Consider the following 288,358-nt stretch of genomic DNA (forward strand, 5'->3'; position numbering starts at 1 on the left):
CATACAATCACCTCAAAGCCTATCAACAACGCATGAGAAGAAGCTATAATCATCGAGTTAGACCTCACACATTTGAGGTAGGTGATCTTGTTCTTCGAGAGAATCCTCGTAACCAACCAAACAAAGAACATCAGGGAAAGTTTGAATCAAACTGGCTGGGTCCATATGTTATCACTGTTGTATTTGGGTCTGGGGCATACCAGTTGGCTACTTTTGAAGGAGAACCACTAGCGGATCCGATCAACAACATGCACCTCAAAAGGTTTTATACATAAGTTTCCCAAAGCATCAGGATCCCCTACATACCAGAAAAATATCAAAAACATTGAAAATTGTCTCACAAAATCCAAAAACATTCAAAACAATCATCAAAAATCCAAAAACATTGAAAAACAATCATCAAAATACCAAAAACATTGGAAAACTATCTCACAAAATCCAAAAACATTTTGAAAACATAAAAAATCAATCAAAAACATGGCAACGCTTTTGTACATACGCATCCAAGCAGATACCAAACAAACATTGTGAAATACTCAAACGATGATCACTTCTCACATCGGCCAAACAATCAACATGCAAACTGTCTTCACAAGGATGCATCCTTCCTTACCAAAACAAAGACAAGATGACATTTTCTTTGACAAGAAAATTTTGTTTAAGCTATCAAATACTTGGTTGAATTGTTGGTTATTTATTCATTTATATCAGGTTCCTATGCTACTCCGGGATATCCACAAGTGATTAGAGTGGCCAGGATGGTTCCTAAGCATTGTTTGTATGTCTTCTGCGAATTATTTCGATGAAGTACTGGGGCATGTCCTAATGGCATCTACATGGCAAGTTCACTAAGCTACATGATCATATGCAAAATACTATGGCTTGCTGACTACAGCATATACCTCGACCATATGAGCATGGACCATTATCGAGGGTCCATATTCTTTATTCTTTATTTATGTTGTTTGTTTGCAGGTACAATGCTCCAACCTTGGTTCCTACTGCCTCATCCAAGTTTGATATTATCATGCTCAATGATGAAAATAAAGCACTATGGATTGTCATTCCATCTCATCTATTTATATTGCATTTCGTTGCATATCACCCATCCATTTACTCATTCATTATTCATATGCATGGTTTTGTATGCAAATGTGAACAAATTTAATATGAGCAGTTATGTAAAATTGAGTTGGTCTTGGATACAATCACGATGGAGTTCTTTGATACATCATCAGTGCATCATGCAAAAGTTTCAACAACCTTGCATTCATTATCATAAATCACATCATCATTCCATTTAGTTGCATTTGCATAAACCCAGTTCATTTGCTTGCATATAGGTTTATTAAAAGCTTAAAATCTTCATTAGCATGCATTTCAAATCATTTAGTTGCATTTTTTTACATATAGTTCATTATCATTCATCATTATATCATTTCATTATTGCACAAATCATGACATTTCGATCCATTTATAACATTGCATTTACTATCATTATTAGCCTGCTATGCATTCATTTAGCGTCATTTACCGATCATCATTTACCATCACTTAAAAGCTTGTTTACCATACATTTGTTTAGATTCCCATAGTTACATGCATCTATATAATCTATCCATTAGTTAAGTGCATTCATCTATACATCTAGTATATTCTTATACTCATTCATTTCATTTTATTTAGGATTCATTATAAATGCATTCATTCTCCTTTTAAATTGCATTAAGGTGCAGTTATTCATTACTCAGAAGTTGCATTTATATCACATGATTATTTTGCTTAGCTATATTTCATCAACATTTAGAATCATAACAAAACCTGGTGTTTTAAACATTGGTTTATACATTAATACATTCATTTAAGATACCATCATATAAACATTTATACTTTACATTTGTTTATCCATATTGCATTCATTTTTAACCATCTAGATGCATTTTACATAAATCATACATGGCATCAACATCATTGCATATCATTATCTCATCATCGCATCACCATAAAATACAAGTACTATCTATATCATCATTTAGCATCATTTCATTATGCATACATAATCATCATGAACCATGCATATAAGAATCATCTCATCAACACATTCATATAGTAAGTACAAGAATCAGTCTAAGCATAAATCATAAGATCATCATCCTGCATAAGCATCCATACATATCATCAAATTTCATATCAACAAAAAATAAATATGGGATCTGCTCATATATCATATCATATCACCAAAAACATACATGTATCAAAGTACAATGAAGTCCAAAATGACAATGTAAAAGCATACAAGAATGTCCTCTCAGATACCACTCTGACCAAATGTTGTACCACCATCACCACCTGCTCCCCCACTAGCCCCCGCACCACCTAACCTATCTCTCCATGGAGGACCCATCACACCCCCACTGCTCTGCATCCTCTGAGACCGTTGTGATCTCTCCCGATGCATTTGTGAATAACTCAGTGCCCGTCGACTGCTCATACAAGCCCCGCCATTAATCAACCTCTGCACCTGCTCTTCGTACCTCCCTCACCAATGCATCCATAGAAGGCCCCTGTCCCTGTACTCCCTCCAAGGCCTTCACTCTCTCATGTAACTAGATCACCCTGTCCACGACTTGATCTCTCTCCCGCAACACTATAGTTAGCTATGATTCTTGTGCAAACAACTGCACATCTCTAGCGGCCACCTCTGCCTCCATATCCTCTAGTCGAGTCTGCAAAAATAATATCATATGGTCCCGTAGATCCCCACCTATATCTCCCTCCCCCATATCCATAGGTGCGTCTCTAGTGGCTCCCTCCCTAGTGGCTCCCTCCCCTGTATCCATAGGTTCCTGTCCCTCACCTACATCCCTGCCATCTACTCTCATGCCTCCCTGCATCAAAGGTCCCTGAGATGGCCGCAATGGCTACCCACCTCTCCCTCTGCATTGTAATCGTCCACCACCCCCCCTCCACCTCTGAATCCACCACCTCCTCCAAAACCCCCACCCCCTCCTCCTCCTCCTCCATCACCACCTCCTCCATCCCCTCTCTCTCATCCACCTACCACTCTGTGACCTCCTCTCCTCCTCCGTCTCTATCCCCTATCCTCCTCAAAATATGGAATTGACTCTGCTGGATCTGATATCCAAGGAATCAGATGTGCCGCAATATACTGAGTGTACTCATCTGACACCCCTGCATCTACTACCCCTGACCTCATATGCCATGGTCTCGCCTGTAATGTGCGAAACTCTACCAATGCTTGATCATAAGGTAACACTGGTCCCCATAAGTACCTCTCTTATACCACCCGTACATACTCTCCTGATCCACTAGGCAATCCCTGTCGCCGCCCAAACTGTCTCAAAACTCTGCTAGGAATTTTTCTCTTCACATTGTAGGTTGTCCTACCAATGAGGTATCATGTCATGAACACATACAACAATGCCTCTGCATCATCCTCCTAGGGATCACACTCAATATATGACCTCCAAATCACTGTATCCAAATCGTCCAGTGCCCGCCGCTACCACTCGAACTTCCCCAGGTGGGGCTGACTCATCATACCTCCATACATGTATACATATGGCTGGTCCACTACTCGGAATCTCAGACTAACAATTCGGGTAACCGATAAGTTCTCCCACACCCAAATATGCAGCAACGTGATCTCCACTCCCAATGGGCCCACCCCTCGGTATGCTACCTCATGAAGATCTTGATATAAGTGCGGTAGCACGCACGGTCCCCATGCAAACTGGGTCCCCTCTGTCATCATCTGCTCAATCACCTGACCCCAACCAATGACAAGTCCATGCGATTGTCGATCTGGACATAGCAATCTCCCAACAATCCCTGATAGCACTACTGGTAATGGCTCATACAAGGCTGCTCTATCCTCCCAGGCTATCGATCTGTCATCAATGAAGACATCCTCATCAAAAAATCTATACACTGTTGTTGTCCCCCATGCTCGGTCATATGTCACCAACTCTCCTTGAATGGGAATGTGCAGGATGCGCCATACATCCTCCAGTGTCATTGTCATCTCCCCCTGCCCTAAGTGAAACGTGCATGTCTCACTATGCCATTGCTCTGCCAATGCTGTGATCAACCCGCGATTCGTCTAAATCAGGGGCATATACATAACATCATAAAGATCTGTTGTTGCAATGCAATCCACCTCGGCCTCTATCAATCAATCACGCAACACCTGTGTGGCGGGAAGCCTCTTGCGCATCTATAAGACACGAAGATCCTCCTACACAGGCGCATCGACCATCATCATCATCAGTTATTTTGTTTCAAACTTTCTTAAGTTTAAACCTAGACTATCAACAGATACTTTGATCAAGTATCTTTGGGTCTCAACAGGTAAGCAATCATGGCACACCTAGACTACAACAAGCATTTATCCTAAATGATCTAAGTCTCGTTAGGGCTGCTATGGTTCAAAACAACCCTCACCTCACATCTCCATCCATCCATCATTGGCATCAGGAGATTCTTTTTCAAACACACTGGGGCATTTATTTTCCTACACAAAAGCGCTATTTTGAACACAAAGACGCTAATATGATTGCAAAAGCGCTAAATCAACTATTGCATAGCGCTAAACCAAGAATAGCGCTACATTGACTATATAATAGGGCCACCTCACAACAACAATGCTCAATCAACTACTCAATAGCGCTAAACAAACAAAAGCGCTAAACTAGCTATACAATAGCTCTAGACTTGACACAAGTGCTAAAACCACTATGCAATAGCGCTAATTTAGTTGACAATAGTGCCAAAACATAGTTTTAGCGCTATTGTGTTGACTCAACTTGGACTAAGCAAAAAACATACCAAAAATGCATGAAATTCAAAAAATTAAATTCACATACTAGTGGTCTGTAGTTGTCTGGCCGTTGGAATCGTCAGACTCGCTGTAAACGGTGCTCTGCTATGGGAACCGACATCCTGACTACTCCTTGCTCTTCTAAAAGGTCACTCTTAGAGCTCAAATTTCACTATGGACGCGAATGCAAATGAGCCTGTTTTCACCCCTTCCTCCCCATATATACTCTTCGTCGTAACCCTAATTTTCCCCCGCGAACTTCCTGAGCCTCCCATTTCTTTATTTTATCTCCGATTTCTTCTATTTTTCACCAGGTGTTGCTAAATTTTTCTCTTCTACCACCCCGCCAATTTTCATTCTTTTTCGAGAGATCGCTCGATTTTTCAAAAAAGATTTGGCCCATCTCTTGAGGGGGCATACCACCCATTAACTTAACATTTTATCGGGCATATTTCTTCACACCTATTTTTCTTTCTTTGAAACAACGCGATAAACTGCACCGTCTCAAAGAGAGGCAAATGTAGTCACATAAATCTGTCCATTTTAATTAAATGAATATTTGTTATTTATTTGATTAAAAACCACTAGCCATCCTTTAATTAAATTAACATTTAATTTATTAATCTTCAATACATTCTCCCATTAATTAAATAAATTATTCAATTTATTTTAATTAATTCATTAAACCAAATTCACAATCAATTAAATGAATAAATCCTATTTATTCAATTTAACCCCCTTTCCTCTTTTAAATAAATTAAATAAAAGCATTTATTTAAATCATTAAAAATCCCCCCACTTGCATTTTCCTACAAATGCAAGCTACAACCACAAGTTGAAATAAATTAATTTTATTTTAATTTAAATCCTATTTTCCCTCACCCACCAAACCCACTTGCAATCCTAACCCCCTTCTAGATTCTTCTAACCCCTTCCTAATTAGCCTAATCCATCCCCTAATTATTGTCACGTTCCTAAGCAACTTGGAGTCACTTCTCAAAGACTTCAAAGTCTTTGAAAAACATTAAATGCTTTGTGTGTTCAACAATTTAACCTCTAAAGTCTTCCAAACCACTTATGGCTCTTACATGACCATTAATGGTTAAATCCACTTGCACCCATGGTTAGGGACTTTGACCCCTAACTCAACCCTCATGTAACCCATGTGTCTCCTCAAACATTTATTGCTTTGACCATGGTTATCCCTTTAACCTTTGCACAAGAGTTTATCCATTGGATAAAAGCATTATTCTTTAGATAATGAATTTATTCACTCAACCCAACCTTGACCTTAACTCCCAAGTTAACTCTCAGGTCATGTCAAGCATTTAATGTTTCTTCCCTCTCCTCTCAACCCCTCTCATGTTGACACTTGTCATCCTAGGATTGGGTTGAAAGCCCTCACATGGATTGAATATCATTCAATCCTGACCCTTGTTGAGATTACTCAATCTCAACCATCCATTGCTCCATTTTTCCTATAAATAAAGCCTATTTCTTCATAATCCAGATCCTAAAAACTTGTATGCATTTACATTATAGTCATTTTTAGAGAGCTTTTAGCATAAATCAATCATATTCACTCTTTTGGTTTAAAATCAACACTAGCTAATTAGATAAATCTCTCATTTTAGCCCTTGTTCACATTTGCATAACATTTTAGATTAATCATCATTTCAATCTTGAATCTTCATAAGGCATCCATAGTGCAAAAAGCTACTGAGAGCTACACTAATTTGGAACTTGGAGAGGAGAGGAACAAGGGAGAAGGAGCTAAGAGCATGGTAGAAGGCATTTGGAGATGCCTTGTTGTATTTGCTTCCATAGTTGAATATTTCATCATGTTTTTAGTGTCTCTTTTGGTATGTCTGCTTAGACTTGTTTTTGGTTGATTAACACTAACATTTGCCTTTGTTTCTTGTGTTTTTGTGTGTTATACGACCACGGGCTTTTATCTAACATTGTTCATTTTGCAGAGCATCAGTATCTAATGTAGATGGCTAGATAGCATGAAAACTGCATATAAGTCAAATGGCATATTGATTTATTTATATTTTGATGTTCCATTAGAAGCTATACTGTTGGGATGCTACCTACTTGCCCAAGTTAATGGCATGATAGAGCAACATACCAACAACATAACTTCTTGATGTTATGCTTGCAGATCATGAAAGCGATAAATGGCATGACAGAGCAACATACCAACAACCTGAATTCTTAATGTTATGCTTGCAAATCATGAAAGTGATCAGATCATATCTGATTGTAATATAGAGTTCAAACATGCATTGTTTGGAGTGAAAATATTTTTTTTAAAGTAAAAGAAAAAATCAAAACTTTGACTCTATAGCTAATGCAAACTTGATGCTTATTTATGTTTACTCTATCTTGTATGGCTATATAATTTTGATATGTACATTGATGCTTAATTGATGCAAAGAGATCAAAAAGTAAGACTGTTTGCACACCTGTACCATGGGATGATGAGCAACATTTGGTAATCTCATTAGCAATATTATGTAAGCCATGTGAACACATAAATTCAAACATAATTGCTCTTAATACAATTCTCAATTCTATAGAAAACAGTCTGAATAATAATGCGATTGAGTAAATTAAATCTAGTATGAATATTTTAATCTTTATGGCTGTTATCATGTCTAGTATCATGTTCAAATAGTTTGAAGTCCTATATCAGAATACTAGGATCCTTCTTTTGTCAGTTACATGTTTGTAGTTCAGGATTGGGTCGTTAATGTCATGTTTACCTATGATACATTAGATCATCAATGTCAGTAGACATAAGACTTTGATTGAGGATCTAGTGGGATAGGTGACCCTTTATGTTATGTGAGTCAATTGTACTCTGGTATGGACAAGTCGAGTAAGGGTGGTGAAGTCTGACAACACATGTGTGCATCTTTAATGAAACCTTGGCCAAGGTGGCGCTACAGTTAGCATGTGACTGATAGTTCACATGAACTGATTACACCTTTATTCAAATGGTCATACTAGTTAGGAGGTACCTATAGTGTATGACCGACTAGTACATGTAGGTTCTAAACACCACGCTGAGATGGATAAATGGCATTTTGGTCTTATCCTTAGTTTTCTACCCTTGTGAAGGGTCGGGCCCTTCCAGATGGAAGATGCACGAGAGACTGGCAAGCCTATGATTAGGCGAAAAAGCCCTTAGTGATGTTGTCCCTCTCCTAGACAATGTTGAGGCTTGTACTGGTTATTCAACAAGAAGCTTATTGAGTTGTATTCTCTAAAATCTTACCTATTTCAGTTAATTTAGCTCAACTAATTTTCAGTTGATTAGTTGGTTTCATTTTTTGATGAAAGTTAGTTAATTGTTTCTTTTTTAGTTGAAGTTGAAGTTAGTGGTAAATCCTTTCTTTAAATGTTGTGGTAGTTACTGTTTTCCCTATTTAAGAACAATGGTTGTTACACTTTACAATGCTAAATTATATATAAAATGTGGCTTTGGGGGCATTTCCCTCAAACACCCATTGAGGCACATGGCCCTAGCCTCCCTCTGAGGGGGCCATCCCCCTGTACCCTGCAATGGGGGTACCCCACTTGCAACCCCATAAGTGCATAATTTATCAACAATAACCTTTTATTATTGAAAGGTTGAGACACCATTTTCCTACAAATATATCAATTTTGTATCCAAATGTAGACCTTTAGAAGGTTGAGACACCATTTTCCTACAAATATATCAATTTTGTATCCAAATGTAGACCTTTAGAATCTTGAATCTATATCCATGTGGAACCTTTTTTATATTTCTACATATTTGAAGCTTTACTATCACTTTCTATAGTAGGGAAAATCTCTTAGTTGACTCATTTTTACATTATTAAAGCTAGTTTAACAAGTTGCAACATTTTTTATGCTTGATAGGAACTACTTATTATGAAATTTTATTTTATTCGTGTAAGTATTGAAGATAAAACAATGATGGAAACAAGAGTATATGAAATTTGGATATCCATGGTCTATTACATTGCGTAGAACCAATGTCCTTTAAATGTTTGCTTTAAAAAAAGTTTCCCTGTGTCTACTTGGTTTACTTTGACTTGAATTTTCATGTTCGCTCACATGAAAGTTGAAGTGGGGACAAAAGATAATACTAAAAATTACATATCCATGCTCTTTTCTCTTATGTTTTGGTTCCATTGCAACTAGGTTGTCTTTATTGCACCAAATAGCTCATGTAAGACGACCTTATATTTGTATGCAAGTTGACAAACAATCTCATTTGTTGCGAGTGTGGACTTGATCTAGATAAGGTTCACAACTACATATTTGAATCCTAAAATATTAAGTTGACATTCCAAATTCAAATTTTTATGCATTTCATTAGTTGACTAAAGTACAAATTGAGTCTTGAATTACTCATTACCGTGGTATATTTAAACACCAAAGGTGTCTATAAATACCACAATCCTTAGGTGCACTCAAATATCGTGGAAGGGAAGTTCAACAATTTGTAAATTACCAGATCATTCCTACAAGTTACAAGGTCACTAATGTATAATTATCACTTTTGTAGTTGTGAATTTAATTTTTGATAATACATAACTAAATTTTCAAGTCATGACATATTATAAAAACTCATTAAATTGACCAATAAAATCTTCACAATTAAACAAATGTTTTTGCCTAAAAAATTAAATATGTACATACATTTCATTTAAATATATTTTTAATAATCAATCTCAAATCTTTCATTTAAACTTTATAATGTCATGTATTTAACTAATACAAATAAAATTGCTTTCCATGCAATGCCTATGTGACTCTAGCAGTGACCTTGTGTCCTATACTTATTTTGTGGATACGTGTATATTTTTATTAATTTGATGGAAACTAATGCATGTATTCAGCAAAAAAATAAAAGCGAGTTGAACACAACTGCAAACTTCACTCAAAAAAAAAAAATCTGATCTCGAAAAAAGTTTACAAACTTTCTAAAACTTGGGTTGTGAGCTAGTCCTCAATCCCATAGACCACTTTGACCTCATGAACGTTATTACAATTTTCCATTTTCATTCATCCATTCATTGTTGAAGTCTTAATTGTTTTAGCTGAATAAAAAAATGGTTTACATGGTTAGCCTCATGGTTAGCACAACAAAATTTTAAAGTCTAAGGGGGGGTCTACTTTGCACCCCAATCTGACAAAACAACGACCAAGAATGGCAGTTAAGCTACGAACAAAAAAAGAATGTTAGATGAGAAACTTATACACGAAGAATACTACCTACGATCTTTCTCTACAAAACCTTCAAACAAATGTCACTGCATTTCAAAACTTCAGTGAGAAAAGATCGGCCTTTGCGAGAATCGAACCCGCGTCGACTGAAACAAACAAAGAAAGGCAAATAATGGGGCCTGGAGGTCCGGGAGGAGGAGGAGGAGGAGGAGGAGGAGGACCTGGAGGCGGTTTTGGACCAGGTGGATTTGGCCCCGGACCAGGTGGATTCGGCTCTGGACCAGGCGGTTTTGGCCCCGGACCAGGTGGTTTTGGACCAGGCCCTGGTTTTGGACCCGGTCCATGGGGAATGGGACCTCCTCCTATGCTTGGAAATTACTGGGGAGGTGGTTTTGGGGGCTGGGGTGGTGGATTCGGCGGTTGTATATGTGATATGTAAGCGATTTCTGTTATTTGACGTTTACTTTTTCTGTTTTCATAAAACTTGGTGGTAAAGTGATTTTTTATACTTTTTAATATGGGAAATTTATCTTTGTTTTTTTTCACAATTGTAGGATTCCGCTTTTTTTTTAATGGACTTTTCAATTTTAGAAAACTTTGTATTTCATAAAAACACTAGGCATTTTTTTGGTCTTAGGGCAGGTCCCCATGCAGCTGCTTAAGCTCTATCTTTCTGTTTTTTGAAAGTGAGTAGTTAGATGGGTGAAAGGATCAGCTCTTAGACTTAAATTTGAGCAATTGCATTAGATGGCATTTTTTTAAATTTCTTTGAGCTTTTTATTTATTATCATTTTGATTAGGAGTGTGATCCGAAACATTTGCAATATTCACTATGGATTGTGGAAAGCTCATATCATTAATAGATGACATTGCTCTCTTTTTTGGAGATTATTTTTTCAATTAGTGATTAACAAAATAAAATGTATAGTTTTGTGATTACTTGTAATTAAGTTGTAAAATAAAAGAAGTTTGAGATTTAATTGCATAGTTTTTAGGTCAAATTTATTGATCCTTATTTTATGAATAGTGATTCAAAAGAATTGTTCATATAACACTCATTGCATATAGGCAAACCTTAGCATTTTCTTGAAGATGGTCATCCCAATATTACTTTGACTCAACTGTGCTTAACCATGAAATTTTCTCTAAGATAACAAGTTAAGTGGGCTTGATCTTGGAAGAAACTTCATAGAAAATTAAGCGGGCTTGATCTTGGGGAAACTTCATAGAAAATTAAGTGGGCTTGATCTTGGGGAAAACTTCATGATTAAGCACATTTGAGACATAGTAATACTTGGATGGATGACCTCTCAAGAAGTCACACCACTTAAATGCAGTAAGTACCAAGTGGATTAATAAAACATAGTTTCATATAAATCAAATCAATAAGTTTCTAAAATTGAATTCTAGTAAAAACATCATTATCACGACAAACATCATAATCTACACTGTGTGAAAAATACCTTATACTTGTCAATCAATATCAATTATTTTGTAACCTAAACGTGAAAGTTATCTTCCTCAATTAGAAATTGAAATTTTGTGATAAAACAATGTATTTATGAAACTATTGTTTTTACATTTATTTTCGTTATACTTATTTTTAAAAATGTATTTATTAATTAATTAAACTTTATTAGAATATTGAAATTTACATATTTTTCTCCTAATATAGTTCTTTAAAGAATTATTATTGAATTTAGGAACTTCTGAAGTTTTAATAGTTTATTTGTATCACGATTATGCAGCTTGCAGTGCTTGTGTTGTTGCTGGCTATTAGAGATGTGTTGTGGAGGATGCTGCCCACCATTTAGAGGAGGTCCACCACCTCCTTATTACTGATTTTCTCTTTCTACTAAATTTAGAGCGTCGCTAAAATAAGATATCTATTTTCTTTTGTGGGTTGTGCATCTCTTCAGAGGAACGTGTTGTTTTGAAACTGTTATACTTATTTATTCGTCAACTTTTGATGTTTAAAATTTTCAAAGACTTTAATATGTGAGACAATGTGAAACGATTTTCGTGGAATTTTTATTGCTTCATGCATTTACAATGCCAAAGTTTTTTGTTCATCCTTATATGACTAACATTTTGAATTAATCTAATAAAAATAGTAATTTTTTTGGTATTGAATAAAGTTCAAGATTTATAGTCTACTTAGAGCAATATTAGCATTAATAATTTCACTCTATATAATAGAGTGCAACAACAAACCTGAGAAATATTTTAATTGTGGGTTTAACTACCATAAATGTAGTAGTTATTGTTGTAATGAATGTTCACAAAAATCTCTGAAAAACTTATTTGAACCACAAAAAACATATTGTATCAACAGATCGTACACAAACCAACAACTTTTCACTGCACTCTCTGCTATCTAAAGGTAGCATTAATGAATATATCTATAAAGGGAAAATAATTAAAAATTAATGAACAAAAATAAGTATAAATAAATCTATATTGATTATTATCGACACAGAATTGACAATTATAAAATATAAATATATGAAATAAAATAAAAATGATAGTGCCTTTAGTTTTAGGAATTATGATGAAGATTTGGATGTTTATGTTGAATAAATTTTATTTGTCAATGGTGAAAGAATGTTGTTTTTAGTCTAAACATTTATGTCTTTGTACAAAATACATGTGAATTTTTGTGGTTGTATGGGATTGGTTCTATCTCTACAATATCAACTTGATGTGTGGAAGTGAGCCAGAGCCCATGGGATTGATTAATTTACTATAGATTGTTAAATTTGATGTCGCACTATCTCTAATATTTGCTAATATGTAAGGAACAACAGTATTATCAAATACTTTGGGGAGATTGTGGGATCACATGGGTCATGTTTGTCTAGGTCAACCCCACTTGACTACGAAAGGAAACTATTGTGAAAGAATATTGGAGACAATAATCAAACATGCATGTGTCCTAGATGAATTCGATGTAGATAGATTCCTTTTAGTGCTCCAAAGAAAAGTATTCCTATAATAGTTTTCCTATAATAGTTTTCCTTTTCAATGGATAGGTCTTTTTGGATGTGAACTTTAGATATCAATTAATGTACATTGAATGCCTTTAAATACAAAAATATAGCAACTAATGGTGCAAACATGTGCCAAGTTGGCCAACAACTAGTGAAATAGGTAGGAGTTGACAATTTTTATTTTTTATTTTTATTTTTAAAATTTGAAGTGTCAGTTTTATGAGGTTGGGGACTAAACTTGCACATCATGGGACTGGCCATTGGTTATGGAGGCAACAATATGTGTACTAAATAGTTCGTAAAATTGAGTATATAGGAGTATATGCAAATAGGGATAGAAGAGTGTGATGTGTGAAAGTATGTGTAAATGGAAACATGTAAAGTAGAGGGGAATGAGCCCAACTTTCCACAAGAGAGTGCATTTTGTCGATATGTAATTGTATTAAAACATTCCATCATAATGGGCCCAAAATTAAATGGGAATCAACATGGGTATAAAAATTTCACCATTAATTTTGTTCCCACTTTGAGGTGTACATGAATCATAGATGAGCATGCATTTCAAAGAATATGCAAATTCTGACCAATATTCGTGTTAAATAAATATTTAGACATGCAAAGGATAGTAGGGTCCATGTAAATTAATGGACTTAACTAGACATATTTGTGTGCCCCTCATCCTTGGCATGCAAACTCCATGCAAAACTATAAAATAAAGAAGATATGTGCAATGAACAAGTTCTTTTATGCAATAAAATTAAGTACAAACAAAAATGTGTGTGGGAAAGCATGAGAAGGAGGGGGCAGAGAGAGAAGTTAGAAAATATCAACCCATACAAAAAGTGGCATGACATATTAGACATGACCATCTTATGTGATCAAAACACATTTATAAATGGTGACGAATCTAGATGTGTAGGTACTTGTAACTATTTTCAACCTCAACATAAGAGAGTTAGAGATAGGATATGCCCCCTCTTCAATTGTGTGTATCCATCAACAACGAATTGTAGGAGAGGAAAAATAATACATAAAACGTCAATGCAATCTAAGCATGTAATTTAGGCATGGTCATGTAAAGTAATAAGTGCCATATACACATTATGAAAAACAAAGAAGAAACCTTGAATGATAAGTATTTAAGCTTGTGGGTTAGAGGTAATTAATAAAATTATATTTTTTCCCTTGTATTAAAAAATGAAAAACGTAAGGTGACCCAAATGGCTAGATAAAAGCTATGTAAGTATATATCACATGAAAGGCGTGCCTTAAATATAGCTCCAAGGAAGAAAAAAACATAATGGAATATGTAAGCTATCAAATCCCCAACAATAAATAGCTCTTAGTACATGATAAAGCATGTAAGCACATAATAAGATATGAAGGTTGAATGCCCCTAATGCAAACATATAACAACTATTAGTACATATTAAGGCATGTGTAAGTGCAACTATGAAAGATATGTCTGTGTGAGAAGATAAAAAAATAAATGCTCCCATTTGGGAAAGAAAGTGGGATGAGGTTGAAATAATGCTACAAGAATAAGCAAGATCATAAGCAATGTATAGCTATCCAGATGATAAGGTAAAGGTGGACCCCAAAGACCAAATAACTGTCAATATGGAATCAAGTTGATAGATAAGTTCATGAAAGTGATAATAAATAATGTGTGGTCATGAAAATGAAATATGACAATATGAGATATATACAACGTGCATAGGAGCATAAGATAAACATAAGATGATGGCATGATGGGATCATAAGTAATTATATGAAAATTATCATCAACGTGGACATATAATAATGGTCATAAGCATATGAGATAAATATGAGTAAGAGACCATACAATAACATGATAAGATTTAGGTGTAATAATAAACACGATATGTGAATATAAAAAGCATAATAAACTTGGAATAACTGGATGTAGATATTAGAAGCATTAGGATCAAGATAAGGTTAGCCATAACATGGAAACATCATCATAATCATGGAGGATAAGAATCATAAGGAAATCATAAACCATGTGCCATCGTAAAATTGTGTAGAATGGGCACACAACAAGGATCAATGAAAATCCAAGGTGATTAACATAGAACAATCAATAACATGTGCAAGCAATCATAACAAGATAATAGAAGAGTATTCTAAGAAATATTCCCCCAAATAGGAAAATAAAGCATAAACATGTTCAATTTGGTGTTTGATCATATAGGATTTAAATAACACGTGCAAACAATCATAACAAGATAATAGAAGAGTATTCTAAGAAAGATTCCCCCAAATAGGAAAATAAAGCATAAACATGTTCAATTTGGTGTTTGATCATATCATTAGACTTAATTTTTGGCGACTATGTCAACCATGGTTTCCCCCCAAATCAATTAATGGGGGAGTGTAGGGGGCTAGAGCCTCTCTTGTGAGACCTGAGGGTGAATTCCATGATAGGGGTCTAGGAGCAATGAACCCAACAGGGGTTGTAGGGAGTAAGGGTAGTGCCTCCAAAGCAAAAATTGCCCATTATTTAATAAAGGAGTTAGCTATTATTTTGGTATGTAAACCAACCTTTGTAAACTGCCTAAACCCTAACAACTAGTATCAAATCTATGTATGTTAATTATTATTAGTAGGGAATTGAAAATTATTAAATATGAATATTTGAAATTTCATAAAAAAAGGATAATGATTTTAGTTTTAGGAATTATAATGAAGAAGTGGATGTTGATGTTGGATAGATTTTATTTGTCAATTGTAAAAATATGTTCTTAGTCTAAAAAATGCCTATGTAGAAAATGCATCTGATAATTTGTAGTTGTATGGGATTGATTCTACTTCTAATATCAACTTGACATGTGGAATGAGCTAGAGCCCATTAGATTGAATTATTTCACTATAGATTATTGAAAATGATGTCACCTTATCTCTAATATTTGATAATATGTAAGGAATAACAATATTATGAAATGCCCTAGGGAAATTGTGGGATCACAAGGGTCATGTTTGTGTAGGTCAACCCCTCTTGATTAAAAAAAAAGAACATTGTGAAAGAATATTGGAAACAATAATAGACATGCATGTGTCCTAGATGAATTTGATGTGGATAGATTCCTTTTAGTGCTCCAAAGAAAAGTTCCCTTAGAGTAGGTCTTTTTTTCAATGGATAGGTTTTTTGGGATGTGAATTCTAGATATCAATTAATGCATATTGAATGTATTTAAATACAAGATTATAGAAATTAATGGTGCAAACATGTGCCAAGTTGGCTAACAACTAGTAAAATAGGTACAAGTTGACATTTTTATTTTTTAAATTTTAAGGGCCAATTTTGTGTGGTTGGGGATTGTTTTTGCACATTATGGGATTGGCCATTGGTTATGGAGGCAATAATAGGTTTACTAAATAGTTAGTATAGTTGAGTGTATAGGAGTACATGCAAATAGGGATATAAGAGTGGAATGTGTGAAAGTAAGTGTAATTAAAAACATATAAAGGAGAGGGGAATGAGCCCAATTTTACACAAGAGTGTGTATTTTGTTGATATGCAATTGTATTAAAATATTCCATCAAAATGGGCCCAAAATTAAATGGGAATCAACATGGGTATACAAATTTTACCATTACCTTTTGTCCCCACTTTGAGGTGTATGCGAATCCTATATGAGCATGGATTTCAAAGTATATGAAAACTCACCAATATTCATTTAAAATAAATATTTAGACATACAAAGGATATTGGGGACCATGTAAAGTAATGGACTCAACTAGAAATATTTGTGTGTTCCTCATTATTGGCATACAAACTCCATGGAAAACTATAAAATAGAGAAAAGGTGCAATGAACAAGTTCTATCATGCAATTAAAATAATCACAACTACAAAGTAATTTCCTATTAAAAAATGTGTGTGTGTGAAAGGGAGAGAGACGTTAGGAAAACTCAACCTCTACAAAAGTGGCATGGCATATTAGACATGACCATCTCATGTGATCAAAAACCATCTAGAGATGGCGACAAATATAGATATGTAGGTACCTATAACTATTTGCAAAATCAACATAAGGGAGTCAGAGATACAATATGCCCTATCTTCAATTGGTTGTATCCATCAAATGCATAGAGTTGTAGGAGAGGGAAAATAATACATAAAAAGTAAATGCAATCTAAGATGTAAAGGCATGGGTCATGTAAAGTAATGTGTCCTAAACACATTAGAAGTTCCTTGAATGATAAATGATAAATCTTATGGGCTATAGGTAGTTAGTAAAGTTTATAAATTTGTCCCAGGTGATCCTAATGAATAGGTAAAAATTATGTAATTACATGTCACAAGGAAGACATATTCCTTAAATATAGCTCCAAGAAAAAAAAAACACAATGGAATATGTAAGATATCAAATTTCCAAAAATAAGATAGCTCTTAGTACATGATAAGGCATGCATGAAATCAATAGGTTTGGAAGACATGATTTCCCTAAGGTGACTTATTACATGATAAGGCATGTAAACACATAATCAGATAGGAAAGTCTTAATTCCCTAATGCAAACATATAGCTCTTAGTAAATATTAAGGCACACATATATGTTTGTGCCAAAAGACAAAAGAATAAATGCACCCATATGTGAAAGATAATAGGATGAGGTTGGAATAATGCTATGAGAATAAGCAAGATCATAAGTAATATATAGCTATCTAGATGACAAGGTAAAGGTGTCCCCCAAAGGCCAAATAAATTTTATTTGATAGTTGTGAATATGGAATCAAGTTGACAGATAAACACGAAAGTACTAATAAATTACAATAGATGCTATGAAACTAAAAAATTAAAATAAATATAATTAATTATTAATATAAAATGTAAAATAAAAAGTGCACAAGATAGATATAAAAGTTGAGCATATTCAAAAAGACCTATTAGATAATTTAATATTGGTGACCAACTATTTCTTAGAGTAAAACCTAAAAGAAACTTTCTTTAAAATTTGGTAAATATGCTAAAATGATGTTTTTCTTTTATTTCTTTTTTCGTACCTTTTAAAATAATGGATAAAATATGGGATGCAACCTATAAAGTTGCACGACAACCACAATTACAAATCCATATTGTACATAGGTTTTCTTAATAAATATGTAATTGTATTTCACATATGTTTACTTAATAAATATGTTCATAATTTTGATCATGTCAATGATTGGCAAAGTATTTCTATTGAACCTAAAAATATTATTGAAAGATTAATTAATTTAAGAAATAGAATAATAAATGAAATGTAATTAACATGGATTCCTTGTAATATTGATAGTGTGACTTTGAAAAAGATTGATTACAGTAAAAATTAATATTCACATTTATTTGACTAATCATTTTGTGAATTATATTATAGATACACCTCATGTTATCAAGGGTGGCAAATCACAAGGATATAAATCTTATGAGACTATTTTATCATGTAAAAGTTAAAATTAATTTTTTTCAAGTATTCTAAAGACCCTTTTAGTTTAAGAAGAGAAAAACTATAAAATTAATTATTGGGGTGAAATATTATCGTGAAAAAACCTTTCCAATGGAATTGAATGTGAAAAAATAAACCTTGGAATGTTAACAAAGTGGTTTTGCAGAAGAATGTTTTGAAAATCTGTTTTGCAGGATAAGCAGAAGATGGCAAATATGGCAATAGTGAACTTGGAAAGCTTGGCAGAAATACACTATCCCATGTAAATCAAAGATGATACCAATGAAGGGCTTTTTGATAAGCCAGAATGCAGAACCTGTAAAAGTTTATATGTAAATTAAATGTTATTAGTCTGAATGGACCTATGGTTCTAGGCAAGCCCGAAGGTTTTTTCTCCTCTTTGCTCTTTCCTACCAGCGCCCACACTGAGCAGAGATTGTAACACTTTTTATTAATAAAATACGGTTTAGGCCTTTTTATTGAGCAAAAAAAAAAGTGAACTCCACACATTTAGAATGAATATGCAATTAAAAAAGTACACGAATATTTTTGTCTTATACAAATAATTCAAAATGTGTGCATTGGAAGATTGTTTGGCTATGAAAAATGAAGGATTTCTAACTTAAGGGATTTGAGCAAAGAGGGGGCCCCAAAAAGAGGCAAAACTATTTTAGAGGAAAAAAAAAGATAATGTGCTTGCGTTACAAAAATATAATGTGGTTGTATAGTAGTGTGAGCATGTTAAGGCCCAACCACATTATAAATATAAGTATGTTATAACTACTATAAAATAAAATTTAAAATAGTAGTTGAAAGCTACCTTTTCTCATTTAATCTTTTTCATGGTTTTCAAATGTGAACAATGAAAAGTGTGACTACATTTCTAAGTCAAATGTAAGCTATCTCCACCTCGTCCACAATACCCTAACATGCAAGAGATAATTTATATCAAATTTTGATAATTTTAGTTAAGATTAAATTATTTTTTCTTGCATTAGTTTTGATTTGTTAAATTTTATTGTAGTCGATTCAAACCCTCATCCACCTCAAAATCATCTACTTGATCAAATGTACGAAGAAAAATATTTAGAAGAACATGACCTACAAAGCATCCTTGAGCTCCTCTTGTAATTTTCATACATCCTCACAAAACGACAAATATTTTAAAGAAAATAAAAAATAGTAAAATAGAGCTTAAAATGTTGAAAAGTATAATTCCACAAGCACACACCACCAAGCTCTTGCAATATCATTATAATCTTTGATATCTCATGTTGATTTTGACATTGGACAAATAAACACACGGGGATTTTAACATTGGACAAATAAACACATGGGTAACTCATAGAGAAAATTATTGTCACTTTTATGCCATAAAATTGTTCTATTGTATGATATGCACATTATTCACCAATCCAAAAACTGATAGATTGTTAGAAATAAGTTACAAAAATTATCAATCCATTGGTGCAACCACAAGTAGATAAAGAGCACCATTTATGGATAGGGAGTGGATGGTTTTTTACTAGCCCCATGTAATAACTAGAAATTGCCTTAGTATTTATTGAGGAAATTCTATTGAGAGCTTGTCCTTAACTAGCCCTTGAACTATTTTGATATTCAAAATTTTCAAGATAGATGGAAAGGTTATGCAAATGGTAGAGGGAGCACACCATGCATATGATCAACTATGGAATAACTAGAAAGTGCCTTAGTATTTATTGAGGAAATTCTATTGAGAGCTTGTCCTTAACTAGCTCTTGAACTATTTTGATATTCAAATTTTTCAAGATAGATGGAAAGGTTATGCAAATGGTAGAGGGAGCACACCATGCATATGATCATCTGGCAACCATCCATTCATCATAAATATTATAGTCCCTTTACTTCTGAAGGAGATTGTAGAGGTTCATATTCTCCAATCTATTAGTTCATTAACATGGTTCTTGGTTAACACAATGTGCATCTATTAAAGGACGACAATGTGCATCTATTATAGGGTGATGTGCACAAGTCCTCAAGGTGTGAGTATCACCACACATTTGTCATGCTTGTGGAGTTCTATGTCGTCACAAGTTAGATGACTTTGTGATGAGACATAGAGCATAGAGTGTATATGCTAATGAGGTTGTTCCACAGAGTAGATGCTCTACAAATGGAGGAGTATGCCACATAATGCGAGTCACATTAGCATTTCATGTTAGAGAATATAGCCATGATGGATCCCTGAAGGTGACCTTTGATATTGATCAACAATTAATTTTAAATAAATTTACTCAATTTAGTATATTTATTATTGAATTTCAAAATTAACTATATTGTCCATTATGAATGAAAATTAATTAAAAAATATTTGTTTGTATGAAATTTTAGGGTCAAAAAATTCCTCTATCTTTTATCATTTGATGGATGTCCAAGCCCTGTTCCAAAGCTCCCATTTTAGCACAGGAAGGGAGGATGCTGACAAAGCTTGCGGAGTCTGGTTTTACACTTACCAGTTGCATTTGCTTGAAAGTTTCTAAAGCCTTTTCAGCAAATCTATTTTGTAAATTATTCTGCAATCAGGACATTCCATTAGAACACAATTCTTTCAGGCATTATGTTAAACAGTTCACGTGCCTTGTGTATGCTTCCACATTTTGCATATCCTGAAATCATGGCATTCCATAAGATGACATCCCTTTGAGGCATTATGTCAAACAGTTTGCTTGCCTTATCTACGCTTGCACATTTTTCGTACACGTCTAGCAGAGAAATTGCAACTGTAACATTTGACGAAATTCCTTTAACCTTTAATCATTTGACGAATGACTATACCCTATTCCAAGCTTCCATTTTCGCACAGGGAGGGAGGATGCTGGCAAAGTTTGCGGAGTCTGGTTTTACACCTGCCAATTGCATTTGCTTGAAAGTTTCTAAAGCCTTTTCAACAAATCCATTTTGTGTATATCCTTCAATCATGACATCCCATGAGATAGAATTACTTTGAGGTAATTCAGTCAAACAGTTCATGAGCAAACACTTTACAGGCATCTGCCAAACTTCCGTAGCAGGGGAACACTGAGTTTTTGAGTTTTGAGTTTAGTTTGATTTGGGTTTTTGTAGGGATATTGGGCTGCTGCTGACTGTAATAGTTAACGGGACTATATAGAGGAATGGAAACCGTGTAGCAAAAGGAAACGAATAAACGGAACCCACATGTACCACCTAAGCAATGAAAGCTTAGAGTATATTATTTAAGCTCGACTCCATTGCAAAAATTAAACTGGGCTAATGGAAATGGCTGAGCTCTCCTTTAATTTGCTCCTTCCCTGTGTTAGCCTAGTTGTCAGCGTCTTTTTCTTACTGCAGCTTTTCTTTCGTGTTCGACAGAAGGGTAAATCTGAGAACCCCACTCTCCTTCCTGTCTTGGGCATACTTTTTCCATTGATAAAAAACCGTTACAGGTTGCATGATTGGATTACAGATTTACTCTCAGCTTCTCCTTCTAATACATTCAAATACCAGAGGCCAGGAGGAATTAGATCGTATATCACAGCCAATCCTGCAAATGTGGAGTATGTGCTCAAAACCCATTTCGAAAATTACAGGAAAGGGGAACGCCTCAACATTATTCTACACGACTTTTTGGGCAGAGGAATTTTCAATTCCAACGGTGAGCTGTGGAAGATGCAGAGGAAGGTTGCAAGCTACGAATTCAACACTAAATCGTTCAGAAATTTCGTAGTGGAGACGGTGCAATCAGAAATTTTGGAGCGTCTCATACCTGTCCTCTCCAAGGCCTGCAATGAGGGATTCTCCATTGACTTGCAAGATGTTTTGCAGAGATTCACCTTCGATAATATTTGCAAAGTTGCCTTCGGAGTGGATCCTGCTTGTCTGGAGCCTTCTCTCCCCCAATTACCCTTTGCCAGGGTTTTTGGGGATGCAACAGAATTAAGCTTCGGGAGATTTCTGTACGGCGTGCCCTTTCTCTGGAGAATCAAGCGTGCCCTTAACCTAGGTTCAGAAAGGCGGCTGCGCAGGGCGATTCGTGCGGTGGATGATTTTGCTATGAATTTAATTCGCTCTAGGAGTAAAGAAATCGCCGAGATTCAATTAAAGGGAAGCGATTCCCCGAGAAATGATCTCCTTTCCAGATTAATGGCAGCAACTAACGAATTTGAAACAGAGACTGTTGAAGATGAGGATAAATACAAATCTGATGCTTTTCTCAGAGACATGATTGTGAATTTTATGCTGGCCGGAAGAGATTCGCCTTCGACTTCACTGACCTGGTTCTTCTGGGTGCTTTCATCACATCCGCAAGTGGAGTCAGCCATCCGCCATGAAATTCTGCAGATTTTATCAAAAAGAAAAGGGGAAATGGAAGCAGAACCAAAAGGGGGATTCAACATCTCGTTTACATACGAGGAATTCAGGGAAATGAAATATCTTCATGCTGCCGTGTGCGAATCTCTCCGCCTGTACCCTCCTGTGCCTCTTGATTCCAGATCAGCAATTCAAGATGACATTTTGCCTGACGGTAGTTTTGTGGGCAAAGGGTGGGGTGTTGACTACAGCATTTACGCCATGGGCAGAATGGAAAGCATCTGGGGAGCGGATTGCCTGGAATTTAAGCCAGAGAGATGGTTTGTGGGTGGAGAATTTGTAAGAGAAAATCCTTACAAGTTCACTGTTTTCAATGGCGGACCTCGCATATGTCTGGGAAAGGAGATGGCCTTCATTCAAATGAAGTCGATCGTGGCTTCCATAATTCATAAATTTAGCTTGGAGGTCGATAAGAGCTTTGTTCCCACATATACACTTGACTTCAATATGCATATGAAGGGAGAAATGCTGGTTACTGTGAGGACAAGGTAATTTCCAGAATGCACAGAGATCTGAAACTAGTTTATGTTTCATTAATCTTCACTCTTTGTTTGATCATGTTAGTTACGTGATTATTCATGACTTATCATCTTTCACTACCATCAAAGAACATTTTTGAAAAAAAGTTTGGAGTGATTCAAAATATTCTACACAGTTGAAACCAGTTCAGACGTAAATGATATGAATTACAATGGACTCTGGAAATCTAATTTCTCTAAAATGAAATAAAATAACTGTGTACAATAATGATATAAATAAAATTAATTCAATTTTTATCTTTAAATTTTTTGGGTTATATGAATTGTGCCTTTACATGTTGTGAAACAATAATATGAAATAGATGAGTAAAGTACAAGGTGGAGATTTTGTGCGATTAAAAGTTAGTACTTTATATGCTGATGTTGGATTGAATTTTTATAATGAAAGTAATGATGTTGAATATGTTGATATTTCTCATAACTCAATTTAATGAATTTGATTATAAGTAATGTTCACAAAGATATATGTATATGCAAAACATTTTTTTTTTAAAGAAACACTACCAGATTATTATAAAGAATCCTCAATCTTATGTTTTTATCTTTTCCACGTGAATCCAAAAAAAGGAGAGTAGTTAGCCCTTGTTAAAAAAGAACAACACATCTTCAAAGTATTAAAACCTTTTTTCTAAACTTTCAACACTATTTCCCTTTTTATTTTAGTAGTTGGTTCACATGGTTTTTCTTGGTGGTGCTTATACAAATCCATAGAGAGAAAGGTGAATAATTTGTACTTTTATTTTATGTGTTAATATATGGTTTTGTATTATTGAAGCTTGCAAATTTGAAATAGTTTTACTTGTCATTAGATTGATGTCATTTTTTAATTTTTATTTTAAATTAAGATTTTGAAAACTCTTTGTCTGTTTGGTTCATGAGATGGCCAATATGATAATAAAATAATATAAAAATCTTATTGTGTGTTGGTATGGATTTCAATTTTAATCTTCTATGTTTGTGTGATTGGGGAGTTTGTTTATTTCTAGTCATTGCTTCATTTGAAATCTCCAACATCGTGGTTACGCAAAATAAGATGGTTAGAATTATGTAAATTGGAAATATGAGATATAGTTAATTTTGTAAATGAAAGATAGTTAGGAATTAGCAACAAAAGATAAATTTGTAGATGCAAGTAACAAAAAAATGAGATAAAAAAGATATAAATATATGAACAACTATTTTGTAGCAAATTAGTTCAAGAATTAGGTCACATCTTTAAGATCTTCAAAATAAATAAAATATGAAAAAATGACACATGATGTATGAAACAATTGGTAAATAAAAATCATGGCTATAAAATGTCCACGAGTCATTTAAAAATGAATGAGAATGAGAGGAAAAGAGGGAGAGAGAATTATGAAGAGTGGGAGAGTGTGAGAGATAGAAAGATAAGAAGAAAGGGAGGGAAACATAAAGAAATGGGGAGAGAGATAAAAAGAGATATAAGAAAGCAGAGAGAGGGGGGAGGGAGAGACACAAATAGATATATAATGAGAGATATAAGATAGAGGGAGAGGGAGAGACATATAGATAGATGAGCAATATAAATATAGAGGGGAGAGAGATAGAGAGGGGGGGAGAGATGGAGATAGGAAGAGGGAGAGACAAAGATACTGAATTGAATTATAATTTTAACTTTCATAAAATATGCTCATATTGCATAATGTGAATGTGTTATGTAAAATGCTCATGTTTTATTACAAGAGCACTTTTTATAATGCATGCATATTATATAACATGCAAATTTTATGAACATTTTTTTCCCACCAATTTTGGCTTAAGGTTTGGGCAACAAGCCTAAAGGCTTGGATTGTTAACTTTCCTCCATTTCACATGTTTTTGACTTTCAATGGAGTTTTCCAACTTGCACACAATCAAGTTTACACATTGTATAGTGATATTTATTTAAATTGCCAACAAAATGTTGCACATCTTAGCTTTTCAACCATTTTTTTTAATTTGAAATAGATTAACTTATTTATTTTTTATTTTTTTACTAATGTTTCTGTTTTTTTAGATACATATGTATTGATTTTTTATAGCTTTTGGTCTATTTATCAAAATTTGAAAAAAAATTATAGGAGTGTTCTACTTTTCATTCTTTAGAAGTTAAAAAAGAAAAATTATTATACAAGTTATGTGATGTGCACACTCATTGAAACATTCTTCAAGATGCATCAACTTTGAAAACTACCAAAAGAGCCATTCAACTTCACCAGTAGACCAAGTGCCCATTGACATTAACCAATTTTTAAAAATACTAAACCCAACCAAAAAAAAAGGGAACACACACTAAACATTATGTTATGTTTTATTGAGAAATAGGAGTAATTCTATGTCCACACATTTCACCCTCTTAACATTAATTATTTTTTAAAACTTATAGTAGTTTAGAAACTAAATTTGAAGTATGTAGGTCTTATTTATTTTGGATCTTCAAATTTTTAGTGCATACATCTCAAATTACTTATCTAATTCATGTATAGTTGATTTTAGGAAAAAAGTGACCACTTTTGACTTCCTTTTTAATACTATTTACATACACTTACCCTCGAGTAATCTTCAAAATTCTATATTATATCTAATATTTCATCCTTATTTTATATTTGACATCAAATCTAATATTTATTTTTATTAAATAAAAAATAAAATAAAATGCAATATATATTCCTTAAACAAAAAGAATAAATATGGCTAAAATAAATTTTATTTATAGCAAGTAAACATAAACAAAAGAGTATAGTAGAGAATGTGAATGAACAAATAATAATAGTTTTCATTTTAATTATCTATTTTTGTATTTTATTAACTAATTATTTCATACATACCAAAATTCATTTTCTTAAAATCTATTCTTTTAGATGGAATATTCATTCATTTTCAAACGAGTTATAGACTTCTATATATATATTTTTTTTAAATCATATTTTTTTCTTGGTTAAGATTGTGAAAATATGGTCTAATTTTTGGACTAATTTGTCATGAAGTAGTTGCTCACATATTCATATCCATTTTATCCTCTCTTTTTTTCTTACTTGCATCTACAAATTTATTTTTTGTTGCTAATTCCTATCATCTTTCAGCTCTAGAATTAATTATATCTCACATTTTCAATTTGCATAATTAGAACCATCTTGTTTTGCATAGAGATTTCAAATGAGGCCATAGCTAGAATAAATATAATCCCCAAGCACGCAAATATGGAGGCTTCAAAATTAAGAGTATACCAACACACACAATGAGATCTTTGTATTATTTTGTCTTTATGTTGGTCTTCTCATGAACCAAGCAAACAAATAGTTTGTGAAATTTGTGACTCACAATTATGAAAAGTGTCACATCAAACTTTTAATTACATCAAAAAATGTCACATCAATTTAATGAAAATAAAAAACTGCTTCAAACTTGTAAACTTTGATAATATGAAGGTATATATTGGCATCTAGCACAAAAACACAAATTAGCAACCCTTCTCTGTGTAAACTTATATGAGTAGTTTAACACTAATAAAAAAACACCATACGATCTTTGGCAAAAAGAATACAAGAGAAACAAGTATTGAAAGCTTGGAATATAGTTTTAATACCACAACATCATCTTTTTAATGTACTTAAAAAAATATTTAAGACAACAACTTTGATGAAAATGCAACAAAATATAACAAGGCCCCAAATTTTGATCGCACAAAATCTCCACTTTGTTCCAACACAATCCAAAAATTAAAAAAAAAAACATAACCTTAATTAATTTTGTTTCTATTAATAATCTATATAATTACTTTCATTCATTCTGCTAACTATTTAATCCAATTTCACAGCCTCTAACATTAAGTATCCTTTATAACCTGCATATTCATTATATCTGCAATTGTGATGAATTAAAAACTATATTATATTTATATCCATCAAAACATCCTATAGTATAAAAAAAACCAGAGAGAAACATAAAACTACTTTCAGATCTGTGTTTGTTGTGGAAATCACCTTTTCCTCACAGTCACCCGCATTCCTCCTTTCATACGCATAGTAAAGTCAATTGCATAAGTGGGAACAAAGCTCTGATCGACCCCCAAGCTAAAACTATGAAGTATGGAAGCCACAGTCGACTTCATTTGAATGAAGGCCATCTCCTTTCCCAGACATATGCGAGGTCCGGCATGAAAAGCAGAGAACTTGTAAGGATTTTCTGCTACAAATTCTCCATTGACGAACCATCTCTCAGGCTTAAATTCCAGGCAATCCGCTCCCCAGATGCTCTCCATCCTCCCCATGGCGTAAATGCTGTAGTCAATAGACCACCCTTTGCCCACAAAACTACCGTCGGGCAAAATGTCATCTTGAACTGCAGATTTGGAACCAAGAGGCACAGGAGGGTACAAACGCAGAGATTCACACACAGCAGCATGGAGGTATTGCATTTCCCTCAATTCCTCGTATGTAAACGAGATATTCAATCCTCCTTTTGGTTCAGCTTCCATTTCCACTTTTCTTTTTGATAAAATTTGCAGAATTTCATGGCGGATGGCCGATTCCACTCGCGGATGTGATGAAAGCACCCAGAAGAACCAGGTCAGTGAAGTCGAAGACGTATCTCTTCCAGCCAGCACAAAATTCACAATCATGTCTCTGAGAAAAACATCAGATTTGTGTTTCTCCTCATCTTCAACAGTCTCTGTTTCAAATTCATTAGCTGCTGCCATAAATCTGGAAAGGAGATCATTTCTTGGGGAATCGCTTCCCTTTAATTGACTCTCGGCGATCTCTTTCCTCCTAGCGCGAATTAAATTCATAGCAAAATCATCCACCTCACGGATCGCCCTGCGCAGCCGCCTTTCTGAACCTAGGTTAAGGGCACGCTTGATTCTCCAGAGAAAGGGCATGCCGTAAAGAAATCTCGCAAAGCTTAATTCTGTTGCATCCCCAAAAATCCTAGCAAGGGGTAATTGGGGGAGAGAAGGATCCAGATAAGCAGGATCTGCTCCGAAGGCTACTCTGCAAATATTATCGAAGGTGAATCTCTGCAAAACATCTTGCAAATCTATGGAGATTCCTTCATTACAGGCCTTGGAAAGGACAGGTATGAGGCGCTCCTGAATTTCTGATTGCACCGTCTCAACGACGAAATTTCTGAGCGATTTCGTGTTGAATTCGTAGCTTGCAACCTTCCTCTGCATTTTCCACAGGTCCCCATTGGCATTGAAGATTCCTCTGCCCAAAAAGTCGTGAAGAATAAAGTTGAGGCGTTCCCCTTTCCTGTAATTTTCGAAATTTGTTTTGAGCACATGCTCCAGATTTGCAGGATTGGCTGTGAAATACCCTTTCGTTCCTCCCAGCCGATGGTTTTTGAATGTATTGGAAGGAGAAGCTGAGAGTAACTCTGTAATCCAATCGTGAAACCTGTGACGGTTTTTTATCAGTGGAAAAAGTATGCCAAAGAAAGGAAGGAGAGTGGGGTTCTCAGATTTACTCTTCTTTCGACCATGAAATAGAAGCTGCAGTAAGAAAAAGATGCCGATAAGAAGGCTAACACAGGGAAGGAGCAAATCAAGGAAGAACTCCGCCATTTACACTGGTACAGGTCCAATTTTTGCAATGGCGATTAGAATCTGATATTTTTTATATAGGAATAATGGATTTTTATCAATATTTTATAGATAAACAGTGAAATCGCGTGGTGTTGACTGGCGACGGCTGGAGGAGACTTTTTGGGTGGAAAACCAAGATTTTTTTTTTGTTTTTCATAAATTTTCTGCATCGTAACGTGAGGGACATCACAGGACAGCTGTAAGCTGTTTTCATTCTTGTCGAGCTCTAATAAAATAATAATGAAAGAAAGCAATGGGTCAATAATCGCTGCTCAGCAATTTGCCTGGTCAACATATTGAGAGCAGACCAGCCGCCTATATTGTCTCTCCATCGTCCCCAGGAGCGCTTATGTTAGACTACCACTTCTAGTACCTGGATCTGTTGTTGACGAACTGGATGTTAATGGTTACCAAACCCTAAAATGACATGCATATTTTATTCAAATAATAAAACTATAACATAGGGAAAGTAATTACGTTCTTTTCTGGCTTAGATTGTGTGTTTGTTTGCATAAAAGTTTTGGAGTTTCAAATCACACTCTGATTTATCATTAGAAAGCTCAAAGAGAAAACGTTGATGCAAACAAAAACACAATCTAAACCAGAAACGAGCATAATTACTAATATGGATCGTGGAAAACTTATATCTTTAATACGAAAGTAATTTTTAATGGAGCTAATCTTGTAATAAAAAAAAATAATAAACTACTCTTTTTGTTTTTCATGTATTTAAAGTGTCATAAATGTTAATTCTTGTGACGCCAGTCGTACTATTTCATAGTTCCGATGCATGAACTGATTACATGTTAACATATATAATAATATATAAACTATTAGTATATACGTTAACAATAAATAATAAATAAAATCAAAATCGAATTATGGTGTTTGCCACCGGTCACATCCTTTCATGTTAACGGACTGTGATTAAGCGATTCATAATAAATCTCGTGCGATTCATAATAAATCACGTTCCTCACGATAAGTCAAGCAAGCGATGATCTTAATGCTTGTTAACGTGTTGCGTTATCATGAGTGGTACGTATGGAAGAGATGTGTCTTCCCACGTGGGAAGACATATCTCTTCACTACGTACCCTCTCATTCACATATATATAATATGCATACAATGAGGAGGAGGACAATACCACAATCGATAAGTGTTGTGCATCCTTCCATTCACACTACAACAGTTCAAATTTAATTTCAGATTATATCTTCATCTCTTCTATCCTCTTGATCGCAGAATTTGAATAAACTTAACATGGTATCGGAGCGAAGTTAAGGAAGATCAAATTAAATTATGTAACGATCATATAGACTTTCAATATTTTTCATTTTATTAAGTTTTGAAGTCCGACTAGTCATAATTCAGACATAGGTTTACGTTTGAACACATAACTTATTCTATATATATCGAAATTCAATTTTATTTTTTTTGTTAGAAAAAAGACATCAATACCCCGGGCTTAGATATTTTTCAGAATTTTTTTGAATTAGTTTCCTATTTTTCCCAATGCGTTGAACAGAGAAGTTCATGTTCGGTGAAAAACCTATATTTGGTAAAATTAAAAAAACAAGTTCATAATAAACTCAATATGTAATAAAATTATATTCATTGGAAAGCTTGCTTCAAGGACTATAATACTACATTTTGGGTTGTCAAGATCATTCCATTTGAGCCTTCAACCAGAGGTTTCAAGGCCAAAAATCTGCAAAAAAATGTAGAAATCTTCAGAGAAGTGTTAAAAAAGGGGTTCGAACGAAGGGGGGTTCGAGCGAACCCCCCATTTTTAGGGGGTTCGAATGAAGGGAGGTTCGATCGAACCCTCGCGCTATAATTAAAAAATGAAATAAACGGGCATTAAAGGTGCTTCGCTCGAAAGATGGGGTTCGAGCGAAGTGGGGTCTTTGCTCGAACCCCAAAGGGTATTCCGTTCAAACACCCCCACTTCACTCAAACCCCCCGTAAACAAAATTTTCCACTTTCGCCAATTTCCTTCATTGGCAAAAGTGGGAACCAGCTTTGTGAGTTCACCCTTAGCCATCATGTTATTAGTAGCCAAAGGGTAATTAGCATGTGCTTGAGTATTTTCATGCATCTCCTGTACTTCCAGCATGCCCACAACACCATCGTTGACCTCCTCTTAGTCCTCCTGAACAATAATGGTTTCTTTGATTTCCTCTCAATCCATTTCCTCGTCGTTTTAGCTCAACTCTTCACTATCATCATCAAACTCTGGGAGGAATTCTTCTTTAGAAGGTGTCTCAATATCATCATCTTCTTTAGTTTTTTCTTTAATTTTTGTATCTTTTTTTTAATTCTTGTAGATCTTCTACCCCCTACATAACGTCTTGTTTAGCAATGTCTTCTTAGAGAGTCTCCTCAGCATTTGTCTCTTTCTCAATAGTATCCAAGTCAATAATAACACTTTTAGCTTTATAATGCTCATCTGTCTTTCTAGATTTAGACCCCCCAGGTTTAGGGCCTACAATTTTTTTTATTTTTTATTTTTCGGGTGGGGGGGGTTGGCTTGAGGAGTTCATCTTCCTTTGTTTCTATGCAAGGATTATCAACTTTCTTTCCTTTTTTCTTACCAAAGGAGCTAGGTTTTTCAGGGGCATGCATATTACTTTCAATCAACTCAATGTTTATAGAGCTACGGGTCACCATAGGGTTATCAATTTGAGTAAGGAGTATACTGCTCTTGGGGGTGAGGCTAGAAATATAACTATATAGTGCAAAGATTAGGCCCTAGTGTAATGGGAGATTGGCTCCCTTGACTTCAATATCAACACAAAAAGAGGTGAACAAAAAGAATGAAATGTTGATAAATTCCTTATGTCTAATGTAGTTAAGGACGAGGAAGTGATAACCATGAATAGTGTAGTAACAACCCTCCAAAGTTAAATAGTCCATAATAGGATAATTGACCAAGACATAAAGAGAGGGGAGAATAGACCTATCAAATCCATTTTGAAGAACAATTACGCTCTCACCTTCTCCAAAAAAAATAAAATTCATGAACATCTTATAATCCTTGCTGATTTTTCTGATCACTTTCATACCTTCGCATTTGAGGCCAGTTGCCTTGGCAATTAACTCAAGAGTGACATGGAATTTAATATTGTTAATTGTCACTTTGCCTTTTTTATAGGAATTGCAAAAGCTAGTTGTGAGACTAAGATTGTATCGCCTCATAGCTTCAAAGAATAGAGTTAAGCCAACTTCAAAGAACAACTCCCACAACTTCTCATTTTACTTCAGATCATCACACTTCCCAGGCTCCAAATTTCAAAGGACCTCTCATCTTTCCTTTTCTATCTCAAATAGATAAAATCCCTAAAACCCAACAGAAAATGTGCAAAGAAAGTTTTTGATTGAAAACACAACTCAAAATATAGCTTATAGAAAACATTTGAAAGGATATGAAATCATTATAAGTTAAAGATGGCACACAAGAAAACAAACCATCAATTAATTTATCATGATACTTGACCCTATCCTCATGGTGTTGGCTCAATTCATATTAGTGTGTTTTGTTGAAGAAACATGATGTGAGAAGTTTGATGTGTTTTTGTTAATATTTTAAAGCATGTAGTCAGTGGTGACCAAGTGGAGCATGATCTGGGTACACAACATCAGGAACGTGATGTTCCCCACTCAGGTAAAGAGGACCACTCTTATTCCTTTAAACAAATATAATTGTAATTGGTGTTTAGCATTAATGTAACCTTTATTATTCCAACTCCAGATGATCTAGAGGGTATTCAACATGTTGAGGTTGAGGCTAGAGAAAATGATGTGGCCCCATCAGATAAAGAGCGCAACAGTTATGTTCTCTAAATTAATGGAATACTTGTGACAATAATAAAAAAAAGTTTTGAATTTAAACCATTTCTTTGATATTGCATAGGACCCCCCTTCGCTTCAGTGTCCTCGTCCTCAGTATAGGACTAGGCATACATCAAGATCACGAGCAGAGGGCAGAACAACTACAAAGGGGGGAAATGATGAAGAAACTGATGTTCCACTTAGTCTTCATAGCTTCAAAGAAAAAAGGAAAAAAGAAATGATTGTAATCTACCTTATTTGATAATGACTGATTTTTATGTGTTAGTGAATGTAATTATGTGCTAATTAATGGTTACGGATGATATGTATTAATTAATATTGATGAATGTTGCATGTTAATTAATGTTAATCAATGTTATGTGTTAATGAACGTTATGTGATATTAATTAATGAATGTTATATGTTATTAATGGTAGAAAGAATGAATGAATGAATGCTATAAGATGTTAATGGGGAATTTAGAGTGATGTTGGGGGTGGGGGGTGGGCGCAAATGAGCTTCCACCTTCATGTGGTTGGCCTTGTTAAGTAGAGAATATTAAACTATTCTCAAAACCAAGCGAAGCTCAACAAGATAACACACTTTCAATATTTCATTATGTTGCATAGTTAATCTTATTGAATAATGTATATTGAATCTTAATTGCAGGGTCCAACAGAGCCAACACGGACAACAACGCCACAAGTTGTTGGGTATAATGAGCTCCCATATTGTCTTGTATGTACACAAACAATATGAGTTTCTTCTAGTGTTGATATCCAAGGCGGGACAACAAAATTTATGAATATGCCTCATCCTTGTAAGCTTTTTTATTACTTGAAATTTTCTTTAGCATTTTGTTACTTCATGAATGAGATATTTTCAGATGTCTATTCCACGAATACCTCTCTATTGTATGCTTCATGATCTCTCTTCTGATTCAACTCTTTATATGTCCTAAAATTGTATGAGCCTAATAGCTTCTACTCTTGTTGATAGTTTGGTGGCTCTAAACAATGGCTCCTTCGAAGAAGCGTGATCCTTGTAATTTTGGCCTTCCATGATGTGAAAAAGAGGTTATGTTATGAATAATGGTCCAGATGATTTAGTTATTTCTTATTATGTTGAGTATGAGTAAATTTGGGCTTCCTTGGCTATGGTCACTATTTTGTACTAACTATTGTCATTTAGTGTGATTTGAGCATGGACTTCAAGTAATCATGAGGGTGAAAACAATATTCAAGTGTAAGGGGGTACGCGGCCTTGACCAAGGGATGAAATTATCGGGAAAGTACAAGTGATTCATGTGTAGATCAATGTATCATTCACCTATTAATTCCTAGCAACACTCTCAAATAAACAAGCAAAGAGGTATGTTGAGTGCATATATACATTTTATGTTGCCATGATATAAGTAAGATATCAAACATGTAACTTAGATTGATTTGCAATTTCATTCATAAATATTAGATCTTCCTTGTGGATTTTTGAATGCATAATGTCTCGTTGATTTCAATATCTTTATTGCAAGTACTCTTTCAGCATGAAACTCCACTCATTGAGGTCTCTTACTAAATGCAAGTCAGTTATCCTATCAATGATGATACGTTTTGTATGCATTTTATGGGGAAATATTATTAATAGCTATGGTTGGGTTGTTAATTGTTTTGTGAAAATATATACAAGTAGATTGGGACATTAGAGTTATAAACACCGTAAATTGTGTTTGAGATCATTGTCCTAATTGTAACAATCAACCACCATTGGCCCAAGGCCACACCAACATCGTTGTGACACCAAGGTTTGTGCATACTGGTGTAAGGGCTACTCTTAGGACATTTTATTACCATTATATATACACACCTAGTGAGGTTTCCAAACACAACTTGTTTGAGTAGGCAGTATCACTGGTAAACTTGTGATTGTCACAATTGGTACCCTTAGGACAGTCTTCAACCTATAGCCCACACTTCACCACTAATCCTTCATCAATAACATTATGCATGGCTCCACTATCCACTAGACAAACCATCTGTTGCCCCTTAAGAACACCTCTCAATCAAAATGGGCAACTTCTGGGAACTCTAGATAATGTGGCTATGGTGCTGAGTGGAATTTATTTGGTTGTAGTATCCTTCAATTCTACCTACGGTTGTTGATCCTCATGATCTCTATCACCTCCAACACAAGCCTCTTGTTCTTCTTGTTCTCCATTATTAGACATAACCTCAATCAAATGAACTTTGCCATTCCAAGGCAATGGTGTCCAGGCTTCCAAGGTTCCTTACAATTGAAGCATAACTTCTTCCTTCTTAGTTCATTCCTGGACTCTTGATCAATTTTTGGTGGTGTTCTCTTCTGCTGATTAAAGCCCTTTTTATTCGATTTCCAAGGGTTGAAACCTTTCTTCTGTGGCTGAAAAGAAGGTGTGGTCTCAAGGTCAATTGCTAACTCAATGGCATCATGCAAGGTGTTAGGATTATGTGCCTTAACCAAACCCCTTAATTTATCACTCAAACCTTCCAAAAACAACATAGTGACTCTCTTTTTTGATATATCTAGAACCACGACAAAAAATATTTTGGAACTCATTAATATGTGATTCCACATGTCCAACTTGTTTAAGCTGAGCCAAATCCCTGTAATAGACTTCTACATCTTTCTGGTCAAAGCGAGCAATTAGATTATTAACAAATTCTTCATAAGAGTGTATAATGGCATGATCTTTTGACACTAATCCATGGCGCCACCAGTCATATGTTACTACCGCCAAATGCATAGTAGCAGACTGTATAGCCTTATCCTCCTCCATGGGCTTAAGTGGTAAGAAGGATAAAGCTATACAATTTCATAAGGTTTCTTACATAATTAAATGGAATTGAATTCCACTTTAGCTTTTTGCTCCTCATATTAATTTTATCATCTTATTCCCTTAATTATTCCTTTCTTTAGCCTATGGGAACAAAATAGGCTGGCAAAATATTCATTATTTAAGTTAGGCGAGAAGGGACATTGTAGTATGCTTCATATCTTATGTGTATTTGCTTCATGTTTGATGTGCTTTCAGCGTGTTTATTCCATGTGTGTTTTACATGTATGCCTCTCTCATGTATGCTTTTGTCCTATGTATGCTTCATATCTTATGTATATTTTCTTCATGTCTGATGTGTTTTCAGTGTGTTTACTCCATGCATGTTTCATGATTACTTTATGCTTAACAATTATGAAAATGCCACTTCTTGGTCGTTTTTCCCACTTCTTCAAGAAGCCATAATCTTGCATCCAAATTAAAATAAGGTACATGTTTTAGACCATGAAGGCCCTTCTTAAATTTGCAAACATGAGTCTCATGCTCAGGCACTTCAAAGTCCCCTGACATTTCTTAATGGGTTGATTGGGGAGGAAAATAAATGTCTCAAACACCTCTAAAAGTCAGTCTCATTAACAAACATTCACTTCCACATCTTAATAATGGCAATATGAATGAATTAACCACAATTTGTTCCTCGTGTGCCAATCTCTAGGTGAAACAACAAATCTATTTGTCTCATTTGCAATAAATAGATGAGGCACATCTTGTAAATTGTCACAAAAACACCTCACAAGCAACAGTTCACCTAATTCTGCTTGATCCTAAACATGCATTACCTTACATACATATGAATTGCAGTGCTAATACACAAAAATCCTCCTTATTGAATTCTTACTGCCCAAAGTTCAAATACATAGCTTTGCAAGCTTATGCTAGAGAGAATTTGATGTCTCATATGTACCTAGTAAAGTCTTGCACCTAGCTAGTTCCTAGTAGAGAACTTATTCACTTCTTAAGTTTACTTAGGTTTACGATGTTATTTTTAAAAGTTTGTCTTCCCTAAATAAGATCTTATATCTTCTCTTTATGACTTTTACTTAATTCTAGTTACCTAAGTCATTTAATATTTGACACTTTAGTTGTCTCATAACATAAGATTAAGACACATTATAATTTTGCTTAATCATATCCCCCAACCTTGTCTTTATAAGCAAGGTCATCCCATTGTATATTTCAAATTAATTCAGTCAATCTTGCATTGTTGAAGCACACCATTTTTGTCATTTTTTCTCTTGTAGAAGATATTCTGGTCTAGCAATTGATCCTAAAGGTGTTGAGTCGTCATTAACTCCTACATTAAGTACAAAAGAAGAAGAAGAGTTATTGTCCAACTAGAACAATCTAACTTGCATACTTTTTCCTAGCCTTAGATCATAAGAATCTCATTCTTAAAACTTTTGATCTTGGTTATAATGGTGTCCTCCATATGACCATCCTAAGCCATGAAATGTACATTAGTGTACACAACTCTTTAGGCCAAGGTGTGTATCCTTATTTTAAGTACTTCACCCATATTATTCCCTTCAGAATATTTTTGTATCATTCTCTAAGGCATTATCCCTTCACTTTGTGGACAATAGATGAAACCCACAATTTTGTTATGGGACTTGTTACATACTACAAATCCCATCACATGTACATGATTGTCCTATCTAAGAGCCTATTATTTGCCACCTAAACACAACACTTCATGTTTACCCTTTAGAGATCCTTCTTTTATTATGTATTGAGCTGCATCATGCATTGAATACAAGCATCTATTATAGGGAAGATGTTGGGCATTACTAACTATTGTAGCACGAGGTTCTTGATGCAATCTGGACCTCTTCTTCCCAGCAAGAAAATCTCTCATTAATCTTATTACTACAAACGTTGTTACTCACATAATAAGTTTTAAAGGACAGTCATAAGGATGTACTAAATAGTCATGAGAGTGTTTCAATTGCCCTACAAACCTAAGTTAACAATGGATGAGTGAAACAAATTAGGAACTTGCAAAGACTTTCGAGAGCATATGGAGAAAGGTTTATATAAGTGTCATGAAGACAAAAGACTGTGATAGGTATAGGAAAACATTGCAAAGTGAAGTGTGCAGTGAATAGAGTTTAAGTGAACAAGAGAATAGTTGGATAGAGGTCCTTGCCCTACTCATTTTGAAGGTCAAGTTCATCATTGTGTACAACAACGAAGATAGGGAAAGATAACAAACAACCTATATGAGTATGAAGACAATAATCATGTCCAAAATCATGAAAAGTAGGGCCATATAATGTATGGGAGAAAGTGTTGTGGAGTCAAAGTATGAAAAATTGTTGTTGCATTTTTGTTTTCAATGTATCAAGAAGCTCTTCAAGGCAGAAATCTAAAATAATTGCCCTCATTGTGTCCATGGTGGGCCTTTGTTGCTGTTGTTGTAATATTAAAGTTGTTGCAAGCTATCAACATTGTTTGAAGTATATGGATCGTATTGTGCATGTTGAAGTTACAACTATAAGAAAAGCATACAAATATAAGGTAATCAAATTTAAGTTTCATATAATTGAGTTTCAGACAACTTGCATCAAGTAGAGAGCAAGGAAATGCTAGGCACTTCTCAACTTATGTCTAGAGTGAAAAGTCATGCATATAGGAAGTGTTGAATTAGTAGCTAGCTCAGATACCTGTCTATTGTATTTTAATGTTGTCAATGACAATTAAAATACACATGTATTATCTCTCATACGATTCGAACTATTTTGGGCTGGACCCAAACACATGTAACGTGAAGGAAAATGATGTAACTTAGGGTTGGGATCAAATACATGTAACTTGCAATTATATCTTGCTATGGATATGACAAGACCTATGTATAATGTAACTTGTAGATAGGGTAGGCCCAATTTGGGTAGTAAAATCAAATATGTATTTTGAGCAATTATGTAATTGGGTTGGGCCCAAACTCATGTAGCGTGTGGTAAAAGGAAAACAAGCAATAATGTGTTAATAGGTCAAGACCTATTTGGACGATATACATAATAATATTATTAAATTAATAAGCAAGCCGACTTAGGGTATTGGCACCAAAGGTTGGATATAAAACCAACAGCAAATGAAGTCATCTTCATTATCACATGCAATCTGCTCTCCAATATTGGTGATCTCTCTCTCTCTCTCTCTCTCTCTTAGATAAGGTAGATAAAGTCATTTCATCTCCCTGCTTGGCTTTAAAGGCTCTTATATTTGGGTTAGCTAATTCCCTATCAACACCATTTTTAATAGGTTTACCAGTACTCAGTGGTTCATATAGTCCTCTTAGGAGTTGGACCATCTCAACCATGGTGCGCCTGATCATATTAGCTTGAAACCAGTGCGCCTCATATTAGCTTCAAACCTATGCCCCCTGTTGGTAGCTGATGGGGATAGAATATATTTCGCTGTACATATCAATGAGGTTTGCTTTACGTCTAGATAATAATATTTTATTTTATTTTAAATAAATGTTCGTCGGAATTACGACAGAGACTAAGCTTTCCATCAACGATGGAATTGTCAGACCAACAACATTCTCGTCGGTGCAAAGTTTCTGGAGTCGTCGAAATTCCAACTCAAACTACACAAACATCCAACGAGGATGTTGTATGTCTGACGATACTTCCTTGTCAGACGGTCGTCGATGCATATTAATGGACCGACAACACAACCGTCGGACAAACAACATCCCCATTGGTGCAAAGTTTCAGACTTCCGTCGAGTTTCCGATGCCGTCTAAACAAACATCCGATAGGGATGTTGTATGTCCGACGATTTTTTTGATTGGAAGAGCGATCATGCCCACCATCAGTAGAGTCCATGGGATTGTCATATTTTCGACGATCAGAGGCATCGTCGACAAGTCCAACAACGAGTTTTTGACGACACTCAGACAAAAAGTAGTCGCAATTCCGACAATCGACCGTCGGAAATTGCCACCAAATGTACTAATGTGGTCAGCCCTTAAATCCTACTATCGTCTATTGTGACAATCAGAGTTGCATCAAGCTTTCAATGAATCCAGTATTTCATGACAGGTCTAAACATATTGAGATTCATTATTGTTTATGGTAAAAATGGAAACAACAATATTGAAAGACTAAATAGATTCAACCACAAAACCCTAGCCTAACAACAACAAAGATCCACCATAACATATGAAGATTACCTAAGACAATGTAAATCAACAAATCATAAAGATTATACCATCACATGTCCAATAGGGTTTGGGTCTCCATTCTTCCTATCTCCATTGATCTTGCTTGATATATTTGCTCTCTGATTTTATGTGTGCACAAGAGCTCAACAAAGAATGAAAATGTGGTCAATAGCTAGATTGCATATGAAAATTCGAATGCTAGAATGCTTAAGAGTGCTAGTAGTTGAATAGGGTTGCTAATGAATGAAGCATCTCCTTATATAGAAGACACTATAAGAAAATGGAGAGATAAGATTGAGAGCTGTAAAAGATAAATGGTCAGCTAGGATTAGAGGGTAGGTAGAAGAAATAATAAAATAATAAGAGGGTAGGTAGTGTAGGAATTAAGAGATGAATGACATGTGTCATAGGTAGAAAAGACGAATGAATTAATTAAATAAATAAAGATTTATTTAATTAATAGAGGAAGTGGGATCAATTAAATAAATAAAAGTATTTATTTAATTGAGGAAAAGGGACTATTTTAAATAAATAAATGTATTTATTTAAATGAGAAATAAGGCTACAAGAGGATAAATGAATTAATTAAATAAATAAAGATTTATTTAATTAGACAGGGCAATTTTAGGTGTCTACACTTATCACTATGTTCGAGATATGGTGGGAAGGAATGTGATCCGACTGAATTATATTAGTATAGGTGATCAAATTGCAGACATTCTTACCAAGCCTCTCTCGAGGATCAAGATTGAACACTTTAGAGATAAACTTGGTATGGTTGAAAATGTTATTTAATTTTGAGATAGAGTCTCATTTATTCTGATATACTAATATATTTAAGATGTTTAATGTGTAAACTCTTTTATTTGTCATGTGTGTGACTCCATGACTTCATGGGCCCCCTGTGAACTTTATTGAAAGGTGACGACTTTTCAATAATGATCACTTGTTTCAAATTGATATTGTAAGGTGACGATTTTACAATTATCAATTTATCTATCTTGATGGATATCATGTGACTTGATATCTGTGGACATGTCATGATAACTTATATATCTCTGAGACATTATGGTAGATATCAGTTGGTTGATATCATTAAATAAACCATAATTATGATAGATATCTTCATGGTGAATATTATGGACATAATATTCGTGGACATGCCATGAATCATTATCAGTATGGTAGGCATCATGTGACTTGATGCTAGTGCACATACCTTACTTGATAACTATGAGTTATGGTGAGTATCATGAGACTTGATATTCATTGTTGAACCATATCTCTAAATATCACTATGGTGTGATATCTCTTCTCTTCACAATCAATGGATGAATTGTGATGTTTTCTCTAACATGAAATGTGTCCTCCCTAGCTAAGAGGGAGTGTTAATTCTTGTAATGTTGGTCGTACAATTTCATAATTCCGATGCATGAATTGATTACATGTTAACATATATAATAATAGATAAAGTATTAGTATATACGTTAAAAATAAATAATAAATAAAATCAAAATCAAATTATGATGTTTGCCACTAGTCACACCCTTTCATGTTAACGGACTGTGATTAAGTGATTCATAATAAATCATGTTCCTCATGATAAGTCAAGCAAGCAATGATCTTAATGCTTGTTAACATGTTGTGTTATCATGAGTGGTACATAGGGAAGAGATGTGTCTTCCCACATGGGAAGACATCTCTCTTCACTACATACCCTCTCACTCACTCACACACACACACACACACACACACACACACACACACACACACACACACACACACACACACACATATATAACATGCATACAATGAGGAGGACAATACCGCAATCGATAAGTGTTGTGCATCCTTCCATTCACACTACAACAGTTCAAATTTAATTTCAGATTATATCTTCATCTCTTCTATCCTCTTGATCACAGAATTTGAATAAACTTAACAATAAACACGTGGGATTAAATGTTTATATTTTCTATTGATCAAGATTTTTCCACGAGTATAATATATTTTTGACGTAATTAAATATTTTTAATTATTATCAATCATATTTTTATTTTTTTATCGATCATGTTTTTGCAATCATATGTAAGTATAATGTGTTGTGGACACAATTAAATGTATAAATTTCTTCTTATTTTACTATAATAAAATTGTTGTCACTTTATTATTAGAACAAAATATATTAGGAGTCGTATTAGAAACTCTAATGACATGTGGATAGAGATTTATAAACTAGTTTTATGTTAATCTTTTTGTACATATTTATTTATATTAATTTCATAAAATATTTAAGAATATGATGTTGATTTAGTTTATGAGTTGATAATAAGGAATGATTACTTTTCTAAGTCTTCACTTTCTGATGGGTTTTTTAAAATTTTAATTGATATATATATATGTAATGTTCTTTTAAATCTAAATGAGTGTTCACGTTATGTATTCTATGTTCCTTGAGTCCTAGAAGTTCAATGTAGATGAGTATTGACTAAGTATTTTCAGTTGAAACAACTTGCATGACAGAATATATTACTACAAAATAAATGGTTTAGATAATGTGTAATCTCAAATCAAATATATTAGCACTCTAATAATCAATTCTCTAAAACCAATAAATGGGTGATGGTACATACATTAATTTAATGTACCAACAGGTGAATTTTAAATGCTAGTCATGTATTAGCTAAAATATAAATAATAAATAATTATAGGCACTTCACCAAGTAGGAGTTTGTCTTTAGTGAGGTACTTTAGAAATGTCATAGTTTATTGCTACTATATATGGCAATGCCACTTTTAAGATGAGAGGGGATAAGATCTATCCAATTTCCCCCCCTTGATGTTACCTCCTATGGCAAGTGTGGTCATGTGGAGGCAAAAAGAGAACTGTCAAGAAAAGATACTTAGCAATACAAATATTTCCACATAATTCTATGAGAGGAAAATATGTAAACAAGTGTTTCAAAATCCACCACGCAAAAGAATAGGTAAACATAACATCAAGATAACAAAAGATATAGCCTTGAAAAAATCTTTATGAAAGGAAAAAAATAGTCCCTGAAAGCATCCACACTTGATGTATTATTCAAAAATGATACATTACAATACTTACAAAGTCTCTGAGATGACCCCACAACGCAATGGTTAGTTGCAAGCCTCTACATGGGAGGTCTTGGGTTCGAGTCTACTCGAGGCCCATGTGTCCCACACACAGGGAATGGAGAGATAAGGTGATTCCTGGGTGTGGAAGACATGACGACACAAGGAGATATAAGGGTGTTATTGCCGAACAAACATGAGGATGAGGCCCGTCAAAAATGTGGTCGCACTAGTTCATAGCTCCAATCAAAAGCTAATATAGCTTCGGCTTTGATTGATAAAAAAAAAGTACTTGCACAAAGTCTCCATAAATACTTCAAAAACATTAACTAATTAATATACTTGTTGCTCATCAATTAATATTTTAATTAATATGCTTGTTGCTCACCAATTACCTAGTCAAGATATATTCAAAGTAGCTCGGTTCCTTTCATTGTCTGACTTGATGTTAATGGTTACCAAACCCTAAAATCACAAGTTATATTTTATTTAAATAATAAAATTAAACGTATAAAATTCTTCTTATTTTAGTAAAGAGAAATGTTCGTGCCACTTTATTATTAGGAGTCATATTAAAAACTTAGATGACATGTTCATAGAGATTTATAAATAGTTTTATGAATATTTTATTAATTTTATAAAGCATATTTTATATTTATGTAGATCTTTTGTACATATTTATTTGTATCAATATAATAAAATATTTAAAAATATGATCTTGATTTAGTTAGAATCTAATGATAAGAAGGAATGATTTCTTTTTTGAGTCTCATTTAGTGATGCGTTTTTTATTTTCATATGACAATAATTAACATATATGTGTAATGTTCTTTTAAATCTAAATGAGCATTTACATTATGTACTCTATTATTTGATGTGCAATAGATGTTCACTTAAGATGAGTATTGACTAAGCATTTTAACTTGAAATGATTTGCATGACATAACATATTATTACAAAATAAATGGTTTAGGTAATGTGTAATCTTAAATCTAATATATTATCTCTCCAATAATCAATTCTCTAAGGACAATAAATGAGTGATGGTACATACATGTAAACATAGGTAAAATTTAAATGCTAGACATGTATAACTAACATAAAAATAAAAAAATAATTATGTTACTTATAGTTCATTCCACTTAGTAGCAAGTACATGCTTCTATTGACTTTCTTATCGTCCCACTAAGTAATGATGGTGAATAACACTTAAAGCTTGGACATATCTCCAATTGTTCATAATCAATACTACAAATTCACATTTTCATCGTCTCATGTTTACTTGAAAATATGAGAGGCATATCGAAATGTAGTATAAGATAGCTTGTTAGTCTATCACTTAATATTTTAGTTCCTTGAAATAAGTACATCACAATATCTAGGGAAACATGTTATAGGGATTAGGGCCTTCACCAAGCAGAGAGTTTGTATTTAGCTTTGTACTTAAAAAATGGCATAGGTTATTGCTACTATGTATGGCCTTGTCACCTTTAAGATGAGAAGGTATAAGGATCTATCCAACTTCCCCCTTGATGTTACCTCATATGGAAAGTGTGGTCATGTGGAGGTAAAAAAGGGAAATGACAGGAAAAGATATGTAGCAATTTTTTTTTTCTACATTATCCCATGAGAGAAAAATATGCAAACAATTATTCTAAATCCACCATGCAAAAAAAATAGACAAACATAGCATCAAGATGACACAAGATACACCCTACAAAAATGTTATATGAAAGAAAAAACTAGCCTCCAAAAGCATCCACACTTTAATGTATCATTCATACATTACAATAATCTTATAAAGTCTTTAGGAATACTTCTAAAACATCAAGCTCCTCCAATGTATCCTCCATGTGTCCAAGCATGATACTAATTGCACAACCATGCTTCCCATGCTTGTTGCTCACAAATTACCTAGTCAAGATATATTCAGAGTAGCTTGGTTCCTTTCATTGACTGACTTGATGTTAATGGTTACCAAACCCTAAAATCACAAGCGATAATTTTTTCAAATAATAAATTTAAATGTATAAAATTCTTCTCATTTTAGTAAAGAGAAATGTTTGTGCCACTTTATTATTAGGAGTTGTATTCAAAACTTAGATGACATGTTCATAGAGATTAATAAATCAGTTTTATTAAATTTTTATTAATTTTATAAAAATCATGGATATTAAAAGCTCATGAGTCATTTGAAAATGAATGTGAGAGAGAGAGAGAGAGAGAGAGAGAGAGAGAGAGAGAGAGAGAGAGAGAGAGAGAGAGAGAGAGAGAGAGAGAGAGAGAGAGAGAGAGAGAGAGAGAGAGAGAGAGAGAGAGAGAGAGAGAGAGAGAGAGAGAGAGAGAGAGAGAGAGAGAGAGAGAGATTGTGTGAGAGAGGGAGAGGACATAAACATAAAGAAATGGTGTGAGATCAAAAGAATTGAGGGAGATAAAGAGAGAGGGAACATAGAGAATTATAAAGAGAGGGAGAGTAAGAGAGATATAGAGATAAAGAGAAAGTGAGAGAAACATACAGAAATGGAGAAGAGAAAGTGAGAGAAACATACAGAAATGGAGAGAGAGAGAGAGAGAGAGAGAGAGAGAGAGAGAGAGAGAGAGAGAGAGAGAGAGAGAGAGAGAGAGAGAGAGAGAGAGAGAGAGAGCAATATAAATATAGAAGGGGAGAGAGATGGAGAGGGAGAGAGAGGGGGGGGAGAGATAGAGAGATATAGGAAGAGGGAGAGATGGAGATACTTAATTGAATTATATTTTTAACTTTAATAAAATATGCTCATATTGCATAATGTGAATGTGTTATGTAAAATGCTCATGTTTTATTACAAGAGCACATTTTATTATGCATGCACATTATATAACACATGGGTTCAATGAATAATTTTTTTCCTAACAATTTTGTCTTGGAATAAGTTTGGGCAATGAGCCTAAAGGCTTGGATTGTTAACTTGCCTCTATTTCACATGTTTTTGACCTTAATGGAGTTTTTCAACTTGCACACAATCAAGTTTACAAGTTGTATAATGATATTTAGTAAAATTGCCAACAAAATGTTGCACAACTTAGCTTTTCAACCATTTTTAAAAAAATTTGAAATAGATTAACATATTTATTTTTAATTTTTTATGAATATTTCTATTTTCCTTAGATACATATGTATTGATTTTTTATTCATCTTGTTCTATTTATCAAAATTTGAAAAAAAAATTATAGGAGTGTTTTACTTTTCATTCTTTAGAAATAAAAATAAATTTGTACTATACAAGTTATGTGATGTGCAATAACACATTCTTCAAGATGCATCCACTTTCAAAAATTACAAAAAAAAATTATAAATTATAAACAACTTTTCATACACACTCTTAATTGTGTTTTGCCAACCAATTTTAAAAAATACTAAATGCAACAACAAAAATAGAGGGACACACACTTAACACTATGTTATGTTTTATTGAGAAAATAAGAGCACTTCTATGTGCACACATTTCACCCTCTTAATATTAACTTTTTTTTAAAACTAATAGTAGTTTAGAAACTAAATTTGAAGTATTATACATCATATTCTTTTTGTATCTTCAAATTTTTAGTACATACACCTCAAGTTACTTATCTAACTTATTTCTTCTTATTTTATATTTGACATTAAATCTAATATTTATTTTTATTAAATTACAAATATAAAAAATGCAATATATATTCCTTAAACAAAAAGAATAACAACTAGTACTAAAATAAATTTTATTTATAGTAAATAAACATAAACAAAAAAGTAGAGTAGATAACGTGAATGAACACGTAATAATAGTTTTCCTTTTAATAAATCTATTCTCATATTTTATTAACTAATTATTTCATACATATCAAAATTCATTTTCTTAAAATCTATTCTTTTTAGATGGAGTATTCATTCATTTTCAAATGAGTTACAAACTTTTAATATTCACGAATATTTTTTATATGTTTTTACAAAAAAACAATCATATTTTCTTTAATGTTTTAGGATTGTGAAAATTATGGTCTCATTTTTTGACTAATTTGTCATGAAGTACTTGCTCACATATTCATATCCATTTTATTCTCTCTCTCTTTTTTGGAATACTTGCATTTACAAATTTATCTTTCATTGCTAATTTCTATTAATCTTTAATTTGTAGAATTAAGTATATCACACATTTTCAATTTGCATAATTAGAACCATCTTGTTCAGCATTAGCCACGATGCTAGAGATTTCAAATGAGGCTATAGCTAGAATAAAATAAAATCCCCAAGCATGCAAAAATTAAGACTACACTAACACACACAATGAGATCTTTGCATTATCTTGTCTTTATGTTGACCTTCTCATGAACCAAGAAAACAAGGAGTTTGTAAAATTTGTGATTTACAATTACGAAAAATGCCACATCAAACTCTTAATATCAACATAAAAAAGTCACATAAATTTAGTGACAAGAAAAACTACTTCAAACTTGTAAACTTCAATAATATGAAGGTATATATTAGCGTATGTTAAAAGCCCTAATAAAAAAACACCATGCGACCCTCAAAAAAAAAAAAAAAGTTTTAATACAACAACACCATCTTTTTGTTATATATATTATATATAATAAAAAATGTTTAAGACAACAACATTAATGAAATTTTTTAAAAATGTAACAAAAACTTCACCAAATTATAAAGGCCCCAAATTTTGATAACACAAAATCTCCACTTTATACTTTTCTTATACACCTCAAATTTCAAAGAACATAAACTGAATTAATTTTATTTATATTAATAATCTACATAACTACTTTCATTCATTTTGCTAACTATTTAACCCAATTTCACAATATCATATTTTTATCCATCAAAACATCCTACATTTGAAAAAAATAGAGAAAAGATCAAAGAAACATAAAACATTCATTACAAGTACCCATGGGTGAATTTTAAATGCTAGACATTTATTAGCTAACATAAAAATCATAAATAATTATAGGGACTTCACCAAGTAGGTGTTTGTATTTAGCAAGGTACTTTAGAAGTGTCATAGGTTATCACTACTATGTATGGCAATGTCACTTCTAAGATGAGAGGGGATAAGATCTATCCAATTTCCCGCTCGATGTTACTTGCTATGGCAAGTGTGGTCATGTGGAGGCAAAAACATTAGTGTCAAGAAAAGATATGTAGAAAATATGAAGCAGTCATGGCATGAGAGTCCTCAAAGAGAACAATCCAGACCGTGCAACAAGAGTAAACACAATAGAAGCAACACAATGTGATGGAGACAATGTAGGGTCACTTATATTATATCAGAGAATTTAAATACTATTGATGCATGATAGCCTCCGTAAGATAAATGAAGTCTCTCATTCAATCATCTCTCTTATCGATAGACTATGATAAAAACTTCAGTTGTCATTCCTTCATTTGATGATTATTCTTCGACTTATATATATACAACCTTACTTGCAAATTTCGATCAACATCGGATTCTTAACCAATGCTTAACTACCGATAATTATCGGTTGTAAATCGTAAAGCATAGAATAGCGATTGGTGTCGGTTTACATTGTTAATCGTATGCACTCCAATTGGTATCGGTCAAACATGTTACCTATATAAACACCGATTGTTATCGGGTTTAGTTTATGACAACATACATACCGATTAATATTGATTGACTTGTTTATGATATACATGTCGATTAGTATCGGGTAACTTGTTATGTTTTATATATATACACCGATTGGTAAATGCGATTATAATTGAAAAGGTGCGATCAAGTAATATCAAGAAATAACACATACTTGAAAGGAAAGATAACCTTGAATATAACTTGCATCTTGAATTGAATATTGAATAACATTTACAAATACAAATTGGTCGGCAACATGCGAGCTTTCAAATTCGACACATAGGCTTGATTACAAACATGCTAGAATACAATATCCGGGCTCAAGCAAGAATGTGAATCAATTATGGATCTCTTAATCTTCTAATTAATATTTTATATCTAGAGATATGTCTTCCATATGCTTAATTGCATTGATTTATATGATATTCATAGCTCTAGAATGATCCGCGTCGGCCCAAGATGGAACAATGGTCGATGAATAAAAATGTAACGTGTAGAACAACTAAGTCGGCCTCTGCCAAAAGAATTCCTTTGGAAACAACATAGAATGATGTGCGGACCCAAGGGAAGGTCGGTCACCAACCAAGGAACATTGGAGGATTCGAAATTAGGCTCCGCAAGCTACGTAAATGATCCACAAGATTCTCCATTAGCAGATAGGTCCAAGCAGTTTCGATGTTCTGTGTTAGAAAATTGTCTCACATTTCGAAAGCGATAACTTGCCGAAAAAAGATCCAAATGTCTCGCGAACATAGGATAAGGTAGATGAACATGTCCATGAACAAAATCCAGCTCCGCAAGATTCGGTTGACAAATGCAGCAAAACACAGGACGAAATGTTGAAACTGCAAAGCCTGACTGAATAGAAAATAAACTGGAAAGTAAATGTTTTTTTGGTTGACGCAAGATTGCCAAGAACCAACGATGCTCCTACATCAGACATCCGGGGCTAATGAAAAGTGAGCCCCACACTTTGTGGGGGCTAAAGGAAAACCAAGACAGTCTACCTCAGCCAGAGAAATTCATGATGAGTCTTCAACTGATGTGTCCTTCCACTTCACAAGATACTCTCTGTATTGTTTTCCTCGGGTGCTACACCCAATTCTATTATCCAAAATGTCCTCAAACTGGTCTGGTACCCTCTAGGGCATCTGCTTTTCCAAGTCTGTTGTGTTGTCTTCACCGAATTCTACCTCATGATACTGATGTAGGTTTGCAATGTTGAAAATAGGTGAAATACCCAAGGTATCAAGTAACTCCACTTCATATGCATTTCCAGAACTAAATTTCCTCAAGATCTTACAAGGTTTGAACTTCCTCATTTTCAACTTATTATAGGTACCAACTGGAAATCTTTCTTTTCTCAGATACACCATTACTTCATCTCCAACTTTGAATTCTTTGTGTTGCCTCTTTTCAATTGCCTTCTCCTTATACCTATTGTTCATGTTCTCCAAATGTTGTTTGACCTGACTATGTATTGTTTTCATATGTTCTGCAAATAATTTCGCTTCCAATATCCCTTAATTTTGATATGCCTCTAGGGTGTACTCTGGTAACAATCTCAAAGGGTGTTCTTCTAGTACTCCTATTCACTGAATTATTGTAGGCAAACTCTACTTGTGCCAAAACCAAGTCCCAACTTCTGGTTTTCTCTCCAACTAAGCATCTCAACAAATATTCCAAACTCCTATTCACTACTTTTGTTTGTTCATCAATTTGTGGGTGAAAAGTAGAACTGAAATTCAAATCTATCTTCATCTTCTTCCAAAGTGTTCTAAAAAAAATCCAACAAATTTAGTGTCTCTGTCTAAAACTATACTCTTAGGTAATCCATGTAGTCTCACCACCTCCTTGAAAAATAGGTCAGCTATATGCACAACATCTGTTGTCTTCTTATAGTTTATGAAATGTGTCATCTTTGAGAATCTATCCACCACCACAAATATATAATCATTTCCCCTCTATGTCTTAGGCAATCCTAGAATAAATTCCATGCTTATGTCCTTCCAAGGTCTCTCTGGAACTGTCAGAGGCTTATGCAATCCAAAATTCTGACTGCTACCTTTTGCAAGTTGACATGTTCTACAACTCTAAACAAACTTCCTAACATCCTTATGAATCTGAGGTCAAAAGTAGTTCTCACTAACCAAGGTTATTGTCTTATCAACACCAAAGTGTCCTGCTAGTCCTCGTCTATGCTTCTCTTTTATCAGATTTTCCTTTATAGAGCTCCTAGGTATACACAATTGGATTCCTCTGAACAACATCTCATCTTGAATGAAATAATCTAGCCACCTACTCCTATCCACCACAACAAGTTCCTTACAAGCGTTCAAATGTTCTGCAAAATCAGGGTCATTCTCATACAAGTTCTTCAACTCCTCAAAACCCAATACCTCCACTCTCATCTTTGTCAACAAGTTCCTCCTTCTACTCAAGGCATCGGCAACTTTACTTGACTTCCCACTTCTATGCTTTAAAACAAAGGTATAACTCTACAAGAACTCCACCCATCTCATGTGTCTTTGATTTAGCTTACCTTGATTGTTCAAATATTGCAAATCTTGATGTTCGGTATACAACACAAATTATTTAGGTAGTAAATAATGTCTCCACTTCTTCAATGCTTGAATTATTTCATAAACTCTTCATCATACACAGAATATATCCTTCTAACGTCATTCAATTTTTCACTGAAATAAGCTACTAGTCTTCCCTCTTGACTTAATATTACTCCAATTGCATTCCCACTTGCATCACAATCCACTTGAAATACTTTTCTAAAATACGGTAAACCCAACACAGGTTGCTTTGTTACCTTCTACTTCAACAACTCAAAACTCTTATTTTCTCTAGATGTCCACTTGAAATCCTTTCTATCTCCTCTCATTGTTTATGTCATAGGGCTACAAATTAAGCTGAAAATGCTGATGAATTTCTGGTAGAAACTAGCCAATCCATGAAATGATCTTACCTCCCCAATGCTTTCAGGTGTAGGTCATTCAACAATTGCTCTTACCTTTTCAAGATCCATCTTCAATCCATCCACAGATATCACAAATCCCAAATAGACTAGCTCTTCCTTCATGAAACTGCACTTTTTAATGTTTATCAACAACTTCTCTTCTCTCAACCTCTGCAAAACTTGTCTGAAATGCAACATATGTTCTTCCTTTGTCTTATTTAAAATCAAGATGTGATCTAAGTACATAATAACAAACTTAACCAAGAATTTATTCAATACCCCATTCATTAACCTCATGAAAGTACTCGATGCATTAGTCAATCCAAAAGGCATCACCAACCATTCATACAGTCCTTCATTTGTCTTGAATGTTGTCTTTCACGCATCCCCTTCTATGATTCTAAGCTAATGGTATCCAGTTTTCAAGACTATCTTTGTGTAATATTTGGCTCCACTTAAACAATCCATTATGTCATCCATCCTAGGCAAAGGAAACTTGTACTTTATTGTGATCTTATTTATTGCTCGATTCAGTACACATACTCCATTCTCCATCCTTCTTTGGTGTTAATATTGTTGGAATTGCACAAGGGCTCAAACTTTCTATGATCAAACCTTTCCTTAATAACTCACGCACTTGTCTATTCAATTCCTCATTTTCTGCTGGTGTCATTCGGTCTACTGCTTTATTAGGCAAACTAGCTCTGAGAATCAAGTCCCCATGCAATGACTGATACTTCTCACAAGAGGCAATCCATCAAGTACATTGTCTGAAATGATGTCTTCATATTCTATCAGCAACTCTTTTATCTCCTCCAATTGTTCTTCTTCATGCTCTAGATTTTCAGTCTTCTTAGGAACTAAAGCAAAACACATATTCTCATGTTTTATCCCATCAAAGAATTTCCTTCCATCCACCAAACAAATTCTAGCATTAGTACAAACTTCACTCTTAAGATGCTCTTCCAAAGGTAACAAGGTATGTTTCATCCCATTTGCAACAATAGTGTATACGTTCCTTTTTCCATCATGTATTGCTTGTCAATCATACTGCCAAGCTCTACCCAACAAGATATGACATACATCCATAGGCATAATATCACACATAACTTCATCATGATAAGATCCAATTCTCAATTTTACCAAACATTGTTCACTTACAAGTACCTTATGATCATCCTGAATCCATGCTATCTGATAAGGCTTAGGGTGCTTCAATCTCTCCAAATTCAGCTTACTCATCATCTCCTCTGAAACAAGGTTATCTAAACTACCACTATCAATTATAACTTTACAACACTTATCGACTAATTTACATCTTGTCTTGAATAAATTCTTCCTCTGTAAAGGGTCATGATTATCTCCAATGTGGCATAATGCTTTCCTCATTATCAATAGTTCTCCATCTTCAGGTCTATTAGATGATCTGATAGCTTTCTCTTCCACCAATGTTGTTCTTCCATGGTTTTTTGTGTTCTTACATTCAAAAGAAAGATGTCCTTCTCCTCCGCACTTAAAGCAAGTTCCTCTAAACATCTTCTTATCCTGTCTTTTGTCTTCGTTTCCATAACCTTCATACTAGTAACCATTAGGTTCTCTTCTATGGTAAAAATTTATGTCATCCCTCCGATATGAACTACCATATCTGCTAGCTTCCTTCTCTTAATTTTGATCTGCACAGGGTCATCTTCCTTTGATATACGTTCTTCCTCCCTAAAATATTCCTCCTCTACCTCATTGCTTCTGGTCTTGTCTTTTATTCAACTTCTCCTCCACCTTCAAGACATATTGGTAAACTTCCTCAACACTTTGCAACTTGATTAGACCGAGTTCATCTTGTATAGATATCTGCAACCCATTCAAGTATCTAGCTACTTGTTCAATCTCATCATCGGTGTGTCTAGATCTGATATTCAACTTGTAGAATGCTTCAATATATTCCTTCGCACTAGATTCCTTCTACTTAACGTTTTGCAACTTCCAAAACAGATTCACTTGGTAATCAACGGGCATGAACTTTGATTTCAGCTTGCCAACTATCCGCTCCCAGGACTTAATCTTCTCTTTACCTCTTCTTTGTCTATCTACTTGCAAATGTTCCCACCAAAGAGACGCATGTCCTTTCAACTTAGTACAAGAATATTTCACCTTCTTGTCTTCGACAATGCTCTCAAAGTCAAAATACTTTTCCACCTCTGTAATCCAATCAAGCAATTCATCTGAATCTAACTTGCCATCATAATCCGGTGGATTAAAATGTGGTCTAGTATTCACTTTGGTCAAGACTTTCAGAAATCTCTCTTCTTCTGAAATGATCTCTGGTTGATTTTCTCTTCTTCTCCCACCTCTACTTCCTCTTCATCATCGCTCACATCTTCCACATGTTGACCTCTTCTCTAGGTCGTTTCAACTTCATCCAATTGATTTGCACTTCCTCTCAACATTTCCATCACAGCAAGGTCTACATTTCCACGCGCTCCACCCCTCTAGCATTTCTCTAGGCCATCTTTACACAAGTCCTCTGCAACTGTAGGTCGGATCCTCAATCCACCACCCCACAACAAATTCTTGCAAGACTCACAACAGGAGAGTCCTCAAAGAAAACGGTCTAGAACGTGTAAGAAAAGTAAACACAACAGAAGCAACACAATGTGATGGAGGCAATGCAAGGTTAGGCTTATATTAGATTAGGGAATTCAAATACAAATTGGTTGGCAACATGCGGGCTTTCAGATTTGGCACACAATCCTAATTATAAATATGCCCAAAATACAATATTCAGGCTCAAGCAAGAATGCGAGCCAATTCCAGATCTCTTTATCTTCTAATTAATCTTCTATATTTAGAGATCTATCTTCCATATGCTTAATTACATTGATTTATATGATATTCATATCTCTAGAATGATCCACGTCAGCCCAAGATGGAACAATGGTCGATGAATAAAAATGTAACGAGTAGAATAACTAAGTCGGCCTCCACCAAAAGAATTCCTCCGCAAACAACATAGAATGATGTGCAGACCCAAGGGAAGGTCAACCACAAACCAAGGAACATTGGAGGATACGAAATTAGGCACCACAAGCTATGGAAATGATCTACAAGATTCTCCATTAGCAAATAGGTCCAAGCAGTTCCGATGTTTTGTGTTAGAAAACTATCTCACATTCTGGAAGTGATAACTTGTTGGAAAAAGATTCAAACGTCCCACGAACATAGGATAAGGTAGATGAACATGCCCATGAACACAAGATCCGGTGGACAAATGTGGCAAAATGTAGGATGAAATGCTTAAACTGGAAAGCCTCACTGAACAAAAAACAAAATGGAAAGTAAATGTTTTTTTGGTTGATGCAAGATTGCCAAGAACAAGGGATGCTCCTGTTGCATCAAAATATTTCTACGTAATTCTATGATAGGAAAATATGCAAACAAGTGTTTCAAAATCCACCACACAAAAGAATAGGTAAATATAGCATCAAGATATGTCTTTGAAAAATGGCTCTCCCGCTCCTCTCCAATGGCTCTCCCGCCTCTCTCCATTTGAATGTTATTGTCGGTGTTTCTGGTTCAACGGAGGTTTCTGCTTCTACTGTATTATCTATTGTGGATGTCTGCGGTGTTCCCTCATCCTCTGAATTCCCCTCCCCCTCCATCCTCGGGGGGGGGGGGGGGGCGCTTCTACTCCTATGACCCACGGTATGTTTGAAGTCATTGTTGTTGTTTGGTCGAATGCTCCTCGGGTGGTGGTTGTTGAGGCTCCCCATGTTCCCCATGAGGATTTGTCCGATGCAACACTTGCGCCCCCTGGTTCTTTGGTTGAGGGTCTTGCTGCTGTGATCTCTCTGGCTTTTGGTGATGCTTCTTAGTCGACTGCTGGTGATGTTGTTGGTTCTTTGCCCAAACCTGTTGCCAAGCATAGATTTTCTTGTGTGGCCAGATCTTTAGCCCAACCTTCGAAGGGGGTTCGTCCTCTTCCTTGTGCCAAATCCTCCCCTATGGTGGTTTGTGGACAAGATGTTGTGGACAATATTGGGTTCTACCAACGTTGTGCTCTTGTGCGCAGATTCTCTGGGCTCTGGCCTTCTTTACAGGACCTTCATCGCTGGGTTAGTGACTCTTAGCGACCTTTCCTAGCTCACAATATTGATTTTTTCCCCTATGCTAAAGGATTTTTTGTTGCTTCCTTTACTTCTTCCATTAATCGAGATTTGGTTTTGGGCATGTTGTGGGCTTGGGGAGTGCACTCCCTCTTTGTTAAGACTTGGACAACTTCTTTTAACCCTCTCAGTGAACCACTTAATGTGTGTCAGCTTTGGGTCCACCTCATCAATCTCCCTCTTCATTTTTGGGACCATTCTTGTTATCAGGCTATCGGTAACTCTATTGGTTATTTCTTGAAGGTTGATGAAGCTACGTCCTCAATGGACCACACTACCTTTGCCTGCATTCTTGTTGACATTGACATCTCCTCTCCTCTCTCGGGAGATGTCGCTCTTATGGTGGGGGATAGGCCTTGGTCACAACTGTTGGATTTTGAAGGTCTGCTCTTCCGCTGCAAGAGATGCTTCTCTATGGGTCATCCTGCTTTAGACTGCTCTATTTCACGCCATAAAAGTGTCTCTACCTGGTGGAAGAATGCTATTGTTGATCACCTAACAATCAATGCTCTTGACTTTGCATCTACTAGATCCTCTCATGAGGATGATGTCGATGTTGTGCCCCTCGCAACTATTGATGCTCTTGTTGCTCCTTTTATGGCCTCATTTCTTGAGGTCCCCACTCCTACTTCTCATGTTCTTCAACCACACTCTTTTGCTCCTATTTCATCACAACCTGTAGTTCCTCTTCAGTAGCCCCATGTTGTTTTGTTGCAACAGTCTCTTGACACCACTGATTGTAACCTTGCAGGGTCCCTTCCAATTGATCTCTCTTTTGATGGACCTAATGACAACATCACCTAGACTATGGTTGCTCACAGGCGGAAGTGGAAGTCTTCTCCCCCGCCCCAAACCCCACGTCGTTGGGGTCTTCTTTGTTCTCAGGTTGGATAGGATTCTTTGCCTGTCTGACTATTTTGTTTCTAACTGTCTTTGGGTTGTTGTTCTTGTTGCCAACATCATCTCTCTTGATGTTGCTTGTTTTATGTTGATAGTTTTTTACTATGTTAAGGGTCAACGCCCTAGTTAAAACTTCTTTACTAATTAAAAAAATAGCATCAATTTGACACAAGGTATACCCCTGAAAAATCTTTATCAAAGGGGAAAATAGTCACCAAAAGCATCCAAACTTGTCGTATTATTAAAAAAATGATACATTATAATACTTAAAAAGTACCCATAAATACTTATAAAACATTAATTAATTAATATACTTTCTTTTTAATAAAAAAGCACCGTTAACTAGGGCATTGACCCTTAACAAAAAGCAACATCAAGAGAGATGATGTTGGAAGAGAACCATAACCCAAAGGTGGAAAGGAACAAACACAGGAACCTAACCAACTAGGGAACAAACCCCACTCAAGGAGGGGAGGAGTCACCCAAACACCCATGAAGGGGGGGGGGGGTGTGTATGGGGCAGAGGAGAACATTTCCCCTTACGCCTACAAGCAACCACAGACCAGGTAATGCTAAGACCGGTTAACTACTTATGTCGGAATACACTCTCTAGCATGCATTGTTTTTTAAACTCCTTGAAGTAACCCCAAGAAATATTATCAAACTTATCCTTCAGCATCCTAATGTTGTTCTTCATCTGTAGTAGTGCAAGGGTACCTTCAATCCATTGAACATCTCCAATATCGGGGAAATAGTTTTGAAAATAGAAAAACAATCCCAAAATCAATTGTCCAAATTTGAATCTCAACTTCTTATCTGTCTTCATAGCTTCCAGATTCACCATCAATTGGCTTCTTAGTGCCTCGGCCAAATCATAATCAACGTTCTCTTTTACCATCTAGTAGGGAGTATGAATAGTTGTTGCCAGTATATTGTTCATTCTGCTTGAATAGTAAATCCTATACCCAATCACCATAGAAGCACATTTCACAACTGGATCATTGATGTTGTTTAGTGTCATGGCTCTATCATCCCATTTTGATTTTGTCAACTTCTCCACATCATTCTTAGGTACTGATCTTAGTAGGGGTACTTCACTGGTTGAGCAAAATCCAGTTATTGCATGGATGACTTCCTTCGTTATTTTATGCGGTCGATCCAACAACATAAATTGATCATGAATGCGACTCAAAATAAATCTGACTAACTCATTATCAAAATCATTAATGAAGTTGATTGCATGATGGAGCCCTTTCTCAGTGATATTCTTAAATTGTTCTTTCAGTATGCCCTTGTTATTACCCAATGATTTATACCAGTCATGAATAACTGATATACCCATGTCCTCCAGTTTGCAGTCATAAAATGATTTGACATCCTCAACGTGCAAAACTTCATACGATACACTAGATAGGGCACCGATAGGGTCTGTTTCTTCTTATTTGAAAGGACGACGTTTGAACTCCGATCATGGCCTCTCGGTCACATCAACAAGATGCGGAGTATCCATACTAAAATATGCAAAATCTTAAAGCAAAGAGTAAGATTTACCGATAAATGCCTATCTTGCTTCTGAACTAGTATTTCACACTGTCAAAACCTTCAATACTCGATCACCGATTCACAATGCACTTCCAATCAATTCAGATTTCTGCTAAACACGTTGAATGTTGCAATCACAAAATTCTCTCTGCTTTGCTTGCTCGCCAAATACTCTCAAGATCACAATGTGAGAAATGATCTGAGATTGGATCTGTTCATCCAGCATTGTATAACTCTTGTTCAATTTTGCAAGCTCTTTAGTAAGATCTTCATTTTGCTTCATAAGTCTCTCTCTAAGAGACATTGCCATATCAAGATCTTCTTTGATATCTTCTTTCTCTTATTTCTCCTCATGCCAGTGTGCATAAAGAGTGTCATTATCTCGATTTATCTTAAAGATCTCATGATCTTTCTCTTTGATTGTGTCTGCAGCTACCCTCCTAGCTTCAAGTTCTTGACTCGTTCGGATTGTAAGGGCTTCAAGCTCTCTCTCCGGGTTCATTTTCTCACCATTTAGTTTCTCCACTTCCCCAACCAAAGCATCTATGTTTTCTCCATCAGAAGAGCTGCTTTCATTGATCTTCAACAATTTTTTGGTCAATTCTTTCCTTTTAAATAGTGATGTCTTATACTTGCCTCTTAGGGTTTCTAGATCTTCCTTGGTTTCTGCAAGTTCCCTATCCATCTCTTGGTAACTCATTCCTTCCCTCATATTTTCCTTAGGATTAGAGGTTCCTAAGATGTTTGGCTCTGATACCAATTGATGAACTTATAAGGTACTGAGGGGGGGGGGGGGCGCGGAATCAGTGCAAGCAAAAACAATACGAATCTAATTATCAATTTCACCAAATTAAAACTCAATAGGCACATGAGAAATAACACCAAGTAAGAAATCACCACATAAAGCATAAACCACATGACAAAAGAGGTTATACGTGGGAAACACAAATGGGAAAACCCACAGTGGGAGTTAGTACCCACAAAGATCCAGTATCTGCAGTATAGAGATCTGACCGGTTAACATCTACAACACCCGGTTACCGACACACCCGGTTAGGGGTGTCTAAGCCTGATTAAGAGCTATACAATAAGCCCTATGAGGACCAGCCCTGTTAGGAGCTAGCCATGTTACTAGGACTTGCAAACACAAGTTAGTGTGTCACCTGGTTAGAGGATTTAATGATCAGACTGTTAGGAGTGACCTTGTGAGAGGATTTTCTTTCTGCAACTGTTAGGGAGACAACAAGTTCAAATGATCTCAGTATAACACCATCAGTGTCTGATAATATATGCTCGAAAACATTACAACATCACATATACTTCATCTCAGAACTCCTATGATCACCGCACTATCAAAAATATGAAATTTGCTAATGATTTCTTACACACTCAAGCTCATACTCATATATCCCTTCATACCTCATCACACATTTAAAAACATCAATAGGTCGGCTAGAACCTTGTAACAATTCCCTAGGTTCAATGAATCTAAACAATCTTGCATTGCACGCCTTACTTATGTCGGCCACCGGCATAACAAAACAAATTATGTGTCGTTTTACCGATCTGAGTGATTTTTATCACTACTGGTTGAATGTCCATCAAAATACCTGCTCTGTCAATCAAATCTTGTTCACCTGATCGAATCACCACATTCTATCACAAACATAACTTCATCTACCAGTCTTCTTTGCTGCTACAAACCACATCATCTCATTCTTCATAAATTTCCGGTATCGGTTGTCAGAATATTATTTTGTCTGTCTTTTGCCAATTAAAGTCCTAATTACCGGTTTTGATAAAACTGTCTCTACTTACCGGTTAAGCCTTGCCGATTGAACAATAGGACTTAGATGACTGTAGAATCATAGTTGCCATTAATGACAACATACAACATAGTCATCATACAACAATCTAATCAAACATGTATCGGTTGCATCAAGCAAACAAACAATTATCGATTTAGATCAAATGATCAAATCCCAATAATCTCCCCCTTTGGCATTGATGGCAACACTTAGGAAAAAAAATTGTAAACTAAGTGTGCAATACGAAAATTGACTATATAACATTTACTCCCCCTTAGCAATTACTCCTATTACTCCCCCTTTACATTGCATACAAAATTTTGACTGACTCTTAACTATTACTCCCCCTTTGACAACAATGTCAAATAAAGAAGTAAAATACATGAAAGATATATACATTGTACATCAAAATTTGCATCTAAGCATATATAGATATAAGAGTCATAAAGTTTTTTAAAAAGCAATTTTAGAAAAAGCATCACTGAAATGAACTTCAACTGTTTTAGATCATTATCCCATGTCTCCAACAGTGTGTCGGTAATCTCAACATGTGTCTTTATCTACCTTCCTAATTCCTCCATTGCATCAATTGTGCTCATTTCAGGTGTAGCCAAAATAGCCTTTGACTACCTGTATGCTTGTTGTAAAATTTCCACTTTACAAATCAATTGAGTCTAGAGCTCCTTCAATGATCTTACTAGTTTTACCTTCTCATGTTCATACACTTCAAGTTTGTGGTGTAAGTCTACAACTGATCTACCGAAATGAATAGCTAAGTCATTCAGTGGTCTAAATGTTTCACTCAAGATTTCAAGTTCTTTCTCAGCATCTTCAATTTTCTCCTTCAAGTCAGCACAAAATAGTGAGAATTTTGAAACAGTAGCCAAAATCTTTCCTCTAGTTTTCAGTCCATTCTTCAACAAGTCTTTATTAACCATGAATGCTACCTTACCTTTATCTATCTCAGACATCAATTGTTCTGTCCTTTTCTTCATGTAGTCCTTTTCAACTGATATATATGTTGCATCTTCAAAAGTCTTGAGTTGATCTTCGACATCAGTAACCAATTGTCCAAGTTTGTCAATGGGAGTAACAAAACTTTTAGTATTAGTCACCGGTAGGAGACTAGACAAAATATCAATGCTAACCTTATTGTTTATGCCTCTCTCTATTGTTCCTTAATTCTCTTCTTTTGAGCTCTGGATTGTATTGATGTGACAATCTCCATCAATTGAGAAGAACTCAGATTGTCCATATCAATAGGTCTTTTAATACTAATCGAGTCGTCGTCATCATCATCAATTATTTTATTCTCCTTTGTCTCATTTTTCTCTGCCTTTTCTTTCTTTGTTTTCTCCTTCTCGGTCTTATCTTCTATTGTCTTCTCTTCTTCAGTGGTGTCCTTGACTGGTGGTGGTTGAGTTTCCACATTTTGTTCATTTACAGGTGCTTCATCATCTTTCTTTTCATTTTTCTTTTCTTTTTGACTGTCACCAATATCTACATTTACACTTACCGATGGGGTTTGAGTATCATTAACTTGTGTGTTCATCGGTGGCTCATCAAATCTCTTTTCTTCAGATTTCTTCTCCACTTGTACCTCTTGTTTCCCATGAAGTTCAAACATTTGAACATCAACATCAAATACATCTATGTTATGAACAGTATTATGAACATTGTCTTTGGTGTTATCATCAGAAATGTTCGTCGGCTCAGTATCAATAGGATCATCTTGCATATACTTGTTATCTGGTTCAAAATCTATGATCTTAACACCTTTAGGAAGTTCTTCTGACTTGAACTTTTTAGAACTACCTTCCTCAACTTGCTCATCTTTTTCTTCATTCAGGATCAAACCAAAATCCTTCTTGATCAACATCTCAGTCTCCTTCTGGACTAATTCGGTCTCTCCTATTAACATTGTTGTTAATCTTTTTGTTGGATCTAAATGATGCTTTTGCATTAATCTTTATTGCTTCAATCTCCTCTTCACTTGCTTCCGGTTGCAGGTGCTTAAAGATATCATAAATGAATCTTCCCTTGTAGCTCAATGAGGGCTCGGCTAAATTTATTCATACTGAAGATGACTATATCTTCAATCTCCCTTTGTTGACTTTCAGATAAATGAATAAACAGTGTGTTCAAAACCTTTGTATATCCCATAATCCTTAATTATTTGGACCATCCTATTGAAAGAGACTTCTAATGTAAATCGTTTCTTAGGTGGTTTTCCCTTACCGGTTGTCTTAGGCTTCTTAACACTTTCTCTAAGTGCTCTTTTATCCTCATCTGATTTAGTAGCCTCTTCATCATTTGTCCGTTTGTGAGCTTGTTGCTTCTTCCTCTTTCTGGTTTGTATTGGTGCAACAGGTGGATCAACAGTTTTCTGGTTTCTCCATAACTGAATTTTAGATGGTTTACCTCTTTGTGATTCAGTCGGTTTGTCTTCTTCCATCTTCTTTTATGTTGATTTGGCTTTTGCAGCTCTAGTCTGACCGGTAGGTACACTAGATTCTTCACCTTGCTCTATTGTGTGCTTTGCCCTAGTTGTTTCTATATGTTCTTTTGTAAATCGTGCTTGCTCAGCGAATGCTTCTACCTCATTCCTTATCTTCTTTCCAATCACTGGCCTCTGCAGCTCAGAGTGGACTTGTAGTAATTTTTCTTTGTATGTCCAAAATCTCTCTGTAGTGGTATCCATCAATTGCTCTAATAAATGATCAGCATAAGCAATGTCTACCTCATATCCCATAGGTAATACCCATGTGGTTCTAGGGATAACTGCTTCCATCAAACAAGTATCTGTATCCACCATGAAACAAATTGTTTCCTCATACCCGTTAACTACTTCTGACAGTATACGCTCTCTAGCATGCATTTTCTTTTGAAACTCCTTGAAGTAACCCCAAGAAATATTATCAAACTTATCCTCCAACATCCTAATGTTGTTCTTCATCTGTAGTAGTGCAGGGGTACCTTAAATCCATTGAAAATCTCCAATACCGAGCAAATAGTTTTGAAAATAGAAAAACAATCCCAAAATCAATTGTCCAAATTGAATCTCAGCTTCTTGTCTTTCTTCACAGCTTCTAGATTCACCATCAATTGGCTTCTTAGTGCCTCAGCCAAATCATAATCAAAGTTCTCTTTTACCATTCGTTAGGCAGTATGAATAGTTGTTGTCGGTATATTGATCATGCTACTTGAATAGTAAATCCTATACCCGATCACCATAGAGGCATATTTCACAATTAGATAATTGATGTTGTTTCGTGGCATGGCTCTACCATCCCATTTTGATCCTGTCAACTTCTCCACATCATTCTTAAGTATTGATCTTAGTAAGGATACTTCACTGCTTGAGCAAAATCCGGTTACTGCATGGATGACTTCTTTGGTTATTTTATGTGGTCAATCCAACCACATAAATTGATCATGAATGCGACTCAAAACAAATCTGACTAACTCATTAACAAAATCATTAATGAAGTTAATTGCATGATGGAACCCTTTCTCGGCGATATTTTTAAATTGTTCTTTTAGTATGCCCTTGTTATTACACAATGATTTATATTGGTCATGAATAACTGATACACCCATGTCCTCCAGTTTGCATTGCTAAAATGATCTTACATCCTCAATGTGCAAAACTCCATACGGTACACTAGATTGGGCACCAACTGGGTTTGTTTCTTCTGATTTGAAAGGATGATGTTTGAACTTCGGTCGTGCCCTCTCGGTCACATCAACAAGATGTGGAGTATCCATACTAAAATATGCAAAAAATTGAAGCAAAGACTAAAATTTACTGATAAATACCTTTCCTGCTTCTGAACTATGGTTTCACACCGTCAAAACCTTGAATACTCAATCACCGATTCACAATGCACTTCCGATCACCTCTGATTTCTGCTAAATACGTTGAATGTTGCTGTCACAAACTTTTCTCTGCTCTGCTTGCTCGCCAAATGCTCTCAAGATCGCAATGTGAGAAATGAAATTCAAAATGTTCTTTTTATTTGCTTTCTACCTATTGCATTAAATGCTTTAACCAACAAAACCCTAAAATGCCTTAAAACACTCTTAAGCATATTACCGGTTGGTAAAGTTGTATGATATCTACTGGTTATGATTCAAAAAGACTTATAAACATAAAAATGCATCAGATTATGCAGATTTAACTTACAGTACTTCATCCAGGGATTCATCTCAAGATTTGAAAATATGCTCACCCCAAGTTGTAGAAACAACTTAGTTTGTCGATGATGGATTCTCCACACTAGGTGAAGAATTTGATTCCTCAAATGATTTGTCATCAGTCTTCTTCTTCCAGGTTCTATTCATCTCAACTCTGGTTTCTTCAATATCAACTTTCTACTTTCCTTTCCGATCTGTAAAATGATTCACTGGTTGGTTCTTCTATGTTCTGCAAAACTTAGCAATGTGTCCCAGTTTGTTACAATGATAACATGCCATTCCAGATGCTCTACACAGTCCTGCATTACCTCTACCTGTCCTTCTGCAGTTCATTGCCACATGTCCATAATTGCTGCAGATTGAACAAATCACATTGATTATTTTCCCTATCTCAGAAGGACTAGACCGGTTAACATAAGGTCTTTGCCAATTAGTGCTTCTCTGGTCATTGGAATTACATCTCCAATCACCAACTGGTCTTGGATTCATATAAGGTGTTGGATAATTAGCTCCATACTTGCATTTGATAGATCTATGCCCATACATTTTGCATGTATAATAGTAACCTTCAAATTTTATAGGCACATATCTAGTATTAGGTCTATAACCAGTATTAGCATTAGATCCACTTCTACAAACATTAGCAATATGTGCTAGTTTATGACAATTAAAAAAAAAAGGTTTGTAATCTTTGTTACCATTAGGTTTCTGAGCTTTAGGAGTTGTTTTAGCTTTATGCATGTTTCTCTTGGTACCAAAAGGTTCTCATTTCTCAAATCTATTGTATCCTAACCCATATGTATCACCATTCATACTTTGAGATTGGATATGTTCATCCAGCATGGTAGAACTCTTATTGAATTTTGCAAGCTTCTCAATTCTTTCCTTTTAAATAGTGATGTCTTATACTTGCCTCTTAGGGTTTCTAGATCTTCCTTGGTTTCTGCAAGTTCCCTAACCATCTCTCGGTAACTCATTCCTTCCCCCATATTTGCCTTAGGATTAGAGATCCCTTCCAAGCGGTTAAGCCTTAAAGAAGTTTGGCTCTGATACCAATTGATGAACTTATAAGGTACTGAGAGGAGGGGGTGAATCAGCGCAAGTAAAAACAATACGAATCTGATTATCAATTTCACCAACTTAAAACTCAATAGGCATATAAGAAATAACACCAAGTAAGCAATCACCACATAAAGCATAAACCACACGACAAAAGAAGTTATACGTGGAAAACCCAAATGGGAAAAACCACTGTGGGAGTTAGTACCCACAAAGATCTAGTATCTGGATTATAGAGAACTGATCGATTAAGGTCTACAACACCCGGTTAGGGGCACACCCTGTTAGGAGTGTCTAAGCTCGATTAAGAGCTATATAATAAGGCCTATGAGGACCAGCCATGTTAGGAGCTAGCCACGTAACTGGGATTTGCAAACACAAGTTAGTGTGTCACCTGGTTAGAGGATTTAATGATCAGACTTGTTAGGATACGACTACACCCTGTTAGGAGTGACCTTGTGACAGGATTTTCTTTCTGCAACTGTTAGGGAGACAACAAGTTGAAATGATCTCAGTATAACACCATTAGTGTTTGATAATATATGCTTGAAAACATTACAACATCACATATACTTCATCTCAGAACTCCTATGATCACCGCACTATCAAAAATACGAAATTCGCTAATGATTTCTTACACACTCAAGCTCATACTCATATATCCCTTCATACCTCATCACACATTTAAAAACATCATTAGGTCAGCTAGAACCTTGTAACAATTCCCTAGGTTCAATGAATCTAAACAATCTTGCATTGCATGCCTTACTTATGTCAGCCACCGACATAACAAAACAAAATTGTGTCGTTTTACCAATCTGAGTGATTTTTATCACTACTAGTTGAATGTCCATCAAAATACCTGCTATGTCAATGATATCTCGTTCACCTGATTGAATCACCACATTACGTCACAAACATAACTTCATCTACCAGTCTCCTTTGCTGCTACAAAACCACGTCATCTCATTCTTCATAAATTTCATGTACCGGTTGTTAGAATATTATTGTGTCTGTCTTTTATCGGTTAAAGTACTAATTACCGGTTCTGATAAAATTGTCTCTGCTTACCGGTTAAGCCTTGTCAATTGAATAGTAGGACTCAGATGACTCTAGAATCATAGTTGTCATTAATGACAACATACAACATAGTCATCATACAACAATCTAATCAAACATGTATCGGTTGCATCAAGCAAACAAACAATTACCGGTTTAGATCAAATGATCAAATGCCAACATACATGTCTATAAAGAATTATAAATTAGTTTTATGAATATTTTATTAATTTTATAAAAAATAATTTATATTTATGTAGCTCTTTTGTACATATTTATTTGTATCAATATAATAAAATATTTTAAAATGTGATCATGATTTAGTTAGAATCTAATGATAAGAAGGAATGATTTCTTTTTTGAGTCTCATTTGGTGATGAGTTTTTTAATTTTATAATTAAAATAATTAACATATATGTGTAATGTTCTTTTAAATCTAAATGAGCATTTACATTATGTACTCTATTATTTGATGTATAGTAGATGTTCACTTAAGATGAGTGTTGACTAAATATTTTAACTTGAAATGACTTGCTTGGCATAACATATTACTACAAAATAAATGGTTTAGGTAATGTATAATCTTAAATCTAATATATTAGCTCTCTAATAATCAATTCACTAAAACCAATAAATGAGCGATGGTACATACATTCACCACATGTAGAGATAGGTGAATTTTAAATGCTAGACATGTATAGCTAACATGATGTTCACTTAAGATATTTATTGACTAAGTATTTTAACTTGAAATGACTTGCATGATAGAACATATTACTACAAAATAAACGGTTTCGGTAATGTGTAATCCCAAATCTAATATATTAGCTCTCTATTAATCAATTCTCTTAAAACAATAAATGAGTGATGGTACATGCATTCACCACATGTACAAATAGGTGAATTTTAAATGCTAGACATGTATAGCTAACATAAAAAAATCACAAATAATTATGTTACTTATAGTTCATTCCAATTATTACCGAGCACATGCTTATGTTGAGTTTCTCATCATCTCATAATGTAACAAGAGTGAATAACCCTTAAAGCTTTCATATCTCCAATTGTTCATAATCAATACTACAAATTCACATTTTAATTGTCACGCATTTACTTGAAAATATGTGAGGTCGATTGAAATTTAATATTAGATAGCTTGTTAGTCTATCACCTAATATTTTGGTTCCTTGCAATAAGTACATCACAAGCTCTATGGAAACATATTATAGAGATCGGGGCCTTCACCAAGCACAAATTTTGTTTTTAGCTAGGTACTTCGAAATTGGCATAGGCTATTACTATTATGTATGACCATGTCACTTTTAAGATGAGAGAGTATAAGGATCTATCCAACTTCCCCCTCGATGTAACCTCATATGGAAAGTGTGGTCATGTGGAGGCGAAAAATATAAGTAACATGAAAAGATATGTGTAGCAAAACAAATATTTCTACATAGCCCCATGAGATAAAAATATGCAAAAAAGTTTCACAATTCGCCATGTTTAAAAATGGGCAAACATAGCATCAAGATGACATAAGATATACCTTAGAAAAACCTTCTATGGATGAAAAAAACTAATCTCCAAAAGCATCCACGTTCGATGTATTATTCAAAAATCATACATTACAATAAACTTACAAGGTCTCCATGAGTACTTCTAAAACATCAAGCTCCTCCATTGTATCCTCTGTGTATAGATTCCATCATTCTAGGCTATACACATTACAAGTTGCTTCAGATATTTTTCCCAAGCATTGCTTACAAATTTCAATATGATCAGAAAATTATGGCATGAATGTTTTGCCCATCCTAAATATTGTTATTTTGTACAGCTAAGGCAACAATACATGGCCATGGGCTTGCCTAGGGTCACCTTCTCTAAAGGTCTTTGCAAAGGTTGTGCTCTTAGTAAGCATCCTAAAGAAAATTTTGACATAGCCAAGTCATGGAGAGCTAAACAACATTCGGAGTTACTACATAGTGATATTGTTGGCCCATCTCCATATCCACCCTTTACTAGGCCAAGATATGTTATCAAATTTACACACATCACTTTTCCAAATTTCCATGTGTCTACATTCTTAGACAAAAATCTTAAGTCTTTGACAAGTTTCAAGATTTCAAAGCACTGACTAGAAAACAATCAAAGAATGTCATTAAGATTCTTCAAACTGATAATGGAAAGAATATGTCAAAATGGTGTTGCAAAACGCCAAAATCAATACTTCAAAGAGATGGCTAACTATATGGTTCACTCCAAGGGTCTCCAACCACAGTATTGGGCTAAAGTAATCAATTGTGCATGCTACATTCAGAATGGGATTCCTCGTAAATCCTTAAAGGGTATGGCTCCCTTTGAAGCTTGGACAAAGACACCTTCAATTTGACACCTCAAAGTATTCAGATCTTCTGTTATGGCATGTATTCCGCAGTACCATCGCAAGGCCATGGATCCTAATCTAAATCTTGTATATTTGTTAGAGATCCTGATAATGTCAAAGGCTGTTGACTTCATCCCACCACACATGAGTTGTTCGTTGAGCAAAGTGTTAAGTTCTTGGTGAGTTATTTTGACTTCCTCGTTAACGGTTCCTCCATTTTGAATGATTTTGATACTTCTTTTAATGCCTTTGGTCATCCACCACTAATCCCTCCAACTAAGACTTCTCCTTTCGATAGTGAGGACAGTGATGACAAACCTTCTTTCTCCTCTTCACCACATGCTTTGTAGAATGATACTTCAACATCTACCTCATTCTTTTCTCTACCTCTTTGGATTAGAAAGATACAAGACAGTGCAGGCCCTTTGGTGGGAGATCCAATAGATAGAAGGTGTACACGATCAAATTATCAAAATAAACCACAATTTTTCCTTGCCTTTGTTATAACCCACAAACCTTTCAAGGCATTCTTGAGTGGGATAAATCTAGCAAGATGAGTATAATTCCTTACTTCACAATCACACTTAGGATTTGACTCCAGTTCCTACAAGAAGGAAGATGGTTAGTTGTAAGTGGGTGTATTGCACCAAGCTGCTTGCAGCTAATAAAATGGTTAAGGCATAGTTAGTTGCTAAAGGTTTTTCTCGAGATACTAGCATTGACTACACCTAAACTCTTGCTCGTGTGCCTAAGATAACTTCTTTTCGACTCATACTTGCTCTTTCCACAACCCATGGTTGTGATGTTCATCAAATGGGTGTGATGAGTGACTTTCTTAACGAAAACCTCAAAGAGATTTGCATGGAACAACCAATAGGATTTGTTCAAGATTCATCCTTAGTATGTAGAGTCAAGAAATACCTTTATGGCCTAAAACAAGCTTCTAGGTCTTGGTTTGTCAAAATGGATTCCTTTATTATGTCTTCTAGTTTTATCATTGCCATCCATATCATAAGATCTAACAACTAGGAAGCACAAGCTTTACACAAAAATCCTTTTACAAGAAAACCACAAGCAAGGGGTGCTTGGATCTACAGTCCAAATCCAGCCACAAAAAACTTTCATACAAATATTTGAACGCACCAACTCACTCATGACACTAATCCCTACTACTAAGCACCAACTTAGCAAGAAACACCAATCTCTTTTATTGAGAGGCGCCAACCTCCTAATGAACAAAATTTCACATTTTTGGATATTGCTACTTCAGTGGATGATGATAATTTGAGTCTCCTTCATAAAATTTTGTTTTAACTTCTTCACATGTATTTTCCTCTTCAAACATATGCTTGAGTGGGAATGATATTGCATTAATTGCTTACTTTTATTTCCCCCCACTCAACTTCTTTCTATATCCCTCTTCACCCAAGAGAGGCGATCCTCCATAAGGGATTGACAATATTTGCAAATGCATAAATTTATTTTAATTCCCCAATAGGGGTGACTACACCAAGGGAGGTGATCTGTCAAGAGGTCATCACACGTGAAATATTAATAATTTTAAATTACTTTGCGTGATTAAGGATGTGGCGCCAAAATTAGGTAAATATACATAGGTTGTTCGGATCTTTAAATTCATTTATTTACCTTTGAGATTCAATAAATATTTTCTAGTTAAACGTCCTTATTATTTATTTTTTGTAGTGATCCTCCTTTAACATTAAAAATAAAGCATTTTGACATTAAACTTTTGTCGACATCATGGCCAATATACTACCAACAATCTCCCCATTTTTCATTGATGGCAACCTTGTAAACAAATAATCTATAATTGCAATAAAAATATAATTTGTTGGCCTTGGTATTTAGACTCACCTCATTGCTATTGCTCCCCACCCACCCTACATTATGGAATCTAGGTATAACAATTCTTTCTCTTTGGGAAAAATGATAGCCAATTTTTATCTCCCTCAACTCGCCCCTAGTCGGCATAAAACTATCCCTCGAGAGTCAACTATATAAAAAAAAGTGCTTTATGCGAATGGGATTCGCCCTTTTCTATATAGTTCAAGGTGTGCATGGGAACCCCTAAAATTCTATCGCACTTCATTGGGCAAGGATTCAATGATCCTTCACCCCATCCTCCCTTGATAGGAGTGGGTGGGAAGAAAGTACATAAGATTCAAGTTGATATTGGCTTTCTAATCAGTTGGTCTCTACTGCCCACCCACTTGTTGAATACACATTAGACACTAAGAGTGATCATCACATAAGGACACTATGATTTTTACATGGAAAACCCAATGAGGTAAAAACCATGGTGAGGATCAACTCACAATATCTAAGAAACGATTGTTACAATGTCAGTTTTAGGCACACTACCAAGGAAGCTCCCTACCACCTAGACTTGCAAGATAAGGTGCATTGCCCTAGGGCAACATACAATGACTTGCAAACTAAAGACCACTTCTTTAGGGCAAGTTACAATATCACAACATTACAATAAATTGCACAAGGTGAACTATTATAGAAGCATCTCAAATGTAGATAGTACAGTCCTCTTTGAAGCTCAAATATGAATATGTCACACTAAATTTACAACACTTCATAAACTTCATATCAACTCTCACATCTCCAAAGGCAAATATTCACACATTACATTTATCAACACCTATCACAACAACCACACAATTTGCAAATGGTTTGACCCTTACATATATTCGTCGCAACATCCAAGAAGCATCTATTAGGTTGGCCTAATAGAACCCAATAAGTAAAACGTGTGACAAGGCATAAGTCAACTCTATACACAATGCATCATTAAAACATAGCTTGTGGGTCAACCCAAATCATAGTCAGCCTCAACAAGTTGATAACACACTTCCAATACATTCTTCAACCCAAATAATATAGGTCACAATCAACCGCAATCAATGAAACATACTAGGTCAGCTTTAAACATTAAAACTGCATATAAAAAAACCAATACCAACAAACTAACATCCAAAACATAATGTGGATCGCCAAGCAAGACAAGTGACCCATAGACAATCATTCTCCATTCATCTCCTAAAGTAACAAATCAACAAAAGATAATGCTCAAGTGAATCATTGATTTGTCAAACACTGTGTAGACTTGAATAACAAAATGCAAGAAATCGTTCACCATTTCACCAACAAACCTGAAATGCTTATCATAGGTCCCATTCACTATCCATACCATCTCCCCAAATCCGCATGATCATATCTATCAATGTGAGAGAATGCATAGCATTCTTTCAATTGACTTGAAACCGCTCCTTTGTTAAATTACGACCAAAAGATCAAACACTTATAACTTATTTTGTACGCAATCAAATCAACTAAACACTTGACAATATACTCATAAGCCATCACCAAACCTAACTCCAAATCTGCACAACCAAATAATGCAATGTGGTAGACTATAGAGCGAAACATTGACCCATAGACATAAAAAGACTTACTATCTCAACACTGTCATTTTCTTCAAACTCTCAATCATGAAACTAGATCGTGACAATATCAGGACATCTCTGAGCATGCAACCTTCAACTCTCCATCATGAACATAAGTTATACCATGAGAATCCATACATAACATGGTCTTTGCATTGATATGTTGTCAACTGAACCATGAACTTCAAAGTAACTTCTACATCAATCACCAACTTGTCAATGCATCTACAATATCAAAACATCTCGAACATACTACCATCTAATATACTAGTATCCATAGCACATTGTCAAACATCAATAACAACATGCATTGCCAACATTCACTCAACAAGTCTCCAACACCAGCTACTTAATATCTCTCTCATGCCCACACTATATTGGACTTTACACATCCCCCACATTATTCCCGACTCAGATGGTTCATGATTACCCTATATAGAAACCTTACAAACAAATAATCTATAATTGCAATAAGAACATAATTCTTCCCCTTCTTGTAATACTCCGCATTTTTTGACATCAATGGCAAAGGCATGCTTATTACTCACACAAAGAATATTCATCAACTAGTCTATCTACGAGTTGTCTTTTGCATGGAGTTAAAATATATTGCAATGATTGGATCCCCTAGAATTTGTGATTCTCCTTAAGAATTTAGTGACTAGATGAGAGAGATATCACTCCCAATTTCCGCCTAAGATACTCAAAAGTCTCTTTAGGAGTGGGATTCATGAAAATATTGCAATCTTGATGCATGAGCATCCAGGGGTCTACGACAATCCTACAAGTCCCCAAAAATGTTATTTTTATTTTCTATTATGGTTAAGTGGTTAATATGAAATACAAGCATATATAGGTCTCCATGTACGTAGGAAGGTGCACATACGGACATAGGGGGTGAAAATTATTTGATATTTGTGGCTTATGTTCAATGGCAATAGTAACTTTCAAATAAAGACAACTTTTTCAATAATTTATAATGTTAAAATCATAAGGACATGGAAACAAGGAAGGGGGAGAGTCATGGACTCATACTTATCAAATGGTTACATAAAGATGGGAAGACACCTTTTCAGGCAACCACTTGGGAAAATCAAAGACACCTTTTAGGAGCCCTTTTAGGGAAGTTCAAAGGTATCTATTAGCTATTTGTTGATTTTATTTATAGCCATATGTTGTTCATCATGAGGTGAAGTGGAATTTCCAAGAGGCACAAGGATCTTATAAAAGGGATGTTAGGAATTGAATGCAAAAAATATCAATTATATGCAAATAAATATTAAACAAAGGAATGAAAAACACGGGAATAATAACAGAGAGGATACAATTTTAACGTGGTTCATGTTAGCAGCAACAAAGAGGAAAGACTGACGGGGTGGGGTGAATCAGTCTTCACCGGAATATCAAACTCAATCACAAAACATAGATTTGATTAACTGCAGTAATAAGACAGATAAGCAAATTGAAAGCACAACACACAACACCAAGATTTTGACATGGAAAACCCGGTTAAGGGAAAAACCATGGTGGGAACCTACCCACAATAAGATGATACTCTGCAATAGTATGTGAAAATATTACAATGGGGAATGCACATGCATTCAGGCACACTGTCTAGAGCTCAGTGCTCAAAAGATGATGGCTCAGAAGGCTACAACCCTTAGGGAAGTCTCAATGACTTATAACAAGATTTGGACTACAATTTGGAAGAAATGAACTGAAAAAATAGCATCTCCAAATGCTTGATTACACTTATGGTTACACACATATGTCTACTCTACAACACCAATCTCTCCTCAAACTCAACACCGAAGCATAAATCTCTTGTTTACACATAAACCTCTCTGGATAATGCAGACATAACATCGACACCTAAATTATATGACAATATCACCTATATATACATTCATCAACCTTGATAACAAGGTTGGCTAAACCCTCAACCCTCAATTACAAAATTACAACACAGGATACAAAGATCGACCATCGAAGCAATATAATAGTTTACATAGCATAGCATGGACCTAAAACAAATTCCCAAATGCTCAACTCCATCAGAAATCACGCCAAGATCAACCGTGACACGCTACACCGCCAGGAAAACCGCATAACACGAAAATTATCATCGATTGATAGAAACCATCAAAAACTCACACAACTATCAATGCGGATCACCAAAACAAATAGGACACAACTAGGAAACACTAGCAGGGTGCCTGGAAGAAGTTTGTGTCCACTTTTTGGCCAAAAAGTGGAAGTTTTTTACCCTTTATTTATTTATTTTTTCTTGTTTGACCTTGTTTTTTCTAGGAGGTTCCACAAAACCACTTCTACAAAAGCATGTTGTATGACTATAGTTATTTTACTTATAACACATTATCATAATCCATTAAAGGAGCAAACGAAATGGAGTTTCTTTTTAAGAACATAAATTTATTTCTAACACATGCCCTACAATCCATTGCTTTATGGCCAAAGTCATTACAAAAAAGTAATAACCACAAAAAGAATTTTGGTACTTGGTCAGGGAATGATCTTTTGAATTTTTCCTCGATGTCTTTGTGAGGAATGTTGGTTTTGGGCCGGACATCATTTTCTTTTCTCATGTTGCTTTGATTATTGATGGAGCTCTTGAGTGCATCTACATAGCCTTTATGCTTTTCTTCATTTATCTTCTTTGGTGATTGTGTAGCCTTTGGATTTTGATCTTCTTTACTATTCCCTTGATTTTCATCATAGTCAAGTCCAATTTTAATGAATGCTAACCTTTAAAATTGATGATATCATCTAAGATTTGAGTACTCTTCTAAAAAAAGTTAAAAGAAAAATCAACTAAGTTGTTGTTTTCTCCACTTACTTCCTTAAGGAGACAACTTTTGATTCTAGCTTCTCGCAATTTTCTTTCCTTGTGTTTAGTTGGATTCTCACCTCCTCTTCTATCCTTTTTGCCTATTCTAGTTGAATTTTTAGGTTCATGATAATCTTTTGCAATTCTTCAAGGCTTTGTGATACTTTTACTCTTGAATCACAATTTCTTCATATTTTTGTAGTAACTTTTGTTTCAAATTCCTTTTCTTTAGCTTCTTGATTTTCCTGAAGGCACAAATGAGTTCTTTAAGATTCAATTCCCCATCCATTTTGACATTTTCCTCATCTAAATTCATCTTTTCTTTTCCTTTATCCCCACTTACCAATACATCACTCTTTGTTTCTATTGCCATGAAACGAGCTTCTTTTGTATCATTATTAGAGATACTTTCATTGCTCTCCTCAAAAGAGCCACTCTCTTCTTTGGAATAAAGAATTTTCTTGTACTTATCGAAGTTAATTCCATGTTTGCCTTATTTGTAGCTCTTTTTGTACTAATGATGTTTGCTTCCTCACTTTATGTAATGGGAATGTTCATCATCACTATTATCATCCTACACATACGAACACTTAGCAACAAAATATCGTAGTTTTCCACAGTTAAAGAATTTTAAGGGTAAATTACCTTTGTATTAGCCAAAACCTTTCTTAATTTTTCTCATAAAATGGGCTTCCTTTACATGTGATTCATTATCAGAGCTAGTAGTTGATTAAGGCCTTGTATTCATCTTTTTTGAAGCTTTGAATGTTGCTTCTTGCTTTGGTGACTTCTCTTTTTCAAATCTCATTTTATAAGTTGTGAGGACCCCATCCAATTCATCCATTGTTACTATATCTAGATCCTTCAATTATTCAATGGTAGAAACTTTTGAATCAAATCCCAAGGGGAGAGATCTTAGCACCTTTTGCACAATAAATGAATCTTCAACCTTTTCAACAAGCCCTTAGATGGTGTTGATGATTTCATGCACGCGAAAGAGAGGCTACAATATGTTCTTCATCTTTCATATTTAAATTCTCGAGTTGTCTTCCATGGAATTAGAGCTTTTCCTTGTCAACTCTATCGTCACCTACATAGATGTTCTTAAGTTTGTCCTAGATTTATTTTGTCAAGTCGCACTACATCACCTTAAAAAACTTTGATTCTAAGTCGCTACACAAGAGAGCATTCATAGCTTCTATATTTTTTTCACTAGCATTCTTTCTAGTCAAATTCGTTGGCGGAGACAATGGCACTAAATAACTATTGACTATTGGTTATCAAATATCAATGCCAAGAGTCATTAGATATGTTCACATTCTTATGCTCCAGAATGCATAGTTTGTTTCGTCAAATAATGGATCTCTATTTGAGGAGAAACCTTCTTGACGAGCCATGTGTTCTCCTAAGATCTAACTTCTATTTAGATTATTTCTAAAGGAACCAACTCTAATACCAATTGATGAGCACACACTTATACTAAGAGAGGGGAGTGAATCAGTATAAAGCAATCTTTTACTAATTAAAATCCAATAACCACAATAGAACAATCACATTAGACCTAACAACTAGGAAACACCATATTTACGTGGAAACCCTTTCAAGAGAAAACCACAAGGAAGGATTGCTTGGATGCACTATCCAAATCTAGCTACAAAAATAAAACTCTGAAAAATATGTAGGCACCAACCCACTAGAGACACCAATCCCCATTACTAAGCGCCAACTTAGCAAAAGACACCAATCTCTTCTATTAAGAGGCACCAACCTCCAGATGATCATTTGAGTCTCCATAAAATGTACTTGCAACTTCTTCACATATATTTTCTTCTTCAAGAATCTACTTAATATGAATGATATCATATTAATTGCTTGCTTTTCTTGTTCCCCACTCAACTTATTTGTATATTGGTGAATTTATAATGCAGTTCTCTATATGTAGCCAAAGTAACTAATAAATCAAACTATTTTTCTAGAATTAATTAACTTGGTGCGAACACATAAACCTATATGTAGATACATACATATAGATAACTACAGGATGACAAACACACAATCTAAGCTCTCTTGATCTAATTTGACAAATGCAAATATCAAAACCATTTGATGAAATTTGAATACATGAAACTTAATTACTTGTACTCAAGTCATGCAATCATGCAAAAGTTAAATATTGTGTCTAAGAGTACACAATGTTTTGAAATTAAAATATGGAATGCTTCCTAATCATTTGAATCACATGACACATAGAGATGGATCACAAACACTCGAAAAAAGGCACACCTGTGCAACAAGCATCCAAGTTGGTTTGTAAGTTGTGTATGCCTTTGGCGCCTTTACCAATGAAAAAGAGTGAAAAACAAAGTTATAAAAGATATAAAAAATTGTTCATTCCTAGTTGCACCATTCACACAAGAGAAACACTTCTCCTGCAAAGTAATTGAATCATTTGCAGACATTACAAATTAGGATTATGTTTCCAAGACATTACCGTCATACATTGTAGATTTCAACTACCGGCAAAGGAATGGATGTCAATTTCAATCACGAGACATTTTATTGACACGGGTTCTTCACATCTATATGCAACTATAGAATGCCTCTTGATATAGATATAGAGCAAAAAAACCCAAATTTATGCAATAACTTTCCTACTCCTTATATTATTGCATTTAATTCCATCAACGGAACTAATGTACCCCACATGGTGCAACTATTAGCATAAAAACATTCGCTCTTATAATATTTTTACAAAGGAATTTGCACATATGTATAAGAAGATTTATTCTTAAAAAGGCATTTATTTAGTTTGGTTTGTCCAAATATAATGGTTCTTGGTATTCCCTTGCCCTGCCATTATTTTAGGAACTACATGTTTAGTTCAAGTACTATTGTACATTTGTGTCATTATAAACTTCATTTACAAGATAGATTACTAAGTGTGATCCAAACATCGAATGAGAAAAACACATAATTTAATCCAAAAGCTTGCATTCTAATTAACTTATGGACCGTGGAAAACTCGTACCAACTATGGATGCTTTGATTAGATTGGCAGGTAATAAGATGGCTTTGTTTATAATCATGTTAATATTGCTTCAGCTAATCACTTTGGATTATTACGATGTCAATGAAGTTTAAAAATATTGTATCGATGGATGCATTAACTACGAGTCAATTGTAAATCTTTAAGGCAAAAACCATGTGGATACTTTTAGATCCCTAAAATATTAGAAGTGTGTTATTGATCTTTTATATCCATTCCAAGACATCTATTTGAAAAGTGTCTTTCCTAGTGACATATTTCCAATACAAGATACTTAGAATGCTGAGAAACCAAAAATGATGATAATTTTTCTTATGTCTATCTTTTAAAAGTTTGATTAAGATCTTACTTTTGGTTATCATTTTTTAACAAAGGAATAGTCTTTGCATCAACATCTATATTTGAAAAAGAAATTACAGGGGATGATTCCACATTTTTTTAATGTTCTTACAAACTTCTAAGAATTTTTTTAAAACCAGAGATATAGATACATTATTAATAAATGAACATCCTTGTTCTTAAAAGTTTGGTAGACTACAAACTACCAAGTTAAAATAGGTATATTATAGTGAACAGAATATTATTCCTTGTCAACATTTACGTAGCGTCCTAAAATTGCGACACTTGCAATTTTGACTGCATTTTGGTCTTCACGATGGCGATGCAACACGGAACCTGAATGGAGACCCCGAAACTTGTTCATAACACCAAAAACTGCATTTTTCAGCACCCTGGCCTGATCCTCCTTGCACCCTGCTGTCCCGGGAGGTGGGACCATGGCGCCCAGCGCCCTAGTCCCTGGCCCTATTTTGGGCCCGGTCTCTTTTGGGGCTTCGGGTCTTTAAGTTTGCAAATTGGAAAATATTATTTCCTGGTCGGCCTAAGGTCAGGAAAATCAGTCTATCAGCCCTAATTGACAAGTATATAAACTACATTTCCTCTCCCATTTTAAGAGAAGGAAAAAAGGCGGAAACGATATTCAAACATTCAAGCATTCAAGCATTCAAGCATTTCTTCAAGCAATTGAGCATTCTAAATCTCCATTCAAGGCTAAGTGTTGCATTCAAGACAAGGATTCAACCATTGAAGAGGAGATCACATACAACATACAACATGCTACATACATTACACCTTCGCATGTAAGAATACAAACATTCTTACAACAAGGTATCAGTACTTGTTTACATTACAAACATTTACATTTACAACTGATGCCCTCCTAAATGACACAAGGTTAGTCTAAGATCAAACAACACAAAACACACAAGATGTTAGAGTTAATCAATCAAAAACCAAAACATACGAAGGCATTCCAAAGGAGACACTAAAAACATGCTAATGAATCTAACTAAAGAAGTAAGACAATGAGATATCTCCAACTATCTCTTAACATGACATTAGCTCTTTCTCCCTTGTTCCTCTCCTCTCCAAGTTCCAAAATAGTGTAGCTCTCAGCAGCTTTTTGCACTATGGATGCTTATGGAGGATTGAAATTGTAGAATAGCTCCAAACATGAAATGAAAAGCTATTTTAATGCTAAAATGATATATTTTAACCAAAAGACAAAAGATTAGATTGTTTATGCTAAAATGCTCTCTAAAATGGCTATAGTCTAAATGCATACAAGTTTTCAGGATCTGGATTATGAAGGAATGGGCTCTATTTATAGGAAAAATGGAGCAATGGATGGCCAGGATTGAAAGGTTTAATCAAGGGTCAAGCTTGAAAGTTGGGGATCCATGTGCACAATTGGCACCAATAAAATAGTGACAAGTGTCAACACGGGATTGGGTTGAGAAAAGAGGTTGGAGGCATTAAAGGCCTGAGAAGACCTCATGGTTATCTAAAGGCTAAGGGTCAAGTCTAAGTTAGGATTACCCACTGGATTAGGAGTTAATCCAAGGATAAACCTTTGTGCAAATGATTAAGAGATAATCATGGTCAAAGCATTAATGACCTGATGAGACCCTTGGGTTGGGTAGAGGTTGAGTCAAAACAAATGTTTTAACCATGTGGGAGGGTTGAATTAACCATTAATGGTTATTGAAGACTTTGGGGGTTAAGTGGTTGAAAGTTGGAAGGCTTTAATGGTTTTCAAAGACTTTGGGGTTTTTGGTGGTTGAAGGTTGAAAACCTTCAATGGTTATCCAAGACTTTGGGCCATTTGAGAAGTGACTCCATTTTGCTTAGGAATGTGACAATAATTAGGGGATGGATTAGGCTAATTAGGAAGGGGTTAGAAGAATCTAGAAGGGGATTAGATTTTGCAAGTGGATTTGGTGGGTGAGGGAAAATAGGATTTTATTAAAATAAAAATTCATTTATTTCAAAATGTGTGCAAGTTGCATTTGTAGGAAAATGCAAGTGGGGGGGAGGATAATGATTTAAATAAATGTTAATTTATTTAAAAGAGGAAAAAGGGATTTTAATTAAATAAATTGATTTATTTATTTAATTGATTGGAATTGGATTTTAATGAATTAATTAAAATAAATTGAGTAATTTATTTAATTAATAGAAGAATGTTTGGGGATGAATTAATTAAATATTAATTTAATTAATTGATGGCTAGTGGATTTTTAATCAAATAAATACGAAATATTCATTTAATTAAAATGGACAGATTTATGTGACTACATTTGTCCCTCTTTGAGACGGTGCGGTTTATCGCATTGTTTCAAAGAAAGAAAAATTGGTGTGAAGAAATTGGTGTAAATTTAATGGGTGGTATGCCCCCTCGAGAGATGGGCCGAAAAATTTTGAAAAATCGGGCGATCTCTCGAAAAAGAATGAAAATTGGCAGGGTGATAGAAGAGAAGAAGTTAGGTATACTGGTTAAAAATAGAAGAAATCGGGGGAAACATGGAGAAATGGGGGGCTCGGGAAGTTCACGGGGACCACGGCGATGAGCGGGGCGAAGTTACGGTGACGGCGGGGGGTATAAATGGGGTGAAAGGGGGTAAAATAGGATCATTTGTGACCGCGACCAGTTGAAAACTAGAGCTCTGACAGTGACATTTGGAGGAGCAACGAGGAGCTACGATGCCGTTTCCGATCACCGAGCACCGATTTGAGCGAGTCCGCCGGTACCAGCGCCCAGCCGACTATGGACCAGTGGTACGCAAATTCGAAAACTCACTTTTTATGCATTTTTGGTATGTTTTTAGCTAAGTCCAAGTCAAGTCGGAGCAAGAGCGCTGGAACTAGGTTTTTAGCGCTTTTGCTCCATGAATTAGCACTATTGTGCCGCAATGGCGCTTTTGTAGGCTAGTTTTAGCGCTTTTGAATGTATTTAGCGCTTTTGTAGGCAAGTTTGAGCGCTTTTGAGAAATTAGCGCTACGGTATAGTTAATTGAGCGCTATTGTCTTTTAATAGCGCTATTGTAGAGTGGTTTTAGCGCTTTTGTTTTTGTAGCGCTATTGTAGGGCTGTTTGAGCGCTATTGTTCAGAATGAGCGCTATTGTAGATTAAATAGCGCTTTTGCCTTAAGATAACAAGATGCCCCAGTTTCGGACAAAACAAATCTCCTGATGCCTAGCGATTGATGGATGACGAGGTGAAGTGGGAGTTGTTTTGAACCATAGCAGCCCGATGAGACTTAGGTCATTTGTGAGGATAAATGTCTGTTGAAGTCTAGGCGACCATGATTGCTTACCTGTTGAGACCCGAAGATACTTGATCAAAGTATCTGATGATAGTCTAGGTTTAAACTTAAGAAAGTTTGATAACAAAACAACTGATGGTGTTTGGATGAACGTCTATGTGCAGGAGGACCTACGCGTGTTGCAGTTACGCGAGCGCCACCCCGCGACACAGGGGTTGCGAGATCGTTTGACACAGCTAGAGATAGATTGTATTGCGGCGACTGGGCTCTATGAGGTGATGCATATGCCCGTGATTCGGATGAATCACGACCTGATTACAACATTAGCAGAGCGATGGCACAGTGAGACTTGCACGTTCCATCTGGCTCAGGGAGAGATGACGGTGACATTGGAGGACGTGTGGGGTATCCTCCGGATTCCGATTCGGGGAGAGCTGGTCACATATGATCGATCCTGGGGGATAGTGTCGTGCTAGAGGATTTTTGATGAGGACGTATTCATTGATGATGGGTCGATTGCTTGGGAGGATATAGCGGCACTATATGAGCCCCTTCCAGCAGTTTTGTCAGGGATCGTGGGAGGACTTCTGTGTCCAGACAGGCGGTCACATGGATTGGCGGTTGGATGGGGACAGGTGATAGAGATGATGGTGACAGAGGGGACCCGATATGCCTGGGGGCCGTGCGTGCTAGCGCACATGTATCAGGAGTTGCACGAGGTAGTGTACAGAGGGCGGGGGTCTCTAGCAGTGGGCATGACGTTGCTGCATGTGTGGGCATGGGAGCACTTACCAGTGACTCGACCAGTGAGTCTGAGATTCCGAGCCGTGGACCAGCCCTATATGTTTATGTATAGTGGTATGATGAGCCAGCCCCACTTGGGGAAGCTAGAGTGGTGGCGGCGGGCATTGGATGATTTGGATGCAGTGATCTGGCGGCCATACTTGGAGTGTGAGCCATGGGAGGATGATGCAGAGGCACTGCCGTATTGCTTTATGACCCGATTCCTCATTGGGAGGACCTCTTATCACGTAGAGAGACAGGTGCCAGGACGGGTGATGAGGCAGTTTGGACGGCAGCAGGGACTGCCGAGCGGATCGGGAGAGTATGCTCGAGTTATTCGAGAGCGGTATGCATGGGGTCCAGTGTTACCGTATGATCAGGCATTGGCAGAGTTCCGGACACTGCAGGCGAGGCCATGGGATCTACGACCGAGGGTCGTTGATACAGGGGTTACAGCAGAGTATACCCAGTATCGGGCGGCGCACCCGATCCGACGGATTTCAGACCCAGCTGAGCCGATCCCAGCATTTGAGGATGAGAGGGGACGGGGACGGAGAGGAGGAGGCCGAGGAGGAGGAGGAGGAGGAGGAGGAGGAGGAGGAGGAGGTGGTGGTGGTGGAGGAGGAGGTGGAGGAGGTGGAGGAGGGATGGGGATGCCGAGACAGCGGAGAGGGAGAGGGGGGTTACCACTGCAGATATCACAGGGTCCTTTGATGCAGGGAGGAGTGCAGCTGAGTGGGAGGGGGATGGAGAGAGAGATCCCTATGGATACAGGTGCAGGAGAGGGTGGTGCAGGGGAGGGACCTAGTGGAGGGGATGATACAGGTGCGGCAGCCATGGACATGGGGGAGGGAGCTACTGGGGATCTGCGGGAGCACATGATAGGTTATTTGCAGACCCGGGTAGAGAGATTAGAGGCAGAGGTAGCAGCTAGAGATGTGCAGCTATTTGCACGTGAGTCAGAGCTGACAGTGGTGCTGCGGGAGAGAGATACTGCGGTGGAGAGATTGGCGGAGCTACAGGAGAGAGTGCGGACTGGTGCACAGGGGCCTTCAGGGGAGGTTATGAGGGAGATGCGGCGAGCTCAGGCGGAGATAGAGTATTGGCAGGGGTTATATGAGCAGGTGGTACCGATCAGCCAGCGAGCGCTCAGTTACTCACAGATGCGGCAGGCCAGATCCGAGCGATCACAGAGGATGCAGAGCAGTGGGGGAGTGATGGGTCCTCTACGGCAGGAGAGATCAGGGGATGCAGGAGGGAGTGGGGGTTCGATGAGGCCTCCACGGAGAGATGGATCAGGTGGTGCCGGTACCAGCGGTGGAGTAGGTAGGGGTGGGGCAGGTACAACATCTGGCCAGAGCGGTATTTGAGAGAGCATCTTTGCATCTATGTATTGTATCTTTGTCTATTTTTTGGACTGTATCTTGGATGGCTCTCGGTAGCCGATTTTGTAGACTTCATTGTACTCTGATATATGAGATGATATATATGAGGAGATCCCATTTTGTGATGATATGCATGTGATGATGTATGGATGTTTATGCATGATTATGTTTGCATGCGTAGATGGATATGTGTATATGTATGCATTTGATAAGATGGTTCTTTATGCATGTTTTTATGATGATTTATGATGTTGTATACTGACATATGAATGCAGGTTTATATGTGTATGATTTGTTTGATTTGTGATGTAATGCTTTAGGTATGGAATGCTATGATGATATATGCTTATGCTGTGATGTATGAACAAGATTTTTGATGTTTCCTATTGCGATGCAATGATAAGATGATTTATGTGATGATGTCAATGCAATGGTTTTGAATGAATGATATATATGTATAAATATGCATCTAGATGTGTTTTTAGATAAATGTAATATGGATAAACAAAATGTTTAAGTGAATGCATATGGATAAACAAAATGTAAAGTACAAATGTTTATTTATGATAATGTGTTTTAAATGAATGCATATGTAAAAGGGATACATGAGATGGTATAAACCAATGTTTTGTAAACAAATGGTGTTTTATGAATCTAAAATGCGTTTAAAATATGTTTGTAAGTACAAATGATAATGGGCTGATACTATAACTAATGAGTATAATAACTGCACCTAAATGTAATGATAATGAATGCAATGTGAATGAATAAAAAGATACTTAGTAATGAATGAATGCATCTTTTTACTATAAAGAAATGTATGCAAATGATAAATGGTGAAAAGGTGAATAAAATGATAATGGATAATTGATATGAAATGAATGCTTATTAAATGATGCAATACAACCAAAGACAATTTGATCCCATGAATGAATCTAATTATTTATGATTGATGAAAATGATTTTTAAATGAAAAGTAATGTCAATAATGAACTATATGCAATGTTTTTTGAAAAATGACATGAATGGACGTAATGCAAGATGCACCTAAATGCAAGGATGATATGATCATGAGGAATGCAAGGTTTTTAAGACTTTGCATGATGCATTGATGATGTATTAGAGTACTCGGTCGTGATTGTATCCAAGACCAGTTTTTATTTAGTCATTTTTGCATGTAAAAGCCTACATATGAATGAATGAGTGGATGGGTAATATGCAATGGAATGCAAATGTATAAACAGATGAGGTGAAATGACGATCCATAGTGCTCTATTTTCATCATTGAGCTTTAAAATGTTGGAAGAGAATACAAGCATCTTGACACAATAATTCAAGATGACCTGAGTATTTCTTTCATGGATTTTAATATAGCAAGTTAATACAAACGACTTGATATAAGGGTCAAGTTGACCAGAGTATTGCTTGCGGAACAGACCAGGATTATCTCCTTTCATGCATGACTTGGATCGTCCTCCTTGATCTTAGGCTTGATCAGATCCTGAGACAAGTGCATACCGTACTAAGAAAATAAAACCTTTATCCAATTTGGAGGAAGAGGAACCAAAGAATGAGCATTGTACCTGCAACCAAACAGTATATATACATAAAGAATAAAGAATAAGGATCCTTGGTAATGGCTCATGCCCATATGGTCGAGGTATACGCTATAGTCAGCAAGCCGTAGTGATCTATGACTGCATTTTGCATAAGATCACGTAGCTTAGTGAACTTCCCACGTAGACACCATTAGTACATGCCCCAGAACTTCATCGGAAATAATGCGCAAACGATACAAAACAATGCTGAAAGATCCCAATACCGATAAATGAACGATTGTACTCACAAATCAACCAAGTATTTGATAGCTTAACATAATTTTCTTGTCAAAGAAAACGTCATCTTGTCTTTGTTTTGGTAAGGAAGGATACATCCTTGGTTAAAGACAGGTTTGGATTGTTGATGTCGATTGTTTTGGTTTGATTGGTAAATGGTCATTGTGTGAGTAGTTTGTCAATGTTTGTTTGGTATCTGCATAGGATGAATATGTACAAGGTGTTGCCATGTTTTTGTGTGATTTTTCCATGGTTTTTCAATGTTTTTTGGATTTTTGTGAGACATTTTTTTTTAATGTTTTTAGTATTTTGTGTTGAGACATTTTTGAATGTTTTTGGTATTTTGATGATTGCTTGAATGAAGAACTTAATGAATCATAAGACAATGTAGAATCCACTTCCATCACGAGGGTAAGGGTATTGCCCCCAGTTTGTAGACCGGACTACGAAAAGGTGGGATGCTAGACGCGTGGAGTACTTTCTTAATTGCAGATCAAATAACAAGCCATAGTTTGGATGGATGGATGTGTGTGTGCATGAATGTGATCGCAACGAGCCTGAAAGATGCTGGAGCCATTGTTTTTACGAGTGGCGCCTGTTTGCCAGGTTTTCACCACCGTACTTACCCAAGGTGCCACCGGAGTGTTTGTTCACCGTTTGGATGCATGATTTTTCTTTACTTTTTTGAATGTTTTTGTATTTTCTTCAGGACATTTTCTGAATGTTTTTGATATTTTCTTCAGGACATTTTCTGAATGTTTTTGATATTTTCTTGATATGTAGGGGAGCCTGATGCTCTGTATACCTTAGGTATAAAACCGTTTGAGGTGCATGCTATTGATTGGATCTGCGAGCGGTTCTCCTTCTGGTGTAGCCAACTGATATGCCCCGGACCCGAACACAGCAGTGACAACATATGGGCCCAGCCAGTTTGATTCAAACTTACCCTGATGTTCTCTGTTTGGTTGGTTGCGAGGATTCTCTCGTAGAACAAGATCACCTACCTCAAATGTACGAGGCCTAACTCGGTGATTGTAGCTTCTGCTCATGCGTTGCTGATAGGCTTTGAGGTGATTGTATGCAGCTTGTCGTTTCTCATTAAGTAACTCTAAGTCCTGAAGATGGGATACTCTGTATGCTTCATCATCGATGAGATTATGCAAGGAAACTCGTAATGATGGTATCTCGACCTCAATAGGCAAGATAGCTTCTGCACCATAGACCAATGAATAAGGAGTTGCACCTGTAGGGGTTCGAATGCTAGTTCGATATGCCCATAGCACTGGATTTAGTTGAACATGCCAATCACGGCCGGCATCATTGACCGTCTTCTTTAGGATCCTTAGTATGTTTTTATTGGATGCTTCAGCCTGACCATTGCCTTGTGGGTAATAGGGAGTGGAAAAGCGGTGTTGGATATGAAATTTCTCACAAAGCTCACGGACATCCTGATTTTTGAAAGGAAGACCGTTATCTGTGATGATGGACATGGGCACACCATACCGGCAGATGATGTAGTTGAGGATGAATGAGGCGATCTGCTTGCCGGTGACTTGGGTAAGTGGAACAACTTCGATCCACTTGGTGAAATATTCGGTGGCGGTAATAATGAATTTATGGCCATTGGATGAAGATGGATGAATCTTACCCACAAAGTCAAGGCCCCATTGACAAAAAGGCCATGGTGTTGTGATTGGTTGCAGTTCCTGTGCTGGTGCATGTATTAGGTCGCCATGAACTTGGCATTTCTTGCATTTCCTGACAAAGTAGTAGGAATCCTTTTCCATAGATGGCCAATAGTATCCAGCTCGCATGATCTTCTTGGCTAGTGATGGACCACTTGAGTGAGTCCCGCAAATTCCTTCATGTACTTCTTCCAAAGCCTTTGTTATCTCATCTTGTTCCAGACATCGAAGGAGAGTACCATCAAGACTACGTCGGTATAGGGTTTCGGCAATAATGGTATATCGAGCAGTTTGGCGAATGAAGGTTTTTCGTTGGTTATTTGATTGGTTGGGAGGAAGGGTGTGATCGCGGAGATAGGTGTAGAACTCACCGTACCATGGGGATTCGGAACCAACAAGGCGACATATCATTTCAGATTCGGGGATATCATAAGCGGGGATCCAAAGCTGTTCTACCAAGAACTCGTAGCGTGTTGAATGTTGTGGAAGATCTAGGAGAGATGCGATAGTAGCCATAGCGTCAGCAACTCGATTCTGATCTCTTGGTATCTGCTCAAAAGTGATAGTAGTAAATGATGTCTTTAGAGTGTCCACCATTTGCTTGTATGGCATGAGTTTATCATCTTTGGTTTGATATTCATCGGTTGCTTGTCGAATGACCAGTTGTGAGTCGCCATATACTTGTAGTTCTTGTAATTTCCATTGTATGGCTAATCTGAGTCCTGTGATCAAAGCCTCATACTCTGCTATGTTGTTTGTGCATGGAAATGTGAGCCTGTAAGACTTCGGGATGCTATCACCTTGAGGTGTGATAAATAGAATGTCTGCCCCTGAGCCGTGCCTAGTGTATGAACCATCAAAATATAGTTTCCATGGTTGTGCTTCTGTGATCATGAATATCTCTTCATCTGGAAAATTGGAAATGAGAGGATGATCGCCTATGAGTGGTGCATCGGCCAACTGATCTGCAATAACCTGACCTTTGATAGCCTTACGGTCCACATACTCGATGTCAAATTCACTTAGAATCATTACCCATTTGGCCAAGCGACCTGTCAATGTTGCTTTGCTGAGTAAGTACTTGAGTGGATCAATCTTTGCAATGAGTTGTACCTTGTGTGTTAACAGATAGTGCCGCAATTTAGTGGCTGCCAAGATTACTGCTAGGCAAGCTCGCTCAATAGGTGTGTAATTGAGTTCATAGCCAACCAGTGTGCGAGAGATGTAGTATACAACACACTCTTTTCCTTCTGCATTATGTTGTGCCAGTAGTACACCCAATGCTGTACTTGTTGCCGAGATATAGAGTAATAATGGTCTTCTTGGATCTGGTGGCATCAGCAATGGTGGATTCAAGAGATAGTCTTTAAGCGTCTGAAATGCTTGTTGGCATTTGTCATCCCACTGAAAGCGTATGTTCTTGTGTAGCAGATGTGTAAATGGGTGACACTTATCAGCCAATTGTGCAATGAATCTTCGGATGGATTGAAGCCGTCCTTGTAGTGTCCTTAGCTGACTGATATTCTTTGGAGGTGGCATGTCCATGATTGCTTTTACCTTTGCTGGATCGACCTCAATGCCTTTGCTTGAGACAATGTATCCTAGAAGCTTCCCGGAGGTCACTCCGAAGACACATTTCTTTGGGTTGAGTCGAACATGGTATTGTTCTAGTCTATCAAAGATTTTATCTAAGATGTGGAGATGCCCATCTCTAGTGAGTGATTTTGCTAGTAAGTCATCCACATAATCTTCCATCATAGTATGCATCATGTCATGGAAGATGGTGGTCATTTCTCTTTGATAGGTCGCTCCTGCATTCTTTAGACCGAAAGGCATTACATTCCAGCAATATGTGCCCCATGGACATGTGAAGGCTGTCTTATGTTGATCTTCTGGTGCGATCTTTATTTGATTGTATCTTGAAAAGCCATCCATGAGTGAAAGCATGGCATGTCCTGCTGTTAGATCTACTATGATGTCGATATTTGGTAGGGGAAAGTCATCCTTAGGACATGCCTTATTCAGATCTCTGAAGTCAGTACAAATGCGGATGCCCCCTTTTGGTTTGCCGACAGGCACAATATTGGAGATCCATTCTGCATAATCAATTGGTCTAATGAAACCAACATCCAGGAGTTTCTTGAGTTCTGTTTTGACTAGCACTGCAATCTGAGGATGCATCTTACGAAGCTTCTGCTTGATAGGTTTGGCTCCTTCTGCTACGGTGAGGTGATGCATGACTAAATCAGGATCAAGTCCAGGCATGTCTGCATATGACCATGCAAAGTTGATCTGACGCTGCTGGAAGAACTCGATAAACTTAGGCTGTTCCTCTGGAGTGAGAAGAGATGCCAGATGTATGATATGAGGATTTTCAGGAGTCCCCACATTGTATTCTTTGGTTTCCTCGATGAGAATCGTTGATCGTTCCTGTTGTGTACTAGCAGGGAGGATGTCAAACCCTTCATCCTCAGGCGCCTCAGAGAGGTTTTCACCGTTGGATACGCTCTTTCTTTTTACTTTTGTCGGATCAAACAGTGCCACAGTGTGGTTTTCACTGGAAGATCCATGTTTTAATGTTATATTTTTGCAGCTGAAGGGTTTGGCGTCCGCCCCGAAGTATGCTGCGCTATTAAGTTCAATGGCGAATCCAGCTTTGTGATCCCCGCTTGGTAGATTATCCCTTAATTCCAAAAAGTCAATGATAGCCTCATCGTTTTGGAAGAGGTCAAGACATGGGGGATTTGGTTGGTTCCATTCGATAAGTTCAGGGTGGATAATGGGCATTACTTCATCGATTAGGTTAAGTGCGGGAGATGTATCAGTGAGGGTTAAGACAGTGTGGTGAAGGTCGTTGATGGTACTCTCCCTATCAGAATCCGGCGTAGGATGAGACGTAGGGTCTGTGGAAGATGTTTCCAGCTCAGGTACCCAAGTGGTCTTTATCTGTGCTTCTCCGTAAACAGGAATGTCTTTGCGGGCTGGAGGTGGTGACATGTCTTCCTCATCTGAAGTATTAAGTTGCACTGAATCGAATTCCCACTCATGTGAGTCGGTCTCTGAATCACTCTCCAGCATCCGATTGCTATACCATACTGGGATGTCTTTAGAATTAAACACGGCAGGTGTGATTGGTTTATGTATCTTTGTAGTAATTGGTGCTGCAGGAACCGTGATGGGTTTTAAAGGATTTGTTACTGGAAGTATTGGTAATGGTGACTCAGTGGTTTCTGCTAGAACTACTGGCACCATAGATGTTGCTGCGGGTTCTGATACAGTTGCTGTTGCTATTGGTGTTATTGACGGGATTACTGATTCGTTTGGTGGGATGATTGGCATTGTAGATGGTTGTGGTGGGTTTGTGAGCCTCGATGGGGCAGTGGGGATAGTGTTTGATGGTGCTTTGATTATGAAAGGTGTCCTTTTTGCAGTAGGTGGGCAAAATGGTTTGCTAGGTTTTCCTTTGAATCTGAGTTTAGGAAGGATCTCTTTTTCAAAGCCTAGGCCTGTATTACCTTTGGGTTTGAACTCTGGCAGCAGTGGTTCTTTTCGTCCTTGTTTGCAGGATCCCAAAGCACTCTGACCATCATACCCCATTCTTTGCATAATGAGGAGGCCTTTGCCATACTGTTCTGTAGGAAGTGTAACTTGCGGTTTGTCAGTGGTGATGGGATCTTTATAGATCCATTCCGCCAGGTCCTCATCTTGTGTCTCTTCCTCTTGACTCTTTCCAAGAATGAAAGGTGTTAAGGCACATGCAGGCGTGATTAGTGGTTGCTGGAGTATCTGTTGTGGTTTACCATGTGTTCTAGGAGAAGTGGGCATTTGTCCCACACAAAAGAGCTGACTCAAGTTGTATTCTCCAGGACCTTCCTCTGCGACTTTCATCTTAAGCTTTTCTTGCTTAGGTATAGGAGTGTTTGAACTGGCGAGAGAGGCGGGATTTACATATGATGTGGAGGAAATGGCTTCCCTATTATTAGGAACAGTAATCTCTGCTGATGGCTGATATTATGGCAAAATGCAAAGGGATTTGCATCGCCCAGGATTGTGATCTCTACACCGTTATGTGGGAACTTGATACATTGATGGTAGGTAGATGGAACGGCTTGCATGGCATGTATCCAAGGTCTCCCTAATAATAGATTATATGGCAGAGGAAGGTCCAGAACCTGACAAATGATGTGCTTTACCACGGGGCCTACTCGGATTGGTAGTACCACAGCTCCTTTCGATGAACGCTCTGCATCATCATAGGCCTTGATGGTGATCTTCTTGCGAGGATCCACTGATTCTATTGCATATCCCAATGCTGTGACCAACTGTAGTGTACAAATGTTTAGGCCTGCTCCATTATCTATCAAGACTCGCTTGATCCTGTGTTGGTTGACAAAGCCTTCAATGTGGAGTGAGGCATTATGAGGTTGTTGGAAAGAAGAGTTGTCACTTTCGAAAAAAGTGAGACAAGGTGATGACTTTAGATTTCCAACCATGGCTTGAAATTGGTCCGTATTAAGGTTTGCAGGGACTGACGCTTCTTGGAGTGCTTGATCCAAGATTGTTTTATGAGAGGGTGACAGACGCAATAGCTCTAAAATGGATATAAGCGCAGGGGTTTTGTCTAATTGTTCCACAAGATTGTACTGCTTTGGGATGGAGGTGGCGCCTTGTGGAGCTGCCTTGATGGTAACTTTGCCGCGACGCGTAACAACATTGCAATTTGAGGTGGGATTTTTGAAGGTGATAGTTGCAATTTGTTCACTGGCATCATACAGGTGATTGACAGTGTAGTTATACGCAGCTTGCGTATAATCAGTGGTATCAGGACCTCGTCTGGACATGGAAGGACCCCTTTGATCTTCTGATGGAAGTGGATTCTTGAACATCTGATGATCATTATTGGTCGTTTTCGGATCATGTCCTTCAATCTCAATTTCTCCTCGATCAATAAGATCTTGAATGAGATCTTTCAATCGGTGACAATTACTTGTCTTGTGTCCTCTTCCTTGATGGAACTCACAGTGTTCAGTATCTCTCCACCATGCTGGTTTAACTTGAGGCTCATAATTTGATAATTTAGGTAGAGTGATCAAATTCTGAGAAATGAGTTGTCGCATCACTGTTTCAATGGGTTCCCCTAAGGGAGTGTATGTGCGTTTTTGTTTTTGTGGATGAGGTCTTGGTTCATCCTGAGATGTGATGCGACCTTGATTAGGAAGAACATTTGTGTTATTTTGAGGTGGAGGATTTTGTCCTGCAAATCGAACCACAGGTTGTGCATTTTGGACAGTTCGAGCATCCACAACTCCATCGTTGACGATATTCTTATTCTTATTCCAGAAGTTCGGTTTATCACTATTGAAGCGCGGGCGAGGACCATCTTTGGGTTCATTAAAGATTTTGATGAGTTCTTTTTTGATGAGTGCCCTTTCACATTTTATACCTTTGGTGATCATATCGTTAAAAGAGTCTGTGTCTTTGACATCCAGGTGAAATTCCATTTCTTCGTTTAAGTTGGAAATGAAAATTTCCACTAGTTCTCGTTCAGGTAACTGAAGAGAACGTCTGCTAGACATTTGGCGCCATCGTTGCAGGAATACTGAGAATAATTCACCTGGTTTTTGTTTGGTGTTGCATAGATCAGCCATGGTGATGTCGCGTTCAATATTATAAGAGTAATGAGATAGGAACTTCTGGATGAGTTCCTCAAATGTTCTTATGCCACCTGGTAGTCGGGAAAACCATGATGTGGTTGTTCCTCCCAAGCTTTGGGGAAAAAAGCGCATTAAGTATGTGTCTTCATATGCAACTTCGAGACAAGCGGAATGAAATTCTCGGACATGATCGCGGGGATCTCCCTTTCCTCTATATTTTTTGAATTTTGGTGTTTCGAACCCGCGTGGAAAGGGTGGCATATAAAGATTCCTATCAAACGGATAGGGACAGATGTCGTTAAGTGAGAATTGATTGGTTTTAACACCACTATGAAGTTATTGGGCGAGATTCTCAACTTGTTGCCGCAACATCTCCATTTCATTAGGAGGAGGAGGTGGTGGGTTACCTCGAGGGATGTTATATCTGATGGGATCTCTACGCCTTTCTTCCTCATGGTGACTTTGTCTTTCTGATGCTTGCCTTAATTGGGCGAGATCAAAGTCAGAGGGGAGTTTGGCTCCTTCTTGAGCAAGTCTTAAAAAGTGAGCATCTGCGTTGCTCCTTAATATTTCATCAAATAATCTGTTAAAATGAGGGTTATGCTGAACCCTTTCAATTGTTGAAGGAGTGGGTGTTCTTGGGTTTTCATCATTCCCATTTCCTCCAAGTGCTTCTTGAAATTCATTGAGGTTGTCCTCTTCTTCCTCAATTTCTATTTCTCGTTGCCTTGATCGTGATCGGGTTTGAGCCATTTTGTTTGCAAGTTTGTTTTCGAAGTTGATTGAAGATGATGATGAGTGGTGATGAAATGAAAGATTGATTGGTTGGTGATTTGTGTTGTATGGGGATCTCTAGCACTTTAAGGTAGATGTAACCGAAATTCCTTCTTTGAATTGCTTGTTTGTTTTGATAAGATTTGATGTGATAAGGTGTAGAGAAATCTGAGATGTGTTACAGATTTTGACTACCTAGCAATGAGAGGATTCACTCATGAACTAGTTTTAACCTGCGTAGATGTGTCTCTTAGGATGAGCTTATCCTAGATGTAGAAACAATCTAAAAAGTGATGTGATGTGTTTGATTTCAAGCAATATCTAAAAAGGAATCTTGGGACAAGAACCTCTTAATGTTTTGAGAGTTTTGGGATGGATTGATGATGAAGTGATGATGTATGAGTGAGATGATGGATGAAAAATGTTTTCAACTTTCAATAAAAACTTTGTGTTACAAATGGAACAAACTCTACCTCTTCCCTTTCAGGCGTTGGTGGCACTTCTCGAGCTGTGTTGTAGGTGATACAGATGTTTGGGAAGAAGTTGGGTTTAATCTTTCCTCCTTGATTTTTGTGATAACTCAAAGCTCTATATTGCATAAAAGCTCTGTTGTTCAATGATTCTGAATCAAACTCGTTTGTTTTACCTTGAAGGTATAGACGCATGCGATGTAGAAAGACTCTATGTGAGACAAAGATTTGTCTATTGAGATAGAAGAATTTCCTCCTTTTGATCAAAGCCTTTGAGCTTAATGGTCTTCTTTTCAAGGTGATATTCTGATGACACTTCTTCTTTCACAAGATGTGAAGAATGGTCATAAAATTTGACTCTTTGTTTGTTTGCACTTTGTTTTAGGTATTTTTGGTTGTGTTGACAGATGTTGGATGAATACTTTGTTTTTGGGATTGATTTTCTGATTTTTCTTTGACAAGAAAACAAAGCAAGCACACAAACACAAGATTGTAGCCTCAAAGGCACAAATGAGTATGGGTCTAGATTAACCCAATCCTTGGACTTGTTTCTGACCCTTCCTTTAGATGTATTTTAAGGTGTAATTCCAAAGCCTGAAGTCGGCTCAATTTGCTCTAGGTCTGTAAAACGAACACACTTCAAACACTCTTTATCCCTATGGTCAAATGGCCAGTTGTGATAAATTTAGCCCACATCTTGATATTTCTTCGACTTTGGTACTACATACTTTATGAATCCCGCCGTGGCAGGTAAGGATGTGATATACTAAGTCTTGCGCGAGCATAACAAATAGATGATCCCTATGATGGGGGAGTCACCACTTTTATCAAGCCACAAGTGACCTTTCAAAAAGCTATGTTTCTACTCAAGGAAATATGTATGGTGAGTATCTTGGGAGCAAAACCATCTATGCTCTTGCACTAAATTATACCTCAAATATCCTCAATCAATAGAACAGGTGGGCTACTACTTAAAGGTGTTTAGTCATGTTCGATGGCTTTGGACATAAGTTCATTCTGCAGTGACTCACTTAAGAGCCTTGTAACTGGTGGTGGGGCCCATTTGTCCTTTCGGCCAGTTACACTGTAGGAACAGCTATACCCAAGGCTACAGCTTTCGCTCTCACCTGATTTTTATAGCGGCTCGAAGGATTTACCGCTCGAGGCCGTTCCCAAGAGTATCGGTCCCTTGGCAGGCCTCTCTTAAAAAATAAAATTTTGAGTGTTACTAACACTTTTCTCTTGCACCTAGGACCACGAGAGCCAAGGGAGAGGATAGTGTGTGTTAGAAGTAGGTCCACTCGACTGACTTTTGTGCACAAGCGTGCCAAACACAAAATTCACTTGTTCTTTTTAATCCATCATGGCAATATGATCTAACTATTTGGAGATGTTGCTCCAACAGTCATGGTGTTCTTTTTAACTCCAAAGGCAATGTGTTTTGTAATCTAGAATTTGGAAATTCTGGTCAACTTAACGAAAAACACGTTTTTGCTTGAAGGAAAATTTGTTTTTGCCAAAAAATCAAGACAAGTGGATTGTTCTTTTTACTGCACCAAAAATTGAAGTGTGGCTTGTGATTTTTAGATTTGATGCAAGAAAATGGAATTGTTTGGTTTTAAGCACCAAATAAAGTGTGTTTCCTAACTTGCAAGAAAACAAATGTTTGAATTTTGTTGTTCTTTTTACCTTGCAATAAAGAAAGATGAATTTTGTTTTAAGCACCAAAAACAAATTTGAGGTTCATTTTATGCACTCCAAAATGAGATGTGAGGTTTATTTTAACTTGTGCAATAAGGGAAAAATGAATTCTTTTTAACCAACTTTTTAAAGAAAGTAAAAAGAAAGATTTTTTTTTTTTTAAAGCATCTACTAACTCCTTCCCCTGCACACAAAAAGATTAGAACCTGCACCTGGTCAATAGTCAAAACGTTAGTGTGGGCTTACACAAGCCTAAATGCTGATTTTGGGTTACAAAGCGAATTGGACAACACTCTGTCGCAATAGCGCTATTCTTCTTTTTTATACAAAAGCGCTAATTGATACAACAGCGCTAATCTGCGGTATCAGAAGCGCTATTATACACAGTAGCGCTGAAAGAAGAAATAAATCCGAGAAGACAAAAGCGCTGAATTGTGTCAATAGCGCTGAAACTGGGACAATAGCGCTGAAATGTTGTCAATAGCGCTGGAACATTTTCAATAGCGCTATCTTAGGGTCAATAGCGCTAAAATAAATTGTTGCAAAAGCGCTAAAACGCGTTCAATAGCGCCGAAGCGCGACCTGTGTGGCAATTTCAACAAGCAAAATGTTAATTTTAACAAAAAAATATCAGAAGGTTGCGTGTTCGATTCACGTCGGGTTCACCAAATGATGCCCTCCTAAATGACACAAGGTTAGTCTAAGATCAAACAACACAAAACACACAAGATGTTAGAGTTAATCAATCAAAAACCAAAACATACGAAGGCATTCCAAAGGAGACACTAAAAACATGCTAATGAATCTAACTAAAGAAGTAAGACAATGAGATATCTCCAACTATCTCTTAACATGACATTAGCTCTTTCTCCCTTGTTCCTCTCCTCTCCAAGTTCCAAAATAGTGTAGCTCTCAGCAGCTTTTTGCACTATGGATGCTTATGGAGGATTGAGATTGTAGAATAGCTCCAAACATGAAATGAAAAGCTATTTTAATGCTAAAATGATATATTTTAACCAAAAGACAAAAGATTAGATTGTTTATGCTAAAATGCTCTCTAAAATGGCTATAGTCTAAATGCATACAAGTTTTCAGGATCTGGATTATGAAGGAATGGGCTCTATTTATAGGAAAAATGGAGCAATGGATGGCCAGGATTGAAAGGTTTAATCAAGGGTCAAGCTTGAAAGTTGGGGATCCATGTGCACAATTGGCACCAATAAAATAGTGACAAGTGTCAACACGGGATTGGGTTGAGAAAAGAGGTTGGAGGCATTAAAGGCCTGAGAAGACCTCATGGTTATCTAAAGGCTAAGGGTCAAGTCTAAGTTAGGATTACCCACTGGATTAGGAGTTAATCCAAGGATAAACCTTTGTGCAAATGATTAAGAGATAATCATGGTCAAAGCATTAATGACCTGATGAGACCCTTGGGTTGGGTAGAGGTTGAGTCAAAACAAATGTTTTAACCATGTGGGAGGGTTGAATTAACCATTAATGGTTATTGAAGACTTTGGGGGTTAAGTGGTTGAAAGTTGGAAGGCTTTAATGGTTTTCAAAGACTTTGGGGTTTTTGGTGGTTGAAGGTTGAAAACCTTCAATGGTTATCCAAGACTTTGGGCCATTTGAGAAGTGACTCCATTTTGCTTAGGAATGTGACAATAATTAGGGGATGGATTAGGCTAATTAGGAAGGGGTTAGAAGAATCTAGAAGGGGATTAGATTTTGCAAGTGGATTTGGTGGGTGAGGGAAAATAGGATTTTATTAAAATAAAAATTCATTTATTTCAAAATGTGTGCAAGTTGCATTTGTAGGAAAATGCAAGTGGGGGGGAGGATAATGATTTAAATAAATGTTAATTTATTTAAAAGAGGAAAAAGGGATTTTAATTAAATAAATTGATTTATTTATTTAATTGATTGGAATTGGATTTTAATGAATTAATTAAAATAAATTGAGTAATTTATTTAATTAATAGAAGAATGTTTGGGGATGAATTAATTAAATATTAATTTAATTAATTGATGGCTAGTGGATTTTTAATCAAATAAATACGAAATATTCATTTAATTAAAATGGACAGATTTATGTGACTACAACTTGCAAATGCTTTCATTCAACAATTTCAAAACAATATAAGTCCTAAAGTTACTTTGATTGATTTAATGCATTGTAAACAAGGTGTTAAAGAAAAAGTGACTGATTTCATTGGTAGATATAAGCATTTGTATGCTCAAATTTCTTTTCCAGTGCCTAACAATGATATTCAAAGAATCTTTATTTCTAACTTACAAAAAGACATTAGAGAAAAACTCCTGTTTTCTGAGTTTACTTCTTTCCAACAATTGTGCGCAACTCTTCACAATTATCAACTGACTGTGAGTCAAATGGAACAAGCAAATCCTATGGCTCTGAGTGATAAGGGTGATAGTAGTCAACAACCATTTGGGAAGTTTAAACCGAACAGAGAGTCCATTAAATTCAATGAAAACATCACCAACAACAATGTGAATGCGGCATCAGGTGTGCCTCCTATTTCTAAGTTTTTCAAGAAAGAAAGAAAGTTTACTCCTTTGAATGAATCATTGCATAGTATTATGAATAAGTTATTGGAACAAAATGTGCTTACTCTTCCTCCTATAAGGCAAATAGATCCTGCAAAGATTGATTCACCCTATTTTGATAACAAATCTTTTTGTCAATTTCATCGTCATCCTGGGCATGATACTGAAAAATGTTTTGCTTTAAAAGGTAAAATTCAAGATTTGATTGATAATAATACTATCTCTGTTTCTGGAGTGAATGATAAAGGCAACACATCTGTAGCTCCTCCTAACCAAAATCTTCAGATTTTTACTGATCCATTGCCTTCTCATACCTCTAATGCGATTGATACTACTGATTCCTCTGTCTCACCTGATGATCTTGTGTCCATGACTCCGAATGTGATTAACTTTGTAGAGCAGCAGAAAATCCCTAAAGAACCTTCCATCACCTTTGATTCTAGCGAAACTATCAGGGCACCTGATGGTCCTTTATATATAGTTGCAAAAGTCAGGAATACACCTTGCCGTGGAGTGCTTATTGATCCTTCTTGTATGGTTAATATCATTACTGAAGAATTTCTTTTTACTTTGCAATTGAATCAAGTGATCTATGATGAAACAAATGTGGTTGTGAAATTATTTGATGCATTTTCTTCTCCTGCAATTGGTTCTATTACATTACCTATTGAGGTCCATAACAAATCCCTTGATGTGGACTTTGTTATTATTCCATCATCTGAACAATTTCGTGTGAAGCTAGGCTATCCTTGGCTATCTTCCATGAAAGCTATTGCTTCTCCTATTCACAAGTGTTTGAAATTTCCCCATAATGGTGAAGTTGTTACTGTCAATCATAGTCTCTTTAAACCAGCTGAAAGAACTTCTAGCATTCCTATTGATTACTTTTGGCCTAAACAATTCCAATCTCTTCCTCCGCGAAGTGATCATCTTTTCAAATCTTATCAAAAGTGGAAAAAAGATATGATCCTATCTCTAAGTGAACCTACAACACCCAAACTTGACATCCCTATCATTCTTGAGAAGGAAGTTCTTCCTTTGAAAGATAAAACTAATGTCTTTTCTCAAGAAGATTCCCAACCCATCCCTATGGATGTGACTATGCCTATGATTAATAAACTTCCTAAAAGTAGACCTATCCCTCCTCGTCATGATGGACTTGGTCTCCTTCCTAAACCGAATATTCCTCCTTTGTATGGAGCAGTTCCTCCTCCTTCCTCTTATGGAGAGAAGAGACCTTCCTCTTCTCCTATTGTTCAACCTAAGAGACCACAACCTAAACACCCAAGTGAAAAGGATGAGAACATTCTTCCTCAATATTCTCAACTTCCTACTAAGACTAGACGAAATCGTTCTGCACGTGAACGCCGACGAAAGCGTCGTCTTAGAGCTCAGGCAGCTGCTTCTCAAACTTTGCAATCCCCAAAAACACCTTCACCCAACATTATCCCATTTTCTCCTCAGCCGACGATTGAGCCGAAATCTGCTAAACATAAGATGCATGATGGTCTTGATCCTGTGCGAGTTAAAGATCCTATTTTTATAAATCTTGATGATGATATAGATGAAAATGCTATTCATGATGAAAATGTTACTCCTGTTCATTCTGATAGTGAATATGAATATGTTGATGTTGATAACCATCTATCTAACCAATTTTCTAAAGCACTTATCCTAGCCCATAGACAAGAACATCGTGGCTTGGGATATGAACATAGCCCTTGTTTGGATCTTGTGATAGCTCCATCTGCTGTGTTGAATGTTCCTCCTCTAGCGTGTTTCCTACCTTCCCGAAATATTGATCAGCAAGATCGGGGGGTAGATGACATGCTAGACTAGTTCATTAGCATAGCAGACTCTCTCCTCCTCTCTTGTGTTACTTCTTCTATGTGTTATTCTCATTCTTCTATTTGTTGTCCTTAGTGTTGTCTACTTGAGGACGATGCAAAACATTGAGATCTCTTTTGATCTCTCTCATGTTGACTCAAAAGACACATGTGTTCCCTTCTTCTAGGTGACCTTCCTTGATTGGGGAATGAAGAACAATTATGCATACATACATATGATATACATGAATTATCATACAGCATAGTGACCCCGAGGAAAGCGAAGTCACCTTGAGCTTTGTGTTTTGTGTCTATTATCCTTGGGCTTATCTCACACTTGGGGGCTAAATCCTTATGATAACGTGCTCCTTTCTCATTTCTTATATGTATCACTACCTTAAAGCAATCACCCCCGGTGAGGCGTGTGTGATCGCTTTAACGTAGGGGGGCATACATCCCGTTCATATCTTTTCAAGATACTTGAAAATTTCTTGACAAATTTAGCTTTGCCTTGAAAATTTTTGATATCTTTCTTGCATGACTCATAGTGAGGGAACCTTACTACTGACAGTCATGGTTCTCCCTCGTGATCTTCCCTTTTACTTTGTCAATCGAAGTCGTAAGATCCTTAGTCCACTGGGGGCTTGGTGTATCTTGCCTCCTTGACATGGTGAAAGTTTTTCAATGTTGTTTCCTTGTACTTTACCGGAAGTATGAGCATACGCTTATACTCCCGCTAAAGTGGGGGCTAAATGTAGCGTCCTAAAATTGAGACACTTGCAATTTTGATTGCATTTTGGTCTTCACGATGGCGATGCAACACGGAACCTGAATGGAGACCCCGAAACTTGTTCATAACACCAAAAACTGCATTTTTCAGCACCTTGGCCTGATCCTCCTTGCACCCTGCTGTCCCGGGAGGTGGGACCATGGCGCCCAACGCCCTAGTCCTTCAGGACTAGGGCACCCAGCGCCCTGGTCCCCCAGGACCATGGCGCCCAGCACCCTGGTCCCTGGCCCTATTTTGGGCCCGGTCTCTTTTGGGGCTTCGGGTCTTTAAGTTTGCAAATTGGAAAATATTATTTCCTGGTCGGCCTAAGGTCGGGAAAATCAGTCTATCAGCCCTAATTGACAAGTATATAAACTACATTTCCTCTCCCATTTTAAGAGATGGAAAAAAGGCGAAAACGATATTCAAACATTCAAGCATTCAAGCATTCAAGCATTTCTTCAAGCAATTGAGCATTCTAAATCTCCATTCAAGGCTAAGTGTTGCATTCAAGACAAGGATTCGACCATTGAAGAGGAGATCACATACAACATACAACATGCTACATACATTACACCTTCGCATGTAAGAATACAAACATTCTTACAACAAGGTATCAGTACTTGTTTACATTACAAACATTTACATTTACAACATTCTCATTTCTTGGTTAATTCCAAAACCGGGGTTTGACCTAAAGGCAAACCCCTCATCCCTAACCCCCCAATCGTCCTCTCTTTTCTGTGTGTAGGTTGCAGGTACGCGGCTGTAATTGAAGATCTGGAATCCTTGTGCAGAGACGAACATATCCACCTTCGTTTCGTGGATTTTTCGGAGGACCGTGTGCACGCCAGGCGCCATCGTCCCGTCAACTTTCGCTCAAATTTGCAGAACAGCACCGTCTCGACATTTTACTGCTAATTCCAAGTCCGCAGCTTCATCCCATATCCCTATCTCTGTTTATAAGCGGATCTTTCCTACTTTACATGCATTCCTAGTTCAATCATTCTATCTACATTCTTTACAAAAGAGGGTATCCTTGATGTCTTAACCCTTGAAACTCATATAGAATCCAATCTTGCATTGCGTGGGATTGGATCTTGTGGGTTTCAACCCCTCTTTTGAATGTAAAGTCTCCCCTAAGTGAAAACCATCAACCCTAGTGACTCTCCCTTCTCTCTCCTTGGAGTTGGGGAGGGGAGAACGACTAGGGTTCGATTTTTCCGCTTTACAATTTAATCATTAGAATACCAGTTTAATCACACAACCAAAATCATTTGTTGGCAACAATAGAGCAAAAATTGAGGATCTATGCCTAAGTTTTCTTAGAGTTGTATTTATGCCCTAGTATGAGTGATAAGAGCAAGTTCAAGACTTATACAATGGATTACAATAGGTTACATAAAAATACAAAATATTAAATTAAATATTTTCACATGTAGATTATATATAATAGCACCTTAGGCATCCATTATATCAACATGTGGTATATCATATATTAATATCTCATCATATGCGTGTGTGAGATACAACATTGACTTATACACCAATCCTTATATTATATCTCTTCCATTATATTATCTAATCTTACATTATCTTCTTATTAATCATGTCCTTATCTCCACTCACATATATTCCATATACCTCATATATATCTCACTCTCATATATGATTCATGCTTTTCACTCACTTTCCCTTCCCTATAGATCTTCTTAATTCCCTTTCATATTGTTTCATCAATATCCTTAATTACCCTTTACCCATTATTCACCTTTCCCCTTATCATATCAACTCTATATAGCATATTTAATAATATTTAAGTGTTCTTTTAGATATTCAAGGGCTCTATGACCCATATATGGGTCCAAATGATGTGTGGAGGTTGTGCAACCTCCTATAGTTTCTTGTGTTCCCTCTATTGAGTGTATAATGCTCATGCATTGTCCAAGGGCCTTAGTGTAATGTGGTATTGTACCATCTACTTTTCGTATTTGTACAGTGTGGAAACCTTCTTGTACAGTATTGCAAACCCTTTGTGATATAAGATGTTATCGTAGAAGGTTGTATAATGCTATTTGTAGTAACACCACTACCTACCAACATCCTCCCCAAGCCTAAACCATTGTCTAATCCTTGTGTCAACCTTGTCGAATTCCTTCACATTGCCTTTCTTTAATCTTTGTCAATCCCCCTTCCATGTTGTCATGCAAATCTCAATTTCTAGGACTGTTATTATCCTTCCTCACTTGAGAAAAAGTATTCTGTGATAGCCTAACTCCTTTCTCCATCCCTCTTCATCTTCCATATGCCTCCAACATTCTGCACTCAATGCTCTTTTCAACTTATATACCATTTTCAACCATATTTGTGTTAGAAACAATGCACCACTCAAAGGGGTGTGAATCAGTGGTTCTCAAACTTTTCCCTTTAACTATCTGTAGTCACATAAATCTGTCCATTTTAATTAAATGAATATTTCGTATTTATTTGATTAAAAATCCACTAGCCATCAATTAATTAAATTAATATTTAATTAATTTATCCCCAAACATTCTTCTATTAATTAAATAAATTATTCAATTTATTTTAATTCATTCATTAAACCAAATACAAATCAATTAAATAAATAAAATCAATTTATTTAATTAAATCCCCCTTTTCCTCTTTTAAATAAATTAAATAAAACATTTATTTAAATCATTATCCCCCACCCCACTTGCATTTTCCTACAAATGCAACTTGCACACATTTTGAAATAAATGAATTTTTATTTTATATAAAATCCTATTTTCCCTCACCCACCAAATCCACTTGCAAAATCTAATCCCCTTCTAGATTCTTCTAACCCCTTCCTAATTAGCCTAATCCATCCCCTAATTATTGGCACATTCCTAAGCAAAATGGAGTCACTTCTCAAAGCCTAAAAGTCTTTGATAACCATTAAAGGCTTTCAACCTTCAACCACTAAATGTCTCAAAGTCTTTGATAACCATTGAAGGCTTTCAACCTTCAACCACTTAATCCCCAAAGTCTCCAATAACCATTAATGGTTACCTCAAACCCTCCCACATGGTTAAAACATTTGTTTTGACTCAACCTCTACCCAACCCAAGGGTCTCATCAAGCCTTTAATGCTTTGACCATGATTATCTCTTAATCATTTGCACAAAGGTTTATCCTTCCATTAACTCCTAATCCAGTGGGTAATCCTAATTTAGGCTTGACCCTTACCTTCTAGATAACCATGAGGTCTCCTCAGGCATTTAATGCCTCCAACCTCTTCTCTCAACCCAATCTTATGTTGACACTTGCCACCATTTCATTGGTGCCAATTGTGCACATGGATCCCCAACTTTCAAGCTTGACCCTTGATTAAACCTTTCAATCCTGGCCATCCATTGCTCCATTTTTCCTATAAATAGAGCCCATTCCTTCATAATCCGGATCCTGAAAACTTGTATGCATTTAGGCTATAGACATTTTAGAGAGCATTTAGCATAGCATAACTAAATCTTGTCTTTTTGGTTAAAATATATCATTTTAGCATAAAAATAGCTTTTTATTTCATATTTGGAGCTATACTACAAATCTCAATCCTCCATAAGTATCCATAGTGCAAAAAGCTACTGAGAGCTACACTATTTTGGAACTTGGAGAGGAGAGGAACAAGGGAGAAGAAGCTAAGGCCATGCTAAGAGGCAGTTGGAGATGTCTCATGATCTTTGTTTTACTTATTAGATATATTAGCATGTCTCTTTGTGTCTCTTTTGGTATGCCTTCATATGTTTAGTTTTAGATTGACTGACACTAATGTTTTGTATGTTTTTGTGTTCTTTGATCTTAGACTAACCTTGTGCCATTTAGGAGGGCATCATTTGGTGAACCCGACGTGAATCGAACATGCAACCTTCTGATCTTTTTTTTTGAAAATTAACATTTTTACTTGTTGAAACTGCCACACAGGTCGCGCTTCGGCGCTACTAAACACGTTTTAGCGCTATTGAAACAATTTCTTTTAGCGCTATTGCCCCTAAAATAGCGCTATTGAAAACGTTTTAGCGCTACTGATTCTATTCTGGCGCTTTTGTCACAGTTCTGGCGCTATTGCAACTATTCTGGCGCTTTTGATCTCTCGATTTTCCTATTCTTTAAGCGCCACTGTGTAAAATAGCGCTTCTGCGTCCGCAGACTAGCGCTATTGTATTAATTAGCGCTTCTGTCTAAAAAGCAGAATAGCGCTATTGTGACAGAGTGTTGTCCAATTCGCTTTGTAACCAAAAATCAGAATTTAGGCTTGTGTAAGCCCACACTAACATTTGACCATTGACTGTGTGCAGGTTCTAATCTTTTTTGTGTGCAGGGGAAGGAGTTCGTTTAGATGCCTTAAAAAAAATTTTACTTTCTTTCAAAAGTTGGTTAAAGAGAATCCATTTTTCCTTCTTGCACAAGTTAAAATCAACCTCACATTTTATTTTGGAGTGCATAAAATGAACCTCAAACTTGTTTTTGGTGCTTAAAACAAAAATTCATCTTTCTTTATTGCAAGGTAAAAAGAACAACTTCAAACATTTGTTTTCTTGCAAGTTAGGAAACACACTTTATTTGGTGCTTAAAACCAAACAATTCCATTTTCTTGCATCAAATCTAAAAAACACAAGCCACACTTCAAATTTTGGTGCAGTTAAAAACTTACAAAACCACTTGTTTCGATTTTTGCAAACAAAATTTCCTTCAAGCAAAACGTGTTTTTCATTAAGTTGACCAGGATTTCCAAATTCTAGATTACAAAACTCATTGCCTTTGAAGTTAAAACGAACACCATGACTGTTGGAGCAACATCTCCAAATAGTTAAATCATCTTTGCAAATGCTGGATTAAAAAGAACAAGTGTTTTATGTATCTGGCACGCTTGTGCACAAAAGTCAGTCGAGTGGACCTACTTCTAACACACACTATCCTCTCCCTTGGCTCTCGTGGTCCTAGGTGCAAGAGAAAAGTGTTAGTAACACTCAAATTTTATCTTTTTAAGAGAGGCCTGCCAAGGGATCGATACTCTTAGGAACGACCTCGAGCGGTAAATCCTTCGAGCCGCTATAGAAATCAGGTGAGAGCGAAAGCTGTAGCCTTGGGTATAGCTATTCCTACAGTGTAACTGGCCGAAAGGACAAATGGGCCCCACCACCAGTTACAAGGCTCTTAAGTGAGTCACTGCAGAATGAACTTATGTCCAAAGCCATCGAACATGACTAAACACCTTTAAGTAGTAGCCCACCTGTTCTATTGATTGAGGATATTTGAGGTATAATTTAGTGCAAGAGCATAGAAGGTTTTGCTCCCAAGATACTCACCATACATATTTCCTTGAGTAGAAACATAGCTTTTTGAAAGGTCACTTGTGGCTTGATAAAAGTGGTGACTCCCCCATCATAGGGATCATCTATTTGTTATGCTCGTGCAAGACTTAGTATATCACATCCTTACCTGCCACGGCGGGATTCATAAGGTATGTAGTACCAAAGTCGAAGAAATATCAAGATGTGGGCTAAATTTATCACAACTGGCCATTTGACCATAGGGCTAAAAAGTGTTTGAAGTGTGTTCGTTTTACAGACCTAGTGCGAATTGAGCCGACTTCAGGCTTTGGAAATACACCTTAAAATACATCTAAAGGAAGGGTCAAAAACAAGTCCAAGAATTGGGTTGATCTAGACCCATACTCATTTGTGCCTTTGAGGCAACATTCTTGTGTTTGTGTGCTTGCTTTGTTTTCTTGTCAAAGAAAAATCAGAAAATCAATCCCAAACAAAAAACACAGTATTCATCCAACATTTCTCAAAAACAAACAAAAATACCAAAAACACAGTGCAAACAACAAAGAATCACATTTTATGACCATTCTTCACATCTTGCGAAAGAAGAAGCGTCATCAGAATATTACCTTGAAAAGAAGACCATTAAGCTCAAAGGCTTTGATCAAAAGGAGGAAATTCTTCTATCTCAATAGACAAATCTTTGTCTCACATAGAGTCTTTCTACATCGCATGCGTCTATACCTTCAAGATAAAAAAAACGAGTTTGATTTAGAATCATTGAATCATAGAGCTTTTATGCAATATAGAGCTCTGAGTTATCACAAAAATCAAGGAGGAAAGATTAATCCCAACTTCTTCCCAAACATCTGTATCACCTACAACACACCTCGAGAAGTGCCACCAACGCCTGAAAGGGAAGAGGTAGCGTTTGTTCCATTTGTAACACAGTTTTTATTTAAGTTGAAAACAAAACATCCATCATCTCATTCATACATCATCACTTCATCATCAATCCATCCCAAAACTCTCAAAACATTAAGAGGTTCTTGTCCCAAATTCTCTTTTAGATATTGCTTGAAATCAAACACATCGCATCACTTTTTAGATTGTTTCTACATCTAGGATAAGGTCATCCTAAGAGACACATCTACGCAGGGTAAAACTAGTTCATGAGTGAATCCTCTCATTACTAGGTAGTCAAAATCTGTAACACATCTCAGATTTCTCTACACCTTATCACATCCAAACTCCTCAAAACAAACAAGCAATTCAAAGAAAGAATTTCGGTTACATCTACCTTAGAGTGCTAGAGATCTACATACAACACAATCCACCAACCATCAATCTTTCATTTCATCGACAACTCATCATCATCTTCAATCAACTTCAACAAAAACTTGCAAGCAAAATGGCTCAAACCCGATCACGGTCAAGGCAACGAGAAATAGAAATTGAGGAAGAAGAAGACGAAAATCTCAATGAATTTCAAGAAGCACATGGAGGAAATATAAATGATGAAAACCCAAGTACTCCCACTCCTTCAACAATCGAAAGGGTTCAGCATAACCCTCACTTTAACAGATTGTTTGATGAAATACTTAGGAGCAATGCGGATGCTCACTACTTAAAACTCGCTCAAGAAGGAGTCAAACTCCCCTCTGACTTTGATCTTGCCCAATTAAGACAAGCATCAGAAAGACAAAGTCGCCATGAGGAGGAAAGAGGTAGAAATCACATCAGATATAACATTCCTCGAGGTAATCCACCACCTCCTCCTCCAAATGAAATGGAGATGTTGCGGCAACAAGTTGAGAATCTCGCCCAACAACTTCATAGTGGTGTTAAGACCAATCAATTCTCACTTAATGACATCTGTCCCTATCCTTTTGATAGGAATCTTTATATGCCACCCTTTCCACGCGGGTTCGAAACACCAAAATTCAAAAAATCTAGAGGAAAGGGAGATCCCTGTGATCATGTCAGAGAATTTCATTCCGCTTGTCTTGAAGTGGCATATGAAGACACATACCTAATGCGCCTCTTTCCCCAAAGCTTGGGAGAAACAACTACATCATGGTTTTCCCGACTACCAGGTGGCATTAGAACATTTGAGGAACTCATCCAGAAGTTCCTATCTCATTACTCTTATAATATTGAACGCGACATCACCATGGCTGATCTATGCAACACCAAACAAAAACCAAGTGAATTATTCTCAGTATTTCTGCAACGATGGCGCCAAATGTCTAGCAGACGTTCTCTTCAGTTACCTGAATGAGAACTAGTGGAAATTTTCATTTCCAACTTAAACGAAGAAATGGAATTTCACCTGGATGTCAAAGACACAGACTCTTTTAACGATATGATCACCAAGGGTATAAAATGTGAACGGGCACTCATCAAAAAAGGACTCATCAAAATCTTTAATGAACCCAAAAATGGTCCTCGCCCGCGCTTCAATAGTGATAAACCAAACTTCTGGAACAAGAATAAGAATATCATCAACGATGGGGTTGTGGATGCTCGAACTATCCAAAATGCACAACCTGTGGTTCGATTTGCAGGACAAAATCCTCCACCTCAAAATAACACAAATGTTCCTCCTAATCAAGGTCGCATCACATCTCATGATGAACCAAGACCTCGTCCACAAAAACAAAAACGCACATACACTCCCTTAGGGGAACCCATTGAAACAGTGATGTGACAACTCATTTCTCAGAATTTGATCACTCTACCTAAGTTATCGAATTATGAGCCTCAAGTCAAACCAGCATGGTGGAGAGATACTGAACACTGTGAGTTCCATCAAGGAAGAGGACACAAGACAAGTAATTCTCACCGATTGAAAGATCTCATTCAAGATCTTATTGATCGAGGAGAAATTGAGATTGAAGGACATGACCCAAAAACAACAAATAATGATCATCTGATGTTCAAGAATCCACTTCCATCACAAGATCAAAGGGGTCCTTCCACTTCCCGGCGAGGCACTGATACCACTGATTATACGCAGGCTGCGTATAACTACACTGTAAATCACCTATATGATGCCAGTGAACAAATTGCAACTATAACCTTCAAAAATCCCACCTCCAATTGCAATGTTGTTACGCGTCGCGGCAAAGTCACCATCAAGGCAGCTCCACAAGGCACCACCTCCGCCCCAAAGCAATATAATCTTGTGGAACAATTAGATAAAATGCCTGCGCTCATATCCATTTTAGAGCTATTACGCCTATCACCATCTCATAAAACAATCTTGGATCAAGCACTCCAAGAGGCGTCAGTCCCTGCAAACCTTAATACGGACCAGTTTCAAGCCATGGTTGGAAATCTAAAGTCATCACCTTGTCTCACTTTTTCCGAAAGTGACAACTCTTCTTTCCAACAACCTCATAATGCTTCGCTACACATTGAAGGCTTTATCAACCAACACAGGATCAAGCGAGTCTTGATAGATAATGGAGCAGGCCTAAAAATTTTGTACACTATAGTTGGTCACAGCATTGGGATATGCAATAGAATCAGTGGATCCTCGCAAGAAGATCACCATCAAGGCCTATGATGATGCAGAGCATTCATCCAAAGGAGCTGTGGTACTACCAATCCGAGTGGGCCCTGTGGTAAAGCACATCATTTGTCAGGTTCTGGACCTTCCGCTGCCATATAATCTATTATTAGGGAGACCTTGGATACATGCCATGCAAGCCGTTCCATCTACCTACCATCAATGTATCAAGTTCCCACATAATGGTGCAGAGATCACAATCCTGGGCGATGCAAATCCTTTTGCATTTTGCCAAAATATCAGCCATCAACCAGAGATTACTGTTCCTAATAATAGGGAAGCCATTTCCTCCACATCATATGTAAATCCCGCCTCTCTTGCCAGTTCAAACACTCCTATACCCAAGCAAGAAAAGCTTAAGATGAAAGTCGCAGAGGAAGGTCCTGGAGAATACAACTTGAGTCAGCTCTTTTGTGTGGGACAAATGCCCACTTCTCCTAGAACACATGGTAAACCACAGCAGTTACTCTAGCAACCACTAATCACGCCTGCATGTGCCTTAACGCCTTTCATCCTTGGAAAGAGTCAAGAGGAAGAGACACAAGATGAGGACCTAGCGGAATGGATCTATAAAGATCCCATCACCACCGACAAACCGCAAGTTACACTTCCTACGGAACAGTATGGTAAAGGCCTCCTCATTATGCAAAGAATGGGGTATGATGGTCAGAGTGCTTTGGGATCCTACAAACAAGGACGACATGAACTGCTGCTGCCAGAGTTCAAGCCCAAAGGTAATACTGGCCTAGGCTTTGAAAAAGAGATCCTTCCTAAACTCAGATTCAAAGGAAAACCTAGCAAACCATTTTGCCCACCTACTGCAAAGAGGACACCTTTCATAATCAAAGCACCATCAATCAATATTGCCACTGCCCCATCGAGGCTCACAACCCCACCGCAACCATCACCAGTGCCAAACATACCACCAATCGAACCAGTAATCCCATCCACAGCAGTCATCACATCAATAAAACCATTCATAGCAGCAACTATATTGGAACCCGCAGCAGCATCTATGGCACCAGCCGTTCCAACAGAAGCCACTAAATCAACACTGTCGATACTTCCAGTAACAAATCCTTTAATCCCCATCAAAATTCCTGTAGCATCGATCACTACAAAGGTACATAAACCAATCACGCCTGCAGTATTCAACTCCAGCGACATCCCAGTATGGTATAGCAATCGGATGTTGGAAAGTGATTCAGAGACCGACTCACATGAGTGGGAATTTGATTCTGTACAGCTTAATACTTCAGATGAGGAAGACACATCACCACCTCCACCACGCAAAGACATCCCTGTTTACGGAGAAGCACAGATAAAGACCACTTGGGTTCCTAAGCTGGAAACATCTTCCACAGACCCTACGTCTCATCCTACACCTGATTCTGACAGGGAAAGTACCATCAACGACCTTCACCACACTGTCTTGACCCTCACTGATACCTCTAACGAACTTAACCTAATCGATGAAGTAATGCCCATTATGTAAGGAAGTTAAGTAGCGGAAACAACTTCCTACACTAACCTTGAGAGGAGGGTAATGCAAAACTTTTTCAGATCATTACAACAGTTACAGAAAATAGAAATAGATATAATAGCATTCATACCACAACACAATGATTTACGTGGGGAAAACCCTTTCGGGAGAAAAACCCCACCCTCCAAAAGCAGCTCAATATTTTATTCAGCAATCAAAAACAGATTACAAAATACTTGCAGAGCAAGCTCTTCGCAGGAGTACCACTAATCAGAGATTCAGAGGCAACTCAATAGCCATAGGACTCTTACACACAACCTCTATCTCACACACCTCATAAATAGGAGATACAATACAAGAAACCATCAAACGGTATTACAAAACCATGGGCTAAAACCACCCAATAAGGTGTAGCCGACCTTATCTCCCTTCTAGATGCCCTATGACATGTTAAAGCACACATCAACACGTGTCGCTCCCTTTTACAGCTCATTTATGTATTCGATACAAATTATTTTTTCTTATTTCAGGAGTACAAACTTCTAGAGGCCATAACTTGAGAACCGGGTGTCCGATTGACAAACCGTTTGAAGCGCCGAAAAGCTCGCGAAGTGCTCTATCACCTTGTAACCCGCTTCGCCGGTTACGGCCACTTTTCAGGGCGTTTCAGAGCCTCTAAAGTCCCCAAAATTAAGTTTAAATATTTTATTGCACCCCTCCAAGACGAAAACTTTAATATCTTCAAAACTAGCTGTGACCTTGTGACGAAACTTTACCGGAATGCTTATCTAGCCAACCAGAAGCTTCAGGGAGAGTTTCGCACTATTTCGTGCTCAAATGAAAACTTACTATAAATAGTAACCTCACATAAATGCAAGGTTGAGACACCATTTTTCCCAACACATTATCCACCCTGAACTCATTGAATGGAACCAACCAAATCCCCCATGTCTTGACCTCTTCCAAAACGATGAGGCTATCATTGACTTTTTGGAATTACGGGATAATCTACCAAGCGGGGATCACAAAGCTGGATTCACCATTGAACTTAATAGCACAGCATACTTTGGGGCGGATGCCAAACCTTTCAGCTGCAAAAATATAACAATAAAACATAGATCTTCCAGTGAAAACCACACTGTGGTACTGTTTGGTCCGACAAAAGTAAAAAGAAAGAGCGTATCCAACAGTGAAAACCTCTCTGAGGCGCCTGAGGATGAAGGGTTTGACATTCTCTCTGATAGTACACAACAGGAACGATCAATGATTCTTATCGAGGAAACCAAAGAATACAATGTGGGGACTCCTAAAAACCCTCATATCATACATCTGGCATCTCTTCTCACTCCAGAGGAACAACCTCAATTCATAGAGTTCTTCCAGCAGCGTCAGATCAACTTTGCATGGTCATATGCAGACATGCCTGGGCTTGATCTGGATTTAGTTATGCATCATCTCACAGTAGCAAAAGGAGCCAAACCTGTCAAACAAAAGCTTCGTAAAATGCATCCTCAGATTGCCATGCTAGTCAAAACAGAACTCAAGAAACTCCTGGATGTTGGTTTCATTAGACCAATTGATTATGCAGAATGGATCTCCAACATTGTGTCAGTCGGCAAACCAAAAGGGGGCATCCGCATTTGTACAGACTTCAGAGATCTGAATAAAGCCTGTCCTAAGGATGACTTCCCCCTTCCAAATATCGACATCATAGTGGATCTAACAGCAGGACATGCCATGCTTTCACTCATGGATGGCTTCTCCGGCTACAATCAAATAAAGATCGCACCAGAGGACCAACATAAGACAGCCTTCACATGTCCATGGGGCACATACTGCTGGAATGTAATGCCTTTTGGTCTAAAGAATGCAGGAGCGACCTATCAAAGAGCAATGACCACCATCTTCCATGACATGATGCATACTATGATGGAAGATTATGTGGATGATTTACTAGCAAAATCACTTACTAGAGAAGGACATCTTCACATCTTAGATAAAATCTTTGATAGACTGGAACAATACCATGTTCGACTCAACCCAAAGAAATGTGTCTTTGGAGTAACCTCCGGGAAGCTTCTAGGATACATTGTCTCAAGCAAAGGTATTGAGGTCGATCCAGCAAAGGTAAAGGCAATCATGGACATGCCACCTCCAAAGAATATCAGTCAGCTAAGAACACTACAAGGACGGCTTCAATCCATCCGAAGATTCATTGCACAATTGGCTGATAAGTGTCACCCATTTACACATCTGCTACACAAGAACATCCGCTTTCAATGGGATGCTCGATGCCAGCAAGCATTTCAGACACTTAAAGACTATCTCATGAATCCACCCTTGTTGATGCCACCAGATTCAAGTAGACCGTTGTTACTTTATATCTCAGCAACAAGTACAGCACTGGGTGTGCTACTGGCACAATATAATGCAGAAGGTAAAGAGTGTGTTGTATACTACATCTCTCGCACACTGGTTGGCTATGAACTCAATTACACACCTATTGAGCGAGCTTGCCTAGCAGTAATCTTAGCAGCCACAAAATTGAGGCACTATCTGTTGACACACAAGGTACAACTCATCACAAAGATTGATCCACTCAAATATTTACTTAACAAAGCAGCATTGACAGGCCGCTTGGCAAAATGGGTGATGATTCTAAGTGAATTTGACATTGAGTATGTAGACCGTAAAGCTATCAAAGGTCAGGTTATTGCAGATCAGTTGGCCGATGCACCACTCACAGGCGATCATCCTCTTATTTCCAATTTTCCAGATGAGGAGATATTCATGATCACAACAACACAACCATGGAAACTATATTTTGATGGTTCATACACTAGGCACGGCTCGGGGGCAGGCATTCTGTTTATCACACCTCAAGGTGATAGCATCCCGAAGTCTTACAGGCTCACATTTCCATGCACAAACAACATAGCAGAATATGAGGCCTTGATCACAGGACTCAAGTTAGCCGTACAATGGAAATTACAAGAACTGCAAGTATATGGCGATTCCCAACTAGTCATTCGACAAGCAACTGATGAATATCAGACCAAAGATGATAAACTCATGCCATATAAGCAAATGGTGGACAGTCTAAAGACATCATTTACTACTATCACTTTTGAGCAGATACCAAGAGATCAGAATCGAGCTGCTGACGCTATGGCTACCATCGCATCTCTCCTAGATCTTCCACAAAATTCAACACGCTACGAGTTCTTGGTAGAACAGCTTTGGATCCCCACTTATGATATCCCCGAATCTGAAATGATATGTCGCCTTGTTTGTTCTGAATCCCCATGGTACGGTGAGTTCTACACCTATCTCCGTGATCACACCCTTCCTCCCAACCAATCGAATAACCAACGAAAAACCTTCATTCGCCAAACTGCTCGATATACCATCATTGCCAAAACCCTATACCGACGCGGTCTTGATGGTACTCTCCTTCGATGTCTGGAACAAGGTGAGATAACAAAGGCTTTGGAAGAGGTACATGAAGGAATTTGTGGGACTCACTCAAGTGGTCCGTCACTAGCCAAGAAACTCCTGCGCAATGGATATTATTGGCCATCTATGGAAAAGGATTCCTACTACTTTGTCAGAAAATGCAAGAAATGTCAAGTTCATGGCGACCTGATACATGCACCAGCTCAGGAACTGCAACCAATCACGACACCATGGCCTTTCTGCCAATGGGGCCTCGACCTTGTGGGTAAGATTCATCCATCTTCATCCAATGCCCATAAATTCATTATTACCGCCACCGAATATTTCACAAAGTGGATCGAAGCTGTTCCACTTACCCAAGTCACCGGCAAGCAGATCGCCTCATTCATCCTCAACTACATCATCTGCCGGTATGGTGTGCCCATGTCCATCATCACAGATAACGGTCTTCCTTTCAAAAATCAGGATGTCTGTGAGCTTTGTGAGAAATTTCATATCCAACACCGCTTTTCCACCCCCTATTACCCACAAGGCAATGGTCAGGTCGAAGCATCCAATAAAAACATATTGAGGATCCTAAAGAAAACAGTCAATGATGCCGATCGTGATTGGCATGTTCAATTAAATCCAGCGCTATGGGCATATCGAACTAGCATTCGAACCCCTACAGGTGCAACTCCTTATTCATTGGTCTATGGTGCAGAAGCTATCTTGCCTATTGAGGTCGAGATACCATCATTACAGGTTTCCTTGCATAATCTCATTGATGATGAAGCTTACAGAGTCTCACATCTTCAGGACTTAGAGTTACTTGATGAGAAGCGACAAGCTGCATACAACCACCTCAAAGCCTATCAGCAACGCATGAGCAGAAGCTACAATCACCGAGTTAGACCTTGTACATTTGAGGTAGGTGATCTTGTTCTTCGAGAGAATTCTCGCAACCAACCAAACAGAGAACATCAGGGCAAGTTTGAATCAAACTGGCTAGGTCCATATGTTGTCACTGCTGTATTCGGGTCCGGGGCATATCAGTTGGCTACATCAGAAGGAGAACCGCTTGCAGATCCAATCAACAACATGCACCTCAAACGGTTTTATACCTAAGGTGTATAGAGCATCAGGCTCCCCTACATACCAGAAAATACCAAAAACATTCAGAAAAATGTCCTGAAGAAAATACAAAAACATTCAAAAAAGTAAAGAAAAATCATGCATCCAAACGGTGAACAACCACTCCAGTGGCACCTTGGGTAAGTACGGTGGTGAAAACCTGGCAAACAGGCGCCACTCGTAAAGGCTATGGCTCCATTGTTTTTCAGACTTGTTGCAATCACACCTACTTCATACACACATCCATCCATCTAACCATGGCTTGTTGTTTGATCTGTAATCAACAAAAATACTTCATGCGTCTTGCATCCCACTTTTTCATAGTCATGTCTAAAACTGGGGGCAATGCCTTTAACCTATTGATGGAAGTGGATTCTACATTGTCTTATGATTCATTAAGTTCTTCATTCAAACAAATCATCAAAATACCAAAAACATTCAAAATTGTCTCATCAAAATCCAAAAACATTCAAAAATGTCTCATCAAAATCCAAAAACATTCAAAAATGTTTCATCAAAATCCAAAAACATTCAAAAATGTCTCATCAAAATCCAAAAACATCGCAAAACCATCAAAAATCACACAAAAACATGGCAACACCTTGTACATATTCATTCGAGCAGATGCAAAACCAACATTAACGCAGTACTCACACAATGACCACTTATCAATCAACCACACAATCAACATCAACAATCCAAACTGTCTTTAAACAAGGATGTATCCTTCCTTACCAAAACAAAGACAAAAAGTGACGTTTTCTTTGACAAAAAAATTATGTTAAAGCTATCAAATACTTGGTTGATTTGTGAGTACAATCCTTTGTTTATCTGTATCAGGATCTTTTCAGCATTGTTTTATATCGCTTGCACATTAATTCCGATGAAGTTCTGGGGCATGTACTAATGGTGTCTACGTTGGAAGTTCACCAAGCTACGTGATCTTATGCAAAATGCAGTCATAGATCACTACGGCTTGCTGACTATAGCGTATACCTCGACCATATGAGCATGAACCATTACCAAGGATCCATATTCTTTATTCTTTATGTATATACTGTTTGTTTGCAGGTACAATGCTCTCCCTTTGGTTCCTCCTACCTCATCCAAACTGGATAAAGGTGTTATCTCTTAGTATGGTATGCACTTGTCTCAGGATATGATCAGCCTAAGATCAAGGAGGACGATCCAAGTCATGCATGAAAGGAGATAATCCTTGTCTGTTCCGCAAGCAATACTCAGGTCAACTTGATCCATTATATCAAGTTGCTTGTATTAACTTGCTATATAAAATCCATGAAAGGAATACTTAGGTCATCTTGAATCATTATGTCAAGTTGCTTGTATTCTCTTCCAACATTTTAAAGCTCAATGATGAAAATAGAGCACTATGGATCGTCATTTCACCTCATCTGTTTCTATCTTGCATTCCGTTGCATCTCACCCATCCATTCATTCATTCATATGTAGGCTTTTACATGAATGACTAATAAAAGCTGGTCTTGGATACAAATCACGACCGAGTACTCTGATACATCATTAATGCATCATGCAAAGTCTTAAAAACCTTGCATTCCTCATGGTCATATCATCATTGCATTTAGGTGCATCTTGCATTGCGACCATTCATGTCATTTTTAAACTTAAACATTGCATATAGTTCATTATTGACATTAGTTTTCATTAACAAAATCATTTTCATCATTGCATCAATCATAAATAATTAGATTCATTCATGGGATCAAATTGTCTTTGGTTGTTTTAAATCATTTACTAGGCATTTCATCCAGTGTAAATTATCTATTATTATTTTATTAAAAACTTTTCATCATTTATCATTTGCATTCATTTCTTTATAGTTAAAAGATGCATTCATTCATTACTAAGTATCTTATTATGCTCATTTTAGGATTCATTTCACATCGCATTCATTATCCTCTTTTTAATTGTATTAAGGTACAGTTATTACAAATATTAGTTATAGTATCATCCCACTTTCATATTTAATGCATTTTAGATTCATAAGACCATTTGTTTACAAAACATTGGTTCATACCATCTCATATATCCATTTTACGTATGCATTCATTTAAAACACATTATCATATAAACATTTGTACTTTACATTTGTTTATCCGTATGCATTCATTCTACACATTATCATATAAACATTTGTACTTTACATTTGTTTATCCATCTGCGTTCATTTAGGCATCATCATATAAACATTTGTACTTTACATTCTGTTTCTCCATATTACATTCATCTAAAACACATCTAGATGCATATTCATACATAACATCATTCATTCAAACATCGTCACATAAATCATCTCATCATTACATTGCAATAGGAAACATCAAAAATCTTGTTCATGCATCAAGCATAAGCATATATCCTCATCATGGCTTCCATACATAAAGCATTACATCAAAATTCAAATACATCATACACATATAAACCTGCATTCATATGTCAGTATACAACATCATAAATCATCATAAAAACATGCATAAAAGAAACATCTCATCAAATGCATACATGTACACATATCCATCTACGCAAGCAAACATAATCATGCATAAACATCCATACATCATCACATGCATAATCATCACAAATATGGGATCTCCTCATATATATCAACTCAAATATCAGAGTACAATGAAGTCTACAAAATCGGCTGCCAAGAGCCATCCAAGATACAGTCCAAAAATAGACAATGATACAATACATATATGCAAAAAAATGCTCTCTCAAATGCCGCTCTGGCCAGATGCTGTACCACCACCACCACCCCTACCTGCTCCACCGCTGGTACCTGCCCCACCTGATCCATCTCTCCGTGGAGGCCTCATCGAACCCCCACTCCCTCCTGCATCTCCTGATCTATCCCGCCTCCAAGGACCCATCACTCCCCCACTGCTCTGCATCCTCTGTGATCGCTCGGATCTCGTCTGCCGCATCTGGGTATAACTGAGAGCTCGCTGACTAAGTGGCACCACCTGCTCATATAAACCTCGCCAGTACTCTATCTCAGCCTGTGCTCGCCCAAACTGCCTCATAATCTCCCCTATAGGACCCTGTGCTCCTACTCCCGCTCGGACTCTCTCCTGCAGCTCCGCCAATCTCTCCACCGCAGTATCTCTCTCCCGCAGCACCACTGTCAGCTCTGACTCACGTGCAAATAGCTGCACATCCCTAGCTGCTATCTCCTCCTCTAATCTCTCCACCCGGGTCTGCAAATAACCTATCAAATGATCCCGCAGATCCCCAGTAGCTCCCTCCCCCATGTCCATGGCTGCAGCACCTGTCTCACCCCCTCCACTAGGTCCCTCCCCTGCACCATCCTCTCCTGCACATGTATCCATCGGGATCTCTCTCTCCATCCCCTTCCCACTCACTCCTCCCTGCATCAAAGGTCCCTGTGATATCTGAAGAGGTAGTCCACCTCTCCCTCTCCGCTGCCTCGGCATCCCCAAACCTCCTCCACCTCCTCGGCCTCCTGCTCTCTGTCTCCGTCCCCTCTCATCCTCAAATGCTGGGATCGGCTCTGCCGGGTCTGATATCCGTCGGATCGGGTGTGTCGCTCAATACTGTGTATACTCCTCTGTCACCCCTGCATCAACGACCCTCGGTCGTAGGTCCCATGGCCTCGCCTGCAGTGTCCGAAACTCTGCCAGTGCCTGATCATACGGTAGCACTGGACCCCATGCATACCGCTCCCGAATCACTCGTGCATACTCCCTTGATCCGCTCGGCAGTCCCTGCTGCCGTCTGAACTGCCTCATCACTCGTCCCGGCACCTGTCTCTCTACATGATAAGAGGTCCTCCCAATGAGGAATCGGGTCATGAAGACATAAGGTAGTGCCTCTGCATCATCCTCCCATGGCTCACACTCCAAGTATGGCCGCCATATCACTGCATATAAGTCATCCAATGCCCGCCGCCACCACTCTACCTTCCCCAAGTGGGGCTGACTCATCATGCCACTGTACATAAACATGTATGGCTGGTCCACAGCTCGGAATCTGAGACTCACTGGTCGAGTCACTGGTAGGTGCTCCCATGCCCACACATGTAGCAGCGTCATGCCCACTGCAAGAGAACCCCTCCCTCGGTACACTACCTCGTGGAGCTCCTGATACATGTGCGCCAGCACGCACGGCCCCCATGCAAATCGAGTCCCCTCAGTCATCATCATCTCTATCACCTGTCCCCATCCCACCGCCAATCCATGTAATCGCCTGTCTGGACACAGCAGTCCTCCCACAATCCCTGACAACACTGCTGGAAGGGGCTCATATAGTGCCGCTATATCCTTCCATGCAATCGAGCCATCGTCAATGTATACATCCTCATCAAAAATCCTCTGACATGAAACAGTCCCCCAGGATCTATCGTATGTGACCAGCTCTCCTCGAATCGGAATCCGAAGGATACGCCACACGTCCTCTAACGTCACAATCATCTCTCCCTGGGCTAGATGAAACGTGCACGTCTCACTGTGCCATCACTCTGCCAAGGCTGTAATCAGGCCGTGATTCATCCGAATCACGGGCATGTGCATCACCTCGTAGAGGCCAGTAGCTGCAATACAGTCTATCTCTGCCTGCGTCAATCGGTCCCGCAACCCCTGTGTCGCAGGATGGTGCTCGCGTAACTGCAACACGCGCAGATCCTCCTGCACATAGACATTCATCAATCACTATCAGTTGTTTTGTTATCAAACTTTCTTAAGTTTAAACCTAGACTATCATCAGATACTTTGATCAGGTATCTTCGGGTCTCAACAGGTAAGCAATCGTGGCCACCTAGACTTCAACAGGCATTTATCCTAACAAATGACCTAAGTCTCATCGAGCTGCTATGGTTCAAAACAACTCCCACTTCACCTCGCCATCCATCAATCATTCGGCATCAGGAGATTTATTTTGTCCAAAACTGGGGCATCTTGTTATCCTAAGGCAAAAGCGCTATTTTATCTACAAAAGCGCTATTTTCCACAATAGCGCTACAACCCTATCAAAAGCGCTCAAAAAGCTCTACAAAAGCGCTAAAAAACAAAAGCGCTAAACCCGCTATCCAATAGCGCTATTACACATCAATAGCGCTTAATTAACCCTACCATAGCGCTACTTAGTCTATAGCACTAAAACTTGCCTACATTAGCGCTAATGCATACAAAAGCGCTCAAACCATACCACAATAGCGCTATTGCGGCACAATAGCGCTAATTCATGGGGCAAAAGCGCTAAAACCATCGTTCCAGCGCTCTTGCTCCGACTTGACTTGGACTCAGCTAAAAACCTATCAAAAATGCATAAAAAGTAAGTTTTCGAATTTGCGTACCGCTGGTCCATAGTCAGCTGGGCGCTGGAACCGTCGGACTCGCTCGAATCTGTGCTCGGTGATCGGAATCGGCATAGTAGCTCCTCCTTGCTCCTCCACATGTCACTATCAGAGCTCTCGTTTTCAACTGGTCGCGGTCACAAATGGTCTTGTTTTCACCCCTTTCACCCCATTTATACCCCTCATCGTCCCCGTAACTTCACCCCGCTCATCGCCGTGGTCCCCGTGAACTTCCCGAGCCCCCCCATTTCTCTATGTTTCTCCCGTTTTCTTCTATTTTTCACCCGTATGCCTAACTTCTTCTCTTCTACCACCCTGCCAATTTTCGTTCTTTTTCGAGAGATCGCCCGATTTTTCGAAATTTTTCGGCCCATCTCTCGAGGGGGCATACCACCCATTAAATTTACATTTTATGGGGCATTTCTCCACACCTATTTTTTTTCTTTGAAACAATGCGATAAACCGCACCGTCTCAAAGAGGGGCAAATGTAGTCACATAAATCTGTCCATTTTAATTAAATGAATATTTCGTATTTATTTGATTAAAAATCCACTAGCCATCAATTAATTAAATTAATATTTAATTAATTTATCCCCAAACATTCTTCTATTAATTAAATAAATTATTCAATTTATTTTAATTAATTCATTAAACCAAATACAAATCAATTAAATAAATAAAATCAATTTATTTAATTAAATCCCCCTTTTCCTCTTTTAAATAAATTAAATAAAACATTTATTTAAATCATTATCCCCCACTCCACTTGCATTTTCCTACAAATGCAACTTGCACACATTTTGAAATAAATGAATTTTTATTTTAAATAAAATCCTATTTTCCCTCACCCACCAAATCCACTTGCAAAATCTAATCCCCTTCTAGATTCTTCTAACCCCTTCCTAATTAGCCTAATCCATCCCCAAATTATTGTCACATTCCTAAGCAAAATGGAGTCACTTCTCAAAGCCTAAAAGTCTTTGATAACCATTAAAGGCTTTCAACCTTCAACCACTAAATGTCTCAAAGTCTTTGATAACCATTGAAGGCTTTCAACCTTCAACCACTTAATCCCCAAAGTCTCCAATAACCATTAATGGTTACCTCAAACCCTCCCACATGGTTAAAACATTTGTTTTGACTCAACCTCTACCCAACCCAAGGGTCTCATCAAGCCTTTAATGCTTTGACCATGATTATCTCTTAATCATTTGCACAAAGGTTTATCCTTCCATTAACTCCTAATCCAGTGGGTAATCTTAATTTAGGCTTGACCCTTACCTTCTAGATAACCATGAGGTCTCCTCAGGTATTTAATGCCTCCAACCTCTTCTCTCAACCCAATCTTATGTTGACACTTGTCACCATTTCATTGGTGCCAATTGTGCACATGGATCCCCAACTTTCAAGCTTGACCCTTGATTAAACCTTTCAATCCTGGCCATCCATTGCTCCATTTTTCCTATAAATAGAGCCCATTCCTTCATAATCCAGATCCTGAAAACTTGTATGCATTTAGGCTATAGACATTTTAGAGAGCATTTAGCATAGCATAACTAAATCTTGTCTTTTTGGTTAAAATATATCATTTTAACATAAAAATAGTTTTTTATTTCATATTTGGAGCTATACTACAAATCTCAATCCTCCATAAGCATCCATAGTGCAAAAAGCTGCTGAGAGCTACACTATTTTGGAACTTGGAGAGGAGAGGAACAAGGGAGAAGAAGCTAAGGCCATGCTAAGAGGCAGTTGGAGATGTCTCATGATCTTTGTTTTACTTATTAGATATATTAGCATGTCTCTTTGTGTCTCTTTTGGTATGCCTTCATATGTTTAGTTTTAGATTGACTAACACTAATGTTTTGTATGTTTTTGTGTTCTTTGATCTTAGACTAACCTTGTGCCATTTAGGAGGGCATCACTATCCAATGTGTGTATACCAGTTATCAGATCTAACAGAAAACTAACTTACCTGTTAGAGAGGAGACTAAATCAAAAGCACTCACATATAAAGAAGACATCACATAACACCAGCTTATACGAAGAAAACCCAAGATGGGAAAAACCTCGATGAGAAATGTTGTTGGAGTCTAATGCTCCAATCCAGTCTCACAATGAATCTCTGATTACAATGTTTAGGGCACCAACCCAAGGAGCACCAACCCCTGATTTAGGGCACCAACCCAAGGAGCTACAACCCCTGCACCGAGCTACAACTTAGTGATTACACAACATAATCATTTACAAATTAATAACCTTGTTACAAATGGATTTTGCAACACTTCTATAAATCTCTCTAGGGGATCTTCTATCCAGTTTACTGTCGGTTCTCTGCTAACCCTCACACTTCTGCAACCTTACTCTCTGTTGCACTCTTGTTTGTCCACCCTCTTCTCCTTCTCTGTCGGTTCTTCTTTCTATCGGTTCTCTTTTCTTTCTGCCACACAGCTGCTATCCACCACCGATCTTGGTAACTTAGTTAGATATCTACCATCTGATACATGTCGGTCCTTAGCTTGCCTTCTTTGCAATCTTCTGCAACTCTTGTCTAACAGTTCCCTCACTGTTGTCAGTTGCACTCTTCAACCCGTTTGTCACTCACACACTCAGTCTCTTTTCTGATTCTCGTTGAGTACTTGACTGATTTGGTCTCTCATGCAACAGCAACACTCTATCGTTCAACAGCACAAACAATATATTTGGCTCGCATACTTATAGCCAGATTTTCCCGCCAAGACATGAGTTTGAACATTGGCACGGTTAGGGTTTTCGCCATACACTGAATCTACATCTGATCTAATCTCTGATCATCGTGACATATCAAATCCAATCTAATATCATGTCCTTGATCGATGTTCAGCACTCAATCAATGAGCATCGCCCATCTGTCAACCCTACGAAACACGTCTTCTCTCTTTAGCCATCTATAGCATGTTTTTTGGCCTTTTGTCTGATCGATCACGTGAGTGATGTGGTTTCCTTCATCCTCTTCAATCTACAAGATCAGTCTTTTTTGGATCTCTGTTGTTTCCTTTATCTTGAGCCGCAATCCTCTACTTTTCTTCCTCGAGCCTTGCAGTGGCCATAAATGTTGGACCAATCGCCAACGACCTCACCGACACATCACACCGAGTTGTGCATGCATGCCACATCACCTCCGTGTGGCCCCTTTGTCGGAATTCAACTTTGCTAAGTCTTCTATGTCGGTCCAAACAAGATCACCGACCAACCACACAACCGGATTCATCTACCAGTTCACAAACCCTGTTGATATCTCACACTTTATCGGTTAACCATCAGGTCTGCACTTTGTTGATCTGTCGATGGAACACCTTAATCGGTCGCCAGACATGCCTATCCATAGCATGCTCATTCTCATCAGGTAGGAGCACATCACTTAGCCTCTTTGCTCTCTTACCGGTTCTCATAATTATCGGTAGGCACCTTGATGACACCATGTCATCAACCTTCAACTGTTTCCATTTGAGGCATCTGCATGCCGGTTGCACTCTCTATCTATCGTTGCTCCACTTTGCCGCCTTCATCATCAAACCAGACATCATCTCCGCCGGTTTGTCAAGGTGACAAACCCATCACTTCTTTACTTTTCCTTTTTTGTCTCGGTGGCACAATATGCCAACCCTTTCTGATCCAGTACACATCTCCGATTACATGCACCTCAGGCATCCTTTTGTTTCACTGGTAAATCCGGTGTGAGCCTTCAATCACCTGCCTTCTACTTATGTCTTATCTCACAGAACTAAGATGCATACTTTGCATAATAGGAGATAAGCTCCACTTACTAGTAGGAGTGGATCCTTGTCATCTACATCCTGCAATGCACTCATGTGGCTTCCCTGTTTGTGCAACATATCTTCAAACAGGCACATGTGATCCAGTTGGGGCGCATTCACTGTCAGTCTCTGCATCCACATAGTGTATCGATGACTTGTACACCCTTCTCCTTTTGTGTTGATGTGATTTAGATAATACTTCGCCTCTTCATCACAATTAATAGCTCAACATCTTGCTCATCCTTCTTGTACACTGGTCATAAACTTGTCGGTTGGCAACTACTCACTTGGTTGTCCTTCTATACCAATTGACATCACTGACAACAAAATGCCAACAATTTGTTGTATCTTCCAATATGTTTTTCTCAATCTTCCTTATACTCAATATTCTCTTATTTATGTTGTGTTATATGTTTATTTGTGGTAGGTTTTCATCTTTGGTGGTGGTGTCATTGACCTTCACATTTGCCTTAGACATGTATATTATACCTTCTAATTTTATGAATCCTTATATCAAATGCTCTCCATGTTTTAAAGTATAGTGAATTCTTTACATTTGTGTTACCTCCTAGCATCCTCCTTTGTAGCTTTCATGTGCTAGGAACCTTCTTTATCCTTCTATCTAACTCTTCAAACTCATAAGCTTCTAGAACATCATCACTATTTGTATCAAACTAACCACTTCTTGCTACTATTATTGCCACTATATTAATCCAAGCATTATACATGTAGGAATTATACTAATCTTTTTTCTTGTTTTCTTCCATAATAATCATTTTAGTGTCCTCAATTATCAAGTCATGTTTTTGTCCACTTGTGAATATCCATCTTCTTCTTCCTATTCGATATAGTTCACCATTAGTTTTTCTTTTGTGATGTCTATTCCTTCTCTATTAACTAGAACAAATTTGTTTTTCTTAACATAATAAATTATGTGTTCCTTTTCAAACTCATCTTTCCTTTCCAAGCATTCCCCTTCTAATTGTTCTTATGTTAAGATTGAATGGCTTTTTTCTTCTTTATCATCTACATTTTTTATACACCACTTAGTGCCTTGAGAGATTTGTTTGGGTACTCTTATTATCACCTTTCCTCCTTTTAGGGTGTCGGGTCCAAATAATTCTTCACTTTTTGTTTGTGGTGGTGCATTCTAAAAAATAATGTTCTAACCATTTGCAATTGAATAAATAATGATTAGTGTTTATGTAAAACCCGCAAGTTTTCTTCTTTTCTTCTTAGCATTCATTTGCATAATGGTTATCTAGCTGCATCAGTAACATGTAGCCCCATCTAATCTCCACTTCTCATGAGCTCTACCTCTATTATGTCCTTTGCAATTATTGTAAAAACTCATATTCTCATTAGGAGCATAACAGTGTAATGTCCCCTTTTGTAAAATGTCCTAGTTTGCCCTAGATTACAATTCGCAACCAATAAGGGAGGGTTAGAGCGGGAGTACCATTATCTTCTTAAAAGGGAAAACTTGGAAACAAGTTAGAAAATAACCTACAAATCATATTATATAAGTGAATAATAATTACAAACAACTAACTATGATGAAACATAAGGCAACTTACAATTACAAACAATTGTAAATGTACAGATCAAGATCATAGACTATAACTTACTAATTGATTACAAGTTTACTTAACTAACTAAGGAACCCCAATCATAGCAAGCTAGGATGGGTAACTTGATAGGGTGTCTTTACAACCATTCCACCTCAATTAACCCACGAATAGGTAACTTAATAGGGTGTCCTTACAACCGTTCCCCCTCAATCAAGCCATGGATGGGTAACTTGATAGGGTGTCGTTATTACTGTTCCCCATCAATCAAGCCACGAATAGGTAACTTGATAGGATGTCTTTACAACCATTCCCCCTCAATCAAGTCACAATTAGGTAACTTGATAGGGTGTGTTTACAATCCGTTCCCCCTCAATCTAGCCATGGATGGATAACTAGATAGGGTGTATTTACAGCCATTCCCGCTCAATCAAACCACGAATAGGTAACTTGATAGGGTGTCTTTACAATCGTTCCCCCCAAACAAGCCATGGATCGATAATTTGGTAGGGTGTCTTCACAACTATTCCCCCTCAATCAAGCTACCTTCTCCCACTCATATGATTCCATCCATCACCATGGTAGAGAGGACAAAGATTTACCCCAATAGGGTGTCCTAAGTATAACCCTCCTAAGCCCAAAGGCAAAGCACCTTCACCCCCCTTTGGTCTCATGTGGACTCAGGCATACATATAAGGTGACATGCTTAGGGATGACCCCAACACCGTTCCCCTATTTAGGATCCCTTCCTTCTCTTACAATTATCCTATATATACGCGAGCGCCCACGCACGCATGCACACACACGCGCGCGCGCATACATACGTGTTGTGTGTATATATGCATAAATACATACACATACACAAATATATAGGTTCTTTATTATTATTATAATTATATTTTTGTTTATTTCAATATTTAGACCCTTCTCTTACCATGAACCATGATTGTGTGTGTGTGCGTGCGCGTGTGTGGTGTGTATTAAAGTCTCAGTCGAGCACATAATGTCCATAATCATATCCATGCTCAAAACATGCATAAACAACATTATCAACAACATATAATTTAACATAAATATGCAGAAGTAGATATATATAATGATGTGCAATTGGAATATTTATAAGCTCCAATATATTAATTTTGGAAAGTCCAGATATAAACATGATTACTATGCATCATACCACCAAGAAGAATGGGTAATCACACAACTGGAGTTAATATCGTTGTAGCCTTTCAATCCAACCTTCGATTGTTGAGTAATTAATGAATAATTGTTTGATTGAAAATGGATCATAATGATTTCCTTTGATTGTATGATTTGAGGTAGTGGTGAGTAATAATGTAATGAAGGTTGGTTTGAATGTATGCTAATTTGATAGAATGATTTGTTGATTGATTGTTGCTTGATTTGAAAGATTAGAATAATGCTTGATAAGTGATCATTGAATAATTAGAACAATCTCTTTTATACTTCATGGGTAAAAGGGTCATCACCTTTCATAAGACTTGGGTCACCACCCTTCATTAGAATTGGGTCACCACCCTTCAAAAGAGTCATAACCTTTCACAATCCCCACCCTTTGAAAGAGTCACAACCTTTCACAATCTCTACCCTCCTTTGGAAGAGTTGTTCCTTCCTTATTTCCTATTCCCTCCTTCCATTGACTCTTCCTTGATTCACATGCTCTCTTCTTTCCTTTCTCCACGGGCTCCCCCCTCTGAAATGAGGTTCTCTTTCCCCTTTTATATCTCATGTTAGAGGGAGTCACAACTTTTCATTTTATGCCTTTTGACCATTCATTAACTTAGTTAAATTTTAATTATATTTAATTTTATATTTTAATTTAAATGTTATTGTTTTAGTCTTTTGTATTTTAATTTTATTATTATTATATATTATTCAATCCTATTTCAAAGTGGGGACATTACAAACAAATAGAGGATTGTTCACTTATGACTTGCAGTGGTGTGTGTTGTGTTGCATTGATTTGTTTCATGTGAGTGTTTATATCAAGACCAATGCTATTTTTCTTAGTCCTTTTGCTCGTCATTCCCTTATGAATAAGTTCATTACCTTCATTGTAGTGGTTCACCAAGGTTCTTGTTCTTCATCTCTCATGCAACACAAAAGGGAATGGGCGATCATCAATCTCATGTTCATCCCATTCACCTAGCATTCTATGATACGCACTTTTCAACCTATAAGAGCCTAGTTGTATGTCTACTCTAAGTGTCACAACTCTCTTTTCACCCTTATTACTTCGAATTTGTTCTTCACGTGTCCTTTATTAGAATAGAAAATGCAACAAATTTTATTTCTTTGGGTTGGTGATGGTGCTTGTCTATTTTCACCTTTTGCTAATATATCTTGTTTGATTTTAATTGTTCCAGTTTCATTCTCATTATATCCATTTATTTGTTTTTTACTTCTTTGTACTTTCTTTTCCAAGCTTGGGCTTCTACTCTATAAGTCAGTTCTACCACACTTAAGTAAGTTCCAAAAATCATACCATCTAATGCAATTCTAAATTTTGGTTAGCTACAAGCTTTCAATCCTTTGTTCTTACCAATTGTTTTATCTATCTCTCTCACTACCTCCTTCAATTTGTTATCATATTCCTTGATGGTTTCAACTTCTTCCAACCTCTCTCTTATCTTGCGTAGAATTTTGGATGGAGCTTCCAAAAATTCAAAATTAGAGAGTTCTTTGATCCCTTACAATTCTTTATCACGTTGCACACACTTTTTGATGTACCACTTCAGAGCTTCCTTCCTAAGTGTTCCCTATAAAATCATATTGTTTCGTTCGGTTGCTTTAGGTTCCTTTTTTTTCTCCTACAAACTCTAAGACATATATATGTTCAAATACATATGCAGTATATTTTTCAAAGATTTGTATTTTCATTCTTTTGTTCTCCATATAGTGATAAGCTCATGATAAGCTCCTCTGATTTGCCATTGTTATATGAAAGTTCTTCTTCACTTTTTTGTGGGCTTCTATCTTCTAACTTTGAGTTTGTATGTGTCTTCACCTTCAACCCTCTTTAACTTTTGTATCACACTTTTGTTGTCTCACCATTCTCATGTTGAGCTACCTTTGTCTTTTGCCATCCTATCCCAAAGGAATCAATTCCTAATATTTCTTTGCAATCACTTAAAAACTCTTGTTTTTGCCTCTTACTTTTTTCAATTGAATCACTAAATATACATTCCAAAAGAACTCTGATTTTATTGTCACAACAGATGACTCTTGGTTGGGGGTCATTCACCTCTTTAAAGGCATGTTTTAGATTAGGAGACAAATTTTCATTAGTGAACAACATCACATTAAATAATATTAGATTTTTCCATCTTTCATTGTTTCAATCGTATCTATGGCTAGGTTATTTGTTACAACCTTACCATAGACAAGCAAACACAACACTAAGGGAAAAATTGTCTTGATCCAAGACTTCACGATTTTCCAACCAGCCATCTACATCAGCAATTAACAAACAATCCATTACACAACAAGAGGATGAAGCATTAACAAAATCAAAGGAGTCTAGTTAAAGAAGGACTAATTCTAAGGGGAGCAAATACCCAAGATTAGTGAAAGGTCAAAAGACATGAAGACAAGGGACAGCTAGAGCAAACGTGTCAAAGCAGCAGACCTCTATCCATTCCAAGACTGTTATAACAAGCATCTAATAATCTTAATAGTTGCTCTTGTGGTATATATTTAGCTAATGTATTATTTGTCAACGTTTATTTCTTATATGTATGTATGTATGTATGCATGCACACATGCATGTATGTATGTATGTATGTATGTATGCATGCACACATGCATGTATGTATGTATGTATGATTGGATATTAAATGCATATGTTTGTTAATGAATCTATTTGTAAAACCCCATAATGTAGGGAAGGAAGGAGGTGTAAGGAAGAGGGGTGAGTATGAGATCATCATCTAAGTAGGCCACCCCAAGTGGATGTCCATTGGGACCAAGAAGGCAAAGATCCGCTCTTGGGCTTAGATAGGACAATTAAGAGCCCCCCTATTACAATCACCTCTCTGACTCTACAATGATTGATTATTAACCTTAGGGGATGAGGCATGGATAGGGAAAGCAAGTACAAGTCTTGGCAATATGTGTTGTCATTGTCGTCAACCTAATGTATGACAATATATGATTGTTGTTGTCATTGACAATATGGTGTTTTGTTGGATACAGAACTATTGTAGTTGTTTAGGAAGCAATGATGGAGTTGTATGCTCATGTTTGTTAGTATATAAGGAGATCGTTGGCAATTGATTGTTAGTTGTTGTCATTGTGTCTTGCATAACTAATATAAGGATTAATGTAAAGAACATATTGTTATTGGTTGTAGATGGTTAATGGATGTCCACAATCTTGGTATCTGATGTCTACACTCAATATGTTGATACAATTGATGATATTGACAATATGGCTAATGGCAAAGATAGCATGATGAGAATATTAAGATGAGGATTAGATGCATCACAAAAGAATGAAGATATTGTAGTGACTAAAATGGTAATGTTTTTGGGACACTTTGGTCCAGGGAAATTTCGTAAAGCAAGTTGGTGCAAAAGTATCTATTGATGTGTGTCTGAAAGAATGTTATGCATTCCTCTACATTTGATGAGATGGTCTTGCGGACTTTGATATAATTTTTATGCTATGTGTACATTGCAATCCTATCTTTTCAAGTCCTTGGTGTCACAACTAATATGGTTGGTGATTGCAATTGCCTGACAGTTCGGTTCTCTAAAAGAATTGGTCTAGAAAATGTTCTGAAATTCTCAATATTGATGTTTCAAGTATTGCGGCTTGGAGGACATGTTTATAACATCTATGTATCTCAATCCATTTTTCAGGTGTTGGTGTTGTCCACAAGTAGTGATAATGGTGTTTTGTGTTTAACTGGCTCTTAGGAATGAAGTGTTTAGTCTTAGTTGCATTGTGCAAATATGATCTTGTTATGGATAGATGAAGGAAGGATCTGAAAATGTTTTTGGATGTTCAAGGAACGTCCTAGTATGCTTCACATGATGCTAGATGGTTTGGTTGATGGTACATTGTGACTAGAATGTGTGTTTCAAGGTAACAGCTCTAGTCTGGCCAACAAGAGTTGCTCTTCAACCTGCAAAGAATCCTTTGGTGTCTCAACTTGCCTTGTAGAGTGCATTGCATTATTTTTGGCTCCTACCTTGGCATGTCAGGATCTGCATTAGGGTTGTTCATCAAAAGACATGTTTTGGGCCAACTAGTGATGTGTTGCTTGTTATATCTACACGTTACCTTGTTGTCGACCTTGGAGGATGTGCGATAGCACATGAATTGTTCTGAACTATTTAGAAGGAAGTGATATGATGATTTTAGGTCCTCCATCTCTTGGATTTGATTGCTTTCACCACAATTATATTTTGGTGGCCACTATGATAGGACCTATGTTTGTCATTTGTTTCAACAGACCTAATTAGATTTTGCAATAAAGAAGATGGTATATAGAAGATCAAATTGGTGTTGAAGGCGTGGATGAGTGTGTGAAACAATAATATGTTGCGCTTACATGATATGATCATTTGCAAGAGTAAGTGATGCAAAGTTGTGACAAAGAAAGTGTGTGATGATTCTTGTGAAGTTTGTCGCTTGAGACAAAGATTCAAGGACAACTTCATGCTTAGAGATTACCAAAGGCAATGTTATTAAAGGCCTATTCATTCCTAATTCATATATTCATGTACCTTGTGAGGGAATAGAGAGTCTCCTATGCAAGTTTAGTATCGTTCCCTGAGGCACTACGTCTCAACCTACAAGTCCTTTGTATCATGCCTTGGGATAGTCCATCTTAGCCTACAAGTCCTTCAGGGAGCAATGTGCTTCCCTGGCAATGAGCCTAAAACAAAATTGTAATCATTTAATATATTGTGAGTTGACTCTCACCATGGTTTTTCAATCTTTGGATTTTCCACGTAAATTAAATGTTCTCTTGTGCATGGTGATTCATTGTTTTATCTTTCTTTGTTGTTGATAAGAATAAGGTTAAATTGACTGTGGATTGTGAAATAAAATAAGTATTTGGTCCGAACTAATTCACCCCTCCCCCTCCCCCACCCTCTAAGACCTAAAGTAAGTTCAACAATAAGCACCCCACTAAGTAGACCACCCCAAGTGGATGTCCATTTTGCCTGTAATTGGGGCCAAGAGGGCAAGTGCTCATTCTTGGGCTTAGTGTAGGGATGGCTTTAGGTAAACCTATCATGCTTCTTCCTCCAACTTCTAATGTGAATGAATAGTAGGGAATGAGATAGATATTGCCCATATATTGATCTAAGATTATTACAAGCTATTATCTAACCCTAAAAATTGAAAAAGTATATATATGTGTGTGTGTGTGTGTGTGTGTGTGTGTGTGTGTGTGTGTGTGTGTGTGTGTGTCTGTGTGTGTGTGTGTGTGTGTGTGTGTTTCCTTGGTTATGGTTGCAAGATCTGAATCAAGGCTCATATTGTTTAAAAGAAATATTTTACTTTGTAAAGATATAACCCTAACTCATCTCTTTCTTTATTGCAACTATCATTCTAGCACACAATCTAGAGTAATTCTAAAGGGGACATTACAATTGGTATCAAAGCATCGTTCCTACCAACCCAAGGGATAGACAATTATTGATGCAAACTAACCAAAGGGCTTAAAGGGCTTTGGAAAGAGAAAAGAAGAAGCTTACATCCACCATGAGCGAACAAATGGGCAACGAATTAAGGGCTTCCATGGGAAAAATCAATCGAAATCTCATTAAGAAAAATGAAAAAATTGAAAGAACAACCCAATTTTTGCTCCAAGCCATCTGAAACGTGAATACTAATAACTCTAGATCCCTCCAAACCATTGGGAGGGAAACCAACCTCAACCACTCTAAAAAGAAGAAACCCAACAAGGGTATCAAACCTTAGACCAACAAGACCTCCCTTCCTACCTATGAAGAACACGAAGAAGATGAAATAAACAATCCAACCTTTGACAATATGGAAGAAATTTTGTAAATATACTCAAGATTAGATCTTGAAGTTAAGAGAGATGTCTCCTTTAGGGATTATTGTGATGTCAAAACACAAATTGCCCCTAATAGGAAAAGAAGGCAACCCAACAAAGATTTTAAAAAAATGGATCCAAGAAGTTTATAGCATGTTCATGGATCCAAAAAATAGACACCTACCTTTCAGTTAACCCCATGACAGAAGAAAATGCCATAAAAAAAGTTTGTCATACTCCACTTAACAGGAACAACCCATGATTGGTGGCACCATTGCCTTATTACCCAGGGCCAATAACATAGAACCACTTATGATGAATTTGACCAAAAACTCGTCACAAGATTTGATCAAAAGCATCAAGAGTGGTACTTTAACAAACTATATCAACTAAAATAGCATGAAAAGATGGAGGATTACGATGTTGAATTCCAAAAGCTAGCCATCATGGTACCAAAAAAATTTCAAAGGAGATTCACATACTTATTCGTGGGAGGATTAAAAGAATCAATCAAGGGCATGGTAAGTGCCCTCAACCACCAAACCTTGAAGATGCAATCCAAAAGGCAATGAAGTTGGATGTTACATCATCAAAAGACAAGTCCAACCCTAAAGATTTTACTTCAAATACACACTCCAAATATCCCCACAAGCAAGATGGGTATAGGAGGGAAATTCAAAATGGAAGAATATGTTTTTATTGTAAAGAGAAATGGGAAAGTGGATATGAGTGGAAAGGAAGAAACCTCAAGTGACAACAAGATGATCTAAGAAAGAGAAATTTTGGCTTCAAGTGTATGGAACAATGGGGGCCAAAACACATATGTGGAAAAGGAAGCCAAGTGCACAACATAAAAACAATATTTAATGAAGAATCAAAAGAAAAACCCAGCAAGAGAACAAAATATGATGATGAAGAGCATGGAACTCTAGCTACCATCTCACAAAGCTCCAAACACTGCCCTTTTCAAATAAAAAGTACCATGAAGGGGCATAAGTTAATTGCCCTCATAGATAGTGGGGCATCCCACAACATTATTGACAAGAATCTAGTTGCAAAAAAAAAGAAATTGGAAACCAAGGAATTTAAGGGTTTTTACAATAGCCCTACCTAATAGATCTATGGCTCAATGTACCAAGATAATCCCTCAACGACAAATCACCTTGGGAAAGCACACCATCAAAGAGAATTTTTATGTGGTAACACTAGATGCCAATGTGATATTGGGGACTCCTTGAATACAATCATTCAGACACTTCACTATGGACCCCCCAAAGTTGGAAATTTGCTTCAACCATAATGGACAAGAAGTAAACTTGAGAGGGTTACCCAACAGATCCCCAAGAATGGTCTCATCTATAAGAATAGAGAGGATCCATAGACACCAGTGAGGAGAGTGGATCATACAATGTATGATTCTCAACAAAACTTCCCTGAATGCAAGAAAATCCACATCGATATCCAACCCATTTTAAATAAACACAAGAAAGTAATTGGTGATATTCCCCCAAGACTACCCCCAAAGAGAGATTTTTAACATACAAAAGAATTGGAACAAGGAGCTAAACCTGTGATCACTACCCCTTACTGACACCCCCAAAAATTCAAAGAGATAGAGAAAACCATCAAAGAACTACTTGGGATGGGTCATATCCAACCTAGTTCTAGCCCTTTTGCATCCTCTATGGTGTAGTTAAGAAAAAGGATGGCACCATGAGGATGTGCATAGATTATAGGGCCTTAAACACAAAAACAATAAAGAACCACTACCCTATCCCAAGAATTGATGAATTAATTGATGAAATCCACGAAGCAAAATACTTCTTCAAAAACGATCTACAGTCTGATTACAATCAAATAAGAATGAGGAAAGAAGATATTCTCAAGACAACTTTTAAGTGTCACTATGGACACTTTGAATTTTTGGTTCTACCTTTCGGCTTGACAAATGCCCCCGCAACATTTCAATTATGCATGAACCATATATTCAAAAAACATCTAAGGAGGTTCCTATTAACATTCTTCGATAACATCCTTATTTACAACAAGACATGGGAAGAACATCTTAAACACATTGCAAAAGTTATAAACATATTATAACAAGAATCATTATACGCTAAAGCCTCCAAATGTGAATTTGGGCTAGAAGAGATCCTATAACTTGACCATAAAATCAATATGCAAGGGGTGAGTGTGGACGAAGAAAAAAACAAAGCCACTATGGAATAGCCACAACCAAGAACTTTGATACATCTAAGGGGCTTTGTGGATCTATTTAGTTACTATCAATGATTTCTCAAAGGGTTCTCTAAGTTTGTCGCCCCACTCACAGGTTTAACAAAAAAGGGAACCTTTGCATGGAATGAAGTGGCTCAACAAGCTTTTGAGAAACTAAAGGGGATAATGAGCTCATGCCCCGTCCTAACCATTCCCAACTTCACATTACCATTCAAATTAGAGTGTGATGCTTTAATGGACATCAAAGAAGTCCTTATGCAAAATCAACATCCCATAGCGTTTGAAAACCACAAGCTCATTGAAGTTGAGAGACATTAATCCATCTATGATAAGGAGATGTTAGCCATCATGCACGTCATATCCAAGTTCAAACAATACTTGGTTTGAGGAAGGTTCAATGCTAAGACTGAACATAATAGCTTGAGGTTCTTTATGAATCTAAAAGGATCTAAATGACAAGCAATAGAAATGGGTAAGCAAGATACAAGCCTACGACTTTGATATTGAATACGTGAAAGGGACAAACAACGTCCTAGCAGATGCCCTATCACGATGACCCCACTCAAACTCCATGACAAGAATCATAGCAAACTGGAAGCATGGTATTATCATCAAATACATCAAGGATCCACAAGCTAATAGTATCCTAGAGGGAAGCATACCTAATGAGGAACACAAGGTAGTAGAAGAGCTTATCATGTACAAGAATAGGATATTCCTTGTGTCCAACTCAAAAATGAAAGACAAGATCCTCAAAGAATGTCATGACAATTCCTTAGCTAGTCATCGGGGGTACTACAAAACCTACAAACAAATAAGGGAAAATACTCTTGGAAAGGACTCGAGAAGGATGTCCTTAGACACATACAAGAATGCATAACTTATCAAAGAAACAAAACCGAGCAAAACTACCCTGTAGGACTCCTATTGTAACTTTTACCCATCCCAAATAAAAAATGGGAAAGTATTTATATAAACTTCATAAGCGAGATGCCCAAAGTTCAAGGAAAGGATTGTATATATGTAATAGTGGATCACCTCACCAAGTACGCCCATTCCATGCCAACATCTATCAACTATTGAGCTCCACAAGTAGTCGACCTCTTCTTCTAGGAAATCTTCAAACTCAATGGCCTCCCAATGAACATTGTTAGTGATAGAGATAGTTGGTTCCTTAGCTTATTCTAGCAAGAACTCTTCCATCTAGTTGGGATCAAACTCACGCCTAGTACAAATTATCATCCACAATAGACGGATAGACAGAGATAGTAAACAAGTGGGTAGAAGGATACCTGAAATACTATGTCGCAGGACAACATAATCCATGGATAAAATGATTGCACCTTGGTGTGTATTGTTATAATACCACCCACCACATGTCAATTGGGATGAGCTCATTCAAGGTCTTATACGAATACGAGGTGACGTCTTTTGGAATTTTGGTTCTCCAAGAAAGTCTAAGACTATGTTTGTTTGTGTGTGTCTGTGTCTGTGTCTGTGTTTGTGTCTATGTCTGTGTCTGTGTCTATGTCTATGTCTTTGTGTGTTTGTGTTTATGTCTGTGTGTTATGTATATGTATGTTAATGAATCTATTTGTAAACCCCAATCATGTAGGGAAGGAAGGAGGTGTAAGGAACAGGGGCAAGTATGAGATTGCCATCTAAGTAGGCCACTCCGAGTGGGTGTCCATGTTGTTTGCCACTGGGACAAGAGGGTAAAGATCTACTCTCGGGCTTAGACAAGATGTCTAATAGGTCCCCTATTATGATCTCCTCAAAGAAAACTCTACAATGATTGATTATTGACCTTAAGAGATGAGGCATGGATAGGGAAACAAGGCACAAGCATCCCATTATGTAGACCACCCCGAGTGGATGTCCATGTTGCCTGCCACTAAAGCCAAGAGAGCAAGTGTATGCGCTTGGGCTTAGTGCAAGGATGGCTTCGAGCAGACCTATCATGCTTCTTCCCCCAAACCCTAATATCTTTGAATAGTAGAGAATGATAGATATCGTCTATATATATATATATATATCTGTGTGTGTGTGTGTGTACATACATATACGTAAATATATATGACACACACACACACGTGTATATACATATATACATACACACACAAATATATGTGTGTGTGTGTCTATATATATATATATGTGTGTGTGTGTGTGTGTGTGTGTGTGTGTGTGTGTGTGTGTGTGTGTGTGTATGTATATACACATATATCTATGTATATATATACATATATGTATGTATATATGTGTGTGTTTATGTATGTATGTGTATGTATGTATGAGTGTGTGTGTGTATGTATGTATGTATGTATGTATGTGTTTGTGTATGTTTGTATGTATGTATGTATGTATGTATGTATGTACGTGTGTACGTGTGTGTGTGTGTGTATGTGTATGTATGTGTGTGTGTGTGTGTGTATGTGTATGTATGTATGTGTGTGTATAGGTATGCACGTGTGTATGTGTGTGCGTATAGTTTAAAAGTGATATTTTACTTGGTAAAGATATAACTCTAACCCTGACTCATCTCTTGCTTTATTACAATTGTGATTCTAGAGCACAATCTAGGGTAAATTCAGAAGGGGACATTACATTATTTAACATGTTTCCTATTTCTTTGTCATGATTCTTTCTCTCACTTATAATTCTAAACTTTTCCTCATTTTGTTTATCATGATTCTTTTCTCTTACTTCTACTCACCACATTACCTAGGTACTCCACACTAAGATCCAAATGTTTTAACTTTTTATTAGGGTTAACAATCCTTCAAACTCTTTGCCAATAACTACTATTAAAGATTGATAGATCATCTTCAAAATATGGTTAACAAGTCAAAAGTTTCAATTGTTGAGCACCCCTACTTCAATGCCTTGGTTGAGCACTACAACTCCCAAGCCTTCTTCCTAACGACTTCTTAAGCTCATCATAATATTTTATCTAATCTATCAATCTAGTTATGTTTCCATCTGCTTCATCAATATGGGTGATTAGTTGCTCTAATATTACATTGTTGTTGTACAATACAATGACTACTTGTGCCTTTGTTGGTAGAATCTCAATGTTTTCCAAATTTTTAGAATTCTCATATTCAATTGCAAACCCCTTAGTGTTCTCATTTATGCTAACATATTTGGATCCCCTCCTAGTGTATTCTAAATATTCTTCCTCATTCACAAAATCCTCGTTATCCTTAGCATTCTCAACAATTCCCCTCATAGACATTCTAAATCTTCTTCCTCATTCACAAAATCCTTATCTTCTCTAGCAATAGCCCCCCTTGGTGTGCTTTATTTTGACTTCCTTAGCCTTCTACATTCTTTTATGATATTTATTTTGCCTTTCTTTCATCTTCTTCTACTCCATGTTCAATTCCATAGTCATTTTAATCTCTTCCACAATCATCCTTAGCTTCATGTTATCTACTTTTTCCATAGATGTTTTTTATTTAGTATTTCATTAATCATTTTCTTCATCCCTAATGGCTCATTCTTGTTTTACCTCTATTACTCACACCTTTTAGAAATCACTTTAAGATCCCTTCTTTTCCAATTGTCATCTCCTAGCTTCCTAACCCCCACTCATAAGGCTAGAACCTAATGTATTCTACCACAAACCATAAAATTAGGTTCCCGACTAATTGTAATATTTTCTCATTAACCCTTGGACCACCACAAATGATTAATTCTTGATTGGATCTTTACCACTTTACTAGGGTCCTACAATGGGTGACCAAATGTTAGCAAGAACAAGGTACAGATTGAGGATCTAAGCCTAAGTTTCTTTAGAGTTGTATTTATATTCCAATATAAGTGATAGGAGGACATTCAAGTCTTATGCATTGGATTATTGAAGGTTGTGACAAAATGGAAAATATAAAATAAAATGTATTAACATTTACACATAAACATGACATTTTTTGGATTAACATTGAAGACAAGAAAAATAGTTCTAAAAGCTAAGCGTTTCATGAGAATCACTATCCAATAAGGAACACCAAAATTATACGAGACCTTTGTTCTTTTTATGATCCGTAGAATTATGTTTCTCCAAAGGCACCAACCATAATGTGGCACATTCATTTACATCCAAACTAGATTTTGATAGTATGGTCCATTTTTATAAGGCAAAGCTCTATTTCTTACATGAAGTCCACATTTGGTTTCTTCGATAAAGCAACTTATGTATGGCATTTTGACGAGGTTTGCCACTCATGCACCTTAAATTACTCGATGTAAAAATAATTCTAAGCTAGAGAATTGAGAATAAATCCTCTTATCTGGTCCTAATTCCATAACCATAACTCTTGCTCTAGAAATATTTTGTCGTTGATTTGCATAACTCTTGCTCTAAAATAATTTTGTTCGTTGATTTTCTTCCTAATTTTAAGGTGTCTTATCACTCGGACTTTTAATTGTTGTTTGCTTAGTAACAATTCTCAAATTGGACCTTGTTTAATAAATCTCATCATATTCCCATTGTTACATATTCTTCGTGTAATAGAGCTTGAGGCTGTGCTCTGATTTCCCATAGCTCTGTATCACCTCCACGGTCATATTCTCTTATATATTGGGGTATAGTTGCCATATCAAATCGCTTCCCTATGAAATGTGGATTTGAAATGCCTGGTTCTCTTTGACCAGGTTGGGCCCTTGCACACCCTTGAAAGTTGGAACATTGTCATAGTTCAGAACAACATTTTAACTTTTAAAGAATGCAAGTATTTTATGCGACAAACATGAACTAGCATGAATTGCAAAAACTTCTGCAGAATTGCTGTGTATAGCTTTTTGGCATTGACGTTTCAGATCACACTCCATAATTTTTATCCACTTCATGATGATCATGGGGTGAAATCTAAAATTTCCTTGCAAAAAATCTCTACACAGTCTTTCTGCAGAAATTTTTACAGTTCATTACATGGATTCTGGAAATATCATGTGTTTGATAAATTAGAATATCTAAGTACCTGTAATTTTGGATTCAGGTACTTCCTCTGCAATAAATGTGCGGAAATATTGGTGGCCATGAGCAACAATGTCAAGATCTTCCATAGTAAAATTGTACCGCTTTTCTAGCGATAAAAATAAAACCTGCACAAAAATATTGCTTGACTGATTTATATTTCCAATTTTACAAACCAAGAGAAATGAATGGTTGAGTAACTACAAAGATCAAATCCAAAGAGAGGAACAAACCAATACCTTTTTTGACCCTAGAGGCATTAGTTCCTGTAAGACTTTGAAGAAGGCCTCTGTCAACTCATCACTGTAAACAACATCAGCAGCCAGTAGTACAGATACTTTTTCTGCTTCTTTAATGTCAGAAGAAGTCCAAGAATATTTGTATTTATAACTGTCAAAAAAAATGAAGAAGTAATGGATAACATATTTGCTTAGCAAATATTAATTGTCGATTCATAAAAGAGCGAGGTGATTTATTTAAAACTTCTGGTCATATAACTTTACCAAAACACTCGATCATCTATAGCTGTAATTAGCAACTTCCAAGGAACAACACTAGCAGAAGCAATTATTAAACCTTTTATATCATCATCCTCCAAAAGAAAATTATGATGGTATGGCTCAATCATTACCACCTGAACAAAAGGTAAGCCTCCAATGTAGAAGAAACTAACTCAGATGCATCCAGGCACATTTTCTTAAGAATATTCTCAATGTAAATACATATTGTCAACAAAGGTTTAATACACTTAATCTTACATTGTCAGACTTTCTTCAGTCTGAACCTCCTTAGGGGGCCATGAATCTTGCCAATCCAATTGACGTACTCGAACCGACTTTTCATTGTGTTTGAATGTGTGCATATTCAGCTCAACATTGTGCAAACAGTTATCAAGAATAGCATTCCCTTTGTCTGCAGTTAAGTGACAGCGACTGTAAACAATGACTAGAGTAAATTTCTTATGAATGTATTTGTGTTCCAAATATACAAACCCAGTAAATAAAAATTGAATGATGCAAACTTTCACGTGTCCTCAACTGCTTGGCACACTAAATCAAAATGAATGTCCTCATATGGTCAAGCTCAACATGAAGTAAGTCATAGAGTCAAAAGAATCTTTATGTTTAAAATAGCCTATAATCACTTCCTTGAATAAATCACTCCCATATACTCATATAAGCCAGCTTAGAGCCTGTTAGAATAATAACTTAATTCTCTTCCAGGAGTTGATTTTGATTGTTTTACATGATTATCGGAAAACAGAACAGAGATTGGTATGCAAATTTAATTTTTAAATGGGATATGGCACTCAGGGAAACATACCATACAGTAACTAGTATAAACTATATACCATATAATAAATAATGTGTATATACATAAATAAAATAGAATATGGGGCTCAGAGAAACATACTATATAATTACTAGTATCTGTGTGTGTGAGAGAGATCTGTAAACAAAAAAAAATGCATATAAAATGAAACAACATAAACATCTCATCAACATAAAAGCGCAGATGAGAAACGTGAACACATCCAGTTGCCCAGAGTAAACCCAACACCAAGTGAAAAACTCCAGCTCTAGAGAGCAATATCACTCTCCATTCCACTATGCAAAGGTTGAGTACAAATGTTCACAATTCCACAATGGTTTAGATGAGCTACAACCACAACCTAGAAGCTCCAACAATGCCAGCGACTGCACTCACATCATGGACGGACTCACAAAACCATTTACTACAATCTTGAGATGGACTAAAAGTCTAAAACCACCATAAGGATGAGAGCCAACCCCACACAAAGTCATGGGAAACAAAATATGACATTCCTCCAACCTCCTATATACAAAAAAACATAAGTGCAAACAAAAAATTGGAAAAGCAAGTGACAAAAACCCTTTGTATTCCACACTCTACCTGAGATTTGGTGAAAATGTCGATTCCCCTGAGGGGCCAAACACGCATTCGTTGCAGTACCCTATCATTCGTTGCAGTATTCTGGCATTTGCAAAGATATATGTTGCAATTGCTGTGATAGAGAGAGTTTGCCAAAGTAGATGGAAAATTTACCATCTGCACAAACTGGTAAACTCACAAAAAGAAGTTTTCCAGATCATTTTATGGTCTACAACTTTTCCCAAAGACCCCTAAAGATGTCCTAATCTGAAAAGCATCATGTTGAATTAAGGAATAAGAAAACGTGTTTTTCTCAAAATTTGAATTTGCAGAAATCTCTGTTGTTTTATGACAACTGAATTCTCTGCCAACTGAAAGCAGCTAAAACAACTGACGAATACATGATCGCTGCAGCGAACGCCAATTTATCATAGTGTATACAAAACAAAACTACAACAGCTGTTTCCAAAATACCATGGTGAATGGATGTCTACCATGGTAATTGAACAGAATACCACAGCAGACATTAAAATACACTGGCAAATGCAGGAAAACCCCAACAAATTCTTACTGTAAAACTGGCAAATTCCTCTGGACATAGACAGCAGATGGGGAATTCGAAAGGACATGAGTTTCGGCATTCCATTTCTGGTTTGGAAGGCTTCCAGTGCATGCAAGGACCATGCCATGACTATGAGAAGGAGATTAGGGATCGGTTCCAATTTCTTGGAAGAGTTGGATAAGTAGAGGACACATTCACAAGGAGTAGACAGAGGACTGAAACAACCATGGGTATTGTATTTTCACCTTTGAGCCAATTTATTAATATAACCAAAGGTAGAAGTGCTATTGGCACCTACAAGGTTGGGTTTTTCCTCCCAGATTGGGGGCTTCCTGGGTGAAAATGGAGTGTTAGTGCCTATGCTTGTGTCTTTGCTTTATTTTCTAGTTTAAGTGGATTTAGTTCATCTCCAAAGGACAAGATAATAGTTCTAATTAGAGCATAGTAATTATTTGAGTGTTCTGTAAACTACAAAGCAGAGTTTTGTACATTACAGATCATGTCCCAGCCATCTTTACAGCCTCTTTCTGCAACACACCCATCAACAAGTGACAAACTCCATCCCCTAGCTCCTTGTCAAAACAAACAGGAAACACCTTGACCCCATTAGTCCAGAAGGTTTTGACCCGATCTTTCATATAATATTGTGTATAAATATATATATACACACATATGCATACATACACATACATACATACATACAAACATATATATACACACATATACACACATACATACCTGTTAGAGTAATCGGGTCTTTACTTGATTAAGTTCCCCTTTATCTCTTTTACACTTAAGCTAACATTAGGTGCATAATAATTAATTCTTTTAATAGTTATAATGTGCAAGCCTAGGGTTTTCCCTTTTGGGGTTTTTTGACTTATTAGAGGTTGAATTCTTTCTTTTGTATTATTTTTCTATTACTCATTTTTGTGAATACAGAGCTCTCATCTTTTTGAGCATTTCCTGTGTATTTGGTTTTTCTCTGTTGCTTCCTTGCTTCTCCTTGTAACAGGTTTATTCAGCTTGCAGAGATCATTTGGGCTCCTGTGGTGTTGTATTTCTCAACTCTCACATGGAATGAGAGCTTCAGATCTGCAGCTACCTGTTCTTGTTTTGAGTGTTTTTGAATTGGAAACAGATCTAGGGTTTTTCAGAAGTTTTTTTGTGCACCTAGGGATAGGCCTTTTTTTTTCTGAGCACGTTGGGCCTAAATGGACCTCACCATCGTGCTCAGAAGGCCCAAAAACCCCTATGGTCATATAAAACTTGATTATTTTCGACACCTGAGCCTTTGGAGGTATTTTTTGTTCTGTACCAAGTTGTACGGCCTTGGCATGCAGTTCGAAAAAAAAAATTAAGAAAAAAATTTGCCTTTTTATGGCATGCAAGCCGAAAATTGTTTTTTTTTGGAAAAAAAACCAAAAAAACCTCTCTCAAAAACCGGCAAAATTTTTTTACAAAAAAAATCAAAAAGGTTTTAGGTTTTGGTCCCTGCCGGCCCGACAGTCCGGCCTCCGGCCCCCGCTCACCGGCCCCCGCCCCTACTGTCGCTGCTGCGCCATCCGCCCGCCACCACAGCCCCATTGTCGCCCAGCTCCGCCGCTCCACCACCGGAGCACCGCCCACTAGCCACCTCCGCCCGGCCCTGCCACCAGACCGCCTCCGCCCGGCCCTGCCACCAGACCGCCTCCCTCTTGCCTTTTTAGGGGGGGGTTGGTTTTTTCTTCATAACTTGAGCATACGGAGTCGTTTTTTCGAAAACGAATAGGCATCGAAAAGCTAGTTCCGAGCTGGACCTCATGGTATTGGAATTTTTTTCCAATTTTGCTGTTTGACTGTACTTTTTTCCAGTCAAAAAGGGGTCACTTTTCTGCACTTCCGGGGTTGTAGAATGGGCAAACGGACTCCGTTTTTCGAAAACAAATAGGTGTTGAAAAGCTCTCAGCATGCTCTATTCAGATATGTGATCTTGTTTCTCAAATTTTTCATCAGGTAAATGAGATTTCAGTTTGAAGTTTTTTTGCTTATGCACTACTTCCTTCTCACCAGTATGTACTAGGGTTTGGGTTTATCTCTTGTGGGGGGTGTTTTTTTTCTCACTTTCTGTCATTTATCTCAGAAATCTAGAACACCAAAATACAAGCAGGTACAGGTGCAGAGTTTCATGGCAGATTCTTCAATTGAGTTGTTGACATCACACAACTATCACACCTGGAAGCCTCACATCACGAGGCTTCTCAGGGCACGAGGGTTGTGGTCTTGTTTGGATGAGTTTCAGCCTCTGTTGCAGCATCTTTATGAGCTTCTTCAGCACAGAAACAAAATGGATGAAGCCATGGGTTTGCTCTCATTACATGTTTCTGACAGTCTTTCGTTTCACCTTGATGATTTGTTCACTCCTCGAGATATGTGGTTGAAGTTTGAGACTCTCTTCGGGAGAGTGTTGTGACCATTTCACACATCGCCCCATCGCAAATGGGGACCCCCTCTTTTTGCTTGTTTTTCGCTTGTTTTCGCTTTCGTTTTTAGGGTTTTGTTAGTTAGTTAGTTGTCTGGATTTAGGGCCAAGCCTTAGGGTTTTAAATTTTGCCTTTTCAAGCCAAAATCCAGTCGCTTTTGAGAGCTTTTTTGAGCTTCTTTCCTAGAAGCAAATTTTTGAATGCAATGAATTCGCCAAAATGGTCTAATTTTCAATTGGAATGTTCATGCAGAGCTTAAACTTGTCTAAATGATGACCGTCAATGTGAATTTTTGTCTGATTGAATATTTTGACCAAATTTTGACTTTTTTGAAGTTTGATCCTGGGCATTGGAATTGATTTGTTTTCGCCTCGTGAAGTGTTAAAATGTGAAAAATCTTGTTATTTTGGCCTGTAGGAGCAAGTTCGCTCCTGTCCCTCAGTGAAGGACGGGAGCTCATTTTCAGATATCTCATCATCCTTGTGGAGTCCGGACAAATTTTACGTTTGAAGTGATAGAGAACGACAAGATCTTTCCATTGAATATAAATTGAAGATTTTCATGAGCACAGAAATGCCTCCAGGGGAAAGATCGCCCCTGTCCCTCAGTGAAGGACTGGAGCTACAATTCAAATTTCGCCATGTCCATGCAAGATTTTGATGACTCAGCAATTGGAGGACGTCCGAAGGAAGATACTTTGCCAAATGAATATAATTTGAGATGCAAAAAAAGAAGGAAAATGACCTATATTGACTAAATCGCTCCTGTCCCTCTCCAAGGGACCAGGGCGAGGTACCTTGTAGCTCTCGTCCCTCTCCCAGGGACCAGAGCGATTTCCTCCATTTTGCAAAATCCAGACAAGGGTCAAGGCAAGTTTACGTTCAAAAACGAAGGAGAACATGAGATGAATGCATTGAATATAAATTGAAGATTTTTGGGACGTCCATACCAATGCTAAATGCCTAGTTCGCTCCTGTCCCTCAGGAAGGGACCAGAGCGATTTTTGATATAATTGCCCTTTTTTGCAAAATTACAAACAATGTCAAGGCATGGACGGATCGAGTAAAGAAGGACGAATCCGTTGAATATAAACTTGGAACCTGGCAAAGTAAGATGAAGGCCACAAAGGAAGGATCGCTCCTGTCCCTCTCCAAGGGACCAGGGCGATACAATGGTGAAGATACGTCCCTCTCAAGTTCAAGGTCGTCCCTCCAAGGTTCGAGCCCGATCCAAGCCAGGACGAAAGGTGGCGAGGACATTTCAAGGCGCTTTCATCATGCGTAAACACTTAAAGGACGTTAAAATGAAGAAATTGACACCCTATAACATAGATCGCTCCTGTCCCTCAGGAAGGGACCAGGGCGATGTTAGATGCATTGGTCATTTCATGCGAAATTTACGTAAGGATAAGACATTACAATGTTTTAGAGGGTCCATGGTACGACAACAAGATGATAAACAAGAGTTTTGAACGTAAAATGAGCATCATTTTGAGCATGGAGACTAGATCGCTCCTGTCCCTCTCCAAGGGACCAGGGCGATTTGCTTTGGATTCCTTGTTTGTTTCAAGATCAAGCTAAGTCAAGACGTCTTAAGATAGCATATGGTCCAAGGCATCGTTTGAAGACAATTTGCAAGAGTTTTTAACGTCCAAACATTGCTAATCGAGGTAAAAGTCTCCCATCGCTCCTGTCCTTTGGACAAGGACCAGGGCGATCCTATCAAAAGCGCTCATATTCCTCCAAAATCGAAGCAAGGCGAGGTTAAGCAAGACAAAGGACGGCGTTTGGAAAACATCACAATGAAGGATCGAAGGTCAAAAATGCATATTGAACGTGAAAAAATCAAGATCGCTCCTGTCCTTTGGACAAGGACCAAGGCGATATCATCAAAAGCACGCACGTTCCTTCAAGGTCAAAGCGAAGCAAGGTTAGGTAAGGTGAAGGACGACGTTTGAAGGACATTACCATGAAGATCGAAATACAAAGTTGACAAGGTCAAGGAAAGGACATGGATCGCTCCTGTCCCTCTCCAAGGGACAAGGGCGATGATCCTTATAACATCGAAGGTACCTTGCAAAAGCAAATAGAAATAAGCGCAAAGGACACAAGCAATGATATTTCGAAGGTCAAAAATGCAAGGTGAACGCAAAAACATGGAGATCGCTCCTGTCCCTCTCCAAGGGACCAGGGCGATAATGGTCATAGGATGCACTCGCTCGCACAAGGAAGAAATTCAAGTTCGAAAGACCACCAGATGATCGATTTGGGACGTGAAAATGAAGGAGTTGAACGTTGAAAACGCAAGAATCATGCTAAAGATGGTGAATCGCTCCTGTCCCTCTCCAAGGGACCAGAGCGATGAGGTACGTCCCTCTATTTACATATTTTTGGCGCCAAATTAAGCAATTCGAATTTACTTTAAATGCTAAATCAATTTAAAAATTAAAAAAATCCATTTTTATTGGCATTTAATGTGGCGTTAACATTTATTAATTATTTTTGCCTTATTTAAAAATCGAAATTTGCAAATAAAAAAACGCAAGGCATTAGTAATTAATTAATTAATTAATAAAAAAAATCGATTTGAGCGCTCATATATGGAAGTCGGCCTTGTTATGTCATTGCAAATCATTTAAAAATCGTTTGAAATTGTTATATTTCATCAAGTCGGCCAAAGAGATAAATCGATGAGGGCACTATATATAGGGGGGTGAAAACTATTATTTTCACATCATTATTTTACCTCTCTACATGCGAATCAAGGAAGACAAAGGAAAGTGTTAAGTGTGTTTAAAGATAGTGCGAATATTATCCAAGGTGGTGCGAGTTTCATTCATCCAAGGGTGGCGCGCTTAGCTATCAAAGGTGGTGCGATTCCAAACCAAAGATAGTGCGAATATTATCAAAGGTGGTGCGATTCCAAACCAAAGGTGGTGCGAATTTGAAGATCACGCCTAAGGCGAATTTGCTAAAGACTTGGAGATTTATTTGTGCGAATTTGAAGATCCATTTGAGACCACGTCCAAGGCGATAAGTAAAGATCACATTCTATCCAGAGGTGGCGAAGTCAATCTTGAGGGGATCATATTGAAGATTATTTATACCTCAATTTTGCCTAGGCAAATTTTGTTTTTGCATTCTAGAGTTAGCTCTCTATCGAGGTATGGCGACCCCAAAGGCGGGAGCATCCACCAGTCGCTCGGCTCTCATGAAAGAAGATCAGAAGACTGAAGAAGTGGAGACCAAGATCGTGTCCAAGTGGAGCAACATTGGAGATACAAACTTGGGAAACTTTAGCACGAAGAAGTTCCGAGAGATCCCTTACATCGGCAAGCCATCACCTGTCGCCCGGAGAATAATAGAAAGTGGCATCATTAAGGCGGCCGGTTTTCCTCCAGCTATTCAGTGCCACGAGTTGATGATCGAGTGTGCCCGTCATTACAATCCACAGTCCAGGACCATTGTGTCCAATGAGGGAAACATTTTGGCGTACCTTTCAGAGGAGGCCATAAGTGAAGCCTTCCATCTTCCAGAGCACAGGGACATGATATACAAGAGCATTGAAGGAGCCAGATCAGTGTACGATGATGATCCAGATGCTTGCCTAAGCATAATCAACAAGAACTGGCTACTTAAGAGTCGTCCCCGTCTGAGCAAAGTACCGAACACACCACACCGGATTGATTTCCAAGAGGAGTACAGAGATTTGATTACCATGCTCAACAGAGTTACAGGAGCACCTCATGCCTTCTATTTTGAGAAATGGATGTTTTATTTCATCCAGGTGATTGTTCAAGGAAAGGGTACAATACATTGGGCTAGAATAATTAGCCATTGCTTAGACGTACAGTTGAGAAGACTCAGGGCTACTAAGTCCTTCCACATGAGTTCATACGTCATCTATGCCTTAATCAGGAGCGTTGAGTACGCAGGACTACCTCACAGAGGAGTGATTGGAAGAGGACCCGGCGAGGTCAGAGTTTGTGAATCCTATACCTACTTGCATCATCCACCAGGGAAGAACTACAAGTTAATCAATGATACTTTCACGATGAACATCACCAGGACGTTGCAAGGAGGGATTCACAACAGATTATCTCAGGATGCCCAGGAGTTAATCAAGAGGTACGGTGCTTGGTTCATTCAGTTTCCCAAGTTCACTTACATTAGAGTGTATGGATGTCCTTTACCTCCATACATGTTGCCGAGGTACCCGACAGACAGGATTGTGTTACTTGAAGTAACAAGGCAGTTGGCAGCATATGTGAAGGCATTCAGACACAGACATCAGAATGGAGTTCAGGTACCTATTATTTTGGGTAATTCAGTTGAGGTATGTCCCAATGTCTCAGCCATGGATGACGCAGAGAGGGAGTTAGCCTTGTATCCTTTTTCATCTTTTGCTTGGAGGAATAGTTTTGATCCTCACGGACATTTAGAGGAGACAGTCGGTAGAAGATTTAGACATGAGTACCAGATTGAAGATTTTATGATGAATCTCCTAGATGATCTCGAAGTGAAACGAAAGATACATTCTAGATTGCCCTTGGATTTCATCAGGAAATGTAAGATTTACAGAGTAGCCGACCAAGCTCAGGACAACGGCAGGCACATCCAATCTTCATATGATAGAGAGAGCAAAACAATAAGTTTGAATTGGAATGAGCCCGAAGCCGTGGATTTAGATGAATTGATGGCACCAGTCTTGTCTTGTACTCGCAGATGGGTAGACATTCAACATCAGAAGTTGAGAGAACAAGGCATAGCCATGTCTTTCACTTTGGAAGAAAAGCCAGCCGAAGGAGGAGCCAGCGTTAGTGAAGGCAATCCTAATCCTAGGAATTCAGGTGAAGGTAACCTTCGATGTGCCAGTGAGGGCAATCTCCATCCAAGAGGTTCAAAGAGAAAGGAAAGATCAGAAAAGAAAGAGCCTTCCAAGAAAAAGCAAGGTGCTAACAAAGATCAAACACCAGGTACTTCTTCCAGGCCAGAAGATAGAACAGTTCGAGTGGAAGAATCCATGGAATCGATGGTACAGAATGACAGGCAGGAGGAAGAACAGGCACAGCATGTTTCATCCGATGGATCTCTCCAAGACTATGATTTAGAAGAAAATAATGAAGTAACATCTCCTCCCAGACAAGAAGAAGTAGTACACAAAGAAATTCAAGTTCAAGAGACAAGATCAAATATCCCAGATTGGTTGAAGGAAAGATTGACTAAGGTGATCGTAATTGAAGACGAGGACAGTGCAATCGATCTAGAGAGCCTTGTTGGACGTTCACATATGACAACAGAGAAGAAGAAGGCTACAAAGATGTCCAAGATGATTCGAGATGAGACTGGGTCCAGAAAACTGCAGATAGCTACACCGGCAGCAGACAAATATGAGGGTGAGATCCTAGCAGAGGACTATCATATACAGACTATTGAGTTAGGACCATCCACAGCAGAGCAGACTTTAGATGATGCCACCGACACATTTGAGGCATTGAAGGACAAGTTCAGAGAAGAAGTAGAAAAGAATAGAAAGCTTGAGAAAGAGGTCGGTGCATGGAGAACATATTTCAGTCACATCAATGAACCTTTGGGACGTCAGGATCCAGTTAGATCACCATTGCAGGCATTGCCCCTTCAATCAATCAATGAAGCAGAGAGATTCAGGAATATGGTCCAGCGTACATGTAATTGGATGGATAGATCTCACACGGTGGCCATTGAGTTTATTACAAGGATGTCGAAGATCACCCATCAGGCTAACCAAGTCCTTGAGATAATCCACAGACTGATGGCAACAGTAGATGCATTTGTCCATACCAAGGACGTTGTCATTCCTGTCTTGAAAGTTATAAGACATACATCCAGAAGAATTTTAGCACAAGAGAGGATCTTAGAAGGTGATTCTCACAGTTTGTTTCAGTGGTCAACCTTACTCCATATAAAGAGTGTTCTCTTTGAGGACATCAGTGTTAGATGTGGTCAAGTTGAGGAGGTGATCAATCCGATCCAGGACAGAGTATTTGAGGTACTTCGTACCATTCTTGGCAGAAGGATCGAGGTCGAGACAGATGTGGATCTACAAGAATTTGAAGATAGAATCAAGATCATCTTTCGCAAGGACGCAGATGTTACAGATGAGCAGTATGATCAGATGTATGCCACCATGCTCCTAATTGATAGAACTAAGGAACTTGAACCTACTTGGGACACAGCTCTTCTAGATGCATTTGATCAGGTTATCCACTTAGAAGAGAGTATCAAGAATCTTCCCGAGATTCCAAGCACAGAAATCGAAGGAATTGTGACAAAATTCATTGCATATGCTAAGAAAGAGAATTGGAAGGGGAATAAGATTCTAGATGAAAGGTTGTTACAGATGACATGACATCTTAATTCTCATTGGCTGATACCTCCTAGATTTTTGTGCCAAATTTAATATTTGGCTATGTATTTAATGTTGTTCAGTAAAAAGGAGGTCATTTGTAACAAACCCTAATTAGGGTTTAGGTGTCATGATCTTGTCCATTGATTTACTTTCAATCTGGACCTTTCATTGTAACTGGGGATGCTATTTATACCCCCATTTTCATTTCATTTGTAACAGAATGGTCAATAGAGAAATAGAGAATAGAGTTGAAGAATTAGAGTTGTAAGCAATTTTTATTTTGTAGCAAGATTGAGTCTTGAAGAGAGAAGTTCAAGCAATTGTTGTATATGATGACTTGGAAATCAATAAAATATTGAAGTTATGGTGTTTTGTTGCAAGTTCCTTGAGTTATCTTCATGGTTGTTGGATGTACTTGAATCACGCTCAATCAAAGTAGTTTGTTAACTAGAAAGACTAAGTGTGAGATTTGATATTTGGTAGGATTCGCAATCCAAACCACTAGCTTCTTGCTGATTGTAGGAACGCCTTGTGTGGTCGACTGGAAAACACCTTGAGTCCTTAACCTTCAAGCATTTTCGTATCTAGGATATGTACCTTCGTAGTAGTGTCCTTGGTCTTTGATGCATTGAACATCATTATTACCTTAGAAGATCGCACTAATTTCAGTTGAGTTGTTGTCTTATGGCGAAATTGAAATTGGTTGAGTCTTGCCAAATCTCATTCATGCTAAGTCGTTCATAGGGTTAGGCTAGATTAGACCCCTTAAACCCTATCTTTTTCCATTTTTTTTTGAAAGTTCCTTTTAGATTAGTAAAACCTTCAAACTATTGAATCCGTAAGAAGCCTTGAAGGAAACAGCAAATCACATCATACCACTAAAAAGCTTGTCCACACGTGGAGACCCCACTAAAAGAACCTTGGAGTCCACCTAACTGATCCTTTTTGCAGATCTTCAGCAGTTAGAGACTATTTTCTCAAGAGAGGATAAGATGCCTGTCGGTATTTTATTCTGTGTATGATTGTGTACAAAATACACGTCAACAGAATTGGCGCTAGAAGGAGGGCTTGATCGCGATGAATGCCTAACACCTGAAAATCCAGATTCTATCAATTCATAATTTACAAGGAGCAATCTTAAGGACCTTTTCACCCTCCTCTCGCGCACAACAGAATTGGCGCTAGAAGGAGGGCTCTCTTTTCGTTTCAAAGTTCGAAGTCCGAAGATTTTGAAAAGATATTGCAAACATGATCATGAAGTGCGATGGTGTTGCCAGATGAAGGACGGAATCAAGTGGTGCAACCCAATTTGCAAATAGGCAATACCCAAGAAGACATCATTTCCGCATTGAATCAAGTAGCTTGGAACGCAAGGAGAAGTCAAGTTGAATATAACAGAGTCAGAATCATCTTAGAGCAAGAGGAAGATATAGCCGAAGAACATCAAAGGGTCATAGCTAGGAATCTTCGCAATCAAAGGAACCCACAATAATCCTTGCAAGACTTCACGCTGGATCGCATTGGTTCTTTCTCGCCCGAGAAACATCAAAGGTTGTTGAGGTCCACACCAGGCATCAAGGATCTAAGTGAACTTCAGTTTACTTCCAAAGCAAAGCGAGTTAAAAGAGAGGACACTCCCAAAGAGTTCGAACTAAGATTGGAAGAATCTCCTGAGTCATCACAAGTTCTTCAAGAACAAGTCCAAGCGGCAATCCAATCTAGTATCCAGGCAATTTCACAAACAAAGAGCCAAGCTAGTTCATCAAGTTCAGTTTCAAGGAATACAATGGCTCATCGTGCTCCACCACCACCTCCTCCTCCTCATGTACTCAATGGTGCGACGTGGCTAGTCAACAATCCATCACCATTGGAATTTGCAGTTTATCATGATATGCCGAAGAATCCAGAACACTTTTGTTCCAAGTTCAATGTTAGTGATTTCCATCGCACAGCAGAAGATCACATCAAGATGTTCGAGGACCTTCTTCGAAACTGACAAATTGAATATGGAGATGTGGCATGTAGGCTTTTTCCCTACTCATTGGGAGAAGAAGCATACTTTTGGTTTATTCATTTGCCTACAGGGTCCATCAGGACTTGGGACGCGATGAAAGACGCATTCATTGCCAAGTTTGGCATCCCAACTACACCAGCAGAGTTATACAGACAGTTTGTTGAGGTTCGAAGGAGAGAACATGAACCTATTACCTCCTTCAATGACAGATTTCACCGAGCATACACAATGCTACGTCCTCCTTATCTTATTGCAGATCCAAGGGAAATTTACTATGGAGCCTTAGATCATCTCACAGCCATGTTCGTAAGGACACATCCAACTCCGAATGATCTAAATGCGGCATATACAAGAGCCATTGAAGTAAGTAAGCACATGGGACAAAACATCACTGGACCTCTACTACACATGGGATCCGTCGCAGCACCTAACCAGATGCAGGCAGTTGGCACGGCTTTGGCCAACCAAACTCCAGTCATGAATCCAATTCCGCAAGCGACATATCCCAACGTACAGCCGGCGAATCAGTTGGTCCTTCACCCAGGAGCTCCAATTTCTCAAGCCCCACCCGCTCAACCTGTGTACCTGCAAAATGCTACAAATTCGTCAAGGACACAAGAAGAGAAAGATGAAATGAAAGAGCTGATTGAGCAAGTCAAGAAGTTATCAACTGAGGTCACCCATTTGAGGAACCAGAATAATCAACTCCAGAGCATGCAGAGGGCCAACCACGGCCAACACGCGAACAACCAGAATTTCCAAGCGAATAATAATCAAGGATTCAGAAACAATTATCAAGGAAATAACAATCAAGGTTTCCAAAGAAGACCATGGAATACAGCTCCCAACAATGGAAATGTGGTGACGCCCTTGGACAATCCACCAAACGCGCAAAGTCAAGAGAACCCCTCTTCGAGCAAAGTGTTTTTAGCCGAAGCAGCCTTGTCCAGTTGGTGCAGACTCCACAACACGAACCAACATTCCGAGTTGCAGTGTCCTGAGTTCAAGATTGCGGCCGACATTTTCCAACAAGAGATGCGTACTACCAATCCGCCTGAAAATCCTCCCACCACAGGGTACGAAATTGTTCCAACCACACAGTATGGTCAAGCCATGATCGTTGAAACCTGCAGATATTCACAAGAAGAAATTAATCAAGTACAAAATGGGAGATTTCCTCCAGAATCGGCCAATGGACCGATGGTACCACCAGGATCTCAATTTCCGCCAGCATCTGCAAATGGACCTGTAGAGGATTCAGAATACTATTTCCCACCATTGAACGACAGTGTCCTAGTAGAGGGAATCAAGGAAGTGTTCCACCAATCATCAGGAGGTGCAAACCAAAGAGTTTATCACAGGAATCAGAGAAATTCTGAACCATTAACAACATCGATTCCTCCAAACAATTTTTCAACTCCGCCGGATCCCCAAGCTAGTAACGTCCCTGAATATCCACAAAACACTCAAGAATACAGACAAAGAAATATTTCACCTCCTGCGGGAAATGAAACGAAAAGATTGGCCGCCTTGGTGTTAGATGAACTCAAGAAAGTCAAGGTAAGTTTACCGCTCTACGAGTTGCTCAAAGTGTCTGAAATTAAAGAGGCAGTGATCAATAGTTTAAGTGAACCTAGTGCAACAAGGTCAAATGTTCAAGCCACTATCAATGTGACTCAAGAGGAAGCCGATTCTCAAGAACAACTCGAACAAAATGAATGCATGGTCCAAACTATAACCTTCCCAGCTAAAAAGGAAGATATGTTGGAAGGAAAAGTATTACTCAAAAGAGGCGAAACCAAGAAAGCTCAGCCTACAGTCAAAGAGAACCTCACCACTAACTTGGTTCTGCCCGAGAAGGAAGTTACAATCAAGAAAGATGTGGTTAAAAAAGGAAAATCTGCAAGCCAAGCCAGTCACTCGAAAGAGGAGAGCCCAGCGAAGGAAGATTACTCGAAGATTAATCAAGTTAAACATCAAGAATCAAGTGAAGGAAATTCAGTGCCTTCTCAAGGAAAGGACGAACCGGCCCCGTTCCTGTTATCAGTCAGAATATTTGGAAAGCTATTACACAATTGCCTTTATGATTCCGGAGCCTCAAGCAATGTCATGCCCTTAGCCGTTTGTCAAAGACTGGGAATAACTCCCGCACCTACCAAGAGAAAAGTCACTCAGCTTGACAAGACAGAAGTTCCAGTCATGGGAGAATTGAACAATATTCACATGCAATTGGCCGCAGACCCAAGGATCCAGAATTTTATAGATATATCAGTAGTGGATATTCCAGATTCATATGGAATGCTCCTGAGTCGAGATTGGTCCCGAAAATTGAATGGATATGTATCGACCGATTTCGCACACATGTGGCTACCATGGAGAGGAGTCCCGAACCAGATTAAAATTGATAGCACCCCAAGGTTGAGATTGATGATAACTGAATATGGAGAGGACAACGAAGTTCTATTTTTAGAATCCGACCTAGGAACATATAAACCAAAAGTAGAAGAGATCTTAATGATACAAGACATACAAGATGAAGATACCCAACAAGAGGTCATGGAGTCAACTGAGATCGTCATTGAAAGCGATCAAGGATCCGACCGAGAGGACGAAGGGATGTTTGAAAACTTCAGAAGGTTTGTACAAAGAAACATCCAGCAAAGTGTACAACTTGGCAATATAGCATCTGTTCGAGAGTTGCTCCTTCCGAATTGGTGTAGAATTCACAATGCCGTCCACTCGGAATTATCTTGTGCTTTATGCCAGACTGCATTAGAACAAGTATACAAAAGGGTCCCACAGACACCAACTATAGAAGAAATTCAAGACTCAGAGAATGAAAGCTATACAGACACCGAAAGTTCTGTGGAAGATGAAGTTTCGTCCGATACAACAGATGAAAGTCATGAAAGACCAGAAACGGACAATCAAGAAAATCAAATATGGACATTAAGATTCGACGGTTCTAAGTCCAAACAAGGATCCGGAGCTGGATATGAATTAATTAGTCCTAAAGGAGAAACATACCTTGCCGCTCACAGATTGCAGTTCCCTTGCACCAACAACGTAGCAGAATATGAATCTTTGGTTCATGGATTACTGTTAGCCATCCAAAAGGGGGCAAAGATACTGCAAGTATACGGAGACTCAGAAATCGCAATAAGGCAAATCAGAAAGCAATATGTTTGCCATGACAAAAGGCTAACCAAGTATAGAAATCGAGTCTGGGATCTAATTGAAAGTTTTGATGCTTTCAATATCAATTCAATTTATAGACATCAGAATCAAGTGGCCAATTCACTTGCACAGGCCGCGAGCTCATTGATTCCATTAGCAATGGAAGGATTAAAGAAGTTTACAATCGAGTTAATATCAGTTCCTTCAGTCCCAGATAACATCACCAATTTCCAAGTTTTCGAAGATGACAAGCACATTCTAGACTTCCTAACCAGCACGGACGTCTTCTTAACACAGATCATAGATGAAGATGAAGTGGGTGAAGCTGAGTTCGATGCCGAAGGAGTTCTGAACTTAAAGACAAACACTATTCCGAAAGGAATGGTTGAATTAGAAAGGATTTTTGATCCTGACAAGTTGAAAGAAAAGAAGAATCACAGTGTAGAAGGCAATATGTGTGACGTGATCAATCTAGGTGACGAGACACAAGTTAAAAATGTTTTCATTGGAAAGTCCTGCACAGCGACTGAAAAAGATGGAATCCTAAAGAACATGAGGGACTTCCCAGATGTCATTGCATGGAGCTATGAAGATCTCAAGACCTACGACACTGCGATTATCACTCACACAATCCCGTTGAAACCAGGAAGCAAGCCATTCAGGCAAAGACAAAGACCCGTCAATCCTTTGTTAGAACCGCTGATATACCAAGAAGTGAAGAAGTTACTCACAGCTAAAATCATATTCCCAGTAAGACACTCGACGTGGGTCGCCAACCTGGTACCTGTTAGAAAGAAAAATGGAGAGATCAGATTGTGTGTGGATTTCAGAAATCTTAATAGAGCGTCAGAGAAAGATAACTATCCGCTCCCATCATTGGATGAAGTACTACAGATCGTCAATGGATCGCAGATGATGTCCTTCCTAGACGGATATTCAGGATACAATCAAGTCCTAGTCGAACCTGAAGATCGAATAAAGACTGCTTTCACCACCAAATGGGGAACATTTGCCTATAAGAGAATGCCTTTTGGACTCATAAACGCCGGGGCCACATTCCAGAGAGCTATGGATATCGCTTTCAGAGATTTAATTGGTAAAAGCATTATTATATATATGGATGACATCACAGTTTTTTCCAGACAGAGAGAAGATCATGTGGACGATTTGAGAAGAGTTTTCCAAAGATGTAGAAGATACGGTGTCTCCCTTAATCCGAAGAAATGCATATTTGGAGTCACAGAAGGAAAGCTTTTAGGACATGTCATTTCAGAGAAAGGAATATCTATTGATCCTGAAAGGGTGAAGGCCATATCTACTATCAATTTGCCAGCAAGCAAGAAAGAGCTCAAATCATTTTTCGGCAAAATCAACTTCGTCCGAAAATTCATTACTGGATTTGCCGAGATTGTCAGGCCATTGAATGAAATGTTAAAGAAAGATGCAAAGGTCGAATGGACTCCACAAGCCAGAAGGGCATTTGAAGAAATAAAGACCGCAATCATGGAAGCGCCAGTCTTGATTAGCCCTGATTATCTCAAACCATTTTATTTATATTCCTTCGCTTCCGAATACACTTGTGCCGCCATTCTCACCCAAAGAAGTGAAGAGAGGGATGAAAACCCGATTGCTTTCATGAGCACCCCGTTGAAAGACGCAGAATTGAGGTATCCAAATGTTGAAAAGCAAGCATACGCATTAGTAAAGGCAGTTAAAAAATTCAGACATTACCTCCTGAGAGCCAAGATTTATGCAATAGTGCCTGATGCGGCAGTCAAGACTCTTCTCATGCAAAATGAATTAGGAGAGAGAAGAGGAAAGTGGGTCGCCATTATCCAAGAATTTGATATTGAGATACAGCCCATGAAACTTGTCCGAGGACAAGCTTTGGCACAGACATTAGCGATAGATGGGCCAGGATTAGTCCAACAAATTTATGAATTAGAAGATGTCACACCTGATGAATGGTACAAAGACATTGTGACATATTTGCTTAATCACAGATGTCCTGCTCATATGACACCTACACAAAAGAGAGCATTAAGGTTAAAGTGTCAACATTACGTGCTTCAAGGATCTGTTCTATACCGGAAAAATTATGAAGGGGTATACCTGAGGTGTGTTGGCAAAGACGAAGCAAAGCAGATAATTGAACATTTCCATTCCAAGTTTGGAACCGGACATGGAGCCAACCTCGCCACAGCTCACCAGATCCTAAGAGCAGGATATTACTGGCCTACGCTTTTTAAAGATACATTCAATCACATTAAGACTTGCCACACATGTCAAGTCGCAGCTATAAGAGAGAGAAATCCTGCCATGCCACTGAATCCGGTGATGGAAGCCAGACCATTTGCTAAATGGGGAATGGACTTTATTGGTGTTATTAACCCCGCATCCTCAGCACAACACAAGTACATCATTACAGCTACAGATTATTGTACCAGATGGTCAGAGGCACAGGCACTTAAGGTTTGTTCTACTGAAGTTGTAATCAAGTTTCTAGAGGAGAACATAATCACAAGGTTTGGATGCCCCTATGCGTTGGTTTGCGACAATGGATCGGCATTCACGTCATTGAGATTCTCAAATTGGGCTTTTGAGTACGGGATAACCCTCAAGTTTTCATCAAATTATTATCCTCAGGGTAATGGATTAGCAGAATCTACAAACAAAAATTTGCTCAGTGTTATCAAGAAATTATTAGAGAGAAGCCCCAGAGAATGGCACACCCAGTTGAGATTTGCTTTATGGGCAGACAGAATCAGAACAAAGAACGCATTAGGCATTTCGCCTTATTTTCTAGTCTATGGTCAGGACCCAGTCTTCCCCATGCAACTCAGGATTCCAACCTTGAGATTCATTCAGGAGTACATGGAAGACACTGATGCAGTGCAGGCCAGATTGACACAATTGATGAACCTAGAAGAGAGAAGAGATCAAGCACTAGATAACTTTGCTAAACACCAAGGAGTGGTGAAGAGATGGTTTGATCGACAAGCAAGAGTCAAGGCGTTCCGAATTTCGGATCTCGTCCTGTATTGGGACAAAGCACATGAGAAAAGAGGAGAACATGATAAGTTTGATAAGCTTTGGAAAGGTCCTTATCAAATTTCAGAGATATTGGGAGAAAATGCATTTAGGTTGCAGACTTTAACTGGAGAGGACATTCCGTTGCCTGTCAATGGGAGATATCTCAAACACTATTTCCAATCCTAAAATGCCAAGGCCTTCCCTTGTACATAGCTGGTTTAGTTTGCTTTCGTCGTTTTCCGTTTGTTTGTTTTTCTCGCGTTGGTTTGCCTTTTGTTTTTTCTTAGTTTAGGTGCTTTTGCTTTTAGGTTAGTTGTTTTGTCCTGAGGGGTATCCATTTGACATTGGGTGATTTTGTTATATTACGCTCTGACTTCCTGCTGGATTGTTGGATGCATTTGGAAAATCATGAGGTCTTTTGGAATTACTAAGGGAGTTTCTTTTAATGAAGCTTTGAGTCAGGACATATTTGCATTGAAGTAGATTAGCTTATTGAACTCACGTATTTTTGTCCTTCAGTTATTATATTTTCACACACTTATAATCTCCGAGTCATTATGGTTTACAGGCGAAGCTGTGATCAGTGAAAAATCTAAAGTCTAGCTTCAGCGCCACCGCAATCCTCAAACCCTAGTGAGTTTCACTACTCACGAGCCAAAGAATTGACAGAACTGAAAAGCAGTATCAAAAGAAAAGATGAAAAAATGAGAAAATCAAAAGAAAAGAAATGAGCTAAGAGGAAATATCAAATTGGCTAAAGGGAATATGCGAATAACTCCATCGGGGCTATAGACGCCTGACTGGCAGTGGAGCAATGTTCGTGAGCTTGCGGCGATAACCTCGTCGGGACTATGGACGTCTGACTGGCAGCGAGGCTCTATCCAGGATGCTTTTGGAGTTTAGACGAACTACGTAGCTTATCACAGGGGAACCTGGAGATCATGATTGTCTTGTTGAGGGGAATTAACGCATTTGCACACACATGGGTAACTGTGGACTTAATACTTTGTCTCAATATGATGGTCTCTTCTTGTAAGTGTTTCTTAACTCCTGGATTTGTTGAAGGAGGTTTTCTGAGTCTTCCTTTAGAAAGATTGATTCCCAAATGTTTTTGCAACATTTCTCAGTGGTGTCGCCAGATGTTGTGACCATTTCACACATCGCCCCATCGCAAATGGGGACCCCCTCTTTTTGCTTGTTTTTCGCTTGTTTTCGCTTTCGTTTTTAGGGTTTTGTTAGTTAGTTAGTTGTCTGGATTTAGGGCCAAGCCTTAGGGTTTTAAATTTTGCCTTTTCAAGCCAAAATCCAGTCGCTTTTGAGAGCTTTTTTGAGCTTCTTTCCTAGAAGCAAATTTTTGAATGCAATGAATTCGCCAAAATGGTCTAATTTTCAATTGGAATGTTCATGCAGAGCTTAAACTTGTCTAAATGATGACCGTCAATGTGAATTTTTGTCTGATTGAATATTTTGACCAAATTTTGACTTTTTTGAAGTTTGATCCTGGGCATTGGAATTGATTTGTTTTCGCCTCGTGAAGTGTTAAAATGTGAAAAATCTTGTTATTTTGGCCTGTAGGAGCAAGTTCGCTCCTGTCCCTCAGTGAAGGACGGGAGCTCATTTTCAGATATCTCATCATCCTTGTGGAGTCCGGACAAATTTTACGTTTGAAGTGATAGAGAACGACAAGATCTTTCCATTGAATATAAATTGAAGATTTTCATGAGCACAGAAATGCCTCCAGGGGAAAGATCGCCCCTGTCCCTCAGTGAAGGACTGGAGCTACAATTCAAATTTCGCCATGTCCATGCAAGATTTTGATGACTCAGCAATTGGAGGACGTCCGAAGGAAGATACTTTGCCAAATGAATATAATTTGAGATGCAAAAAAAGAAGGAAAATGACCTATATTGACTAAATCGCTCCTGTCCCTCTCCAAGGGACCAGGGCGAGGTACCTTGTAGCTCTCGTCCCTCTCCCAGGGACCAGAGCGATTTCCTCCATTTTGCAAAATCCAGACAAGGGTCAAGGCAAGTTTACGTTCAAAAACGAAGGAGAACATGAGATGAATGCATTGAATATAAATTGAAGATTTTTGGGACGTCCATACCAATGCTAAATGCCTAGTTCGCTCCTGTCCCTCAGGAAGGGACCAGAGCGATTTTTGATATAATTGCCCTTTTTTGCAAAATTACAAACAATGTCAAGGCATGGACGGATCGAGTAAAGAAGGACGAATCCGTTGAATATAAACTTGGAACCTGGCAAAGTAAGATGAAGGCCACAAAGGAAGGATCGCTCCTGTCCCTCTCCAAGGGACCAGGGCGATACAATGGTGAAGATACGTCCCTCTCAAGTTCAAGGTCGTCCCTCCAAGGTTCGAGCCCGATCCAAGCCAGGACGAAAGGTGGCGAGGACATTTCAAGGCGCTTTCATCATGCGTAAACACTTAAAGGACGTTAAAATGAAGAAATTGACACCCTATAACATAGATCGCTCCTGTCCCTCAGGAAGGGACCAGGGCGATGTTAGATGCATTGGTCATTTCATGCGAAATTTACGTAAGGATAAGACATTACAATGTTTTAGAGGGTCCATGGTACGACAACAAGATGATAAACAAGAGTTTTGAACGTAAAATGAGCATCATTTTGAGCATGGAGACTAGATCGCTCCTGTCCCTCTCCAAGGGACCAGGGCGATTTGCTTTGGATTCCTTGTTTGTTTCAAGATCAAGCTAAGTCAAGACGTCTTAAGATAGCATATGGTCCAAGGCATCGTTTGAAGACAATTTGCAAGAGTTTTTAACGTCCAAACATTGCTAATCGAGGTAAAAGTCTCCCATCGCTCCTGTCCTTTGGACAAGGACCAGGGCGATCCTATCAAAAGCGCTCATATTCCTCCAAAATCGAAGCAAGGCGAGGTTAAGCAAGACAAAGGACGGCGTTTGGAAAACATCACAATGAAGGATCGAAGGTCAAAAATGCATATTGAACGTGAAAAAATCAAGATCGCTCCTGTCCTTTGGACAAGGACCAAGGCGATATCATCAAAAGCACGCACGTTCCTTCAAGGTCAAAGCGAAGCAAGGTTAGGTAAGGTGAAGGACGACGTTTGAAGGACATTACCATGAAGATCGAAATACAAAGTTGACAAGGTCAAGGAAAGGACATGGATCGCTCCTGTCCCTCTCCAAGGGACAAGGGCGATGATCCTTATAACATCGAAGGTACCTTGCAAAAGCAAATAGAAATAAGCGCAAAGGACACAAGCAATGATATTTCGAAGGTCAAAAATGCAAGGTGAACGCAAAAACATGGAGATCGCTCCTGTCCCTCTCCAAGGGACCAGGGCGATAATGGTCATAGGATGCACTCGCTCGCACAAGGAAGAAATTCAAGTTCGAAAGACCACCAGATGATCGATTTGGGACGTGAAAATGAAGGAGTTGAACGTTGAAAACGCAAGAATCATGCTAAAGATGGTGAATCGCTCCTGTCCCTCTCCAAGGGACCAGAGCGATGAGGTACGTCCCTCTATTTACATATTTTTGGCGCCAAATTAAGCAATTCGAATTTACTTTAAATGCTAAATCAATTTAAAAATTAAAAAAATCCATTTTTATTGGCATTTAATGTGGCGTTAACATTTATTAATTATTTTTGCCTTATTTAAAAATCGAAATTTGCAAATAAAAAAACGCAAGGCATTAGTAATTAATTAATTAATTAATAAAAAAAATCGATTTGAGCGCTCATATATGGAAGTCGGCCTTGTTATGTCATTGCAAATCATTTAAAAATCGTTTGAAATTGTTATATTTCATCAAGTCGGCCAAAGAGATAAATCGATGAGGGCACTATATATAGGGGGGTGAAAACTATTATTTTCACATCATTATTTTACCTCTCTACATGCGAATCAAGGAAGACAAAGGAAAGTGTTAAGTGTGTTTAAAGATAGTGCGAATATTATCCAAGGTGGTGCGAGTTTCATTCATCCAAGGGTGGCGCGCTTAGCTATCAAAGGTGGTGCGATTCCAAACCAAAGATAGTGCGAATATTATCAAAGGTGGTGCGATTCCAAACCAAAGGTGGTGCGAATTTGAAGATCACGCCTAAGGCGAATTTGCTAAAGACTTGGAGATTTATTTGTGCGAATTTGAAGATCCATTTGAGACCACGTCCAAGGCGATAAGTAAAGATCACATTCTATCCAGAGGTGGCGAAGTCAATCTTGAGGGGATCATATTGAAGATTATTTATACCTCAATTTTGCCTAGGCAAATTTTGTTTTTGCATTCTAGAGTTAGCTCTCTATCGAGGTATGGCGACCCCAAAGGCGGGAGCATCCACCAGTCGCTCGGCTCTCATGAAAGAAGATCAGAAGACTGAAGAAGTGGAGACCAAGATCGTGTCCAAGTGGAGCAACATTGGAGATACAAACTTGGGAAACTTTAGCACGAAGAAGTTCCGAGAGATCCCTTACATCGGCAAGCCATCACCTGTCGCCCGGAGAATAATAGAAAGTGGCATCATTAAGGCGGCCGGTTTTCCTCCAGCTATTCAGTGCCACGAGTTGATGATCGAGTGTGCCCGTCATTACAATCCACAGTCCAGGACCATTGTGTCCAATGAGGGAAACATTTTGGCGTACCTTTCAGAGGAGGCCATAAGTGAAGCCTTCCATCTTCCAGAGCACAGGGACATGATATACAAGAGCATTGAAGGAGCCAGATCAGTGTACGATGATGATCCAGATGCTTGCCTAAGCATAATCAACAAGAACTGGCTACTTAAGAGTCGTCCCCGTCTGAGCAAAGTACCGAACACACCACACCGGATTGATTTCCAAGAGGAGTACAGAGATTTGATTACCATGCTCAACAGAGTTACAGGAGCACCTCATGCCTTCTATTTTGAGAAATGGATGTTTTATTTCATCCAGGTGATTGTTCAAGGAAAGGGTACAATACATTGGGCTAGAATAATTAGCCATTGCTTAGACGTACAGTTGAGAAGACTCAGGGCTACTAAGTCCTTCCACATGAGTTCATACGTCATCTATGCCTTAATCAGGAGCGTTGAGTACGCAGGACTACCTCACAGAGGAGTGATTGGAAGAGGACCCGGCGAGGTCAGAGTTTGTGAATCCTATACCTACTTGCATCATCCACCAGGGAAGAACTACAAGTTAATCAATGATACTTTCACGATGAACATCACCAGGACGTTGCAAGGAGGGATTCACAACAGATTATCTCAGGATGCCCAGGAGTTAATCAAGAGGTACGGTGCTTGGTTCATTCAGTTTCCCAAGTTCACTTACATTAGAGTGTATGGATGTCCTTTACCTCCATACATGTTGCCGAGGTACCCGACAGACAGGATTGTGTTACTTGAAGTAACAAGGCAGTTGGCAGCATATGTGAAGGCATTCAGACACAGACATCAGAATGGAGTTCAGGTACCTATTATTTTGGGTAATTCAGTTGAGGTATGTCCCAATGTCTCAGCCATGGATGACGCAGAGAGGGAGTTAGCCTTGTATCCTTTTTCATCTTTTGCTTGGAGGAATAGTTTTGATCCTCACGGACATTTAGAGGAGACAGTCGGTAGAAGATTTAGACATGAGTACCAGATTGAAGATTTTATGATGAATCTCCTAGATGATCTCGAAGTGAAACGAAAGATACATTCTAGATTGCCCTTGGATTTCATCAGGAAATGTAAGATTTACAGAGTAGCCGACCAAGCTCAGGACAACGGCAGGCACATCCAATCTTCATATGATAGAGAGAGCAAAACAATAAGTTTGAATTGGAATGAGCCCGAAGCCGTGGATTTAGATGAATTGATGGCACCAGTCTTGTCTTGTACTCGCAGATGGGTAGACATTCAACATCAGAAGTTGAGAGAACAAGGCATAGCCATGTCTTTCACTTTGGAAGAAAAGCCAGCCGAAGGAGGAGCCAGCGTTAGTGAAGGCAATCCTAATCCTAGGAATTCAGGTGAAGGTAACCTTCGATGTGCCAGTGAGGGCAATCTCCATCCAAGAGGTTCAAAGAGAAAGGAAAGATCAGAAAAGAAAGAGCCTTCCAAGAAAAAGCAAGGTGCTAACAAAGATCAAACACCAGGTACTTCTTCCAGGCCAGAAGATAGAACAGTTCGAGTGGAAGAATCCATGGAATCGATGGTACAGAATGACAGGCAGGAGGAAGAACAGGCACAGCATGTTTCATCCGATGGATCTCTCCAAGACTATGATTTAGAAGAAAATAATGAAGTAACATCTCCTCCCAGACAAGAAGAAGTAGTACACAAAGAAATTCAAGTTCAAGAGACAAGATCAAATATCCCAGATTGGTTGAAGGAAAGATTGACTAAGGTGATCGTAATTGAAGACGAGGACAGTGCAATCGATCTAGAGAGCCTTGTTGGACGTTCACATATGACAACAGAGAAGAAGAAGGCTACAAAGATGTCCAAGATGATTCGAGATGAGACTGGGTCCAGAAAACTGCAGATAGCTACACCGGCAGCAGACAAATATGAGGGTGAGATCCTAGCAGAGGACTATCATATACAGACTATTGAGTTAGGACCATCCACAGCAGAGCAGACTTTAGATGATGCCACCGACACATTTGAGGCATTGAAGGACAAGTTCAGAGAAGAAGTAGAAAAGAATAGAAAGCTTGAGAAAGAGGTCGGTGCATGGAGAACATATTTCAGTCACATCAATGAACCTTTGGGACGTCAGGATCCAGTTAGATCACCATTGCAGGCATTGCCCCTTCAATCAATCAATGAAGCAGAGAGATTCAGGAATATGGTCCAGCGTACATGTAATTGGATGGATAGATCTCACACGGTGGCCATTGAGTTTATTACAAGGATGTCGAAGATCACCCATCAGGCTAACCAAGTCCTTGAGATAATCCACAGACTGATGGCAACAGTAGATGCATTTGTCCATACCAAGGACGTTGTCATTCCTGTCTTGAAAGTTATAAGACATACATCCAGAAGAATTTTAGCACAAGAGAGGATCTTAGAAGGTGATTCTCACAGTTTGTTTCAGTGGTCAACCTTACTCCATATAAAGAGTGTTCTCTTTGAGGACATCAGTGTTAGATGTGGTCAAGTTGAGGAGGTGATCAATCCGATCCAGGACAGAGTATTTGAGGTACTTCGTACCATTCTTGGCAGAAGGATCGAGGTCGAGACAGATGTGGATCTACAAGAATTTGAAGATAGAATCAAGATCATCTTTCGCAAGGACGCAGATGTTACAGATGAGCAGTATGATCAGATGTATGCCACCATGCTCCTAATTGATAGAACTAAGGAACTTGAACCTACTTGGGACACAGCTCTTCTAGATGCATTTGATCAGGTTATCCACTTAGAAGAGAGTATCAAGAATCTTCCCGAGATTCCAAGCACAGAAATCGAAGGAATTGTGACAAAATTCATTGCATATGCTAAGAAAGAGAATTGGAAGGGGAATAAGATTCTAGATGAAAGGTTGTTACAGATGACATGACATCTTAATTCTCATTGGCTGATACCTCCTAGATTTTTGTGCCAAATTTAATATTTGGCTATGTATTTAATGTTGTTCAGTAAAAAGGAGGTCATTTGTAACAAACCCTAATTAGGGTTTAGGTGTCATGATCTTGTCCATTGATTTACTTTCAATCTGGACCTTTCATTGTAACTGGGGATGCTATTTATACCCCCATTTTCATTTCATTTGTAACAGAATGGTCAATAGAGAAATAGAGAATAGAGTTGAAGAATTAGAGTTGTAAGCAATTTTTATTTTGTAGCAAGATTGAGTCTTGAAGAGAGAAGTTCAAGCAATTGTTGTATATGATGACTTGGAAATCAATAAAATATTGAAGTTATGGTGTTTTGTTGCAAGTTCCTTGAGTTATCTTCATGGTTGTTGGATGTACTTGAATCACGCTCAATCAAAGTAGTTTGTTAACTAGAAAGACTAAGTGTGAGATTTGATATTTGGTAGGATTCGCAATCCAAACCACTAGCTTCTTGCTGATTGTAGGAACGCCTTGTGTGGTCGACTGGAAAACACCTTGAGTCCTTAACCTTCAAGCATTTTCGTATCTAGGATATGTACCTTCGTAGTAGTGTCCTTGGTCTTTGATGCATTGAACATCATTATTACCTTAGAAGATCGCACTAATTTCAGTTGAGTTGTTGTCTTATGGCGAAATTGAAATTGGTTGAGTCTTGCCAAATCTCATTCATGCTAAGTCGTTCATAGGGTTAGGCTAGATTAGACCCCTTAAACCCTATCTTTTTCCATTTTTTTTTGAAAGTTCCTTTTAGATTAGTAAAACCTTCAAACTATTGAATCCGTAAGAAGCCTTGAAGGAAACAGCAAATCACATCATACCACTAAAAAGCTTGTCCACACGTGGAGACCCCACTAAAAGAACCTTGGAGTCCACCTAACTGATCCTTTTTGCAGATCTTCAGCAGTTAGAGACTATTTTCTCAAGAGAGGATAAGATGCCTGTCGGTATTTTATTCTGTGTATGATTGTGTACAAAATACACGTCAACAGAGAGTTAATGAGATCCAGGCATTACAGATTGAGGCAGAGTTGGTTTCCTTGTTACCTGATTCTTTTCCCACCATTGAGAATTTTTTGAACAAATTCAAGACTACCAGATCTGTTCTTCAGGGGTGTGGAAAGACCAAGATAAACACAGAGTGCATTCACTTGATCCTTTCGAAGCTTCGGGGTCCTTTTCAGTTTTTTGCCTCTGCTTTCTACTCCACCATGGATGGCTTGGGTGCTCGTTTTACCATGCCTACCTTTGATGTGTTTTGTGAGCATTTGTCTCATGAGCAGTCTCACCTTTCTCAGCTGGACATGCTCTCAGGGTCCAAGAACAAAGCATCGGTTGCTCAGTCATCTAAGGAGAAGCAAAAGCAGAAACTGAAGCCAAAGAAGAATTTTGCAGGCAGTGAGCATTCCTCCAAGCCACCTCCTAAGTCTGATTCTAAACCACCATTTCCTCTGAAACAAGGGAAATCTTCGCAGTCTGGTGAGTCTTCCTCCAAGACTAAGAAGAAATCGGGAGATACTTGCAGTTTTTGTGGCAAGGGAGGACATCCAGTTTCCAAGTGTTGGAAACGATTAGACTTTAGAGGAAGCCATGCAGCAGCATCACATCTCCTCACCTCAGGCGCCTTCTCCTTCCACAGTGAAAGGTCATGCTCTCACTACTCGAGCTTCGACCTATGGGTCCACTTGAATTTTAGATTCTGGTTCTTCTCACCATATGACTCACACTCAGCAGTTGGTTACTTCTCTTGCCTCTTGTGGTACTTCACAGATTGCAATGGGCGACTCTGTTCAGCTTTCAGTCTTGTGTTCAGGCTCTGTATCTTTGGATGGGGATACTCTGCAGGATAATCTGGTTGCTCCTGACATCTCGACGAACCTCCTGTCCATTTATCAGATTTGCCATTTTGGCTTTGGTAGGACAGTTGAGTTCTCACCACATGATGTGTTTATTCGGGACCTCCATGACTCTGATTTGGTTGTGGCTACTGGGAGTGTTGATACTGCATCTCGTCTTTACAGATTTGATGGATTTGAGCCCTCTGTGGGTCCAGGTTCATCTATTATAGCACATGCAGATTCAGTGAGTAAGCTTTGGCATGAGCGCTTGGGCCATGTCAATTACAGATATCTTCAGCAAATGAGTACACAGGCACTTGTTCTCGGGCTCCCACAGATTTCCTGCACTGATGGTGTTTGTCATGGTTGTGTGCTTGGCAAGCATCACAGGGATCCCTTTCCGAAGGGAAGAGCCCCTCGTGCTTTGGCACCTTTGGAGTTGATTCACAGTGACCTCATGTCATTCCCTACTCCTTTTTATGGGGCCAAGTATGTACTCACATTTATTGATGACTTCTCCAGACGCACATGGGTGTACTTTCTTAAGTACAAGTCTGATTTTGATTCATTTCGAATCTTAAAGACATTTGTAGAGAAGCGGTCTGGTTGTTCTATTTGGCAAATACGTACAAATAATGGGGGGGAGTATGTGAATCAGGCTTTCAAAGATTTTTGCACCGAGCATGGTTTATAGCATCAGTTTACTATTCCCTACACCCCTCAGCAGAATGGTGTCGCTGAGAGAAAGAACAAAACTTTACGGGAGATGGCAAATTGTGTAATATCCCACTAATTTTTTTTTGTTTTTTCAGGCCAATAGCAATTCATCCACAACAATTAACCCGTTAAGGTTAGAGTAATAAGCAAAACAACTGAAAGGGAACCCTTCCACCTTTTGTTCACCGAGAGCCCAGACTGGGAGGGTGAGAGCATACGGTGTTCCGGGGATTGTCAGTATCAATAAACAAACTGAAAATTACAATTGCATGGGCGGCAAGCCATCCCCTTCTGCTTATCTAGCAGGATAGAAACTAAACTTCCTGGCGGTGAACCAAGCAAGGGAAAGATTACAAGAAACAGAAGTTCAATCACTCTACCGCGTATTTCAGCGGGAGGACATTACATTAACAATCACTCTACCGCATATTTCAACAGGAGGACCAAAAACATTGAACTTATCACTCGACCACTTATTCAGCAGGAGGACTGAAAATTACAAATTATTGCATATCAGGCGGCAAGCCAGCCTCTTCCACTTATTCAGTGGGATGAGAATTACAAAGAGAGAACTGGTTAGTAGTACTACTACCTAACCTTACAATAATAGAAAAGATAGAAGGAGAGTAATGTAGGTTTCTATAGTTAAGATATAAATTTCTGTTACAACCAAATCTGCAAGCTGGAAACACAGACCAGCAGCCCAGATAAATGCCAAAATATTCATATCTCCCTCATTTTACATCCGATTTAGCTCAAACCAATCCCAAACCCACCGTACAACATATGCAATGCTAACCAATCAAAACAACACCCCAAAAAGACCCTTATTTATTTTGCACGCATCCCAATGCAAGGCAGAAAACCCACGCCTAGACTAGGAATTTCGATTTTGCATAATTAATTCAAAACTCAAACAAATGTGCTAAAAACTTACAAACTTATTCGCCAATGCTGGGAAGGAAGATAAGATTGATACCCATAACTGTTAGACGCTCCAGCAGAGAGATGTGAGCAAAAATATGCTTCAGCCACAGGCAAAACCAGCAAGTACAGAATCGTTGCAACACCAAGATGTCAATGGCAAAGCTCTGAAAACGGTAGAGGAATACAAGGCACAGCTAGGTACTGTATTTCAAGTACAAAACCGGGTAGCACTAGGGAGACGCACTCCGAAGCCTCAAGTTCTGTCGCCAATCCGGCAGCATAACATTACAGATTTTCAAGATGATTCAAATGGGAACCCAAGCCTCATATTTATAACTTCATTCATCAAATTCAAATGACATCCCTCCAAATTCCACGCTTGCATTTGAATTTCATTTCCACTTACATGTGGACCCAAGTGTAGCACCCATTCTCCTAAGTCAAAACTCACGCCCAAGAAGGGGAAGGACCCACGTTGGACACTTAGGCACAAAATGGCGATGTAAAGTGAAATAATATCCCTTTTAAAAATATTTCACATCCCATAAAACAACTGAATTTCGCCCAAACTTAGGATTAAACAGGCATTAATCCCAAATTTAATAAACCAGTAGCCAATAAATAGATTAATTAAATATTAACCTTAGGATAAGGAAATAATATTTAATTATGTTGCAAATGTCTCCCGCACTGATTATTATCACCACCAAGATGAAACTGAGCCCAGACGACCACAGACTATTGCAGAATTCAGACCCCTGTCTACTGCCAAAAATAGAAATGTGCCACCCAGCCACTTACTAAAAATAGTAAGTCAAGAATTAATGCTCAAAAAAATATGATCATCGCGTCCAGAGGCAAAGCAAGGAGTGCTCAGTAGGACAGTGGCACCAGAACGGTCATCCCCTGACTTACTAAAAATAGTGAGTCCTCGTTTCATCGATGCTAGACCCTGATTACTCATTCCACCTAGCCTACGGGTCTCAGGAATAGGCTAATGGACAACTGAAATAACATCAATGAGAAGGGGACATTACAAATTGTATGATTCAGTCCAGGTCCATGGATTCGTCTTTTTGGGCTGAGGCAGTCAATTGTGCCAACTACATTCAGAATCGGATGCCTCACAAGGCGATTCAACATATGACTCCTGAGGAGGCTTGGTCTCATGACAATCCTGATGTTTCCTTTTTCCGAGTATTTGGCAGTGAGGCATGGGCATTTATTCCTAATGTTCAGAGGAAAGCAATGGAGAGGAAGAGCCGACCCCTCATTTTTGTTGGCTACTGTGAGGATGTTAAGGCATACAGGTTGTTTGATCCTGATTCTAGAGAGGTCCTGTTTCGACGAGATGTTCAGTTTGATGAGCGCCTTCCCACAGTGGATACCCTGTCTCCAATGTCTACCCCTCTACCTACTCCTCCCACTGCATCTCTTTCGGATCCTTTTGAGGATGATTCTGATGATGATGCTGATGATCCACCATCCCCACCTCCACCTGCTCCACCTCTGATGCCCAAGTGGGCTCGCTTTATTGTTGAGGCGGCAGGATCTATGGCCGGTGATCCTTCAGATACTCGTCGCACCCGTTCTCATACTGTGGGTTCTAGTCTTTTGAATCATGCCATTTCAAATGATCCTCAGAAGTTTTCAGAGGCAACAGGTCACCCTGAGTGGGATTGTGCTATGGAGGAGTATTCTTCTTTGATGAGGAATAATACTTGAGATCTTTTTCCTCTTCCTAAAGGCAGAAAGATGGTTCAGTGCCGCTGGTTGTATCGCATTGTATGTTGTTGATGGTTCGATTGATAAGTACAAAGCACGTCTTGTTGCGAAGGGTTACTCGGAGGTTGAGGGTATTGATTACTACGAGACATTTGCCCCTGTCGCCAAGATGAACTCTATTCGCTTTGTGCTATCCCTTGCAACTTCTAGGGGATGGCCCATTTTTCATATGGATGTGAAGAGTGCTTTCTTGCATGGAGACTTACAGGAGGAAATCTATATGGAGCAGCCTCAGGGATTTGTGCAGGACAGTTCTTTGGTTTGCAGACTTCAACGTTCATTGTATGGTCTCAAACAGGCCCCTCGGGCTTGGTATGAGAAGATGGACTCTTTCTTGCTCTCCAATGGTTTCACCCACAGTCATTCTGATCACACAATGTACATTCAGCTTCTTGAGGGTGAGATACTGATTCTTGTGCTATATATTGATGATCTCCACATCACAGGTAGCTCATCCTCTATGATTCAGCATGTTCAGCGAGCTTTGATGGACCAGTTTGAAATGACAGATCTCGGTCTTCTGCACTATTTTCTTGGTCTTCAGGTGATTCAGTCTTCTGATGGGATCTACATTTACCAGCAGAAGTATGCTCTTGACATGCTTCAGCGCTTTGGCATGCTTGATTGCAAGCTTGCTCCCACTCCTTTTTAGTCAGGGGTTGTTTTGATTACTACTTGCTCCATTCCTTCAATAGATTCTACACTTTACAGGCAGTTGGTTGGCAGTTTGTTGTACCTGACACACATGTCCTGATCTTTCCTTTGTGATTGGCCTTGTCTCTCGATTCTCCCATGATCCTCATGAGAGTCAATGGCAAGCTACCAAACGTATTTTGCAGTACATTCAGGGCTCCATTTCTCATGACAATCACTACACATCAGGGGAACCTCACATTGTTGGCTACACTGACTCAGATTGGGTCGGTGATGTCAATGATCAGAAGTCTACTTCTGGCTTTGTTTTCTGTCTTGGCTCTGGTCCTATCACCTGGTCTTGCAAGAAGTAGACTGCTCATACATTATCATCTACAGAGGCTGAGTACCGAGTTGTTGTGCTCGCCAATCAGGAGATATTATGGCTTCAACAGTTGATGACTGAGTTTGGTTTTCGTCCTGATAGTCCCACTATTCTTTGGTGTGACAATCAGAGTGCTATTCACATTTCTCGCAACTCGGTAGAGCATCAGCGGACGAAGCACATTGAGCTTCAAATGCATTTCATCCTCCAGTTGATTCAAGATGGTTCTCTCATTTTGGAGTACATTCCCACTGCCAAGAAGGTTGCAGACATCTTCACGAAACCTTTTACATCGCCGCACTATCTTCAGTTGCGCTCTATGCTTGGGGTGAAGGAAGTTGTCCTTGGGGGGTCTTTATGAGGCCTTCCTTCCTCCTTATTTCTTTCAGCATGGTCTTTTATCTCTTTTTGGAGAGGAGTTTTTTCCCATTGGGTTTTCTCCTTTTTCTCCGTTTCATAGAGATTTCCTTGTATTTGGGTACCTGATCAGGCCTTGTTGTCGGGACCCATCTTTCCTGCTTTCAGTAGTTGTGCTAGGTTTTAGCTTCTCCCTAAGTCTAGCTTAAGGGGGGGTGTTAGAGTAATCAGGTCTTTACTTGATTAATTAAACGACATTTGTTTAATTAATTAAGTTCCCCTTTATCTCTTTTACACTTGAGCTAACATTAAGTGCATAATAATTAATTCTTTTATTAATTATTATGTGCAAGCCTAGGGTTTTTTGACCTATTAGAGGTTGAATTCTCTCTTTTGTATTATTTTTCTATTACACATTTTTGTGAATGCAGAGCTCTCATCTTTTTGAGCATTTCCTGTGTGTTTGGTTTTTCTCTGTTGCTTCCTTGCTTCTCCTTGTAACAGGTTTATTCAGCTTGCAGAGATCATTTGGGCTCCAGTGGTGTTGTATTTCTCAACTCACAAGAGCCCAAATGATCTCTGCAAGCTGAATAAACCTGTTACAAGGAGAAGCAAGGAAGCAACAGAGAAAAACCAAACACACAGGAAATGCTCAAAAAGATGAGAGCTCTGTATTCACAAAAATGTGTAATAGAAAAATAATACAAAAGAAAGAATTCAACCTCTAATAGGTCAAAAAACCCTAAAAGCGAAAACCCTAGGCTTGCACATATAATTAATAAAAGAATTAATTATTATGCATCTAATGTTAGCTTAAGTGTAAAAGAGATAAAGGGGAACTTAATTAATTAAACAAATGTCGTTTAATTAATCAAGTAAAGACCCGATTACTCTAACACCCCCCCTTAAGCTAGACTTAGGGAGAAGCTCAAACTTAGAACAGCTACTGAAAGCAAGAAAGATGGGTCCTGGCAACAAGGCCTAATCAGGTACCCAAATACAAGGAAATCTCTATGAAACGGAGAAAAGGGAGAAAACCCAGTGGGAAAAAACTCCTCTCCAAAAAGAGATAAAAGAACATTTTGAAAGAAATAAGGAGGAGGGAAGGCCTCATAAAGACCCCCCAAGGACAACTTCTTTCACCCCAAGCATAGAGCGCAACTGAAGATAGCACAGCGAGGCAAAAGGTTTCCTGAAGATGTCTGCAACCTACTCGGCAGTGGGAATGTACTCCAAAATGAGAGAACCATCCTGAATCAACTGGCGGATGAAATGCATGTGAAGCTCAATGTGCTTCGTCCGCAGATACTCTACCGGGTTGCGAGAAATGTGAATAGCACTCTGATTGTCACACCAAAGAATAGTGGGACTATCAGGAGGAAAACCAAACTCAGTCATCAACTGTCGAAGCCATAAGATCTCCCGACTGGCGAGCACAACAGCTCGGTACTCAGCCTCTGTAGATGATAATGCATGAGGAGTCTGCTTCTTGCAAGACCAAGTGATAGGACCAAAGCCAAGACAGAAAACAAAGCTAGAAGTAGACTTCCGATCATTGACATCACCAGCCCAATCTGAGTCAGTGTAGCCAACAATGTGAGGTTCCCCTGATGTGTAGTGAATGTCATGAAAAATAGAACCCTGAATGTACCGCAAAATACGTTTGGTAGCTTCCCATTGACTCTCATGAGGATCATGGGAGAATCGAGAGACAAGGCCAACCGCAAAGGAAAGATCAAGATGAGTGTGTCAGGTACAACAAACTGCCAACCAACTACCTGTAAAGTGTAGAATCTACTGAAGGAGTGGAGCAAGTAGTAATCAAAACAACTCCTGACTAAAAAGGAGTGGGAGCAGGCTTGCAATCAAGCATGCCAAAGCGCTGAAGCATGTCAAGAGCATACTTCTACTGGTAAATGTAGATCCCATTAGAAGACTGAATCACCTTAAGACCAAGAAAATAGTGGAGAAGACCGAGATCTGTCATCTCAAACTAGTCCATCAAAGCTCGCTGAACATGCTGAATCATAGAGGATGAGCTACCTGTGATGAGGAGATCATCAACATATAGCACAAGAATCAGGATCTCACCCTCAAGAAGCTGAATGTACACTGTGTGGTCAAAATGACAGCGGGTGAAACCAGTGGAGAGCGAGAAAGAGTCCATCTTCTCATACCAAGCCCGAGGGGCCTGTTTGAGACCATACAATGAACACCGAAGCCTGCAAACCAAAGAACTATCCTGCACAAATCCCTGAGGCTGCTCCATATAGATTTCCTCCTGTAGGTCTCCATACAAGAAGGCACTCTTCACATCCATCTGAAAAACGGGCCATCCCCTAGAAGTTGCAAGGGATAGTACAAAGCGAATAGAGTTCATCTTGGCGACAGGGGCAAATGTCTCGGAGTAATCAATACCCTCAACCTGCGAGAAACCCTCGCAACAAGACGTGCTTTGTACTTATTAATTGAACCATCAGCAGCATACTTGGTGCGATACAACCATTGGCACCGAACCATATTTTTGCCCTTAGGAAGAGGACAGAGATCCCAAGAATTATTCCTCATCAAAGAAGAATACTCCTCCATAGCACAATCCTACTCAGGGTGTCCTGTAGCCTCTAAAAACTTCTGAGGATCATCTAAAATGGCATGACTCAAAAGAATAGAACCCACAATATGAGAACGGGTGCGACGAGTATCTGTAGGATCACCGGCCATAAATCCTGCCGCCTCAACAATAAAGCGAGCCCACTTGGGCATCTGAGGTGGAGCGGGTGGAGGTGGGGATGGTGGATCATTAGCAGCATCATTATAATCATCCTCAAAAGGATCCGGAAGAGATGCAGTGGGAGAAGTAGGAAGAGAGGTAGACACTGGAGATAGGGTATCCACTGTGGGAAGGTGCTCATCAAACTGAACATCCCGTTGAAACAAGAAGTTGTCTCGAAATACAAAGAGAGAATCCTTATAAAAGGATACTCGAAACCCTAAAAGAGAAAACCCTAAAGAATTATAAGATTCCTATGTTTAGCTTAAGCATAGAGTATAATAGACTAATAATTAAATAAATAATTATTAGCTAATAAAATATTACTCTAACACCCCCCCTTAAGATGAACTTGGGGAGTAGCTAAAAAACAACTAAGGACTAAAAAAACATGTAAAAAATGTAGGAAAGCAACAATGGGTCCCGACAACTAGTCCTGATGAGGTACCCAAGTACAATAAAATCTCTGTAAAGTGGAGAAAAAGGAGAAAACCCTGTGAGAACAAAACTCCTCTCCAAGAAGAGATGAAAACTCAAGTGAAGGACTAAGAAGCCTCCAAACAAGAGTGTTCCAGAAGATAGAAACAAAAAAGCATGAAGAACACCACTAAAGCATGAAATAGCTGCAAACACTGTCGAAAAGTAATTGTTGATCTAAAGAACCTCCACTGAAATAGAACATGACCAAGTAGAGAAGACTGTAATCTGCATGAGTGTCCTCAAATGACACTACTCGAACCAGATGACAAACAAAGGCAAACAACTGACACACACACACACACACATATATATATGTCTGTCTGCGTGTGTGTGTGTACACCACATGAAAGCCCAAGAGACATCTGAAAACAAGCTTTCAAACGAGATCAATTCAGAAACTCTTACCCAAAGTTCTTAGAGAAATAGTTATATTCCATAATATGACAGATCATATATCTCGAGATGTCCAAAATAATTATTGCTGCTACAACTTAATAGTGCTACTTTACCTATATTGTCAGCAATGTCTGAGTAATATTGAAGGCCTTTTTAGAAGCAGATAACTACAGAGGAATTATTTCTTCATAAATTTTGCTAGTAACAATGCTAGAGTTCATTAGCACAAGCTACTTACATGAACTCCACTTTGCCATTTCAATCAATTAATAGATCTTCGATACACAGGCATCTTAATTCATCTTACCATTTTTCTCTTCTCACTAGATGTAGTTTGGGCTTTGATAAGAGAATTCTTTGTGACAATATATTGCACAAATTTTGATGCAAAATCAGCTAAATATCTATGTTAGCTGGGAATGTGCCTAAAACACTCATCCCTGTTTTTGAGACATCTTGAGGATGCGGGGACGCCTTGGAGACGTACCCTTTTTGCCAAAAATTGTGGGAAATGTCCCTCGAACCCAGGGATACCGAGGCCTGACGTCAGGGACGTTCGACCGTCCCAGGGACTGCAAGGGACGTTTGGGACATCCCCAAACCATCCCAGGGACGACCGGACATCCTCAGCATCAGGCCTCCATTTTTTAAAAACAAACTTAACTGTAAAAAAAAAGCATTTTTTATTGTTTATGTGAGCCCCCACCTCCCAGCTACCTTTCTTTCATTTCAACATTTGTGTGTGAAAAAAAAGAGGAGCAAGGTTTGAAGAGAGAACTACTTCTTTTGAGCAGGGATAGGAGCCAACTGGAAAAGAAATTCAATCTAGGGCAGTGGGACTGCAAATTTTTCAAAGAGGTTAGTCTTTTATCCTTTCATTTAATTTTTTTCAATTCTTTTCAAAGCTTGAAGCATTAATGTCTGGTTTTTTTTTTTCTGCATTTTTTTCAGTTTAAAGTTGCATTAAATCTCAAAAAAACATGAGCAGCAGCGAGAATGATAGTAGTAGTGACGATGAAGTGGACAAAATTGGAGCAAACAAAGTACAAGTGTTGAGAGTGGTAGTGGACAACAACCAAATCTATATAACTGCCCTTCAAAAACCTTGGAAAAATATACAAAGGGAACCTTTTAATAGAGAAAAACCTCTTCTCCAACTTGTAACGTCTGTGAATAAAAAGGAAAAAAATTCAGAGGGGAGTAAAGTGTGGCTTTGTCACATCTGCAAAAAAGATTTTAGAGGTAGCTACATGAGAGTACGGTGTCATTTTTTGGGTGTTACAGGCTGTGGAGTCAAAATATGTCCATAACTAAGAGAAAATGAGAAGATAGAGTGTCATAGATTGCACATGGAGGCAGAAATGGGAACTCAAGGTATGACAATGTCAGCACCTTCTTTTGCAAGTGCACAATCATTTATGCCTATGCCATCCACAATTGGTAATAGGAAAGTTGTCACAAGAGGAAAGAGGAAGGTGAGTGGTAATGAGAAGCCAAGGTCAATTGAAGCTATGTTTTATGTGCAAGCACAAGATGCTACAAAGTCTTCCATTGCCAAATTCTATTTTGCTCATGCCATCCCATTTCATGTGGCCTGTTCCTCTTACTTGCCTCTATGGGTCACTCATTTGCACCCCCTAGAGATCATAAGCTACACACTACCCTACTAGACAAAGAGTATTCCAAGGTTAATTTGCTAATGGAAGATCTGAGGCAAACTTGGATGAGGACCGGTTGCTCTATTGTGATGGATGGGTGGACTACTATCAGGCATTGGCAACTCATCAATATCATAGTCACATGCCCTACTGGTTCTTATTTTCTCAAAGTCATTGATTGTTTAGGGAAGCATAAGGATGCAAACTTCTAGTTTAGCATTTTAAGAGATGCCATAGAGGAGGTTGGGCCCCCAAATGTTGTACAGGTGATCACTGATTCAACGCATGTGTGCAAATTGGCTAGTTTGATGTTGGAGGATGCTTACAAGCACATATTTTGGACCCCATGTTGTGTTTCATGCAGCATTGGACAATGCATTGAAAGACATGGGGAAACTAGATTGGGTGAAGCAAGTGGTGGCAAAAGCTAAATGTTCATTGCAACCACCACATCTCACTTGCCCTCTTCATGACATTTCCAAAGAAGGAATTCCTCAGATCTGTTGAGACAAGGTATGCCACTTACTTCATTTTATTAGAGAGGATGCTTGAGGTGCATGAGCCTCTACATTGATGGCGGTGAATTCAGAGTTGACTAGATGGCCTGATTCAAACTCTATTCAAGGAAAAACCATCAAGCAAAAGATCCTTGACGACGATTGGTAGTCCAATGTGAGGTAAGACATTGCTGATTTTATTATTAAATTGCTGATTTTATTGAAAAATTAAATATTAGATTGCTGATTTTCATATTAAATTTCTAATAAATATTGGCAATGTTCCAACTGTCAAAGTTTCTAACATGTCAATTAATTCTTTTGAACTTTTTGTTTGCATTTTGCAAATATGTTTGCTCTTTCATCTCACCTATTGTAGATGTCATTAAATATGCTGATATAGACTCTCCCACTCTTGGAGAGATATATAAGACATTTGACAACATGCTTGGGAAGATAAAGCAAACAATTTTAGCTAAGGATCCCACTTTGGGATTATATCAGCAACATATTAAGCCCATTGTGATGTGGAGGTGGAACACAATGAACACCCCGCCTTTCATATACCAGCCTTTGCTATAAATCCCAAATGGTATGCACCAAGGGATGGAAGGGTGCCTCCATGTGATGATGAAGAGGTTTTACATGGGTTAACATAGGCCTTCGATAAGATGTATTCAAAGGACAAGTCTACAATACTTCGCACCCAATTCCTTGACTTTGCAAATCTTCATGGTCCAACATTCAGTAGACCACAAGCAAGGTTAGATAGAGCTATATTGGCTCAAACTGACCCTATTGGATGGTGGACATGGCACGAGAGGGATACACCACAATTGAAGATTATTGTCACTCGCTTCCTTGCATAGGTTGTCAGTTCCTCTACTGCAAACAAGAATTAGTCCACATATGGCTTTATCCATTCCATCAAGAGGAATAGACTTACCTCTAGACAAACAAAGAAGCAAGTGGTCGTGCATAGTGCTCTTCGACCTTAGGATTGTCAAACTCTAGAGTATTGGTAGACTCCAAATTTACGATGGAATATTGATCCCAAAGATGTGGCTTAGGTTGATGAGGAGACGCCAAAGGGATTGTTTGGGATTCCGTTGGACGAGGTGGACCATCACAATGGCAATGACTCAAAGGAGGACTCTGATTTTGATGCAATGTTGAGAGATGCAAATTAGAAGCAGCAGTGTTTTTTGTTTTCTTGTATTAATATTTTCATATCATAATTGAAAGTGAAACTATATGGCAGCAATGTAGCCTTTGGGCATTTTGTTATAGGTTTATAACTTGTATGTTATTTTTTATTATCAAATTATTTTTTACTATCACATGCATATTGACAATGAATTTTGAATCACTTTGAATTAAGTATTATTGTGTGGAATTTTGAATTAATGTCTCAATTGAACACAAATGTTATATGTTAAGAATCTATAATGTATATATGCAGGATTTATCCATGTTTTCATATAATATTTACAATTTCCCATCTAGGAAGAGGTTGGAGGAGGCATGTTGGAGGTCATGGCCCCACTACAATGAAGACAATGTATATTAGGAAATCGTCTTATGAAATAAGACTTCACAATTTCCTCTAATGCTGAAGTCAACAGTTTCACCACAGACTCAATCATTCCACCCATCTACGAGCAAGGAAAGAATTACCCGTCTTTGAGAAAGGAAAGAACAAAAATAAATGAATAACAAAAAACCTTCGATTTGATGCTTCCTGACTGTTGGTGGTGGTTTTATGCACGTTCAACACAGAATAAAATACCCAGAGATATCCTATTCTCTCTTGATCAAAATTTTCTTTGTGCTAAACAGCTAAACTGTGTGATCACGGAGACAACTCCAAAGTTCCCAAATGCGTGCAGATAATCTCAGTTGGTTCGTTGTGATTTGTTGGCAATCTCAAGGACGACTTACGTAATTGTTTGAGGAGTTAATCAATCTAAGAATTTTGTTGATTCCTGACACTTGTAACTTTCTCTTCTTTTTTTGGAATGATTTTGCAATAAGCTCTTTCCAATCCTACTTCTACTAAGACTTAGAAAAAAAGGAAAAAAGGGAGAGGGTTTAGAAAGATAATTATAATCCTTAGCTAATCCTATGAACTCTAAAGACAAAAATTGCAAAAGTTGAATTTAAACCAATTCTTGTTTTGCCAAATTCAACAACTACACAAGAACGGTGCTATCTTCTAAGGAATTCAAAAGAATTTCATATCACTTATATTCACCAGCATATTGAACAATGAATATAGTGATAGAAGTTAAGTTTTCATTTACTTGTTCAAGCTAACTTTGCAAAATAATTGAAAATCATTCAATTATAAAAAGCATGAACATATCAACTCCACATTAAGCAATTTTATCAATCCTTCATTCAATCTATCAACTTGGGAATTAAATCTATTCTAATGAGAGCCAAGAAACCATGCTAACTTGCAAAAGTAGACAAAGATTCACCAAACTTCAATGAAATATGTCTATTACTTAAAAAGTATCACAACAACAATTTCTCTAAAATCTCTCCCTTTACAAATGAGAGGGAAGAGCCTTAAATAGGAATATAAAATAAACAAAGGGCTAGGATCAATTTAAGATCAACAACCAAGATTAAAACATTAAACACTAATTAAGGCAAGCTACAACAGTTATCCAAAATGGACCAATGAGAAATAAACAACTATTAAATCTAGCTTTCTTCTAGAAGTGGGCATCCCTTATCCTTTTCTTTGGCAGCAAATTCAATATACCTAGTCACTATGGGGTCAAGCTCTTCCATTGAGACTCTTGGCATAATATCGATCTTGTATTCCATCAGGTCCATCTCATTCTTCACATGTGGCAAAAGTGGCTACCCAATCTATTTACAGTTTTCGAAAACTATTCTCAATGGACAAAAATGAGGATGTCTTGCTAAAATGTTGCTTCTAGATTGGATTTGTAGAAGTGAAGAAGTTGCTTTGAACTTTGGCTTTTAGGTTCTCTACATTCAAGTCCTTGTCTTGGACAACTTTGATTGTTTCTTCTATTTAGGCACCAATCTTCATCTTCTCCAAGACTTCTCCTCTAGCCACCAAGGCGTGATACCATGTGTTGAAGTCATATGATGACCTAGCATCAATTACATTTCCATTGACTAAGTCTTGTTAAGGGATTCCTTTCAGCACCTTTAGACATGGGATTGTCTTCTCTTGAGCAGTTTGAAAATCTTCCCAAAACTCAACTAAGCTCTGGATTTTATGTATGAATGAAGAGATTTGATCATAGACCTATGCCAATTCTTCCACAAATTTGATGGCCTTGTCTGCAACTTTTGCAATCCATTCCTCGACTTCTTTCGCTGCCATCTTCATTCCTTCCAAGCTCTCAATTAATTATTGTGGAAGAGCCAAAGGTGGAGTGACTACTACCTCTTCTCTTCTAATAGGGTTTATCAAATGTCAAATATAATCCTTCAATTGTTCATTCTCCACTTTGAGTTTGTCCTTCTTTTTTTCCTCTTTCCTTAGCCCTTCCTTGATGGCCTTGACTGAATCATCTAACTCCTGGACTTCTTATTCCTTTGTAGCAGGAGCTAAGTCCATAGCCATTAGCTCGTAATCTTCAAGAGTGATGTCCTCTTTTGTTTTGTCAACTTTTGGAATGGCCACCTGTACTAAAAGAGATCATGTGCCATCATTATGGATTAAGGAATATTTCTTTGCCTTCTTCTTTTCCACATGTTGGTGCAATCTGGCTAAGAACTTTGCTAAATCGTCCACTGGTTGGACTTCTATAATAGCTTTCTTTTTCATTCTTTCTATTAACCAATATGGTACCATTGGTTGTTCAATACCATCACCTTCTTCATTTCCTTCATTTCACCTGAGTGCAGAAATCATTCCCTCCTGAAAAATCTTCTTCCAAGATATCAACTTCAATATTCTCGAATTCCTCATCCCTTACTATCACTGGATTATCAAGGCTATCAGGAACAACTTGTTGCTGGACTGGTTCTTTATTTGGTTCTTCACAAATTGGAGGAGGAATTTCCATCTCAATTTGAAGATTGTTTGCCACTGGAGCTTTGTTCCTATCTATGGATGAGCCAACTTCTTCAACCAAAGAAGTGTTGGTAGAGGAAGATGCATTGTTTGTTTAATGCTTCTTGTGTATAATCTCCTCATTTAAAGTCCTCTTTCTTCTTGGCCTTAGTGAACTCTCTATTGTATCCTTCATTTTCCTAGAATTTCCACTTTCTGGTTTCTCAGCATTGTGAGTCACTTCATCCACATCGGAAGAACAGGAATCCATGCTTCCTATTAAATCACAAGTGAAGGCAATATTCTTCACCTTCAGTTTGTGAGTCTGTTGATCCACCCACCACTTAGTGTATTTCATGACTGGCCTCATCAATGTATCCAAATCTGAAAGCTCAGGTTCAAACCAATTTGTTGCAGGAAAAGGTTTATCTTTTTCTTCTTCATAGCGTGGTTGGGTGTAATCTCCATCATCTTCCACTTGATCATACTCACTGATATCCTAGACCAAATTCTCTTTCTTGTTTCATACTCATCGACCACATTGGCCTAGAAATTCCAAGATATACTCTGTGTTTATACTTCTTTTTGTTTACCATCCCAATATGGTGATGGGAATCAAATTTGGACCTTGATCGATAGAAGGAGAATGGCTACCATTACATTTCCACATCTGCCTTATCAACTGCTAGTGTTGATGGACATGATCCTAACATCTTTCCAATGAAAAGGGGAAAAGAAATTCTAGCCTTTTTCTTGCCTCTTAGGATTTTATCATGTGTTCAACTATCTGATGACTTCTAGCAGTATCATCTTATGTGTAGGATATCTTGGAAATTTGTATGGGCATCCTGTAAATTGGACCCTCAGGTATGTGAATTTAAGGAATTGAATATACCAAGATCCAAACTTGCCTATCAAATCCTTGGCCTCCTGTGTCAATCATTGATAAGTGCCTCCTTGAAATATACTGGTGATGTACATTAGGAATGCATCATTGACTCTTTTAAAATGGGATTTCTCTTGTATATGCAATTGCAAATAGCAATCATATGCTTTAAATTGACCATCCTTGTTTCCCACAACGCCTTTGCAAATCATTCCCTTATATCTATAACATCTTGTCAGCATGTAAATGATGTAGGAACTCATGTAAAAATGACTTTGTGTGCTCCATGTTTCTCAGCTGCTCATTTATGCTATTATTGATTATTTTTGCCCAATTTATCATCTTGACACCCGAAGTGACCTCCTTGAATCGAGAGGCTTGAGGGCTTCCCATGACTCTATTTAGCAATAGTATGTGGTCTCCATACTCTTCTTTAAAATCAGTCCGAAAAAGTTTCTTAGGCATTTTGGTATGATGAGCCCTTAGCTTTTGCAACCATTGCTTGTTGATTATTTCAGCACAGGAGTCAGGTTTCAAAAATTCTTAAGGTCTCCTCTTTGGTCTTGTATATGGTGGAATGGCAATCTAGAATGATGAATGCTTCTTTGATGGCCATTTCTCCAAGGTAGGTCAGCACTCTGCCATCAAATGCTACAACTTGTCTCTCCTGGATGTTGTAATGTCTGGCACACTCTACCATCAGCTCGTTGCATTGCATAGCTGGAGGAAATCCAGCTGCTTGGACAATTCCATTTCTCACCATTTTGTGTGCTAAGGGTGAAGGAAAGCATTCATCGAACCCGTACATTCTTTTCTTGAAGTCATCGAGGTCCACATGGCCAAGGTTGATATCTCCAACCTTCTTCCATTTTGTCACAATCTTGGACTCCAGATGTGGTCCTTTGTTATCGAACTTCATCTGCACCTTTCTGGAAATCCCTCCTTGAGTTGACATCTACCACCTGAAAAACATGAAAAATTTCAAAGTTAAAAAAAATAGGGGATTTGATGTTTGTTTCCAGCTTCGAGTACAAAATTTGATGGAATTTCAAAGGATAATTCTGATTTAACTCATGAAATTCTAGAAATTGTAACTAAAAATCAGACTTAGTGAAATTTTGGAAATTGAAATTAAGTCTGATTATGAAATTTTGCCTCCAAATCTGCATAAAAGCGTAAAAAGCAAGATGGTCTTTGAGTAAAATTTGAGGAATCTGTAGTGAAAGTTCTCTTGCAAGTCTAGACAATTAGAAATTCTGACTAAAAGTTGTCTTTGAGTCTGAAAGGAATTGGAATTCTGAATGAAAATCTGCCTTCAATCCTTAGTAAACCTGAGAATTTTGATTAAATCCCTTAAATTGATTTAAGGAATTGCTTTCAACTTTGTCTCCAAGTGTAGAAATTAGCCTGAAATTCTCCTAGAAGTTGCCTTGTACCTGCAATTTACTTTGAAATTTGAAGTTTAGAAAAAAAATGTTTCCTAAGCTTCAACTTTCAGCCTTAAGAAGCGATTTGTGAGTGAATGAAATGCCAATACTCATGTTTATAGATAAGTCGAACTCTTGCTTTGTTTTATTTTTTGTTTTTGTGTTTAATTGGAAACGAATCTGGTCTTGTTTTGAACACCAAGTCAAACCTTCTCTTGCTTTCATAACCTCAATGGCGATTTCTTGTGCTTTCTTCTAGAACCTTCTCTTTATGGCAAACTTTATGTCTTGATTCAATTTTTTCACATTTATCAACACTTAGCCAATTTCTATCTACCTTGGGCAAACTTTCCACTTGTTTGCAGAATTTATCTTGATGTCTAGGTGGACTTGGCACTTGGTTGGGGATATTCCTCACTAGGGCAGACTTCATGCTTAGTCAAGGAATCTTCATGCCTTGGGGCGGACTTCATGGTTGAACAAGGATTTTTCCATGCCTAGGGTGGACTTTGCTTGTAATCAAACAAATGAAGTTTACCTAGATGAGTTTCTCCCTCTCCTTGCTCTTCCTCCTTTGTGCAAACTCAAGTAATAAAAATGAAAGGGGAATAGGGGGATTGTGGCCTTTTCTAACTTGATTTTAGGGTTTCTAATGTTGCCCTAATTGTTTAGAGCCACTAAGTTGGTTTAGGGATAATTGTCTTAGATGAAATTAATTTTGTATACCTTTAGGAAACGCAAATATTTATTTAATATATCTTGAAATCATTTCATAGTGATGTGAACTCTCAAGTTATTTTGTCGAGTAAATAAATTAATTTAGTTAACAGTGAATGGATTAAATTAGATTGAATTCGAAATTAAATTGTAATATAATTTTATTTCGAAAATTGCTTTTTAAGAAAAATTTGAACATTAACCTAGAACTGGAAGGTTTTGCATTTTAGTTTGTTTTAATTTAGTTGAGCATTATTCTTTGGAAGTATAAACTCTTGTTATATCTAATAATTAAATTGAAAGTTAGAATAATTAATTATAGAAAAAAATTAGTAAAAAATTGTTATTTATTGATTAGTTGGACTTAATTGTTTTATTTATCATTGACTTAATTCGTTAAATGTTTTGAAGTTTAAATGTAATGTAGCTTAGTTAGAATTTAGTTAGTTATAGGTGTTAGGTTGTACCTTGAAAGCTCGACCACTTCACTACCACCTAGGCTAGAGGGAATGTTACCTTGAGGAGGTCCTCCCTTGAGGTATCTTGCATAGAGATGTCAAACTCTAATTAAGTTACCCTCAATGTTGTAGGGTGTGTGGAATGGGTTCCGCAACACTCCTCTTATTCTTTCCCTTGCCTCATGTGCTATACTTGTGATGTTGCACATGCAACATCAACATGTATGCACGTCGTTCTATCATGTAGAGGGTGATGAAAGTTAGTTATTTAGTGTTTTGTTTAAAAAAATTGTCGGTTCGTATTTTCATGTCAAACTGCAAATGTGAGTATTGCATAGCAGATTCGCCAAGTGCTCATTAGAAAAAAAACTGTTGAGTAACTTGCCACTCACAGAAACAAGTTCCAGCGAGTTCGATCACTAAACTTGCCACAAGTTCACCAAGTTCGGCCGAATTTCATCCTTGAAGTTCGAAATTTGCCAAACATCATAAAAATTAAAAAAAATCGTTGAAATTCGCCGAACTTCAAAAAAAAAATTTTTTTTTTTTTTTGGCCTTCTTCTGTTAATGTTTTTTAAACACATATTTTCTTTGATTAAAACCCATTAACCCGTTCTTTCTTCAGGATATTTATGTCTGTTAGAACCCTCAATTAGGATGAGAAAAAAAATGCTGAAGATGATAATTGATTACCCAATCAGTGAGGTATTCCAATATTTGGTGATTCTGTTATTCTCATAAGATGAGATAAAGATGTTACTTACAATAAACCTTATTAGCAATTCATATTGAACCATCCCCCATATGAAAGATTGGTTGTTTTATAGAATATATCTGGTATATTTATACATATGGTGAACTTAATTCGAATTTTATACATTTCGAATTTTTCCCTCATCGAACTTCATTTGAATTTCAAAGTTGTCGAACTTCGAATTCGAATTCGAACCTGGTGACTTAGCTGGCAAGTACTCAATAAGTCCGACAATCATACTGGTTGGGATGCAAGTTAGAGGCTGAAAAAACATTGTCTTTTGCTCTATTGAAGCCTATACACCATTGATACTTCCTCACATAGCATTTGAAGCATTGCTTGAGAAAAATTTTAAGCAAGTTTAGAGCAGATTTTGCTGAGTTTTAAGTTCCCAAGTTTTGAGACTTGAAAAAATATGCTAAGTAAGGTTATAAACATTGTGTTTGTAATAGAGCATTTCCTTTTTTTCTAAGTATATGAATATAAAAATAATATCAGTTCTGTAAGTGTGAAGTCACTTCTGTCATTTTCAAAAGTTGGCTTCATGAGTTCCTGTTGCGGCAAAAACTAAATTTCATGTGCTAACACAAATTAGAACATCGCATCGTTAACATATGAGAAAAAGTAAATTGATAGCTCACATAGAGTTTGATGATTTCTCAAGCTGCATTAATGTTGTTTGAAAATATGAAACCAAAAATACTTGCACTCATCCTCATGGTATCAACGCCATGTAGGCTTATTGCAAAAAAAATATATCAAACATATCTAAGATATCTCCTTTCCTCATCCACAGTGACATCTTTAACCATTTCTGGAGTTTTAACAATGTACATTTTTAAAAGAATTATCCATAAATTGTACTGAGCACACATTTTCTTGAATTTTGGAGGGAAATGGAGAGAAAGGCAAAGCAATTTGAACAAAAAAAAACTTGTATCTTACCTGTAATAAAAACAGTGGAAGCTGCACGAGCAAGTAAAATGCCAACCAGACCTATAATAAATATTTTCAAAAAGTGAGTTATGTCAAAAATGTTTCCCAGAATGCATCATCTATAGGGTGGGTATATAGGTGCAAAAATATGACTTGTTGCACTATTCACATAGACTACATTAAGTAGTGAGCATATAGAAAATCTCCATACACGTTCAAAAGTACCTTTATGAATAGTTAGAGCATTCTTTTTAAATCTCTATAAAACAGCGTACCTGTTCCAGCTCCAAGTTCTAGTGCAACCACATTATTGAAATAAGAAGAGGTGTGTATGAAGTGTATAATAAAATCAGCTAAAATCAATGATGCTCTCCATATCTGTAAAATGTCATTAAAACCATTATTGTGAATCTACCCATAGATGTGAATAAAAAGATTAACTAAGAAGAAATATCTTAAGTTCTGAACATCACCTAAGCCTTACCTGCAATCCCACGCTTGGGATAACAGTAATTATATGATGATGGATTAAGATTGAATCATGCGCATGTCTAACTGCATGAAACCCACATTTAAGATAATTATTTCATCATCCAATTTGCAATGTTTATCAAAAATGCGAGTCCAATTTGTGATGATTAATGGAATTTGAAAAATACATCCATCATCTACACATAATAATAATGTTTGTATTCATTACACTTTATCATCCAAAAACTTTAAAGAGGGAAGAAATATGGCAGAATGGATATATAATGTCCAAATTTCAAGTTGTTAGAAAAATAGATCTGTCCAGGAATATGCACGGGTGGCTCTCAAGCAATTGAATAAGAAGATTAAAGATAACAACTACAAAGTCTACACTCCTCATACATGAGCTACTGCAAAATTTTGTCCACGCGGATTATCAGAAGATGTCAAAACTGAACTTAACATGCAAGGAAAGAAGCATTTATATGCATTATATATGAAAACATGATGAGATATAACTCATTAAGCAGTAATATGTCAAAACAGTTTACAACTTTGATTTGGATCCACAAGATTCAAGGATGAGCATCATGTCCATGCTTAGGGCATACAGCATAATTTTATAAAACTGTACTAGGTACATTCACGCATCTATCAATATCTGATATAGATATGCTAATAATACACCAAGACCATTCACTCCAAAGTTTTTGCTTGTATCAGTATCATGCAAGAGCAGATGGAAATTTAAATCTCATCTATGCATGACCTAATCAAAATAAGCACGTGCTCACTTTAAGATAGAGTGAATGAAAATTCCAAAACTAAGTAAATCATTATTGCAAAATATTTCGGAACCCATATAAAGCTATAAAGAACATAGATTAAATAAAGGATCCGATTCCTGTTTAACTATTTACACTGATCAAGAAAATAAAATTTATCCACAGTGCATTGGTTCAAAGTCATTGAGGTCTACAAAAGAAACTTTTGCAGAGCCAATAATATATTCATATAAAGAAAATATAAAACAAGTATTACAGGCTAGAATAGACTACCATTTATGAATCGTGATACTGCCGAGCCCATTCCCATGGCTTGTGGTAAGGCCAACTCATGTTTTATAGTTTTAAATATAATAACATATTGAGATTCAATATTTTCATTGTTCAATGCAATCTATTTAGTATTAGGTAGTTTAAAGTTACAACAAATATTTCTTATAAATTTGTTTCTAACTAATCTTTCAAGTACTATATTATATTGCACCATCATCCCCCCACCATCCCTAGATTTAGACCCTTGGTCCCCCTGTCCCTGAATTCCAAAACTCACATGGAATTATGAAGTATAGTGAAGTATTGGGAGGAGGTTAAACTAGAACTTAATCAGTAGTATTCTTTACCACACATTGCATGTGCACTTGGATTGAAGATATAAACAACAACCTTGTATTCTTCCAATACTTGGTCAAGTTTTTTCCTACTGAAAGAGGTGTACCATTAGTTTCTTCCATAATAACGTCTTTCTTAAATTTAGGTCTAACAATCAAGAGCACAAATTTATTTCTAGAACTCACCAACTTCATGCATTGATTAGCATTGATAAGTGAAACTGTTGTCAACTAGATTTGCACCTTGCTGAGCTTAGAGTTCAACAATCTATTGAAACATGGAAACACTCCTGGGCCTGCGGGTTGCCCAAAACTTGGACTGAATCTCCAGAGAATGCTGGTTCTTCTTGGAACTATCACCTAAACTACTTGCTTGTTGGGAAAAGGGAAGAGAAATTGCATAAAATGAAACCTACAACTAATGGTGATGCACCAAATTAGTTTTCAGACCTATACATTTTGTTTGATGCACACAATTGATCAATACACAAGCTAATCCCTACACAACTCAGGTTTAACATACTCACACATTAGCACTTCATAGGAAAGTTAGAGTTTTTTTCAGTCCTATAAGGGAAAATCAAACTTTCCATAACTAGAAAGTTGTCCAAACTTATGACATAACCTACAACTTGTATAAGACATGCTTATCTCTGCATAAGGTGTTGAAGGAATGAGACATACTTAAAAGGATTTGCATGAAATCACAAGAAATACATCAATCATTCATTGTTACATGCAAAGAAACAGATTAAAGAAGGTAAATACTTGCTTTATTAATCAAAAAGGTGCCTACAAGAACCGTACATATCTAAATATGAGTTACAATACACAATAGGCAAGAAAGAACCTGTTTCAGGTTACAATACAAGCCTAGAGAAGCAAGAACTAACTTAAAAATGAAGCATAAGGTTGAGCTTTATAGCTACAACAAAGGAACATGTGCTAAGAAATAAATGACAAGAAAGACGTGTTACATTGATTTTGCTTGGTCAATCCTCCTTGAAAGTCCAAGTTGTTTGTTGCTATTTTTTAGCCTTCAAATCAGCTCCAAAAAGTGGTTTTTATGAAGAAAAGTCCTTCCCAATTGTTACCCTATTGATTAGGCTCTTTAATCAACTCCTAGATGCTTGGGAAAGGCCTTGGAAGTGGTCAAAACTGCCCTCTAAATTTCCTCAACTGTTTGAAGAAGTTTTCAACCTCCTCCTAGATGCTCTCAACCACTTGAAAAAGTCTTCAAACTGTCCTAGATTCTCCCCTCATGTTACCAACCTGCTCTTTATTCCAACCGTAGCAACTTCCTTCCATGTTTATAGGACATGTGAGAAAACAATCCTTAAATTTTAGGACTCAAAACATGACATACTTAGGACCCTTAGGAAAGTTAGGAAAAATGACAAAAATAAAATGGAATCAGGCCCATTTTAGCATAAAATACAAAAATGGGTAACATTCTTGGCGATCTTTACTAATGTTTTGCCTGCTAAAACACAAAAGACCAGCTGCCTTTATGCATCCATTGGGCTACAAAATCAAAAGGCCTTGAAATAATCACTCTAAGGTCAAAAAAAGGGGGGGAAGGGGAATTTTGTTCTTCTGCTTTCTCTAGCTTCTGTGCAAAACATGGCTTTAAATGTCAACTTACTACACCTTACACCCCTCAGTAAAACAGTGTTGTTGAACGAAGAAACTGCACAATAATTGAGATCGATCGTTCTATGATGGAGCATCAGAATGTTCCAAATAAGTATCAGGCAAAAGCAGTTAAAACTGTTGTCTATCTTTTGTACCAGTCTCCCACTAAGGTTGTTAAGAAGAAGAATCCAGAGGAAGCCCGGTCTGGCAGGAAGCCCAAAATCAATCACCTGAAAGTATTTGGCTCTTTTGTGTATGTTTGGATCCTAGATGCCAAGCACACAAAGTTGGATTCTAAGAGTCAAAAACTCATGTTCACCAAGTACAATGATAACCACAAAGCTTACCAACTGATTGATCTAGACACCGATCGTCTCATATTCAGTCAGGAAGTTGTTTTTGATTAAAAACGAGGGCCCTTTCAGCTCTCTTCTCCTATTTTGAGCCCTAAAGATCAGCCTCTGAAGGCTAGCAATTTGGGTGTCCATCTGTCGTTAGGTTCACTTGATAGGAGGGATACAGTTGTTCCAAGCTCTACACCTATCCCTTCTCCTATAGGGTCTCCCAAACAGGCAATTGCACCACCCGACTTTCCTTAGGAGCATCTTGAGCAGCATCCCGATGACTTTAATATTGACATTCTTGGTGATGTTGATCCACCTGTTTTAGATGTTGGTACTTCTACTCTCCAGCCTAAGTGGTGGACCAAGACTATTAGTGATCTTCATGATGATAAGCTCATTGAGGGTAAATCATCTAGAAAAAAGAGCAAACAACAGTATACAGTTAATTTTCCTCTCATGGCCAACATTGACAACATTTATGAGCCTCAAGCATATTGCAAAGGCTAAAGGTATACTTGAGTGGGAACAGGCTATGGAAGCTAAAGATCATAGCCTTCTGAAGAACAACACTTAGGTTCTCTCTGATCTTCCACCTAGGAAGAAGCCCATTAGCTGCAAATGGGTATATAAAGTTAAGTATAGGCTGATGGAACCCTTGTTAAGTTCAAGGCACAGTTAGTTGCTCGGGGGTTCTCACAGAAAGAGGGCATAGACTACGAGGAGACTTTTGCTCCTATAGCCAAAATGAGTACAATTCGACTTGTCCTTGCCATGTCAGCCCAGTTTGGTTGGAAAGTCCATCAAATGGACATCAAGAGTGCATTTCTCAATGGTGAGTTGCAAGAAGTCTACATCATGCAGCCTCCAAGATTCAAAGTTGCTGGTAAAGAACACCAGGTCTACAGAGTGGTGAAAGCACTCTATGGCCTAAAACAGGCTCCTCGAGCTTGGTATATACAAATTGATAAGTACCTCAGCGATCAAGGCTTTCAGAGGAGTCCTTCTGATTCCAATTTGTATGTCAAAACTACTAGTGATGACATTATTTTGCTTGTCATCTATGTTGATGATCTGATTATCACTAGTAGCTCAGCACTTTTGATCAAGCAGATCAAACAGAGTTTGTGCCAGTCCTTTGACATGACAGACTTGGGACTTTTGCATTACTATTTAAGTGTTGAGGTTTAGCAAACCGATGGTAGCATCTTCATCTCTCAAAGTATGCCAAGAGTCTACTTGATAAGTTTCGGATGCAAGACTACAAACCTACTTCTACACCTATGGAGAAAGGGTTGAGGTTGTCAGCCAAATCAGATTCAGCTGTGTTGGATGAATCCTTGTTCAGGTAACTAGTAGGCAGTCTCATCTATCTCACTACCACTAGACCTAACCTGAGTTATGATGTGAGTTACCTCTCTCGTTTATGACTCTAAACACTGGGTTGCAGCGAAGCGTGTGTTGAGATATGTGAAGGGCACTTCTGACTTTGGCATTTTGTATGGCAGAAGCAAAGATCCTAGACTCATTCGTTTCACACACTCAAATTGAGCAAGTTCTATTGATGACCAGAAGTCTACATTTGGGTATGTCTTCAGTCTGGGAACACGTGCAGTCACATGGACCAGCAAAAAGCAGTAGACAGTAGGTCTTTCCCCGACCGAAGCTGAATTTTGGGGAACTATTAAAGTAGCTTGTGAGGCAATTTGGCTTCAAAGGATGCTTTCTGACATGCAAATGTCTTAAGAAGGGCCTTCACTCCTCTACTATGACAATCAAGGGGTGCTCAAACTTGCCAAAAATCCAATCTTCCATGAAAGAACCAGGCATGTTGAGCTTCATTGTCATTTCATCAGACAGCTTGTTGAAGACAAATCAGTTCAGTTGCAATATATTCCAATAGAGGAACAGACAACAAACATCCTCACCAAGTCTCTAAGCTCGGACAAGTTTGTAAAATTTAGGGGGCACCTTGGTGTAGTTGACAGATTGACCATTAAGGGAGGGTATTAGAATAATATTATTATATCTTATTTAATGGTCAATAATGTATTTTACTTGTAATACTAGCTCAATTAGATTGTTTCTAATTTTGACGATTGTTTCGTTAAGAAACATCATGCTTGTAATTGCTATATGAACTCTCGTCCATATGTAAATTAAAACAAGCAATTACTATTAATTTCAATTCTTTGATTTATGTGTCAATTTTGCTTCAAATTTGCATGCATATATGTAGGCTTCTCTTAGTGTAGTGCTATGGAGGGAATCCATGTCAATTTAGACATATGGACTCAAGCCTAACCTATATTTGCAAGATATTTTTTGTTTAGTTCTATGGACATTCATCTTGGAAGTTAAAGTATGAAATGTATTTGTATTCTCTTGAATACATTAGTCACAACCTTCATGAGTTGGAGAACTTTACAGTTTCCAATATGATAATAAGTTTTCAAGGCTTATCCAAAACCATTCCCAGCATCTACGTAAGTAGTATAATCCTCGTGGATGATGTCACAATTACTCCACGACTTTTTCAAAGACAAGGAAACTCTCAAAAGGGCAAAAGTGATCTTTTTGTAATCCAAAAATGAGTTGATGATTTAGTGGGATTATATCAGATTAGACCAATCCTCTATAACATCAACATCTACCTTGCCTTCAAATGTAGGAATATCTAAATTAAAATGTACATTGTACAATGTTGGCCTCCAAATGGCTTTTGGATCAATGAAAACGAAGGGTTTGAACGGGTTGAAACATATTGTAGCAAAGTGATCTCTTATCCCAACTTCTCCCATGTGTAGTGTTTCTCTAAGCCATCTCTTGGTCACAACAAAGAATCCCATATTATCTTTCAAAACATTGCTATGTCGATGTCAACATAAATTTTCTCACCATCTACCGAAGTCATGAAAAGTGACCAGGAAGGTAAGAAAAATAGTTGCACGTTTTAATACCAAGCTATCTATAATCTAACTTCATATGAGTGGGCATAATAAATGCAATAACAGATTCAAATCATGGATCATACACCTAAGAGTAACCAAAGGGGCAACACGCTAAACATTGAGTGAGTGATAGAGTTCAACCACAACAATACCAAGAGTACTAAATCAAAAGGAATGTGAGACAAATAGAACCACATGCTAGAATTGCCAGGAAAGGTTATATTATGAATGTTATGTTTAATGATCCAAGAGATCAGATGTATCAACCAAAAGACGCTCCTATTTGGCCAACTATTTTATGAATAACTACAGTTAATATTAAATTAATGTACAAGAGAAGGCTAAGAGACAAATTAGCAATTAAATGACACACGACTGCTTGCATTCCACTAATTCATATTTTCTATTTTTTGTTGATTTCTAAAAATACCATTAAACATGTGTGCTTAACAAGGTTGACACTGTCAAAGTTGTGCAGCATCAGATATACCAAATTAGGACTCCATGGTTTGATCAAATGCTGGTGACAATTAGGACTTTGCAGTTTGACTACATACTTGGAATGATGTTAAAGCCAGAGGTAAAGATAACATGTGGTTTGTGATACCACCATAATATCGCAAGTTGATCAAAGTTCTAGATCATCCTGGATCAGCTGCCTCACTTGCAATGAAAATGTAAGATAATAATAGATCACTTAGTCTCTATCTTCCCATAGAAGAGGAGGAAATTGTTACAATGGCATTAACAATAGAAGTGAGCATATCAATGCAGCTTTGAATCAATCTAACCTAGAGACTTGGGAATCCAAATCCCTAAAGTCCTTTTCAAATAAAATTCCACTTCCCTCTACCAAAGACCCAAAAGCTTTGATCATATCAAGGTTGACAAATACTTGAATTTCATGATTGAATTGAGTATGGATTTGTTTTTCTAATGCTATTATAATCCCATTGAGTATTGCCTACCCTTGATGAATATTAAACATTTGTAGAGCAATCGAATTGATAATTTTCTCATATCATATGCCAATATGATATACAAATATATAGGTTGAATAAGGCAACCATGTGCTCTAAAATAGCACTCATGGGTTCAACCAATATTCTATGTTTTAGCAATAGACAATAGCAAAATAAAACAAACTAAAACAAATAATAACAAACTACAAACAGCCTATACACATACTAAATAATGGAATATCCAACGTTCCCCCCTTATTACATCATTTCTTTGAAGTACTAATAAGAGAATCCTGAAAACTTTCAAACTTGACACGTGCAAGAGGCTTGGTGAAGAAATCAGCATGTTGTTCCTGAGTTGAGCAGAATTGAAGCTGGATGTTGTTTTGCTGAACATGTCCTCATATTGACAGTCAACTTCAATATGCTTGGTCCCTTCAAGAAACACTGGATTACAAACAAGCTTGAGAACACTCTAATCGTCACGATAGAGGATGGTAGGCTGGTTTTGAGGTACCCCCAATCCTTCTAATATGAGACGTAGCCAAATTGCTTCACAAACTGCTGCACTTGCTGCACAATATTCTGCTTCTGTTGAAGAATGGGCAATTGTGGCTTGTTTCTTACTTCCCCAAGAAGTAGGTCATGAATCTAGTGTTGTCACGTTTTCACACATCGCCCCATTGCAAATGGGGACCCCCACTTTTTTCTGCTTTCTAGGATAGTTGTTGAGTTTTTTAGCTATTAGCCTTTCATTTGTAAGAAGTGCAGTTGGCCAAAAGTTAATCAAGTCAAGTCTCTCTATAGATTAAGTGAGGTTAATCAGTTTTCACCTACGAAACCCGGGGACGCGTCCCCTACCTGAAAACCCCCGTCCCAGTCCCGGGGATGTTTCGGGGACTTGGGGACGGCCAGGGGACGTCCCCCCCCGTCCCCAAATTGTCAAAATTTTGAGGGGACGTCCCCGAAACGGGGGGACGGCTTCCCTAGCTGTGGGGGACGTCCGTACGTCCCGGGGACGGCTGGGGACGGATTGGGGACGTCCCAGCCGTCCCGGGGACGGCCAGACGTCCCCCACGTCTAGGGCTAGGGAAAAATATTAAAATAAAAAAAGTCGTATTTTCAATTTTTTTTTAATGATGTTTTTTGTGTAATTGAGGGAGTGAAATATCTCATGAAGGGTTTTTTGCCAATAGAAAAATAACACCCGACGCCTATATAAAATAATAAAAGTATTTTTGGCCTTGCGGGGCGCTGCCCCTCGACCCCGCCCTGTATCGCGACAGGGAGCGCGCAAGGGGCGCTGCCCCTTGACCCCAAGTTGGGGGCGCTGCCCCCAAACCCCCGTCAAAAAATATAGGGGGGAACTGCGCTGATGGAAGTAGTGAAAATTTAACCTCTGAGTCTGATTAGGCTCCATTATGTATTTTATTTCTTTAATATCTATTATGATATGCATATTGACAATGTGAATGAATTGAAATTCTGAATTATGAGTGCATATTGAGTATTGAGTCTATTGATAATGTTGTATGTTCGATGTTTGCATTCTAAAATGTTTTCATAGTATCATACACGTGCTATATCCATGTTTTCATATGAATATAATGTATAGATGCATGCTTTATCCATGTTTTCATATGAACATTTAGAATTTTCCTATATATTTTAAATTTTCCCTATATTTTATACAGCCGTCCCCTTTGCCGTCCCCCCCCCGTCCCCAAATTTGGCAAAAAAATTTGCCGTCCCAGAAACTCGTCCCCCCGTCCCCCCGTCCCGGAAACTTGGGGTAACGTAGGTTTTCACGACTTTCAAAATGCATGATTTACACCTTTGCTTGCTTTAATGGGGTGAAAAGCTAAATTTGGTTGAGGCATGAAAACTTCCTTGATGGCCAAGATCAGCAACCAGGGCATGGACAGCACTTCCTTTGCCCTCCTAAGCTTCTGACCTGCCTCTCCCAGCACTGCCAATAGGTGCCCAAGCCAAATCACTTCCCTTCCATCTCCCCTTTCATTTCCATTTCCCCTCACTTATCCATCTTTCCTTCCTACCCCTCCATCTTTCATCCTTTCACTTCCCAACTCCTTTTTCTTTCACCATTCCTCCCTTCCTTCCACTTCCTACCTTTCCTACCCTTCACCTATCATCACCACTTCACCTATATCTTCTATCCCTTCCTTCCTTTCACCTTTCTATCTTCTCACTTCACCTTCTCCCATTCTCAATACATCCTGGCAAAGGCAAGTACGACTTGGGCTAGCTTCACCTTAAAATACCTCATTCAATGAACGCCAATTTGAGAGATGATGTTGCCTTGGATTTAAAACATGAAGCAATCCATTTAATGGGTGCAATGAACAAGGATGCTGCCTCCCTTAAGACAAAACACGTACAAGCTGAAGCATTTATTTTCATGAACTTGTTTTGATCGATGTATGAATAGGTGGCGCCTCTTCAAAATTAAATTTTGCCACAATGCAAGCTGAGCACACACATTTAAAATGTGAACTTCAAAGCCTAAGACCAACTTCGAGAATTAATTGCAAGGCATTTAATATATGTTGCTACGGTTCAACAACAAAATGCAAGGCATTTAATTTCACACGACTTGATCCAATCAATACAAGATATTAAATTCAATATAGCCAGGCGCTTGTGATAAGGTATCAAATGCTTCCAAACAACTATAAGGTTGTGTTGATCATTCATTTGATCGACACAAGATCGATATTGCCCTTGCTAGAACAGCGATTCAACTTTCAATTTGACATCAGCAAATTTGTCAATGAGTTCATTCATTATTGGCTGCGATTTTGATCAAGAGCAGGTGCAATCAGTATTCAATCATCATCCAACAGCGAATTGCCTTCAAAGTATAGCGAATTTGCCATTCAAGGTGGCGACTTTAAAATTATTTGATGCCAGCAAATTGAAGTCCAGCGATCTCCATTTTGATCAAATATCTCTTGACAGTGACTTTCAATTTGAAGGTGATTATACTAGGCACAGTGAACTGACTTCTTGAACCAGCGATTTTGACATTGGAGATAGCGACATTGTTTCCTTCAAACATCAGCAAGTTGATCAACAGTGAATTCGGAAGCAAGATTATTATTTCTACATCAGCAATTGGACGAATTCCCAGCCTTTCGCATCAGCAAAGCCTAATTGAGGGCAAATTTGCTAGATTATCAATCAAATTAAAGTTTCAGCTTGAATTAAAGTTGTTCTCAGGTCTGAATTGACTGATATTTCATCATCTCTATTGAAAATCAGACCCCATCCAGCGCTGGTATACCTTATTTTTCTAGGTGATCTTGAAAGCTGGAGGTCTTAGACTCTTATCTATTGCATTTTGATCATCTTTGGGCATTTACAAGGACTTATTATTATCCTAAATGATCGTGTTTTAGTTAAAGATGCAACCCTAGGGTTATGAATCTTAGCCTAGATGATTTAGTTTAATTTGCAAATTGAATATCATTTTACAAAATTAACTTAAACAACTCTCGCAGGTAGAAAATGGCTAGAGCACAGTTGACCCTCATCAAGCATTGAAGGATGGAAATTTTCACAATCTTGAATTTCCTCCGGAAATCCAAGAATCATTGTCAGTATAGCCACTAAAAACCGACTGTATTCAGGAAGAGTCCAGACTAACAACCATATGTATTGGGCTAAACAATACTAATGGAGAGATTCAAGTACTGAACACAAATTCTCACAAGAAAGGGAAGAAAGGAAACTTCAAACGAAAAAGGGGAAGAGACAACAATAAACATTCATTCAAAAGAAGGAAGGACATGTCTAAGGTACATTGCTATAGATGTGACCGATATGGACACTTTGCCGTGAAGTGCCTGGAAAGACTCAAGAATCAAGCCTCATTAGCTGAAATCAGTAAAGACAAAGATATAGAGAAAATGATATTCTTTTCAGCCCTATCAAGTGAATTAACGACTAACAGGAATACTTGGGTCATTGACAGCGGAGCATCTTGTCATATAATGGGATACATAGAACAACTGGATAGTTTTGAGGAAAACTCAAATGAATAAGTCACCATAGGACATAACTCCACCTACCCTGTGAAAGGAATCGGGGCCTGTACAGTTCATCTAAAATCTAGAGTTTCTCTTTAACTAACAAGAGTACTATTTGTACCAAGCATCAAAAGAAATCTGGTTTCTATCTCAGCCCTTGAAGACAAAGGGTATCAAATCACCTTCTTGGATGGAAAAGTTCTAACCTGGCCTAAGAACTCAAACATAAAGAAGGCATACCAAACAAGGATTCGAGATGGATGTTTATACAAACTTTGCAATGTTCAAACCCAAGCCTTAACTCATGATGTTTCCACTACTAATGAAATATGGCATAGAAGGTTAGGACATCTTCACTTCCGTGCCCTACCTTCCATAGAAAAACTTGTTACAGGACTACCTAAATTAAATCAAGAACACAAAGGGATATTTGTTGGTTATAGTGAAACATCCAAAGCCTACAGGATATATGTTCCCGGTCAGAATATAATTGAGCTTAGCAGAGATGTAACTTTTGAAGAAGACATTGCATTCAAAATTTCTAAAAACACTAATGAAGTAGATGATGAGTCTTCTCAAGACGTGACCGAGGATCCTGGCACTGAGATTAAGAGGGAGACACTTGTAGAAGATAATGAACCGATGAACTCTACTCCCGAACCTCTTGTACCTGCTACTAACAGAAAAAGACCACTCTGGACAAGGAAAACAATTGAAGACACAGAGATCTCTGTTGTACCCAAGGGGACATTTAGAGAAAGCAAGAAACCAAGAGGTTATTTAAACTATGTTGCTCTTATGAGTGAACTCGTTAAATCCGAACCTCCAAATGTTGAAGAAGCCTTAAAAAATCAAGTTTAGAAGGATGCCATGATCGAAGAGTACCAATCCATTCTGAAGAATGATGTCTAGGATATTGTGCCTAGACCTAAAGGAAAATCAGTTGTTACATCCAGATGGCTTTTTAAAATCAAACATGCAGCAGATGGAAGTATTGAAAAACACAAAGCTAGATTTGTTGCTAGAGGGTTCTCTCAAAAGGTCGGAATTGATTATGAAGAAACATTTGCCCCAGTTGCTCGGTACACTTCAGTAAGGACCATAATTGCTATTGCCGCCTCAAAAGGATGGAAAATACACCAGATGGATGTAAAGACTGCATTTCTGAATGGTATCATAGAAGAAGAAGTATACCTAGAGCAACCTGAAGGTTTCACTATTCATAATAGTACTTCTCATGTTTGCAAATTGAAGAAGGCTCTCTATGGGCTCAAACAAGCCCCTAGAGCTTGGTATGAAAGAATAGATAGTTACCTCATCAAGTTAGGATTCTCCAAAAAAGAAGCAAATCCTAACCTCTACTTCAAAGTAACAAATGGTAACATGTTAATTCTCATTCTTTATGTTGATGATTTATTAATCACAGGTGAAGATCATCTCATCATAAAATGCAAACAAGATCGGGCTTCTAAATTTGATATGAAAGACTTGGATCTCCTGCATTACTTTCTGGGACTAAAAGTATGGCAAGAAGACAATTATATCATCTTGAATCAAGGTAAATACACTATTGATATTCTAAACAGATTTGGAATGATGGACAGCAAACCTATGTCTACACCCATGGAAACGAATCTACTTAAACTAAAAGATGCAGCCTCTGAGTCAGAATTAGTCAATCCTACTCTCTATCGACAGATAATTGGATCATTGATGTACTTGGTAAATACCAGGCCAAACATTTGTTATGCAACAAACGCTCTCAGTCAATTCATGTGTGAACCCAGGAAAATACACCTTGTATCACCAAAACACATCATAAGGTATCTACGTGGAACTATTGGACTGGGACTAAAATATGATAATGTAGAGATATGTCTACACGGATATTTTGACTCAGATTGGGATGGTAGTGTTGTTGATTGTAAAAGTATTTCAGGGTGTTGTTTCAGCTTGGGATCTGCCATGATATCCTGGTTCAGCAGAAAGCAATCTTTAGTTGCACAGAGCTGCATGGAAGTTGAGTACATTGCAGCATCAATGGGAGCTCGAGAAGCAGTATGGTTGAGGAAACTACTGGTAGAATTGTATGGACAATCCATGAACCCCACTATTATACACTGTGATAATCAAAGTTGTATTAAGCTTTCTGTGAATATGGTGGAAAGAAATGTCATACAATTGAAATATATCAACACGGATGAACAAACTACAGACATCTTAACCAAGCCCCTCTCCAAATTAAAAGTGAATCACTTCAAAGGTAAACTTGGTATGGTAAGAATGTAATTATATTTTCTGAGGTTGAGTCTCAGTAATGTTTTAAAGTTAAAAGATATCTATGTTATTTTATCATGTGAGTTACTACATGATTCTGTAGAGACATCGTGGAAGGTGACGATCTTTCACTGATGTCTGATTATGGTTACTATTGTAAGGTGGCGATCTTATAAATAGTTTAACCTGTTGTCATGATGGATATTATATGAATAATGTCTATGGAGATCATGATAGTGTATATCTCTTATGTAACTAAGTTACTAAGATATGGCATGATGGATACTATTTGATTTAGTATCAATGGAGACATCATGTGCAGATATCCTCCTTGATAGGCATCATGAGACTTGATGCCAATGCACATATCAAGGAAGATATAAGTATGGTGAATATCCTATGGTTGATATTCTTGAATGTACCATACCTTGATGATACCGTAAGGTAACATTTAAATGATGAATAGATATTGCTATCATTTATTATTTTTTACGTTATCATATTGAGATGATTATTTCCTCTCTCATAACTTGAGAATACGGTATATTGATCATACCACAATCCTCCCTAGCTAAGAGGGAGTGTTAATGTTGTAGCTTCGGTCAGATTAAATTGATCAAGAAATAACTGTCTAATCAATATATGAAGATCATTATGTTATTAGCGATTTATGCTGATTGGATAAAATAAATTAACTATGCTCCAAAACTTTCATTAACCCGATAATCATTATCGATTAGAGAAACCGATATTAACCACAGCGATAAATCAAACATTCGTCATGCATTGTTATCGTGGTTATATTATTGTTGATTATAATCGAACGGACATGTCTCATGTAGAGGCATGCCTCTACGTGGACGTAGAGACATGTCCCTACATGGACATGCCTCTCCGTCCGCATATTTATATCCTTTTCGGCCTGCATTTGGAAAACACATAACGTACATAAAACCAGTGCCACTACAAGTGCAGCTATCTCGCTATTACAAGTGCTACGATCCTTCATTGTTTTAAATCGCATTCTTACAAGCTTACAAATCGAACTTACCCGTTCACAACAGCAGTAAATCTGAATCAGTTATTGAATCAAGGAGTGCATACATATAATAAAGAAAGGTATTATAATCTGATCTCATTTCCTTTAACAATGTGTCCCATCAATTGTAGATTTTGACATTGGTCAGGAATTAAATGCTTTGCAATAGGGTTTTATTCTAAAATCTTGGCCATTGATTGTGAATCAATCTGAGCCATTCAATTGTAATGAGAGCACTATATAAGGCTCCACTTCTTCATTTGTAAAAGTGATAGAGAGAGAATAGTCAATAATTAGTAGCTCAATAATAGATAGCAAATAGAGTAGAGTAGGAAGAGAAGGCAAAGATTGTTGCCAAGATATTGTTGCAGAAGGCATGTAAACTTCATTGAAGATATGGTGAATTCTATGTGTTGATTCAACAATTTGCATTGTCTCTACTTCTCGTTTGATTTTCATGTTGTTTAAATGGATGGAAGAACTTTGTGTATGGTCAATGGTGAAATTCGTATATCCATACTACTAACACCTTGCCGATGGAAAAGTGCATTGCGTAGTCAACTGGATCCATTTTAGCCAACCTTAAGTTCAATTATCACTCCTTCATTGATATGCATCAACTTGATGGTGTCTATGCTTGTGGTGGTGATTTGAAAATCATAAAGCTATTCTTAGAAGATCGTACTAGCCTTGTGGAGATGTTCGACGTATGTCAAAGCAAAACTTAGTTGAATTTCATCAAAGATTGTCCATTGCTCTTACATTCTTAGAGTTAGAATAGCCTCCTAAACCCTTATCCTTTTTTCCTTTTCTCAAATCAAGTGAAATCCCACGTTCCAATGATATTCAAAGCATTCAGGCATTCAAACGTAAGTTCACCTTGTGATCCTATTGATGTGTTTTTCATGCACATGCGAACACAGAATAAAATACCTAAAGGTACCTTATCCTCTCTTGAACAAAGTTGTCGACTGCTGAAGATCTCGCTGAAGGATCAGTTGGAGTAACTCCAAGGTTCTGTTATGTAGGATCTCTACGTGTGGATAAGCTCTCTGTGGTATGATGTGATTTGCTAGAATCATAAGGGGACTTACACTTAATGACCTGAACGTCTGATTTGCTGGAATCACAAGTCCTATTAACTAACCGGAAGACAAACAAATGGCAAAAGATGTAGGGTTCAGGAAGTCTACTCTACTACCTAGAATGCGAGAAGATGGATGAATGACTAGGTGGAGTGCTACTGGGCTGGGTCTCACCATCAAGTTGAACAATTCAACACCAACTCAATGTGATCTTCTGGGGGATGCTTCAAATATATTCAAATCGGACACCATCAGATACTAATCATCATTCAATTTAATGCATGAACAATAGACGTGTATCGACTTGAGATTAAGCTCATTTTATGCCAGTTGACCACGCAGGGCGCACTTACAATCAGTAAGAGGCTAGTGGTATGGATTAGACGGATTCCACACAGGTGCATTCAACAACTTCTTTCATTCAATCTAATTATCTATCATTTAAAATGAAGATTCAACAAGAGACCATGCATATTGCAACGAAACGACATATTTCACCATATCTTCAATGAAAAAGAAGTCTTTACAATTAAGGCAACAATGTCTTGTCTTCTCTTCCTAGTCTACTCTAATTGCTATTCTATTTGCTATTCTACTACTTATTCACCGACTATCAACTATTTACTAACTATTCTCTATTAGCTAACCATTAGCCTTTACAAATGAGGAACCAGGGCTTATATAGTGTCCTCAATACAATTCAATGGCTCAGATCAACTTGAGATCAATGGCCGAGATTTTACAATAAAAACCCTAATTAGGGTTTGTTACAACAACTCAATTCTAGCCAATGAAATAATTGCACTATTTGAACACATGTCTTCTCTGGAATATTCGACCAATGGATAACCGGGGTAGGTATATCGAAGTTAATGCCATCTCTGATGAGTCAGGTACATTAAATCTGGATATGTTGAGGTGGACCAATCCAATTGGAGGAGTGATGACTGGGATGCCACCTTGTCTGACACTTGCAACTTGGTAGATATTCAATTTGATGATGCTGAGAAGCTAACTTTAGTTAACTCTTCTGAAACTGTCTGCTTCTCCAACGGATCCTTGCTCTGACCTCCTTTGTCTTTGATGTGCAGGATGGATGGTGTACCTTTCCTTGGAATGCTGGACTGGAAGATGTCGTCCCTGATGATGCTGGACTGGAGAAGGTCGTCCTTGTTGATGTTGGACTGGAGAAGGTTGTCCTTGTCTTGGTCTGGTCTTGTGGAGGTCGTCCTTGATCTGGCCTGGTCTTCTTTCATCTGCAAGACAAACCATAAGATGATTAAGGACACATAATATATTTATTCTAACATAGCATTTTATACCTTAAATCATCAACAAGAAGACATCAAAATGAAGTTTGCTCAAGATTCTTTCCAGGGACAGGCTTCATAAGAATTTCGCCCTGGACCCTTTGGAAGGGTCAGAAGCAAAATTTGCATTCCTGGCTCAAATTGTTCTCACTTTGAAACCATACTTGCTTAGATACATGCCCAAGGACGCCCTCATTCTCAACCAACACCAATCTTGATGCAAATTTGGGGCAAAAGAGAGGTTTTTAAGAATTTTACTCTGGACCCTTTGGAAGGGTCAGGAGCAAAATTCACCTTTTAGGACAAAATCTATCATGTTTCCTCTCCAAAATACCTTCCAAGGCGAGCACACACTAGTTTTCCTTCCTCCAGAGCCCAGGGATCCACGCCTTGACCTCTATCATGAGCAATTTGAGTGAAACTGGGAATTTTGCTCTGGACCCTCTGGAAGGGTCAGGAGCGAAATTCACCTTTTAGGTCACAACTCTTCATTTTCTTCACTTCAATTCATCTTGCAGGGCAAAGAAACATCATTTCAACCTCAACTACGCCTTAGGACTCCTAGTCTTGACTTGACACAAGGAGGAAATAGGTAGATGAATTTCGCTCTGGACCCTTCGAAAGGGTCAGGAGCGAAATTCACCTTTTCGCTCAAAATTCACACTTTTGAAGCTCAAACATCTTTCCAAGGCATTCCAAATAGATTCTCTCACCCTAGTCTAGGCCTGACTTAGCACAAAATTTGGAGGATAAGATGGTTTTTAGGATTTTCGCTCTAGACCCTTTGGAAGGGTCAAGAGCAAAAATCTTATTTTAGGCTTACTTCCTCATCTTTTCAACTCCAATCCACCTCCAAGACCAAGGACACATCGCCTCACTCCTATCTAGGCCAAAAAAACCAAAAACTTGACTTGATTTGCAAGGAAAAAAGGGTGATCCTAGGAATTTCTCTCTGGACCCTTTGGAAGGGTCAGGAGCGAAATTCTCATTTTGGCTTCAAAATTTGCATTCTTGGTGACTAAAATCCACTCTAAGGCAATCCAAATGACTTCTCTCACCCTTGTCCAGGTTTGACTTTGCTCAAATTTTGGAACAAAAGATGGTTTTTAAGATTTTCGCTCTAGACCCTTTGGAAGGGTCAGGAGCTAAAATCACTTTTTAGGCTCAATTCCTTCACATTTGATAATCATTGAGAAGTCAAAGTTATTTCTAAGGACCTCTCCCATCAAAACTCACCTTAGTCAGCACTAGGATTGGCACAAAATTGGGAAAAAAGGTGGTTTTGAGAAAATTCGCTCTGGACCCTTTGGAAGGGTCAGGAGCGAAATTCTCATTTTGAGCTCATTTCTTCAACTTCAATGATTTCTAGCAACTTGAAGTCATTCCTGAGGACATCTCCAATCTCAACTTACTCTGATCCACACTTGACTTAGCATAAACTTGAGATAAAAGAGAGTCTTGGAGGATTTCGCTCTGGACCCTCTGGAAGGGTCAGGAGTGAATTTCTTCCTTTAGCCCAAAATCATCATTTTTGGAGACAACAATCAATTCAAGGGCAATCTCAAGGGCATCCCTCACCTTAGTCTAGGCATGGCTTGGCACAAATTTTGGAGAAAATGATGGGTTTTAGGATTTTCGCTCTGGACCCTTTGGAAGGGTCAGGAGCGAAAATCTTGTTTTAGGCTCACTCCCATCATTTCAACTTGAATCCACCTTAAAAGGCAAGAAAACACTTCTCCTCTTACATCCAAGTTATAGAAACCCAAGTTTGAGTTGATTTTGCTAAGAAAATAAGAGTTTTTAGGAATTTCGCTCTGGACCCTTTGATAGGGTCAGGAGCGAAATTCACTTTTTAGACCAAAATCATCATTCTTTCAAACCCAATCTTCATTGCAAGGTAAAATCTCATCTCTCTTCGCCTTAGGAACAAGGTTTTAAGCTCAAGCAAGGTAAAAAATATAGGCTTGTAAGGAATTTCGCTCTGGACCCTTTGGAAGGGTCAAGAGCGAAATTTCTTTCCTTGGCTAAAACACTCATTCCTCAACTCTTTCAAACATCCTTAAGGGTTTCAATATGCCCATTCTCTCTTTCAACATACCTTGGACATCAAAATTTGGCCAAATAAGGAAAGAAATGAGGTCTAGGAGGATTTTCGCTCTGGACCCTTTGGAAGGGTCAGGAGCGAAATCTCATTCTTGACTTGATCCTTCATCTTGTCAACTCCAATCTTCTCTGGAAGGTAACAAAACATCATTCTTCACCCAAGAAACAAGGTTTGTGGTCTAAGCAAGGTCAAAAAATAGGCTTGCAAGGAATTTTGCTCTGGACCCTTTGGAAGGGTCAGGAGCGAAATTCACCTTCTTGGCTAGAATCCTTCATTTTTTCAAAGCTTTCAAACATTTCCAACGTCCAAACATGTCCACTCTTCCCTTCAAGATGCCTTACAAATCAAAATTTGCTCAAATAAGGCAAGAAATGAGTCTTAGGTTGATTTTCGCTCTAGACCCTTTGGAAGGGTCAGGAGCGAAAATCACCATTTGGGCTTGATTGTTCATTTTTCAAATTTCAATTTTCTCCTGGAGGCAAATATAGATCGTTTTCCATCTAAGGAGCAAGGTTTCAAGCTAGAACAAGGGAGCAAATGAAGTTTATAGGGAATTTCGCTCTGGACCCTTTGGAAGGTTCAGGAGCGAAATTCTCCTTTTGAGCTAAAATCTTGATTCTTCAAAGCTTCTAACTCCCTCTCAAGGCAAAAACATACCCATTCAACCTCCATCAAGCCAACACCTAGCCAAAATAAGAAAAAAAAAACAAGGGTTATAAGGATTTTCGCTCTAGACCCTTTGGAAGGGTCAGGAGCAAAAATCATGTTTTGACCTTGATTCTTGATTTTTCAAACTCTAATCTTCCTTGGGAGGCAAACATAGATACTTCCTCATGCATCTCCATCTTGATCCTGACTTTGGCTAAGGGAGAAATTAGTGTTTTCAAGAATTTCGCTCTGGACCCTTTGGAAGGGTCGGGAGCGAAATTCGCTTTGGACCCTTACTTATACTTTAAGTTATATTCCATATATACTGTCAGGATGTTTGAGAGTGGTTTCGAACCTCCAGGAGTTATATTGCAAAATCTAGTTTTTGGAGGATTCTTCAGTTTTCCAAACTTAGTCAAATTTTAGGATCAGGACATTCCAGACTTAGCCAAATTTCAGGATCAGGGCATTCCAGACTTAGCCAAATTTCAGGGCATTTGAAGATCAGGATGACATTCCAAACTTCATCACTCACCAACTTGACCTAGCTTGGACCTTCAAGAATGACACTCACTCACCAAGCAAGACACAATTAGCAACAAGAGCAAAACCAGGCCCTAAGGAAGACTCTCAAAGAAACCCTAATTCTGGGGCCCCAAAGACTCACCTCGGCTCAAGCAGAGCCTGCCATCCTAGTGATCCCCCTGGCGACACTCGAAAAGCAAAGGCTAAAAGACAAAAACCCTAAAAGACCTAGAAAACACACCCCAGAAGGCAAAAGCAGGGGTCCCCATTTGCAATGGGGCGATGTGTGAATACGTCACAACAAATCCAAGCAATATATTATTGTACAACGTATATTAAATTGTTTTTTTAATTTCTCTCGAGGATGAATAAATGCTTCCTAAAACATTAATCGAACTTATAATAATTTTATAATTTTAATAGTTTTTGGTTTTCCCTTTATATTTGCTTTCCAAGTTTCCAAATATTAAAATTTAATATTAAATTAATTTTTTATATTGTTTATTAAATTTAATAATATAATTATTATTATACAAGGTATATATAATTGGTTTTTAACTTTTTTATTTTATAATTATTAAATTGTTATTATTATTAATATAATATTTGTAAATTGTTATTAGCATTAATAGTTTATCGTTTATGATTTACATTTGTAATTTTAATTGAACCTTATATTAATTTAATAGTATTTAAAATAAATAGTAATATAGTATAATTATAAATATAAATTTATTTATGTTATTGAAAATAATATAACATAAATTTATATTTATAATTATCATGATTAATTTCTAAAAATAAATCAAATATTTAACTTCTGTTTATATTGTTTAATAATTGTTTTTTTTAATTTGTTGTTAATAGTGTAACGGCAACCAATGCTAGTTCGCCGACCTTCAAAACCGATCCAAACTCACCTTTATGGAAATATGTACAAATGATAGAACAAGTAAAAGGGGGTGGAACATTTGTTTGGATATGCAATTTTTGTAATGTGAGGTACAAAAGCTCATACAATCGTGTGAAAGTGAAAGCCCATTCATGTGCGATTCCCCAACAAGGTATCAAAGCATGTCAAGGAAAGGATAATAATGAATTGCCACCTTAACAAATAGCAGGATTCATTACAGAGCAAGAGGAAGCAGATGCGAGAGTTTCTCGTGGTGCAAACCATCCTTTGAGGAAAGGAAGGGGATCAAGCAGGCCTCCTCCTCCATCTCATAATGACTTTCTGGATGTTGTAGTAGAGAGCCACCCATTTTTGGGTAGAATTGAAGAAGAACCTGTTAGTGTGAAGAGACGCAAGTGGCCATTAAAGATAGCATTTAAGAATGAAGCCAGAGAGATTGCAAACCAAAGTGTTGCAAGATGTTTATATGCAAATGGTTTGTCATTTAATGTTATACGATCACTATATTGGCAGGATATGCTAAGAAAAGTAAATGAGGCTCCACAAGGGTACACGAGACCAGGTTATGAAAAGGTGTGTAGCACCTTACTAGCTAAGGAGGTAAAAAGCATAGACAATGCATTGGCTCCCATTAGAAATTCATGGAAACAAACAGGAGTGTCAATTATTTCTGATGGGTGGAAGGATGTCAAAAACCGGCCATTAATTAATGTTATTGCAGTGTGCCCGAAAGGGGCAATGTTTTTGAAATCAGTGGATTGTGCAGGGCAGGTGAAGGATGCATAATTTATTGCTGACATTTTGATACAATGCATTCAAGATGTGGGTCCTCAAAATGTTGTCCAAGTAATAACGTACAATGCAAGGAATTGCACAACTGCAAACATGTTGATTGAAACACGGTTTGAACATATATTTTGGACACCTTGTGTTGTGCATTCTCTCAACCTTATGCTACAGAAGTTGGGTAGAAAAATAAATTGGATCAAAGAAATCTATGTTGAGGCCGAAGAGATCCAAATGTTTATTACAAACCATCACATGTCACAGGCCATTTTTAGGTCATTTTCACAGTTGGAGTTGCTAAAGGTAATTGAAGCATTTCAATTTTTAAATTCTACATTTCACTTTACTAATTATAAATTTAGTTTTTAAATTCGAGCATATCTTCTTATTTTAACTTTAATTATTTATTTTTGAATAGGTTGTTGAGACCCGATTCGCATCCACCACAATTGTCTTGAGGAGACTTGTGAAGGTGCAAGAGCCACTTGCTAGCATGGTTATTAGTCAAAGTTGGTCCCTATGGAGGCAATCTAGTACTGAAGGGACTCAAATGTAAAGTGGATGATCCTAGATGACACTTGGTGGGAACGAGTGGAATATCTTCTTAGCTTCACTGAGCCCATCATGAGTATGATCCGTTATACCGATATGGATCATCCATGTTTGGGAGAGATATACGATGGCATTGATTCAATGATTGAGAAAATGAAACTCATCATCAATGAAAAAGAGCAAGACTCTGAAGAAACTTTCTTCAGAGAGGTGCAGACAATTTGTGTTGAGAGGTGGAACAAACTGACCACCCCACTTCATCTTCTTGCATATGCATTGACTCCAAAATTTTATAGTGATGAAATTCTTGCCATGCCGTCAAGGGTGCCACCATACAGAGATCTAGAAGTCAGTGATGGGTGTAGGAAAGCACTTACAAAACTCTTTCCCAATCGTGAAATGGAAGATTTAATTACAAGTGAGTTTGCTGATTTGTAGCCTCCAATGGTCAAAGTGTTTCTGCTCTTCGTGACAAGTACAAAAAGGATGCTCATGCTTGGTGGTACCTCAATAGCCATACATCACCACACCTCCAAACTCTCGCAATCAAACTTTTATCACAAGTTCGTTCCTATGTTTTTATAGTACTATCTAAATTCATATTGTTTACTATTTTTAAAATAATAAAATTATTAACTTCCAATTTAAAGTTTGATCTACAATTTTATAATTTTACTCTCACTTTGTTTCAATAGGTTGCTAGTTCCTCTTCATCTGAGCAAAATTGGAGTACATACTCCTTTATCCACTCAATGAAACGCAATCAATTAGCAGCAAGGCAGAAGAGCTGGTTTATGTGCATTCCAACTTGCGCCTTCTTACTCATACACAAAAGGAGTAGAAGGGGGCATAAAGTTGTGGGATGTAGATCGGGAGCGAACTGATTTAGATTTTTCAGCGGCCACAGAATCTTTACTTGTGGAGTCAGATAGCCATCATCCTTCTAGTGCGAGTGGTAGTGGGGTTGCATGTGGTTCTACTCATCTACCTACATCATCTAATGTCAATGATGATGTTGATGTTGATCTTCCTGATGATCCATATGGTGCATAATTACTGATTGTGTTATTTTAATATTGAAACAATGAACAATGAATTTATTATGTCTCATAACATTCAAGTTTTGACAAATTGATATCAAATTAGTATTATTGTATTTCAAATTTGTAGCATTTATGGTAGTTCTAAGTTTTGTTTAGCATGCATGATATGTGGTATTCTAAAAAAATTTCTTGTTTTTATTTTTAAGGCTGCAAATATGTATCTATTTATGATTTTTTATTTTTTTTATACAGACATACCCAAACGTACCCAACTCTCAAAAACAATTTGTCGTACCGGCATATCGTACCCACGTACCATACCGGCAACTTAGGTATTTTTTATTTTTTGGTGTAAATCGGGTTTATAAACCCGAATTACACCAAAGTCACCCTTTTTGGTGTAAATCAGGTTTATAGACCCGAATTACACCAAAGTCACCCTTTTTGTGTAAAATCGGAGTTATAACCCCAAATTACACAAGTAAACCCCGATTTACAATTTTTGGTCTTTTTTGTCCAACTCTAGGAATTCTTCAAATCAGTGATGGACTCCACTCCAAACGCCAAATTCCACAACCAAGAACAAATGTCTCTGAAATACAAGTTACTTTGCAAACAATATGAAAATTTTTTGAAGATGTGTCTCCAGACACTTAGTCATTTTCTCCATGCTTACTAGCGTCTTTTTGTATATACACTTTTTTGCATCTAGAGTTTGCACAAGTTCTAAGTCAAGTAGGACCCAATTTTGACTTAGTCATAGTTAGTTGTAACTTTTCCTAGATTTACTCATAGCCTCTCCTCTATATATATGAGGGTGCTCTTTGTAATTTTGATCTTTTATCTTTATGCAATTACACTCTGCCAAAGTGAAAAGCAAAATGAAACTTTGAGTTCATTTGTGATTTTCCAAAGTTTATCAATAAAGACAACATCTTTGGCACTCAAACTTTGTGTTGAGTTCATTGTGTTCTATGGTGAGAATGTTCTTATGTCATTCTTGCTATGGTGTTTAAATTGATTGAGTAAAAGCAGTTTGTATGAATATTGTGAAAGAGTAGGATAAATTTGGTTGAGTAGACTTTGTGCTACATTTCAGAATTTGCAAAATAGGACTTGTAGGAGGATAACATCATAAAGACTTTGAGCTTTACCTTGTTGTCTTATAGCAAGTAGGATGAATTTGAGCTTTACTTCCTTATCTTAAAAAAAAGTTCATTTTGGGCTACAGAATTTATTGGAAAAAGGTTGATAGGATTACAGTGTGTTGAGTCTTTGAACTTTCACTACTATTTTCTCGTCCTAAGGAAGCAACGGAAGACTTTGTGCTTTCATGGAAACTTTGCTTCTTGTTATTTGTATATTTCATTAGTACACTTTTAGGTTGTTTCTCAATAACTTAGAAGTTTTTCAGTTATTATTGCTCTCAATTGTAATATCCCTTCTAAAAAGGAGAAAACAATAAACGTCTATCATGAAGAAAGAAAATGAGATGAAGTAACACCCAAGCTTATAATAGGATTAGTAGTTAGAGTTTGTTTTAAGATATTTAGAGTAATAAGCAAAGGGGGAGCCTTCCCTTATAAATAGAAGAGATTAAATCTCACGTACTATGGCTGAAACCTTAGTCACCACGTTCATCGAATTTTCGGCTTCAAGTTCGAATTCGACGAACCTATAAAAAATTAATAAAATTCATACAGCAGAAACATAGCATTTTTTTAGGGTATATCTGTCAAGGTTTTGACGCATTTCTCGGAGGTTTGAAGGTCGCCAAATACTCATTGCCGAATACCCCCCGCTCAGCCACGTCTGTCCATTTTGAAGGTTTTTTGTTCTTTTTGTCTATCGTATGACTAAAGGTATATGTTCATGTTGCAGCCCGCTATTTTTCATGCTTTGTGGGTGTGAGCCCTTGCCCCATCACCACTGTTTCCCCCACAGTGCTGCCATGGGAGCTCTTTGTTTGTCGCCGACTCAACTAGGTAGGCCATCATGCCTTCAATGCAAGAAGGCCTATTAAATTTAGTTTTGTTATTTTGGTCCTTAAGATTTCATATTAAATGTATGTCATTTTAATTAACTTATTAATATTAAATAGATTAAACTTTCATATTAAATTATGTTATTTTAATTTTCTTATTATTATTAAATAGATTTAGATTTATTTATTATATTAACATTTTTATTTATTTTATTTAAGTTAAGATTTCACATTAAATGTATGTTGCTTTAATTTACTTATTAATATTAAATAGATTAAAGATTTTATACTATATATATGTTTTTTGATTTACTTTTTTTTTTTGAATAGAAGGGGTAAAAACTTTATTTGAAAATCAAATACAAGAATTACATAGAGACCCAGAGCCCCAAAGCTCCAGGAAAGAACCACCAACCCATCCCCAAACCATCCAACTTCATACCTAACCATGTCCTCAGTAAAAATCTTCTGCAAGTCTTGACAATAATCTTCGGAGAGATGCTCCCAACCTTCAACTTTCCAATCACTACCATGCTCCGAGGCCCACTTGGCCAAACAATCAGCAACTTTATTCCATTCCCGGGGGATGTGGATGAAAGATACCTGTTCCATTAAAGAACTAATTTGGAGAATCTGTTGAACAATCCCTACCAATTGCCACTGAATCCCACTCACCTTCTGCTCCATCAAAAAGTTAACAACAATCTGTGAGTCCGATTCACAAATCACCTTCCTACGACCCAGTTCCCAAGCCCGTTCAAGGGCATAGAGAATCGCCAATCCCTCCATAAAGTTATTAAACTGCCACCCTTTATGCACCAAAAAGAGGAAAACAACCTCCCCCATGCTATTCCTGCCAACACCACCAACTCCAGCAGGGCCTGGGTTACCCCTAGACGAGCCATCAGTATTAATCTTGATAAACTCATCCTGAGGGGGTATCCATCTTCCCATCCTTTGCACCTTCCTCATGGCCCGTCTACCTCACCTGACACAAGCTGAGGCCGGAGACAACTCCTGCAGACCAAGCCTACTCGAAATATCAGTCTCATCCCTACCCAAAGGAAAATTGACCTCACATTTCGCTTCCACTGTCTCCCGGATCATTGCAATGATTCTATTCCAAACTTGCTGAACTAACAATCTGACCTCACGAAAGATTCTCCTGTTCCTCTCGAGCCATATCTACCACAGAATGAAGATGGGCCCAACATACCAGACAGTCTGAAGGAAGGAGGACAAGATAGGAGGTCTGCCCAAACTGCTCCAGAACTCCACCAGAGAATCCGCATGGATACAAGGATGCTTCCACACCCCCCACCAATAATGCCAAATCAGCTGAGAGAAGGGACATCTGAAGAACAAGTGTGAGGAATCTTCCTCCCCATTACCGCACAACACACAGATAGAGGGCCCCATAAATCCCCGCTTGCGGATATTGTCCCAAGTTAGACATCTATTCAAAGCCAAAGTCCAAGCGAAGCAATTACACTTCGGCCAAGACACATTACTCCACACCTATTTCCACTAGTTCACCTCTCTTCCCTCAAGTCTTCGGTACAACAATTCCCGGTATCCACCAGCCACCGTAAACATGCCCTTAGGATTGGGAGACCAAGCCAGCCCATCCCTACCCTTGAGGGAGCTACAGTGTCTACTTGCCACAATGCCCTGCACCTCCACACACTCTTCCTCCGTCCCAACAACCGGCCACTCATCAGGAAACTTCCACCTCTCCAACTCCAGACGTCCACACCTATAAGCAGCCTTGAAGTCACTCACCCTTGACCATCCAGCCTCCAAAAATCTCTGGCATAGATTCCTAAGGTTAGGGAACTAATCAAGAATGGGAGGGTAGCCATCCCAAGAGTCATTCCAGAAAAGGACCTCTTCCCCCCTCCTGCAAATCCAAAAGAGCCCTGCCTTAATGAGAGAAGCCCCCCTCTTGAGAGTATACTAGATCGAAGAGCCCTTTCCCTCAAGCGGATATCTAGGGATTTCCTCCAGCGGAACCCTCTGCATATATTTGTTGGCCAAAATCCTGGCCCATCCCCGATCCTGCTCCACACACCACCTCCAATACAATTTAGCCACCAACGCCTCCCCAAAAGGAATAGACTGCCTTAAACCAAGCCCCCCGGACTGCTTCGGGCTACAAACCAAGTCCCAATTGACAAGACTCCATTTTGAAGAGGAAAGATTGCCTGCCCATAAGAATTGCCTAGCTAGAGAGTCTAGACCCTTCAAGACCCACTTAGGAGCCACATGAAGCATACACCGATAGATCGGAAGAGCCTAAACCACCGACTGAATCAATTGAACCCTCCCAGCAAAGGATAGCCATCTATGAGTCCAATGTTCAACTTTCGAGCGGAATTTATCCAAAATACCCTGCCAAGACGTCCTAGGAGGGTTACTAGGAGAGATAGGGATACCCAAATAAATCAACGACAAGGAGCCAACCTAGAATCTCAAGATAAGAGCAATCCTCCATTGAATAGCTTCCGGAGTGTTGAAGAAGAGGATAGAGAATTTATCCTCATTGATCATCTGGCCTGACGCCGCAAGATAAACATCCAAGACCCTACACAGATTATTAGCTTCTATGATCCGAGCCATCCCCATAAGAGTCGTGTCATCCACAAACTGCAGATGAGACTGCGGCTGCAAGTCATTACCCCATCTCCAGCCTTGAATTATCCCCAAACCCACATTATGCTTAATCAGCCTTCCCAAACCCTCAACCAGAAGAATGAAAAGATAAGGGGAGAGGGGGTCCCCCTGACGGAGACCCCTAGAAGCACCAAATAGCTCAGTATGATCACCATTGATGAGCACAGAGAAGGAAGTAGTCATAACATAGCTCATAACCCACTAAATCCACTCATCAGCAGAACCAAACTCCTTGAGGATCTTCTGGAGGAAGGACCACCGAACTCTGTCATACGCCTTAGCCATGTCCAGCTTGATAAACATAGCTTTTTCCCTGGAAGTTGCCATAGAGTGAATGGTCTCTGTGGCAATGACCACCCCATCCAAGATTTGGCACCCTTCCACAAACCCACTCTGCTCCTCAGAGATAACAATCCCTAGGCACTTCTTCAATCTATCCGCTATCAACTTAAAGATGATCTTATAAATCACATTGCAAAGAGAGATGGGTCGGAACTGGCCTAGTCGGTCAGCCCCCTCACACTTGAGGATAAGAGCAATGAAAGTCGCATTCAGCGCCCGAAGCATCTGCTTATTCCTCTAGGACTCCTGCACCACCTCCAGTAAATCCAGCTTGACAACATCCCAGAATTCTTGAAAGAATTCTACAGGGAACCCATCCGGACCAGGAGCTTTTCCTTTCCTCATGTGGAAGACAATCCTCTCAAGCTCTTCCAACAAAATAGGACACAAAAGATGCTCATTCATCTCCCTTGTGACCAGAGAGGGAATGCAGGCGAGAACCTGGTTCTCCTCTCCCATTTCCCCCTGCGAGTCCTCCCTAAAAAGGGTCCGGAAATACTGAGACGCCTCCCTAGATATCGCCTACAAGGATAAGCACTGTTCGCCTCTGTCATTAACCAGAACCGAGATGGCGTTTCCATGCCTTCTAGCTTTCACTGAGTTAAAGAAGAAAGCAGTGTTCCTGTCCCCCTCCTTCAGCCAATCAATACGAGCCCTCTGCTTCCAATAAATTTCTTCCCTAAGCTCCCATTCCTCAACCACTTTGACAACCCTATCTTCCTCCTTGAGCAAGTCCTCAGACAAACCTTGCTCTCTGATTTCGCTGGTGATCCCATTCAGCACAAGTAGAGCAGCTTTTTTGGCATGAAAAATGTTCCCAAAGCCCTGTCGGTTCCACTGTTTGAGCTGAAACTTAAAAAATTGCAGCTGCTTGGCAAAGGAGTACATGGCAGTGCCAAAGGCAGGCCTCCCTTTCCTCCACCACTCCGCTACCAAAGCGTGCAAAGAAGGATCCCGAAGCCACATCAGTTGGAATTTAAAAGGAGGTGAGCGAGCAACCCGAGCCGAAGAAGAAACCAACTTGATGGGCCAGTGATCCGATCCTCTCCAATCAAGAATCTCCGAGCTGGTGGACCACCCCCCGCCAATCCAAAAATTAGAAACTAGGAAGCAATCCAACCTCTCAGCAATCCAATACTCTCCCACCCTCCTATTGTTCCAGGTGAACAAGCCATTACCAGGTTTAATGTCAACAAGATACAGCAAGAAAATATTATCCTGAAAAAGGAAAGAAGAGGGTTCCAACCGCATCACCCCCCCCTTCTTCTCACTCAGCTCAAGGATGGCATTGAAGTCTCCTGCCATAATCCACGGATGTAAAGGGGCTAACCTACACATACAGGAAATGTGAGACCATAATATTTGCTTCCCCTGAAGATCAGTAGGGGCATAGATATTGGAAAACAAAATGAATTCTCCAGTCTCGAGACTAGAGATAACACCGGATAACGAAGACCGAGAGGCCAACCACCAAACCGAGCGAAGCTTTAAGGGGTTCCAAAGACAGGCCACCCCTCCAGAGGACCCAGCTGCCCCAACACACTGACACTCTCCTCGAGCCCACAGCTTTGGCACCAGACCCATCATACTCTCCACAATAAGTTTAGTTTCTTGCAGAAATAAGACATCAGGCGAATGATTCCTAATTAATTCTCGAACAGCTTTTTGTCTGGGGCCGTTGTTCAAGCCCCTCACATTCCATGAAAACACAATCATTTTGGAGGATTGGAAAAGTGAGAATCCAAAGTCTTTACCGACCCTGACTCAACCAAATTCTCCCCCATCAATTTGATCTTGTCCAAATCCTTCTTTCTGCCAACCTTTGAGCTCTTCTCTGATGCACTTTTCTTAATGTCTTTCTGATGCAAACCCAGATGAACGGGGGTCTTATTGCTTTTGGCCCCAGCCGGTTCCAGTTTCAAAGCGCTCGGAGATCCCTCCCCCTCAACCAAATTCACCTCCACCCCAGTAGTGAGTCCCAACTAAGCCCCTACTGGATGATCCATCTCCATTTGCTGGCTTCCCACCACAATCATGGTGGATGGGGTCCTCAAGTGCTCTTTCCGAAGCCCCCCCTAACACACCTTGATCCAGTGGGGTTAACCCCGAATTAACTTCCTGATGGCAAAGGTCATCCAAGGTCTCAAATCTATTAAAAGTGTCCTCCTCCTTTCTCTCCTGAAAGGGCCTCTTTTGTCCTCGGTTCCTGTTCTTAGTCTTAACTGGTACAAAACCATCAGATCCCCCAACCTCAACTGACATAGCAGCTTTCCCTTTTTCAGCCCTATCCTATCTCGGTTCCAACTGCTGAGGTTGGCGCACCACCGGTTTATATCTAGGACACTTACGTTGAAGATGACCATACTCATGACACAACCGGCAACGAAAAGGTAAAGTCTCATAATCTAACTGCTGAACCCACGAATAAGAGCCTGCACACATATCTATGTCATCTGGCAAAGGTTTACTAAGATCAATTTCAACACAAATACGCGCAAAGGTCATTACCTTTCTTCCCAGGGTTTGCGTACAAGATCCCACTGGCTTCCCAAGCAGAGCGGCCAGCATCCGAAGCACATCTTCCCGACAGCATTCCACAGGAAAACGTGGCAAACGGACCCACACAGGAAACCTATTCGGAAGTTCCTCCGAGGGGTTAAACCCCGCATGCCAGGGTTTGATGAACAACCCCACAGGGTTGTAAAAATACGGACCACCTTCGAAGACCCTATTGCGATCCTCCATGCAGTTAAAGGTAACCATGAAGTAGTTATTTGCCAGCAACATAATCTCCATTTCCCCCTCCGGAGCCCAAGTCCTTAGTGCCCAGTTTTCCAAGAACTACAAAGAAACCCTCATTCCCAAAAACTTGCAATATAGCGAGTGTTTTGAGAAATATTCGACATCTTCCGCTATCATCTCGGGAGGAATAACCAGTTTTGGCCTCTCGTTGCATCTCTCCAAGCACCCATTAATCTTCGAAATACGGGAACTACCGGCACTATCAGACCCCAACTCCGAAGAAAAGAGGTTATTATTGAAAGTCTTCATGCCCTATGATGGGAGTTTTGAGCCCACCGCGGCGCGAAAATCCATGACTGGCTGAGCCTTCGAGGCCTCCCCACTAATACTTGCCATAAAGCTTGAGGCGGACGACACTCTAAACCCCAAAGGGGCCCGAAAGATTAAAAAAGCCCCAAAAATCCACCCCTCCCTCACTCTCCCGGGATGGAAGTCCACCCGTGGCCCCCAGCCCCGCTGGAATCCGCTGTCTGTGTGGAAAAGCGGTCGAGCCGCTCAGCCCGAGCCCCCCCCGCAGCCCACCACTCCTCTTCCCTTCCCCCGCTGCTGCTCCCCACACTGCCTTGACTCCCCCGCTCTGCGCAGACCCTTCCGCGCTCCCTGTAGCCTTTGCAACTCCCCCGATCACGAGCTAGGGCGATGCCCTAGCTCGGCCCTCAACACCGAACACCCGCGCGACATCCTCTTCCCATGAATTTTTGTTGCTCTACAAGTTTGCAATTGATTTGTTCGTTTTTTAATTTACTTATTATTATTAAATAGATTTAGATTTATTTATTGTTTTATCATTTTTATTTATATTGAATAAAAATATTATATATTTAAAAATAATAATAACTTATAGAAGGCGAATTAATGTCGATTTTTTTTTCCAAAATTTTTGCCCTTGTCGAACTTCATCCGAATTTTATAGTTGCCGAACTCGAACTCGAATTCGAACGCGGTGACATAGGCTGAAACCACCATTTTGCAAACCTCACTAGTTTACAAAATTTTCAACCAACAAGTAGCCATTTTTGTATTTGCAAATTTCATGTTTACAATCTATTTTGCAACTTTATGCCATTGTTTCTTTCTTTCATGGCCAATCATTAATGGCATACTCGTAGCAAATAAGCACATCAAATTGATGTTCAGGTATAGTGAGAGAAAGCAAATTGACTTTCACCGAAATCCAGATATAGTTTTAACTGCTATTCTCACCAAACAATTCCCAATTATGTCAACAAAATCCCATTTTCCTTCACTTTCTTCCTCTTGAACCACTAAAATACCCATCTTTCTTTAAATTGTTATATAGACAATTAAATGAAAAGTACACGAAGTGACAATTGCAAATCAGGAGTGCAAAAAGAAAAGTAAACGAGCACTTAATATTCAAATTGCTTCAAAAATGTTTTTGAAAATTGGTATTATTGGAACTAGTATAGAGTGCAAATATAGGTTCTTACCATTATGTGGATTCTGCTTTCTACGAGCTAATACAAGGTCTCCTTCTTTGTCAACTAGCAGCCGTTGACATGATGAAGCTTCTCCCTCATTACTTAAACAATTACTATTTGTGTTCTCCTGAAAGTCTCCTGGTAAAAGAAAAAAAATCAGATAGTTTGTCAAAACAAATAATAAATATGTATGGATAGTCCAATGTCTTGTAACAAATTTTAGACCCTAAATTACTCAATCGGAAGTTGTTTAAAAACATGCAAGTTATTAACTACATCCAAAGTTACACATTGGCCCTTCAGACTTATGTATACAAGAATGCATAATGCTTAAAAAAGGATTCTCTGGAAGGAGTAGAATACAAAGTCAAAACAGAAGCTTAGAAAATGGTGATATATCTCTGCTACCATGTTCTTGATATATTGACTGTCTGCTACTATGTCTTTGCTTAGAATTTCCATTCAAAAGCCATTTCGGATCCATAGTTCCAATATGTTAAAATGTGCACCATCTAAGACACTACATTACCTCGAGTTTGATGAAAACCTCAACACTCTTTACCTGAAGGCAAAGCATGAATATAAGAGTATCGAGAAGGAGAATAGCCAAGAATCGAGGCATTCTATAGCATGATAAATCTATCTATTCCCAACTACCACCAGTAGTGAGGATGCAACTCTGCACCATGTTGTTGATCAGTTGCTACCTTTATTGGTGAACCACAAGGAATGTCAACAGTTTAGCCTCAGATTCGTCATAAAGTTATCCAACCACTTGTGGGGTAAAGGTGATGGGGAACTTGTAAGAGCATGTTATCATTGTTCAAATACCCTTCACCACAATAAGGTGGGCCGTAACTCTAGCAACTTGCCAAAAGGTGGTGATATAATGATTATGGTGTAAATATGAGTGTAATACATGTTTACAAATCTTAAGATGTAATCCAAGCTTACCCTACACTAATTAAATCCTGCAAGGCAGAATGATTGCTGTAATCTGTTGTCAGAAATATGAATACATGAATCCTATTTTAATAGAGTTTTTTAAGGTTAACGTGTGATAAAGTCGCTCTCCCTCTGCTCATTTTAGGGCATTTGAAATTGTAGCATTCCTTACACACAGAATCATGTTTATAATAGAAAGAAAGATGTTTCCATTAAATCTTTAACTGAACTAAACTGGTCTAAACCAATATGTGAAGAAAACAGAAAAAAAATGATGTTCAAAAAAATCTCAAGGCCAAAATGCTTAGAAATGATTTCTGTAACACACAATTTTATTGAAATAATACGAATTTGAAACAAAAAGACATGACATCAACCAACAAGGGAAGTTTACCATATGGAACCCTTCCAATCACTAATCTTACAGAAGAAGACCAAAATAACTGCACTCTAAAAAACTAACAAAGACTAATTTCAACTTCCTTCATACCAACAACCTCTGCTCAGATAATTACATTACCAAACTGTTTAAGTTCTTACTCCAGACCCAACTGAAAACCCACAGTAACTCTCCTCTCTGTTCTTGTTTAAGAGAAACATGGATTATGAAAAGGCCCTGACCATTGTACAACCAGAAAGATAAGCTTTAAACAACCAATAGGACCAACGAAGTGACAAAAAAAAGGAGGAAAACAACAAACCCAAACAAACAAACAACCCAATTCAAGGTGGTTTAAGACCAAATTGTTCCAACAATTTTGTTTGACCATAAAGTCCTTTTTCCATAGATTTATTTTTTTGGTACAGTACATAAGACCACAAGCAGTCTCATCATCCAAACCCAATCCCATGAGAGAGGTGTCCATAGCCTCAACAGTTTCCCCTCCATTATCAGACTTTTTAGCTTCATCAGAGAATATATCTTCAACAGCAACATACATTTGTTCCTTTTTCCTCCACATAAACTGGTTTTCCATGTTACATGAGCAATTAGCAGTACCATGGCCCACTTTGCAGCAATAAAGACAGATTATAGCAGAGTCTTCAAGCTCAATCTGCTGCACCCACTCACCAAGTTTGGAAGAAAAGTTAATCTAGAAGGGATCTTCTTGTTTTTCTCCATAAGCACACAAATTCTAGCAAACAACAAACACTTTCCAAATTTAGTGATTGGATCAGTAGCAAAGTACTATCCAAAAGAATTGGCTATGAGCATAAAAACCTCTTCATCCCAATACTCGAAGGCAAACCCGGCAATTTGATCCAAACGGGGAGTTTGAAGGAGTCTTCTTTCAAAGGATTAAAGCCCAGAGACCATTTTTTAAGACATGGGCCATTTTGCCCCATAAACCAAGGACCTTCCTGCAAAGCCCAAGAGCAATCATCTAGATTGGGAAAAAAAAAGTTATTCAACAAAGCAAATACCTCTCTATTTGACCTCTTAACTTCCATTTCGGAAAAATCCATCTTCTAATAGCATCAACATTGAGGCAATTACCATAGAATCTCTCAACAAGCAAGTTCTTAAGCCAAGCTGTTGACTTAGTAGTAAGGGAATTGGGGATAAACCCCTCAACCATGGCCTAGATAGAGTCAATATCATCAGAACCATCCTCCCAATAGGCACATTCAGCATCACAGAATCCTTGGGGTGAACACCCACACCAGCACACCCTACATCCACATCGTTGATGTAGGCAATTTGCATAACAGCATCAGGCTTAGAAGCCTGCAAAGAGGAAAGGGGATCAGTAAACCCTAGCACACCACTACCAAAAGAGGCAGACATCACTAGAAAGTTTTTGCTGCTACAACATTTGCCTTTGTAATGTTCCCTTTTTGTGTATATATATATAACATAGAGTACAAAGATCTTATAGTGACACTATGTATTACACTCTCTTTTAATATTTTGTTGTTTAAATCACTCATATTTAGTCATCCACTGATTCATTGACACTTATTAGGCTAATTAGGATAATATTTCCTTGTATTGTGATGTGATTTCATCTCTTCTTAGTTAGTCACTTCTCATCTTATATACCATTAATATACCATACCTCATAAAGATGTTTTTCATGTCAATGCAATAGCTCATATGGATTTATCTATGAAAGAATTGTTGATTTTAAATTTTTATGTTAATCATAGCAATCAGATTGACAGTAAAGAACAGAAAACAAAAATGCACACATAACACAGTGATACCCTGGGAAAACCTCCCTCTTGGAGGAAAAACCCAGCAACAATAATTTCAGATCTGATTTGATTAATCACAATAGCAGATTACAAGTTTACCCTTATAGGGCGTAAATCAACTATAGCAAAACTTATCTTAATCTGGAAGTCAGGGTGATGTGCAGATCGCTGTCAAACTGAGACAGCCTTTGGGCAGCCTTGACATGCTCCAGCAGACCTAAGGCAAATTCGGCAGCCTAGAAGATCTTTGCCCAGCCTAGTAGACAAATCGCTGACTGATAAGCACAATTCGCTGCTATAGATAGTTCGCTCACTGAGAAGCACAATTTGATGAAGTTCGCTGCTGTAGATAGTTCGCATAAGGCAGAGGGATGAATCTGTTTATTGCTTCATTGATCGCCCAGGTTGCCTTTCTTATATATAGGTGATAATGTCCTAAATAGATCTTTGGTTGGCCTATCAACTTTGGTGTCAAGTTACATTTCAAATATGGGTCAAGGCCCATTTACAAGTTACATTGATAATTTAGGCGCCAAGACACAATAAAAATACATTTGCAAGTTATATATAAATAGGTCCTGACCTATTTGAAGTTGCAAGTTACACATATGTAATTCGCTCAAATAGGGCCTGCCCCAAATCAGTTATATGCAACTGAGATTACCAAATGCCAAGGCCGATAGACCACTTGGCATTTTGTGCACTAGGTCGGCCCTAGAAGGGATCTAACCTAGCTACACAACAACACTCCTCTTAGCTAGGGAGGATTCCTTCTGAATGACCAAGTCACATAGTGACTACCACCATAGCTACTCCCAGGGATGAAAGATATAAGTGCTTATTGTCATCTCAACATGACGTTCACCACTCCCAGAGGGTGAACAAGCTCATCATTTTTTTCATAACATCCACCATACCTACTTGCAAAGGGTGGATCCACCATGCCTACTCACAGAGGGTGGAAGAGGGCTTTCACCTCAAACTTCTCCCAAAGAAGAGTGCATTTCCACCATCCCTACTCGCAGAGGGTGGATCCACCATACCTACTCCCAGAGGGTGGAACGAGGCTTTAACCTAAGACTTCTCCCAGAGAAGAATGCATTAACAAGGGATTGCACCTCGAACTTCTCCCTCACAGAGAAGAACTCATTAACAAGGGATTGCACCTCGAACTTCTCCCTCACAGAGATGAACTCATTAACCAAATCTTCATGATAATGTGCCTCCCTCTGAAGCTAAAAATGTCAGGCTCCCTTTGAAGCTAAAAATGTCAGGCTCCCTTTGAAGCTGAAAAAATTGACATTTCCTCCTTTTCGAACAAGAACCCTTCTGAGTTGACATTTGACCTTGGCTCCTCCTGAGGTGTCCCTATGTCAACTTCCGCAGAAGAAGCTAGAGGAGTAGACCTAAATTTGCACTCTCGAGCAATGTCACCATACTTGTCACACCTAAAACATTGAATGTGAGATAAGTCCTTCTTTTTGAGAACAGGATCTGGACCTCTGTCACTATCCCTCTTTCTTCTTTTGCCTCTTTCCATAGAAGTGTGAGTAGCAAGGACTTGATTTTCCACATCATAATGATTATGCTCAATTCCTCTTGATATCAACCTTGACTCTTCTTGAATACAATCAGCACGAAATCTATCAAATTTGGGAAATTTGGATATCCCACTTATGCCTTGGATAAATGGCTCCCAAGAGTGAGGAAGGCCATTCAACGCTAGCATGACAAGATCCTTGTCCACAACTTCATCTCCAATGGCGCTAAGTTGATCTCTCAATTCTACAATCTTCATGAAGAAGGATATGACTGATTCTCCCTTTGCCATCTTGACTTGATGAAGTTGTTGACGCAATGCAAGTGCTCTACTTGTGTTGTTGATCTCATACATCCCTTCCAATGTTTTGAACATATCTCTGGCTGAATACATCTTGGAGATGATAGGAACAAGATGATCCTTCTGTTGTTTGTAACTAGGCTCAAAAAAGCAATTCAGATTGCCTAAGGCAGAGACACAAAAATGGAGTCAATCAGGATTTTCTTGGCTTTGACTGCATTCTTCTTGAATTGGAGTTTCTCCTCTTGATCTTCAGGCTCAGGCTGATCTTTTCCTTCTACAAACTGAAGTAGATCATTCTCTTCAAGTGCAATAAGAACTCTAGCCTTCCACGAGGTGAAGTTCAAAGCTCCGTCAAGCCTATCTTCAACTTTTAAACTAGTCACCATCTTCAATGCTGGAAATGGCGAGAAGGAGGTGAAGTGCTGCTAACAATCTTATCACAATCAATTTCGAACCAAGCTCTGATACCATGTTAATTTTATGTTAACCTTAGCAATCAGATTGACAGTAAAGAACAGAAAACAAAAATGCACACATAACACAATGATACCCTGGGAAAACCTCCCTCTTGGAGGAAAAACCCAGCAACAATAATTTCAGATCTGATTTGATTAATCACAATAGCAGATTACAAGTTTATCCTTCTAGGGCATAAATCAACTATAGCAAAACTTATTAAGATCTTGACCCTAGACAACCTAAAGGGCAGAGGCTTTGCCTTCCCTCATAGATGTGCTCTGTGTCTTCAGGAGGAAGAGTCTATGGACCACCTGGCCATCCACTGTTCCTATTCTACCTCAGTCTGGGAAAGATTTCTTAAAAGTTTTAGCATTGATTGGGTGTTTCCTAACACTATCAGTGAACTGTTTTCCTCCTGGAATTTTCATTGGACTAACTCCTTTTTGAGATCTTTGTGGCAGCTATCTCTTCCTCACATCCTGTGGAGATTATGGAAAGAAAGAAACAATCATATCTTCAGGGACTTGTCCCTCAATCAGGACATTGTGTTGCAGAAAATTCAATGGGCGATTGTGGAAAATATTGGGATCATTGAGGGTCCCTGTTTCTCGAACAACCCCCTGGAATCAAATATTTTAAGCTCATGGAATTTTAAGATTGCTGACAGTTCTGATCCCAACCAAAATAAAAGACTTGAAGCTAGGTGGCAAACCCCCCCTCATGGTTGGTTCAAAGTCAATTTTGATGGTGCTGCAAAAGGTAACCCGAGCCCTGCAGGTTGTGGAGCTATTCTTAGAGATGATAAAGGTATTTGCAAGGAAATGGTTGCTGTCCCAATTGGGAGCCAAACAAACCATAAAGCTGAAGCAATGGCAGCTCTCCAGGGTATTCCCCTTGCTAAAAAATGGAATTGCCCCTACTTATGGATTGAAGGGGACTCAAACAATATCATCAAATGTCTTAAGGGGACCTCAAAGCCCTCATGGTCGATCAACAATATCATTAAAGCCACTAGAGACCTTATCAGCACTTTTAAAAAAAGTTACATATCCCACATCTACTGTGAGGCCAATGGCTCTACTACTGGGCTGCCAACACGGCAGTTAACAAAGATGAGATGATTACGTGGACAGGAGAACAAGGACTCCCTGAAAATGTCAGACTAATCATTTTTAAGGACCGATATAGAAGCACTCCAAAGATTTTTGATGGACAGAATAATAATGAAAAGGACTAAATGGAGTACTTTGAGTTATTATAATAATGTGAGCCTCATTTATTATAATACTTATTCCATCACTTCCCATGCTTTCTGGGTCAAATTGATAGTTCCGATAAGCTTTCTGGCTAAAACTTTCTGCAAGTTTCAAAATTTGGCTCTGAACAACGAAAATATGGGTGGTAACAGGGGGCGATACGAACCAAGCAGCTGCAAAGAATGGAAACAAAAGGAGGAGGTTTGGAGCATCCTGCAGAAGGGTGGTTTTCCAAAATTCATGGAGAGACTCCACAGACAGGATGGCACGGTTACCAGTTTTTTCTGCAAAAATTGGAGAAAGGGTATGCTGAAAATGGGAGACCAGATTGTTGAAATTGATTGGTCTGTTGAAATTGATGAAGACCTTATTGCCCAAGCCACAGGCCTCAGAAGGGAAGGATGCAACTTCTATAGAGACAGAAAAGTTACTAAGGAGGCCATTGACAGATATCCAGAAACCGAGAAAGAGAAAAAACGCCTGGTGAAGTTAAGTAAAACTTACTACCCCCCTAGGGCTTTTGTTAAACCCTGGCGGGAGGTCCTCTTTGTTTTAATGCGCTACATTACATTAGATGGTAGGTTTACAAAAGTTTATGGCTACCATTTCGTCGTGCTGAATCATTTTAGGCATGATGAGAAGGTTAATTTTCCTTATTTTCTGCTTTGCTCGATGAATGCCACTATTAAGGCCTACAAAGAGAACCCTATGGGGGACACTGTCATGCATCAAGGCTTAATGGTCCTTATTTACGACCATCTCAAGGCCAATCAAATAGCCCGCCTGCAGCCCTCTATAGAGTCTGAGGAGGATGGGTCTGACTTTGTCTTTTCAGTGGATGAGGAGTCTGATAGTGACCCATCGAGTGATTCTGAGGAGAGCTTGGATGTTTCGGATTATGGAACTGGTAAGAAGAGGAAATACATTAAAACAAGACCTTCTTCCTCTAAGGGTAAAAAACCTAAAGGCAGAATCCTCTAGATTAACCCTTCCTCGGAGGAGGAGGTCTCTGAAGACTCAGAGAAGGAGAACCCTCAAGGTTCGCTGAAAAAGAAAACTAAAGTTCACACCCAGACTAGAAATAAGCACAAGAGGAAGGAGGAGAATGTGAAGGAGTTGGAGGTTTATAAGCAGAAAAGGACCTCGAAAGCCGAACAGAACCTGGAGAAGGTGACCACGGGCGAGGCTCTTGGGGTTGAAGACACAACTACTAGACGGGACACCCCAAAAAAGGAACAGGATATCCCTGGTAAGGTTGATCCTCCCCCTAACCCTCCTCCAGAGGGTATGCAAGGTTTCATGGATACTATGGAGTGGCTTATAACTGGTTACAAGAAAGTTGTGGATGACAACAAAAAACTCAGCAACAGAATTCAGATTTTGGAAACCATCAACACTGGGGAAGGGAAGACTATGGCTGATTACATTGAGGACCTGAAAAATACCATTGCAAAAGCTGAAAACATAAGAGACTCCTTCAACCCCAGATTTGAGAAAATAGAGAAAGATCTACTGGAAAGGAAAAATCTTGCTGACGCTAATGATCAAACTATCTTGGGTACCGCCAATAAAGTCAGCAAAATTGAGGAGTGCCTAAAGAGTATTGTTGAACAGAGTTTAAGCATCCTGAAGATTTCTGCTAGCAACACTAATACTCTCATCAGTAAACTGGACGAAGAGAAGGAGACCCTGGATATTGACCCGGACACTGAAGGCACAGGGGACACTCGAGGGCCCAGAACCCAAGCCAGAGGCAAAAAGAAAAAAAACCTAACAAGGACCTGGAAGATCTCAAAGCTGTTGGGGCCACCTATGACCAGTTGGTGAAAAAGGCGGAGGACCTGCTGAAGACTATAGCTGTGTAGTGTTTTCCTTGTTTCTTTAATGTTTTTATCTTTAGCTGTCTTTTTGGTTTGCTGGCTTTTTTGCCAATCGTTTTGTAAGCGGTTTATAAGCTCTGGAATTTTTATTGTCTTAATCTCCTTTGTTAAAGGTTTCGGGTCCTGAAAACCTGTTTTTCTTAATTAATCAGAACTATAGCAAAACTTATCTTAATCTAGAAGTCAAGGTGATGTGCAGATCGCTGTCAAACTGAGACAGCCTTTGGGCAGCCTTAACACGCTCCAGCAGACCTAAGGCAAATTCGGCAGCCCAGAAGATATTCGCCCAGCCTAGTAGACAAATCACTGACTGATAAGCACAATTCGCTGCTATAGATAGTTCCCTCACTGAGAAGCACAATTTGATGAAGTTCGCTGCTGTAGATAGTTCGCATAAGGCAGAGGGATGAATCTGCTTATTGCTTCATTGATCGCCCAGGTTACCTTTCTTATATATAGGTGATAATGTCCTAAATAGATCCTTGGTCGGCCTATCAACTTTGGTGTCAAGTTACATTTCAAATATGGGTCAAGGCCCATTTACAAGTTACATTGATAATTTAGGCGCCAAGACACAGTAAAAATGCATTTACAAGTTATATATAAATAGGTCCTAACCTATTTGAAGTTACACGTTACACATATGTAATTCGCCCAAATAGGGCCTGCCCCAAATCGGTTATATGCTACTGAGATTACCAAATGCCAAGGCCGATAGGCCACTTGGCATTTTGTGCACTAGGTCGGCCCTAGAAGGGATCTGACCTAGCTACACAACAAGAAGAATATTGATGTTACATTCTTCTCTCTAATGTCCTTTATGATTGAGGTTATGATGAACTTCTTTTATAATGTTCAATACACACACGACCTGTGAAATGGAAATAGACCATTTGGTAACCGATAACAAAATTTTATTCATTTTTTTGATTGACATGGTCTAATTTTTTCAAGCTTTCAAAAATGCTTCCATGATGGGTTCCAAGTGAACCCTGATCTCAAAATGAACTTGGACGCATAAAAGTAAAAATCAAAATTTATCTTTGCTCTCAGGTACGGGGTAGTTTCAATGTTAATTAAATTTTAATAAGCGATGCAGCTCATTGAACAACTTCTATTTTGTATTGATCGTTTAGATGTATATATATATATATAACAGTCAAAAGGCATGAAATGAAGAGTTGTGACTCCCTCAAACATGAGACATAAAAGGGAGATCATTTGAGAAGAACATCCACAAATCATCAATAGGGAATGAAGGAAATCAATTTGGAAATGAATTATTATTCTCAAAGGCAGCAATGAAGGGTAGTGACTAAATTCTTGCAAAGGGTGGTGACTCATTCCTTGAGAAGGGTGGTGACTACTTCAAGAAATGGGCTAAAGAGCAAATCAATCCTCCAAGAAAAGAAGGAAGGATGAATGAAGGGAGAAACATCTATTCAGAAATTCATCATCAAATATCAATTCTTTCAGCTATATACAAAATCAGAAACTCATTCAAGAATCAAATTATAAAATCATCTCATCGATAATCAAAAGAATCAATCAATTAATCATACTAACATCAATCTTTCAAATATCAATCATTCAACAACAACCAATCAGTCAAATAAATATACAAACCTCAATCATTCAAATATCAACCATTCAACAAGAATCAATCAATCAAACAATTATACAAACCTCAATTTTTCAAATATCAATCATTCATGCATCAATTCATTCAAGCAACATTTAAGCATCCAATCATCAATCATTCAAGAAATGTCAATAAAGAGAGATCAAGCAATCAGCAATAATCTAGCAAATACATCAAGATATCAATTTTGAATTCTCGTTAGTACTTGTGAACCGGACAGGGTTCGCGCCCATGGGTGGGCTAAGATTTGGAAGGACATGGTCTTTTCCTACCCTTTGGCAAGCTAGGGATGAGGTCCTTGGTATTGTCACCAAATGGGATCTGGGCTCATGTGGTGAGCTAGGGTTTGGAGGGACTGGGTCTTTTCTTACCTTTGACAAACTAGGGATGGAATCCTTGGTTTTGTCATGATTTGCAAGGTACTTATGGGGAATTCACCATTTGATCAATCAAGTATTCTGCTATGATTTATTGATCTGAGTATTGTTGATCTTTGGCAAGACAGTTTGAAGGAGAATTATTGCAGAAAATCAAGCTAAGTTCTATTTTCAGAATTATTCATAGAAAAATCACGATTAATTCTATTTTCAGAATTATTCATAGAATTATAGATTGAACATCATAATAAAATTCCATCATGTTTTATAAAATTATATTTATAAATAAATATAATGCAATTCTCATCTTGAGTTGGAATTATTGTTTTAGGGCAAAACTCGGGAATATCCTAAAAAGGGACATTACAGTTTTCACAGGCCGAATCTCCTCTCTGTTTTTCATCACAACCTCCTCTATTTATTTGCACACATCCTAAAAATACTGCAATCTTGATTTAACCGTTACAGAATGGAAACGGGAAGTATTAAAGTATGAAACGTCAATGTAGAAAATAGGCACCGCCCTTAAGGATGTAACGCCCATCTACAATCCGCCAACCTAAAAATAGAGCGGATGCTCCTACGACAACATGGATCCGATCGTTTAAGTTGCTTTGTTGGGTGACCATGGCTAGGGCACCTGTCCAGTAATGCAATGGCCATAATGTTTTGGGCATAAAAGAATCCATTTAGAAGTGTCGTTTGGGTACAAGCATGTTTTGAAAACATTGCAAATAGAATTTCTTGTTCATAATAAGACATGAGTCTTCAAACCATGATTTTTTTAACTCTCAAACATAGACCTTTGGGCTAGACGTCACTTCCTACGGATATTATCTTCCGTCAAAATTTACCTGAGATTTGCACCTGACCTCATCAATAGTGGGAATAATCAGAGTAGAGGGGCAAGGCCAGTAAAAGTTAAACTTGGGGGCATCACTATGGCAATCGCTAACCCCCTGCTGGATATGAATCACAGATATCTTTGGAAAGTTTTCAGTCTTTTTTTTTTTTCAAGGTTGTTCTGAATTGTGAATATTGGTGTTGTTTTCTTGTCAAGAAGTGTTTCTCTTTTAACCACGCGTATCGTAAAGAAGAATTCTGCAAATGCTAACTTAGTTTTTAGCCATGTTTAAGGTTTTTAAAGTACTGAATGTTGATTAAGAAAACTCTGAAAACAAAGAAAGAGAATGAAAGCTACAAGCGGTGTAAACCTGTTAATGGGTTTGTAGATGGTAACACCGATGGCAAAATTGTGAATCGAGTGAAGTGGGATTTTGCATCGGGTGGACAACCCAGATGTATTTCACTCATCACTTCATCCTCTTTTCCTTCCTCCGCCTCCATCTGCTGACACTTTTTTCACAGGTGAGCTTAGGTAGTGAACTTGAGAACACTCCTCTTGTCAGCGAAAGAAAAAAGGAACTGGGCATTCTAATGAATAATGAAAAAGCATTCCAGTTTGAACTAGCCCCAATCGGTTTTGCTTTTTGAACCGTTGATTTTCTACTATTCTTTCAACTATTTTTTTATATATTGAACAAAGTAATTAAAAATTATAAAATTGAAGTTATTAAAATAGTGAAAAATATATGCGAATCACTAGTAATTCAGTTACAAGGGTAACAAGAAAAGGACAATGATTATGTAAGTTGTATAACATTTTCAAAAGGATTTGGTCTATTAGATTGAAATTTCATAACTTGATCTTTAATCTATTGTACTTGATTCTTGAATGAATGAAAGATTAATTTTAATAACGTTCACAAGGCCCAAGCAGCTTATGGAACCCACGAACAACATAAAAAACTCCTTAGCAATAGGACACCGTATTCTTAAGCAGTTGCAACTTCCCTTCCAGATCTGTTTTTTGACAGTGGATCTTTGATCAACAAATTTATTGTTTTTCTCAACCTTGTGTCTTCAAATAATGTGCTTAGATTATTAGTTTTCAAGATGTCCTCATAGCTTATGCGATGTCACTATAAGATGAGAATTCCATGACCAAATCTCATTTTGTCTCCACCTCTCTTGTGTTGCAAAATAGACATAATCTTTATTTCCCATTCCTCTTTAGGTATCATCCATCTACATGTTTCACATCTCAAGTGATGAGAACTTGTCCTTTGTTGGACTATCAACATTTTTTGTTCCAATTTAATATTGGTCCTTATATAAGTTTTTTCCTTTACATCATTCTTGCATAATGTTTGGATCTACGAGAAAAGAAAGGCTTTCAACTATCTTCATATTAAATCATTTTTGAACTAAAGTTGTTGCTTATCTAAATGTCATTGTAAGTTTTACATTCCAAAATAAAGTGTGTTTTATTTTGACAATCCTAGTTGTGCAAAAGACTCTCTCTCTCTCTCTCTCTCTCTCTCTCTCTCTCTCTCTCTCTCTCTCTCTCTCTCTCTCTCTCTCTCTCTCAGGCTATGAGAATCTTTGCTCTTAAGGGAATGTTGGCCTCTAAATAGGCCTTTTACCGATGTTCAAAAATAGGGTTAAATTCATCAAGGTAATATTTCTTCTTTCTCCCTAATATCTTTTCTCACGTAAACTTGTGAACCTTATCTACAACAATTATCAATATTTCTTTGTCATTATCAAGGTAGGCATTAAGTGAATTTTGCTCATCCACTTGTAATTTTGATTCATCCATTACTTATTTGATTCATGGACATGACTTATTTCTTTCACTTGTGAATGTTATAGTTGAACAAGTTTTTAACTTGAATTTACTTGTGATGCATGCATTTTATAATTCTTTCTATATGCATCCATTTGATGTCTAAAATGTTGCTTGCCCATATTTCACATCCATTTAACACCACCAAAATAACTAAAAGCCCAAAAGGAGTTTGATTAATTTTTTAATTCCATAACTTTGCCTCTTTGCATCAATTTTAAAGGACAAAAATTGCTCTCCACCCTCCCATTATTCTCTTCGTTCTACAAGTTTCCTAACTAAGCTTGTTAATGGAGTTGTTCTTGAGGTATTTAAATACTTCATTGCTTCATCAATAATACTTCCTTCAAAACAAAATTCAAATATAATCTTTTTCTTTCTCTTGGAAAAGATCATGATCTTGGTCTTCCTTGTAATAAAGTGCATATCTACATCTTTGCAAATGTGTTCTAGGGAAAAAAAACTCTTGTAACCCTTGAGTGGCCCTGACAATATGAATAATATCATCTATATACAAAATAATCTTGATAACATATTCCTCTAGAAGAACATTACCCTTACTTTCCAAACTCAGCCATTCTTTAAGTTTGTCAGTAAATAGGCTAAAAATTGTAGGAGATAGTGAGCATCCTTGTTTAACTCCAATATCACTCCTACAATTTTCTAAAGTGGTTGCTTGAGCTTTGATTTTTACATAAACCTTTTCATAGAGTCTATGGATAGTCACTCTAAATTGCACTAGGGTAATAAGATCCTTCATTCTACATCATAACTTATTCCTAGGAATTGTGTCAAAAGCCTTCTTGAAATCAAAAAATAACAATAAGATTCATCTTTCTCATTCTAGACTTTTACAATGATGTCTCATGTGATACCATGATCAATTGTTGAGTGATTAATTTGAAGCTTGCTTCCCTTTTGTTATATTTTCTTTTTCTTTTGTCCACTTGTTGATTTGATGGGAAACTATGCTACCAAAAAACTTTAAAAATAAAGTATAGATCATGATGACCTAATAGTTGGAAGGATTTCAAACATCTCCACTCTTAAAAAGGGGTATTGCTAAGCTAGTAAAACAATCTCTTCGAAACCCATATTAAATAATGTTGTTGAATATTTTCACAATGTGAGGTGCGATGATTTTCATTCCCCATTTTAGGTATTCATCTTGAATCTCCATGTCCCTATCCTTTCCTACATCCATTTCTTAATACCTTGGCTTCTTGTAAATTGAATAATTTATTTGTCATGTTGACCTCAGGGAGTGCTCAATTGAGTCATGCTCATACAGTTGTTTTGCATGTTCAAACCATTGAGTGGTTGTTATGTGATTCTCTATTTGTTCTTTTCTTAGTTGAAGTTTCTTCAAAATAGTTTTGGGTTATTCTTCCCTATATTTATATATCAACTTGTATCTCCTTGTGTTCATGAACATCTCTTTTTTTCTTTTCAAATACTTGTATATTTTTGTCTTCTCCTTCTTTTTACCTAGTTCCTCGAGATCTTTCCTTGTAGCTTTGCAATCCTTATCAAACCACACATTTTTCAGAAAATAAATTATTTTATTTCTTTTTGCTCTTTATCCGTTTACAACTCTCAAGTGCCCTTTGAATTATACTTGTCAATTCCTAACTTTTTACATCCTATGATCTTTTTCTTTCTTTCTCTATTAATTGCCCTCATTGTTTTCTTGAAAATATCATAGTTTTTTGGGGTTGAAAGAATTTTTTCCTTTGTTAGAAGTTAGTGGGTGAGTTGCTCATGTATATTATGATAATTCCTTTTTAGTCAAGATATCAAAATGCATATTGAAATGTTGTCTTATGTTAAACCATCAAGAGGATTTCAATCACAACTTTCATTATTTTATCAATAGGACGTTATCTTCACTTGTGAAATGACTATATGTCCCTATTGGAAATAGTTTGTCATTGATGTCTTAGATGCAGCGATATGTATTCTGGTTATTTGGTGGTTTAATGTCATGTCCAATAATTTCCATTAAGTAAACCTATGAGGAACAAAGTACAGAACAATGATTGGTCATATATAATGCACAATGATAAAACAACAAAGTATTTGTTAGTTCTTGCCAAGGCAGGATACTATTGCATTCATCTAATCCAATTTCTCAATTAGTTTAGCCAATCAATATCCTGAATTAAAATTTTTGAACTTAAAACTATAGTTTACCTTTAATTTATATTTTAAATAATTATAAAAATGACATTTTTCTTAATTCTTATTTATGAGAGTAGGTATAAAATTCAATTTTCTAAAAAATAATTGTACATTTCTATGTTTTCAATACATTAAATGATTGTCAGTTTACCCAACTCAATACTGCATTAAATAAATGTAGGTTTGCATTACCAATGACGTCACCACTTAGAATTATGTTTTTTAAATTTACAGACCATCATGATTTGAGACATTTCATTCAATTGTATATAGTCTTTTTGGCAGTCGTTTTATATTTGCAAAAAAAAGGAATATCTTGTGCATAAGATATTAAAAGATAATAATACGATAGTTAAAGTTAGCTAAACTAATAACAATTAAAATACTGACTCATTCATTACTTTCCCATGTGAATATTTAACAAGAGATGCAAAGCATCATGTTCCTGCCATTAGCATAGTTAGTTTAGAGTAAATGAAAGTACAATTGAAGATAAAGGGGGTAGGAAAAGAGAGAGAAATAGATAGAGAGATAGAGAAAGGTAGAGGGAGAGACAAAAATAGAGAGATATAGATAAGGAGGTAGAAAGATAGAGAAGACGTAGAGGGAGAGATAGCAAGAGATAGAGAGAAAGAAATAAAGAAATAGATAAGTATATAGGGAGGGGGAGAGGTAGAGAGGAAGAGATAGATGGATATTGAGGGAGAGGGAGAAATATAAGTATTTGTGGCTCTATGATAGAAGGATAGAGAGATAGGTATATGGGAAGATAGAGAGAGGGGGAGAGCTAGAGTGAGAGAGATAGGTAGAGAGAGAAGAGGGGGAGAGGAGAGAAGTTAGTGTTATCAAATTTTAATTTAAAGTATTGAAATTGAATTGAAATTCCTTTTTAATATTTGAAAATGAATATTACCAAATAAATAAATAATATTGTTGTTAATGAATATTAGTTTAAGATTAGCAATTACTATCAATTTATTATAAATAATTTTGAATGTCTAAATTTTTTATCCAAAATTCAACTAAAATTAAAAACTTATTAGAAAATTTATATAATATGTTATTGAGTTATAATGTCACTATATATCTTAGAAGCTTTGTCAATGGATAAAAAAGTCAGCAGGTGGAAAACCTAAAACCTTGAGATTCTCTCTATGAATTTTTTTCCTAAGGTTCACATATGTAGAGAGAAGGAAAGAGCTAGAGTGAGAGAGAAGAGAGAAGAGAGGGACAAGAGAGAAGTTAGTGTTATCAAATTTTAATTTAAGGTATTGAAATTGTATTGAAATTCCCTTTTAATATTTGAATATGAATATTACAAAATTGTAATTAAAATATTCTTGTGGTTGAAAAGACTTATTTTTTAATTGTTGACAATGAATGTTACTAGATTATAAATGAATATTGTTGTTAATGAATATTAGTTTAAGAAAAAAAATTACTATAAATATATTACAATTAATTTTGAAAGACTATTTTTAATTCATAATTCAATTAAAATTAAAGATTAATTACAAAATTTATGCAATATGTTGATTGAGTTATGATGTCACAATATGTCTTAGAAGCTTTGCCAATGGATAAAAAAAGTTAAAAGGTGGAAAACGTAAAACCATGAGATTCTCTCTATTAACAATTTTCCTAAGGTTCATGTGTTTTAAATGAATCAATTACTGTATAAACAAAATTATCACCAATTCTAAATTATATTATATAATAATTTTAAATTAAATTAATTAAAAAAATATTTTCCATTTTAAAATAATCTAATATGTTTTTTTATCGGTAATTGGCCGAAGCCTGAATAGCTTTTGACTGGAGCTATGAACCAGTGGGGACACAGTAGGGGGCCCCATCGCCATTACTTGAATTATTATTATTATTATTATGTTTGATTAGATTGACCCCAAGACCTTCCCCATCCTATGGAAGGCCAAGAGTCACAACTTAGAATTCCACTTCAGATGTCCCTATTGGGAATTGAACTTGGGTCTCCATAGTGAGAACCCAGTGTTTTAACCAGTTAAGCTCAACCCCTTGGACTAAAATAGTCTAATATTAATTACCATATAAAAAAATATAATATTAATATAAAAAAATTATATATATTAAAAAATAAAATAATCTCTCTATCTTTATCTTTTTAATCTCTAACAAGTGTAATGAAGATATATATTAAACTAATTTACAAATTTTAGCTTTCAATTGTTTAAAAAAAATCTTATAAAATGAAAAAAATGTTAAAAAATAAATTAAAATCTTACTCAAAATTACAAATAACTATTTTGTAATTATTAATTTTTAAAATTACTATCTTAAAAAAATTCTCTCTAATAAAAATTAAAATTAATCATTATGAAATCAATATTAATTAAATATACTTTAAATTTTAAATTAAAGGAGGTAAATAAAAAAAAGAGTATTAAAAGTAAACATTATAAGTAGAAGGAGGGAGTATTAATGCAAAGTGAACTATATTATAATATTAAAAAATGTTACAAGAAATAATTGTGCCTTGTATGGCGACACGCAAGAGGTTAGGTCTGCAACCTAGAGAGTTTAGAGATTTCAGACCAAATGATCAGCCAAGGTACCATGCAAATCTAGGATTTCACTCATGGACAAAACCTAAATGGGTTTGGGAGGATCATAACAGAGCCCCCTGTACTGTTTACGGATAGAAAGGAAAGCGATGGATGGAGCAAGGATTTTCGGAGATCCAAAAACACCTTCCAAGGTAGTTTCAGTAATCGCAATAACAGCTAGTCAGAAGCGAAATTGAACTGGCAGAAGGTCCGTGCAAAGGAATGGAGGTCGAAGAAGATCCGAAGAACGGAGCCTTCCAAGAAGGTAAACCCTAAACCGCCAGAAGTTCAAAAATTATCTTTCTTTCTAGACAACAAAAGTTGGAATGACTCGGTAGCATTCTTAAGAGAAAATAGTCTTTTCATGAAATGGCTTGGGGACTAGCTGGCTTTCAGCCATGTTAAGAAATGGTGTGAGGAGAAATGACCTTTCAAAGTGGATATAAAGACAATGCATAACGACTTCTTCTTAGTAATCACAAATAATAGTAAGGATAAGAATTGGGTCTTAAATAATGGGTCATTTTTTCATGGGAGGTAGAGGTTTGTATATTAGGGACTAGGAGCCGAATTTTAATCCTATTAAGGCCCCTCTAGAAGATGTACCTATTTGGTTGCAACTTTATAACCTTCTGAGGGAGTATTAGAATCAAGAGACCTTCCAGATGATTGGGAATAAGATAGGGTTTTATATCAAGTTGGATGAAGCTATAGAGAAAAAAGAAAATTTAGTAAGTATGCAAGAATATGTATTGGATGGAAACCTCATTTCCCTTTGCCTGCCTGGTTAGAAATAAATGCAAATGCAAGATGTTGGATACAAAAGGTTGAGGTAGAAGATCAATGGGAAAGATGTTTTGTGTGTAACAAGGAAGGACATTTGGTGGAGGTATGCCTAATTGGCCCTAAGGGTAAGTCAGTAGATTCTTCATTGGAACTTGTTACAGTGGTGAAGTTTGCAGATGAGGAGAAGGATAAGAGGCAGACAAAATAATTGGATGATGGGGCTTCCCCTTACACGATGGTGCAAGTTGCTAAGGAGAATGAAGCAAAAATAGGGAATGAACATATGGCGGTCTCGAGTGATGCAGATAGAATAACAAGCTAGATTGAAGTTGCTTACCTAGTGGAAGAGGTCTTAATAAAGTTGAAGCGGCTGTGAAGACATTGGATGCGGGAGTGAAAGGATCCCAGAAGGAACTGAGTGTAGAAGAAGATATCCAACTCGAACAGACTCAATGTGCTAACATGAATAACGAAGAAAGGATTGTTTGTGAAGACGAGGCAATGACATAATTTGGGATGATGAAGAGGATGATTGGGGAGCCTTTGATGAGGAAGATATTATTGAGAGTTGTACCATCAACCAAACTGATTCTCAGCTTTTGAAAGCCTCCCTAGGGGAAAAGAAGTCCAAAGGTAGGAAACCGAATAGGATCCAGATTGCTATGGCAAGAAATGCCAAAGGACAGTGCAAACTTACAATAGGGAAGCGGGGCCCCCTTCCTGAAGAAAAATGAAACTCATAAGTTGGAATGTCAGGGGATACAACGCCCTTGACAAATTTTTTTTGATCAAGCGGGGTCTTGAACAAATGAAACCGGATCTGGTATGTTTATAGGAGACAAAAATGAACTTGGAGGAGGCAGAGGGTTTGATGAGAGCTTGGCGGTCATGGACAGGGATTTTTTCGGGTGTTGTTGGCTCTTCGGGTGGACTTGGTATACCATGGAACCCTGTTCTTATTAAGGTGGAGGAACTCATCAAAACTCAAGCGTGGTAGTTGTGCAAAATCCAATCTTGCAGTCTCAATCGTGACTTTTTCCTCATTAATGTTTATGGCCCGATGAAAGCTAATCTGCAATTGGAGATATGGAAACAATTATCATTGATTTTGAGTAACTTGTCACAAGAACTGGTGATTCTTGGGGGATATTTTAATACAATTCTAGACATGACAGATAAGAAAGGAGGAAATGTGGGTGTTATTGCTTCACAAGTTGGCTTCCAAAACTTCGTAATTGAGAATGGCCTGAGAGATGTAAGAACTAATAAAGGAACCTTCACCTGGTCCAATCATAGATTTGGGGGTGATCATATTGCTAAGAAATTAGATAGATTTTTTCTACGCAGAAATTGGGCTTCTAGACCATTAATCTTTGAAGCTAGGGTCAAATCAATCGCAACATCGAATCATTTTCTAGTGGAACTTCTGGTATGTCTAGATAGTGTCCTGATTAGATATTCTTTTAAATTTGAGAAAATGTGGTGAACAGAGTATGGTTTGAAAGATTTGATCAAAACCTGGTGGGAGGAGGCCCTGATGGTGTATGGTTCGATGGCATTCTAGTTCTTTAAGAAATTACAGTTCCTCAAAGGGAAATTAAAGGAATGGAATAGGATAAAGTTTGGGAATATTTTCGTGGATAGAGATAAAATAGAGGTGGAATTGGAATAAATTCAAAAGGACATCATGGATCATGGTATGACAATGGATATTTCTAACAGGGAGACAAACTTGAAATCCAAATATAATGAAACCCTAGCTAGAGAGGAGGTATATTGGAAACAAAAGTCCCAAGAATTTTGGCTGAAGGAAGAAGACAGAAATACGAAGTTTTTTCATAATTCGGTGAAGGTTAAGAGATCCTGAAACAGGGTGACATCAATAGGGAGCAAGGTGAATGTGGTGTTGGATAAGGCAGATTATATTAACAAGGAAGTGGTAGAGTTTTCTAATGAACTCCTGACAAAGGATCCAAGTTTGAATATTCAACAACAAGAGCAAGTATTGGAGCATATTCCTCACATCATCTCAAATAGCCAGAACAAAGCACTATGCAGACCAATCCTTGTCGAAGAGATAAGTTTTTTCGATGGTGGGGGATAAGGCCCCGGGGCCAGATGGTTTTCCTTCTTTCTTCTATCAACAATTTTGGGATGTGGTCGGCCTTGATGTTTGGAAGGATGTGGAAGAGGCTAGAGAAAGTGCACGGGTAGCCAAAGAATTTAACTGCACCTTCTTAGCCCCGATCCCTAAAGTTGAGAGTCCGAGTGCAAATTCTGAAACATAAATATTTGAATTCGAATTGTAGGGAAATAATATTCATAGTCAGGGACCCTCCGAGAGGATCGACGATTTGGAATTTTTTGGTGTCATGTAGGAAGGTGATTATAGAGCACCTCACATGGTAGCTGGGGAATGGGGAGAAAGCAAACTTCTGGATTGATTCGTGGGAGGGTAGACCATCCATGTCCTTGTGAAGGGATGTAGCTCACATCGGACATGTGGTTGAAGCTCGTTAGGGTTCTAAAGTGGGGGACTATATGTTTAAAGTGAGAAAGAATGGAGTAGATGAGTGGTAATGGAAAGATGTTAATTTGTTGTTGCTATCCGCTCAACAAAAAACTTCATTTATTAGAATCCTAGATGAATATAAGCCACTTCTTGGTCTGAAAGAAGATGTTTTAAAATGGTGTGGATCAAAATCTGGGAATTAATCAGTCAAGGTGGAATACAACCTGATTAAAAATGCAGAGACTGATACCGAGTGGCCATCCAAGCTATGTTGGAGCTCCAAATGTTTACCAAAGGTGGGGGTGTTATCATGGTTAGTTTTGAAAAGGAGAATATTGATGAGAGATAGAATTAAGAGATTGGGTTTCAATAGCCCTTTTCAGTGTGTACTATGCAAAGACTCTAAAGAATCCTTGGAACATCTATTGTTACATAGCGAATTGGCTCAAGGAGTGTGGAATTTCCTGTTAAGCAAATTAGGGTGGGAAATCCCCTTTCCGAAAAAATATTGGATTTGTTCAAGAGTAGGTTCACAGAGTATAGGAAGTCGGCCTTTTCTAGCATATGGATTGTGTCACCATTAATAGTTTTATGGGAAATATGGAAACAAAGGAACAAGAGAATTTTTTCAGGATAAGGAAGAATCGATAGAAAAATTATGTGATAGAGTGGAAAGGGCCATCTCTGAAGTTGTGTTAATGGTGATAGTTAGTCATGATTTTGTGAAGGATCTGTATAGCATGGTGGATAGTTTTATCCAATCGAGGTGGTCGTTGATTCAACTTCGACCCGTTCATGGGTTTTCAAGGGTTCGTCCTTCATGTGGGGAGCATAGGCAGGAGGAGGAATTGTGGTCTAAGCCGGAGCAAGGGTGGATTAAGATAAATTTTGATGGGGCATCTAGGGGTAACCCGGGTATTTTTGGGGTGGGATGCGTTGCTCATAATAAAAACGAGGTGATCCTCTTTAAGGGAGCGAAGAGACTACAAGATGAGACTAATAATGACGCAGAGGTGCAGGCTACATTATTAGCAATTGAATTGGTCGTTAACATGAAGGCCCTGAAGGTGCACTTGGAAGGAGATTATAAGGTTGTGGTGATGCAATTATGAAAGGAGCATCCCCGAGCTAGAGATTAAATAAATTCATAACTCTGATTTGTTTGAAATTGAACAATTTTTAAGATTTCTAGATATCTCACATTGTGAGGGGTGGAAATGCTTTAGTGGATGCCTTATCAAACATGGCATGTGAACTGGACAAAGGAGTGATGAGGTGGTGGGATAAAGATGATGCCACAACACAATGGCATGTTTGAAATGTCTTGTACTACGAGCAATTTGAAGTGTGTGAGAGTATGTTTTCATTCTCTGCCCACGAGCCTAGATTAGCTCGGCTGACACTAGCAATTAATGTCGATGAACTCTACAATGACGATAGAGGCAAAGATAGACAATTTAATAGAAATATTGAGAAAGAATGCCCATTCAATGTGGATGCTGGGAGCTCTCCAGGGATTGCGAGAGTGGTGTTTGACAGAGAAAGGCGGTTTCATGGCTGGCAAGAGTAATGGAAGCCAATTTCATGCTGAAAACTAACAAAATGATGTCGACATTCTGGGGGCTGGTTCCAAAGAAACGGTTGAAGACCATGTTCAGGTTGTAAGAGCCATTGTTTTTTAAAGTTGTGTAGTTGGTTTTGGGAGAAGAGGTGGTAGCAATTGGCCATAGGTACAGAACAAGGGAAAACATTTATTCTCTTATAATGGCGTGGGGGCTCAATTTGGATTCCTCATGCATAGAGGTTCAAAGAGTAATGCAGGAAATAGTGTCGCATGAATACCTGGAGAATATGGAGTGGACGGTGTCGGGTCGGGGGTTTGATATGTCGGAAGGAATTTTGGAGTAGCTGGTTCAACTTAGGGGTCGACATATGCATATTCCCTTTCTTAGACGGAGAGAAGAAGTGAAGGCACGATTTCGAGAGATGGCGAAACGGGGATGGGATAAGGAAAAGAAAGAAAAGGAGACTGAACTGACAATTGATTCCTCAGCAAAACTTTTGGCAATTGACACTTCTCAAGTTGAGAAGAAAGAAATCACAAAGATGAGTCCCATAGAGCTAATGATGATGGCTGCTCAAAAGCCAATGAAGGAGGGATCTGTAGACAAAGGAATAATAGATCAGTCAATAACAATTTTGCACAGATTGATTCCTGAATGTATGATTGAAAATGAAGCAAGCCCTTCCAGCAAGCTTAAGGTATTGACAGAGCACATATCTAAAAGCTTTCAATCATTACGGTAGATTTTTGATCGGCAAGCACTTGAAAGATTTACTTTGGCTAAGAAAGCCGCTTTTGACTACATTATTGAGACAGAAAAGAGGAAGGTTGAAGAGAAACTTATACTTATTGAAAATTCTTTGAAATAGTGTACTAACATCTACAGGATCTGTTGTAATATAGAGATTCTTACAACAAATGTAGATAAGAGGATAAAGGAGTTACAAGAAAAGATTGCTAATATTGCTAATTATTTTGACGGACAAACTTCACTTACAACATCTATTGATGGACAAATTTTGAATTTGGAGAGCCAAATTTTTGCTTTTGAAAAGGAAAGAGACAAGATCATTCAGAGAGCAAGGAGTCTCAAAAGTTTGGTGAGTCCAAGATTGGATTCACTTAGTGTACATAAGAGGGAATGCATGGATATGCTTGTGAAGCCCACACCGACAGAAGTTGCTGAGAAAGAATCACTTGCACATTTACCGAGTGGGCTTGTATCCATATCTGAAACATTCAAAACCAGCTGGGATACCTATATACAGTTGCTAGAGAAAGCTTATCTGAAAATCTTGAAATTGGTCAAGCTCTGGTAAAGTGATCTATAACAATTCCTTCAATTCTTTCACTGGTCTTTGGCATTGATGCCAAAGGGGGAGTATATGTATGTGAAAAACATGTATATAATCTTGGGGGAGGATATCAAACAGAGAGTATATTGCAAACATAGTCAATCAGCTCAAGGGGAGCATGTTTCAGTTCATGTTTTTGTTTCAGTTGAACCGACAGGAAATCCATTTTTCACATGAGTGTTGCCATCAATGCCAAAGGGGGAGATTGTTGGCAATTGACACTCATTGGATTCATATGTTGTCATTGATGGCAACAAGATTCTCTAGAAGGCATATACCGGCATTGGAGGCATACACCAACAGATACCAGCATTGGAGTAATCAAGGACATCACCAACACCAGCACCGACATCCAGCACTTTAGTGAAGCTGACATCAGTTTGGGATACGAAAGGTTTTATTTATAAAATCATTCTGTACTTATTGTATAGGGCCGACATTCAATATCTTTTGTAATGTATTGTAAGCCGACATAAGGCATATTGTTTGTAAAGGGTATATAAGTCAGTTTATTAGGTCATTTTGATATATGACAAGGAAGTAGAATAGTGTGATGCGAAGGATATGTATGTAGGTCATTTGTATGCAAAATTTATATCATGCAATGATCAGTAGATGGTTTGTAAAGCATTCTTGGAGGAAAGGAGATACCGGTAAAAGGGTTTAGGGTTTTACGAACCGGTACAGAACAGAGCTATAACTGTAACTCTTTTGGCATTACAGATGCATTTTGTGAGTTCACCATTACTGTTTTATCTTAGCATAAGCTTGTAGTCAGTGAGACTCTTTTGTGTTGAGCAGTGTGCCTTCCTGCATGTGTAGGACCCCATGCTATGTAATATCTTTCATATGGCCAGTGAATTGATATTGTGGGTCACAAATCCCACTGTGGTTTTTCCTCTTTGAGGTTTTCCACGTATAAATTCAGTGTGTTATGGTGTTCATTCACGTGGCTGGTTTATTTACTTCATGTTATATGTTTCTTCATTTATCGGTTTATATGTGTATGATGTAATAAGGTAAAATCTTATATTACCGACAAAACATTGATTCACCCCCCCCCCTCTCAGTGTTCTTAGATTCATTGTATTCCAACAATAATGTGCAAGAAATGTTATAGAGTGAATCCAAGAACAAGGAGTATTCTTCTACAAGATCTTGGGATTCGATTCATATTGACCTATGCAAACCTACAACGACAAGAAGACTAAATGGAATATTTTTGAAATGTCTATAACTATGTTGAAATATGCTAACCTGTGTTTGGAAACAAGTTATGCATACTACTATATATATTCTTAACAAGGTACAAGTAAAAATGAATGACACAATGACATTATGAACTATGACATGGAAGATCACCTAAAAGTCAAATATTTTAGAATATTTGAAAGCGAGTGCCACATCAGAAGAGATGAAGAATATTTGGGAAAGTTTGATGCAAGATTTGATGAAGGAATATTTCTGGGATACTCTACAAAAAGTAAGGCATATCGGTGCTACAACAAGAGACTGAAGAAAATTGTTAAAAGTATAAATGTTAGAGTAAGTGAAGAATAGAATCAAGTTACACAAGAACCTGAGATTGAGATAGAAGACACCCCCATTACTACAAAAGAGAAGGATGTTACAGAAGATAAAGAAGATTCAAATGCAGAAGAGGAACCTGAACAAGCACCTAAGATACTTGAAAAGTTTGTAAAAAATAATCATTCAGAAGATCATATTATTCGAGACAAAAATAAAGGAGTTCATACTTGAAGAAGACTTGTTGACCAGTGAACAAATAAATTTCAATTTGTTATCTAAGGTAGAACCAAAAACTTTTGCAGAGGCTAGAAAAGATGATGGATGGATGAAGGAAATGGAAGAAGAGATGAGTTAGATAGAAAAGAATCATACATGGGAAATGGTACCTAGATCGGTGGATAAGAATGTGATAGGAATAAAGTGGGTGTTTTAGAACTGTTAGGGTTTTGGTAGATTCAGAGAAAATACAAATTAACAATTATATGCAGATTTGAATACACTAAAGATGAAGAAAAAATACACAATACAAATAATAGAAAGATTTAACATGGATCACCCAAGATGGGCTACATCCATAGAATACAACCATCCAATATTTTCTTATTATCTAGTAAAATATTACAACACCATTACAATCCCTTATGCATTCCAACTACTTATAACATATAATTTTTAGGGCAACATACAAAGTCAGCTAATAAAGAATAACCCTAACCCTAAAGGAATATTCTTATAATCTTTTCCTCATACTCGTATTGTCGTACACGTACAAGAATTTTGGAGGGAGCCTTCGGCTCGCCAAATTACTTTGGCCCTTTGAGATGACACATTTGGCCAACGAGTGTGTAGTACTTGCATGATCAGTCGCCACATACCAACAATCTCCCACTTGGAGACTGATACTGGACAACATCTCTACACGTGCAACTCCCATTGGATAAAACACTTGGACTTGGTTGTTCCTTTATTCATGATTTTTAGTCAAAAGGCCAATAGAAGCTAATGAGGAAATCAAATTCTCCCGTGTGACTACCTTCGTAAATATATTTGCAAGATTTTTACTTGTGTGAATCTTCTCAAGCCATAATTGGCCATCCTCCAAAAGAGACCTATGAAATGGTACTTGAGCTGAATGTATTTTTTCCTCAAATGAAGAGCACAAGTCTTTGCAAGATGAATGACACTCTGGCTATCAGCATACAATGTGATATCCTCTTGCGTTAGGCCTAATTCCTCTGGAAAATGTTGTAACCAAATCATCTCCTTGATAGCTTTAGTAGCAGCCACATACTCATCTTCAGTGGTTGAAAGTGCAACAACCTTTTGCAGTCTAGAAATTCAACTAACTGCAGTGCCCCCTACAATGAAAGCATACCCTGTAGTGCTTCTCCCGGTATCAATGTCACCTGCCATATCAAAGTCAACATATCCACATAGAGAAACATTTGTTCCTTTAAAACATAAGGCCTTGGTAGTAATACCTCTCAAATACCTAAGAATCCATTTGAAAACATTCCAATGTTCCATTCCTGGATTGCTCATATACTTGCTCTCAACGCCCACTACATGTGAAATATCTGGTCATGTGCATACCATTGCATCCATCAAACTGCCAATAGCTAATGAATACAGAATGTTAGACATTTTGTTAACCTCTTCCCGTGTCTTGGGACACATCTCCTTAGTCAATTTGAAATGACTAGCAAAAGGTGTACTAACTACTTTGGAATTTTGCATGTTAAATCTTTTCAACACCTTCTTTATATACTCACTTTGGGACAAAATTAATGTTCTATTTTTCTTGTCCTATGAAATCCTCATACTAAGGATTTACCTAGCTGTATCTAAATCCTTCATAGAAAATGACCTTGCTAATTTCTGTTTAAGGTTCATTTATACGCTACATGTTAGACCCAACAACAAGAATGTCATCAACACAAAGTAACAAGAAAATATAACTATCATTATCCAATCTCTTAAAATAAACACAATAATCAAAATGACATCTATGGTAACTTTTTTTTAGCCATGAAACTATCAAATTTTAAATACCATTGCCAGGGTGCTTACTTTAGGCCATATAGACTCTTCTTCAACCTCCACACTAACTCCTTACCTTTGACCTCGTATCCCTGTGGTTGTTGCATTTAAATTTCCTCCTCCAAATCCTCATGGACAAAAGTGGTTTTAACATCTAGTTGTTCAACATGCAAGTCTTCAACAGCCACAAGACTTAGAACAACTCTAATTGAAGTCATTTTTACAAATGGAGAAAATATTTCATCAAAGTTTATACCCTTTTTCTATGCAAAACCTTTTACCATGAGTTTGACCTTATATCTTTTATGTTCTCCATCCTCCTCCTTCAGCCTATAAACCCATTTATTTGGCAATGCTCTTTTTCCTGCAGGTAATGGGACTAAGTCCCAAGTCTGATTCCGCATCAAGGAACCCATTTCCTTTTTCATCCCTAGCTCTCATTCTTGTTTAGCATCTACCTACATTGCTTCTTCATATCCTTTTGGTTCACCAAAATCAGTTAATAAAATAAAATGCAAAGCAGAAAATATTTCAGGAGGTCTACTTAACCTTGTAGAACGTCTAACACTTGCAAGATTTTGTGGGATATTTTGTTGTTGTTGTTGAGCATCAGGTACCAATGGCATTTTACTTTCAAGAATCTCATCCAACACCACATATTCCTTTTTAACCTGTTCATGCTTCTTTTCCTGCATCTGTTCTTTATAAATGACCTTCACATTGAACATTACATCTCTACTTCTAAGTATTGTTTTATTTTCATAATCCCATAACCGATAACCAAAGTCATCCATTCTATATCCAATGAAGGTACATTTTTGAGATTTAGCATCAAGCTTGGTTCTATTTTTTTTATCAACATGGACAAAAGCTTCACAACCAAAGGTTTTCAGAAAAGAATAATTTACCTTTTTACCAGTCCATGCTTCCTTTGGAATGCCACCATCTAAAGTATTTGAAGGTCCTTTGTTTATCAAAATACAACAATATGTACAACATCTAGCCATAAATGTAGGGGCAGTCCAACATGCAATCTCATGCTTCTTGCACACTCCATGATGGTCCTATTCATTCACTCAGACACATCATTTTCTTATGGGGTTCTTGGAACCGTCTTCTACCTTTGAATTCCATTAAAAGAACAATAATATTCAAATGATTTGCTACACTACTCGCCTCCATTATCGGATCTAAGACACTTCAACCTTTTTCCTATCTCATTCTCAACCAAATCTTTCCATTTCTTAAAAGTCTCAAAAACATCTGAATTCTGTTTTAGGAAATATACCCATGTATTTCTAGTTATATCATCTATAAAAATAACATAATAACATGGTGCAATCACCAATTAAGAGGGACCTCAAAGAGATCAATCCAGACCGTACAACAAGAGTAAACACAACGGAAAAAACACGATATGATGGAGGCAATGTAGAATTGAATGAATTAGATAATGAAAACTGATTACAGATAACCGTTAACATCTAGATTACAAGATTTGGCTCACTGGCCTACTACATACATGCTCGGTTACAGAACTGGTCAAATCTAGACCTTCAAATCTTAAGATCTATCTTCTATGTTCTACTTGACTGATCTCTAATGCTCATTTACAATGATTTATATGATCCAAGAAGATGCGGTCAACCCAAAATGGATCAAATACCGAAGAACAAGATCAAACGTGTAAAACTAATAGGTCAACCTCTGCCAAAGAGATTCCTCTAAAAAAATCCAAAGGGTGAAGTGCAGATCAAAGGGAAGGTTGACCACACGCCAATGAACATTGAAATCCATGAACAGGGCTTCCACAAGCTACGAAAAGGGTCCACAAGATTCAACAAAATAGGTCCAGGCAGTTCCAGTGTCAAAGCTAGATTGCCAAGAACAAAAATCCAAATGCTCTGCGGTTTAGGAATAAGGAAGATGATCATGTCCTCAAGCAAAATATAGCTCCACAAGATCTGATGAGACAATGCAAGAAAATACATAAACAAATGTTGAACTGCAAAACAAAAAACAAACTAAAAAGGAAATGTTTTTGGTTGATGCAAGATTGCCAAGAACCGGGGATGCTCCTGCATCAAACATCTGGGGTTGTTGAAAAAGTGAGTCTCTCACTTTGCTGGGGTCAGAGGAAAACCAAGGTGGTCCACCTCTGCCTGAGAAATCCAAGATGAATCTTCAATTGGTCTATCCTCCATTTCACTAGATACTCTTTGTATTGACTGATCTGGGTACTACGCCCAATCCTACTATCCAAAATATCTTCAATCTAATATGGTTCCTTCCAAGGAAACTGTTTCTTCAAGTCTACAATACTGTCTTCATTGAATTCTGATTCGTGATACTGATGTAGATCTACAATGTTAAATATGGGTGACATACTCAAACTATCTAGTAGCTCCACTTCATATGCATTTCCAGAACTAAACTTCCTCAAGATCTTGCAAGGTCCAAACTTCCTCATCTACAACTTGTTATAGGTTCCAACTAGAAATCTCTCTTTTATCAGATACACCATCACTTCATCGCCAACTTCAAATTCCTTATGTTTTCTCTTCTCATCTGATTTCTCCTTATACTTGTTGTTCATATCCTCCAAATGTTGCTTAACCTTAATATGTAAGGCCTTCATGTGATCTGCAAATTCTTTTGCTTCTGCACTCCTCTTCTCTTCATTACTGATATCTCTCAATTCTGATATACCTCTAGGGTATGCTCCAGTAACTATCTCAAAAGGTGTTCTTCTGGTACTCCTGTTTACTGAATTATTGTAGGCAAACTCTGCTTGTGCAAGAATCAAATCCCAACTTCCAATTTTCTCTCCAACTAAGCATCTCAACAAATTTACTAAGCTCCTTTTTACTACCTTTGTCTGTCCATAAGTCTATGGGTGAAAAGCAGAACTAAATTTCAAATTTGTCTTCATCTTCTTCCAAAGTGTTCTCTAAAAATAACCAACAAACTTAGTGTCTCTATCTGAAACTATGCTCTTAGGTCCAATCTCACCACTTCCTTGAAAAATAATTCAGCTATATGCACTACATTTGATGTCTTCTTACAAGGTATGAAATGAGCCTTCGAGAATCTATCTACCACCACAAATATATAATCATTCCCCCTATGTATCTTAGGAAATCCAAGTATGAAATCCATGCTTATGTCTTCCCAAGGTCTCTCTGGTACTGTCAAATGCTTGTACAATCCCACATTCTGACTACTACCTTATGCAACTTGACAAACCCTACAACTCTGCACAAATTTCCGAACATCCTTATGAATCTGAGGCCAAAAGTAGTGTTCACTCACCAATGCTACTATTTTTGTCAATACCAAAGTGTCTCGCTAATCCTCCACTATGTTATTCCTTAATCGGATTTTCCCTCATAGAAATCTTAGGTATACACAACTAAAATCCTTTGAATAATATCCCATCCTGAATGAAATAATCCAGCCACTAACTTCTGTCCACCATAACCAGTTCTCTACGTGCTTTCCAAGGTTCTGCAAAATTTGGGTCATCATCATACAAGGTATTCAACTCTTTAAATCCTAATACGATCACTCTCATCTCTGTCAACAAATTCCTTCTTCTACTTAGTGCATCGACAACTTTGTTTCACTTTCCACTCCTATGCTTCAACACAAAGGTGTAACTCTGCAAAAATTCTACCCATCTCATATGTCTTTGATTCAACTTACTCTGACTATTTAAATACTGCAGGGCTTAATGATCAGTATACAACACAAACTCCTTAGGCAACAGGTAATGTCTCCACTTCTTCAAGGCTTGAACTATGGCATAAAATTATTGATCATACACTAAATATATCCTCTTGACATCGTTCAACTTCTCACTAAAATAAGCTACCTCTCCCCCTTCCCGACTTAACACGGCTCCAATCGCGTTCCCACTTGCATCACAATCCACTTTAAATACTTTGTTAAAATCTGGTAAAGCTAACATAGGCTGCTCAGTTACTTTCTGCTTCAGCTGTTCAAAACTTTTATTTGCTCCAGTGGTCCACTTGAATTATTTCCTATCTCCTCTCATTGTCTCAGTCATAGGGCTACAAACACAACTGAAATTTCTGATAAACCTTCGATAGAAACTAGCCAATCCATGAAATTATCTAACCTCTCCAATGCTTTTCGGTATAGGCCATTCAATAATTGATCTTACATTCTCAGGGTCCATCTTCAGTCCATCAAGAGATGTCACAAATCCCAAATAGACTAACTCTTCCTTCATCAAAGTACACTTCTTAAGGTTTATCAACAAATTTTCTTCTCTTAACCTATGCAAAACTTGCCTTAAATGCAACAAATTATCCTCTTTTGTCTTACTAAAAATCAGAATGTCATCCAAATATATAATAACAAACTTACCCAAGAATTTGTTCAATACCTCATTCATCAACCTCATGAAAGTATTTGGTGCATTAGTCAACCCCAAAAGCATAACCAACCATTCATACAATGCTTCATTCATCTTGAATGTTGTCTTTCACTCGTCTCCTTCTCTGATTCTAAGATGATGATATCCACTCTTAAAATCTATTTTTGTGAAGTACTTCGCTCCACTCAAACAATCCATTATGTCATCCATCCTAGGCAAAGAAAATCAATACTTCACTGTGATCTTGTTTATTGCTCTAGAATCGGTTCCCATCCTCCATTCTCCATTCTTCTTAGGTGCTAACACTGCTAGTGCTACGCATGGACTCAAACTTTCTCTAATCAGACCTTTCTTCAGTAATTCCTACACTTGTCTATTCAACTCTTCATTCTCTGTCGGTGTCAACCGATGTGCAAATTTGTTAGGAAAACTAGCTCTGGGAATTAGGTCCATGCAATTACTGATACTACTCATGAGTGGTAATCCATCATGCACATTATCTGAAAATGATGTCTTCATATGTTAGCAACTCCTTTATCTCTTCCGGTTGTTCTTCATGCTCCAGATTCTCAATCTTGTTACGAACTAAGGCAAAACACACATTCTCATGTCTCATTCGATCTAGGAATTTCCTTCCATCCACCAAATAGATTCTAGCATTCGTATAGACTTCACTCTTCATGGGATCCTCCAAGGGTAACAAGTTTTGCTTCATCCCATTTGCTACAATAGTGTATATGTTCCTTCTCCCATCATGTATTTCCTGTCTATCAAACTGCCAAGGTCTACCCAACAAAAGGTGACAAATATCCATAGGCATGATATCACACAAGACTTCATCATGATAATTCCCAATTTTCAATTTCACCAAACATTTCTCACTTACTAACAACTTATGATCATCCCGAATCCATGCTATCTGATAAGGCTTAGGGTGTTTCAATCTTTCCAACTTCAATTTATTCGCCATCTCTTCTGAAACAAGATTATTCAAACTACCACTATCAATAACTACTTTACAGAACTTACCAGATACTTTACATATGGTCTTCAATAAATTTTGCCTCTTCAAGGATTACTCATCTTCTCCGGTATGACACAAATCTCTCCTCATCATCAATAGTTCTCCATCTTCCGGTTTGTTAGTTGATCTAGTGGGGCTTTCTTCCACCAAGGCTATTCTACCAGTGTTCTCTATCTTCTTAAATTCAAAAGCATGATGTCCTTCTCCTCCACATTTAAAGAAAGTACCTCTAAATACTCTCTTATCTTGTCTTATGTCATCTTTTCCAAAACCCTCATTCCGGTAACCATCAGGTTCTCTCCTTCGGTAGAAATTTTTGTCATCCTTCTGATATGAATTACCTTCTTTGTTTACTTCCTTGTCCTTGTTCTAATTTGTATAGACTTGTCTTCCTCTGGAATATCCCCTTCCTCCTTGAAATCTTCCTTCGGAAAACCTTCCACCTCTACTTCTCTGTCTCTACTCATGCCTTTTGTTCAACTTCTCTTCTGCTTTAGGGCATATTGGTGAGCTTCCTCAACACTCTGTAACTTGATCAAACTGAGTTTGTCATTTATAGACATTTACAATCCATTCAAATATCTTGCAACTTGTTCAACTTCATCATCAACATGTATGGATCAGATATTCAACTTGTAGAATGCTTTGGTATACTCCTTCACACTAGATTATTTATGCTTCAAGTTCTGCAACTTCCGAAACAAATTTACTTAATAATCAGCAGTCATAAACTTCAATTTCAACTTGGCAACCATTCGCTCCCATGTTTTGATCATCTCTTTACCTCTTCTTTGTCTATCAACCTGCAAATGTTCCCACCAAAGAGATGCATGACCTTTCAATCGAGTACAAGTATATTTTACCTTCCTTTCCTCTATGGTGTTCTCAAAATCAAAATACTTCTCCATCTCTAAGATCCAATCCATTAACTCATCTGAATCCAACTTACCATTATACTCCGGTGGGGTAAAATGTGGTTTAGTGTTCGCCCTACTCAAAATCCTTAAGAACCTCTCTTCCTCTGGGTCGATCACTGGTGGATTTTCTACTTGTTCTATCGATGCTTCTTCTTCTTCTTTATCTTCGCTCACATCTTCAATATATCGACCTCTTCTCTGGGTTGTCTCAACAACTTCCAACCATGCTGCAATTCCTCTCAACATTTCCATCATAACAAGTTTTACATTCCCGCATGCTCGACCATTCCTATTTCATCTTCATGCCATCTTCACGCTAGTCCTCTACAGCTGCAGGTTAGATCCACAGTCTACCACCCCACAACAAAATTCTCAGGACAACGCAATATTCGAAATGAAAGCTCGCTCCAATACCACTTAGTGCAGTCACTAGTTAGGAGGGACCTCAAAGAGATCAATCCGGATCGGGAAGCAAGAGTAAACACAACGAAAACAAGATGATATGATGGAGGGAATGCAAAACTGAATGAATTAGAACATGAAAATTGATTACAGATAACTGGTAACATCAGGATTACAATATTCGACACACTGGCCTGCTACATACATGCTCAGTTACAAAATTGGTCAACTCTGGACCTTCAAATCTTAAGATCTATCTTCTATGTTCTACCTAATTGATCTCTAATGCTCATTTACAATGATTTATATGATCCAAGAAGATTCGGTTGGCCCAAAAGGGATCAAATGCCGAAGAACAAGATCAAACGTATAAAACCAATACGTTGCCCTCCACCAAATAGATTCCTCTGGAAAAATACAAAGTATGAAGTGCAGATAAAAGGGAAGGTTGGCGATATGCCAAGGAACATTGTAATCCATGAATAGGGGCTACGAATCCATGAACATTTTAGCAGCTAAGGTAGAATAGGTATTACCACTACATAAATACAATGTGCCTACCTTTGTACCTTTAGCTACTACTAATGCACCTTTAGTGACCTTCCAAATATTGTCTGTAAAGGTAACTATGCAGCCTTCACTGCCTAGTTGTCCTGCAGAAATTAAATTTATTCTTGAATTAGGAACATGCCTTACCTTCTTCAGCAACCAGGTATTTCCATTCTGCAACTTGATTTTTATGTTGCCTTTTCCAACAATTCGATAGGGCTCATCATCACCCAAATATACCTGTCCAAAATCACCTTAAACATAATCTAGAAAATACTTCTATGGGGTGTGGCATGAAATGAAGCCCTTGAATCTATTACCCAAGAATCATTAACATTATCTAAACACAGAATCAAGACATCTTGTAAAGTATTATTTGTGACATTAGCTTCCTTACTATCATCTTCATTTCCACCTCCTTGTTTGTTTTTCCGAGACCAACAATCTTTCTTTAAATATCCCAACTTTCCACAGTACCAACAATCCTCTCTTCCTCTAGATTGAGAGTGTCCTTTCTTTGACTTCCCTTGTGACTTCTCATGCCCAAGGCTTTTTCCTCTTTCCTTTGATCTTCCCCTGTCCTCTACATTCAAAGTAGTACCTGATAATGCTAAAGTCTCACATGTGATTTTCTACCGTATTTCCTCGCTTAGGATAACACCAACAAAAACATCAAATTTTAAGGTGTTTGTACCAGAGATAGAGTTACTTATAGCCATAACCAAGCTATTCCAACTTTCTAGCAAAGAACATAAAATTAAGAGAACCCTAAAATAAAGTTAACTTTTACATAAGTCAATTGGTTGGTAACTATATTAAATTTATTTAAATGATCTACTATAGATACTCCACTCATTTTCATATTAAATAAATGCTTCATAAGAAATACCTTATTCGAAGCTGAGGGTTTCTCATACAATTTAGCCAGTGCAACCATCAGTTCTACAATTGTTGTTGCTTTTGATATATTGAATGCTATAGATGGTGCAAGGCATAATCAAATGTTTCCCAGTGCATTTTTGTCCATAATATCCCAATATTTATCTAACATCATGGAGGGTTTCTTTATCTTTTCTTCCAATGGCCGCCACAGATCCTTTTGATATAGGTAATCCTCCATCTGCATTTTCCATAGCTGATAATTCTAGCCATTGAACTTCTCAACCTTGAATTTAATTTCTTCCATTGCTCCCACTCAGATCTTAAATTCCTTGGTAATTTATAGAAATATATAGCTTTGATACCAATTGGGCAGATTTGAAGCAAATACAAATCAACAAATATATGTAGATTCAAATCCACAAAAGATGAAGAAAAAATACACAACACAAATAACATAAAGATTTAACATGGTTCAACAAAGATGGGCTACATCTACATAACACATTCGTTCAATCTTTTCTTATTATCCAGTAAAATAGTACAACACCATAACAATCTCTTATGCATTCTAGTCGCTTATAAAGTACAATTTTTAGGGCAACATACAAATTCAGCTAGAACAAAGAATAACCCTAAAAGAATATTCTTGTACTCATACTCGTATTGTCGTATTCTTATATAATCAATTTACTACTCCTACTCAAGGAATAGCATGATATTAAGCTAGGGGAAATGATAGGCCTTTTTAATGACTTTCGATTACGTTATTTATCTTTTAGATCCTCTAAAGACTCTTGAACTTGTTTATACTTTTCCAAACTTACAACTACTATTAAATACTATATTATTAATATTAATAAAATGATAAACACTTGAATGTATATGTTATATTGGTAAAAATGCGTTAAATATTATGGTTTATCTTGATATTGAATGTGTGAAGAAGATAACATGTTTTTTAGAAAGGGCACATAATACAAACTTTCTATAACCAAACAACACACAAAAACAATAATGCTCCTATAGCCGCATAAATGATGGGTCTTTAAAAATTAAGCATGATGAGCGATGAGTCATCCACCAAAAAGTAGTATCATATTCCTACTACTAGAAAATGACTTCAATATTTAAGATTTACCAATGTTGTTATGTCATACATTCATCTTAGTGATCGAACCTTCTTTATGATGAAAGTAGAATTTAGCTAGGATTATTTCTATTTTGCAATTGTGTCTTTTTAGAAAATAATCTTCTTAATTATCAAGAATGAGTGATATACCAGTCTTAGTCAGTTAGAACATTCAAGCTTATAAATGTGATGAAAGAAACAATGGATGAGATCGATCTTCTTTATATGTTCTTTATTTTTTATTATCAATAGTTATTTTTTTGTAGCCAATTATTCTCATGAATGGATGAATGAATATGTGCGTGAAGAATCTATGGAGATGTAATTGTATTTGATTGTTTAACTTAGTAAGTGCACTTATCTAATTCAAGACCCACTCGAGGTAATGTGCCAGTCATAATTAGTTTACTAGGATTAATAAGATTTCATTATTATTAAACTTATTAAATATAGTATCTTTATTGTTCTTGTAGCAACTAATTAATTGTGCATTGTGTATAGATTCATATGAAAATGTTATTTTTATTTTTGTAATGTTATTTTTTTTAGACTATAGTTGACATTACTCATAGTTGTAAATTATATTTTGTCAACATCGTTTCATGTTTTTCAATGAATTATTAGTTTTACTTAGAGTTGGAGCAATGAATTTATGTGATTTTTAATTATGATGGAAATCCAAATACCTCCTAGTGTATATATTGTACAAGCTTTGTGTTAAGTTTATGACCACAGTTGACAATTAAGTTTACCTTAGAGCAATGAATGGTGCTTATTTTAGGATAATCTTATCTCTCAGTTGTAGAGTAGAATTGTACAACTTCAATTCATTAGTTGATATAAGAGAGCGAATAATTCTCAAGGAGACTTTCTTCTTTCGTTGCAATCAATTTTCCTATAGTACATTTTGGTGAATCTGACATTTTAGACATTAAAATATGTTTTTATTGCATAAAATTTTCAAAAGCATTTATGAGGAATCTATTCTTTCGTTGCTACCTAGACTATAGTTTCATTGAGTTTTCTAAAGATCTTTATGAGCTTTATGACCCAATCTCTTTTTTATAGTAACAAAGTAAGAATAAGCATTTGAGAATATAACATGTCACAATCAAAATCTTTTCATGTACCTATTAAGATTGTATGATATTTAAAAATAAATAAAAATTTGAATGGGCATTCCTCCTAATATTCATAATTCTCTCCATTACATCAATATTACTTCACCAACTTATTCTTCTTCCTCTTCGAGGAGTGGAGTTGATCATGATGCTACTTTAAGGGTTTCTTTTGAAAACATTAATATTTAAATGACACTTTGCTTGAATTTCAAAAGGCTTTATCTAATGGCACTTTCATGCAAGGTGCACCCATTATGGATACCATTCCTAATATGTTGATTTCTAATAACAAAATAGTTGTTTTTTTGGAGCTTGGTGTACATTGCTCATAGAAATATCCCCTCCTATACTTCAATCTTGGGAAACCCCTGCTATTCACAATATGAAATGATTGGCACACAAATATCGATGTTGATGCTAGTACTGAGTGTCCATATGATGACTAAAATACCTATGGTTATAGTATTTGTGCCTTTTGTCCTTTCTTCTAGTTTCCTTATTGTAAATTTTGGTGTTTCTCAACCCCTTTCACTACCACAACCACATCTAGTGGTTCATGAACTTCCTTAATTCATACACACTGTAGATCATATTGTACTAACCAAACTTCTACAAAATTTTGGTCAATAGATAACTTATATTACTAATCTATCAAATAATTCTTTATAGCCATTAATTCAACCACATTATAGATTTAGTCCATCAACATTGCATATTATTAACACACTTATTCCACAAGGCTTTAAAGCACCTTGATTAAGGAAATATTATAGAAAAGGGGATTCACAAAGCCACAATTTTTTATTTAGTACATTATGTAGTGACTATCTTTTAAGGTGTTTGGTTGGTTGTATTATTCTTGTGATCTTTGAAAGATATTGCACTCGATTGATTTTAATTTATACCTAATAATTTAATTTATACATTTGAACAATTTATCAATAATCCTTCTATGATTTCCAAGTGAATATTAGACTACATATCACATTTATTGATCTCAAACAATGTAAGCATGGTTTGTTGAGAAGGTAACTTATTTTACTTTTTGATATAAATCATTGTTCTCATATATTCCCTATGTTGTCCTAGCTTCCAATGTACAACGTGCATTCATTAGAACATGCAACCAACACTTAGGAATAAAAACTTATTGATGAAATACAACTCTTTTTATAATCTCCACATTGACTTGCAGGATTATCAATAGGCTATAAATCAGTATGGGGGCTCTCCACATAACATCACTCTGATAACTAGAGTGTTTCTTCTTCTTATGAAAATTATAAAATAAATAAACCTTTCAATCAACAAACAAGCATAATTATTGTATCAAAATATTTTGGGGTCTCTATAGTAGCACCTTAGAAACACAAATCATTCACAAAACCATTAAAAGTTATTTAAATATTATTTTACAGAAGCTCTTAAAATATAAGTTAATCACACTTCTTAAAATTTAACTACTTTCAGTTGATAACTTTATTCAACTTGGTATCATTCAAAATACTTTTATCAAATTCATCATATTATTGGACGTGATACTGAGAGGTGTATGTGTCTTCTCCATTTGGTGCAAGACCACATCAATGTAGGTAATATCTAGATTTGTGATATTAAAAAAGATAAGTGTTAGTGTAATCTCCCCAATAGATTTTTTTTCCAAATGCATTATAATATTTATATTTATAAAAATTATTAAGAAAAATGTGATGCTCAAACCTTCGTAAATATATTTTTTCCAAAATCAACTAGAATACCTAATAGGCCAAAACTGGGGTAAAGAATAAGAGGAATTAATAAATAGATTCAACGTGGTCTACGTGTCAATCCAGGGCGTAACTTGTGAAATGTGTCGTGGCTATCTGCATAAGGGTTGTAGGTAGCAAGTTGAGTGGGATGAAATGCAACTAGAAAACAAACCTATTGCAATTTGAAATAATTTTGGCAACGAGAAATGTCACTTCCGAGTAACAGGAACAACAACTTATAACGATTAGAGAATTTAAACAAACAACAAACCACACTTGCAAATAACATAACATTAAATAAAGAACAAAAGTAAACATGCTACTAAGCAAACAAATTTCACCAGACGTGGACCAAGAAGTGGGCCCTGCCTTAGTACATCCAGTGATGGAGCACAAATTCCTTTTTATGTTGGACTAATCACGCAAATGTTGTTTTTATTTATCAAAGAATAATACAATTGATACCAAAATTTGCTTACAATAATCAACCTCCTTGAGCTAATATTACATAACATACTTATAGCTCAAATCTATAACAATAACATAAAACACAATAACTTATTTTGGCATATGACCAAAAAAAACAATGGTTCACGCAAAACCTCATTTGTAGGCCATTGATTAAAAATAGTTATGTTATAACAGTGATCAAAAATAGGAGACCCGAATATCTTCAATTTTGTCCAACTAGCAAGTATGCCTTTTACCATGGGATTCTAGAGAACGCAAGAGAGGTGGTGTTGAAGTGGGCACTGGACGTGGCAATATTGGATTGCATAGATCTTAACATGAAATAAACTCATGTGACTAAAGAATGCAAGTGGAAATTCTAGTAGACGTAACAACAAAGGGCCGAAGCTATTCTGGCTCCAAAATAGACCTTTCGTACAACGTGTTAGTCAATCGCAACCATTTATTGCAAAATCTATGGTGTAAAACGTGCAACTAACATGCATCTTAGTCAATCCATACTGTCGTTTTGGAGCCAGAATAGACACGTCCACAACAAAGCATGTAGGCAATTGGATATGCATGTGTGAAACATGCATTAAATGAAATGGCTAAAGGAAGGTTGCCATTAAGTTAGACAATGCACAATCATCACCAAAGAAGTAATCAATGCCATCATAGAAGATGATGCCATCTAGCTGTAAATGTGACAGAAGTTCTTACGTAAAAGGTGATAGGAGGTTTTTTCATGAAGATGACAGAGTTTGCGTTATTCTCCCTCCATCAACATGTTGCAAGATATATTTTTGCAAGGCTTAAAATAACAACACTTATTTGTAAAGAAAATCAATAATTAACTTCATAATTTTATCGCAAAACGATATTAAATACCACTTATACATATTTAATCATATGCAGTATAAAATGGTAAAATGATATAATATAGAATGAAAATGGAATGTGGGAATGGGTATGAAGGCATATGAAATAGGCAAAAATATGGCATAAAATAGACCATAATCGGCTCTCATCAATACCCACAAAGGTTCATCAATATTCTCTATAATTTATGCACTCAATTTGATAATCTAATAACTGAATCAAGTGGAAACTTCACCAAACTAAACATATAGGTAAATATAATCAAATAACATCATTTTTTATGGCTAATAGCTTCTAGGAACCAAAAATTTATCATTTATTATTTTCAACACAAATATGCATTCAATCTATATTGTTTAACACACTCAATTTCACCCAACAACACAAAAATGGCAAAAAATAAAAATCTAGATCATATTAATGATAATTTATGTTTTGATTAAATATTTCATTCTAAAACAAATAATTTTTAGTATGTATTTAGTTCTTTAAAAAATTTCAAATCACCTAATACAAACCTAAATAAAATATGATAACCTCATTGAGTGCAGGGTACTTGAAAGCCCAAAATTATATTGTAAACCCTCCAAACTTGCACAACTTTATCTTTGCATCTAGAAGAGTGTATTAAAAAATAAGAGTAAAATAAAACTGCTTCTAAACAAAACTCAATAAAGAAATCAAACCTCAAGCTTGGATCACTAAAACTACTCCAACAAACCTTGCAAATGAAAGCACTAGACACTGTTACAATTGCAAACTCTTTTTGTACAAATGTAACCTCTACATGAGATTACTTGCTATATTCCAAGGCCTTACATCCTCAAATAATTTGAAACGTATGGGAATCCCATCCACAAGCCTCCAATTCCAATGGTTTACTAGGCACTAAAGGAACACAAGAAATAAGCTTCATGAGAATAAATGATAAGATGTCATAATCCTCTAATGGTTATTTTGTGTTAAATATAGAAATGACCCAATATGGCATCCAATATCTCCACTCCTTGCATCTAAAAGCATCTTCAAATGGTGACCCAAATTTAGCCTCAGTTGATAACAATCATTATCAATCAACTTCATTAGTTATAATAGATAATTAATCATTGAAATCTTCCTCCAACAATTGCATAAAAAATCCAAATATACCCCATGGAAGAAAAAAATTAAATATATTTCTTCATCATTAAATCTAATATACATATTTTTTAAATATAAAAATTACACAAGAACTATTTAAATATTAAGCTATTGTGTGGCCAACAAAAGGAAGATAGATGTATTGAGTGAGGTGAGTAAAATATAATGGAAGGGGTACACATATATTAGAGATATCCTACCTATGACCCTACCTACCTTACCACATAAGCAAGCTACCTAAGCACCCCCTTAAGTCTAGCTTAAGTGAGGAAAAAATAGTGATTCTTGGCATCAAATCCTAATAAGGTACCCAAGTACAATGCACTCATAATGAAGAGGAGAAAATCTTGTAGCAAAATTTTTTTCCTTGAATGAGAGTAAAATATGAAAAGTACAAAAACCCATATAAAGAAAAAGTCCTTCCCATAAGAGAGAAGATAGAGAGACCATGCAACCCCTTGCAATGTAGAATCTCCTACAATGATGGTAGATTCCCAACAATAAACACTAAAGATGATCCAAACTTGTCAAAAAATATTTCTCCCCTTGTGAAGAAATAGAACTACAAAATTGTTCAAGTTACCTTCCCAATCTTGAAAGGAATATGCGGAAAGAAAACTCAAGATGTATGATGCCTCCTTAGATGATGTTTGCTCCAAATGTTTCTCAAGGATCTATATGGCAATGTCAAAATGATACAAATACTAATATGATGAATCAACTATCATTGAGATTTAGGTATATTGACCATGGATGTATTGTAATAGATAGACCAATGAGAGCCTGGTATTACACAATATAAGAAAATATAGGAAAAGAAAGAATGAGATGTTCTTAAGGTTCCCTTGAATCATTTGAAGAATAAGTATCAACTCCATAGAAGATATCATGAAAGAGGAAATGAATATCCTTAGTGGCATCATCCAAGTTTGTAATGTAGGAGTATACAAACAAACAAGAAATGTGTCCCAATGAGTTGTCTTTATTTAGAATACTAAAATGAAAATTGTCCTAAACCATAAGAAACTATTGAAGCATCACTAAAATAAAAACTATCAATAGTAGATGAAGTATCCTCAAGTGGATACACAACAATAAATGAAAGAGGTGGAATATCCTCACAAGACGAGTCTATTGATGGTGGTTTAAAACATTTCAACAAATTAATGTCATTAGATATGCAAAGTTGTCTCAACTGATGAACTTCATAAAGAAGTTGTAGATCATTAAGTTGTCTTTGACAAAATTTATTTATAATATCATTTTCTTTTCATAATATTCACATTTAATTTTTCATGGACTTGAAGACATGATTACAACCAACAAAAAAATCAACACCAAGAGACCCCCTTGATTCACAAATGTAACCACCCACAATTTTGCACTTGTAGTGCATCACAAATTTTACAAATTGAAAGGTTAGAGGAAAACAAATAGGAAAAATGAGGAGAATGGTGAAATCACCATTTTACATCATTTCCCAATGAATAGTGTTTCCCTTTGGCATTAAAGTTGACAAAATTGACACTCATCGTTCCTATTTGCCATACGCGTTTCAAATACAAATGCAAAGCATACAATTTGAAATACAAATTTAAATGGAATGAAGGAAATTCAAATTCAAATGAAGGTGGGTTATTTGAAAAGCCAACATGACCGATCGAAAAGGTGAACTTCCAATGAAAAGCTTCACATACCCGCAATTGGATTAAATGCAATACACAGGCTAAATGAAATGCACATCAAATTGACTAGAAAAGTTGTGGTTGATATGGAATTAGAATAGAAGTTAACACCCTTAAATTCAATATGGAAATCAGGAAAATGGCTATCTAGTCTTTAGAATGCACTAAACTTCTTTTATGATGTATCAGGGATAATGATGTCTTGGTGTATTCTAAGGGCTGGATAGCTATTTTCAGAAATTAGCATACTAGAATGTGAAAAAACTTGATGACGAAAGGCAATTACATTTGCACCAAATTGAACTAGAAATTTCACATGGAAATCTTCGGATGACTTAAATGTCACACACTAAGCTTTGACTTCTAGACTTAAAAATGTTAAACACTCAGAATTGACTGACATTCTCTAGACTTAATATGTTGCTTAGTGTGTGGAATTTAAAACTGACTGAAAATCTTGTGCCAGAATAGAAGTCTAAAGTTTGACACCTAAAATAGTTTCAGAATTCTCACCCAAATTTCAAAGCAGTTTCCAACCCAAAGGTAGCTCAAATTGTTTGACAGACCAAGAAAAAAAAAAAACACAACAAATATAGGTCACTTCGCATGCTGATCTGGCCAAAAAGTGTCACCTGGATGCAAGTCGACTACCAAAATGCAAGTGATTTGATCTGATTTAGATGCAGATTGAAGTGAAAATAAAAGAAGTAGATACCTTCAGATGTCCATGAAAACCTATAGATTAAAGTGAAATACCAAATTGAAAGGCTGATTTAGTTTGAATAGAATGTAAAATTATTTTAATACAAGGCCGATCTATCACGCCAGAGTGAAATGAAGCCATTTTTAGCAGAAGGCAACTCAATCTCACTCCACGCCCTTTGACATTTTGCCTGTGAATGCCAAATTATTGTAGGCTAACTTTAAATAAAGAATGGAACTTTCACACCTCTGCTAGATCAATTCGAACTCCTCTGCCAAGGCGATTAATAAATTATTTGCAGAACCACGCCAATGCATATATTCAAAGATGAATGCAAGGTCAATTGAGGGATGCAAAAATTTTGTTTTCCAATTTCCAAAGGTGATTCTCTCCAACGCACCATTCCAAGAAGAATATATAGGTCACCACAACGCTACACAAATGCAAAGGCAACAATAAACAGAACAAAGGCAATATTAAATTCTATGAATTTTTTGTAAAGTTCAGGCCGATTTTAAACTTGAACTCCATTTTGCAGTCTAAGATCAGAATTCTAATGTCAAAATGCTGATAGAAGCATAAATTTCTAATGCCAAATAGTAGATTATTATCACCAAAATCAGACAACTAAGGAAGTTGACTTACATATTTAAACGCTAGACTAACTGAAATTTGCTAGAATAGATGCTTATTTGTAGAAATAAAGTTGTAGATTGTGTCTATTTAGAAATAATTATCCAAAGTTGTTGATCGAAGCAGTTTAGAGCTAAATTTGCACAAATAAATGTCCAAGGCTGCAGATCAAAGCCAACGCCAAGGAAAGTATTTGCAATTGCACAGATTTGAGGTTGATTTGCCAGAATACCTCTACTATCTCAAAAGCTCTGTAAATTAATCTGAAAAAGCACTAGATTTGCAAGTTAATGAAAATAAAATTTTCATAGAAAATGGCCAAAATTTGCCTATTTGTAGAAATAAAGTTGTAGATTGTGTCTATTAGAAATAATCATCCAAAGTTGTTGATCGAAGCAGTTTGGAGCTAAATTTGCATAAATAAATGTCCAAGGCTGCGGATCAAAGCCATCGCCAAGGAAATTATTTGCAATTGCACAGATTTGAGGTTGATTTGCCAGAATACCTATACTATCTCAAAAGATCTGTAAATTAATCTGAAAAAGCACTAGATTTGCAAGTTAATGAAAAAAAAATTTATATAGAAAATGGCCAAAATTTGCAAAAATTTCAAAAGGAACTACAAATTTTTACCAAGAATTGTAATTTTTCACAATATTTGAAAATGAAGAATAAATATATGCAAAGTTTGTGCTGAAGATTTTAAATATGTGCAGATTTACAAGATATTTGAGCAAATTCACATAAATTTTAACTAATTAACTCAATTCAAACACAAATTTCAAATTGGATTTCACAAATTTGAGTTACAAAGTTAAATAAGTTACAATCCTGCCTCAAACTTGTAGATCTCCTCATCGAATCTTCATACCAACTTGCTTACAAATTATTTGCATTTCCATGTGAGAATTTTTGGGAACACTAGGAAAATGAAAACAACAAATGAGAGAGAATCACAAAGAAAAATTGAGATAGATGTAATGAGTGAGGTGAGAATTTTTTTTCTTAGGGTACATATAAATGAGAGATATCCTACCTACCTTACCACATAAGCAAGCCACCTAAGTAGGATTAACACACCAAAAATTCCAACATATTTTTGAATAGTGGGACATACTATATTTAGTAAATATTATTTTTTTTAAAGAGGAGATGACAAGCCTTCCCTTCCCAAAAGTTCTTGTCCTCAAGCAATTGCAAACATGATGATCCAAGATCCTAATGTCAAAATAATCAATCATGTCAAACTATATGTTCAACCTAAATCTTGCACTTATGAGGTGTATCTTCCTCTCACTTGCATCTGAATTTTTTTTTGAGAGGTGTACCTTTGTTGAGTGGATTTCTCGCAACTATATTTGATGCATAACTACCTTGTCCTTGCTATAATTTTCCAATTTTCTTCCTTTAAAAACTTATATTTCCTAACTTGACTTCCACACCAAATAGTTATGTTGAAGATATATTTTTTGTTGTTATTAAGAGTATTATAATATTCACTACATTCTCTACCATAACCAATACATTTTCTTGAAGAACTCTTTCATTTGAAGCTCTACACTACTGAAATATATTTTACATAAATGCACATCAATATACTTGTACATTAGTTTAATTTATGTGATGTCATTTCTAGCTTCATATATTGATATGTAATAGACAAGGTACAACAATTAAGTAATCAATAGAAACACGCAATAACAACATTCATGTCATGAAACTTTGAATACTCAAACTATAGATAACAAATTATTCTGATGAAAAAGACATATCCTCTAAAATCATCCATTGGCACATACTTGACACCCTTAACATATAAAGTTTCATGAGATGCCCTTAAAATCATCATCTTCATCTTGGGTTTAGGAAAGAGATGCTCCCTATCCATATACAAATTGAACTTATTTTCATCTCTATGAGTATCATCTTGAAACCTTTGCCAAAACCCATCACAAAAACTACAATGTTCATTACCCACATCCATGTGATTTCCTCCAATGAAGACTATTATCAAGAATCTCTTTTAAATTAAATTTAGGGTTGTTGGATTATTTGACACTAACAATGATGATCTTCTAACCTCATTATGCGAGAAAGACACCTCCAAGTGAAACAATCTATAGCTATTCCAAATTGGAGTCATCAAAACCAGCAATATATTAATGGTGCAATAATTGCAAAAAAGACCAACCTAAGTAGCAACCCATGATGTGTCCCTTGTAAGATGGGCGAGTGACCATGTAAGGACTTAAAAATATCTAGAAGTAGGCACAAATCAAAAATAAAATTATCATTTCCCAAGTCTGTTTTTTTATTGAAACACAAATTGTAACACTCATGAATGTGTTCATACTAGCTAGAATGCAAGTATGCAAAATTGCAATCAACCATTCAAAGTCAAAAAACATTATGATAAACAATATAAATGGAATATAACAATAATAAACGAGCAATATAGCTGGTATGAAAGCTTGCATTAACCATATAAAGATTAAAAATCTCTCCATAGGCATTTGTGTGCTATTGAAACCATTCAAAATAATTACAAAGGGATTATGTAGTGCTATCATGTCATACTAAACATTTTCTTGAAATTTATTTGTGGTACCAATTACTTTCTCATAAAGGCAAACATTCCCATCATATCTCATTTTGTAGCATCACATTTTTGAGTGACAATATCATTACCTAGGTGTGTGTTATCATTCTCCCAAGAGGATTATTTATAAAATATCTCTTGTTGTTGAGGTACACCCAAAACTATATCTAAATACTCCTAGGTGTATTTCAAAGATTTGTTGGATATCAAGATATCATCAACATAAATTAAAAAAAAATATCACTTCATTAACCAAAAATTGGAAGGTCAAGATGTGAGGCAAAAACTTGTACTCTATGTTCTCCTTGCAACTAGATATTTGAGATTAGCTTGAAGAAAAACAAAAGTATGAGATAAGAGTGGTGAATTAACAACCAATAGCTTTTTGAAATCTTCTCTCTAATGATGAACTTGAGAACAATCTTCTAAACGACCCCCTTTGTTAATTTGGAAAAAATGGAATCATAAAATGAGATCTATGATGCTTACTATAGAATAATCTTCTACAATTTAGGTTCTCCTAAGTCACCCACTTAGGCTAGAACACTCTTTATGTTGCCCACTTAGGTTCTCCTAAGTCACCATAATCTTCTACAACTAGATATAAAAATTTAGAAATTAAAATTATAAAACATGAGCAGATTACCTTCACAGGCCTATCAAATACCTCAAGTGTTACCTTCTCTTGCATGCCTAAATTTTAGAATGATATGAGTCAAGTATGAAAGATTTTTCATCAAATGTTCTTTTAACCAAATAACCAGTGCAACTCCTACACTCATAATACCAAAATCCTTACATATATTTTATTCACCCCAAATGATGACCATTTTCATTTCCTTCATGATGCTAGGGGTTTGTACATTTCTTTCATGAATCCTCGATCTTGTAGGTAGCTCGATATCCCAAAAATAACATAATTAGCAAGAGAATAATGAATATCAAAATGATACCTATTTTATTACCATCATCTAGCCTCAAACACCTCAAGTTGACTACCTCCATTGGATATCACCTATAGTCTTCCCTTTAGATGCTATACTTGGATCCCATGAATGATCTACAAGATATGAACATCAATCATTCATTTAATGTAGTTATAATGTATAAAAAACATCATGTGAGCCCACATAGTTTCTCTTTCATTTTAAATGCAACAAATAGATAATTGAATAGTAAAAATGACGCTTCTTTCTATTTTGACCTCAAAACATCACTTGGATCCCATGCAAAATAAAAAATTAAAACATGAAATGTAAGGAGTCTACATGTCTTGTACTACATGTTGTATCCCTTACTTTGTCACTCATTCTTGCATGATTCCCATGATGACATTTTTTTTTGCAATGGCACAGGAAGAGGAAACAAATCTTAAATTTGAGAATCTTTTTCATACCTTGGGTTGTCAATTAAGAATTCATCCACTTTTATAGTACTAATTTTTTGGAGAAATCACCATGCTTTTGTTGTCCTACTTTGGTGTTGCAATCAAAATGGTCATCCCTCTTTGTAATAAGAGACACTTTTGAGTTAATATCAACCCCTTTATTTTTGTGGCTCCAAACTTCCAACTTAGGGTTGTCCTAAACATTCTCCCAGGTTTCATTTTCAGACACCATAAGCTTTTACATGGAAACCCCTAAAGACTCTGACAATCTTGGTGTTCTAGCTTTTCCTATAAATTTGTCTCTTCTTCCTTGACTTCATTGGTGTTAGGATAAAATGTATAATCATTAGAAATTAAATTAAGATCTTCTATCAAGAAATTTTTACTTTTAACTTGTTGGGTATAATCATTTTGTTCTTTCTCATTGATATGCTCAGAGACAACCTGTGACTCCACCCTCATCTATTCTTCTTTCTTCTTGACTTTTGTATCCTTCTTAAATTGTTCTTCTTCATTTCTCCTTCTCAAGTAATGTTGTTAAAAAGGTAATAAAAACCTAAAATCTTTAGGTCACCTTGAAACTCCTTGATGATTGGGATAACTTCTCCTTCTTGAGGTATTTTTTTTCTTGTAAGCTCTACATATCTATAAAATATGTGGTATGCCATAGAACTTATAAATTTAATCAAATGTTCATCATACCAAATATATATTAGTTGCTTAATTGTCATTGACCCAATTCTTGCAAAGAGATTCAATTGGACCTCCCACAATCAACAACTCAAAATCATAAAGGTGGGCAAGATCTTGGATCTAATGCCACTATAATGTATCTAATAGATTTTTTTTCCAAAGTGATTGTAATTAATTTTTTATATGCAAATGGGGAAAATGGAGTTCACTAGCCTAAACATGCAAACTAGGAATCAAACCCATCCACATCAACATACACTGGAGAATAATCAATAGACCCAACTTTAAGCCATTGGGAGAGTTGGGTGTTGTGAATTTGTTATTCTCTCTTGACTTTTGATATGATTGGATAATATAGGATGACAAAATGCAAAAACTAGGTATAAAGATGCATTTTTTTATAGTAATCGGTACAAATAGTAAGCTACAAAATAAATATGCAAATTCTAAAGATATATATGGAAATGGAACTTAGAGAGGAACTTGTGTTTATAATTTGAATTTGAATGTGCCGGTCTATGTAGCTAGGCACCACTATCCTGAACATGTCTAATGTAAATTTTGTAAAGAGATTATGGATTAGGATACCTTACAAATTATCTCCCTAAAATTTTATTGAAAAACTTTCAAACATAATAGCTAAGTTATAGTGTCCAGGGTTTTATGCTTCTTCAAAGTCTAGATCTGTTTGTCTTATTCTACACTTCACAAATTTGTAATCCATATTTTATGAATCTAAGTCCTACACACAAAAAATAGATAAAATGGTATTGGATTGTATAGGGGCTTGCCTAAGTCAAACATCGGGTAGTAATTAACCTCCCCTACAACCATGATGATGAAAATAAAGCTTACCTTTATAGAGCAGAGGTTGAACACCTTAAGGAAATACATAATTGAAATGTTATACCTTTGTTGTCAATTTTCTTTCCTTGAATCCTGTTATACCTTTGTTGTGAATTTTCTTGCCTTGAATCCTCATGAAAGGTTGATATTTATAGGTAAAAGTTCATTCATGCCTTCACTTATCAAGGAAACACATAAACTTGATCATGGATGCCATCTTGAATGCTTGAATTCTTGATCTATACTTCACTACATTGAAAATACCTGATTGGTCACTCATTTGAAACTTGCTTGATGATAATTGAGTTAGGACATGACAGAGGTTTCAAATGAAGGTGTAAGACTTAATTTTATACTCAACCTCATGAAAGGTGTTGAAAATTTGAGAAAGGCCAACATTGGGGAAAATTTTCCTACTTAATTTTTTCAACCATTAGAGGGTTCAAATTTGGGATCCTTTTGGCTGGACCATGACACTAGGTGCCTTAGTCCAAGGGGATTAGGGTGCTAGGCACCTTAATATAGACCTCTTGGGATAAGATTTGGTTAGGAAGCATAATCAATTAAATTTGAGGGCATGAAGGGAGAAACACCAAAGTGAGTCCCAAATGAGTGTGAATTGTATGAGGATATAGTATGCAACACTACATTTAGCCCCCACTTTAGCCAAAGTATGGCCTTAAGCTCATACTCTTGATAAAGTATATGATAGCATCAAAATAATTTCACCAGTTCATTGAAGAGATAAGAAAAACATCAAGCCCCCAAGGAATTAGGATCTCATTCTATAAGGAATTTAAGTGGTGAAACAACTTCCTACACCAACCTTGAGAGGAGGGTAATACAAAAACTTTTACAAATCATTACAACAAAAACTTAACCAAAATAAACATAAATAGTATGCATACCGCAACATAGTGATTTACATGGGGAAAATCCTTTAAGTAGAAAAAATCCACACTCCAAAAGCCACCCAATATATTATTAAAAAATCAATAACATATTACAATATAATTGCAGAGCAACATTTTCATCGGGGTATCACCAACCATAGATTTAGAGGTAACTCAATACCTATAAGACTCTTACACAACCTCCATCTCACGCACCTCATATATAGGAGATACAATACATGACACTGTAAAATTGGTCTTACAAAACCATGGGCTAAAACGCCCCAATAAAGTGGAACCCATCTTATCTCCAATCTTAGATGCCCTATGATATTTCAAAACACACATCAACACATGTACCTCCCTTTTACAACTCATTTATGTTCCAATGTGTTTTTATATTTCCTAGTTTAGGTGACCCAACTTCCAGAGGCCATAACTTTTGAACCAAGTGTCTGATTGATGAACCATTTGAACTGTTGGAAAGCTCATGACATGCTCTATCAATTTATAAATGGACACTTTTGGGCCATTTTGGATCCTCTAAAACCCTCAAAATTGACTATGAAACTTTCATTCACAACTTTTAGAAACAAAAACTTTAATATCTTCAAATCTAGACATGGTATTGTAACAAAAATTTACCAACATACTTATCTAACCAACTCGAAGTTTTGGGGAAAATTTCAAAAGAGTCGATGCTCAAATGAATACATACTAAAAATAGTAACCTTATGTATATGCAATGTTGAGACTTCATTTTCCCAACATCATTGGTCTAAAATATCAAGACAATAGGAGCAACATGATCGACAAAGGTTACATAGACGTGGAGAATGCAAAAATGAAGAATATATATGACTTCTAGGTATAGTAAGTAGCTACTTACTATAAGCCATATGAGAAGAGAAGAGAAGAGACATTACTTCCTAGTCTAGTAAGGGTTGCTTACTATGAGTCATGTTAAAAGAAGGATAGTCAAACCAGTCTAGAAAGGTGTGTTATGCTATTTGACTCTAGAGAATACAAAGCAAAACCTCCGTTCACTAGATAATTTTATAAAAAGTGAATGCAAAATGAGTGTAGAAACATGCACCAAACACACATATTACAAGATAAAGCCTCAACTTGCAAAGAATGTGAAAATATGTCTACAAAATGGGTGTTGCAGTGTGCAACAAGCATATCATGTGATGATTGATCAAAGCATACAAACCAAACTTTGTAGCATGTGACAAAGTATAACATATAGTAGAGTGAATGCCCCCACGTTAAAGCTATTATGTACACTTTACTGAGAGATAACTATTTAAGGTAACATACATATGTACAAAAGAAAAGCATACATTGCAATAATGAAATGCCCGCAAACATAGGCAAATCAAGGGCGAATGTCACAAAACATGAAAAATGACATCAGGGATCTGTTATCTGGGGTTAATATGCACTTCAGATCAATCATGTATTTCAAGTATGATTGTTATAAATTGACCTCGTCGCTCAAAATTAGTGGAACTACAAACTTAATGGAAGAAGAGCACATAAGATGAATAAGTATTTTTCGCTCAACATGGAAGAGACCAAAAATATCTCAACGCTTTGTATCATCCCCAAGTAGAGAAAAAAACATGTTTACAACAAGATCACATTTACGAGATAACACATGTACAACATATAGAAGAAGTGATATACAAATAGAGGAATGCTATGATAGGGTCACTCCCTTTGATTCCTTTGAAATTATAGGTGGTTTGGAATATTCAGAACTTATGAAGGTGATGCACTACAAGCGAGTTAAAGATGTTTTATAGAAGCTTAACAATATCTATGAAGGAGATGACAAAGTAAGACATATCAAGATGCAAAACTTTAAATGCAAATTTGAAAATCTAAGGATGTCAAATGAGGAAAAAATTGATAGTTATATATACCGAGTAACAAAAGTTAATGGAATTAGAGGTATTGGTGGAAAGTTGGATGAAGATGAAGTAGTGAAAAAGGTACTTAGATCTCTTCCCAAATCTTATAGATCTAAAGTATCTGTTATTAAGGAAAGTAGGGATTTGAATAAAATACAATGGATCAACTATATGATGCTCTCGTTACCTTTGAGATGAGGGAATTTCAATTAGATAACCCTAAGAAGGAAGCTACATTCAAATCTAGTAAGAAAGTGGAAGATGATGTTGATCAGGATGATGATCTAGATGATGTAGAAGCAAACTTTGTAAGAAGACTAAAGATGTAAGGAAGTTAAGTAGCGGAACAACTTCCTACACTAACCTTGAGAGGAGGGTAATGCAATTTTTTTTATAGAAGATTGCAATAATTATAGAAACTTAATAGAAATATCTACATAAATAGCATGCATACCAAAACACGGTGATTTACGTAGGGAAAACCCTTTTGGGAGAAAAAGCCCACTCTCCAAAAGTCGCCCAATATATTATTCAGAAATCAATAATAAATTACAATATACTTGCAAAGGAATATTTTCATAGGAGTACCGCCAATCAAAGATTCAGAGGTAACTCAATAGCTATGAGACTCTTACACAACCTTCATCTCATGTACCTCATATATAGGAGATATAATACATGAATCCGTCAAACAGTATTACAAAACAAGATGGGCTAAAACCACCCAATAAAGTAAAAATAACCTAATCTATAATCCTAGATGCCCTATGATGTGTTAAAACACACATCAACATGTGTACCTCCCTTTTACCTCTCATTTATGTGTCCGATGCATTTTTATATTTTCTATTTCAAGAGACCAAACTTTTGGAGGCCATAACTTGTCAACCGGGTGTCCAATTGATGAACCGTTTGAAGCACCAGAAAGCTCATGATGTGCTCTATCACCTTGTAACCTATTTCACTAGTTATGGAAAATTTTCTAAATGTTTCCAAGCCTCTAAATCTCTCAAAATTGAATTTAAAACTTTCATCGCAACTTTAAAAAATGGGAACTTTAATATCTTCAAACCTAGTTATGATCTTCCAATGAAAATTTATTGACATGCTTATCTACCCAATCTGAAGCTTTGGGGAAAATTTTGAACTGACTCGTGCTCAAACTAAAAATTTCTATAAATAGTAACCTTATGTAAATGCGAGGTTGAAATACCATTTTCCCAATAAAAGAAAGGCACCTACAAATACAAAGGTAAGTTACCTTTCAAATGTTTTGACTATGGAAGAATTGGTCTTTTGCATCTAGATGTACTTTCAAAGAAGATAACAATAGAAGAGGAGATAATAAAAACAAAAGAGGAGAAGGCACAAGAGATAAGCCTAAGATAAGTTTTTATTCTAAAAAAAATAACCACTCTTCTGAAGATGAGGATTGTGATGATTCAAATGATGAAACACTATTTATGGCTGTGAAAGTTGATAATGTTAAAAAATGTAAGGAGACTAGTACCGTACCTACTGATGAAAATATCATTCATTGTGCGGAATTTCCTTCCTGGAAAAGAAGAACCAAATGTTTGGGTGATTGACAGTGGGTGCTCCAATCACATGATTTGTGATAGAAGAAAATTCATCAATCTTCAAAAGTGGAATGGTGGATTAATTTAGTTTGGTGGCAAAGAGTCTACTCATATTTTTGATAGAGGAATCATAACTATTGATGGAAAGAAAAAGATATATATATATGATATTATCTATGTTAAGGGATTGAAACATAATATTATTAGTGCTAGTCAGATGTGTAGCAAAGAATACAAACTTACATTTCATAAAAAAAGATTGCGAAATGGGGAAGGGTAGCGCAAGAAGACTGATTGCAGAAGGAACAAGGACTAATGGAAATGTTTATAATCTAAAGGAAGATAAAGGAAGTAGCTTTCTAATGGCTTAGAGAATTGAATATTGTCTTTGGCACAAAATGATGGAACACATGAACTTTGACAACATGGTGAAGATCGGTTCTACACGTGTGGTAAGAGATATGTCAAAAATCATTGAGCCTACAAATACTTTGTGCAAGGAATGTCAGATGGGAAAGTAGATGAGGACAAGATTTCAAGAACAAGAAATATTCTGCTAAAAATCCTTTGGAGTTGATACATACTGGTCTATGTGGACCTACCACGACAAGAGGACTAAATGGTGAAAGGTACTTTATGTTACTTGTTGATTATTATTCTAAAATGACTATGGGTTACTTTTCTAAAAGAAAAATTAGAAGCCATTGTGTTTTGCTCAAATTCATCATTGCTAAATAGGAAATAAGGAAAATCATGAATCCCTTAACTATCTAAGCAATTCAAACACAACCAATGAAATAGATGCAAAATAGACTAAAATTAAACAATGTAAAACTCCCTATTGTGCACCATGGCTTCCATTGCTCTTCTCCTCTTTGTGGTATGGTGGCTCTCAGATATTGCGCTGGCAACCGGCAATTGACACAAAGATTCAAAGTTCGTGATTGTTGAAAATGGAGATTGAATGCTCAATTTATAGATTTTTGGAGAGGATTGAATGAAAGGTAGAATAGACTAATCAAGAGGTGGAACTCAGGTGAGCTCACATGAAAATTGATAGTTGAATTGCTGATTTAGAGGTGAAATTGAATAGATTAAATAGATTAATTGAGTCAACTAATTGAGAAAAAGCTAACTGAAGGAAGAAAAAGAATGATTGGAGGAAATTAAGAAGATGACAAAGCTAACTAGAAGATGAAAATAGAGATTGGAGAGATAAATAATTTAATTAATTAATTTGGCATGTGCTTGCACTTTAACTTAGATTTTCAATTTAATTCAAATAATTGAATTTATTTTAAATTCAATTTAGTATTTGAATATATTTAGAACTTGACTTTGATTTTTGAAATCATGCACATGTAATTCAATTTATTAGAAGAATTTGAAATTAAATGAAATTAAAATTTGAGGATTTGGAATTGAAAAATTAATTAGTTAATTAAATAATTTAAAGAAACTATTTAATTATTTAGAAATAGAAACTTTACATTCCATAAATTTGTCCAATATCCCAGCTTTTGTGGTCAAACTTGATATGATGAAGGCTTATGATAAAGTTTGTTGGGATTTTTTGCTCAAAGTTTTGAGAAAATTTGGATTCTTTGAAAGTTGGTGTAAATGGATCAAGAGTTGTATTTCCACTACTTCATTTTCTATCATCATTAATGGAGCTCCCTCTGGATACTTTTCTTCAACCCAGGGTGTTAGACAAGGAGATCCTTTATCTCCTTTCTTATTTATCATTATGGTAGAAGCTTTTAGTCGATTGGTTATTAAGCAAAGAGATCTGGGCTTTTGGCAAGAGGTGTTAATTCCTAATTCTGATATTTTAGTCACTCAAAACCTTTTTGCTAATGATACACTTTTATTTGGGTCTTCTTCTATTCAAGAGGCTACTCATATTAAATTTATTTTGGATACTTATATTGTTGGATCTGGCCAACAGATTAGCCTCCACAATTCCAAGATCTTCATTTTTAATACTCCTCAGTTGGTGGCTGATAGCCTTGTGAATATCTTAGGTTTCCTAGTAGACTCTCTTCCTTCTACCTATTTGGGGATTCCTTTCTTTATGGGATCGGCTAAGTCTTCTTTTTGGAATTTGGTTATTGAGAGACTTAAATCTCGTATTTCTGCTTGGAAGGCTAGGTGGTTGTCTCTTTCAGGTAGGCTACTTCTCATTAAAATGGTCCTATCTGCCATTCCTAATTACTATATCTCAGTTATTCAAGCTCCCAGATTAATCATCTCCCAAATTGAAAAGATTATTCGATCTTTTCTTTGGAAAAATAACATGATAGAAGATAAAAAGATTCCACTGATTTCTTTGACCAAGATGTCTCTTTCCAAGCAAGTTGGTGGTGCTGAGAGTTGGGACTTATCTAAAATAAATAGGGCTTTTGGGGGCAAACTAGTTTGGTCTATGTATACTAAGCCCCAATCTTTGTGGTGCCAAATTATGCAGGCTAAGTATTTGGATTCCCAGAATCCTACTAGGATCTTCATAATTTTTAATCCTCCATAGGGGTCTGCTATTTGGAACTTTATGATCTCATGTAGGGAAATGGTCTTTAATTTTCTCTCCTGGTGAGTCCATTCGAGGGAGGATATTCTTTTTTGGAAAGACTCCTGGAATGACTTTCCCCCTCTTTCACAACATGATTCTCTTGCTTCTGTTTCAGTTGTTCTTTCTCAATCATGTGGAATTAGATTGGTTGATTACGTAGATAGTGTTGATCTGTTTTCTCACAAGGTCTCATGGAAGGATCCCTCTACTCTTCCATTGTCCATGCAGGAAATTCAAAATTTTAAATATGTTTTGCAAGATCGAGTGGCTTTCCTTTCTAACATCAAAGATCAACTTATTTGGTGCCCTTCTAAATCGGGAAACTACTCTGTTAAAGAAGGATATTTTGTTGTTCAACAAATGGCCAATCAAAATGCTCCTCATCATGCCTTTTTGTTTTGTTGGAATAATTTAGTATTACCTAAAGCTGGTGTTTTTTCTTGGCTCGCGCTGCAAAATAGAATTTTGACTAGTGATCATTTAGTCAAATTTAATATTATAGCCTCCTTTTTTTGTGTCTTATGCGGTAAAGCTCTTGAAGATGTCAATCATCTTTTTCTTCATTGTGAGTTTGCAAGTAGTTGTTGGTATTTTGTCCTCCAAAAGTTATCTCTTTCATTCCCTTTGCCTTTATCTTTATGGGACATGTTTAAGTCTTGGCCAATTTTGTATTCATCTTCTCTATTTGCTTGTTTGTGGTTTATAATTCCCTCTTCAGTCAAATGGGCCATTTGGTGGGAAAGAAACAAACACATTTTTAGATGTGACTAATCGGAGTTATCTGTTGTTCTTGGGATTTTGGAAAGAAGTATTATTGAGTAAGTTAATGCTCATGTTCAGAAACATTTTAATATGAATTCAGAGTTCTCTTCTTAGGAAAATTTTATGATTTCTTCTTGGAAAAGTATCATTATTCCTGTATCACCTGCCTTTCTAGGGATTCGGAAAACACCTGTAGACAAAAATTCTATAAAATGGCATCCTCCTAATACCCCTTTTTGTAAATTGAATTTTGATGGATCCTCCTATGGGAATCCTGGTGATTCGGGAATAGGGATAGTTTTTCGTGATCGTTTGGGTTCTTTGTTAGCATTAAAAACTATGCCAATTTCTTATGGCACAAATAATATGGCCGAGGCTTGTTCTCTTTTGGAGGGTCTTGTTATGGCTAAGGATTTGAATTTCAAATACCTTCATATTGAAGGTGATTCGACTATTGTCATTAATGCTTGCAAGGCAAGAAAAGCTAATAATTGGCATTTTTGGTATATTCTTGAATAAATATGGACTCTTCTTGATATGTTTGAGCACCTCATCATCTCACATGTTTATCGTGAAGGTAATGCATTGGCTGATTGCCTTGCTAATATGGGTTGTGACAAAACTATTATTGATTCCTCTCGATTGGGGTGTGATTTGATGAGCTTCCCAAACCTATTAAGTATAGCCTGTAGAGAGTCGAGTATTTAATCTTTCTTATTATATGATTTCTCATTTATACGAGTTGATATTCTCTCCTCTTGGTGAGGTATTCCTTTTCATAATTCCATTTGGTTTGATTTGAGGTACTTTGCTTTACTTGATCATCACTTGGCATTCATTAATGATGAGTTGGTTGTTATAGATGTTGTTCGTGTGTTTGGTACTCTCTCCTAGTGCAAAATCTGGAGATATTTATTTTCACATTGGGAATCCGTCCTTCATATGCCATTTAAAGTTTGGCGTGGAATTGTTTTCATGATTATCTATGCATGCTGCTTCTTTTGGTTTGTCATATTTTTTATGATATATCTCCTCTTTCTTTTCATTTACGACATAAAAATTTTGGGCTTCATTTCTCTCTAGCATTTCTGGATTCACCTCTTCTCCTTTGGTATTTGTCTATAATGGCAGACTGCAGATCTCATGTCGTTGGTGTCAGTTATGTTTTGGACCCTTGTGTTTCTTGTAAATTCTCTATGTTCTGTTATATATATATATATATATATATATATATATATATATATATATATATATATATATGTATATATATATATATATGTATATATATATATATATATATATATATATATATATACATATATATATATATATATATATATATATATATATATATATATATATAGGTTGTAGGTGTTTTTTGGTGCAAAGGCATGTCAATTTTGGTTGTAGGAGTTCTTTGTTGCAGGGCCTTCAAGATATCCCATGAAGATGGATCTGTCCTTTGATGTTGGTTTAGTCCTCTTGCTTTTTCGAGCTCTATTCTTCATTCACTGGGCAGCCTATGTTATTTCTTTTTCATGTCCTTATTTTGTAAATAAGCTTGCATGCTCCTATTTTGTAAAATTAGCTTGTATGCTCCTATTTGTAAATGAGTCTGCATGCTCCTTTGCTGATCTCTATTTTGTAACTAGCTTCGGCTAGAGGATTGTTCACTACTTCTCTTCTATAGTCATGTTGATGAGCAATGACCAGAGTTTTTCTTGTTGGTTCTTTTCTCTGGGAGCTCAGTTTGAACCAGTTTTTAAATATATTGTAAAAATTATATATTATTAATAAAATATATCAAGTGGCATTGCCACCTTGCCAAAATAAATAAATTTAGAAATGGACTTTAATTAAATAATAAAGATTATTTAAATTAAAGTTTTAAATCACAATTAATTAAATAATAAATATTTAATTAATGTTTAGAAAAGGGTTAAATGATTAATTGATTAGAGATAGAAATAGAAAATAGAAGTAATTAGTAAGATGATAAGGAAATATGAAATTAGAAGAATTAATTAATTAACTTAATTAAATAATTAAAGAATTATTAATCAATTAGAGGAATAATTAGCACATGATCAATGAGACATTTTTAGGTGTCTACATCCATAGATAAGTTTAAAACTTTAAAATATATGTTTGAGAATGAAATAGATTCTAAGATCAAATGCTTAAGGTCCAATAGAGGAGGTGAATTTACATCAAATGAGTTTGAGATGTTTTGAGAAGATCATGGTATTAGGAGACATCTATATGCTCCTAAAACCCATCAACAAAATGGGGTTGTTGAAAGAAAAAAATAGGACAATTCAAGAGATGGCTACGACAATGTCAAAGGATGCCAATTTACCTGATGTGTATTGGAAAGAATTTGCGCATACTTTGTCTATATTTTTAATAGGGTGCATGTGAGGGTTAATAACTTAAGTGAGATATGGTATGGAAAACCTATTGCTGTCAAGTATTTTAGAATATTTGGAAGTAAATGTTACAACAAAAGAGATGAAGAAAACCTTGGAAAGTTTGACTCAAGAATTGATGAAGTAATCTTTCTTGGATACTCAACAAGAAGCAAGACCTACAAATGTTACAACAAGAGACTCAAGAAGATGGTTGAAAACACAAATGTTAGAGTATATTAAGATTAAAGTTAGATTACACAAGAACCTGAGAATTGCAGATCAAAAGGTGCTTCCTGCATTGTAGACGAAGATGACGGAGAAAAGGAAGATAAAGAAATAAAGGAGAAGGATTCAAAGAAGGTTCCTAAGACTCCAAAAATGTATGTCCAAAAGAATCATTTAGAAGAAAAAATTATTGGTGATAATAATGAAGGTGGGCAAACTAGAAGAAGGCTTTTTAAGGCAAGTGAGCAGGTGAATCTTTATCTTTTATCAAGGGTAGAGGCCAAGACCTTTGTCGATGCTAGAAAGGATGAAGGCTAGCTAAAAGCAATGAAAGAAGAGTTTGATTAGATTGAGAAGAATTAGACATGGGAACTACTCCCTAGACCAATAGATAAGAATGTTATAGGAATAAAGTGGTTATTCCAAAATAAACTAAATGAGGAAGTAGAAGTGAAAAGGAACAAAGCTAGATTGGTTTGTAAAGGATATTCTCAAGTGGAAGGTATTGATTTTGAGGAGACTTTTTCCCAATGGATAGGATGGATGCAATTAGAATGTTTCTTATATTTATAACCTACAAGAACTTTAAGGTGTATCAAATGGATGTCAAGTTGGCCTTCTTGAATGGTGATTTAGGGGAAGATGTCTACATAGAGAAGCCTAATGGCTTTCAGTTGATAGAGGATCGGAACATGGTGTACACACTTAAAAAGGCATTGTATGGTCTTAAGCAAGCATCTAGGGCTTGATATGCAAGGTTGGACAGATACTTACTTCAGCAAGGCTTCAAGAAAGGTACAACATATAGCAATATTTACTTTAAGGTTGAGGAAGACAAGATTTTGATAATTGTTGTATATGTTTCAATGGCATTATCTTTTGTGGAAATGATGGTGTATGTAAGAAACTTGTATAAGAAATGCAAAAATATTTTGAGATGTCAATGATTGGTGAGTTGCATTTATTTCTTGGACTTCAAGTTGCTTAGCTAGATGACGATATTTTTATTTCTCAAGCTAAGTTTGTTAAGGATATGTTGAAGAATTTTGGTATGTATAATTTCAAACCAGTGAGTACCCCCATGGTTACTGATTATCATTTGAATAAGGACAATGAGTCACCAGGAATTGATCAAATTCTCTATCAGTTCATAATTGGAGGACTGCTATACTTGACTGCTTCTAGAGCAGATATTATCCATGCAGTGTGTTTGTTTGCCAGATATCAAGCCAATCCTAAGAAATCTCATGAAAAAGTTGTTCAAAGAATATTTAGATATTTGAAAAGAACTCTAGATTATATTTTTTGGTATAAGAAGGATAATGGTTTCTCTTTGAAGTCTTATACTTATGTTGTTTGGGCTAGCTATGCAGATAAAAAAAGAAGTACTAGTGGTAGTTCATTTTTCTTGGTAAATAGATTGGTTTCCTAGTTGAGTAAGAAACACGATTTAGTGTCTTTATCAACTATAGAGGTTGGGTTTATTGTTGCAACATCTTGCTACACTCAGGTGATGTGGATGAAGCAAACATTGAAAGATATAAAGGTGATGTATGATGAGCCCATTCCTATTATGTGTGACAATACAAGTGTTATAAACATTTCAATAAATCTAGTGACGCATTAAAGGACTAAGAACATATCTATCTAGTATCATTTCCTAAGAGAGAAAGTAGCAGAGAAAGAATTTAAATTAGATTATGTGCCCACAAAGGGTTAGATTGCAGATATCTTTACTAAGGCACTTTCAAAGGATGCTTTTGAGTATCTCTGGTAGAAGCTAGGGGTTATTGCCCCTCATTGTAATTAGATGCATAAGTTGGTGTATCTATAAAACAAGAGAAATTCAAGGTATATCCTTTGTTTGATAGATTGATGTGTTTGTTTCTTTTAGGGGGAGCAGGTAGTTTGATAGTTTTTGTTGAGAGGGGGAGAGTATGTAGAGAGAAGTGATAAGAAGGATGAAAGAAGATAGAAATGGAGAGATAGTGCATATGGATAAGGATGTAGAATCAAGTGAAGACATGTGCCCTTTTCCCTTGATGTTAAAGGGGGAGAGAATATAGATATAGAGAGAAAGAATGTATAGCTGATTATTTTGTGAAAAGGAGAGAGTATATAGAAGATGACATATATTCGATTATTTTGAAGATGACATATATTCGATTAAGTGGATGTTGCCAACAATGAAAAAGGGGGAGATTGTTGGTAGTTGTTTTCATTGATGTCAACCTATAGTTTGTGTGTTGTCATTGATGATATGTCCTGTATGATTATTATCAAGGTAGTAGAGATTGTTGCCAGTTGTTGACAGATGGATGGTGGTTGCAGATGCTTTATGTTGTGGATGTCCATCTTCTTAGTGTTTGATGTCTACACTCAGTATGATGTGTTAATGATGATGATGATGTTGATAGAAAATATGGTATAATGGTGATATAATATTGATATTGAGGATTATATGCATGAATATGAGGATTAGATGCATTTAGATGAGGATTAGACGCATCTAGATGAGGATTAGAAGCATGATGATGATATAATTAGAAGTATTAAGATGAGCATTAGATGAATGGTAAAAAGGTTTATGTGATTATGATGATGGTTTATCTCTCTTGTTTTCTCTTGAGTGAGAAAATGATGTTTCCAAGATATTTTGGTCTTTGGAAGATTGATAAAGTAAATAATTGTAGGAATGTATGTTGAAGACACTTTGGAAGAATGCTCTGCATTCATCCACATTTGCTGACATGGTCTCACATACTTGGACATAACATGTATACTTTGTGGATTTTGCACTCATATCTTTTCAAGTCCTTGGTGTTGTAGATGATTTGCTTGTTAATTGCAGTTTGTTGGTAGTCTAGGTCTCTATCAGGATTGGTCAAGAAATGCTCCATATTTCTCTACATTGATGTTTATATTTCTACAGCTTGGAGGACATGCTTGTAATATTTGTGTCATGTCTCAATTCAAGTTTTAGGTGTTGAAGTGTTATGCAAGAATATATAATGATGTTCTATGCATAATCGTGTCGTCTAGCCTTCCTGTAATAAAGTGTTATTATTATATATAGAAAATTAAGGTTTCATAAGTTATGATTTGCAAACTAGGAAATGACCTATCTTTCAAATGCATCACATTAAAAGGAGGATGAAATCACTAGATCCAACCTCAATTCTATTAGGAAGAGGGTTGAATGTTGAAGTCTTATTCCCTTTTTGTTTGAGTTGAAATTGCAATTGAAATTGTATAATTGAATTTAGGGAAAGTATTTGAGAAATTGAAGTAAATTAATGAAAATAGGATGTTGCAAATATCAAACAGATCCACATACAAATATCTATAAAGTAGAAGAGGATCAAAACCCGCACCTAAAAATTTGGGCGAAATTGTCGAGATTAGGTAGCTAGGACTTGCTCTGGTTCTATAACTATAAATGTACGCAAGTTGGGTCTTTCTGAGAATGGTAAGACACATTGAATTCACTAGTGAAATATCTGGAAAAATTCATATGACCAAGGAAATTTTTTCCCTAGTCCTTCGTGAATGCATTGGTCCCTCTGTAGTGCCCTAGTTATGAGAGGTCTCCAAATTTTTTGCAAAAGCTAGTTTAGTTTGTCTTTGTCTCCTCTATCGTTTTTCGTTTTCACAGCTCCTAAATCTATAACCTACACACCAAAAAAAGGGAAATTGTGTTGTGAATATGGGTTTTCCCTAGGTCAAACCCTGAGTTTGGCATTAACCCTAATTGAAATAAAAATGGAATTGAAAGCATGCCTTTTTAGGGTAGAGGCAAGACTTGGAATTGGATTGAATATAGATTATTATACCTTCA

General features: G+C 37.2%; 5 protein-coding genes and 1 long non-coding RNA gene across 7 annotated transcripts; 3 read left to right on the forward strand and 3 right to left on the reverse strand.

Annotated features, from left to right (window-relative positions):
- The first annotated feature begins 10,043 nt into the window (after positions 1 to 10,043).
- LOC131039640 (uncharacterized) lies at positions 10,044 to 12,094 on the forward strand. Its single transcript, XM_057972428.2, has 2 exons — positions 10,044 to 10,501; positions 11,815 to 12,094. Exons 1-2 carry the CDS (start codon positions 10,086 to 10,088, stop codon positions 11,906 to 11,908), a joined length of 510 nt encoding a protein of 169 aa, XP_057828411.1. The 5' UTR covers positions 10,044 to 10,085; the 3' UTR covers positions 11,909 to 12,094.
- An 8,895-nt stretch (positions 12,095 to 20,989) lies between these two features.
- LOC131039577 (cytochrome P450 94A2-like) lies at positions 20,990 to 23,610 on the forward strand. Its single transcript, XM_057972364.2, has 2 exons — positions 20,990 to 21,497; positions 21,613 to 23,610. The coding sequence occupies exon 2, from the start codon at positions 21,781 to 21,783 to the stop codon at positions 23,368 to 23,370; it is 1,590 nt and encodes a 529-aa protein (XP_057828347.1). The 5' UTR covers positions 20,990 to 21,497; positions 21,613 to 21,780; the 3' UTR covers positions 23,371 to 23,610.
- Positions 23,611 to 27,290: 3,680 nt separating this feature from the next.
- Positions 27,291 to 29,048, reverse strand: LOC131039637 (cytochrome P450 94A2). The gene has a single exon (XM_057972425.2). It carries the CDS (start codon positions 28,978 to 28,980, stop codon positions 27,397 to 27,399), a length of 1,584 nt encoding a protein of 527 aa, XP_057828408.2. The 5' UTR covers positions 28,981 to 29,048; the 3' UTR covers positions 27,291 to 27,396.
- A 91,483-nt stretch (positions 29,049 to 120,531) lies between these two features.
- Positions 120,532 to 235,200, reverse strand: LOC131039601 (uncharacterized). 2 transcript variants are annotated; one of them, XM_057972393.2, is made up of 9 exons: positions 234,942 to 235,200; positions 223,136 to 223,264; positions 190,284 to 190,354; positions 190,075 to 190,177; positions 189,809 to 189,859; positions 141,764 to 141,917; positions 141,245 to 141,395; positions 141,010 to 141,133; positions 120,532 to 120,713 (listed from the first exon to the last, which is right to left on the reverse strand). In XM_057972393.2, exons 1-9 carry the CDS (start codon positions 235,072 to 235,074, stop codon positions 120,532 to 120,534), a joined length of 1,098 nt encoding a protein of 365 aa, XP_057828376.2. In that variant the 5' UTR covers positions 235,075 to 235,200. The 2 variants fall into 2 exon arrangements, with proteins under 2 accessions (XP_057828376.2, XP_057828377.2); XM_057972394.2 differs by lacking the exon at positions 120,532 to 120,713 and adding an exon at positions 139,945 to 140,701 and having other exon boundaries at positions 234,942 to 235,198.
- Positions 235,201 to 245,220: 10,020 nt separating this feature from the next.
- LOC131875874 (uncharacterized) lies at positions 245,221 to 245,798 on the forward strand. The gene is made up of 2 exons (XM_059220577.1): positions 245,221 to 245,571; positions 245,673 to 245,798. The coding sequence occupies exons 1-2, from the start codon at positions 245,221 to 245,223 to the stop codon at positions 245,796 to 245,798; spliced, it is 477 nt and encodes a 158-aa protein (XP_059076560.1).
- A 22,262-nt stretch (positions 245,799 to 268,060) lies between these two features.
- LOC131039652 (uncharacterized) lies at positions 268,061 to 269,619 on the reverse strand. Its single transcript, XR_009104686.2, has 2 exons — positions 268,649 to 269,619; positions 268,061 to 268,436 (listed from the first exon to the last, which is right to left on the reverse strand). It is a non-coding gene; the product is annotated as an uncharacterized LOC131039652 (long non-coding RNA).
- Between the last annotated feature and the right edge of the window lie 18,739 nt (positions 269,620 to 288,358).

Source organism: Cryptomeria japonica, chromosome 5 (assembly GCF_030272615.1).
Source record: "Cryptomeria japonica chromosome 5, Sugi_1.0, whole genome shotgun sequence".
Classification (NCBI taxonomy): domain Eukaryota; kingdom Viridiplantae; phylum Streptophyta; class Pinopsida; order Cupressales; family Cupressaceae; genus Cryptomeria; species Cryptomeria japonica.

Coding starts and splice junctions, on each gene's coding strand:
- LOC131039640 (XM_057972428.2), top strand. CDS start 10,086: ATGAGAAACTTATACACGAAGAATACTACCTACGATCTTTCTCTACAA. Junction 10,502..11,814: donor GGCGGTTGTATATGTGATAT/GTAAGCGATTTC, acceptor ACGATTATGCAG/CTTGCAGTGCTTGTGTTGTT.
- LOC131875874 (XM_059220577.1), top strand. CDS start 245,221: ATGGTGGATAGTTTTATCCAATCGAGGTGGTCGTTGATTCAACTTCGA. Junction 245,572..245,672: donor ACTTGGAAGGAGATTATAAG/GTTGTGGTGATG, acceptor TAAGATTTCTAG/ATATCTCACATTGTGAGGGG.
- LOC131039577 (XM_057972364.2), top strand. CDS start 21,781: ATGGAAATGGCTGAGCTCTCCTTTAATTTGCTCCTTCCCTGTGTTAGC.
- LOC131039637 (XM_057972425.2), bottom strand. CDS start 28,980: ATGGCGGAGTTCTTCCTTGATTTGCTCCTTCCCTGTGTTAGCCTTCTT.
- LOC131039601 (XM_057972394.2), bottom strand. CDS start 235,074: ATGGAGGCGGAGGAAGGAAAAGAGGATGAAGTGATGAGTGAAATACAT. Junction 190,178..190,283: donor TCCCAAGCGTGGGATTGCAG/GTAAGGCTTAGG, acceptor GACATTTTACAG/ATATGGAGAGCATCATTGAT. Junction 141,396..141,763: donor ACTGAAGAAAGTCTGACAAT/GTAAGATTAAGT, acceptor TTTTTTTGACAG/TTATAAATACAAATATTCTT.